This window comes from Poecilia mexicana, unplaced genomic scaffold, assembly GCF_051168715.1.
Source record: "Poecilia mexicana isolate PSO_F unplaced genomic scaffold, ASM5116871v1 scaffold_15, whole genome shotgun sequence".
NCBI lineage: Eukaryota > Metazoa > Chordata > Actinopteri > Cyprinodontiformes > Poeciliidae > Poecilia > Poecilia mexicana.
The window spans coordinates 9,789,649-10,005,902 of NW_028263384.1; the positions used below are offsets into that span (position 1 = coordinate 9,789,649).

The 216,254-nt window shown below is 40.6% G+C and overlaps 4 protein-coding genes across 4 annotated transcripts; 1 reads left to right on the forward strand and 3 right to left on the reverse strand.

Moving 5' to 3' along the window:
- Positions 1-57,715: 57,715 nt before the first annotated feature.
- On the reverse strand, positions 57,716-165,434 carry camkmt (calmodulin-lysine N-methyltransferase). Its single transcript, XM_014975838.2, has 11 exons — positions 165,079-165,434; positions 164,171-164,349; positions 163,726-163,790; positions 96,025-96,085; positions 93,504-93,555; positions 88,207-88,270; positions 83,562-83,628; positions 81,331-81,405; positions 74,106-74,169; positions 71,291-71,422; positions 57,716-62,509 (listed from the first exon to the last, which is right to left on the reverse strand). Exons 1-11 carry the CDS (start codon positions 165,235-165,237, stop codon positions 62,411-62,413), a joined length of 1,017 nt encoding a protein of 338 aa, XP_014831324.1. The 5' UTR covers positions 165,238-165,434; the 3' UTR covers positions 57,716-62,410.
- A 118-nt stretch (positions 165,435-165,552) lies between these two features.
- Positions 165,553-175,045, forward strand: prepl (prolyl endopeptidase like). Its single transcript, XM_014975794.2, has 15 exons — positions 165,553-165,885; positions 166,855-166,983; positions 167,169-167,235; positions 167,323-167,494; positions 167,582-167,670; positions 168,035-168,164; positions 168,252-168,468; positions 169,077-169,268; positions 169,390-169,602; positions 169,720-169,895; positions 170,644-170,860; positions 171,304-171,453; positions 171,714-171,840; positions 172,837-172,925; positions 173,946-175,045. The coding sequence occupies exons 1-15, from the start codon at positions 165,754-165,756 to the stop codon at positions 174,021-174,023; spliced, it is 2,178 nt and encodes a 725-aa protein (XP_014831280.2). The 5' UTR covers positions 165,553-165,753; the 3' UTR covers positions 174,024-175,045.
- Positions 174,130-182,260, reverse strand: slc3a1 (solute carrier family 3 member 1). Its single transcript, XM_014975802.2, has 10 exons — positions 181,043-182,260; positions 179,863-180,042; positions 179,626-179,771; positions 179,411-179,536; positions 179,160-179,279; positions 177,121-177,245; positions 176,278-176,479; positions 175,088-175,270; positions 174,779-174,904; positions 174,130-174,680 (listed from the first exon to the last, which is right to left on the reverse strand). Exons 1-10 carry the CDS (start codon positions 181,461-181,463, stop codon positions 174,249-174,251), a joined length of 2,061 nt encoding a protein of 686 aa, XP_014831288.2. The 5' UTR covers positions 181,464-182,260; the 3' UTR covers positions 174,130-174,248.
- Positions 182,261-182,682: 422 nt separating this feature from the next.
- On the reverse strand, positions 182,683-202,383 carry ppm1ba (protein phosphatase, Mg2+/Mn2+ dependent, 1Ba). The gene is made up of 6 exons (XM_014975815.2): positions 201,995-202,383; positions 190,941-191,861; positions 189,466-189,583; positions 188,368-188,482; positions 187,718-187,775; positions 182,683-185,491 (listed from the first exon to the last, which is right to left on the reverse strand). The coding sequence occupies exons 2-6, from the start codon at positions 191,826-191,828 to the stop codon at positions 185,462-185,464; spliced, it is 1,209 nt and encodes a 402-aa protein (XP_014831301.1). The 5' UTR covers positions 191,829-191,861; positions 201,995-202,383; the 3' UTR covers positions 182,683-185,461.
- Between the last annotated feature and the right edge of the window lie 13,871 nt (positions 202,384-216,254).

Here is a 216,254-nt window from a genome sequence, read left to right on the forward strand (position 1 = left end):
TAAATCTGCTTATTGTATTTCAGTTGCGAGTATGACCAAAACATGTCCAATCATTTTTAGTATTTCAAACAATCTACTATTGTAGCCCCTTTGGTTCCTTACATGTTACATGTTTAACAGTTATTTTTGTCCCTAATTATCTGCATCAAGCATCTTAAAACACAACTATAAATCTTGTTTAGAGTGATGGTTTGTGACCACCACTTACTATCATAAATCAAAGTATTTGTATCATTCTTCTAAATTATTCTGAAACTTTACCTGGAACCATCTGCTTTGGTCAGATGAGGGGTCCAGAAGTGTTTCTTATCAATGTCTGTATGCCGATTGGAGCCTTTGGACACGGAGTGCTCCTATAGCATGCTTATAACTGTGAACAATACAACATAAAACTATGAATGAACTCTGAAGCAACACTGTTTATTAAGAGGTATTGACAGTGCTGAGTGTGTGAAAGATCTAACGACTCAAAAATGTTTTCTTTACATGGCAAAGGTGTGACTTTAAATCCTGTATGATGTCGGGATGCAGTTTATGAAAAACCTTCAATAATTCTGCTCAAAATTTAAAACTGAAACTTGGAAAATGTTTAATTGGGAGTAAACCCCCCCCCCCTCCCCCAATTTTTTTTCTTCCTTTTTTTATTTTCTGTTGTAAAACTGAATATGAACATAAGAGGCATCGATGTGAGGGGCCAGTGGTCGGAGTAAAACCGTTCCGTAGGACAACAGAAACACGATTAAATTAAAGGGTGGATTTCACCTTCATTTTTAAGGTTTTTGATAAACACTGTATGTTTTACAGTGCCAGTTCCGGCGCTCGTGTTATTTTTCTGGAGACACAACATGTTTACATGAATGAACAGGTTGTAAAGCTGCTTGTTGGACGGTTTTCCATAGAAAACAGATGGCCTCAGCAATGCTGTTAGTGTTGACAATGGAAATGTCCGAGCTGATTTAGGGACCGAGTTGCCATGTTTTGATGACACACACTCCAACCCGGACTGTAGAAGTGTATGTGAGTGTACAGCTTAGATTAAATCAACTTTCATCTCTAATTCTCCTCAGTCCTAGTCGAGTTATCATGTTCCATCGCCGCTCTGGGTGCAGGGAAGGGGTGAGGAGATGATGGGACGACCCACAGAGGCTGAGATTCAGCTGCTCACAATCAAAAGCTGCTTTTTCGACTTTAATGGAGGCAGAAATACACATGACCCGTATCACACACAAAGAATAATGGAAGGGATTTTAGTCATAGCAAAGGTTGTCTTTAATTTCCTCGACACAGCTTTCTCTCATGCTTGCACTTGATGTGACTTAGCATCTGTCCTCGTTTTGTTATGTCTTCGGGGAAGAAAGCCGGCTGAGTGTGGGATCTGAATTATAAATCTAAATATATACTCGTACGTACACTTTGTTGTGCTGTCGGCGTGTGCTGCTCCGCGGCGCTCTTAAAAGCCTGAGCACTCAGATCACTGCAGTCCTGTGGACTTGCAGGTCAGTTAAAACTATTTAAATGCCAAGACACTTTCGAGTAAGCACAGTGTTTTTAGCGGAGGTATAGGCTGAGGTCACTAAAAGCAAACAATACTGTTTTCACAACAGGACCGCTGTTGAGTCTCGTTGAGGGAAATGCCAATCAAAGCTGTTGTAGGTGTATGTCAGGACTCGGTCAGTCGGCGCACTTTTAAGGCATTTTATTTCTTCTCCAACTTTAGCTAGTAAAGTGGAAGACTGTTGTTTATCTGTCTAATTTACAGCGTCCGTTTCAATCTGTCGTAAAAATGTATTTGCTCCCTTACAGATTCTTCTTTTTCAAAATAAAACGTTTGATAATCACATTTTAGTGGCCTGTCTACTTTAATGTTAGGTGCAGCCTTGGTTTAATAAAGTCAATTAGGATTCTGTCTTAAGATAATTTTGTAGAGCAAAGCTGCCTTAGTACATGAAGGGAACCAGCTTCTTTATTACATGGGTCACCCTTAGCATAATACCAACAATTACTGTTTTTTCAATAATGGATAGTGACATTTTAACATTGTAGTGGAGGAATTTTGTCCCAATGGTTGCAAAATTATTTTAATTCAACCACACTGGAGGGTTTTCTCTCTCTTTTTTTACCTTCTTCTTCGGGATTTTCTATTAGAAAGCAGATTTAGTGGTTCTATCAGCTGCAACAAGTCAGTCTGTTCCTGATTCAACAAAAGCAGACCCAAACAGTTACACTTTGGCAGCCATGTTTGACCGTGGATATGACATTGTTTTGGTGTTACGTTTACACCAGATGTAGTGTGAATACTACTTTTATTCTTCTTTTGCCACCCATTTTTCTTGTATTTGTTGTATCCATGTAGACGTGCAAACTGAGATATTTGAAACAATCACGGCAGCCTACTTTTGCATGTCTTCTGTACCTATAGCTGTTTTTTGTTGTTTTTTCCCCACAGCCTGTCTTCCTTCGTCTTGACTCTGTTCATTTACTGAGAGGAAATGATGACAAAGAGAACAAAACTATTAATATTGACGTCATCGTCATCATCATCACCTCCTACTGGACATGGTAGAAAATTCACAGCCCAAATATAGAAAATGGGGTCAGGGCCCTGACCCCTGACCTCTCCTCTTTCAAATATAATTTGATACACTAGCAAACCAAAGCGGAGACTAGTTTTTATCAATCAGTGAAGAGATGAGTTTTTATAAAGTAAAATGATATAATCTGACTTGCACCCTTCCTCTCTGCCCAGCCTGCCCCGGCTCTTTTCCCCTCCCGTCTTCGGTCAATCCATCCTCCTCCCTCTTCTTTTCACTGGCGGATTGTGGTGAAATATCAGTATTGTTTACGTAGGAGATTAGGGCAGAAATGGGCAGAAGGCGGTTGTTCTGTGACGATCGAGATAAGATAGAGGTCGGCAGCAACGCGGACGCTGCTCAACCACGCCTTATCTGGGGAGCAGACGGAGCGGCCGAATGATGAAGTTGTTCATTGTAATTATCTGCGGCAAGAGTAGATTTCGTAGAGAGATTTAGGAGGGAATGTGACAGAATAAAAGGCAAAAAAAAAAAAGCCCAGAAAGTAATGTGAATGTGAGAAAAATTAATTTTGAACATACACCATGGGAGTAGACAATCTCAAAACCACCACACACACACACACACGCACACGGACACACACACACACACACACACACACACACACACATGCCATTTTACACGTCTTTCTTCTGCCGACTGCTCATCATTCTGAGTATTCTCTCATCTTAATGCCGCCGTATCTTAATGACCTTTGGTACGTCGAACATCTTAGCCACTGTTCTAATAATCAGCTTCTTATGACTCATCCCCATCGCTCCTCTGTCTTTCAATCAGTGATCTTTTCTCTCGCTACCCGTCTATTGCTCTCCACTGTAATTATCAAGCTGGATGAGAATGTCAGGTGCAATCAACCAGATAAGTATCTTCAAATGGAAAGTCAATTCAATATCTGGTCGAAATAAAAGAAATATGCATCTATTTAAATGTGTGCAGTGTACATATTTAGGGTCTATAAATCTACTTTTAATGCACTGACATATTTACTTCTCCGCATTTTGTATTCAGTCCAGTGAGGGAAAAAGTTTGTCCTGATGAATCAGTCAAAGTTTAGCTCTAAAGAATGCTTACAGCTAAAACAAAAGCTTGAGTAAAATCATTGTAAAGATTTAAAGTTACAGATTTACTTTTGGCTTGCTTTACATCAAACAAGCCGGATATTCTCACTTCCTGGTTCTGGGATGCTCTGGGATATTTTAGGTCATTTTACCTGTAGCATCAAGATCCAGGACACTATTTAAACAATTTTAAGGAGTATTTTAAGTTGGTTTTAAAGAGGAAAGAAAAAATATGAGTGAAACAGAATGGGAGCTTAGATACTGAGGAGAAGTGGAGAGTGAAACTAGGAAGTCAGGTGAGTCTCATCAGTGGAATACAGATCAGGAAAACCACAGGGAAGGAAACCAATAAACAGAGAACCCTGAAGGAACTGAACTAAAAGTAAAAAATGTATAAATCAAACAGGGGAAAGCTACAACACTAACACAAAGGACACAGAACAGGACAATAAGCCAATAAACATTTAGGTCAATTACATTTTAAATACCAGAAGCGCCGAAGAACGTTTTCTGAAACATAAGTGGTTGTTTTGTTTTCTCTTATCCTTTTCAAACTAGCCGTAACCACGGAGAGCAGAGAGCCGCCTCTGCTATAGATCCGTTTCTTCTTATTACAGAAGAAAATCATGCCTAAATGTTCGCATTATAACAACATCCTTTGCTTGCAAAAGTGAACTTTGTGACAACAGAAAGTTGTGCATGATTGCCAAGTGGAAGAAAACTAATGTGTGGATATCAAAATGTTTCAAAAAAATGTAATAGAAAGAGCCATGGAGATGCGGCCCTCCACATAGGCAGCATTGACCCTCATGTTTACCCTTATTGCATTCACTCGGTAAACCTTTGGAACAATTTTACAATGAATGTAACAGAGAGAGAGAGCGAGAGTGCATGCCTTTCAGCTATTGAAATGGCTTTTACCTTGATAAACGGTATGGGAGAAATGGTTCGCTATATTTATGCTGAGAAAAAAGGTTACAAAAAACCCCCCGACAGGTCTGGACCTACTCTATATATCCTGCAAAGAAGGACTGTGCATATTATTTAAGTTTATGAAAGCTAAACGCTTAGAATTACCCCAAACAGCAGAGTTAGCTTTTAATTTACACTCACATCTGTTAACTTTAGACAAATTAACTGTTTCTATTTGTTCTAAGCTCTCCAAGACTTACACTAATGTATTTAACACACTTTGATTAGTTCAGTCTTTACATAAGTAAGGTATTTCTCAGTGCTGTTCTGCAGGTGTGTTTACATCTGTGCATTTCTGAGGGTTTTCTGGAGACATGCTTACCTGAGAGAAAACAAAAATTTTTTCTCAGCAAATTGAGCAGGAAATGATGAACCAAACAGTCTGGGAGTACAGGAGAATGAAGGCAACATAGGTGGGATATTAATGAAACTGGACGTGACAACGTATGTGTCACTTTGCTCTGAGCTTTGGGGTGGTACGTTAAAACGGAAGAGTCCTAGAACTGCTCCCGTTTAGAGAATATTTTGACTATTTTTATGTTTTACAACGTTCCCAGGACCTTTTCAAGGAGGAAAGGGCCCCATCTGACAAGACTAAACAGTTTTAATTAAAGGCTCAATGGAAATGAGCAAATTTTATATAAATTGATGATGGAAGGACACAATCTTTCTTCTTGAATCAAACATTGGGTTGTCATGTAGACGGCGTCTACGGACCTTCCTCACCTTGCTCGTAACTCAAGGAGGCAAGATGAACTTGTGGCCCCATCAAGTCATGTTTATTACAGGTGCAGATGAATTAGATTTTTTTTAGCTATTGATCTGCAGATATGGGTGCATTTGGGTGAGTAACTAATTTTATTGTAACCGTGTTCTCTTGTTTTTCCTATTTTGGAAGAAAATACCCTAACAAAACAGGCCTCTGTCACATCAATATCGTAGAGTTTCTTGACACTGAAATTCATTTATTCTACAGCGGCAATAGTAAAAATCGTAAAGTTGTGCTATGCCTTCTCTCCTGCACCCAGCACCCTCTTCCTTGTCCATGTGTGTCTTGCGTTAATGTGAAATGTTGCTCTGGACGCCTAAAGCAAGCAAAAATTGATGTTTCCACTTTTCTTTTGTCTGTTATAAACAATAGCCAGACAGATCAAGGGGAGGGAGAGATTGTGGTTGAGTTGTGGCCAAGGTTAAGAAAACTGTTTTGTTTTTCGTCTCTAAGTGACGGTTTTAGTTATATGCTTTATCCCTTCACCTTTTACTCTTGCCCTTGTCCATAAGAGACAAAAGTCAAAATTCACACCGCCGTAGGAAATGCTTGTCAGAATAATATGATTCTTTTCTCTCTCTCTTTTTTTTTGACATCGACAACAAATGTTAAACACCATGACTTTTAGAGCCTGAGCAGAAAGAAATCAAAAGTGTAAACAGAGCCGTGTTCTTGTTATCATAAGGTCAGCGCCAGACAACAAGACATCTACAAGGACTGTGTTTCTGCTAGTGCTGGTTTTCTTCCCTTCTTCTTTTCCTTTGTATTGTTTTTAGATTGGCCTTCGATTGCTGCCAATCATATATGACGTGGATCAGAAGATGCACATTGACCTTCAAAACGATCAATCCAACCTCTCCACTTGGGTTGGTCTACCTTTTCTTTTAACCTTGTTCTCGTTGTCTTTCGTTTTTCACTGTCTTTGTTTCCCAGCGGCGTAAATAAACATATCTATTAAGGTCTGCTTTTATTTTTGTCTCTCTTCCCTTAGCTCTCACTTCCAAACAAATCAGTCAAATTCAGATGACGCCAGAAATATTTGCCTTTTTTTTTTCCTTCCCCCGCTAACAGTAGCTCATCTGAACTGTTTTGAAATTTTTCGTCCCTGATTGGCCTTGTCCTCTTTACTTCTACGTCTGTCTACTCTTTCAGAATCAGACTCATTCACCCCCAGGGCTTTTTTTCTCTCGCCCCCACCCCTCTTCGTAACTTTGAATAAAGCAAATGAGGTAAGTGAACTCGAGGGCCCAAGACGAACTATTGACACTCCACTGGGGACATTCCCAAAGGCAGCAGTTTATTTGACACGCAGCCAATCAGCTTTTTGCTTCTGCATGACTGACAGCGGTGGTGTCTAATTACACAGGAATGTTTGGAGGCACCCAGATAATCCTCTAAACGCCTCTGTAAAACTTAAAACTCCCCACTTTGGATTGACAAAAGGGAACAAGTCATTGTATTTCTGGTAGAATGCGGATGAGAAAATGGGGAATACCCACTCAATTTTGGAAAATTATTGTTATTATTATTTGTTTTTTTTTTGTCAGATGTGTAGCTTTGTGTTTGGACATGTTCTGACCAAAGTGAAATGTGTGGGATACAGAAATGTGTCTCTTTCTTCCCGTTCTTTGACGAAACCGACTGAATGGTAGAGATAAGAGACTGGCGACAGACCCAGTGGTCCATGAATTTGCTATATTTGAGATTTTGCATCAAAACAAGACTCGATACCTTACAAATGCCTGTGCTGGAGACGGATTAAAGGGCAATCCAGAACAACGTGCGTTCCTGAAGGGTTTTCTTTCAGGGTTCCGAATGTCGCTTATCTGGAGCAGGGAGAGGATGTAGTTTATTTAGATAAATGGATAAACCCAACTCAAAGACTAAATCCCACATTTGACTTGTTTGACACAAACACATCATACAAAATGTCTATCTACACTGTTTTTCTCCCATATTGTTGTTGGTCAGGTAGTTATCTTGTAACTAGCTCTAATTTATAGCTCATATGATTGAATTGATCAGTATCAAGTTACACAGACTGATTGTATGTTCCAGTGCAGAACATCTAGTCATAAAATCTGTTTATTTTTTTCACTTGAGAGCATAACGAAGAGCTGCAACCGGACACCGTTTGCAATACAGTACATCTGTTTTAGGCTGGAATGAGGCACAAGTCCATCAGCAAGACGACTGATTAGAAACTGAGAACTTCTGGTGGTAATAATGAAGTAAATATAAAATGGGCGTTAGGTCTGGAGCATGGTGGGAGGATAAAGAAACGATGCACGAGTAGCTTATTTGGAATCTGAAGCCAATTGAGACCACAATCACCAAGATCACTATTGTGAGTACATGGATATTATGGATCTTTCAGTCCTCTGCTATGGAAGGCACACATACCAACGTGTCTTAATGTTGCTAACAAAAATTATTCAGAGACGTTAGAAAACGTACTTTATGATCGGGTCAGACCGAGATTGAGGTCTTTGGCAGCAACTTGACTCAAGAGAGATTTGACAAAATAAAAAGAGCTTTCCCAAAGTCTTACAGCCCTTTTACTTAAGCACAGAAGGGCAAATATAAAAGGGACGTAGTCTTTTATAATCTTAGACTTTTATCCAATCCTCAGAAGCCAGGGTACAAAATGCTTGGTGAGACCCAAAACACATCCCCAACAAAGCAAAGATGTGACTTTAGAAGAGTCACAGTAAAGTCAGAGAGCGACCCAGTCAGTTTCTACTGGAAACTGAGGCCTTCATCTATCCACTTTCGTGGAGGAACCCAATACCTCAAGTTACCAATCTTCTGCTAAAAAACCCAGAAGACTTTTTTTTTTCTGGATCACTATAAACACAAGTGGGCCCAAATTTCCTGAGAGGTGTTCAGAGTTTAGGGAGTCTTGCAGACTCTGAAATACAGGATGAAAAACCCACAACTGCCTTATTTTTCCCTATAGCCAAACACAAAAGAGTAGCTGGAACTGGTGAAATCTCTTAAGACTGTAGTGGTTCCTTGTTGGTGGGTCTACATGCCAGCTAATGGGCTGCTTACATCCACTTTTCATGACCAAGCTGTGTATTATTGAATCCCAGATTAAATAAACAGTCCCCAGAGTGCAGCCTCTGTCATCACTTACGCCTCATGGGAGGCAATAAAGAGAACAGAGAACAGAGGGTGGGAGCAAGGAGGAAGCATCTTGCAGTTTTGAGGTGGAATGGCACAAGTTGCGTAGTTGTCAAACCAGATTTGAGAAACATACAATCTGATTTGGCAATACCAATTCAGCGGTAGCATTTAAATAAATGAACATGGAGTTTCAGCAATGAGTAAACCTTCCTCATGGATCTTATGGCTGTCTTCGTGTAGGACTGCAGTTTTGGCTTTTCTTCAATTTTTCTATTTCTATTAGCAGTTTCATTTACCGAGCCTTTACATCTTCACACCCAGAAGGTTAAAGCACCAAGAAAGAAACCTTAACAACATGTCAAAATGATTTCAAGTTGGTGATTGGGAGAAAAACAAAAGACATGTTGGAGGTATAGGAAGAGATGTAAAGGAGCACTGGCTTTGGAGAAGTAAAACAGGCAAAAAAGAAAAAAAACTACTACACAACCACAAAGATGAAGGAGAGAAAATGATTTAACAGCAAACTAGAAAGTGTATGCTGACATTGTTGCTCCAGTTTTAATGGAAGATTCGTGTTCACAGGGTCACTGATCACCTATGGGAGATGGGTAGGAAAGAGCGATCTGGAGCAGTAGGTGTGTTGTGGAGGGAGGAAAAGCAATAGAGAATCGAGACTGAGGAGGAAAATAGGGTGTAAAATGAAAAAGAGGTAACGCAGGGTGCAGAAGAGCAGCATTGATAGGTGATCTTTGTCAAAGGACTTGCTGTTAAAACCCTTTTGTCAAAGTATCAATATGCAACTCTGAAAAAGAGCCGTCAATCAAACTGATTCACATATAACAGATTTAACCTTATCACTGTTAAAATCGTCCCCTGATACAAAACCATCACTTTTGGCTGTAAAAGTTTGTTATTGCCCAACTTCTAGGTAGGTAGTGACCCACCTAAAAATGAAAGACAAAACACTGTACTCACAAAGAAACCTTTGAGACTCAGTGTGTGCTCAACGCTCACGAAAAGCCGATCACGTCGACGTTTTTCAGCGACCTCTGGGGTCATTATAATGTATTAGTATCTTGTTTAAATCATGGAAATGTTTCATTAATAATAGTGTTCTGGTCCATTTTCGTAAACTGTAATGACTGCCCTTCGAGATTCATCATTTGGATTTTACAGGATGATTTATGAAACACAAACATAGATTATGAATTTAGGATAAAAGATCACTTTGCGCGCACTAATTAACTCCTGCATTAGGAGCAAGTGACATGAAAATCGCATTACTAAAAGCACCAGACAATAGTGAGACATGCAGTACAGAGTAACTTCAAGGGATCATTTTGGCCAAATAAATGTACATGCAGGAAGATGTTGTCAGCCGTAACAGGAAGGGAAATGAGACACCTGGAGAGTTTAGGTTATAACGTTGCCACGGCTGCAGCTCCTGTTCAGATGTTCAGGCTCTGCTGCAGTCAGAAACCTCCAGGAGGGAATCCAGGGAAGGAAAACCTACAGACCAGCAATGAGGTCATGGTTTTCAGGAGCTTACGGTCCATGTTGTTGAATGTGACGGCAAAATTAAGAGAGCTCAAATACAATCTAACAGGTTCTATTGTAAATCTGGTTTAGACTGGTTATCCTGCAGAAAGGCAAACCTTCACTCCACTCTCAAGTCTTTGCATTTTCCTTCACCATTCACGAGTATTGAGCTCCACTTATCCTCCCATCTGCTCTAGTCAACATTCTGCTGATGAAAAGCCGCCCACAGCATGACGCCAACATCACCATGTTTAACTGCCGGGAAAATATGGCGTGGTTGTGTGCAGAGAGTTTTGCATGTAGGCCAAGAAATCTGATTTTCTGGCCTGAGCTCTGTCTTCTACACATTTGCTGTGTCCCCTATACAACCTGTGCCAACAAATTGCCTTCTTTTTCTTATTCTTTCATAAAGAACAACCTTGTTGAGCGCAGTCATCGTCAATGCCCTGTTAACAGAGTTTCTTACATCAGCCGTGGCTCTCTCCAGCTCCTGTTGAAGAATGGTGAAGGCTGCTGGTATAAACTACGAACTGAGCCTTTCTGACTGTTTGTATTTTATCACTGCATAACACCTACTTATTTATATTCATGTTCCTTTAGTGTTTGAAACCACAAAATGGCGACAAATAAATTGTCACCGTCTGGCGTCGCTATGAGTAGTTTTCCAGAAAATCTGAATGCAGCATAAAAAATTTATTGGCCAGATAAGTAGCAAGAACAAAGTCCAATCTATCAGTTCATGCACTCTGCCAGTCATCAGACGATGCGTACTGTGCATGTCTGTCTCTCTCCCATCTTACTGTTTGTTTTAATGCAAAGTTGCATTAAAACTTGCATCAAAAGTGCATAAAAAGTGCCAACTTTGCACTTTTTTGTCAAAAAATGACATTTTACTGCAAAGCTGCAATAAAACCTGCATTAAAAGTGTCATTATTTACCAAATGACACTTCATGGCAGCAGTCATAAACATCCATAAAGACTCCTTCATGTTCATTACAGGTGTTATGTTTATTACATGTCAGTCTCACACACACACCCCTTCAAATAAAGTGTTGCTAAAATCATTTCTTTATTTTCCTCTGAAGAAGACATCCTATCATAAAGGTGGAAGCACAAATGGCAAAATCAAACTATTTTCTTTTGCATCCGTTTTGTCAAGGTCATGGAGCGACATTTCTTCAAGGTGTTCAGGACTGAATCCATCGAGCAGAAAAGCTAAACCGAACACATTCCCGTTTGCACACATGGAAACACACAGACTATACAAACAAACTCCACCAGGTCTTTGAGGAGTTAGTCTTGCTCCTTCATGGAAGAAGAAAAACATACTTTGGCTGCCAGACATACACACGCCCCCCCTCCCCCCCCCACCTCGTTTTGAAGCCTTCCCACTGATCATCACACACTTGGTTGGGTCTAGTGAAAGCCTGCGTGTGTATGCGTGTGTGTGTGTGTGTGTGTGTTGCCGTATTATGACATGAGTGCTTATCTTAGCATGTGCGATTTAACGTATTATAGGGTCGCTCTGTTGTTGGTGTGAGCGCGCGTGTGTGAATGTGTGTTTTACTTGCACTTGACTAGCCATCTATGTGAAAATGAGTGAGGCTGTGGCTCTGAGGTGTGACCATGTGTGTCCTGCCTGTATGTCCTGGCCTGTTTGTGTTTATCTCTAGGTGGTATCACAAGTGCCAGGGCAGCTAGCTTGTGTACACTGGGCTGGTGAGCGACAGGCAGGAGCAGGAAACGGTGAGAGAGCGAGAAAGACGGAGAGTGTGGGGGTCTCTGGGGGTTAATGGTGCTACATTATTATAGTCCGTTCTAGGTCAACCTGTTGTTCTCTTCCTCTCCGTCTCTCTTTTCCCTCCCTTGCCGGCTCTCATTGGCTTGCACCTGCCTACTCCGCCCCAGCATTGTGCTGCTGAGAAAACGTTTAACCGATGCTGAATGAAGCAGCCAAACCCCCTCAATCCCAACCCTCTCCCTTCAGTGTTGGAGAACTAGCAGGGGTGGGAGGCAGGATATGGGGAGACAGGGAGCAAAGGGGAGAGAGGGTGGGACGTGAGAGGGGTGGGGGAACAAAGGGCACATTCTCTCCCCCCCACCCCACCTTTCCCTGCATACTCTGCCCCACTTCATTTGGGCCCAACCCAGAGCAGAAGGCTTTGTTTTGGGACAAGGCAGAAACAAGGCCGATGGCTCTGCTCTTCTAAAGTGAGCATCCCAATAAGGGAAGAGGGGAGGGGCGGCTGGGGAGGCAGGAGGTGGATGACAGGAACACTGCAGAGCCAGGTTAAAAGCTACAGACATGATATTTCCTGCCAAACAGGTCACAGACGACACTCCCACCCAACACCCTGATCTCACCCCATAAGTTGTACAACATAAACACTTAAACTTCCTGGAAGGATCTTGCTTTAAAATCAAAATGCCATGATATGTTTGGACTTTGAGTTTAATCTGTGTTTCCGATTTAGAAATTTTCTTGATCATTTACTTAGATCTGGGCTTAGTTCATTCCTTCTTGTTTTCCTCTTGGATTATTATTATTTGTGCAGTAGAGTTTGGCTCCTTAGATTACACTGGTCAACAGCCAGTGTACCTGTCTTAGGGTACTTTTGATGCGCTGAATCCAAAAATCTCATCGGTTTTGCTCAATCAGGTCAACTTTCTGGGTGCAGCACGAGCATCAAAGTGCATGACTTGTTCTCACATCTGGATCTGTTTCCTGAAAATCTGGGATCAAAGAGTGATGATCAGGAGGAGAGACTCAATCAGGACAGAAAAGAGACGGAGAATTTTACACAACGAAGACGTGATGTATTTACATGTACTTACCTTTATCAGTGTTTATTATTTACAGAAATCCAAGTCTTAATTAATACACTCCGATGGAAGACATTTTTTTCCACCTAAAGTCTTTTTTTGATGAGAAATATTAACAGAAATGAACTGATAATGTCACAAAAATGTCATCGATTTAGTCAGAGGATCAGATTTCTCTAAACCAAATTAGAATAAAAACCTGATTGAGAAAAAAATGGATGTCATTTTTGGATTCAGTGGTGCAAAATAGTCCTAATGCAGTTGGAAAAAAAAAACATTGACAACTTCCAAAAAATCTTGTTTTTAAAACCCAGTATAATGGTAAACACAAGTTGTGCAAGAACTCACAGTTCAGATTGTTTACATAAAGACAAACGTCCCTTTTCCAACATGAGCCACTTTATTAATGACACCTGTTAAACTGCTTATTAATACAGGAGATTTACCAGATTAAACAACTGGAAAGTTGCCGGGGGCAACCTAATCCTCCGGGATAAAGTCTGTCAAACATGACGAAGGTGTTTCAGAGTCCACACTGGAATCTGTCAGCGTGGTGTTTAACAAAACAAACACAGCGCCATGAAACTCATCGCTTTGTGTTGCTCATAGTGTTCATTTTGGCAGCGCGTTTGAAATGTAGACCTGTCAAAGTCGCACGACTGACATGTAACTCAGTTGTAGTTGCATTTTAGTAACCTGCGGTCATCTTTTGTGACATAATCGTCCAAAATGTTAGTCAGCTGAATCTCCTGCAACTATAATGGACACAAATATAAAATTAAATTGTAAAGCAACTTAAACTAAAAACTTTTATTTGTGCCTTGAAGAGAATGGAATATCTTTAGTTTTTGTGATAGCACTATTCCAACTACACACCTGGTTCTCATTCTGTAATCACCCTCCTTCGTACAGCGTTTGTCAAATCCCCCTGTTACTCAACCAGGGTTTCACGAGATGACATATTCTGCAGCAGGTGATGAATATAAAGCCTCATAAACAGCGGACCACTCCTTCACGTCAACAATCCAGACTTGAATAAACCAGAAATGCAAAAAAAAAAAAAAAAATTAAAATACGACAGATGGAAAAGGATCACAATGAAATTACTTCAAGAAATGTAAGAAACAGAATAAAGAAAAAGTTTGGTTAAACTTCAAAATTAAGCGAAAGTCATAATTAGGTATTTGGCAAAACCCAAAAGCCGGGGCTGAGTTTGTTTCCATTGTTCGGTATCACTCCTTGGCTCATTACTGTAGGAAGTGTGTTTCGTAACGTGGCTTTCTCCCAGGTTCTTCTTTTCTTTGCCCTCAGAACAATAAGTCTCTGATATGGAAGAAAAGAAGCACGTTTCAATCCTATATTTATTTGCCTTTAAAAAAAAAAAAAAAAAGGAGAGCGAGAAAAAGAAAAGGCCACATTCGTTCCCAACGTACTTCCAGCTTGTCTCTAGCTGACGTATATGCGCGGAGATATACGCACGTGAACGTATCCATGGAGTGAGGCTGAAAAAAACAATTACAGTTTCTCATTAAGGCACTCCTAATCCCTTTATGCAAAACACAGTTACACAAGTACACACAATGAGCAGAAAGAGAGAATGAGGGATGGCAGAAAAGAGGAGGGAGAGCGAAGAAAAAAAAACCCGGCACAAATGCGGGGAGAATAATTACATATATCATGAAGCCGTGCCTTTTATTTCGGATGTCACTTCTGATGTCAGTGGCCGGCTTTGGCGCTAATTTGAATTCAGACCTTTATCAGTCGCCGGCAGCAGATTTTGAGTGACAGCGCCACCAAACGCCTCTCGCCAGCCGTCCTATTGATTTCTCTAAATCCCCAACAATAGCATTTGCATGCTTGTTTCTGTTATAATACAGATATGCCGTTTCGGAAATTAAAGAGCGACAGGCAGACCAGAGGTAACTAATTGTGTGCCTGTGTAATGAGTGCAGTTTCAATTTGATATAACCCACAGCTTTTCCCCTCGCAGGCCCGCGCTAAGTACTTTCAAGTCTTTGTGGGGAAATAATTGATTTTTTGTGCTTTGGGCACAGGGAAAACTATTATGATCTTTTTGAATAATGGCAGCAGGAGAAAAGGAACATTGAACAATTTAAATTGGTATTAGAGGAAGGCAAGGAACGCGACGAGGGCTTGGTGACGGTTAGAGGACTGATAGCATGGCAGGCTCCTGGGTTTGACTGACAGTTCGCAAATGGCTACCGGTGTGTTGATCACTCATTCTCTTAAGGTGGAAGCGGGGCAGAGCGAGGAGTCATTATGGGAGTAAGTAAAGCCACATTGAGTCTGGCTGGTTAACGCCGGCTGCAGGAGAAGAGGCGATGGGGCGGCGGCCGGGGTGGTCTGGCTGGCTGACTCGCAGTGCCAGAGGCCTGTTTGTGGGCCAAGGCAGTTGGAGAGTGAACAAGCAGAAGAGCCGGTGTTGGCGTGTTGTCATTCAGCTTCAGGATCCCGCGCGTTTGTCCCGAGTCGATTTTCAAGCAGGGAAGAGCAACGTGAAAGCACAGCGTCGGTGTGCATTGTGCGCAAAGACACACGTTCCTTCTGTTGTACTTTGATAAAAATATATTTTTCTGCAATTTGTCCCACTAGGTTTGTATTTGGGCTTTACATTACATGCCAGCACAAAACAGTGACAGTAGTTGTGAACATGGTTTCACACTGTTTGTTTCACAAATACGAAACTGAAAGGTTTGATGTCCAAATATGTATAAGTTAGGCCCCCTTTATTCTGAAACCCTTAAGTAATGTCGTGGAGGAGTGTCGAGAAGTAATAGGTTGTTGAAGGGAAGCCACATGAAGTCCCATTTGCCTCTCGCCGTGTCAAAATATTACAGCGCACATTACTCTGAATGGAACATGCTCTTTGTAAAACATGGTGGTGGCAGCATTATGCTGATGCGGTGCATTTCTGGGGTGCATGTTCCTCACAAACAGATTGTCTTTGAAAATGACATTCTTTATTGCCCCAATCTTTTGATGTCATGGCTGTATTTCTCCATCATCAATTTTGCTCTTTCACATTTGAATTGATTGCTCATGCGTTTCCTTTCTTCTCCAAGTTTTTTTTTTCTTTTTCTTTTGGTTTAGTTACTATTGTGTTGTTTTTAAACTGTGCTTATTAAAAATAAATCAAGTTGTAAAAGTGTAATCCTCCACTGACACGACTCCCTCCTTTCTTGGATCTTTCGTTATCACAACTCGGGGCCAAACCCAAACCGATGCAATGCAATTTGACCCAGACATGATAAGATTTAGCTTAGAACCACACTTGACCCTAAAAAAAAATCTATTTGTACACGCAGAGACTGCAATTTGGTCTCTACATAAAAGTTTGTGTTCTGTCAGGTTTTAGGCCCCGTCCTGATGATAAGTGAGTGCCCCCCACCTCAGGGAAGTGTGATTATAAGTGAGACTGTCATGATTTAGAAATAACGTTTCATCCTTTTGTCCCTGCCTCCGCTCTCCCTCTCCCTCCTGTGTCTCCTGAGGCATTTTCATCCCTTTTGTAACAAAAGCATGGTTTCTTAGTTAATTCGGCGTGTTCTAATTTCACACTCTTAATTTTACACGGAGATAAACAGGTTCCTCCATTGTGGTCGAAGGTGGTGGGAGGACAGAGCTGGTGGAGGGAAGGAGGAGGAGAGGGGCTGAGCTGCCAGCTTTGCACTCCAGTTGTTGTTTGTTTTTTTTTTTAAACACAGTAAAGGGCAACAACCATGACATGTTCTCGAGTCCTTTGAAGTCCACGAGCTCCCTATTAAAATTACAAGGAGCGTTTTCAGTGGCATCATCCCAACGCCAGAGGCTCCTGGGTGACAGTTAAGTACAAAACTGTCACCCAGGAGTCGGCAGACGGAGGAAGGAGGACGCGTTTGGGAAAAACACGCTGTCAGCATGCAGTTTCACCGCTGCGTTGCAAACGCTACACGAGAAAGGCTGCGTTACGGCCGCCATGGCTCCGCTTCTGGTGCCACAAGGGCATAAGCTAGCATTTCTAAACAATTTGTTTTGATTAAACTATTTGGGGTTTTTTAATTTGGATTTTGCTCTGTCAAAAATGTATTACAAGCAAATACAATAATTTGATGTTTTCTTATTTTATGATTAACTGTCAAAAAAGCTGGGAAAAGTTATTTTTGAATATTAAAAATCTAAATGAAAAAAATTGCCCGTACAGTTAACTTCACCTGTAAAAAAAAAAAAACGTGGAAAGATTTTTTTTTTAAATCCATATTGGGTTGAATTGAATATGTTTCTAATTATTTAAGTTACCTTTAAAAATACTGAGAACCTTTCTTATTCCCTTATGGTTGCTTGTGTCTATACATTATCCTTTTCATATGGTGTTAGAATATTCATTCACTGATGTATAAAGTGGCTTTAAACTAGTTTAGCGGCTCCAACAGTGAGTGTGTATGTGTGTGAGTGTGTGTTCATTATGTGTATGTTTATTTTCCTAATGGATGCCGTGTTCATCTCCCCTTCACGCAAATCATAAAGTGTATTTTTAGAATTAATTGTTTAGGTTGAATTCTTTTTTTAATTCAAATATTCATTTCACACAGCACATGCTTTATTAAGACCTTCCCAAAACAGCTTAAAATGCTATTTGTATTAGAAATAAGATTGCATTCCAGTGATGTTTTCATTGAAAGTGTTGAATGTGCTAAATTGAAAGACACAGACCATAAACCGTTTTTTATTTTAGAAAACTGCGTTTTTCACTCAATGCACGAGCGAGACTGCTGCATATGAGATGCTTTACATAAAGGGAAAGTTTGGGCTCAGTCCACCGGCTCAGTGGTTAACAGTTTCCATAATTTAAAGTGAAAGAAATCACATTATGAGAATAATGACGCAGCATGTGTGAAATACCTGCGGAGATAATGAAAGCTCCAGCCAGAGGCCTGTGCATATAGATTCACATTAAATGTGCATGTTTTTGTAAATAAGACGAAATAATAATATATTTTAAAGTTCCAGTGGACTGATAGTAAGGAATACGTCGACTTAAAGATATTCAGGCCTGCGTGAAAAAAGTTTCTCAAATAATTTTAAGTAATTATTCTTTTGAAAATGTTTTTTAAACAGTGCATTGTTTCAAAAAATATATTTAATCTGTAGAAAAAAAACAAAAACAAAAGGTGACATAGTAGACAGGACCTTTGTAGTAAAGTCACTGAAATTCACCACAAAATAGAGGATGTGTGGGACATGGAAGTGAAGTGTGATGTAATGTGATCGGTGTCTGATACTGTGTCATTTTTAAATAGTTGCAAAAAGAAAAGCATTCATTACTTGGGTAGTAAAAAAAAAAAAAAAAGAAAAAAAAGTTTATATTTTAAGCACCCCAAAAGCTCGGTGCCGCAGGCTACTGCCACTCCAAAATCCGTCCCAGACTGAAAGGGGGCTTGAGTTGTGCTCATATTTCCTCTCAGCACGGTGAGATCACTGTACCAATCGAGAACATGACTCGAAACATGCGTTGCCCTGCAGTGTGCGATGCAAAATGAGGCACTTCAGAGCGAGCGGAAACGGCCCTCAGAGCACTTGGCCTCTCTCCATCTCCATCATTCACTTCGTACCCCACTTCCCATCAGCCTCCCTCTGCCTGCGTCTCCACGCGCTCGTTCAATCTCCCTCCATCCCCGCTTCCTCCTCCGTCTTCCCACTCCATCCCTTCCTCGTCTCTCTCTCGGGGGCAGAGGGGGAAGCGGCGGTGGTTAATTTAGTTGGTCATAACTAATAGCGGCTAATCTGCAGGCGGGAGTCTGCAGAGGATATTGGACAGTGTCGAGGTTAATCGCAGCCCGCCCGGTTAGCCAAGGCAGACGAAGAGGAAGAGGCGGAGGAGGAAGAGGCGGAGGAGGGCTTAATTCCACCGAAGGCAAATGGCAAGCCGGTTTTTTATCTGGGCCTCTGATAAGGCGCCGCTAATACACCGAGGAGAATGGATGCTCAAGGGCCGGGTTCCCCTTATCAGCAAACTTTACAACAGGAGCCCCAGACTAACGGTGCAACCCCCACAACGTGCACAATAAGCACCTCATTTCACCTCTCAAGCAGAACTATCACCACACCAGCACCCACCACCCACCGCCCGCCCCTCACATACACCGCATCCTCTTCACTTCACTTTTCCTGGTTGCCAAACCCCGCCCGACCACCACCATCCACCCCAAACCTCCCCAGCCCCCCTCCTCACCCCTGCGTTTACGCGAGCTAACCCGCTCATGCTTACATGCTCGCCGCTTCCCTTCCCGTCTTCCCCGCAGCCCAAACCAGGCGGCCACCAGGAATGGTGGGGGGAGTATTATGAGCGTGGGCTAATTGGAAGATCACTCTAATGCATTAAGAGATAAAATAGTTTGGCTGCAGGCCTAGAGGCAGGATCAGAACAACATTGGAGGAAGCTATCTGGCCCTGTCACACATTCGCAGATTTCCATACTAACACAGAGAGAGCAATTACCCCAAACACAGAGCTCTATTGGTGCTACAACACACTCCCTGCCAGTACCACGGCCCCAGGAAATCAGACGAGGAGTATGTGTGTGTGTGTGTGTGTGTGTGAGGGAGTGTGTCTGTGAATAAGCTTCAGCAAGGGAGGGAATTAGCTTAGCGTTGTTTGATTGTGTATTTGTTTTGCTGGTGAAAGAGGCAGGAATCGGCTTTAGAAAGGAGTTTGTGTTTTACAGGGTGGCCTCGGGTGTGTCGGATTCGGGGGATGGCGGGTGAGCGGAGGGGTTTGGGGGGGCGAGGGGGGTTAGAGGAGGAAGTGGCACTGCAGACACAAATCCACCAAAACAAAGATATTAAGACAGTAGGCTAATCAACATGGCTAACAGAGAAACAGGCATCTGCTTGCTTACACCCCGTCTGTGTTGTTTTTCACATGCTAATCACTGTTTGTTATCACCGTCGGTGGGAGGTGTGTGTATTTGGGTGTGTGCGTGTGTTCGTGTGTGTTTAGCTGATTTCTGTTTGCTTCTGCTTGGAAAAAAACAAAAAAAACAACTCATCCTCTGAGCTCTAGGATTTTTTTTTTTTTTAAATGAGATCCATCCCGTTTAAACCGCGCAGCGACCCTCGTTTAGCTGCAATTTGGCAGATTTTGTTCAAGCGAATGCCTCAAACTTCAAAAGTTCAGGGAGATTCATTTTCTTAACTGGTATAAAGATGGAAAGTAGACGTAGAAATTACTCAATAATTGCCGACGCCGGTTTACAAATTCACAGCTACTGTTTGAAAGCATCTAAATATTTTTGGCTAAAGCTGAATTAAAAAGAAAAAAGTGGCACTAGTAGGCTTGATCCACAGGTGCAGAACAGGTCGGTGTGGATCTGCCCAGCGGCGCTTGTTTGGGTTCGGCCTGCGCCGGCATTCATGTGTCGGCAGGAACAAGGACCCCCGTATCCCCTGACAGCACAGATTCTCCTCAGCTAAATGGATAACAAGTCACGGCCGGAAGGGGAAGGTGCTTACAGTCAGGACGATTTCATACCTTAACCGAGACAAGACCACTTAACCAACAAGGCGACGTGCTTACGCCTAAACACACACGGTGGCCTTTGTAGGTCCTTGCTGTAGGGTGGGAGAGACAGCAGCATTTATAGCTCTCAACCATTGTTGGCCGTGATTTGCCGTTAAATCCAATTTATCGGTGTTATGGAAATGCATTTCTGCCCCGGGGCGTATAGGAGTGGGTTTATTCCACAAAAAAACAGCCCGAGATTTATCCGTTTCGCCTGCTCTGGTCGATTCAGGAATGGTGGCACGGCTTAGAGTGATGTAACAGGACCAACAAAGTATAAGGAGAAATCTAATTTGCTTACAAAATAACAGAAGGATACAGAAGAGGTCATCTTTACAGTAACACCTGCAGTAAAAGTATGCTTCAGCACCATCATGTATTTATCCACAATCAATGTCCACAGTTATTTCAGTCAAACTTGGCTTCAGGCATCAGAAGGCAAAAAATGAATGTAAAAGATTTGCTATTACAGTAATTTTAATTAATACTCTAAATGACAATAAATTTTTATTGTTGTTGTGTAATGCATCTTGGTTTTTTAATGTCTGTGTGGACCATGAGTCTGTTAAATAAATCAATCAACAGCTAAATGAATGAAAAGGGAAAAGTTTATTAGAATAGAATAGAATAGAATAGAATTATTTTTCACATTAAAGCTATGAATCTACCTCATTTAGACATGAATCTTTGTGTTGGACATTTGGTTTAGAGCACTCTGGTCTAAAATTCATTTGAGATCAAATTTAGAATTAAATCTTTGTAGATTCTGTAAAAGTCTGCAAATCACACAGTAATAAAACACAAAGCAAGACCTCAATGCACCTTCGTTGGAAATAATACGCAAGTCCAACACGTCTCATGTGAACCAATATTTGTAGCAAATACTAAGGAAACCTCGTTCCACATGATTATTTAAACATCACAGTTTGAGCTTTCACGCCTGTGCCAGTTGTAATGTTTTTGTTGGATACATAAGCTAGCAATGCAAAAGTCAATGGTTAGACCCCAAAAGTAAATGAAATACCAGCATCTAAACCACGGTCACATGCTGAACTAGCATTGACTCGTGTCTAAATGAGCTTTTATGGCCTCAGAATCAAATGTATTGCTCAGTGGAATAGAATAGATCTAATCGTTAACAAAAATATTCCTACAAACATGCACTCTCAGTCGCCTGAAATCAAACGACTAAAGAGACAGTGTTGTGTGAGACGGTGTGTGTGTGTGTGTGTGTTTTACCTCCACCCCCTGTGCAGTTTGCTAATTGCTCACAGGGTGATATGAACAACCAGAGCACCTCCCGTCTCAGTTTTCATTTCGCCAGGGGTAAATAAAGCCTCGCTCTGTAGATGAGGAACGGCACTACGTGTTTGTAATTTAATGTTGTGCATGTGCGCAGATATACATTTGGAGGACCGGGGCAAAGGCCCAAACGATGCATTGTAAGACGGCAAATGTAAGCCTAATGCGTGTAAACTTTGGTTGTTTCCACGGAGACTTCGGGTATCGGTGGGAAGCCAAGATGTCTGAGGCGGAGGGTTTCACAGCGTCGGGACGCGCTGGTACACTTCAAACACCAAACTGTCTGGTTCGCACACACTCCCACGCTGATATGAGCAGGCATTCACACATTCAGACAGATCAGATCAATATGGACTGCAACACTGACACAGACGTGCTCATTGTTAGTCCAAGAATAGTGTTTTTTTTTTCTTTCTCCTATCTGTCTATTTTTGCTCGAGTATCTCCTCTCCTCACATGTCCCGGGCCTCTGCAATCTTCTCTTCAAACCGTCCAGCGTGGAGCATTGTCTCACCTCCACTCATCTCCTGCTCTTCTCTGTCGCTTGCTCTCCAGTCGCACCCTCCCTCCCTCATTGTCCCCATGAAACAATTGGCAGATGTAACATTTAATTACGGCTGTATCTCCTCGGGCGCTGTCGAGGCGGAGGCAAGCTAACACCGCTCAGAGCAAAAAAAAAAAAAAAAAAAAAAGAAAAGAAAGAAGGAGTTGCATTACAATTTGCCGCGAAGTGATTTATTCGTCCGGCAAGCCGGGAAGGAGGACACGGAGAGAGAGAGAGAGAGAGAGAGGAACCAAACGGGGAAAAGGTAATTTCTCAAGACTCGCCGCAAAAAGGTCAAATGCTTTTTAATGACTGTGTTTTCTGATAATGCAGGAGTGTGGCGGCGGTGGCGGCTAGCACTGATGGAGCAGAAAGAGGAGAAGGGGGGGGGGGGGGGGGAGAGCGAATGGGCCCGGCAATAATAAAGTTACAGATTGGTATCACATTGTGACGGTTTAATGGAGTCTCGTGGCTGAGGACTTCATTTGCAACAGGCGTCGCCCCTCGCCTCGCTGCCACTGTCACCATGTCTGATTTCTCAATCCAGACGGAGGCCGCCGCGGTTGTTTGCCGTCGACACGAGCCAGGTTTTTTTTTTTTTTTAAAGAGCAAATGAAGTACGGCCAATTAAATATTGCCATTCAAACGGTCGTCGTGGGTTACTGAGTGGTGATTAAAACAGGAGAGAGAAAGAAGACGTGTGGGAGCAAACTGGAGAAGCTAGATGTCCAAGATGTAGGACAGAAATGGTAGCAAAATAGACGTGATAAAGTCAAATAGAGTGAAACTCGTTAAGGGAGATGAGTGGAACAGAGATTACATCCAGTCAAATACGTAAGTGAAGCTCATTTATGAGCTGAACTTACAGCCGGCCTCAGGACCAGCAGCTGTTCAGGGGCTCCAGGCCTGAGGGGGTCCTATCAGCATCACTGTTGTCACGTCATTTCTTATTATCGTGGGGGGGAAGACATATTTAAAAAAATACAAACTTAATTGATAATTGATGACAGTGATGGAGTGATGACCTGTTCAGGATGCACACCACTCCTCGCACCAGCCCCTCTGCAGGGCTGCAAGGATAAGTGGGTGTAGATAATGGATGGACGGATCAAGTTGATGTTTGCTAACCCTGAAAAACAGTTAGTATGATTTCTGTTGGTGTATAAACATTTTCCATCATTTAGTTCACTTAGATTGTTCACATTTTGTCTGACAATGGATACATTTTATGTTTAGAGCAGTATTTGTTATGTTGAGGCTCTGACTGTAGCAGTAATAGATTCACAGGCAAAATACGTTTTATTGTTACTGTGAAATCATTGCAATATGTAAGTAAGTAAAGTGAATATGTACAACAAAATTGTGATATTGTACAGTTTTTGTAAGAGCCACACATCAGTCGCTCGACTGGTGTTAACTTTGGAGCAACAGAACTTTAAAAAGAACTAAAGTAAGTTTGAAATACACACTCAAACTCAAATGCTGTCAGATTCATGCAATAGGCATTTGGTTGCTAAGTACCAAGGAGCATTGTGTTTCATCCCAGCTGCAGTACATAATGCTTGTGTAATGCATAATACACAGTGGCAGTTCTTTTATGGAAAACACACCAGGTTTCTGTAAATACAACAGAAACTTCATATTAGTTTTATCTTTACATATTTTAACGTATAGAATTAAAGTTAAATAAACGTATGTTCAGTTTAAAGTAATTGTCTTTAAGTTTTATCAAAGTATTTTAGTTTCCCAATTTAAATTACGCAACTTAAAAAGCAATTTACCACTTTAATGTATAATAAATTGGAAACCTTGGCTCAAATAATTATTTAGTCATGGTGTACAAACTTACATTTGTACCACCCCTTGACAAGGTGTTGCCCTGGCAATGTGCCCTAATGCCCATTTTTAAGAAAACCCACTAGTTAAGCAAAACATCTAAACATAGCTAATTTGAAATAAATATTAGTTGAGCTGTAAAAGTCTGGCTTTGCTGAAAGTCCCCCAAATCAAATTCTTCTCAGAGCCCCATAAAGCCTTGGGTTCGTGCTGTTTAAACTGCTTTAGAAAATGGCAAATATGTGAAGTTAGTACCTCCAAAGTATTGTAATGGGCTGAAGTAAGTACAAACTTAGCTCACTATAATGATAAAGAAAAACAAATAATATGGATAACCAAGACCATTAAATCACATAAAGACAAACTCTGGAATACTTGTTGGAAAGACCAAACTCTGCTGCAAATTATATCTGATTCAGTCTAACTATGATCATTCAGAGTCAACTGATCTTTTCTCTTTGCAAACGTAGCTTAGCATATGGCATCTCGCTTGTTTCTGTGTGATTTGACAGCCTAAAATGCAGTGCACATTACTCTTGCATGTACGCCGCGCTAATTTGTAAATGACTAAACTGACTAAAATATACCACAAAAGACCACGTTGCAAGGCCACTTGGAGTCACCGTCGCTAATGTAATGTAAGCACGAGAGCAGCCATTCAAAAGTGCTTTAATTATAGCTTTGCGCATATGCAGCAGCACAGGCCACGTAGTGTGGGCTCCCTGAATGCGGCTACAAGTCTGCAGGAATTATCGCTCTCTTGTTCAACATCCACACCCAAGTCCTGCTTTGAAAATTACATAATTCTCCGTATTAATGAGTGTGAATTGTACTCAACAATTAGAGATGGGTGGAAAATGTTAAGTTGGGTGTAAAGAGAAATGCTTCCAATTACGCGGCGACACGGGGCCTTGTACCTTCCCCAGCCTCCATCGCTGGTAATTAAATCGGCGCGCTTCTTAACGAGGCAGCCATGAAATAAGAGTTGAAGGGTTAATGCGACTATCATTTCTCGCCGCGGAACGACTCGGCGAGGCGCGCGCACACACACTGCACACAAACACATTAGCATAAATATACTCCACAACAACACAGAGCAGGGAGCACAGGCATTCTTTAGATAGACTTTCCGATTTCACCCCCCTGCTAAAACAAAAGTAGAATGGAGCGGGGAGGTAAGAGGGGCGGGTTGCTGCTCCGGTGTGGCCCGAAGAAATCAATCATCTCTAATTTGTTTTCAAATGACAGAGTTAAACATCTAAATCACGGTGGACTAAAACATGTTCAAGCAATTAAAAGCAACACTTGAAACCAAATGCTTGTCCCCATTGCTGCGTTTCACCCCCCAAACCTGAGCTACTGTGTGACTGCGGTTCACCTGGCAACAAAAACATGCCAAGGAGTTGAGGGGCTCAGATGATTAGGGAGCTGCTGCCCCTCTGTGTCCGCAGCGGAGGGATCGGACCCTCACCGCAGCTACTTTACGACATGGAGCCAACACCTCACTGAATGATCAGTGTGTGTTTTGTTCTAAACAGAGGTTTTGAATTTGGCCCATAGCGACCCTGCGTTATTATTTTACGTCACGGTCCCTGAGGGGAAGCATGAAAGTCTGTCTTTGTGAAGGGTTGGGGTGGGGAGTTGTCTATTTGATAATTTTGTTAACTTTTCACCTCCGTTCAATATCCTGTCAGAACGCGGCTGACGGCCGTGCTTGCCTTGTGCCATTATCAGCAGCAGCCCGTGACTTATTGTAATGGCTCCCTTCAATCACGGGAGGATGTTTTTGAATTCATAATAGCGGCAGAATCTGCGGCTATAATCGGCAGCGGGCGCTCACCCGCGCTAATGTGGGGAGAAAGGGACTGACAGCGGCACTTCAGTGTGTGTTTGCAAGAAGGATAAATCCTAATGTGCCATTTGTTTTAATAGATTACTAAGCAGTTTCTTAATATGTAAGCTGTTTAAATAATGCTAACATTTGCACACACACACACACACACACAAAAAAACCCTGAATATTTTCAGTTAGTTTCAGGGATTTGTGGGAGGAGGTTCAGTTTATTGTACAAGGTAATAACGCAAAATGTTTGACCTCATCATATTTATACATTTTGAAGCCTATGAACCTATAATGAGAGGTTTGTATACTATAAAAAAGAATTTTGGATGGTAATAAATATTATCCCCTGAAATTATTTAAATTTTAATTAAACTGTGGCTTGTAAATTCTGTAAATGCTGCTAATATTTCACGTATTTTAACGATAAATATTATTTAAAGATGAATGTAAATGTAAGTTCTTTGTAGAAAATGCAGACTTTCACAAAAAAGTTTCTAATGTGAGATTTTAACTCTACATATAGGGAGATTATTAAAAACCATCAAAGACAGATCGTCTTTACATGGCCGCTCTGACTTTCTGCGCTAGAAACCATAACTCGTATTTTTTCCAGCATATTCCCTTTTTGAATCCACTAAGCTGCAAGATGAAGGCATGAATAACTGAAACTGTTTGAGAAAAGCTTTAGCCTAACACTGCTTTAGCCAAGCATTGGCTGTTCTCCTTAACATAGTTAATGTCAATTTGATCACCCCCTGTTGGCACGGTATGGGTACTACAACATTTTAATAAGAATCCCACACAGACAGATCTATTTATAAAACAAACAAAAACTTTAGCTGCTTTTAAAATACCCAGACTAGTGTTGAAGGGACATCTGTCAACACTTAGCTATTCTAATTTGTCGCAGGCTATGCCGTGTCCAGCAGAAACTGGAATATGTATTTTGGGAATTTGTGCTGTAATATAATTTAATTTATCAATACAATAAATGTGAGTCTGCCATGAGACTGGTTGTGGAGAAAGCTTAAGATCAGCTGCTAGCAGTACAACAGTAGCTAGCAGTAGCTACAGTAGTACTGTCGTACTGTATCCAACCCAAATGTAGCTAGCAATGGTGCTATTGCTAAGGTCAAACATGCTAGCAAACTTAGTTTCTTAATTTTATGACTATTTAAAAGCCATCTTAACAGAGGTATGAACAATAGCTAACATATTTGCTAATAAAATATATTTAATCTGGAGTAAAGTGGCTGATGAACTTCTGTGCTCTCTTGTGCTTGTTTTCACAATTTCTGCTCCACGGCGGAAGCACCCAGATGAGTTTTTTGATCCATTACTGCCGTCTGGGACCCAGTGGAGTCTGGTTGTGATAGAGAGGATCTTCAACATTCATAAGTTCCTGTGCACTAATGACTGTATCTGTAAATCTGTTATTAATTTGGTGTGTTTGGCATTTGATGTGACCTTGCCCATTAAATGCAAGGTCACATGCAATGAAGATAATTTTAGACTGACAGCATTTAAATACAGTAGGCCTACATGCTACGATCCTAATAAGAATTTATTGGACAGCCATTTTTAATAAATAAGAACCAAGATATTTATTTTTGTAAGGCAAAATAAATTCATTTGACTTAATTTATTCAATTTATCCAAAACAGGTGTTAAAAATTGGAACTGAACTAATTTAGTTAAGTAAGCAAATTTTAGAAATTACCTACATTTTAATTTTGAATGCATATTACCTGGTAAACTGGCTAATTTCAACTCAATATATATATATATATATATATATATATATATATATATATAAAATGCATGGAAAATGTCACCCTGTCGTGTAATTGACTACATTAAAAAATGGTTTGATCAGAGTATCATCATCATCATACTGAGCATCTGACACTTTGAAACTTTCACTCTAACATATGTTAAATGTTTGCATAATCCGCGACCTCGATGACTTTGATCCCATTGTTAGAACGGCTCCTAATCCCGCAGTGTTTTTTTTTTTTTTTTTTTTTTTTTGCAGAGGTCATATCAGCCAAACTCTCTGAAAAGTCGCGGCCTTCTTCGGCTCTGCAGCGCCAATTATTGATACCTCATTCCAATAGGCGATGGGTTTCATTTGGATTTCATTCAGCCCGGAATGACCTGAAAATGTGTCAAAGAGCTGTCATTGTTGAAAACCAACGATGTGGGGAAACCTCATCAGCGCGCCGGGCCCCCCGAAGCTCCTCGGGCTCCCATAATTAAAACACTGGTAAAATATCCATGTCCCCCGCGAGAAATGAGCGCACTTATTCTGAAAGGCGAGTGGAGGAGTGCGTTGAAAAAATGTCCACGCACATAAAAGATATATGAGGCGGTTCACGCCGCTGTAATTCGGTGAAAGAAATGGAGTCTGTTCATGGTAATGTAATTTGAGGTATTGCTGCTTTCTAATTTCTACGCTCTTGAATATATCCCTGCTATTTGACTTGCATTAGAAATGACCTTCCTTACAAACGCTTGCGTATAGTGACAGATCTACTACATTTTCCTCTTTTTCTTTCTATATGCTGCGAAAAAAAAGAAGTATGCAAAACTGCGTCCGTCTATTGTCCACTGCGCTCTTTAACTCTCGTGTTTTTTTTTTTTTTGTTTTTTTTTTGCAAGGTATCATCTATAAACCGACGCACTCGCGCATGTGCAGCCGTTATTACACTGCGCGGATACATTACCTCTGTTTGTTTTGTGAACCTGTAAACAGCCAGGGTATCTGCTATCTGCAGCTCGCAGCTTTTTTTCCCTTTTTTTCCCCTCCGCATTCCTCCTAATGAGGTTGCAGAACTGCTTGCACGGTCCTTCACTCCAGATCATTAATATTGTATTGTTCATATCATGAACTCCTAGGTTACACCGAGCATGCATTTTTCATTGCTATAATCCTTAATTATTTTTATGCACCCTTAATCTTTCATATAGTTTCAGTGTTTTGCTTAAATATTTAATGGCACGATGATGCGGCGCGTCTTTCAGGACCCGGTCTTTTCTACAAGAGGAGGAGGAAGAGATGAAGGGAGAGGAGGAGGGAGAACAGGTCGTGCAGCGAGGAGAAAGAGAGAGAGAGAGAGAGAGAGAGAGAGAGTGATGAGAAAATGGATTTTAACGCCTCTCCCGATATAAGCCTCCTCGGCACTGTCTGGTTGAGTGACTAGGCCTCCAGTGGAGACGCTGTTTTAATTCATATCAACACTGACCTTATTCAAAATAATCCTCTCGCCCTTAATCGCTTTTTTAATATATATATTTTATTATTATTATTCTGGAGCTGCAGGTCGTTTCTTCATACTTACCAGCAGCAAACAGATGGCGCAGAAAACGGAAGAAAAAGAACAATGACATATGTTAAGAAATCTCGGTTTAAATTATTACTATATATATATATATATATATATATATATATATATATATATATATATATATATATATATATATATATCTCGAATTGCTGCTATTATTTCCCCATGGTGATACCTTAAAATGTTTTAAAAGCTTTTCAAATTAAATGGAAGCCCCTTTTTCTGTAGTGTTACGCAGAAGAATGAAGTTAGAAATGAAAATAAAGTGTAAGAGTTTTTACTTATAAACTAGTTTGAAGCCAAAAAGAAAAAAAAAAGTGTGCCAAGATTTTATAATTGTTTTTTTTTTTAAATATATAAAGTTGTAACACTGCGGTGTCCGAGATGAAGGTGAAGGAGTTGATTTTGAAAGCACTTCCTGTCCAATCCTTGACAACTTTCACCATTTTCTTGTTGGATATTTGGTACTTTGACAGCATCCTAGTGTACTTTGTAAAAGTGACTGTTGCCTGGACTCCCCCCCCCCCTCCGATTTTGTGAAATTAACATCACAAACATCAATTTACTGAGATTTTACCTGGCAGACCAATGCAAATTAGTGCATAGTGTGAAAGTATATGAGAAACTATACATTACTTATTTCTCTCGAATAAAAAACTTAAAAGTGTGGCATGCATTATGTGTTCTACTTCTCAGAATCAATATTTTCTTCAAGGATTGCTCAATATTTTTGCTCCATCCATGTTCTCAACTGTGGTCAGCTGCACTGTCCCTGTTGGAGACAATCACCTGCAGAGCATAATGCTGCCACCACCATCTTTCACTGTGCATATGATGCTTTTGGCATTCATGCTTCACCACGCACGCATGTTTTTGCAAAAATGCCAAAAGCTGAAATTAAACTCTAATCCAACCATAGCAATTTCTTTGACATGGTTATTATGCCCCCATGTTGCCATTCTTTCAGAAAAAGCATTTGTGAACTACACAACCAATATTTGTCCCGTTAACAGTTTCTCCCACCTGAGCTGTGTCTCTGTAGCTCCTCCACAGTTATCATGAGCTAGCCCAGATTTTGACTTCCTCAAACTGTATCTATAATTTTTCCATGTGTTCGCTGGTCTTCGTAATGGTGTTTGTTTGTTATCACATAATATAGCAATAAGCTACAATGAAGTTTTGGTCAATATGTGAAAAAATTTGCATGCAACAGGTTAGAACCTTTGCAAGTGACCATATTAAACTTGTAGCTATAAACTGCATGACAATTACCAGTAAGTAAAAGTTAAAGCCACCAACATGCCCAGTTATGTCTTAGAAACATTAGAAACAGCGTGTTCCCCAAAGACTGATCACAGGTCAGCTAACTTTCTTCATCTCTGTTTTTGGCCAAAGGTCAACCTCCGAACCAGATCATTGGTTTGTAGCTCTGGGCTGCTGATATCATTACGGTGAGTGAAGCATCCCAGCGTTCTTGGCTTAAAGCTCCTGCAGCTGAGTGGCAGATGGGCAGAATTGTTGGAAGTTCAAAGGTCCATACTCAGATGTGTTTATCCCCACTCCCTGCATGGAGGGAGTGTAGTTTAATTCAAGCATCGCACTCAGGGATCCATTAATCCCATCTACTGATACGACAGGAACTGAGTTGGGATAAGTCTCCACAAACACCATTACTGGTAATGTTTTTGTAATAATACCTGTATTTTAGTGAGTGTGTGTGTGTGTGTGTGTGTGTGAGAGAGAGAGAGAGAGAGAGAGAGAGAGAGAGAGAGAGAGAGAGAGAGAGAGAGAGAGAAGCCATGTGTGTCATAGTTCTAAGTAATCTGGTTATAGATCAAGCCTGTGATGACTGATGATAAATTCAGAGAAAGGACAGAGTCTGTTTAGAAACAAATGAGGATTTCATATGAAAGGACTCTGACAATTTAGCGAGCCACCAATGTTCCAAGGCCAAAAGTATATTCATTACAATAAAGCAACATTTATTGTTTTTTAGGGAAATTATGATAATAATCCTGCTATGTGAAGTGTTGCTTTAATAATGTAAAATAAACTGCAAAGATCTAGGATTGTAGTGTAGCATTGATTAATAAGTTACTTAATGAACAAGTAATGTATTGCTATATGGGATCTGAATGTTTGGATGTTATGTATGATGTACTGCGAAGTGTCTGATTGGCTCACATAATTGATCACAAATATTAATAATTTATATTCAGAATAAATATTTAGTAAATCTTTATTTTTTACTTTAATTTGTCAATGACATCAATGTGTTGGGCAAACTGCATAACCTTCAGAATCTTATCACCACATTTAATTTGTTTGTTTATGTCAAACAAACAAATGAATTGGTGTAAATAAAGTTACATTAAAATTATTGTGGGACCGTTCAAGAGTAGAATTAAACAATTAAAAAAAAAAAAAAAAAAAAAATATATATATATATATATATATATATATATATATATATATATATATATATATATATATATATATATATATATAATTTTATAATTTTTTTAAATTTTACAAGTCAATTTATTTTAGCACATTATTTAAAAATAAAACATTTATATGTGCAATAAAAACAAATCAAGATTAGTGAGCAAAGCTGGGATTGGAGCATTTTCAGTATAAATAATTCTGCTTTCTGTATGAACCATTATTACTGAGCCAATAACTAATCATAAGGGAAAAAAATCAAAATGTCACAAAAAAACAACTTTAATTTCAAAATGTGATTTTGAACAAGCACTTCGCTCAAAGACATGTGCATATTAAGTTTTCGAAAAGTGTTTCCCCCCTGTGCAAACGTAACAAAGGAAGTCGTAGAAATAGAAAACGGTTGAATTAATTCTGAAGTAGCGCAGCTTGTTGGTGCTGAAAGAATGTATGCAGAAACTTTTCTGAGGCTTTAAGCAAATTAAACAGTTTAAGAAAGTTAATAATAATAACAAAAAGTAAGTTAGCGCCTGTTATTATAACTTAATAAAACAAAGTTGGGTAAATCTCATTAGTTAGCGTATTAAATTGCGAAATATGCGCCCGTCCTTCTCGCTCTCTTTTCTTCTGCCACTTGCTCTGCTTCTGCAGACCCCCTCCTCTCCACACCTGTCTTATTGTACTGAGGAGACACTCTTATCCCCTCTTCCTGATTCACTTATGCTTTGCTTTCACTGCACTTAACTCTCATGGTGATGTTTAAGACCACCCAGGTTCTCACTGTAAGGGCCTCCTGGTTATGTTTGGCTAAATGCTTCCACTAAGAAATCGGACAACAGTGAAAAATGCAGCGACTTACAACAATTCGTGGCCTCAGAGTTTATTCGTATTTTGATGTTTTAAAACTACAAGGTGTTTTATTTGGAATTAATGTGACAAACTAATGCAGAACAGCAAAAAAAAAAATAGGGAAATAGAAGGGAAATGAGATGAGAGACGGTTTATTTTCTCTTTTTTCTCTAAATATAAATCTGAGTGGGTGTTTACTGCATTTGGTCTCCTTTAATGCAACAGTCTTTAAAAGTCACTTTTACAGGGAGTTAAAATTAATTAGTTTAAAGAGGTTTTCTTTGTTATGTACTTTCAGTTTAAACGCAGCTTTTCTGTAAAGGCCTCAGAGGTTTGTTAGAGAACATTAGAGAACATTAGAGATCAGTCCATTATTAATCATACTGGACTAATCAGAAAAAAAAAGTTTTGAAGAAGTTCAAATCACAGTTAGGTTATAAAATAATATTTCTAAGCTTTGATCATCTCATGGATGATTGTTTTTACCCATTATCTTATATGATAATAGCAGTGTGGCACAACCTTAACTGCCAAGGACAGCATTAACCAGAGCAGCAGCCTAGAGGCCAATGGTAACTGTGGAGGAGCTGCAAAGATCCACACCTCAGGTGGGAGAATCCGTCGACAGCTTATGAAGGAGACGCTGCCACGTTAGATACTGGGGCAATCTCTTAACAGCCCGAGCTACAAAGGATTTGTTATTATCAAAGCACTTTCAAGTGTTAGAATGGCACAAAGTCCACATCTAAACACCAAAGTTAGAATGCAGCAAAACAAACAAACAAAAAAGAAAGGATATAAGTATGTGGAGACATTGTGCCCCACATATTAGAAGCTGTAGCTGCAGTGAAAGGTTCTAGAAAGTATCGACTCCGGGGTTGAATAGTAGACGCATGCCACACTTTTCATAATTCACCTCATAAAAATCACAGTTATGATCTTACACATAAAATCCCAATAAAATGCCTCAATGTATGGGGTTGTGCTAAGCTAAGAAGACATGCTGTACACTGGTGAACTAAAAATGTAACATTTTTATATAGTACAAGGATGACCATACAGCTTCCTCATGAAATTTACTTCAAGTCTCTAATATCTTGAGTTCATATTTGCTCTGGGAGGCCATCTAACAAGCTTGTAGCCTGGTGGAGGGCAGCTATTCACCCCCTGATCTCCACATAGCATCCTCCATCCATAAAGGGCCCTTCTCAGGTCCCCTTTGGCCATCTCAGTCCTGGAAGGGCCACTGGTGTAGTGTATGGCGTGAAAGCAGAGCATAAGAGGAAGCTGAGTTCATCATGGTTGGGGGGAAGAATGGTAAATAAAATGCACTCGTTTGAAGCAAGAAGAGGAGGAGCAGAAAAGGACAAGGACCTTGAGGAGGAGAGTGTCTTCACTGCTAATTAGCCACCTAGCCTTTAAGAATACCCAAGATGGTGAGCACTAAGACACACACACACACACACACACACACACACACACACACATATTGAAGCACAGGGGGGAGGAGAGAGGCTGTGTTGTGTGTTGCGGAGCAGCATCCTCCAAGTGTTAGGTAATTGGAGCGTTGTACCTCAAGAGAAAACTGCTGATTTCATAGGAAGTGCTAACAGGACCTTTGTGTGCCATGTTTCCCTTTTCCAGGGAGCCAGAGGGGCCAGACACAGAGAGAGCTCTGGGTCTATAGTGGGAACAGACCCAGCCATACCTGAGTGCATCTAGCCACGGCAGTAATGAACCTCTTCACATGGCCGCTCACCCAAAAGAAAAAGAGGTGGATAAAGAAAGGAGGAATGAGAGAGGGGAGGAGGGGGTGCAACCTAATTTCACAGCAGCAGAATAGCAGGTGGGACAAAAGGTCTAGCTTGAGGAGCAGAGGTGGGTGGGTGGGGGGCTTTATTAGTGGTATTCTCCTGCCCCATTTACACCATCTCTCTCCTCGGCAATGGAGCACTTATCACAAGTGTACCCATCCAGCTCGCCAATAGAAACAAGCTAACGCTATCCGTCAATGTTTACCATTAGGGATCTGTCATTTGCAGATCCACCATATGTGGCAGATTAATGGGACACAAGCCCTTCGTTCCCTCTCTGTCTCCCCTCTCTTTCTCTGCAGTGTACGCGTAACGCTCCGTGTGGCCAAACTCAGACTTGTTCTGAGAAACCGAGAATGAAAACAAACCTCCAAAGAACGGAAACAAGAGACGGAAAAAGGAGCAAAATGACTGTCAGCCGGGAGAGGTTGGGGGCGTGGGGGGGCGATGAGCAGATCTGGTTCGATTTGCATCGGATTTGTTTTCACGTCGCTTGTTTGACAACTGCTAACTACAGTAAAGATTTAAATGTTGCTGAGAAGCAACTTGGAAAAAAAACTGTTTGATTTTTGCTTTTAATTAAATCTGTAATTACTTAAAATCAAAAGCGAGGCCCCAGAGACCTTGTGTCAAAATTTGTTTGGTACCGTTAACTTCCTTTATGGTAGACATTACAGTAAAATTCTGAGTAGAAATTGAGGTTCCAAAACATAATAATTACAAATATGTTTAACTTTGTGACACTTAGTGGCATGAGGCAATAGTGGAAGGAAGTATGTAGTTAAAACAATGGAGGATAAATGGTTTAAAACCTAAAGTACTGTAAATGTAGCTTCTAGGTTCTTCACAACCTAAATCAAGAAACCTGGCTGGCTTTGGATACATTTGAAACTTATTTGGGAGGAGAAATGCACATAAATCAACATTTCTGTAAATGTGCCAGAATTAGCCAAATAGCTATTTTTCATCTATTATAAGTCAATAAATTAAAAAAAAAGGGAAAAAAAGAAAATAAGTTGTTTAAGAGAGGCTTGGGTATTTTATATGCAAGTATTGATACACTGACCTCATCAGATAACTTAACTTTATGCATTAAAGACACATAACTACGGCAAAGACATTTGATAATATGTACTGTGTTGCTACTGACAATTTTTTTTCCTGTGACTTTGCTCTCTCTTTTACATTTACTTATTTAACAATTTGCCTTAACCTTGGAAATATAATGTACTCTGATACTCTGAGCTCGTTTTGCTCCAGTAATTTTGTGTTGTCTGCGCCTTTCACACAGGCACCATGGCTAAAGCAAGGCAACCAGGCCGTCGCTGAGACACTGGCTTCTTTTCTCCACTCTATATACTGGACATCTTTGTCACCGCACTGGGCTTGAATGGTGACCTCCTGCCAAAAAGGCAGGGAGGAAGGGGGTAAAAAGGAGAGACGGGAAGATGGGGGTGGCACTCAGGTGGTCCTAACTCCTTGTTTCTTTGTCCCTCTCTGTTGGACAAACATCTACACACTGCGGTCCTTCTGTCTTTTCACCCGGGATGTCGTTGGTTGCCCATTTAACAAGAACCTACAAGAAGCGAGCGGACAAGAGCGGGTGGCGGTGGGAGACGGAAGGAGGGAAGAGCAGACAAAAAGTTTGGGTTCCCCTCTTTTTGTTGTGTTCTTCCTCGGAGCAAGTCAAAGAAGACACGTAACAGCCCAAGAGGAGAAAGCACTTTTTCTTCTTCTTCTGACCTCTATCCTCTTATGCTTGGCCTCCCAAAAACACTGACACTGACAGTGGAGGTCATGTCTCTTCTGTAGCTCACCTCAGCAAACCGATATTTCGGAGATCAGGGCAACTAAATTTGATTTTTTTTTTTGTGCGTGTGTAAATTCCTTCTCAAACGAAATCATGTACACATGGATAGATGATGGACTGACAAATACCAGGAGACATAGGAGCCCTGTCTGCAGCAGAATGTATTTCTCATGTTAGAGGAGGCGACGATGCCAGAGGAGAGGAGGCAGAGCCAGAGGGAGGTAAGGAGAGGCCTCACTTCTATAAGGTTATCTCTCTTTTCTCTTATGTGCTCCTATGGCCTCCCCTAGAGGAATGGTGGTTGGTTACTGTTAGCCAACTTTGCATTTTTATTACCTTAAAAGTGAAAAGTCTTTTAATTTTTGTGGTAGTATTGTTTATAACGTACACTGCATCAGCAGGTCAAATAATAAAGCAAACAACTCCTTCTCGCCTAAATTCTACATAAGTCAAGAAGTACATTTTATTATTTTCATAGTTATTTTATAATTAAACTGTTTAAATACTCAGTACATTAATATTTTTTGGCTTGAAGTTATTCCTGAAGTGTTTGCACAATCTTACATTGAGGTGCTTTCTTCACTTCTTAAACTGTTTCTCTCCTCACAAATGTATTTTTTTTTTTTGACATATTTTTTCTTGCAATATAACATTTTGTGTCTTCACCTTAAGGGTACATTACCACCAGTTCTGTTTAGTCCACTTTAATCAATCTCTAATTTGTTTGCCTAGAAAGTCTGGTTTGTTTGGAGAGGTGTGACTGGGTAATTGAACTCTGATGCGGACAAAAAAAGTGAACTCTGGTCTACCTAAAGGTCTCAGTTTGTGTCCTTTTCTTCAGTGGTTCTTGGTGCAGCGCCACCACAGGTGAGGGGGGGGGGGGGCAGGTTTTTTCAAAGGATTTAGTTTGTTTGACAGTGCAGTGTGAAGTCGAACTGCACCAGATGAAAATGTAACAAATGTAACTATGATAGTGTCTACCGGACTATCAGGAATAACAGGTAAGAGAGTGAAACTCAGAAAATCCTCCACCCAGAGACTCTCTCCAAGCAATCCTAAGGCGTTCCCAGTTCATAACGTTCCTCCAGCAAATTGTGGATTTGCCATGGGTTCTTCTCCCACTGGGATGTGCTCATAAAAACCTCCAAAGGGTTTTTATGAGCACCATGGATGCACCATGAGGGACATCCTTCCAGATCTAACTCTTATGTAGAGGTGCAGTGGCTCTACTCTAAGCCCCTCCCAGACAATGGAGACCTTTAACTTCGGCTGAGTATGACGGGAGAAGCTAACTTCAACTGCTGATGGAGTGTTAAGAGCTTTGATTTTTGGTTAAGCTCTTTCTTTACCATGATAAACCAGATCAGCACTGGCATTACTGCAGATGTGCCCCCCAGTCCATCCATCCACCTCCAGCTCAGTCCTCCAATCAGTAGAGAACAATAGACTCTCCGTTTGAGGAAGAGAAAATCCACCAACCTGAATGGAGGAAAACTAATTTTTCCAGTTGAGAATCATGGCCTCAGAGTTAGAAGAGCTGATCATGGCTTGAAGACACCAACAGAACCACATCATCTGCAAAAAGCAAACATCATGACACCGACGATCCCAAACAAAACAGCCTCCTAAGGTCCTGAGATCCTATCTACGAACACCACAAAGAAGGTTACAGACAATGGTGAGTCCTGGTAGAGTCCAAGCTAGACTTTGTGCCAAAAATGTGGACATAGATTTTGCTTTTATATACAAGAACTTGATAGAACTTTTAATAATCCTCACTTCTACAGCTCCATGGGATCTATTGATGTACAGGGTCATAAGTCTTCTCCAGATCCACAAAAGGATGGCCAGTTTTTGTTACTGTTACATTGGACTTGCAGTCTTAGTTATACTTGCATGATAAGGAATTTACAAATCCAAATGAGTTACAAATCAATGAGTTCTACTTTAGATTGGGCACTGTAGATATTGTAATACTGGATGACAAAGTAGATATAATGTAGTTCAGTAAGACGAAACCTTATAAGGCAAGCGGAAGACAGCTCTACATCGGAGGACGTGCAAAATTTGTCTAGTAGAGTAAGACTGAAATATTTGCAATACAGTCAGTTGTATCTACAAACAGCATGAAAGGAGAAGTCGTCTTGTCCTAGGCCAGGAGCAGGACAGACAAAAGGCCAGACAGAGGTGCAGTGCACACAGAAAGACAGGTTTGTGTCAGAGGGAGCTGATGGACAGCTTTGACTGACAGGCAGACAGACACGTCTTTGGCAGCCCAGTCACTCTCATTATGGCGCAGGGGTGTTCCCTCTACAGTGGAAGCTGTCACTCCTGTATCGCTCAAATGAAAAGCCACTCTAGCCGGGGACGCGCCGCTACGGGCTGAGAAAGCATGTCATCTTTTCCTTTTCTTCCCCCCTCTCGGCGATGTCTCGCTCGATAAAGGAGCAGCCACGAGAACAATGGGAACGACGGACTAGAAAAGGACAGAGTAAGACAGAGAGATGGGGGAAGAGGGTGAGATGGGGCGTTTTGACATCTGAATTACATTTCTATCGCCTCAGACATGAGAGAAGAATGGAGGAGAAAAGAAAGATGGGAGGAGATACGGAGGCGGGCCGCCAAACCATCACTTAGATGTTTATTTTAACTTCACTGCATTTGGCTGGCGTCTAAAAAGCTAAAACCTCTGTGTCTGTGACATGAGCTTCTGAATAAAGCCACAAGGAAGAGCTAATAGAAAAGTGATATTCGTGTTGTTTGACAAGTTCAACAAATGCAGAGGAATCTGGGCTGGAAGAAACTCCAACTTGTAGAGTTCCTTGCACCGCGGTCTGCAGATACCACACATGAGGCCTGACAAAAGAGACGCTGCAGCGTGACAGAGATGACGGCTGACTTTGAAGACTGCGACATAAAGATGACAGCAGAGATAAACGACACCACCTGTACATGTACAGAGGGGATCTTCCCTTCAGCTTTAGAGGGTGTAGCGACAAATATCTCCATGGTATTAAAACACCTCGGCACTTCCTGTCAAAGTGAAGTCTGTCTCGCAAAGAGCTATCATGGTACTTTCTTTCTTTCTGCATGACTTCATCTGGTGAGGCAAGTGTAAGCTCCCCGAATATGGAAGTGTGTTTTAAGCTTAGAGACATTCATCTGCGTTTGAGACTTTTATCTTGAAGTGAGAAAGGAAGTATTTCTTGAGCTCCTCTGTTGCGTTAATGAGTTAAGAAATTATGCTCATCGCTCATTATTCTACAAGCATGGCTTTTATCGATCCACTGCTCAAGACAAATGAAAATGAACATGAGAGGTACTACATGATCTTTTTGCATACCTATATTCCCATTCAGAACTAATATTTTGTTTAGCTTTTAATTTGCAGATTTGGACACATATGCAGCTTTGATTAAATATTTGGAAACTTTTTTTTTCTTAAAAAATACAACAATACAATCTCACTTTCACGAACAGTATTGTGCACTTTCCTGTTCTTTTTCTTTCTTACTTTGTATATTTATTGCAAATAGTTCAACTTTCTTGTGATCTTTTAAATTTGACCAGAAAATGTTGTGAGGAGTCAGATGATATTTTCTGAGGCTTGTGGCACAGTAAAATAACTCCAACATGGCCTGCAATACTCTATAGTTTTGAAATTGATAAGTACTTGGGGTTTATTTAACATAGTTTCAGATTTGTGACATTTGTATATATAAAAAAAAGTATCTTTGTGAAGACACAAAAAAAATCGATTCTCAATGTCGTTTGGGCGTTAGACAAGTTAGACAAGCATAAAAACCCAGATCATATCAAACCTGGAGCAGAATTTTCAACACAATACGGAGTAGTGGTAAAATTTCTTCTGGTGTTATTCCGGGGAACTCACCATCGTGTGTGGTGTCGTCTTGTGAGCTGGATGTGTCGTCACAACCCTACTGTATGTCATGCCAGCTTCTGTATGCCCCAAAATCTGCATCTTCTTACCGCTTCATTAATGTCAGCTCTGCTTCACTAGAGCAACAAAGCCGGGCAGGTAAACAATGAACCCTAATCTATTCCCTAATTAGCCTTCTTTTATCTCATTATCCTTATTCGAGCTCTTCCCTCGCGCGTTTAACTTGTCACACATCTTATATTTCTGTGCCGAGCGCGCCGTGCATATGTTAATGCGTGCGTATTTGACACCCAGCCCTCTATAACCTCATTAGAATCTTTCAGGTCCCGCTGTGCGCCCATCCACACACTCTCACACTGCTTTGATTTCTCAAAGTCTAAAGATGTCAATCACCTGCCTCCTTCGAGTCGGAGCAGGAGCATTCACACGCGCGGGCTCGCCCGAGCGCGCTCGCGCTCGCAGCGGGCACGCACGCAGACACGCACGGGCCATCCATCAACGTCCTCCTCCCACTCCCCTCCGCTTCTATCTTGCTCGCTCTCGTCACTCCCCCTCAGCCATTCCACTATTTGAGAGTAATTTCATGTGCCAGCGTGGTGCATAATACACTTTTAATGGACAACTAATTCTCTGCCATTACTTCGTCAACATGATTACGGGATCTGCCGCTCGCAATCCTGAGGAGTTGGGCCCAGGCTTTTTAAATATACACAAGACATTAATGTGTCTCTATTCAGCTTTACATCAGGGGATGTCAGCCATTTACATAATGCTGCCATTGAGGTCTGTGACAGCCTCCCTCTCTCTCTCTCTCTCTCTCTCTTGCCCCCGCTCCGTATTCCGACATGATTTCTTTCCACAAAGGGCCTCGGAGCACTGCCTTTTCCCTTCTGCCTCGTTCTCTCTCTCTCTCTCTCCCTATCCTCGACTCAATGAATGCTCACACTTTTCACCAATGTCATGGAAGAGACGCAGGAGAGACGAGGGGGGGAGAGGATGAGAGGGAAGCAGGGATTAGGCGAGGTTGGTGTTTCTAAAGGGGAGTGAATGGGGAAAGTTGCCTTTCCATCACCTGTACAAAGCAGGAATATCAGACGATGAAAAGGGATGAGTGTATAATTTGACCACTTAAATGGCTAGTTCATTAGGCCTGTCAGGATAGCACTTCTCTGCCTGTTGGGAGGCATGGCAGATATGCAAATCTGTTCCCTGCACTGCAGAAGACACTCTGCTTCTGGGGGAATTTTTAGGAGGAAAACGCGACACGGAGAGGAAAACATTAGCTGTGCATTAGGACGAGTTAATTAGAGTTCTAAACCATCGTGTTTACATCACTATTTAGGAGAAAATAATAATAAATGTTTATCTACTAGATGGGATTAGGTGGAAATTGAGAATGTAGTCTCAATTAAAGGTTAAGCAAAGGTTTTAATAATGTATTCAATTTCATTTTGACATTATATGTTTAGAATGTGTTTATGTATTAAACTGGATGTGAGTGACTCGGTGGAATTGGCTGGGATTTCTTACACAGGGCTCTTTGGATGTTTTACCTATATGATTGTGATATATATTGTAAAAGATTGGGTTGATATGATCATATAGAGTGGATATAATCTAGACATGTTTGTACTGAAAAGTGCCTTCAGGTAAAAATGCCGTAGAAATAAACAGAAGTGAAGATGTTATAAATCTGAATGGAGAACACCTGAAATTTAAGGTAAGTCAAATGATAATCTTTAAATTAGTATTTAAAGATTATTAGCTTTAAATAATCATCTTTAAATATTTACGATTATTCATCTTTAATATTAAGTATTGCAACAATATTGCAATAATGTTCCAATAACATTATTGTAACAACATATGCAATTATGTTGCAACATTTTGTCAAATTCCAAGTTTGACAGACAAAAAAATCAAATGAGCGTCCTGCTGCCAGTTTCAACAAAGGTTACTTTGAAGAACATGACAAAAACTTAGAACTTGGGGGAGGAGAGGGGGGGGGACTTTAGAGCTGAATGAAGTGTTTGGTCTTAATGATCAATGTTACATTTGCAGGGAAATTGAGAAGCTTGCAAATAAACTTTACTTACTTCACAGGTTTAATTAAAAAAAATATTAACTGGTAGTAATTTATTGTGAGGAAGCTCCGCTGTGATGAAAACGGGTGCACCAAATACAAGGCATCATGAGGACAGAATGTTATATGAACACATTGAACCAGAGTCAGTAACTCTAGTTCTGTCAAGAGGAATAGGACAAAACTGCAAACCACCGGAAGTGGAGAAATTAATTTCACAATTTAAGACCCAAGTCTTAAAGTGGAAAAGAAAATGCTACCAAAAACTGAGGGAATTTATAGAAACTTTTAGAAAAGAAGAAAAAAATACTCTCGGTTCTCTGGCATATTTCAAATAAAATGTCATTTTGGTCATCCTTGTGGAGCTGAAATAAGGAATGTTTTGTCACGTTTAATGATGAAAAAAAAGTTATTTTTGTACAGCATTGAACTGTGACTCCAATTATCATGAGAATCTACAGTAGAGTACTCCATTAGTAAGACAAAAATAAATAAATGTGAGAGCTGCCACCCTAAAGTAGAAAATCCAAAAAGTTAACATGAAACTCAACATGAAAGAGAATTGTTGACAACAGATCCTTTTCTCAACGTTAACGTTGGATAAGTCTCACTGACCCGTCATTGTTCTTCTCGATGTTATTTTGTTCACCCAGCCTTTGTAAACGTCCTTCTGCCTACACATGAAAGGGAAGTGCTGGGTGGTGGTTGCAGGAATTATCTTGCACTGACAGCCACGTAACAAAAAGCTTGTAATACTTTGAATAATTGAAAGAAAACTGATATAAAGGGATTGCACTGGTGTTCACAAAAGGAGTTAAAAAAAAAGAAAATTATAAACCCTGACAAGCTTAATCTAACGCTAAAAATAGGCTGTGCAGAGAAGCACACAAAAGGAAAAACATATTCAATCACCTGGCAGGAAGTTTGGGCAGTGACTGAAGTTCATAATAAAAGCCTCCATCCGGTCCCGGCAGTTTTCGGACACCGTCTGGCCTCTGCACACAGCTTCGCGTGCAGTGTTTGTACCATGGGGTCTCTGGGTAAATCAAAGTCACCGAGGTTGTTATTGTCTCCACAGGGACATTTCCTATTGAGCTCCGTTTGATGTACGGCAGCAGGTCACGACTGGCCACTTGGGCCAAATACAGGAAGTTGTCTTTCATGTTTTCAGACGCCATTTTGTCAGGTCACGGCTAGTTTATGAGTCTCTCAGGAGTTATGAGTTAGACCTGATTTAAATAGGGAACTGCTAGAACATCTTTAAAGATAAAACCTCGTTAAAATGTTAAAACATGTACTATGTGATAGAAGGGGGAAAAATCGTGAGAAAATAAGATCATCTATAATCCGTTTCTGCCAGAAGTATCATGTAACTTGTTTTTCCTTTGTGTACAATGCATACTTGACATGAGAAAGGCAGCTCTTTGACCATAAGTGATAGAACTGTGTGAGAATGTTGGACGTAGCGCTGTAGCCTGAGTGGTAATTGCCTCTAATGGAAAGACATATAATAGCAAGAGAGTAGGAAGGCCATATACCAGCATAAGAGTGAGAGTACTTTCTTCAGAAAATGGCTGGAAAAAGCTCACTCAAAGACTGCGTGCATGCGTGTGCATGCACATATGTGTGTGCACCGACGGGAGCCTTGCTGCACTGACTACTATAAGGTGGGTAACAGGTGTGTGTCCACCTGTCCTGAAAGATGTGGATAATTGTAATAGTGTGCCTTGGTCTGTAATTTGCCACTACTGCTACCATTAAAGGTACTGCTCTTCTCACCGCTAGATGCAAGCGCTTGGATATGTGCACAAGTACACTCTCACTTGTACAGAGGCAGGAAAGAAAACAAGTACAAAAGGGAAAGAAGACTGAGTCTACAACTCAAAAAAGGGGCTATTTTGTTGTGCATGAAATGTGATCATAGCTTCTGGGTCTGAAAATTTAGGCCACTGTAAAAATACCTGAAAGCAACATTGCCAGCAGACATGAGGAGCGGTCGCAACAAAACACTCACTGATTGTGAAGTAGCAAATCCCCGAAAAGCTTATTTACGGCCCCAGAATAACCTTTTTCCTTCTAAGTTCATGGTCTCAAACGGGTTGCATCTTACTGAAAGTCGTGAAATCAGAAGGAAAACATGATCATTTTTTATTTGTACAGGTTAGTGAGTGGTGTAATAAGTAATAATAAAAAGGTTGTCAGTCAGACTGAACTTTGTTTGATTGGAGGTCAAAGTCTCTCATATTTCATGTCCAGATGGTCCAAACAAGACTCAGTACTTCAATTAACAGACATAGGGCATAATAAAATAGCCTTAGAAACTGTGACAGTTTTAAAGTTGCATGTCTATTCAAATAAGTAATATTCAAGTAAAATAATTGGACCTTGTGTTTCTGTGGATAGACTAAATTTTTATAGAAATTGAAATACAACTTGTATTCATTCCATTCAGATTGAGATGTTCTGCAAAAGGCCACCAGACACTTGTCCTGAAAAACAATCTATTTTGTCAATAAGCTGATGTTAAAAACAAACCAAAAATAAGTCGTTTGACCAGAAATGTTACTGTGGCATAAGTAAAAGTAACGTTTTCACAGAACAGGGCCTTTCTTTGTAAATAAAAAAAGAAAGACAATTACAACTCTTTGACGCACCAAAGAGGTCAAACAGTAATTGACGACACTTGCAACCATTCCCATTTTGCGACGCGAATTAAAATGTGCCTCAAATAATATTGTTTTTGATTTCTCGGAGGCAGGAAGTGACAGGATCTCAGCTGGTGACAGGTAAAAACACATGCTATATTTGATAACAGACATTTCAATGAATAGCTGAACAGTGTTATTAGAGAGGTGAGGGGTGTGGCGCTATGCAGATCACAGAGCAACAGGAAGATGATATTGCTATTACCAGGTGTTGACACATGAGATTGCATTTACATTTTCAGCCGACGGATGTTTTGTTTGTGAGAGTTAGCCACGGAACCTGAATATCAAAACAGGAATCAATATGTAGAATAAATCTGGGAAATTGCATTGTGAAACATGAAAACTCTCTGACATCTCGCGCCATCCTCTTTCCAATCTCGTTTCCCTTTGTCTCTCTTTTTTCCCCCCTTCTTTCCAGGCCTTTTGTTGCCGATGCTCCATCCATCACTTCCTCCAGGTTTTTACCCGGCCCACTCTCACTCTGCGGAGCTTGAATAGGCTGTCTGCGAGAGACTCGTCTCTGTTTGTGTTTCATGTTGTCAATGGCAATGGCGTTATCAATTAGTGCAGCAGTGGGAGCCCAATTAACAGCATCAAACAGCTAATTAATAGAGCTGTGTGAGTTCGTAGTGCACAACAGAAAGCTGCATGACTCTAAACTAGCACAGCCATGCTGTAGCATGAGAAGGCAGCAGGAGAGGCGGGGATCGTAACAATGGCAGAGTCATGTGCACATATATGCACGCCAACATGCATGTGCACAACAATACATTTTAACAGTCGCTGCGTATTTACAAAGGCAGTTGCAGGTTATTTGCAACAGACGCAAAGTCAAGCGAAATCCAGTACATGTGCACACGTGAGATTTGCACACAGGGAAACGTAAATCAGTCACCATGTGAAGATGGTTGAATATGAAGTGAACACGGTTCTCCTAAAGCTGCCACCTACTTCAAGAAGAAGTGTCTTGAAGTATTTCAATTATAAATTTTAACTCAGAGAGCTAATTTAGACAGGACAATAAAGTCCGAGAGTCGCACCTCGTAAAAGTGCACGCAGGGTCAGCGTGACCCTGCCGGGACCACGCACAGGATAAAAAGCTAACATGGGGTCCACTGGACCCTTCTTAGGACTGCAGTTTGGTTAATGATGATTATTCACTAATATTCTCAACCAGTCATGCACACTTTTATGTCAGCAGTGACAAAGACAATATACCACTGCTAATATATCTATGTTTTACTTAAAAGCTAGCTTATCTTTAATCATTGTAGCTTCTGGTATACTGAAGCGAGGCTTGTAGCTACTTGATGAAGACATTGAACAATCAGCAAAGTGACATAATCACGCCGTCCACACCCCTGGACTAGAGGCAAGCAGTGGGAAAACTGGTCCCATTTTGATCTGAGTCTTCAGCCCCATGAAGCCCTGATCTAACGACACTCCAGATTCAGGTTAAATGACACACAGGTGGACCCAATTTAACAATCAGGTGTCTTCTGAAGACAATGGAAGCTGCATACAAATGCATACCACTCTTTCCAGATTTTTTTGTTGTTAATTTTTTTTTTTTTTCTTTCAAGTCAACAATATGCACTACTTTTTGTTGGTCAATCATGCAAAATCGAGAAAAAACCCCCCCACCAAAAATTGTTGTTAAACCACAAAATGTAAAATTGTTTAAATACTACAATACTCTTCCAGTACACTGCATTTATTAAATACTGTATATTCCTTCTCAGTACATTGACAAATAATGAGACAAGGCCAGAGAGTCAGTGTTCATATACCACCACATCACCTGCTACAAGTAGTTGTGTAGTTTACAGGCACATGAAGAGCTTTTACAGACCCAACTGACACAAATGGGATGTGTCTGAATTGTTGTCTCTGTCGAGGTCAACAGTTGGCACTCTTTGTTCCTATCAAGGCTCGCTGGCACCGCCGAGCCGCAGGGAATCAGGCCAGCGAACGCAACAAGTAAAGTGCTCCGTTTTAGTCACGACAGCTGGGCACTTGTTTAAATCAGCTGGCACGAAAGGCCACAAAATGTACTTCAGACAAATGGCTCACCGGTTAGCCATGGCCAAGCTCCAGTTCAGACTGGGCTTCGGCGAAGAGTCGCACAGGTAATCACACACTGTGTGAATTTACACATGCGGGGCGCAACACGAAGCAACCAGACTCTCCTGATTCGAGCCAATTTTTCGGAGGGGTTCCAAAACGTTTTAGCACATACTCGGCTCGGTCCGCCGAAGCTGATGACAAAAAGAGGACTCGAGGCAAGCCGACTCTTGACAGATGACGGCGTGCCAGCGCCAGAGGCTGGACTTGAGCTGAAGTAGAGTCTCTCTCTCTCTCTGCAGGATGAACCCAGGATCTACCCCTAAGCAGAGTCTAAACTCACCTGCTAGAAGCAATGCTGCACTTAGGGTAAATCGGGGATGCAAACTCATAAGGTAGCTAAGAGCTTAGCCTCTTCCAGAAAACTCAGCACTGAGTTTTAAGAAATCACTCTCACTCTAATATACATACACTCTATCAGAGGTTTTGGGTACAGCCCGGGGAACACTCCAGTTCTATTCAACTAAACAGAGCAATAGGACTGAATCAGCAAAAGGTTAATTGCACCAATGTCCTTGTGCACATATGGACTGGAAATACGAGCATGTGAGTGTGTGTAGCTGTGTTTGTCACAGTGAGTGTATTTGCTGAAACCTTTGCACAACTGCTGTATTGAAGCAAAATGCCTTTTTGTCGCAGAAGGATTAGTGAGGACATAATCTATGTACATTTCCCCTGAGGAAGCACACAAGTGGCTGCTGGAGTATTTACCTCCCCCCATCTAAAGCAAAAAAAAAGGAGAAAATTGTGTGGAACAGGTGCATACCACCCTGTAGGCTGACACAGAGGAAGGCTGCAAGGAGGAATACGACTGAATCAAAAACTTAAACTGCTAATTCACCGTCAGCTGTTTAGACCCAGTGATTTTGGTTGATTTATATTTACTCGACTGCCACACAAAAACAAACACAAACATAGCCAATAAAGACATGTAGGTGATGAAACACAGCAGTGGCTCTATGATGTACTCCTATTACGAGATATATAATAGCCTGCAAGATTGGATATCACTATCAGACGTATTGATGCACCATTAACGTTTCCCCACATTTTCACATGTTAGCGTTGAACCTCCATGTATTTAGTTGGGATATTCTGTGATAGACTAACACAAAATGGTGAATTGCTGTTTGTTCTAGTTTTAGTCCCATCAAAGCATCTTCTCTCACATGTCGGACTGTTTCCATCGTGCTTCTTGTGGCTTTGTTACAACTTCTTTTTTCTTGCCACTCTGCCATAGAGGACACATTTGTGAAATACACAAAAATACCTGATCCACACCCACCTGAGCTCTGTATTGGAGATCTCGTAGTCATGTGATGCTGGCCTCATTTTGTTTTGTTGTTTTTTTTGTTTTTTTTTTTGCATAATGAATAGAACAGTCCTACATTTTTTTCATAATCTAACCTGGTGTAAATTTCTTCATAACTTGAGGTTCCATTGTGTTTGTGTTCCCTGGTTGTCACAATGCTGTTTATTCACTATTCATTAACTAACCTCTGAGGTCTTCACCGAACATCTTTGGTGAGAGATAGATTACGTCACACCCAGGCTGGCTTTACCATTACTTGGCTTTTGAAGGTGATTGTTGCACTCAATTTTATGTTGGCGTATCAAAGTAAAGGGTGGCGAACCCAACTGCACAGCACTTCTTTTTTTTTTTTTTACAAAATAAATGAAAAGCCACAGAGATCATCTGAGTTCCACTTCATATTTATGAGCTATTTCTATCACTTAAAATACCAATAATGAAATTAAGTTCATGTGGAAGTGCAGCAAAAATAATAAATGTCAAATAAGTAATCTTTGAGGAAGAATGATCTAAGTGACTGTCTACTTGATGGTGATCAAGACCCGGAGCGTCTGACCACGGTCATGTCTGCGTGTGGTTGAATTAAACCTTCGCTTAAAAGCCAAATTTTTTGCACTGCTTTTCTGGGGGGCTCAAAGTCAGTGGCAGAGTGCCGGGCTGCGGCCTCATTGACCTTCAAAAGCAGACACGAGGGCCCACTCCATCCAGCCAGCACCACTTGTGGCAGGAAGAGAGGCTCATTGACTGGCCCCCAACGGCCCCCTGGCCCCACCAGAACATGGGTCGTCAAGCTAGAGCTGTTTCCCTGGCGACCACCATCACATAGGCCAAAGTGAGGTGATTAGGAGTGCGAGGGTTAGAGGGGGAAGCGGGGGGAATAATGGAAAAATGGAGACAAAAAGGTGAGAAGGCAGACAGAGAGTTGGGTACGCAAAATTATATAAAGTTCAACTGATTTGAGAGTTAGAAAAAATATAAGTGTGTGGTTTAATTTACAAGTTGGCTAGACTTCCCTTGATTGACTTATTTATTTATTTATTCTTGTATTTTCCCAATGTAAAAATTAGAAGCTACCAGAAGTGTAACATGGGAAAACAGTGGTGAAGAAGGCTGAGAATCCCACAGAGAGATAAGGTCTATAGCGGCAAACCAGAAGAGATGAAGCAAGGTTTCCCCCTGTGGTTGGGGCGCTCGGCAGTCATTCAGTCATGTTTTTGAGTCAAAAATGTTTAAAGTTGACAGGAACTTTGAAAATATCACTTGATAATTATGTGTTGTTAAAATATTGGAAGATTAATATCTGAACACCAAAAATAAAACCTTAATAATGCAAACATTTTAAAAAGACTTAAATAAATAAGCAATGCTTAGCCTGGTGGGAGCACAAGTGAAGGCTGGTGGCCCGCCAGGCTTATAATACACTATGTTAGATTGTTTTGAAATCTTCAGGAGAAAAAGAATAAAGCAATTTCCAAAGGCATTGGACAGACTTCTGTATACAGATAACAAAAGTGATTATTCAGCAACATTTATCAGTCTAAAACTAAAATTTCCAATGAAGAAACTCATTGGTTTGACCCTGTCAGTTACATAAAGGCTTAAAATCTTTCAACGCTCTCAAGTTCTGCTTTTCCTTTTAGACCTTTTTTCACTGGTTCAATTTTTGAGCTGATTTATTTTTTCATACAAGGTTCCAAAGATAATATGAAGCTTTTACCACTTCATAATATCACAACCATCAAGGAAGTCACCAATGTATTCCTAAATCTCAGGCGTTAAAACACTGAAAAAAAATCACCAAAACAGTGTTTGAAGTGGTGACAAAAGCATGAAGATTTTCATCTATTTATTTTTGATGTTTCACAGACCCGTAGTCGGCCTCACTGATTATCCAACTAAGTCATATGCAGACAATAGCACAGAAGTGACTATTTAGGGAGGCAGGTGTTAAATCAGTACGGCGCTACAGTGGCTAATTGTGGGCTCTTCTCCAATTATAGGACGGGTAAACACCGCCACAAGAGACTGCCGGCGTTTATCGGAAGGACTCTCAACCCGACACAAGCCACTTGTGTCGTCTTATACATCCCAAAGCCGGTTTTTTTTTTTTTTCCCTCCTCCGTCTCTGTTCGCCTCCCGGTTCCACCCAGCCTGACCTAATCAGCGATAAGTTGAGTGCTTTCGTCAACAGAGCAGACCCCTTCAATTAGCGGCGCATCGCTATAAGCTCATGTGTAAGCATTGCTGTGAAATTGCATGTGCGTGCATGCATGCGGCCAGCCTCCGGACTGACCTCGACTCCCTCCAGTTACTCAGCTAATAAGTCGGTGGCTGAACTCGGCCTCCTGCATATCCAGATGGAGAGGTTTAATGGGTATTAAAGGTGGAGGGGCTGAACAGATAGAGGAGGATAACTTAAAGCTGCCGACGGGGCCAGCCGAGCCCGCGAGAGGACAAATGAGTCGCGCAGTTTAGCTAGCGGCTAAACTGCATCTGACGCTTTTCTTTCGTGATTTACTATGATAAACACATCAAATGTGAATCTTTTACCGTTTCCTCTACAGACGGCATGTGATTCCGGCAGAATTCCACCTCCACGCATTTCTCCATTCCTTCTCCTGTAATGAAACACATTATAGTCATCAAGGCCAGCATCAGGTGAGTGTGTGTTTGTGTGATGGGAGGGAGGCGGCGGTGGATCCCACTCATCCACATCAACTTAAACTCAATGGCTTTCTAAATAAATAAATTTAAAAAAAAAAGGAAAAAAAAAAAGGGAAAAAAAATGCTCTCAGGGACTTTGCTACATTCCACTCGATGAGCACAAACAAACGGATCAAAAAGCCATTCTGAAGGGAGGAGTGGGAGGTGGGGAGGGGGCGTAAGCAGAAAAAGCCCTCTTAAAAACAGAGTAAAGAGGAGAGAGTGGGGACAGGAAGCGGGAGAGCCAGCAGACGGGGCTGGAAAAAGAGACTCCACTACCGATAATGAGCGGATCATTTAAAAAGCCATCCCTAAATTGCCTTGAGGTTAGAGAGAAGAGGGGAAAAGGCTTGAAAGGTTTTCAGAGATTCTGAGCGACGGTCGGAGTTGGTGGTGCTGGTGGTGGTGGAGGGAAGGACGAGCTCTGTTCCCAGAGATGTACAGGTGGTTTGAGCTCACGTTTCGGCTGGGGCCGTACTGTCGTACTGGATCATCTCTGAACTGGTAAAGAAAAACAAAACGTAGATCAACATTTTCGAATGAAAAGATGAAAACAGAAGTTGAAAGAAAACATAAAGAGACTTGAAAAGCAATGCAGAGACAAATTATCACTGCTCAAAACACTGGAGGTCCAAAATATCGATCGGAATCAACATCGAATCGATAGCTAGCATGAGATTGATACTTCAGTTTGAGATTCCCTCTCGAAATTTTATTTTAATTTTGTAATGTAGTTTCTCACCGCTACAGTACAAAAAGATTTTTGCTTTAATTTGCTCTTGAATGATCATTTTTGCGCTTTGTTTTTGAACACAATGCACAACATTTGTTTAATTTTATACGTTTCTGATTATCATACAAGTATGTTGGCAAAGTATTTTGTAGACACTTATAAAACTGATCTTAATTCTGCCTTAGGTTTTAGCAAAAATAATTACAATGAAAAATCACAAAGACTCGTAAAAGTCAGAAGTTTGATAATATATCTTACTTAAATGATACGTATCGGTATCGGTGTCAGTATTTGTGATACTGGCTCTGCATTTACCTCCATTTTGATGCTAAAAACCAGAAACTGAACACGCCTGTCTCATGTATCTGGACGTGAACTGCTCCATATTGTTGAAGGACAGAATAAAAAATTGTACCCACCAACTTGTGAACTTTGGAGACATTAGATAAGAAGCACCTTGGAAATGTTCTCCTGTCATGTTACAGCTACAAACACTAAAGCTTATTTTATCAGGATTCTATAGGAGCGACCAACATTCAGTCTGTCAAGTGGATGGAAAACAATATACGGTGTAAGTTAGCCAACTACCAAAAGTTATTCCACCCTTATCGGAGAACTTCACATTTGCAAGATTTTACTCCCAGCATTGCATCTCAACTAAAGCAAATGGTCTTTAGCATTGTTTTGCTCTTTCCAGACACTTCCAAGAGGTTTAAAATTCAAGAATTTGACGTAACGAGCATTATGACGACTTCCAGACAGTTTGACTAAAAAGAAAGAAAGGTGGTCAAGTTTCATGATTCCTGTTTATTGTGAGAGTTTGTTACATAGAACGTCACAACAAACACATGATCTGCGATGAGAAATAAAAGTATTTTCAGTGTGTCTGAAGCACAAACTCCATCCAGCTCTTGACGTCAGGTGGGCAAGGAGAGCGAAAAGGTTTTGTAAGTGAAAAAAATCAGACATTTGTTCATATTCGCTATGTGTTTAAACCATAAATAACTGAATGAAAATGAAAAATACAGGAGGCTCAGTTATGCAGACTCTTCTTGAACCTGGATGTAAAAGCCTCTTGGAGAGCTGTTTAGAAGGAAAGTAAGCAAAAGTAAACTTGAGAGAGCAGCAGCTTCAGCGGCAGTGGCGGCTGCAGACGATCAACAGGCACAACATGACAGTGCAGCTGGACTGCAGCTGAGCCCACGGTCACTGTAACAGTGTGTGTGTGTGTGTGTGTGTGTGTGTGTGGATGCTGGAGCCTACTCTTTCTTTTTGTTTGTTTTTATGCATCATGATACGTGCGTGTGCCTCCGTGTGGGCAGGTACACTGTGTCACGAGGTGGGCTTTATTACTGTGTTTTTGTGGTTGTCGGATGTAGAAACCAGATGATGTGTCACTGATGGGATTCTTGGCCTCCCGCTGCCTCCTCTGCTTTTCAGCAAGAAGAGCAAAGATTTGAAATTAAATCAGTTCAGATTTTCATGCTACCTTGCCGTTTGCTGTGTTTGTGTGATGGAGCAACGGTTGCTTCTGTTGTTTCTGCAGCTGCACTGCAGTAAAACATACAGCGATGGGTTAAACAGCAAAAGTCAGATCCATCAGTAAAGGAACAAGGTTTTACGACCAACACTGTTAAATTGTGGAAACTTGGCACTTCGGGCAATGCATTGTACTTTTTCTGATTGCTACAACAAAATAAAGTCGGATGTTGTTAAAAGCAACTAAACTGATCAGATGTAGTCCAAGACTCATCCAGGAAAGGATATTGACGTAGCATTTGTTGAAAGATTTTCTATTTGTTGTTGCCACATATGTTTTGGAGTTTGTTGCTGTTTTGACACTTTCAAAATGTATGTATCGTACAGCGGCAGCTGTCATTTAAATAGTCTGACAAAGCACTTGTTACTATTAGAAACGACCTTTAAAGAGATGAAGTTCAGTTTCCTTATTATCTAAGTCAGCCATTTTTTTTTTTTTTTTTTTTTTTTTTTGGAGTCCTGAAAGTTTCTGTTGCGATTGGAAAATTGAAAGAAAATAGTTTGTTTTAGGGTGAGAAGTATTTATTCCCTTACAAATGTTACTTGTTTTAAGATCTTCACAACAAATTTTATTATCACACAAAATAACAAAATATTAAGTACATACATAATAGTTTTCACATATATATATATACACAATCCGTGTATGGTTTGTTCTTTGGTTTTTTCGTTTCAAAATAAAATTGGAAAAATATAGATATATACACTTTTTTTTATTATTCATTCAGACCAACCTGGCCCTATAAATGATCTGACGAGGCAGGAGGCTTTGTATCTGAACGTTGGCTTGACTGGATGATTTCCAGTCAAGTCAACTTAGGCCATTATTTTAGGAAGGTGCCTACGTAGTACTATCATAAAAATTGTGGGTATCATCTAGGGCTGTTGTAAACGAATATTTTGGTAATCGAGTAATCTATCAATTATTCTTACGATTAATCGAGTAATCGGATAAAAAAAATAATAATAAAATGAAATATTGGTAAATCTGGCATAATACCGGTGTTACTATCAGATATCAATATCAGTCCAATTTTTCATATTTGAGCATCCCTAACAGTTGCTTTTTTGTAGTTTGGAAAACTAACCTGTAACAATAATAGCTCACTTTCTAAGTTAACTAGAAGAAAAGTTATAGAAAAATCTGAAATTATATTGAATTTAATAACAAAGAGGCAGGCTCACAAATATGCTTATAAAAAATGTCTACAATCCAGCTTTTAGTTTATGTATTCATCTTCAGTGAGTTTAATAGATTAATTAAACTCACCTTGCCACCTAACCTGTCACGCTTTGGGTTTGAAAATACGGGAAATGCCGCCTGGAGTGGGAGGAGAGGGCGAATGAACGAACGTAAGATGGGGTGGAGGGGAGGAAATAGACCAGCGGACTGACGAACCGTTAGACCGGGGGACGAACACGGGGGGAAGCAATAAGGGATATTTACGACACCTTCACTGGTCACACTCAGAAACTCATCTACCAGCCATGTACGATGCGCTCCGCCACCCGTTCCTTCAGACCGGGATATGAAATGTATTGTGCGGTTCGTCGGTAAAGCTACATTTACACGGTAAGCATCAGCTACTCAGCCGCCCGCCCTGTTCAGTCTATCCGCTCACCTCAGCGCTCTTCCCGCCGTTCGCTTTCAACCAGCAGCCCCGGAGGAGAAATGCTGCCGTACTCCAGGCATTCCCCCAGTCATTTTAAGGATGCTTATTGGTTCCCCAAAAACGATAAAAAGTCGGGCATTATCATCAATCAATAAAATCCCCACGGGCCAATCTTGAAGATTGGACTTTATGCCGCTGAGACTTAGTTTTTGTCAACAACTCAAAGGCGGAAGTGAGAGCTCCGCGCAACGCAAATGAAGTCCCGGCCGGAACACGGTGCGCTAACTAATAAAACATAAATTAACGAAGCTTCGAGGCAGGTAAATTTTCCTCGAGGAATTTTAGTAATCGAGGTACTCGAATCATTCGAGGAATCGTTTCAGCCCTAGTATCATCAATATGTGTTGTATGGTTTAACATTATTCTGTTGTGAAAACAGACATTCCTCTGGATGTTAATTAGGGCAAGCTCGTTTGGAACAAGATCAACGAAAAGCATCACTTCAGACGCCAGACTCAAACTCGAATCACCTGGACTCTTTGTTTGCCCCTCCTTGTACATGAAAACATTCAACTCCTCCATATGTTTCTAAAACTCCCCCTGTGATTTGGTGCCTTTAAAAAAAATTACAGCATCTTGGGAGGTAGAAATAACAGTGGTGCAAAACCGTGATATGCAATAATTCACCCACAGTATACACAACGTATCCCAAACACAGGCTTCAGGAAAAGATGTTTTACTTTTATACAATAAACAAGTGTCCATTCTGTGTTTCAGAGCTACACAGAGTAAGAATGTCGAGCTGGAGACGCGGCCTTGGCCGTATCTCTGTCGCTTTTTTTTTTTGTTTTTGGAAACTCTTCTCGAAAATACGGCAGCTTGGGAGGTGGAAAGGCTCGGCGATGTGCAATAATTCACAAATTCTGCAACCACAACCTATACATTGCATCTCAAACATTGGAGTGTGTGAAAGATGTTTTATTTTTATGACATAAGCCAGGATCCGTATGGCTTATACATGGTTTACTTCGGCCACACAGTCACCAGAACAGCTGTAGGCCGAACCTGCGCGGTAAAGCTCCTTCAATGCTGAGTATGGTAAGAGCAAAGATGGTAAAAATGGCCCAGAGCATGTCTCATCTCACCTGTTCTTTACCCAAGATATGATAAATAGAGAGAGTTCCTCAAATGTTTTAGGAATAAATAAAGCTAACTTAGTTAGATTGTGTTGGTTCCTTTTAATGGTGGGACTCTGAATGCACCACAATGTTTGAACTAGACGCTGGTGCGCTTAAATCTGGATGTGTTCGGGTTTCACTCCATGTTAACTTTGGAGACGGTGTAAAATCTACCTTACTTTTATCCCAAAAGCTGGTAAAGATTCACTGATACACACCTTTGGGGAGGAGGGACATGAAAAGGGAGGAACACACAATGACAACACCTAAAAATACAGAGAAGCGGAAACAAAAATTGATCCAATGCTGTGATGTGGCCTCCTGTATCAGTTGCATTTTTGGAATAGTCTCAAACCTCTACATGTTAATTCAAGTCACAAAATAAAACAATATGAACTATGAGCTCCACCGAATAACCTCGTCTCTCTCGTCCTGCAGCACTGCTCTGCATTGATCCCTGAACTGCTCCAGCTCCTCTGCGACGACTCTTGCGTCAAAGGTTGCTCTATTAGAATACCTGCAACTTTAACTTAATTGCATAATCCTCATCATCCACCTCTCGGCGCTCTCTCACTCCCCGTCTCTTTCTTTTTCCTCCCTGTGCTCGCCGTTCTCCCCCGTCCCTTCCCTCTCCATCTTGACACAGTGCACTGAGCCTAATCGTGGATAATTGGGTGGGAGGGGCAGTGGGCCGGCCCTGCCTTTGTGTGCAAAGGGCAAGTGGTCAAGTTAATGGGGCCCTTGTGTCGAGCTGGGAGCACTCTGTCTCTCTTTTTCTCCGTTCGATCATTCTCTCTGCCAGTCAATCTCTGCCTCTCGGTCAACTATTTTTTTTCTATTTCACATCTGAAGCTTTTCCCCGCTGTTTCGATCCAGTTTCCCCTCACTTCCAGCTGTCTCGTGCGCTGCCTTTTTTAAATTTTTTTTATTTTTTTCCCCCTCCCGGGCGTTCTTGTGCCTTCACCAAAGCATCTTTTCTCCCTTTCTCCAGATCTGCCCCATCGTCTTTTTCAGCCTTTGTCTTCCTCTCTTTGCCGCCGTCTGTAGCTTTTTCTATCTCTTCTCTCTGCCTCTTCAGCACAATGTTGGGGAGGAGAGAACAGACCTCTTTAAAATATCAAAAGACAGATCAGGAGGCCCCACTGGTTTCCCCCTCCTCCTTGCATGAATTCTCCCTCCCTTCTTCTGACAGATAAACAGAAGAGTGAGCCTGCCGGATTAGCTGCTGTGTACTGCCTCTCCTCCCTCTCTATTTTCCTCCGAAAGAGGGGGACGGAGGGGGTAGTGGTGTTCACCGGGCTTGATATCCGTGTATGCATATAGGCGCATGTGTGTGTGTGTGTGTAACAAGCTTAGCACACAGGATGCTATTGTGTTTGAAACACACGCGGCAGAAAGTTTAAGTCTGAGGAAAACTTTACTTTGATCGGTGTTTAACTTTCAGAACCGAAACCGAGAGAAAGAGAGAAAAAAGTACATCACCATCATTTTGTATGGATTAGTTGTGCAGATTATAATAAACTGCCTTGCTAATCGTACAAAGCAGTGAAAACATGTACATACAAATTAAAAGGAAAAACGAAAAGTCCAGATTTTGTGAAGAAAAAATATTTTATTCGATCAGAAAAACCATGAACATTCAAATGATTTTCATTACAGCAAAGCAAACACTCATCCTCTTTTCTAAATCAAATCTGTTTGACTTACAAACCTCCTCACTTCTGCTTTTTTTTATTGTCGCATCTGTTTGAGGCCTCAAATTCACACGGAATGACAAACAGGACGCTGAAATGAGCTCTAATAAAAATTATATTACAGATTCAAATGTCTAATTCACACATATGGTACATTAGGTACGAGCTGATAGATCGTTCAGAAAGAGTTTCAATAATAACAAACAAGATATGCATTTTCTACTGAGTCAAACATTGTTTTTCGTTATGGCTAAAAATTGATGCTGATGAACACAATGAAGAAAACGCAGCTGAGTTTGTTGACAGTGGTCCGGTTCAAAAATGAAAATCAGTCACATCCATACACAGACTGAAGTTTAAGGTTGAACTCTTCCTCCTCTGCTATGCCGATGCAAGTCAGCCATGCGTTTCTAAGGCATTTATACGTATCCAAGGTGGATATTATCGATAGCTTTGCTGCTGCTGTTGCAGGTGCGATGTCAGCTACGGCTAAAGCCAGGCTGCCGCGGATTTCTTTGGGGACACGTCGGATAATTCACTTGTACGGGCGTCGCGACTCAGAGGCGCTGTGTAAACTGCAATGTGTCGCACTGCTGCAAAATTGACAAAGTGCAGCAAAAGCTTCTGAAGCGGGCAGCTAGCCGCCTCTCAGACGCAGTGAAAACCCGAAGCCTCAGATCGATTGACTCGGGTTTGGCGGTCCCCACAGTGAGTGAAGCTAGTCATAAATGTCACGACCACAAAGCCCACTTAAAGGAATGATTGCAGAAGTTCGTCTCACTGTAATTCAAGTCAGATCTTCTACAGAATTAGGACTGCCAGAATATTCTAGAGGTCATCTTAAGCTGGGCAGATCCCGTCCTACAAAGCAAAATGATTCAAAGTCAGAGCGTTTGGTTTATTTATTTAGAAACTAATTAAACAGATATGTGATATTACTTATGATTACAAAAAATACTTTCAGAACTTATTTAATTTCTCACAGATTGTGTAAAGGACATTTAGCTTGAATTGTGAATTCTTCAGTAATCACAGAAACACTACGTTTTTTATGGTGCCTCTGTGTTTTAAGGCAGCATGAAATTAGAGAGCCAGCTTGAAACGAATGCAAACAAAAAAAAGAAACCCGCTGAAAGTTTTAATTTATACTTTTAAAGAGTACTTACTGGTTATAATGCTGATTTGTTTAATACCAAACACCTTAAATCTGATAATAATACTAGTCGAATCATGGTTATCTCACCATATTCGTCTTTATGTATAGAAGATTATTTAAGAAATCGTTATTTGTATGTATTGGTAACAGTGTGAAAGTTCGCGGCGACGTCGCAGCCTGAAACACGCCAGCATGTTGTAAATCTTTTGTCAGCTGTTCTTGCTGTATTAGACAGTGATGCTGTGTCTGTGTACGGTCACAGTGGAGGGAAGATATTTATGTTCCACACTCTAAGAAAAAAACAAACCAAAAAACAGCAAATCCCACTGCAAAAACAAAAAAGTGAGATTAAAAATTTCTACTTTTTTTTTTTTTTTTTTTTTGCAATGACATTTCAATCATCAAAACAGTGATTTTTACAACGTCCTTTTTTTTCTGAGGCTGATTATCTTGTGTGAAATGTAAACAGCAGCCACTGGGAAGTACTGCATAGCTTCTTGGCTGCCCTGTACGTCAGTGGATCACAGTGTATCGTGGAAACGCGTCGCTAGCCGCAACACACGCCTTCATACCTGCAGCTTTCCCGATGATACAAGAGACAGGAAGCCAGACAATCTGTGACAAAAAACACCTGAGAACAATTGGTTGATAAAACAAAAAAAAAAACTTGGCATTTTTCGATTGAATAAACTGAAGAAGCAAACATCTGTAAGGTTGTGAATGTAAGAGATAAAGATGTAGATATGTTTGTCGTATGACTCAGGATGAACACAGGATTTGGTTCCGGTTTGAGTTTGATACTCCTGATGATTGTTCTCCAGCAACTAAAGTTTCCAGATTCCCTGGAAACGTCCAGACATTCAGGCATTCTGCAAAGGTAGCCGCAGGTCGTAAAACAGTCTCTATGGTAACAGAAGGGTCATGGATGAGTCTGACATATTGTACTCGTTGCACACTTTATGTATTACTATCTACTTATTTTTACAAAGGAGCCATTCCAGCGACGTTCATTGCAACCTGGTAAAGATGGGCAAGAAGGCTTCAAATGGATTCACATTATTATTATTTATGTATTTACATCATCTCACAGTGAAAAACGCAACCTTTATTTTGAGTAATTCAACTTAGAGTAGACTTTAGATCACGCCTAAAAAATTCAACCTGCTCGAGCCCAGAGGCATTGCGTCCGAGCCCAAAGTAAACCCACCGTATCATTTTAAATAAAATGTTACTGCTTTTGTTTTTAGACCACTGTTATTTAAGTGCAACTTCTCCTGTTTTTAGCTTTTGTTTGACGTCTTCCAGCTCCATCTTGTCGCTTGTTGTAACCTCAGTGTGAGTCAAATCGTCTGGGATGTGTTTAATTTACGTGTGGTATAAATATGACGTGACGCAGATGTCCATTTCTTATGGATGAGGACATATATCTACCACGTAACTATAGACAGTGAGCGGGATGATAACGGAGGCAAAATAATCCTCTAAAACTCCAGCAAAACTGTTGCAACCAATAACACGTTTGGGTCACTGAGTCTCCATAGCGACCTCCTTTTTAGAGTGATGTCAGAAACGCAATCTTTTTCCATTTTCAAACGTTAGCATCGTGAGCTTCAACAAAAATCATGCAGATTGGGTCAGAAGTGTTTTGCATTCGTGTTTTTTATCCACTATACGGTTTCCGTATCTGCAAGAGACAATACTTTTGAGGAACACTGATCTGACGCGTTGAGGAAATATGCACACTTGTTTTTCACTAAATAGCTACTGTAATAAGACCGTCAAGTGGCTCAAAACTCCTGAATGGTTATTGCAACGTCGTTGTTCATGGAGGCCGTCTGTAGAAAACCTCTGTGACCGTTTCATAAAACCAACATGGAGGATCCAGGAGGGGGAACGTTGGCGGTGGTCTGCAATCATGTGACCTCACGCCGACTGTTTGGGTTCGGATGATGCATGTGTGAGCCTTTAGCGCTTAATGCTTGTCACGATGGAGGATCTGTAGTGCTGTGACGGCCTGCTTTTCTTCCAAATAAATGCTAAGGGAACATTATTCATGGGATTATAAACTTTCTTAAGTAGCTAGAAAGAAATTTTGAATTAAAAACTTCTGCAAGAGTCTACAGAAATGGTCTACAGTCATCTCCTTCTCCAGATTTAAATCCTGCAGAAGGAACCAGAAGAGACTATAGGATAAAAAGGTCAAGGATTCCTCTCTCTAAAAATGTTACAGAAGATGAATCGCTGTTCTATTAGCAAAATCAGATTGTACGAAATATATAGAACATTACCTTTGTGTTTTTCCCCACTAAAACACCCAAACAGATTTTCAGTGTGAGATAACACTACTTCAATAACACATCACTTTATTTTCAAGTCTTTACCAGGAGTGCCAATAAATGTCACCGAAACCAAACCGAAATAAGTTTGTTGCGCTCGCCGGCACGGAATACCGTCGTTTGGAAAAGATCGAAAAAAACAATATCTAATTTCACACACACAATCACAAAAATACATCATTTTCTATTCCACAGTTTTGGGTCAATATATACTAGTACAACAGTTCTGCGTGAGCATGATAAATAACTCCTACTCACAACCCCCTTCAAAAATAATGATACTTGACACAATGAGCCAGGTGTGAAGATTCACACATCAGTAAAATCAGAGCAATCAGCTGCATTTTAGCAACTCAAACTGGAACTGAAGAGGGGAATTACAGACGATGGTTAACAAATTAAGATCAGGCTGTTCCTTTCATCATGATACCAAACTGTAAAGCAAACCATAAAGCAATACTGATAGTGGATTCATAGTGTGTGTGCTGGAGATTGATTACTCGTGTTAATTGCAGCAAAATTGCAGAGAAGAAGAAAAAAAAAGTCATATAAAATCTGTGTCTCCTGCAGCAACCGATGCTCTTTTCATCTAAAAGTGCCGTAATGTGTTAATGCACTGCACTGCTGTAACACACACACACACACACAAATTAAGTTCTTTGTACTGACCCCTGACTGGGATGAATGAGATGTTTTAAGAGAAATTAAAGGTGGAAATTGAGGAAGCTGTAAATTGCTCCACACTGCGAGTCGAAGCCGGCCTCCACGCTGAGCGCGGGAACACAGTGAGCGACGTTTGTTAACAGTGACCAGCTAGAGCACTAATGAGTACCTGATATGTACAGAAAACTGTCACGCAATTCACTGCAAGCAGGCGGAAATTCAAATAAATGCATAGGAATCACAGACTCCTTGTAAAGTCGATAAATCCGTAACGGACGGCTAAACTTTTCAACTAGCAGATTAACTGCTAGCTATAAAAGCTGAGTGACCGTCTTCTGGACTGAGAGGAGTTGTTTGGAATATGGCTGGAGGTGAAAAAAAAGGGGAAAAAAATGCAAACAGAGTGTTATGTATAGCAAAGAGCTCCCTTATTCTATTTTACTGAGCTTGGTTAACAGGTTGAGGTCCTTTGGTCAGGGTGACGAGGAGAGGATAGTGGATGTTTTCATCGTATGCCTGCTTTCCTTCTCTCAGCATCTGAAAAAGGACAAAACAGGGAAAAGCAGTGACTAAACAACACGGCAGAAATCTTAGTGTGACGCTGCACATGTAGGAAAAACACAGCCTGAGGGGGGGAAAAGTAGCACTTTAGCGAAACGTGGAGCGAGTGCAAAAACATGGCCTACGAGAAACATCTTGGACGAGTAAATCTGGAGGTTCAGAACTAAAACCAAGCTAAAAGAATCACGTTTAAGACGAACGGTTTGAGAAATGTTTGCACGTGTCAGTTCTGAGGGGTCTGTTAGACTTTGTCAGAGAACTGCTGTGTTCAATTAGATATTTTTCTTTTGGCTAAAACTCAAGTTTTCCGGCACCACAACATGCTGTCCTTCTGCAAGAACGTCACAAATAAGGCACAGAGGAGGAAACTTAATGGCATAAAGACGTAAAGTGTCAAACTGTTCATTTCTTCGTAGTTTTCTTGAGAGAAGTCAGACTTCTTCACAATTGTTTAAAGTGTTCAGTTGTTTTCCAGCGTTCCTAAAGGGAGTGATACTTTTGAGATTTCATTAGATGATCTCTGTTCGGTTTTTCCACCTGTTTCTAAATAGCAAAGTGCACAAATGAAGGACAAAAAGAGGAATGAGAGGCCTAAACTGAACCTGAAAGTAATTTTTGCAGGACAGATTGAAAAACAGCTTCCGACACTGACTTTAAAAGCTTCTTCATGTCTGAATTAATAAGTTATCAGAGTTACTTCAGAAAGCGTTAAGGATTACTGATCACTAGTTGGTTGGAAAAACAATTGGAAGCAATGAAAATAAACTGAGTTAAAGTGGTTTAATGTTACCTAGAAGATATACGGTAAGTTAATAGGTTACATTAGATTTCACTTACAGACAAGATTAAACATAATCCTGGGTTAATCAGAGCAAGACTGTGAGACAGTATTAAAGAGGGAAACTGAGACTCACAAATGAGTTATAGAAATTTTCTATGATATATTTTTAAATATGTGCTTTCATCCAGATATTAGGACAAAAAACTAGATAGGAAAAATGTTACAATGAATAGGAATAATATAATTATAATGAAGAGATGGTAGAGCTACACACACACACACACACATATATATATAGGTTGTTACCATAACTAAACAGTTTTTTAAGTGTTACTCTGTGTTAGGATAATTTTAGATATTTGATTTTATTTCAAGTATTTTTTTTTTATGTGGTTTATTATCGTTTGTTTGACTTAATTGAAAAAGACGTCTGTCAACTTTTAAACTTTTGATAAATTGGACGTTTCTTTGAGAAAACGGGGAGCATTCGGGATTGAAATGAATACCTGAGGTTGTGCTTCAGGTTTTCCCTCGACACTTCTCTCTCCCTCAGCACCTGTCACACATCCTGCAACACCATCACCCGGTGATGTGAAAGTGTGAAATCCTCCCTCCACTCCACAACACTTCACCTCACTCTCCTTTTCGCTAATTTCTCTCCCTTTAGATAAATACGAACCCGCTGCTCGGGTCTTCCTCTAGCTCATTCTTCTTCGTCCCTTTATTTCGCCATTTATTTCGCTAACAGCCGGCCCTTTATGCATGTCGTCTTCGTGTTGCTTTCCCTCCGGGCTGCAGGCCGGCGGTCGAACCTCTGACCTCCGGGAAGACGGTACAAGAACCGAGGAAGGAGGGTAGAACCAGCTGCCTGGGTGTACCGGGGGCAGCTGCCGGTCCACTGTGGGGACCGGAGCCAACGCTGGCCAAAGCAGACGCAGCGAGGAAGGAAGTGGTGGAAGGAGGGATGGAGGGATAAAGAAGAAAGAGGGAGGGGGTGGGGGTGGGCTTACACGGTGAGGGCTGAGAGCTTGCAGAGGTGAAAAGTTTAACAAGCAAAGCTGTTCCTCCTGATCGCAGGCTAGCTAATCAGCTTCATGGGTGGCTGGCTAAATCGGCTCTCTACCCGACCTGCCACCTCACCACCACCTCGTCAGCCTCCCTCCCTACTCTTCTCCCCACCCCACTCCTTTCCAAGGTGCAAGCCATTTATTTTATTGCCACTTTCACCCCAGCCTCCTCTCATTCTGCCTCTACATTTCCCTGCTGCTTCTTTTTTCTCCCTTCTTTGTCCTGCTTGTGTGGACTAAAAGAAAAAAAAAAGTGAACAAGGTGGAAAAGGATGAAGGAGGAGGGGTTGGAGGAGGAGGAAAGAGGTGTAGACAAGGGGAGGGATGGATAAACTGGGTGTCTGGGGTCTCTCTCAGCAGGATTAGGAAACGGAGAATAAGGGATTGGGTGGATGGAAAGATGGGTAGAGGAAGGGATAGAAGGACAGGCTTGAATAAACCAAGAAGTGGGTCGTGATGTAGGAAATGGGAAGATAGAGGGGAGCCGAGGGAGGGAGGGAGAGGGGAGAAAGGTGAAGGGAGAGGGTCGAGGAAGACATGTTGGCGAAATGGACGATGAGGAAGAGGGTCCTCTGGCAGCTGATGGGGAGAGAAAAAAACATGGAGGCAGAGAAAAGGAAAGCAGCGAACACAGACACAGTGGGGATACTACTTATGCATGTGAGACAGCGATGTAAACGTGTGTGTGTGTGTGTGTGTGTGTGTCGGTTTGGGAAAAATTAAAATTCATGACTCTCTTCACAACCATTTGAGTAACAAGATTAAGATGGCGGTTTAGAAAATAGTGCTGGCATTATCAGGCTGCTTGCAGTCCCTCCAGCTGCTTGCCTCTCTATTCCACAACAGTGGGGATAAGAGGATAACGTGTCGGCCCTGTCTGCCCGTCCCACCACATGTCTCACAGTCACAATCCAACACACACACACACACACACACACACACACACGCACACACACACACACAAACGTAGACCTTAAGACAAACTCCCTCCGCACATTGGCCCGCCTGCTTGTCTGCTGTAGGAAGTCCTGAGAGAGTTTGTGTCGCATGGTGAAAATGTGTGTTTGTGAAACTGCTGAGTTAAAAAGGTTTGACAAGAACAGCTAAGACACACACACCCACACACACCCACACACACACACTGCTTCCAACACAAACACAAGCTATATGACTTTTTAGTCAAGACAGGCGTTCCAGTCATCTGGTAGGAAACTCACAGTTCCTTCAACTAAGAGCTAAGAACTGATCAAATGTTTTCACAAAGAAAGAAGATGGACATATAAATTAAAATATAATTTATACTATTCTACAAGAAATTATGATTGTAAAAAAAAACAGGAGGGGTTTTATTTGTCAGACGAACCCATAGGTGGTCGTAAACAAACTTATAAATATCTAAATTTGTTTAAAATAAAAGCCAGCTCTGGCACATTTGAATCACTGCTACAAAAACGATGAAACTGTGACTCAAACATTGATGCAACGACCCAACAATAACATAACATAATTTCACAGCATGTTATCATGACGCTTTACTCACGTCAGCATGCTAGGGGCTTGAACCTGAACCTTATTTAATTTGACGTCAACTAAGCAACATCTGAACACCTGGGAGCAGACGTAGAGCATTTCGATTTCATCTCCAGAGAGATGGCAGTTTGTCTTTCAATGTCAAAAAATACAACATGAGCACTGAAATAAGTCACAACAGGCAAACGTACATCAATGAGTGTGACAAAACTTGACGATAAACAAACTCCTCTTATTTTAATGATTTCTAAAACTGAAATAATTGGACACTAACTTTTTTATTTTGTGTGAAACAAAGATAAATTAGGTTAATATAACTTCCCAAAGCAGTGAGAACACACGGCTGTTTCGCTGTAAAATGTCTGCCTGGCACATTCTGCTGCACTGAAGCAACAGATTACTGAATTTTTTTTTTTTTTTTTAGTTGGCTTTTTTTCTTATTTTACCCCAAATGTGGCAAAATGACAAAATATACAATATTTAGAAAAGTTTTACACAGCAGGAAAATTCTCTTTTCTTTTCAAATAAACATGTTCAAAATATATTTTAAAGCCATTACTGCGCCATAAAGAATGTCTTTATTTTCTAAGCGCAACTTCTTAGCAGAAATGACAGAATCTCCCTTTAACAAGTATTTTCATTTTAAAAATGTCATCCAAAGCATTCTAAATAGAGAGCATTTTCAAAAGTATGGCCGATCAGAAATTTGCCACATTCATATTCTTGATTTGAGAAAAAAAAATGTATAGAGTTTGACTAATGTAAACTTGGTACAAAGTATACTGTATGTTTATCTTAAGAAATATTCCTCCTGTGCAAATAAAAACTAAGGTAGCAAAGGTAAAGGCCATTCAAAATATTTAACTCCTGCATTTGTCCATAAAACAGGGAAACCATCAAAACGAGGACTAAACTAAACTATCAGTATTTTTTATGTTGCCTATTTTAATTTTGTACTTGGGAGAATATCTGTGATGTGCAAACCACAGCAGCCAAATTTGTGGAACTTTCCTGGACATTTCCTTTGATTTCTAAATCTGATTTTGAAGTTTTTATCCATGAAAATGTCCCGAAAACAACATTTTAATGAGGTGAAAAACTCAACAGTGGAGAAAAAAAAATACTTCCTGAAAGAATTCAATGCTAAATGTAAGAATTCTGCCTTGAATGTTTCATGTCACTGAAAACCCCACAGAGTTTGATCTGCTGTCAACTATGATATGCGTTTTTTTTTTGTTTTTTTTTCCCAGATTTGATTTCTGTCCCAGAAAAAGAAAAAAAAAAAAAACACAACGCAAAAAAAAAAAAAAAAAAAAGATAATCTGCTGTGCAAATGAGCAGCAGCTGCTCATTGGGAAATGTGCAGGCGTGAGTGTGTGCGCAGACGTGGTGTATGTTTCCCAGTGATATCATCATGCGGTGTGTGTTTGTGTATAATGTCAAGCCAACATGCTGTCTGAGGGATGTCTGGTCTGTGTAGTGTCGTGATACAGCTTTAGTCTTATGTGCTCACACTGTGTGTGCTTGTGTGAGGTTTGGTGTCTAGAGTGGTCAGTCAGGCACCTTTCACACAGTCACACACTCACACACACACACACACACACATTGCGGTCCTTCAGAGTGTTCATCAGAAGATATGAGGCTTAATCATCTTTAGATGTGGTGGGTGGGAGTCTTGGGGAGGGGGGCACTTCACCGTATCCTGATATCCACCCAGCACTGTGCGCAGGTGCAACTTTTTGCTTTTCACACAGAAGATGCACAAAGATATTCAATTTCAAAATGTAAATGCAATGTTCCCACAGCTCAGCTTGGTTTAATACATGTACAAATTTAAAAATAGTAAATCACTTCGTTCTGGCATTTTGTTTCTCCTACTCAAATCTTTGGTCCTCTCAATGTTCTTCACAGAGTCTATCAGGGGTGATAAAAGGCAGTAGAGACATCATTTATACCGAGATGCATGTTAATATAGTGATACATGTTACATCTTCAACATTTGCTTTAAAATTTAGACGTCATTCAAAACAGCGAATGGAAATTGTTTCAATGTTTAACATAGATCTAAAAATAAATGTTTAGTTTTTGATTAAACCAACCGGTTGGGTTTTATAGTTGAAATATGAAACACTGCTCACATAAAGCACATTGATATCTGCATATGGATCAGGTACAGTGTCCATCACTTGTAAACGCAGAAACTAAAACTGTCGGCCAAATGATAAAATGACAGCTACAGTGATGCTTTCATTATAACTGACTGTTTAATTTTTGCTAAATGTTTTTAGTAACGTCAAATGAGTGCTGGTGAATAGTAAGTGCACTGTCTGTCTGCAGATAAAACATGTATCGTGCATCATCAGGTGGATTAGTATTTAGTTTGTCTGGAAGTGCTCAGAACAAATCCCTATCCAGAAATACTGCGCACAAACTGTTTATTACATCATGAAATGGTGTTCTCCATCTCAGCTAATGAGGATCAGCATATAAAATCACAAAACTGACAAAAGTATTAAGCCACAGGATATTTGTTGCATTATTTTTTTAGATTGTGTTGCATAAGTATAGTGCAATTTTGCAAATTAGATGGCATCCCCAAAGAGATTCATCATTAAGAGACTATATATATATATATATATATATATATATATATATATATATATATATATATATATATATATATATATATATATATATATTACTCAATGTATGAATAAAATATTGACTGTGACCCAGTCCTAATGTATGATTATGTCTAGACAGTAGCTAAGGTCTACAGAAAGGGAACATTTTGGACCGTAAAATGTGTGAGGTGTTTCCAGAACCTCTAAAGTTGCCGCAGTAAAAAAGAACAGTAAATAGACGGGAGAAAGGGAGAGATTTTCTTGGCTGAGGTTTAAGCCACTTTAACAGCCACTTTAATGGCCGGTCTGTCCAATTCTCGCACCAGTGTAGGTGAACGCGTGCGCCAATTTAGTCCACTCCTCGCTGTCCTGTTCTTCTGTAGCAGTGTGTGTAATGGAGTTAACAGCTGGACACCACTTCTTTTAACTCGGCCTACTCATGGGCTTTCTGTAGCTCCTTTATCTTTGTTGCTCTCGTTTCTCCCCTTCCATCTTCGATTCTCCCGGCGACCAGTTTAGGCAGCTTGATTTTCCTCCGGGCGAAGCGCCACAAAAAGGTGCACCTTGCTCGGTCTGAACTGTTGCTGGTTTCCCTGTCAAGCAGCGGCGGCTTTTGTTCCTTTACTATCAAGGTTGGGTTTTAAAGGAGATTAAAAGAAAACTCTGGCTTTGGGTGTAGTCTTCAGGTTTCTCCTAAGTCTAGAATCCTAGAGGGGAAACATCTTGAGTTTCTTTACAGAAAGGACATTAAGTTGCAAAGCTGGACAATATAGAGATGGGGGGTGGAGGAAGATAATTACATTAAAAGCAAAATGTCTAACATCTGATTTTCCTTCACCAATATAAACATGTTTTATGGGATCCTCTGGTAAAGATGTGCAAAAAGCCTGTTGCAGAAGCATAATCGCACACCACACCAATTTACTTCAGTTCTCTAACATTAAGTATGGTAGATGTCTCTCTTAGCGTCCTCCTGAATGTGGCGCTACCAACATAACTCCAGGTCCAATGCCTTATTTATCATGGTGTCCGTGTATTTAAACTATTACTTTGGCTATATATCTGTCAGCAGGTTTGTGTGAAGAGAAATGTCCTCATAGACGTTTCCTAACTTCAAAAGGTCACCGCACACCTGCCGGCTTTGCTACAATCATCTGTTCCCCTGTTTCTCCCATTTTGAAGAGAGACTGAAGGAGGTGGTTTCCTGTGTCACACCAAATCTACGACCGAGAGACACAGGAAGACAGCAAGAGCTAAAGTCAACTTAGAAATAAGTGACTGGGTATCTGTTGAGGACTCAGATGAGCCTGAAAGACCCGTCTTACTGTAGATTGCATGTAGAGCATCACGTTCGTTCTTTGGTGGTTGGAGGTTCCACCTTTTTGACACAGTTTTCATGAATACATTTTATAATTATCCAGAACAAATTTCTTCCAGACTATTTGTTCAGGGAAAAGAAGGGAGGAAATATTGTTTCATTGACCTGCATTAACCATAAAATTGCCAGTTTCAAATTAAGAAAATTTGCTAAATGGAAAGATGGCAATTTAAAAAAACAAAAAAAAACTCTGTTTTTGCACCAAGTGAGTCCATCTATCTATCTATCTATCTATCTATCTATCTATCTATCTATCTATCTATCTATCTATCTATCTATCTATCTATCTATCTATCTATCTATCTATCTATCTAATTTTATTTGTATAGCATCTTTCAGCAACAAGGCATTTCAAAATGCTCTACATCATAAAAACACAAAATTACAAAGTCATAGAACACACAGCCAACAACATTACATTTTGCACATCAGATTATTGATTAATGTTTCATGATTAGGTTTCAAAAGCGACTCTAAAACAGCTGAGTTTTTAGTCCAGATATCAAGGAACTCAGTGCTTCAGCTGTTTTGCAGCTTCCTGGGAGTTTGTTCCAGATTTGTGGTGATCGACAGCTGGATGTTACTACTGGCAAAAACCACAAAGAATACAACAGGAAGTGGTAGGAGGATGATGGTTTTGTTTTTGGGTTTTTTCAGACAATGCACAGCTGGTTCCACCAGAGCTCTCACAGCATCGCCCAGTTCATAAAACGTTTTGTGTCATTCACTCGTGTTCAGTCCACACCTCTTCTGTAAAATCACTACATACTTAGACACTCCCTAGTATAAGGGGTTTGTCCCTCCAAAACCTGAATAAAATGCCGGCGTCTCGTCTGTTGGCTGATATGTGGTGAGCGCTGGCTAGCGCCACGGCTGAGTTATAAATATATTTCATGTAACTGTTTACATCCATCGTGTCCACCATTTTTAATGACTTATTCCGTGAAGACGATTATTCACGCGTGATTTTAATTTCACTTCCCATTTAGTGGGACCTCTGCAATTGCGAAGTCGTGTTTTTCGACATTAGCGACAAAGATTTGCATACATTTGTGACGGAAACACAGCTAATAATACGATATTATTGTATTGCAATATCAAGGAAGGAAGATGTAAAAACAATCCTAAAGTTTAGAACTTCCTCCACACTAAAACCGTCTCAATAAAGTAAAAGAAATGCTACATTTATTTGACAGGAACCGATAACGGTCACGTCACATTATTTCTTTATGCTGCAAAGCAGACGAGTGTAATATGCCAAATGTTTCCGTCTGAGTTTATGCTCCGGCTATAAGAAGAAGAATTTATTTTAAAGCTATTTAGGCAAAGGAATGCCAGTAATGGTGGGGCTTGGTTCAGTCAGCTTTCTTTTCTTACCTTTAGATGAACATCCCAGACCTGAGCGTCGTACTGCTGGTGTTGGCAGACGCACAGACCGGCCTGCTGGGCCAGCCGACAAAACAGTGTTAGAGTTTCACCTCTTCCAGGAGCAAACACCAACGCCATGCCCTGAGTGTGGAAAAAAAAAGTAATAATAATAATAATTTAATTTCTTCTCAGTTTAGAACACTGAGCTGAAAAAAAATAGGGTAACACACAATTTATCACAGCTTATTTCTGTTTTTCTTTTTTTTTTTTCAATGCCTAAAAGCCATACATGTTGCACAATAAACTAAGTCAGAGAAAGAAAGAAGGAAAAGTAAAATCAAAGTAGCATACGTGAACACATGCATCACAGAAATCCTGCAAACGCTCAGAAGCTTAGTAACAGGTTCAAAGCTTCTTTGTAATCCTTCAGCTTTCAGTTTCATTTCATGTTGATTTTTCTATTTTTCTCTCTCTCTCTCTCTCTTAATTAAATGAAGCGACGACGGATGCTGACACAACCTCAAACATTCAATAAACACACAAAGAAACGCACAATCACACATCACGGGTTAAAAGCACACAAAAGGCAATGAAAACAGCAGGATCACTTGCTTTGACAGATGATAATTCATCTGTATATCCAGTCGGATTCTGTCTTTTTCTCCCTCTCTCTCTTTTTTGTTCTCCGTCTAAAAGCCACAAAAGCAAACAAACAGATTCCTTCCAGCTCTAATCAGCTGAATAAGAGGATACAGCCCAACGGATGGACCACCTTTGTCAGAAACAACAAATTAGTGCCATTAGAAGGGAGAAGTAATTGCTTTGTTAATTGTTTAATCAGCTTAGCAAATTATTAAATATTTGCCAAAGCTTGTTGTGGCAGCAACAGTCTGATGGCCCACACTCAAATCATATTAGCCCCCCGAATTATCTCCGCCGGATTAAAGGCAGAGACACGAAGAGCCTTAACGCACAGCTGTATGGCGGCGGCCAGATGTCGCGCCAGTCATTTGTCAGCTTTCAGCATTAAAACCACAGCGGCTCACTTATCCCGTCAGCAACGTGAGGGAAAGCTACTTCCATCGCTACCTTCGTGTCTGGACCGCTTCTCTAAGGCGCATTCCAACATTCAGGTTTAAATTTAACGCCTCACACGAATCGTTAAAAACAACCAACAAGATGTCTTACTTATGAACATTTGCATGTAACTTTAAGACCTTTCAACAGAAGCTGTGAAAGCTCGCCGAAACATTAAGTTAAGTTTCAGGAGCAGAATGCTTCCCTAAGTTTGTTGGGAAGTCTGGAGGCCTGGGAATAAATTCCTTTCAGCACCGTTTCCTGTTTCCCTGGATTATTTGGGGTTTTGTAGTTTTCTCACAGCGTAATCCCAGCTGACTTCCTCGAACGGTTAAACATTCCCAAACATGGGAATTCTGTATGTATTCAGACATTTTAGGATCATACACAAGGGTCTTTACATAAAAAAGAAGAAGAAGAAAGTTATTTTATGCTAGTGTTCTGAGGAGCTTTAGAAGAGTGATTGGTTATTTCATCCGTTCATCTTTTCCTACTTTTGTAGCTCTCTACACGACTTTTTCTTGGTGCAGAAAGCTGCCATCTTTGATGAGTGTTTCACACCCGCTTAGACGATTGATGATTTAAAGTACACTCTTAGATACTTCCAACTCTCTGCCGTACAGAAATGTGGTTCTATGACTATAGAAATAAAGTACAATAATAATAAATGCAAGCAGCTCATGAGCAAGACAGAATCATCAGGCCAGAAAATCAGTGATGAACAATCCTTGGCTTTAGGAGGGTAAATTTTGCTAAGGGGTGAATTAATTTAACTCTTGTTAAAGTTATCAAAATTCACTGAGAAACTGTTTAGGATTCAATTTTATTTTAAAAACATAATCCTGAACCCTTCCAATCAAGTTTTTACACTAATTATATTCAAAAGATGTGAAGGCAAACAAACCACAAAGAAAAACCTTTCAAATCAACAAACAAATCAACAAATTTGACAAATGGAGTTTCTTATTTCAGCTAACTGGATTGTCACCAAGAATCACACCTAATCAGACGGTTTTGCATTTATTTCTGTTAAACGGAGCTAAAGTTAAGCCTGAAAGTATTCACACGCTTTGAAATTAATTCAATCTAAATAAATGAAACAAAAACCTTGTTTCTTATGAAAAATCTCAAAAGCTAATAAGAACATGCATAAGAGGTAAGATCTCATTACGTTTTAACCAAAAAAAAAATATTTACAACCTTCCTAGTAATAAATAAATTCCACTACAGCAACCATATAATTTCTTTGTATCATTATTCCCTCCTTCTCCTCCTCCTTCTTCTTAACATCTCCTCGCTTCATGTAGCGTTTCCCTGGACTGATCTCCCCTATGGCCGTTTGGCCTCTGTACTTGAACAAACCCCGTCTTCCCTCAGATGAATTGAATCTCAACCCTATCTCTTCCACCACCGCCCCCATATTTGCTTTGACTGTCACAGCATGGGGTCTTATCGCAGGGCCAAAAGGGAGAAGTTGCCTTGGATTTATGATTAAGGGAACAGAATGGAAGAGGAAGACCGAGATCAGAGCACCGCATTCGAGTTGCTCATAATAAGCATTAAAGTATTACATGATATTAACCCTGTTAGACTATTAATGTGTGTAGTAGGGTTTGTGAGGGGGAGGGAGGGGATGCCTAATTATGATTGAGAGAAGGAGGGGAGGTGGGTTGGGAGGGAGGGGATAAGCAGATATATACAGTAGACACACACACACACACACACACACACACACGCGCATACTTACGTTGGGTCGCAGTAATCTCCTTATGGCATCAACCAGGCAGGCTCTGTACTGGTCGAGAAACAAACTGAAAGGGAGATGGAGGCTCAGGTTAGAATGAGTTCTGCAGATGGCAGGGCCGATAAAGCCGCAGGCTATTTATTTTTTTTATTTTTTTATATTTTGCTTGTGCTTTGTTTACTAATAAATTCACAGAGAGGGAGAGGAGAAAAACAATTTGCATGAGTAAGATGCTCTCGGCCTGTTTTCCACGAGCAGCAGCCGCCGCCTCAGCCCGGTGCCGAGGCGCTAAGAAGAAGAAAGAAGGTCAAAAAAACATCCAGTATGCACAGATACCATCGTGTATATATATATATATATATATATATATATATATATATATATATATATATATAGTTGTTGCCACATCAAAATGTTACAACGGCACCTTGAGAAATATGAAAGCAGTACGCAGATTAAGAGGCGAGGATTAAACCGTCACAGTAAAAGTTGACAGAAATACATTTCAGCAGCAAACAATAGCAGCGTTGAGGACGAAGTCAAATTTATAGCCCTGATCTGTTGGAAACAAAATAATTCATTTGTATTAATACAGAAGTAGAGCATCAAAAACGTCAACTTTTTAAAGGATTTTCTATTCTATTAAATCTCTCTGTGTGACAGTGTGAACCCTCAACTGTAAAGTCCAAATGGTAATCGTTTGCATCGCACAGTTTAAAGTCATTTTTATGAGAGCAAAGAGTGTAAGAGAGTAATGGTGCCTCGGCCGCCCCACAAACTTTGAACAGAAAATGCATTTATGCAAAATAAAGTGATTCGATTTCAGTTAAACTTCTTCAGTAAATCCAACAAAGTTGTGTTTTCTAATTGGAGGAAAAGTTTGGACACAATATTCCCGACAGCTTGTGTTGATCCGTATTCCTGGAATAACTTCGGGAACTTCAGCAGCGTTCTTTCTGAAGTGCAGCAGATAGTTAAATATACAAGGTTTTTCGATTTCTTTTCCTGTTTTAAAAAGTTTGTTCTTCCATTTTTATTGTTGAATTTTGCTGCACAAATTTCTGAGAATTTTTCAAATTGTATGGGCGAAGCGACGTTTCTCATATCGCTGCCTCACTTTTTCACATGACCGTGTTGCTCTCAAAAGGAAAGTTTGTTCAACAAAAAATGAACAAAACCACACATTGTGTTCTTTGAATGGAAACTTAGAAGTAAAACAAGCATTTCTGCTTTAGGTTACAAAAACTCGAGTTTCCTCCTTTAAACAGAAGAAGCCCCACAGTGTTGATACAGACCGGGGACCGCTGACAGGATGTAACAAAAATCACAATAATTATAAACAGAGTCGCTGCCTACCCACGATGGCAAATTTAAGCCATTATGCAACTAATATAGAGTCTGTGTGTGTGTGTGTGTGTGTGTGTGTGTGTGTGTGTGTGTGTGTGTGTGTGTGTGTGTGTGTGTGTGTGTGTGTGCCTCCGGTCAAAGATAAGGAGGGAGTAATTTGACTAAAATGCAACAATCCGGTCCAGATTTGACATAATCCCGCACATCCGTCCACCTGGATAGTGGCGTGGCAATCTGGACTCCGTCCCTCCCGTTATGGTCTCCACCTTTCCTCTTAGAAAATCCTCTGACCTCCGTCACGCACGAAAAGCGCTCAGACCAGAAGGCCTTTGTTCTGCCGAAGCTTACACAGAAATGTGTTTATTAAGGTGCTGTAATCTGTCAATACTATAATTAATGCTTGACAGAATAATTTATGTGTTGCGATCCATACTGGAACAAAAAAAAAAAAAAAAGAACAGGATGTGTTTGTCTATGAGGAGAATGTATTATTCTTTTAAGGGCTGGCAGAAGTTTATCTGACTGTAGAGGTGAGAGGTTTCGGTTTGGTTTATTTTGCCAAACATATCAATTCACAGGAAAAGTGAGCGGCAAGGAAAACAAGGAAGTGAGCTGGTTGGGTGGAGGTAACAGCTGAGAAGCACCCATACACACACACACACACACACACACACACACACACACACACACGGGCCAAGGGAAGGACAGAGTGTCATTCAGGGGGCAACATTTTGCCAGAAGAATGAAAAAGCTGCTGCCACGACACACAAACGCTGATGCTGTGATAAGAAATGCGACTATAATAGGGATAGAAATCATTAACTAGGGAATAAAGTGAAGCTAGATTCATTCTAAATTATAATTTCACGTAAAATATATAACTAAATAAAGAAATACAAGAAATTAAAAGCACCTACCAAAACCTCCGACATAGAGGAGGCGAATGACGACATTCGTCGAACAAATACAATGAAATTATTTCAAAGAGAGCAGTGTGTCAGTCAATAAATATTAAATACGAAGCTAGGCTCATCACAGAAGGTTTTACGAAGATCGAATTTTTCCATTTTCTCACGACAATACTTCCAAAATGGAAGATATTTTCAGCAGAGAAAACAAGATGAAGCCGTCTACAACAGACAGTTTGAATGTCAGGGTCACGCTCCCGAATTAAGTCGTCTTCCCCCTCAGAGGGCTTTGAGGTCACCCCCGATGCACCCGGACAGTCGGGGGCCCCATTGTCTGGCCGTGACCCCTCCCATCCAGAACAGCCCAGTGAACTCCCGTTTAACCTGACTGGAGGTCGAAGGTCGGAGCGCGGGCGTGTGAGACTGTGTTTAAGCATTGCTTCTATATCGGTCTGCTTACACGTACGCCTACGCATTTGTAAAGGATGTGAGGGTGAGACTGTGAAAACGAACGGGATCATCCGTAAAGCCTCGTTCCTCAGAACGACGGCAAGTTTGAAGCTGCGACCAAATAAAGTCTGAATAAATTACAGATATATTTGATTTTAAGGCAATATTTACATACATAAACATGGAAGCAGTTATGTCTTTTTTTGACTCTTGTGGCCTTTATTTGAAAGTGCTCAGACAGGAAAGTAGATAACGAGAGAGGGAAGACACGCAAAGGTCACCAGGCCGGGAATCAAACCTGCGACGGCCGCGTCGAGGATGAAGGCCTCCCTTATGAGGGCTGTACTCAACCCCTGCGCCGCCACAGCAACCCAAGCAGCCATCGTTTCTAAATGTCTTGCATCACCACTATATTGTCTGTCAAAAGATGTTTTCTCACCAGATAGCGCCACAGAAAAGTCGATAAAAGAGATGCAGTGAAAGTAAAGCGTGAGATTAGCAACATCCTCTCATTGTAATTTCTCTGCAAGTCCAGAGATGTTGCACAACCAACCAAACTGTACAGACCGGTTCAATAAATTGGAATATTATTGAAAAGCCCATTTCTGGAACTTTGTCACTAAATGAAGCACATTAGATAAGTTAATTACACACAGATGGATGTTCGAAAGCCGTTACTTCTGTTAATTATGATGATTTTCCACTTACAGCTAATTAACTATGCTAACATATACCAATAAAAAAAAGCAGTGAAAAGTAAGGCAGACACACACTGCTTTCTGCAAGCGGCGTGTTTGCAGAAAGCAAAACGGCTCACACTTTCAAATCCCTCAGGTGGCAAAAGGCCAATCTCGCCACATAAAATAATTTTTAGAGAGGAACTGCTTTACTACAACAAAAAAAAGATTTTTATGCAAAAAGAAAAAAAAGAAATCAGGCAGAATTTATTTACTCATTTTACAAATATCTTTGTGGGGAGCTAAGTTTCTTCTCCACAGTGTGTAATTTCCACGGTTAAACTCGCTGCATGTTTATCAATATAAGCATTACTCATTGTTTTCTTAGCGGTGCTCTCCCTCGTTTTCTGATGTGTAATCACGACAGACGGATGATCCGAATTAAGGTCAGTCTGAGACGAGAAGGGAAGAGTTTATTTTGTGTCATTTGTGAATGGATACATCTTGTGTTGAAAGTTGTAAATATCATTAACATACACTGTACATGAAAGATTTTTGGTGGAGGTAGTGGCCAATCGCTGAAAGGTGGGGCGAATCTGGCACAGGTCGTCCGCCTATCACAGACTCAAATATACAGCTAGTAAGAATGCAAGCATTTGTGTTTAAGAAAAGTGACGCCGCTTAATTTAATCATTTTTTTTTTAATCTTCTCTTCAATACCGCTGCCACAAGTGATCAGACAGACTTCTGCGTACCAGGAACCCAACCCAGTCAGCTTGATCGAAACCAAGACGCAGCAAAGCCAGCGATTTGTCACAAACAAAAACCGCATGCAGACATGGACTATTTCACAATGATGCAGACACAGAGGCAGAGCTTTATCTCGACGCACACACACGGGCAGCTTTTTGGAGAAGGCAGACATTCCGAGCGTCCCGGCCAAAGATTCCTTGCCATCCACATGTCCAATGCAGGAATCCCCGTCTCTCCAGGTCTGCCCGTGTCTGCCAGCCATAAATGTGAGGAGACAGACAACACTCCAGCAATTTGTGTGTTTCCCGATGCTTGTTCCTGGTGAGCAGATTGTTTTGTTGCCTATGTTGTGTCTTCATGCGCATTTAAATGTTTATTTGTCTGTAGCAGGTTTGATCAAAGGACACAGAATTCAGGCTCGTGAAAATGAAATGTGTAGCTCAAAGTTGAACGCACTTTTAAACGTTTTTATTTAAGTCCGCAATTGAATCTTTAGCCGTGTTTATTAGAAAAACAATTATGTTACCCAACATGTACAATAAGGAACTTGGAAAGATGTGCAGCTCAGATTTCATCCTACATGTTAGATCTGTCTCAAGGCGCCGTTTAACTTTCTAGCAACACGATTTCATCGAAGATGGAAAGGAAATCACAAGAAAAGGGCAGCTGAGGCAAACTTTCCTTCCTTCCTTCCTCCACTCTTCTCAGCAGTAGATCCACTGTAACAGGTAGAAGCTGTAATTAATTGGAGTGCAATTCACTGCTGTTGACCTTTTCGAAGGTGATCGTCACAACGACTCGCGCGTTAATTCGGCAGCCGTCGCTCTTCGGCTGCCGGCAGCGCAATCATGGCACAAATCGCTCGCTTGCATTTGCATGCGGGAAAAGATTGCGGGACCACACAGAAAAACAACTTTCTGGCTCTTGCGCAAGCGCGGGCGCGCGCTGCTTCGGCTTGGTGTTCTGCTGTGATAAATGGGGGGAAAAGAACCTGCAATATCGAAACCTCACGTACAATTTGCCGCGGTTTCAGACGTTCTGCTTCTGTCTGTCACGCAAATGCGCCAGTCCACTGTAAAATATCCTCTTTTAGCTGCTTGCACCCCCTCTCTCAATGGGTGTTGTACCTGACTATTACCTGTAATGACCATGACATTAAAATAATGATAATGCCATTTGCTAATGCAGCACTTAGCACACATTGCACACACTTATGCAGAGAGATGCACACCCTTATGCAACCTGGATTTCTTCAGTGTTTGTGAAGTTGGATGAATGTGTATCCCCCCGCCCCCGCCCTCCCCGCACCCCTTTAAGAGTTTTAACACAACTGCCCACATCAGGAATTACTGGGACTGTGTTAGTGGGACCACCCAAAGACCGACAGAAGGTGAGAGGCTTAAGAACACAGCCACACTTTCAAATCTTCCACTTGAAAAAGATGAGACGGATCGTCTTTCTCCGGTGAGTTCTGGGTCTGCCGTTAAGGGTCTCCTCTCAGCGGGATCTGCCAGCAGACGCTTTAGAGAGAGCCACCCAGCAGGCGTCGTGATCAGATGTACTTCCTTTGACGCATCGGAGAAACAGCTCCATTCCCAGGTTTGACCCACATGGTGGGTCTCCTCATCCAATTTTTGGAGGAATCTCAGGAACTCATTGTCACAGAAAACGATCCATATCTTATGACCAAACGTAAGGGTCAAAATGTAGACGGATCGGTAAATCGAGAGCTTTTCTTTTTACGTTTCCTAGTTGGCGGATTAAGTGGCACGAAGACAACAACATGACCACCTCAGATGCCAAAAGCAAAGACAAGAAGATGCCGAGCTCTCAAACCAGACAACCCTCCACGTCAAAAAATTATCACTTGACATCATTTCTGTTCACCCATCAAACAGGACTGTGACAAGAGGCAGTCCTCTAGCAGAATCTTAGCTGCACTGGACACATGCTCAAACTTTGTGTTGAGAAGAAGGATAGAAAGTTTCCCTGGCTCCTGATGCACCTACAACACTCTCCATGAAATCCCTCATATTTTTATGATTATTTATTTCCAGATTTTTTTATTTTTTTTATTTGCCCAATTTCAAAAAACAAATAAACTAATGGTTAAGTCAATTTTGCCTAAAATATCTTGTTCCCTTGGTAAAAAAGTAAGCAGGATGAACAGAAATTGCGAGGTTTGGCTGCATAATGGTCAAACTGACCTGGAGATGTTTCTGACCATTGTAATCGTCATGACAGAGTTTGTTCTTCCAACGTCCAAAATCTAAATGCATTCAGGGAGAACACTACTTCAAACTAACTTTCCAATTCTCAATACATTTTTTTGAACAAACTTTTACCCAACATGCCAATGCAAATGTATTTATGCAGCACGTTAAAAATCAACAAGAGTTGACCAAAACACTTGACAATTCAAACAAAACAGCACACTGCAATGTACGCAAACGCAGCATTTAAAATAAATAAATAAATAAAAATAAAAACTTCTAAAATTAATTTCTTAAAAGTTTGTCCCAGATTTATTAGTGCATGTTCCTTTTGAGTTACGCCTCCATTATTGTTGGTCTTTCAGCAGAAGGGGAGAAGATTCGGTTTTTCTGGATGGTCACATACATTTTAATATCTGATGGGCTAATTGTTGTGTTTATGTTGCTCCATCTCTCCCTTTCCGTCTCAGTTTCCACTCCTCCCCAGACTCTTCCTTTATCTTACCGAGTCTCCTTTCTTGTCAAGGCGCAATTATTTGCAATTTGCCTAAGTCATCCATTTGCTGGGACACTAAGCATGAAAACGAAGCAATTTGGTGTAAAATGGATGCGTGCGGGCATTGGAGCATGCGTATGGATGTGTGTGTGTGTGAGAGAGAGAGAGAGTGTGTGGCCGAATCAGGAGAAGGTCCAGGCACAGGTGGGGGGACGCAGGGACCGTCATGCAAAAAGTGAGACTGAATGTCAGAAACGGACACATACAGAGATAAATCTGTGTGTGTGTGTGTGTGTGTGTGTGTGTGTGTGTGTGTGTGTGTGTGTGTGTGTGTGTGTGTGTGTGTGCGCGTGTATGTGTGTGTGTATGTGTGTGTAAACATACCAGTCTGCACACATGACTGTATCAAAGTGACCTTCCAGCGCTGAAATGTCCACCTCGCAGTCCCACCTCACCACCCTGTAACACACACATGAAACAGAGACAAAAGTTCAGCATTTGGACGGGTGGTGAAAGAAACCAAGCGGCGCTGCTAAAAAAAAAACAAAAAAAGACCCCGACATGGAGAAAAAGCTCTTTGTCTTCGTCTTCTCTTTCTCCACCTTCACTGCTCTTTTCCTCTTCAGCACTGAGCTGCTGGCTGTCTGACACCTCGCTCTCCGTGACCCCCACTGTTTTTCTGCCTCAGTAGAGACCAGGAGAACGCATCAGAGAGGAAGACATGACGTCTGCGGGATAAAGCAAGGGAGCGTCTGACATGACACTTGACATTTATACCTTGTGAACACACACACATGCCGAGAGGAAGAGCCCACCTTCCGCACAGGTTGCTTTTCAACCCCCCGGCGCTTCTATTTATTTTCTCTGGTTTTGAGAACATTGCCAAAGTCGAGCTCTGGGACACAGCTAGAATGCAATGATTCACAATACATACATATATATTATATATATATATATATATATATATATATATATATATATATATATATATATATATGTATTCTGAACGTATGTACAGAATATATCCATCAGAAAGAGTTTTACATATTGTCTCGAACCAAAACATCTCCATTTTCCAGGTTTTCATATTCAAGAAGGTTTAAAAGAAGTCGTTTTGTTTCAAACACACTTTAGAAATGTTAACTGTAAATTGGCTGTGCTTTGGTGGAAAGATTATTCATTGTACGTGCTACCTTAGTTTTACACAAATGTCCGCCTGCTGTGTTTTTTTTTTTTTTTTAAAGCAAAACTTGCCACTGAGCGTATCAGTCTGACTCTCCTCGCTCATCTTTTTGTGTGAACCTCGTAACCCTCCTAAAAGCCGAAGAGATACTTTCAGGTCTCGATAGGTAACGTCAAGACCTAAAACATGAATTTGTAACATCAACAAATCCAACGTTTTCAGATTAATCGCCTGCCTTTAAACACGCACGCATGTAATTGCAACCAAATCCCCACAACCTCACAAAAAAAAAAAAAACAAGTGTGCTCGATTTATAAATATCGCTCTCAAAGGGACGCTTGACGAAAGAGACACACGGTTCATCCTGATGCCGCTGCGGTTTTCTGTCCCGCTGAAATCCGCCTCTGAACCGGTGCTGCTGTTTTGTCCTCCTCCAAGCGCCCAGCTTTCCTCTTCACCTCTTTTTCCACGCCACTTTGCCTTTCTCTCTCTTTCCCACTGTCAGGCAGATTTGGAGGAGGGGTGGGGGGGATTATTAATTAGGCATTTTTAACACTCAGTAAACAAAACATTAGGCCCTGCTAGAAATACAATCTCAGTTCACAGTGGGAGGCCCCAACACACAACGCTCGCACGTATGCATGAGTGTGCAAACGACATCGCGCGACATGCCCCTCCCTCTCCATCCCCTAGCACAATCGCATCGTGGCCTTCGCCCTCTCTTGCGGCGCCGAGATGACAGCAGGCATAATCTGAAAAGAAAACAATCAAAGTAATGTAGCCTAATTATACGTTTACTTTTTCACTCCATCTACCACTCATGTAAATATGCTCAGGAGCGAGGGATGGAGAGACGGAGAGAGAGGACGTAGGGGAGCAAAAAAAAAAAAACAGTCATTGGAAAATGTTTTTTTTTTTTTTTTTTTTTGAGACGGGGACAACAATTAGGTTCATTTTAGCCTGTCCTTGCATGTGAGGAGTGTGTGCATGTTTTCTGGACCATTGATCCTCATCAAAGAGGGTCACTTTTCTTGGATGATCCTGTGCGCATGCTTGGACTTTAAAGCCCGATAATTAATCTGCAGAACGCTCAAAACGGGACGAGTTCTTTCACGCTGAATATATGAAGCGACCGTATTTCCAGTTGGAGATTCGGGCGACACGATGACACAAATACGTGTTGACCAAGTCGCATTTGAATCACAGCAGACATTTGAAAATCAAACGAATTTACTTCAAAATAGCCCACAGAGTCAGCCGATGATTATGTTCAACACTTTTCAGGAGTCTGTGGCTGGAGACCACGAATCTAAACACCTCAAACTAAAATATTGTTCTAGTGAAAACAAGAAAGCTTTTAAGCAATAGAACAGTTAATAACACATATAAGTGTTTAACTCATGTCACAAATTCTCAATTGGATTTATCTTACCTTGACGATACGTGCGTTGACCCAAACTTTCCGGCCTGTCTGTTCCTCTCGACCACTCTCCGAACATCTGAGGTGCAGCGGTCAAGGATTCATCTCTAAAATGTGGGCAGGAGGCAGCGGCGGCGGCGCAAGTTCCTGCTTTTCACGAACCAACATTAAGTTCACCCCACATTTTTTGCCAAATTGTGTGTGTTTGTGTCGCGTGGGTGTTGCGTGTGTTTGGGTGCATGACGTGTACGTGTTCTTTTATGTGTGTGTATCTCTATGTGCACTTTCAACAGCATGCTGCTCTATGATTATTATTATTATCATTTCAGGTTAAAACTGAAATGATTCCTGTTTACACTGAAAAAAATAAAACCACATCTAACACAGACTAAAAATGAAACATTGCCATTTATAATTTATCAAAAAGTCCCATGAAAGAAAGTTGTTGGTGCTCAGATCTCATTAGGTCCTGAATCAAGACGCTCCAAGTTGCTCTTTATCGGCGAACACAACGGATACAAATTATTTTGGGACAAAGAGCTTAAAGTGTTCAGCAGACAAACGGTCACCTAACATTTGACTAATCAGCTCTTTCAAAGCGATGTTTAGTTTAAAGCAAACGTAATAGCACGTCCGTTGTAAACGTGGATGTCAGTGTTGCCGGGAAGGATATCAGAAGATATAAAACTAGAGAACTGTGGGAAACATGTTGAGTGGTCAACAATACCCGCATGGAGGAAAGCATGAGTGAGCAGAAATGATGTCCAGGGACGGAGCGCTACATCACAGCTGCTTCGTACCGGATCAATGGAAAGGCTTTTAACCACAGATAGAAAAAATAAAACACACACACACACACACAAATGAAGACACACAAAGGCTGGGTGATTGATGTCAAGTTGTCTATTAATACAGCGACTAGTGGAGTTGCAAAGCAATTCAATTAGGATTTCCTTGTCTTTAAAGCCAGCAGAGGGCCGAGACGAATCCAATCGACAAAGGCAGGGTGGGGGGAAAGAACAAGAGGGATGGATGAAGAGAGCCGGAACATGTGATGAACTGATCGCTGTAAATCTGTTACGGATCTCAGAGGCGTCCCACGACGAGAAACACAAACGACACACAGGTTACGCAGGCGAGGAGCATTTAGGATGCAGAAATGTGTCTTATTTGCACACAATCGGAACGCCTGCGAAGGAGTGAGCACGAAAGGCCGGTCAGAGCACGCTTACGCCACTGAGGGAAAGTTTATACACACACACACACACACACACACACACACACACACACACACACACACACACACACACACACACCTGTCCCCAAGTGAAGACATGCACAGCAGTAAAAAAAAAGAGATTTGAGAAATCAAATAAAGAATTTTGAGTCTTGTTGAGCTTTAAAGTGGGGGGGAAAAAAAAACATTTTCTTCAATCACTTGAGGCCGAGCGGCAGTGGCCAATGACATGCATCAATCATTCTTAATGGAACATTTCCATTGATTTCCTACATGAGTATTCAAGGTCAGAGCAGCAGCGGTTTCTGCTCTCTTCGCTGCATGTTTTTTTGTTGTTGTTTTTTTATGGCGGGGCGGGAGGCCTGACAACAATAAAGGAGGTCAACAACTTCTACGAAAAGTGGGAAATCTGTTCTCCCAGAGCGTGTACAGTAAATGCCATCCGTTCACAACTTCTTCTTCTTCCTTTTCGTATCTTCTCATCTATTTCGCTGAATAAATCTGAAGCCCTATCAACAGCCGCCATCGCTCTCCATTCTGCCGCAAAATAAAAAGCCACGCGAGATAAACAGAGGCCATTAGGACACGGCTCAGGCCTCAACGGGAGGAAATACCACAAAGTGTGTGAATGGACCAATTTGGCAGAGTCCGGGACAAATCCTGAGTCTTTCTCACCCCCCACCTTTTCTCTCTGTGTGTGTGTGTGTGTGTGTACTCGCTTCCATTTTTCGCTCTGAATTCACTTACAATTCTCCCCGAGTGTTTGTTCTAGGAAACAAAGCGGCCGGTCAATGGCGTATTGTTTGCGTGTCCAAGTGTGTGTTTTACAGTCTTCGCGATGTTATTGTTTGGTCTTATTGTGATCAGAGAAGGAGCATTGTAGCCCGGCTGGGGACGGAGATGCCGTAAGCGGGGTTAAATTTGGAAGAGCCGCGTCGCTCAACGGGGGAAAGCGAGACGCATATTTAGATTTCCCTCGTTTGTTAACAGACGGTGAAACAAGCTGCTTTTGTCCTTTTTTGCGGCGCTGCCCCATTGATTACTGGAAGATCTAAAAGGATTAAAGGAGGGAAAAAAAGATGAAATGAAATGAGGGAAGAAGAGCTGTGATGAAAAGACGAGCGTGTTTTGATCGATGCCCCACTTAAAGAAGAAACGACACCAAAAATCTCACCTAAAGATTTCTTCTAAAAACATAATTACATGTCTAAATTTGAAGAAGACAGAAAAAAAAAACACACACCCAGCATTTCAAACAAACTTGATTGTAAAGATCGCTTCAAGCTCTCACCCTAAACCTCAGCGTTAGATAAACTCTCAAAACTAAATCTGACAGGATGCCAGTCGCAGCGCTCTTATTTTGGCGGATGCGGTTGGTAGATGACCCCTCCTCAGATTGTGCCCAGCTGTTCTCCTGCACTCCGACACGACATCTAGGGTCCGTCATGAGCTGCAAGTTCAGTGGGGGAAAAAAAACTAATTTCTGACTCAGAAAACACCAGTAACAAGACTGACCATGGACTTCATATTTGGATGCATTACTTGTCAGTTATTATGTAATAATGAGGATTAATTAGCATTTAGGCAGAGACTGACTTGACTAAAATAATGTCCACAAGACTTTGTGTTCCTCCTTTAAAGTCACAAGCATGATTTGTAATAAAACCTACATCTTAAAGTTGACTTTAATTTAATTTAATTTACAAAAATATAAATTTTCATGTTAAATCAACTTAATGAAATACAATAAAGACTTGGCTGAATAAATTTTTTATTTTCTCTTAACTAATCAGTTTTAGTTTAATATACTTGCTAAAGACAGTTAAGTCAACATAATTGAAGTTATACCAACAGCTTTTTTTAAGTGACAGTTTAAGTTGATACAACTTAACTGAGTCAACCCAACAAGGGAACTAGACTCAGTCAAGTTGAGTCGGAAAATATATTTTTTTACAGTGCAGGGGTTAACATTTGCAAAAGGCAGAATTCAGTCCAATCAGCTGAAAGAACACAGAAAAATCCTATTTACTTCCAAATGAATCATGAATAACTAACAGATATATAGTTGAAACAAGATGTTTACGTTCATGTTTTAAAAAGACATTGACCCTCCTTTCTCACTTTCTATCATTAAAACACACAAAAATGTCATGTTTTAGGTCAAGTAGGACTAAAACTATTATTTCCATTTGCCCACATAAGAATAATGTGGAGGCACGGCTGCAGAGGTTTTTAACACAATAAACCAACATGTCCAAAAGTTTGGTTCATCGTGAATAAAGCCGCATTCACCCAAATGTTCTTGTTAAAGTTTTCAGTCCCAACATTGGCTGGAAGGCCACTCAGAACGGAAGAGGCCATAACTTCAAAAGCAACATAAAAACCTATAAACCTCAACCCGCATGTTAAGTATGTGGCAACATGTTTTGCCGGCAGTGAAATAAAAAGTTTTTTTTGTTTCTAATACAGTCTATGTAAATATTATTTGGTTTCATCGGCACATACAATCTTGTGTAAGTAACTTTCTTTTGCAAACCTGGCAGCATATTAAAGCAAATAAAATACAGTTTGCATGGCTCCACATTTTAGAGAGTGAAGCAGTTTCAAGTCCACTTTTGTCTTGACCTCGCCACTGCTACCAGAATCCTTTGAAACTAGTCGTCTTCATTTTAGTGAAGTTGTTTAACGCCAGCAAACTTATGACTGATTACAACCTCTTAAGTGAAAGAACTCCAGTTAAAGCAACCTCTAAATACCTCTTTAAATTGTTGATTCAGACATGAATCTTTGCACTGTGGTTATCGTTCTCATCCAAGTCTTAAAAATAAAACCGGATATCTTTTTTTAAAACGCTGCTTTCCACAATTGTATTCTTATTTACGCTTGAAGAGAAGCAGCAAAAGTGTTGCGCTAATTTGTCTGCCTTTTGCTCCATGATTCTCTACCGTTTGATAGCTGACAGCGAAGGCAACGAACCATCAGAAAAAGCAGCATTTCAGACCCCATATGCAGAACTTTAAATTTGATTGTTTCTCGTTTTTGGATGCTAATCCTCTCAGTGTCAATAAATCCAATGAGATGGTATCCGTTGCAATACGTTTTCATACTGATAGGAAGGAAAGTAAATATTTGAAACTCAAAATAAAAAAAGCCCAATGTTTTCCCTTTAGGATGTGAACATTTTAATCACAGAACAAAAAAAAAAAAAAACATTCCTGCACCATAGATTTCCATCTAAAAGGACACACAATCAAACGCCTAACTATCTCACTGAGGGACAAAAGAAAAGCAAAGGGTTTTTTGTTTTTTTTTTCCGCGGGAACAAAAATTGTACGATCGCACATGAATCGCTGTGAGCTAATGGAGCTACGGCAGCGATGGAGAGACGGAGAGAGAGAGGAGAGGACGATGAAAGGATACTCTGAATGGACTTCTCATTCCCATCTGATAGCAGGACTTCCTTCACGTCAGCAGAAATGGCAACCTGAGAGCCGGAGGAGAGACAGGAAAGAGACGGAGAAATTAAACAACACGGAACAAAAGAACAAACCCCCCAAAAATAAAAAAAAATAAAAAACAGCAGCCTCAGATGAAGCAAACATCTGAACGCACGCACACAATAATGACATAACCGTATCTACAAAAGCCTCGCTCCTTGCCAGCCCGGCCCACGCCGCCCTCCGTCTCTCCGTCTCTCCCTGCCATTTTCCCCTCTCTCTATCTTCACCCCATTTTTATGTCTGCATTATTTTAATCATTCAATCAAATCAGTCAATACTTTTATCATTGTGGCTAGCGGTGGGGGCCTGCTATCTTGCTATCACTCTGTTCGGTAATTGCATTGTGACAGGGGATGATGGCAAGCGCAAAGCCTTTTCATTTGACGCTGGGTGTTTATCAGGCCGAGCCATCACTCCGTTCGCCGCTGTCACTCTGCACTCGGCTCGCCGGGCCTGCCTGATGCCCTTCATATAACTTTGCGGAGCGTATACTGCGAAACGACGACGAGAGAATGGAGAGCTGCCGCGTTTCGACGTGTGCGAGGGAGATGTAGATAGGGAGGGGGGTGAGGTGTGCGCTCCGGTGTAGACTCTCGGCTTTTTGACGGTCTTTTTCTTTACAAATGCCTTTTTCCTGTATCAGCAAGCGTATGTCAGGCTGTTGGCTTTTGTTAAAGAGGGCGCCTGCATCTCCAAGTGGGTCAAATTTGTCGGCACCTCCGTTAAGACGTGCAAAATGGCTTAAAAGAAATTCCTCTTGTGTTGCAGTAACATTATCTTACCCTTAGAAAACACAGAAATCCCCTCCCTCTTTAAGAGATTATTGTTTATAAAAATCATCAGTGGTGAAATTGTCAGTGTCTCTGCTGCCATTATTGTACTGAACCCCGTTTGGCAATATTTAGGAAACCAAGAATTTCTCCAGAGAGCAATCTTTGACTTTGACTATACTCTGCACAACAGCAGAAAATATCATCATTTTTGACCTTCTGGATGCAATAATGCCATGATAACTTGATGATATAACTGTATTTTTTTTTAGCTAGAGACATAACATTTTGCCAATAGCCGTGTAACACTAATTCTCAATTTTAGCACATCCTGCTAAAATGATCTAGCTAACAACTAGCCCTAATAATATTACACCAGCTCCATATATTGTCTTTTATTTTCAATGCTACACTAAAATCTAATAAAAAAAATTATTTAAATGAAGTCAACTGGGTCATTGGGTCAAACTCGTCAACTGATTATTGGCAATTTATTGCCTGATTAGCCAAAATGAATGAGTCACTGGCAGGTATTACATAACCGGCCATTATAACCTTAGAGTCAGAGTCAGTCCTGGGGTCTCCTAACGCTCTCTGCAGCTCACCCTACAGGCCCTCCACTGGGTTTAGGTTTGGGAACTGTGATGGTTGTGAGCAAAAAAAAAAAAAGGATTTTTGTGTTTGAACCAAATATAAACCATTTCTGCAACTCATGGATATCCAATTTTCAGCTTTCTAGCTAAAAGTGAACAGATTTTTATTTTGAGCAACTTGTCATCCTAAAGAGGCCATGATGCCACGCGCAACAGTTCTGCAGCTTGTCACCTTCGGCCTGCCTGGAAATGACTGATTTCATTGAAAGGCATCTTTGAGTGCCCTAATAAAGCATTATATTAGTCTAATATAATTTATTTTATTCACACATTGCAAGCTGTGCCAACACTGGTTTTCTTAAAAAACCTTACTTTCCCCCCCTTATTGAATGGTGAAAAGAAAGTTAGATTTCTTTAAAAAAAAATAAAAATAAATAAATCCACATCTGGATGGGCGAAATCAGTATAAATAAAACGGCACAACCTGCTCTGGAACCATCATGCATGCATTTGTCTGCAGAAGTGAACATACAGACACACATGTTGAAACCCTGAGGGGCGTTTGAAGGGGGTCACTGAGTGAGGTGCGGGGCTGCTCGCCATCTGCTGAAATAACGGGACGACACCTTCAGGCTCCACCAGAGCACACAGCTGAAGGAACGGGAGTCCAGCTGGTCGACACAGGAGCATCAATCTGCACGCTCAGCTAGTAAGCAGTCACAAATCTGTGAGAATAATGACTTTACTAACCAAACACAAATAATCTGCCAAACCGATTATGTAAAGCAACAGCAAATATTTCTTCGAACATTAAGTAATCATTCCTAATGTCGACACGACGCGAAAACAGTCCGGCTCTAAGAGTCGACATGTCAGTTTTACGGGTTTCAGTTTCAGACCGAATGGAAATAAATTAAAGATTAAGTCAATTAATTCAAAGAACAATGCCCTTTTTTTGGGAAGTCATAAAAATTAATGGTAACACTTTATTTGAAGGGGGGTGAATAAGACTGACATGACACTGTCATAAACATGACATAACACCTGTCATGAACATGAATGAGCCTTCATGAATATTTATGACTGTTGTCATAAAGAGTCATTCGGTAAAACTTGACATTAACCAAGAAATCATTACTGATATATATTTGTTATAAAAGTATTACTGATTGCACTTTAAGAATTAGGTAACTTTATGTTATTAAAGGTAAAGTTTAAACAGTAATGATTTATTGGTTAATGTCAAGTTGTCATAACAAAGACATTTTGAATAATGTCAACTTTGTATTAAAAGTGTCATAATTTACCGAATGACGCTTTATGACAACAGTCATAACTATTCATAAAGGCTTATTCATGTTCATGACAGATGTTATGTTATGTTTATAACAGTGTCATGTCAGTCTTATTCACCCCCTTCAAATAAAGTGTTACCAAATTAAATAATACATCCATAAATTAGCACTTATTTCAAGTTTGAGTTGTTTTATATTAACAAAAATCCATTCAGACTCAGACTGCACCAGGATGATTCAAACTAAAGTCTGCAGAACCACTGCTAATCTCTTGAGAAACCCACTATTAAAAAAAAATCTCGATTCATAATTTTTTTTTCAGAGATGAGAAGTGCATTGGAAAGGCAACAACGTATTTAAGAACGCTCAAAAACGCGTTTAGTGGGTTGACCCTCCGACTTTCAGAAAACGATAGTTTCATCACATCTTCATGCTGATTTTTACTGAGAATTAATGGTCAAACACTCAACAATATTTAGCATCATACTTTCACAAAAAAAAACAAAAAAAAAAAAAACAAGAAAATGCGGGGAGAGTGGTGTCAGTGACGGATGAAGGAGGGAAGAGGTGTGAAGGAAGGATCCCATCTCAGACCACCAATGTCAAAACACGGTGTATTGACCGCTAGGAGATAAAACTCAGCGTTTTACACACACACACACACACACATACACACACACTCATTGGCATCTAACAGATCGATGGGACACTGAAGCCTGCTATATGGAGGGCCCCAGAAGACTCTGACTAATAAGCCCTATAGCTGACAGACTGCAGGGTGTCTCCACATGTGTGTGGAGGAGTGTATTAGGCATCCAAATACTCAACGGCTTATTGAAGTTTCACTACTTTTGTGACAAAGCGGATGCTTGTTTGCATATTTTTGATTAAATTTTATGCTAAATAATTTTGTCAATCACAGGAATCTTTATCTGCAGACATAAAATAGATTAAGACACCCTAGGACATTTTTAAACACACAATTCAAGTGATGTAAATCAACAATTTAAAAAATATATTTAATTTGTTTTGTAAAATAAAAGAAAATGCTCATTTTGGAGAGGAATAAATGAGAACTTCATCACTCAGACAACTAGTTTGGTTCTCCTCTGTTAAAGCGAGTGTGAAGATTGAAATAGCGTCTAAAACCTCTAAGAAACAAGATTGTGGCAGCTTTGGGTCTGTGAGATTTAAGGGGGATTTAAAAGAATTAAACATCAGACAGTCCCCAAGCGGAGGACAGTCAAAACGACTGGCAACGAGCTCAGGTCTGATGCTAAAAATAGTTCCCGAAAACTTAACTGTCATTGCAAGCAGGTTCTTGCTGTTGTTAATACATGAAAGTGTGTGAAATGTACAATCAAAAAGAGGCTGGGAAGAACCCACTGCTCATTAAGGACAGACTAAAGTTTCTAGTCTAGTTTTCCTTGGACAAATGAGTCTAAGAACAAATTGTTTGGCCATCAGAGCAAAGGACAACAACGCAGCTAAAAATAAACAAACCAATAAAAAAACACAACCTAACATTAATTGTGAAACGTGGAGGTGGAAGTGTCATGGTTTGGGGATGCTTTACAGAATCAGAACCAATTCTTCTACTGTGTATTTGTATTTGAAATGTCAAAGAAACTGTAAAAAAAACAAAACAAACAAAAAAAAAAACTTCAAGCTGAAGCTGAACTGGAACTTTTAGGACAAATCCCAGATCTTGATCTTTATGTGACTTAATACAGGCTGAACAAGCAAGAAACACCTCAAATAGATCAGAGGTGCAGAGAGGAGAGGGGCAAACCTGCCTTAGACTGATGATATGTAACCAAGGTGGGTAACCTTGGTTACATATACAGAGGAAAGGTGTCCAAACCGTTTCCAGTTAGATAACGTAGTTTAAGTTTATATCTTATGTTTAACAATTAAAACAAGCTTTATTGAGATATAAAATCTGAACATTTCTCAATATTGAGTGGGCTGTCCTAATATATCCTCAACACTGCTGGAAAACCTCCCGCTGTAGCTGGATAGGAAGACATTCTGCAGCTCAACTCTGCTGCATTTATTGCAAACAGGATTTTTTTTTTTTACACACTTTTGATGTGGCACTTTAGAAAGTCCTTTTTTCTTCTTCTTCTAAACACAAATTCTTTCCAGCACACTTTTCTCTTTTAAGCCATTTAATGTTAGAAACGACTAACTGTTCTCGACGCAGACTCCAGGGGGAAAAAAACAAAAAAACAAAACCAACCAATCAGGAGAAACACTCAGGCATAATCTGCTCAGTGAATCTGGCGGTAAACCCTGAACACAAATGAGTCGCTTTATTAAACTGCTGTGAGTAAAGTGTTTGCATGCAAATTCCCCCTGAAGGCTCGCAAATCTAAACTCGCATTCCAGCGCGCAGGAAGTGAATGACGGAGCCTGAATAGATAAGGACACTGCGTGCTCATGCTGTGCGTATATTGATTGGCGATGATTAGTTTTATTAGAGAAGCCGAGACACTTTTCCTTGCAGAAGTCTGCTGCTTTTGTGTGTGCGTGTGTGTGTGTGTGTGTCTCACTTACCATGAGCCCACCAAGGCAAGTCATACCTCCTCCTAACTCACACACTGCACCCCTGGGAGACAGAGAGGAGGAGAAAGAGAGGCGAGTCGGGGTGAGATTTACTTTAGTGAGGCAAAAAAAAAAAAAATGAAAAGAAAACAGCAGTTTAGTACTAACACACACGTGCTGTACAGTAGATCTGAGCAGATATGGAGAGACACTCCGACGCGCTACGCTACGAGCCCGGGCAGATACACAAACACTAAACACAGCGGGGTAAGAAATATCAATTCAACCATCAACTTGAAAGCTGAATGCTGAACACTGAGAAGCACAAGCTCAATCAGCAGGATATCTGAGGAGCAACACACACACACACACACACACACACACACACACACACACGCACACACACACACACACACACAAAGTCCTGCAGCTTGTCTGCTCACTCAACCCCTCTCCTCATCCTCCTCCTCCTTTCATCTCCCCTGCCCCTCCATCTCTGCCCCTGTCCTCTTTCATCCCCCCCACCACCACCCGCTCCATCCCTCCCTTTCTCCTCCCTTTCCTGCTGACCTTCACTACACCGCTCTGATCAATAACGCCTCTCCTCCTCGCCTCCCGCCTCTTGAATGTTAAAACAGGAAATCAAAGGGTGACGTTCCACCTTGAGTGGAAATCAAAAGTGCCCGGGTGCTTTTCAGCCGTGTGCCACAGGGCAGCCCTGATGCACGGCAGACAACAAGACGGGGAAAAGAGCAGAAGGCGCAGAAAAGGAAGAGAAAAAAAAAATGCTCTGGTGTCAAAGTGGTAAATGTTTGCGAAAGATAAAAAGCAGCGTTTTTTTTGTTTGTTTGTTTGTTTTACCCTACAATTTATAGAGAATCTTCGTGAGCAAGCATCTTCTGAGTAGGTGTGAGATTCTCGTATTATGATAACATTATGGTTTTGTAGCAGAAGAATGCAAAACATGATTGTTTAGCAGCACAATTGTTTGTACTGCTAAAGACAATGCAGAGAAAATGTTGGTGTTGCTCCTTTCACACAAAGTGAAATTCAAAGTTTCTGTGCAGGAAAACAGAGAAACAGAGATAAGACACATTGAAGCAAAAGAAAATTCAAATTAAAAGAAAAATAACCTTAAAAAAGGCCAATTTAAGCAGATAAAAAGACAAGGTGCAACGTGAATAGAGTAATATTTTGGGGAAAACCGCAGGAGACAGTAATGTTTATACTCATGATTTAAAAGAAGCAAGCAGATAAATACAAAGCGTTTGTACTTTCCAGTACCTGACAGGAATCGTCTGTGAATTGAGAAGTGGCCCGAGAACAGAGCCTTCAGGAACCCAACATGGGTTTATGTTGACCAAGTGACACAAAGCAGTTCTGACTTGTCACATAAAACCTGAACCACTTTGGTCCAGAACCACAGAGTCCTATCAACTCTTCCAATCATTCAGGATGTAACAATATTATGCAGAATGTTATAATGTGAGTATCTTCACTTCTTTAAGAATAAATAAATATAAACATGGAATTAATGAATTGGAAAGAAAGGCAAAAAACCTTTTCACGTTTCTTTATAGTCTGTAGGTTTAGCTATTAGTGACTAGAAATGTGTCCAAATGGGTAAATGGGTTTCTTTTGTAAATAAGCCTTCAGCCAGCTGACCACCAGTCCACAGCGATGGCTGTGGGAGAGGCAGCACAGCCAGAGAAAACTAGTGTAATTGATGGACTTACATTAGTGGTTGATGAATCTGTTTAAAAACATAAATAAATAAATAAAAATTTGTGACAATAGTTGCCTTTATTCATGGGAACCAGTCAGGACACGCTGAGAAACGGAAGAGGGGAAAACCTGCAGCAAGAGTCTCAAAATCTAATGGCTGCATTCAGGACTAATCGCCTCTGTATACGGGCTAGTTAGCATGACCACCACTGACGGTGGATAAACAGTTTTTCTTTAACAGTAATTTCTTATTTTGTTTTGTTTTTCAACATTACCATGGCTAGAGCAAACTAGCAATCATGAGCAGTGTGTGCACGAGCTTGATTGACAACACTAAGCCCCTCCTCTTGGCTCTGACTGGCGGTTTCTGACTAAGCGGTGGATTTTTGGAGATGGCAGTAGGACCACAGAGCGGACGCAGAGGAGCTTCATTTTTGACACTTTGTTAAAACTGTCACAGTTTTAACAAAATGTTTAAAAAAACAACTAAAAGTTATGAAATGCAGGTTTAATTGGTTTACTTTTCATAGTCTGCAGGTTCATTTATTATTTCGCATGTGAAAATATTTCCAAACAGCAAAATGTGTGTCACTTGTAACCAAGGGCAAAGTGTGTAGCAGCCTTCCCCACTGGCAACAGGTGGGGGTGGGATAACACTTTGTAACTCCTAAAGCTTTAAAAACAGGCCAGAGAGAGAACTGTGGCCACTTTCTCCCGCATCTCAGACAATGACTTTGAACCGCTGAAACATGAAAACGTCAGCAGAAAAAAAGAGAAAAAAACACAAAACAAAACAGTGAAAACTCACTTGAACGAGTGCCGCTTCTGCAGACAGTAATGTGCCATCACCTCCTCAGAAGGCCACACACCTGCATCAAAGACAGCGGGAAAAGGAAATCAGTCAATTAAAATGCCCGACAGATGTCATATCCCCGCGACACAAACGAAGCATCTCTGGTGTGAAGACACACACTTGGATCCCCGTGTGTCGCGACATCACAGCACATCGGCATTGATATAACACCCAGGAAAACACAATGGCCAACATAAAGGGAGGCATTGTGATTTTCGCAGTCTGTGTTCATTTGCTTCTGTTGTGGCTTCCACCTTGCCTGTGATCCAAGGCTTCTTTCTCTGTCTGCTCGTCTGTCTCTCCGTCCGTCCCTCCTAAATCCCTGCAACACACTCCCTCGTTGGCCATTGTGTATGCAAGTGTGTAGGAGTGAGCGCGTGTGTGTGTGTGTGTGTGTGTGTGTGTGTGTGTGTGTGTGTGTGTGTGTGTGTGTGTGTGTGTGTGTGAGAGACAGGGCGTCCGGTGTGTGATAATCACAGTGTGCAGGCCTGCCTGGCTTATCACCTACAGTCAGCCCTTCTCCTTCTGCCGTGCGTGTAACACACACTGAAACGAGTGCGCGCGCCCGCACACACTCAATCCAAACTATTTCTCCCTCGCTTTTTATTGCACACACATGCACAACCGGAGACAAATACGCACATCTTGGCAGCGAAAGAAGTAAACATTCATTTGAATAAAACTTCAGCTTCTGGCTTTGAACAAGAAGGTTCGCCTTGGCCCTGCCTGCCGCGTAAAAGTGTGTGCGCCCGCGATTCTCTCTCTCTGTGTGTGTGTGTGCGTGTGTGCGTGGGCGTGTGTGTGTTTGCACAGTTAAGTTTTTGAAAAAGGAGAAAGACTGAGAGGATATAGAATAAGTTGGAGAAAGCAAAAAGGCGAGCGAAGGAAACAGAGGAAAATGAGCGAGGTAAAGGGGGAGAGAACGAGGGAGAGGCTGGTGGAGGAGAAAGAAAAGGTGGTAGTCGATATAATAAGCGGCTTACAGACGGTCTCTCATCACCTCATGGGGCAGACATCCCTGCTCTCTCCTTCTCTCCTATTCACTCTTTCACTAACTCTCCCGGTGCCCTCGCTCCGGTCCGCCAAGATTAGCTCAAGCAAGCAGGATTTAATAATGCCTATTGATAAAATGTCCAAATATTCCTCTTCCCCATTAAAAAAAAAAAAAAACTCTTTAAAGCGTGGTGTGACAGCATACACACACACTCACACACACAGTACTGAAGTGGTAAATAGTGTCAAGACATGAACCAAAGTGACATTTTAAATTTCATCTTCTCATTTGTCCTCAGAAAGGAGTTTTGTCACAAGACATGGAAAACTTCACATCGTGGCGTCAGTCTAGCAGTTCTGTGGTTCACCAAGAGCAAAGCTCATCTACATTTGGGTTATTTGCTGTAAATACACAGCAGATGTTTTGCTTTTATGCAGCATTTTTTTGTCCGCCGATGTAATGTAATGGTGTCCATTTACAACTCCAGGATTCCCTTCACTATCCGTGTCTCCAAACCCACAAACGCAGGTTCTGAGTATCATTTCGTAAGTTCTGCGGTGCTGCCAACGATTACTTTACTTACTTCCCGTCACTTGAGCTTTTCAGATCATCAGAACAGTAAATACTAAACTCAGTTCTCATTTGTTTGCGATCCAAACTAACGAGGCCCTATAATGAATCAACTTTGATTAAAGCTAAATTTTTGGGATGGTTCTTACCGTCAAACCGAATCCTGTAGATTTGGAAAACAAACTCAAGTGGAACCTGTCTGACAACATGAAGTAGGCTAAGGGTGTTTCCATACCTGAGAGATTAATTTTTTTTTATTGGAGACCAAAGTTGCAAAACATTTTTTTGTTTTATTTTCAGCTGCTGTGGTTCAAACGTACCAAACCCTTTGAGCGACCAGTTAGCCCGCTCACCTGTGGTGGCGCCGCATCATGAACCGCTGAATGAAACAACATGGAAACCTCAGAAGAAGACTCTGAGCACAACTTCCTTCTCCACCAAATGTAACTAAAATTGGAGTGGCTTTCAACGTTAGCTATTGCAGGGTTTTTCTTTGTCTTTGGCAAAAGACCAAAAGCAATTTCTCCCGCTAGTGCTGAACACATGCATGCACACAACAATATTCTTTAGAGTGATGAGTCAAAACTGGAACTTTTTTTTTTAAGGTTTCTGTTTTTATTACATCTACCATTTCAGCAACAGAACATCATACCTACAGTCAAACATGGTGGAGGTTTGGTTTGCTGCTCTGCTCTACAACAGATGGGAGCAAGAAATTCACTTTCGACCTGAAAATCCTAAGAATGTCTGACCATCAGTCTTTAGATCAAACACACTTGGTTTATGTAGCAGAGCAATGATCCAAAACAGGGCAAGCCCACCTCTGAATTATTTAAAGACAAAACAAAAAAGAACAAAAAATACAACTTTAGAACTTGGCATTGGACTTTGACTAGGCCATTACCTGTTACATTTGCACTCAAGAACCCTTCAAAATCATTCTGCAAAGAAATAAGACCCTCCACAGAATCATTTTAATTTACCGAAAGCCTTTAATGTCAGATGTTGCTGAAAAGCTTGGCATTTCTCATGTTTAGGATAGGATTAGTTTCTCAAATAGGGCAAACTACATTTTTAAATAAATAAAACAAATGAAACTTGTAATTTGTAGTTTTGTGTCTACTCATGTTATCTGTGTCTGATGTTAAAATCTGCTGATCAATAACAGAACAGATCTATAAGCGGGCTAATTTTTTTTAATTTTTTTTCACTATTCCACCTGACCTCTCATCTGCTTGCAAAGTTAAAGAATGCAGTAAACCCCTGGCATCCCTCCTGACCTCTATAATAATAGATTGTTAAAGAAAGCTGAGATTATTACAGCCAATCCCTGCCACCCACTATGGGCTGAGTTTCAACTTTTGCCATCAAGACAGAGATACAGGATTAAACTCCGTAAAACCGACAGACTGAGGAAATCTTTCTTTGCCGCTGCTGTCAGACTGATAAAGTGCAGCATGGCGAGGACTTCACTCAGCCTCCTCTTCTGAGCTGAAAGATTGTTGTTGACGAGGTTGTTGTTACTTTTTGTACCTGCTGAGTGGCCAGCAAACTGCCTTTCAGGGACAATACAGTTTAACGGATCTGAACTGAGTTACTAATAGCTTACAAAGGTGTTTTTAGGATCTGGAAATACTGGCGCTTGGAAACAGCTCATATGACAGCAGCAGTATTTTTTGTAGCAGCTGCAGTGAGGCATTAAGCAAAACAAAATGTACACACTGAAACCAAAAATGTGCTGCTTTTTTTATTTTATTTGACTCATCTACTATAGTTATATATAACAGAAGAAAGCTGGATAAGATCTGAACAAACAGAAAACAGTTCAGTACCCTTAAAGGATGTAGTTACCTTTAATGTGACTTTTATGGAAAATGCGTTTTTTTACATATTTGTGAAAACTGTCACTATGTGAGAGCAACAATATAAGACAAATAAGACTGAAAACAAACAAAAAACAAAATAAAAATAAATGAAGTTTCTCTGCCTCCTCCGGTCAGAAACAACCAATCAGAGCAAGGGGATGAAGTGAGCATCGCATAAACAAACATGATTGATATATTTGTTTTAGCGCTAAGACGCTATTAGTGTCTTAGCGCTATCAATCATGTTTGTTTATGTGCTGCTCACTTCATCCCCCTTACATTTATTCCCTCACAATGGAGTCTGCCATGAATGCTAAGGCTAGTTAGCATGGCCAATGATGACACAGATAAACAGTTGTTACTGTTACAGTAAGTTGTTCCTCTGCCATTAGCACATTTCATACACACAGTTCATACATGAGGTTGATTGACAGCACTAAGACCCTCCTCCTGGCTCTCGTTGGTCGGTCGTTTCTGAGCGGGAGCGGTGCATTTCTGCACAACTTGACTTTTTCACAGATTATCTGTCATAACATAATGAGAGTTTACAGAAATATGTAAAAAAAAACATTTTTTTTATAAAAGTTACACACAGCAGCTTTACAGATTATTTAAAAAGCATTAATATCTTGTTTTAATTTTCACTAAAATCAACCAATAAACATGCAATGTGTATTACTATTATACCACCGTTTGATGCCTCAATCACAAACCACCTCTTTTAGTCACTTTACATGAGAGAATAAAATGAAAAAAAAAATGCTATGAATGTAACTGTAAATGTATTTTATCAGTTTCGGTGATTCTATTGAAACTTCAATTACATGTAATAATAGTTTTAAAAAAAACATAAATAAAAACAAACTGTGACGCTGCAAAATATCTGTTGCTCACAAATATCCTCCATATTGTTTGGTGCCCAAAACTCCTCAGTGTCATGCGACTTGAACTTTGACCCATTCTCTCCTGATTATGTGCTCGCATGTAGTATAATTGCATCTGAACAGACGATTCTGGCCTGGGAAATGACAGTTCAGCTCCTCCCCTGCATGTCAGCACACGACTCTTGACATGAAGGGTCTCCCCCCTAACATCTAGGCCAGACGAACAGTAGAGGGTGGTAATGCAACGTAAAACCGGGTCTAATCCACCGCTCAGCGGCAGAGGCAGAAGACAATATGAAGGTTTTTCTTAAGATTTTACTGCTGCTGGAGAAAACGAGACACAAACGTTACCGCTCTGTTATCTCTGCTCATGCTGATGAGAAACAGCGAGACCATCTTTGGTTCTCGTGTGACGACAAAAGAAAGCAAGCCACACTGGATAATCTGTTAAAGGCTTGTTTCTGCTCTCTGAATCCTGACCGTACTCCCAGGTCGCCTTCTCTTTACACAAGCATGTGTGTGTGTGAGACAGAGAGAAAGTGCGTAAACACATGCATGCGTGTGAGAGCAAGACAACTCAAAGTAAAAGGGCTTTGTAAAGCATATGTGTTCCTGACGGTTAATCCACATCTCCAATAACATTAATAGTCCAGGGTGATAAAAATAGGTGTGTGCCATGAGTATCAGAGTGTGGCTGCATGTGGAACAGGTATGTGGTTCATGAGTGTGTGTGTGTGTGTGTGTGTGTGTGTGTGTGTGTGTGTGTGTGTGTGCGTGCGTGCGTGCGTGCGTGCGTGCGTGCGTGCGTGCGTGTGTGCGTGTGTGCGTGTGTGTCAGACAGCGAGAGCCTCCTAGGTCGAGAAGCACTGTAGGAAATGAAGGGATCAAGAACAGAGAGCAGATTACTCTTTCTGAGGATAATGAAATTATTTCTCACCTTCAATTACCTGATGAAGGAGAGGGAATAGTTTCGTGTTTCTGTGGATGTGTGTGAGTCTCTGGTCAATATCGTTATTAGTCTCAGGAGCCACCTCGTGTCAACCATGCAATCTCATGCAATGTTATAGAAATTAATGCGTTTTGTTGCGTAACATGCATCTCAGCCTCTGCAACAAAATCAAAAGCCCTTATAAAACTGGTAACAGTTTGTTAGTGTCATTATGCACAGTGAAAAAGACCATTCAGCAAAAAATGAGCAATTTGCTCTGAAAGTTACGTCGATAGCTTAGATTACAGTTTGCAAATGCGCTCAGAGACAACAACATGCATTTTTGGAGACAGTGTTCGGTCATAACGATCACTGCTCACGACGTTATGACCAACCCTGCACAGTTCAGAGGGACAGGGTTAGACTGTTACAATGTTTTGCTGCTTGAGGGACTGGTGCACTTCAGAAAATACATAACATCATGAGAAAAAAAAATCTAAATCTTAAGGCATCGGTCGGGAAGCTATAGCTCTGATTGGATCTCAACGAGCCTTATAGTGCCGTCAAGTAAATTACGAGGTATTCTCAGGGCAACAAAGTCAATGAGTTGGAGTGGTCAGCACGAAACCCTGACCTCAGACTCGTAGAAAATGTGTGAGCATTGCTGAAAAGCCGTTTGTGAGCAAACCCGACCCAGTAACATGAGTTCTAGCTGTGGTTTGTAAGGCTAAAATCCTCATTGTTTCACCTGTCAAACAAATTCCAGTGACAAATCTATATTTATTTACATTCTATGCTTAACTTCGGTGTATTTGAAAGTCGACATAGTTAAATTCCCACCTCGCCTTTGGGTTTTACAAGGAAGAGACCAACCAGATTTGTTGGCTCCAACAACATAACCCTACCTACTAAATCTACTGTTGAGTTGTACTGTTCTTAATGTTATCCCTGCAGATCCCAGTGACCTGGAGCTGGCCTCTTGTACCATCTTGACTTAATGCAACACTAATCTGACTTCACTAACTGTCAGTAATCAGATGCACTGGATAGATTATCCATCACCCTTTAGTGTTTTTTTTTTCCTTCTCAATAACCACATTTGGCTTATGCAATATAAAAAAAAGTAGCATAGAAACCCAAATGTACTTCAGTTGAATCACCTTTTCTTGATCTTTCTGGGGAATCCCAAAGCCTTAGCAAACAAGTAACTAAAACCAGGGCAGGATTTGGCTAAAGGGCTATTTTAGGTGCTTGAACAGAGAATCCAGACAGGCACTACTACACTATCTCACTAGCTAAGCCAAGCTAAGCTAAAAGTGCTTGAGGTGAGGCTGTTACTCCAGTCTCTGTACCACAACTTAATTAAAAAGAGACCAACACATTCTGACAAATTGGTCAGAATTTGTTGGTCAGAACAAATTCTGACCAAAACAGAATTTGTTTTCTGTTTTGGTCAGAAAACAAATTGCATTTGAAAATATTAAGAGTCTGGAGACATCAGAGAAAATGTAACATTAACTTTGTAATAACTTATTTTAGGTGATTAGTAAAACTCCAGATCTTTCTGGGGAATCCCAAAGCCTTAAAAACAAACAAAAACAAACAAGTAACTAAAACCAGGCCAGGATTTGGCTAAAGGGCTATTTTAGGTGCTTGAACAGAGAATCCAGACAGGCACTACTACACTATCTCACTAGCTAAGCCAAGCTAAGCTAAAAGTGCTTGAGGTGAGGCTGTTACTCCGGTCTCTGTACCACAACTTAATTAAAAAGAGCCCGACGTCTATATTTAAAACAAAGCAAGACTGATTGCATAGTTTCAGTTTCAAGCAAAGAAGTGCCGATGAAATCTAATGAGGCTCAGATATTAGCTTTTGCAAGCCAGTTGTTCTTTTATAATAAGAAAAGTTAAACTAACTGAAAAGCATTGCATCTGTTTCTGAAATGAATGGCCTTAATTAATTTCAGTCCTTTTTTTCTTTCGTGGAGGTGCGTCCCTTTCAAACAGTTGATTCAACACCAGAAACTTGGCTCAGGTCTCATTTGTTTTGGATAAACGGTTTGGATTTCTTCATCCTATCGACTATGCTTTATGGAGGAAAAACATGTTGAAGTCAAAATAAACAAAGCTATAAAGATGAGGGCATTGTAGAATATTGTCTGTGTATAAGGAAAGTTTTAAAAACTTTCAGTTCCCTATGTATGAACTTAACAAAAGTTAATTCATAAGGATATACACCCATCTGACAGCATCACTCTTTGGTCTTGAAGTTTATAAAGTGGTAAAAAAAAAAGTTAATTATTTTTATGACAGTTCTGCCGTTAATTTAGGCTGTGAAACAGTGAGAGAGAGAGCAAAACATAAAACAGATAACAAGAAGGCTGAAGTACAGGTGAAGTTTCCCTTTTTGTCCCTTTGAGACTCTGATTTCTGTTGGTCAGAAAACAAATTGCATTTGAAAATATTAAGAGTCTGGAGACATCAGAGAAAATGTAACATTAACTTTGTAATAACTTATTTTAGGTGATTAGTAAAACTCTGTTTTACACTGACTTCTCCAACTGCTCCTAAGTGACCCCTGAGCAGGAAGGGTAGAGAAAAAACACAGTTTTACATTTTCCTGTCCTATAGTTTTGGTCAAAGCAGAAATCAGCGACAACATTCTAATTGTTGCATCTCTGCAGAGGTGAAACAAAGGAAAAACATTTCAAAAAGCAAAGGAGTAGCTGGAATGAGGGGAACGTCAGAAAGCAACAGAGGAAGAGGACGAGGAAGAGGACGAGATGGCAAAAAAAAATAAGACAAATATCAAAGAGGGGAAATGGGCAAGACATGTCAACATGGGGTTAAGTGGGCCGTGGCGTTGCTGTGAGCACACACCAACACACCTTTGTGACGCGGCCAACACACATCTCCACGTTACACACAGCCTCGCTGCTCTCCCTCCCCTCGGGCCCAGCGTGTTTTCAGGCTCTGTGGCTCTCTTGTGGTGATCCGTCTTCACATTAAGTGAGGCCTCAGATAATTCCTAAGCCTCCTCCATGGCCGATCCAATAAGGGATAAGGCTCTCTGCTGGCCATGATCAACTGACAATCTGTTCGCTCACACGGCTACTTTAGTGGAGGCCAGGATTACCCCGGCCAGCCCAGACACAGTTCAGACGACCACCTCGGCGCCCGCAAGTGTGTTTTCAGCACGGGTGGAATGAATAAAAGTTCATGTGAAAATCAATAAAAGAATGATAATCTACAGAATAAATCCTTCATCATGCTTTGCTAAAGAAAGACATTTTTAAGTTACCAGGCTATATTTCTTTCTTAAATAAGGGAGCAGACGTAAAATTGTTGCAATAATTTTACCGGAGGCTTCTATATTTTGTTACAGTGGTAAAATAAAACACTGATGAAATGAAACATGCAGACTTTAGCTACTCTTGGTAACACGCTTCCCGTGCAAAAGCGTCATAATTTTCCTTAAATAGGAATAGCTACATCTCACAAAGTTGTGACTGGATTGATTTTCTGATTGCATTAATTTAGTTGAAATAAAAGTTCCTTCAAAGGCCTCTTGGCGAAATGCGAAAAATACAGAAAATGACTATGTTAAGCTCATCCACTTCAGTCACAACAGACAGAAAATAAAAGATCTGATTTCAGCAGCTTATTCATCCCCTCTCATGACTTTATATTGAGTAGTGATGCAAGTCATGAAATTTATACAACCGAAATCCAATAGGCATTATGTATCTCGAGAATATAATGAAAAGAGCACAGAACACTGGGTGTATAAATACGATTCAGGTCCGAAGATGAAAGTCAAGATGGCATATAGATTCTTTACACAAAGACTGAGGCACTTTAAGCTTTTACTGCTGGTAATAGAAGCAGAAAGCTACAATTAAAGCAACTTGGGCTTTGATAAAGCTGCAGCAGGGAGTTCTCAAAAAAACAAAACAAAAAAAACCTAAGGATTTAGCTTCAAAATTTGAACAAGCACACCTTACAATTGCCTTAATTTAACTCAAATTTTGTGATATTAACACATCAAAAGCATAAAAATCTCATCTCAGCTTTCTCCATCCATTTTAATCTTGGTTTATTCAACTTTCTAACAGAAAGAAATATAAATGTTAACTCTAATTATTCTGGCAATTAACAAAGAGAACAAATTGTGGTAACAACTAAATGTTACATGACTTTTTATGCAGTTTATGTACACACCTGCTACATGATTTTGACTTTTTAAGTTGATTTAAATAAAAATTTTTTAAAAACAGAATTTTGTACAAGATTGTTATTTATTAAGATGTACTTGTATTTTGGACAGGCAAACCGTACCTGTGGCTAGATGTTTATCTGTTGTTGAGGATGTTTTTCTGTTTTTAAAGAGAAAACTGAAGTATTTAGATATGCATCAGACAATAAGTGCAAAAACCCAAAACCTCCAAATGACTTTTTTTTAGTTTACTTTAGTTTTTATTTTTTTGAGAATACCATGTAGTCTATAAAGTGGACTCAAACTGCAGTCAAGTGTTGTGATGCAAAAAAAAAAAGCTGAAAGTCAACAGGGTGAAGAGTAAAAATAATAACCAGTGTTTTTTTTCTCTTTCTTTTTTAACATTTCAAAATCAGAATGCCTAAATTATTTTTTTAGGTTTAAAAGACCCTTAGCTCCCGGCAAATCAGATTAGGTGAAGGCTCACAAAAGCCTGAATTACCAACAGCAACATGTTAATATTAATAGCAATTACAGAACGATGACTCTGCCTTGCTGAAATGGTAAATACACAGGCTGTGAATAAGCAGTTCAGATAGCCTTTTCGCCTTTCACCAGAAGAGCCCGGCAGCGTGCGATAAGCATCGACATTCTAGCCAACAGCGCCCGCCTTGGAGACATTCCTGATCCTTTTTTCCATTGGAATAGGCTCATTTTAACGCACACTCACCTCCGCGCACCCACACACGCCCACAGCCAGGCCCCCGCGCACACGCTCCCAGGACTGTGCGGGGCTTTGATAAGCGTGGCCCCTTCTCTCTCCCTCTCTCTCTCTCTCTGAGTAAACATCGTTTTGGATTAGGCAGAGTATAATGAGAGCAGGGGGCTATCTGCCCACCACGCCTGCATCGTGGCCCCCCACACCTCTCTGAGGGGGCTCGGACCAATCTTTACTCTGCTATTTATCCCCCTCCTCTGATAGCTTACTTATCTGCTACAAATGCCAGGGCTGACTGCCTGTCTAACTGCCCCTGTAACTGTCTGCTTGTTTCTCCGTCGGCCTGTCTCTCCGTCTGACTGCTTCTGTCATAAAGCTCGAAAAGCAACGAGATAAAATACATGTCTGCTTCACATTTTATCAGTTTTCTACCTGCCTGTCAGCACGTCTCTCTCTCTCTCCGTCTCTCTTCCCGAATCTAATCGCGCTGTTGTTACTTTCGACGTGAGCTTAAAGAGCAGAACCCAGGGTATTTTAAACAAGAGCAACCAATTGACACGCCAACACAAAGTCTGAGTGTGTTTACAGCCCTTTAAACACAGAAATGTGTCTATATTGAGGCTGCACATTATGCGGCGTAAAACATGTTTCCGATAGTGTCGGGAACTGAGGTCATTGGAGTGTCACTGCGCCCTGACGTGTTTCGGAGTCTCTGCTCTGAACATTAGCAAAGATTCAGCCCAGCTTGTCAAAGTGCTGACATCAGGTAGCGGCTTAGCAGCAGCCAAATCAGGACCATTAGACTGCTACTCAGCTTCCATTTATAATAATAATAATAACATGCTGCTTTGAGGATTATCCTTTTGTGTCATTACAGTTCCTTTGTTTTATTGTTTTATCTGCTTAATAAAACCGAGAGGAACTATTTTCTGTTTTGTTGCAAATGAAGTGTTTGCTTTACAAGAAGCAAACACTAAACCGATTTCATTTGAAAGGAGTTTGAGTCTTTCTTGTTCTTTTATCCAACCATCTTTATTGTTCTAGTCACAGGTATTATAAAATCTTAAGAGATTACTGGTCTGCAAACCTTCTAGTTTTATTTCCAGTTTCACATTTCAGACTTTCTCAACATATGTCTTTTACATGTACACCCTCAAAATCAGATTTGATCAAACTTTTTTTTTACGTTTATTTCTCTCTTACTTTCTTTCTTTCTTTCTTAATTTACTGAAATCAAGCTATTCCAAAGGTTTTAAATGAAACGAGTTTCAACATCCTTGCAGATTTCTTTTGTGCCATTATGTCCTTTATGACCACATTTCTTTCTGACTATATGAAGTAATTCTTTAAAAAAAAATTTCAGCAACTCCTGTCTTGTAAATTGGCTTTGCTCGATTGGTTGAAGAATGAAAAAGAGTTCAAATTTCACTCAAAAGTTGAATTTTTTTAAAGTTAAAAATTGTAACATTTAGGCCCCCTAGAAACTGACATGGTGCAATCAAAACCCCAAACTATGAAATGGATGCCTGGCATTTGAACTGCAGTCTTAGCTGCAGTACAGAATAAGAGTTTACACTTCTGATATTTTGTATTTCGTAAGACATTTCACAAACAGAGTCATACGACCCGTTTAGTGAACTTGTTTCTACAATATTAGTACAAATTCGAACAACATTGTTGTTAGCTTGCGTTGCTAACAAATCCAGGTGGTGTTCAACCTTGAAAGTGGAACAGGGCTGAGTTCGGGTTTTTTGCTATGTCATAGTAAATACCAACAACGCAGAGTGCTTTTTGTTCCGGTTCAATTGTGTGAGTGACGCTCCGCCTGCACCCCAGCTGCAGCCGAAGCAGACGGACCGAGCTCGGCCGCCGCATCACTCACCAGCAGGCTTCCTTCAACACCCATCCCCGTCACGCTCTGCACTTCTCGGGGACAACAAATAAGAGTAGAAGAGTGCACACTTGATGAAATTACATCTGGTGCGCAACCGTTCTCGGCGCAAAGCGAGTTGTCTGAGCAAAGCAAAATAAAAGGTGGAAGTTAGGGGTTCCTGAGGCACGGACACAGAGGAGAAGTGGCAGAAAAACACATATACAGAGAGGAGGGAGACTCAAACGAGAGAAAGAAGAACAAGGTGTGGGAAGAGATGGGAAGAGACAAAAAAACAAAGAGCAAAGATTGTACACTTAAACACGTGAGAAGACGAGCCGGCCAACGAGCTTTCAAGAGTTCCTCTCACAGATTGGCCCATTAGGTTGGACGCTTGTTAGATTACTGGGTGTCGCCTTAAAGAAACGGCGTACTTTACTTTAATTATCCAAATAATTATGAAAGGAGAAAAAGTAAAAGGAATATATACATTTCTAACTTGCTGGTCAAGCTGAAGATTGACCAGTTTATCTGTGCATCTTTATTTGAGCAGGAATACTTGTGACTATTCACTTCATAAAATTTTTTTTTCCAATGTTTTCATTAAGCTCCAGAGCTCAGAAAGCAGAGTTTGGCCTCTTTGATGCACCAATTTGTTTAACCAGAACAGGATTTGGAAATTATTTCTCAAACCCGTACAATAAAACCACGATGTGGGTAATTTTTCGTAAAAAAAAAACAAAAACAAACAAAAAACAGATGAATATACTTTGATTATGTGCATATTAAATCTGGGCTAAAGTGGGGCTGGAAGTTGAGTATACGCAGCGAAGATACAACACTCAAAGAGGGAACCATGCGAGAAAAGGAGAATTTTGTTGATTCAGAAATCTGCCCGGAGACTGCACTGATGCTTTAAACATGAGAATCAGATTTTTCTATCTCAGTGAGGAGGAGCAGAAAGATAAAAAAGAAGAGGACAAAAAGAAATAAGGAGAGATTAGAGGGAGCAAAGAGAAGAGTGAAGAGTAAAATTTGAGAGAGGCAGATTTGTTTTGGCTGTAAAAGACGGTGAGGGTCAGACTGTCAGGTGTGGATTTATTTTAACTGTTTACAATGTGCTGAGATTTCACTGAAGTCCGGCCAAAGAAAAATACCTAAAATGTATTTTGTACAAATAATTATGCCGTTTCAAATTGCTTTTAACAATAACAGAATTTATAATCAGTCTGGTTTTAATTCAGCAGGTACCAGATGTTTTTAACCTCTGTACGCGTGTGGGTTGTTAGACTGCATTGAGAGCTTACGTATAATTTGCTCTGGCAGGATGCCTTGCAGTTCACTTACAATAACCGGAGTTTGCTTTGATCCGCTAAGAGCAAACAGCAATATTTCCACACAGGGTCTGTATTTTTGTTCTGCATCTCATTGGTTCGGGAAAACGGAAGAGTAAGGATCCACACTGCTCTGCATTCGCTCATTTGTCTTTGCATTTGCAATGCACAGATGTAACACAGGTCATAAAAAAAATAAAAGGCACCGGGGAGTTTTATTTGTTCAGTTCCCTTACTGAACAAGCGATCGCTGCAGAGTTCGCTGTTTTGTTGGACTCTTTGTCTCACAGTTAATTTTCAGTAAATATTAGACAAACCATTGCCTGCAGAAATACAATGCCGGTCAGACGTTTACCTTCGCTGCTGATGAACACCACATTCATTCTGGGATTTTCATGACATATTCAGGCTGTTGGTGGCAATAACTTTACAATGGGAAACTTGTGTTTTTATTTTTAAGGCACTAAAGTTGTTTGTGGAACAATTTAAGAAAATCATTAAGAGCTAAAGATAAATTCGGCGTTCATGTCGATGATATGGCGCATTGTGCGAGCTTCTGCCTGACACTACAAGCACATTTTCCTGATAAGATTTAAATATATATATATATATATATATATATATATATATATATATATATATATATATATATATATATATAAAACACTGGGAATCTTGCTCTTCTGCATTTGTATTTAAGACCTTTCTCCTTGTACAACCCCTTATCCTTGTCATTGGCTCTAAACTGAACACTTGTATTTCCTTTTATCTGTCTTCTCTATTGATTCTCTCCTAAATCTGAAAGTTGTTCCTGTTTGGCAAGAATGAGAAGCAAAGTCAAACCGGATGAATAATTCTGACTGTAAAATATTCTTAGCCAGATTTGAGACGACAAGGGTTTGAGTCTTCACTTTGGGGATGTTCTGAAGACATCTGAGCAAGAAAGTTTATGCCAGAAGATTAAAAAAAGAAAATTATTTAGTGAGTTTTGATCAAATCCTATGAATGATTTTAACGGGTGTGAGCAAAAATGGAAAGAAGGTGGAGTAGTGGTGGCAGAGTGCTAACTCTAAAGGTTCAGAAGTGGAAGAATTTCCCTCAGGCTTTGCTTTTTCTGGTTAAACCGAAATAAACTGCGGAGCAACAAATTGGCTCTGAGAGGCCAGTGGATGTCTGCACATGTGGCAAAGCAGTGCTTGTGTTGCGTTCAAGCTAAGAGTCTGTTTATTTGCATCTGTTTCTTTATAAGCTTTAGCGTGTTTACGCGCGAAGTGCGGGCCGCCCTGAGGCTGGCCGTGTGCAGCCGTTTCACTGGAGAGGCAGATGAGCAGAGCAGATATCCCGAGGGCCGCTGCCAGAGCTTTATCTGAGCTGAAATGATTTTAGCACTCCATTTTGGAGCACTAACCCAGGAGCAATGTCAACTCCTTCTTCTGCCCTTTCCTCCTCCCCTCCTTCCTCTTTTCTTAGTAGTAGTGTTATATTTTCCCCTGTCCTCTGCCAACTAAAGTGGCGTGCATAAAACCTACTCGTACCTCGTAAAACTTTCCACGTTTTGTCACGTTACAATACAAACCTTGGGTTCTAGTCAAGGAAACAGCAGCAACATTGGGCTATAAAACAATATACTAAGCTTTGAATATCTCAAAAATTAATATACTGAATTAATGCGAGCCTAACAAGATATGGTCGTCCACCTGAACTCGAAGAAGCGGCCAAGACACCTGAGGTAACTCTGGAGGATCTGCAGAGCTCTACAGCTCAGAATCAGTCAACAAGGTAGCATGTATTTCACAAATCTCGTCATTATGGAAGAGCTGGAATGAAGAAAGCCTGTAAGATGTCCTATTTACACTGTACCACAAGGTCATCTGACTTAACTTTTTCAAATAAATGCAAAATGTTGTGTGTAGAGGGGAAAAACAACACTGCACGTCATTCTGAACACACCGTCATGCTGTGGGTAGGCTTTTCCTCAACAGTGACAGGGAAGCTGTTAGAGCTGAAGAGGACACGGATGGAGCGAAACACGAGGCAATCTTGGAGGAAAACCTGTTAAGAGGCTGCAAAAGACTCCAGATTGGGGTGGAGGTTCATCTTCTCCCAGGACTAAAACCCTGGACATGTAGCCAGAGCTGTGAAAGAGTGGCTTAGATAAAGGCAGATTGGTGTGTTTTGAAGACAACCTCCAGATTACTTACCTCCATCTCAAACCAAGAGCTAGACGGTAGAAACTTGAACAATATTTGTAGTTCAAACAAAACACCAACCCTCACAGATTTTAAATTGTTAATTAATTTGTATGAATCACTCAATCACAGTCTGATTGCGACCAACACAGTGAAACAGCAGCGTGTCTGTCGTCCTCGCTCTTGCTCGCTCACCTCCCCCGTCCTCTCCTTGTTCGGCTTCCATCTCTCCCCGCCTCCATCTGTGGTCGCCGCCCTGCGCCGGCCCTCGTGCATTCACCTCACCTGCCACATGGGCAATTAAGTGGTATTGCGAGGAAAGGCTTCTGGCTGAGCTTAACTGCATTACATGAGCAGGTAATACACCCTGAAAGAGTGTGTGAGAGAGTAAGGGGATAGTGGGTGGAAAGAGGAGAGCATCTTGTGAGAGAAAAACAGAGCAGGAAGGAGAAAGAAAGGAGGTCTTAAGTGAATTGTCGACTCAAATGGTCTAATCACAGTGAAAGCTCTGGACAAAGAGCACCCATGGACACCACCCCTGGGGACAATGAAAGCCTGCTTAGCCTTCCCTAGGTCTCCCCTGGCAAGGTATGCCTCTCTTCTTCCTGCTGCAGATTAAAGCAGGGCTGAACTTAAAGAGGAAAACACCTAAATGTGATAATACGTGAATGCATAGAAATTACAGATGTAGCGACAAAGGAGACGAGCAGATATGAAAGGCAGGAGATGTTTGTGCCAGAGAACGTCAAAGGATTCTCTACGAGCGCCCATTCTTGGCCTCCACTCCGGCTCTTGCCAGCTCCGCAGGACCTCCACTTTCCATAAAGCCCATAGGCAGATCACTGGCTCCCCAGTGTTAGGCAGCCATGATGGCTCTATTCAGCGGCTCTACTAATGCTATGCTGATTGTTTGAGCACAGCTAGCATGTAGTGTAGATAAGCATAGGTCATTTCCTCGTTTCCGCAATGCCTCCTTTCAAACGTACAAGTGGGGTGGGCCTTTACTGCAGCGATGGGGAGCCACTAACTTTGACCTAGAACTGAGGATTCTGCAAGCAAGAAGTCAAATAGAAAGAACAAAAAATCACAATGATGAACACTCACACAATCAGTGGGACGAAGTCCGTATTCAGAACATTGACATAAAAAGAAGAAGAAAAAAATGTCTCCAGAAGATGAGGTAGAATATCCCTCAAAAGTTGCTTGTGCACCCTTTTGAGTGTGTCCATTGTGCAAAAGGACAAAGGAGCCCTCACACAGGCATGCTGGAACATAATGGATGTGGCCCCTTGGTCCACTATTGTACCATGGCAGAACTCTGTCTCCAGTCATCGAAATTGCTTACTTGAAGCAAAATGTTCAGCTCTGCACTTTCAAAGTAGCCAAGTAATTGAGTGAGGGAAAAACATTCTTCCATCATGAAGTACTTTTTGGGACAAAACATCGCACATAATCGGCTGCATGTATCTAAGCGCACTCGGAAAAGCTATTACTGATAATTGATGAATCCATGTTTACAGTCTGGAAGACGACGTAAACTTATTTGGTGAGTTCTTGCCTTAAGATCACTTTCTAGTACATTGCAGAATAAACTAACATTAATTAGTGATTAAGTAACTAATATTTCCATATTCAAATTCTTTTTAGGACTGGACGTGTTGCACCTATGGCTTAAGGCTCCCACATACTCGGGTATATGGGCTATGAACAATATGGGCTATTGTTCATAGCCCATAATCACAGAGTATGAGTTCATAGCCCATATTGTGTGTATGGGCTACGAACTCATAGCCCATCTGGGGGTCTGCACAATTCTGTAAATTGTGCAGACCCCGTGCACACCATCAGCAGACAGTATCATTGTTAAAAGTATCAACTGCATATATTTCTCGTGACAAATTCCTTCATTTCTCACAATCCAAATGGAAACTAGCAAGTTTAATGAGATAGTTGGGCCCTTTGCCCCGTTTCTTCTCCACCGTCTGGCTGCTGCACATTCTTGCGACTGATTGTGGCAACTTTCTCAGCTCGGTGTTGCTTATAAAACAGTTTGACACCAAGCAACACCGAGTATGTGTACACAGACGTAAAAAATTGTCCATTTCGATTACGCACAGATCTCAGCAAAGTGAAATATGCCGAAGTCTGTGGAGGACTTCACTGTAGCTGTCTAATTTATTGGTACTCTTCATGAATCCTTGAAGGCGTCACCATCTCTCAATCTTTTCTGCATTTCTGGCCAGAGATCAAAATTGCTGACGCAAATTGAATCTGAGAACTAGTGGAGAAGTTCACTTTCCAGTACTTTGGATTGAAAAAAAAAAAAAAAACATGTTTCGCTCCAACACATTAACACAAATTTGGCCCAGTGTGATCTGCATTTGGTTCTCTGATTCAGCTCATCAGGTGACATGATTTGATCAATAGCACCGCAGTAAGCTCTACTTTAATTAATCCAAGCAGCATGCTGCAATGTCGGCCAGTCATTTCTTTTTTATACAAACATCAAAACATTTGGAGAAAAGTTAGGAGGTACTGAGACGGATCTTCCGAGCCGAGCCGAGCTGAACGTCGACGTGGGGAACAAGAGGAAAACCACGCAGCTTCAAGATGCCGGTGACTATAAAACATTAATGTGAAACATTAATGTGAACGCTATGCAGAAAAACCACAGAAGTGAGGCTTGCTACCCCATCATAAACAACAAACGCTCTTGAGACTTCAAATCTTCACACAATGTGACAGAAAACAGTTTTCTGTTGGTGCTTTGCTGCTTCCGTCTCACTCCCATAAAGCGATGATCAAGGTTTGACTGAGTGTAGTGTTGATAAATGACATCTTTGACAGAGGCCTACTGACAATAGCCAACTGTCAAAGGGATGCGCAGGATGGAAGAACAGCGCACACACACACACATTCACGGACACAGACAAAGAAACACACCAGTCACCCCATCATCATCCAGCATGACCAATTTGTTCCCAGCAGGGGCAGGGACAATGTCAGCTGTCAGTCAGTCAGTGGTGTTCAGTCCCCAGCAGTACTTACAGATGGCGCTGCTCTGCTGGTGAGACTGTTTACTCTTTAGGCAGGAAGTGAACTTCAGTTTGCACGTAAACACACACTACGCTGTACACACTCACAACTCCGGTCTACATTTTCTAAACAGGAATCCCACAAAAGCATACGTGTGTATATATATATATATATATATATATATATATATATATATATATATATATATATATATATATAAGACCAACAGAACAGGCTCTGAATAAAATAAAAAAAACAACAACAAAAAAAAACAATATGAGATAGAGAATAAATAATGCATTGGTGTTGCCCTGTATCAGGCAAAAACAGAGCAACACTGAGATTAAGCTTCGTGTTGTGGCGAGAAAGAAAGCGATGTGAATGGTGAAAGGCGAGATAGGATCCGTTCATTTTAAACAGGGCTGGGTGGTTGACGGAGCGCGCGGGGGGCTGTGGACGTGTCCGGGAGCGTGCGGGGATGCGCTTGTGTTTGCATCCTGGCCTCAGGGTCGCGGCGAACACACTGGCGCAAAAAAATAAACAGCGCTCAATCTCCCGGCCTGTGATTGCTGCTCCGGTGTCAAGATAAGTCCGGGACCGAGGGCCGCCCGAGACTGGCCGCCCGCTTGACAATGGAGGAAAAGGAAACGATAAGAAACTCTGCCTATCGATCACTCGATAACTCACAGTATTCATATGCAGGCTTATGTCCCTTGCGTGGCTTCATATACGCTGTCTCGTTGACCTGCAAACACCGACTTCGAAAACTAAGCTGATGTGTTTATAGAGCCGAAAAATTACTCTGCTACTTAAGTTTAAAATATAAGCTGGCATCTTACCAAAGAGTGAAGTGAACTGTTGACACCCAATTCTGAATTCTCAATATCAATGCATTTATCTAACACCATCAGTGTGGTTTCTCTGCTGCTGTAGTGCATCTGCTTTGAGGTTTGAATGTGGTTTATAATCCTAAACAGTTGCTTACAAAACCACGACATCAGCATAAGGTAAAATCGCTCCCAGTCAGGAGACAGAAATTAAAAAAAAAAAATGTGTAAAAATGCATTTAGTAAATAGAAAAAAAGATAATCCTAAGTGAACTGAAACTGGAAATGTCTAGTAAATGACTAAATACAATTTATGTGGATTTATTGTTTTGATTGTATATCAGGTTTGCCCAACAAGAGCAGAGAAAGGTTTGAACATACACCATTACATACAGAGCATGAACGCAAACCTTATGAGACTGACTTACATCGAAGCAGCGGTTTGCGATTATGATATTGCACAAATAAATATCGCAATGATGACTGCGATTGAATATATCGTGGCTCTAATGTGAATCACTTTTTCCTTTGCACCATCTTGCACAAACTCACTAACCAACATAACAGATGTGTCTCGCTTCATTCTTTCGATTTCGACTTAGCACCAGTCAAACTCGCTCTCATTTAGCGGCCAGCTAGAGGAGTTCAACATTTCTGAAACCAAACAGACAGAGCTGGGACTTTAACCAGTAAGTGGGACAGCGGTCTCTTCAGTCACTGGATCTGTTGGGCTCGTAACCGGCGGCGACAGGTCCTTAACACGCCGCGCGGACAGAGCAGTAACAGATGCCCGGCTAAGTGCCTGATTAAACCTTAATGTACGGAGCGAGACGTACACAACTGTGTGTGTGTGTGTGTGTGTGTGTGTGTGTGTGTGCGTGTGTGTGTGTGTGTGTGAGAGAGAGAATATGAGATGAACCCCAGCCCTCCAGCGACAGAGAGGCCACGCCAGCTGCTACTCCCCCCAGAGACGGAGCCCTGAAGCTGGGCAGTGAGGCAGCGGGAGTCAGGGGAGTCTCCAACAGGCCGTGGTACAGTCACAAGCACAAGTGGCATATGTGATGTGACACTCCACTTATCAGGTGAGCTTTTACTTTCTAATTAAGCTCACAGATACACACATTTTCATCAAATGTGGCAATGATTTAGCTGGTACAAAAAAATATATATATATATGATTGTAGGTGTAAACATCCAGACGTTGGAGATCAACTTTGCAGAACGTAGACGTGTGAAATCTACAGAAATACATATAAATGCGCCCAAAAATGAAGTCGCCGTGTGTGTAATTTTGCGCATTTGTGTTTGTCCAGGAGTTTTGTGGGTCAACAAGCTAGCAGCCAATAATTTACCCACTGACAGAAAAATTTCATCTGCCTATCATCCTCAGCCTCCCTCCCCTCCCACTGTCTCTACCTTCATTCCTCTCTCTAACTGATTATGCCGTCAATACTGTGCGGATGAGAGGAGCTGACAATTGACCGGCCTGGATCAATATCAGCTAATAAGCATGTCAGGAGAGAGGAGAAAAGAGCAAGAAATCGACTGGGAGACGGAGAGAGACGCAGACAGAGAGAGGATGAGTAAGAAAGTGACAGAGGGAATAAGCCAGTTTGATCCAATTCGGCTGCTTGGCGTGTGGAGGTGTAAGTGGGATGATTGGCCTGTTATTGCTGGTTTAATGTTAGGCAATCAGAGCCATAGTGGTCTAGATATCAACAAACATCCATCAAATTGTCCCTTCTTCGTCTTGATACCAACTCCTCCGCCGGGCCCCGCCTGGACGCCGACAAACAATACAACAACAACGAGAGTCGAGCAACGGTGCCATTAAAAAAAAAAAAAAAAAAAGAAGCCGCAGGGAGGATGAATTGATAGCCTCGCACTCGCCGCAAGAAGCAAAAGAAGACGGGGGAGATAAAAAAAAAAAAAAGAAATAACACTTGTTGTTTCGGCGGGTTTTGTTTGTGTTGCAAAGATTTTCAGTTGTTTTTTTTTTTTCTTTACAATTTCTGTTTTTCTTTCCCTCTGGGAGAGGAGCAGGCCGTTGTTGATGGTGATATAATAACACAGCCAGGTGTCTGTAGCCAATTCCCTGTCATTTGGACTTTTGCGTAAATCACCATGTATTTTTCTCCTCTTTCTTTTTACTTTCTCCCTTTCACTGTTCGATCTACCTTTTCTCTCAAGGTATCATTTTCTTTTGCTCAAATTACCTTTTCTGTGGCCCCCCAGATGCTACCAATTGCTACCGTTGTATGGATACTGATGGAAGCTTTTCTGTGCAAATGCAACGCCGCTGCCTGCGCAAGACAACACTACTTAGTCTAATACAGCTTATTATACAGGAGCAGGAAGATAAATGACTGAGTATAGATTGACTGAGACGATGCCTGACTTTACTACTTGGCTAAATGAAAGACTGCTAAGTAACAGAGAGATGGAAAATAGAAAGCATAGAAAGTGGACTGGCCAAATGTTTTTGTTGCAGAACTGTCCAAGTTATTCAGTTTATCTCTAACCTTCAGACAGGACAAACCAAACCTTTTTTTTCTAATCTCAGAGCTGCAATAAAGTCTTGGTCACATTTATGCGGTGGTTGTTTAAAAGGAAGATTTTAGTGTAATTACAAAGTGTAGTTATGCATCACTTTAACAAATACAAGAATGGAACATAATCACAACAACAAAGTAAAAAAAAAAAAAAAAAACTAGTCGCAGCCTTTGCTGTGGATGTTCACAGAAACTCAAATTTGGCTGGGTGTGTTAGATAATCTTTGACTGGTCAGATCCATCTTAACTTATTATGAAGCACCTCAACTATCGACAGAGGAAGCTTATTAGTATCTGGGATCTGATCTTTTATTGTTGTTGTGGTTCTACAGCAGATGAACCCAACACGGTCTATTTTCCTATTTCTTGTGAACAAAAAAACCAAGATTCACACGGAAACTGATCCCCAACCTTGACATTTAACCTTTTCTCCAGTCCTTGTCAGTTGTTCCCAAAACGTCCCCAAGACTTTTGACTTGGCCTCCATCTTCTTGTTGCAGATCTTCACTGTCCTGACAAAGCCTAAGACGTTTCTTATCTTCTTGACTTTTGGATTAGCTTTTACCATTGACTTTAAGAATAGGTCAATTGAATTACTACAAATTTTCATTCAAACTCAGCATCTGTAGCTGCTTTCCTGTGTGCTTGACTTCCAACAGCTAGTTGTCACCTCTGCTTCTTTCAAAAACAACCACTGTCCCCGCCGTCAGACGCCTTAATCACCACGCAGCGCACCCTGCCTTCACATTCAGCCTGCGTCTCCCCCCGCCAGCCAATATGCTGCGTTTATCCCACACGCGTTGATTGCCGCGCGGCTGTAGTGATGAGTGATGGAATGGGAGGGAGGTAGCAAGTGGGGGGGGAGACAGAGGAGGAAGTGGGTAAAACGAGGTGAGCTGCGCTCTCATTTACATGTTTATAGCTCCTCGGTCGGGAGGGGAAAGGACGCGTTCCGAGGGACATTTCCAATTACTGGCCATGTGGCGTGTCCTCGACAACGCCTTCTGACCGCTCGACAAGCAGACGCGCCGCACCAGACCCTCGTTCCCTCACAAGCCAGCTGTGCTTAATGAGGGAACAAGCTGGTTGGGGTTCAGTGGGACGCTTGTGAGCATGAGGGTCATATGGCAACGTTTGGATTCAGTTCTGTTTTAAATCACAAGCTGCTCGACTCGTCTGGGTCAGCCCGGCCCGCGCACACACGCGCGCCGAAGACAGATGACCAAAAATTCGCAAACACCAGACCGCGTCGATTGAGACGTGGCACGCGCCATATGGCAAACACACAAACTGAAGCATACCTAATGTGTTATTTCCATGTTAATGCGATTCTCCTCCCTGCTATGGCAGCCAAAGTGATTGGCAGGAGAGGGGAGGTTAGAAGGGGAAGGGAAGAAACAGAAAATAAGTGTTTGTTTATTTATTTATTTACTTATTTTTTTTGCTAATGGCGTCAATTTGACCCCTTTTCTCCCCTAATTTGTTCACAAAGATTAAAAAATTTACCTTTTTTCCATGGAGTTGAGCCTAAAAATAATCAAACCAAAAAAAACAGGGCCTGTATGGAGGCTAACCACACAATCATATGCCATCTGATAGTCGGCTTCTCATCTCCTTATCCCTGAACCCTCTTCCCTCCCATCTCCAGCAGACATGCTCCGAGAATGGGAGGAGAGAGAATATTAAAAACAAACAAACAGAGAATTGACTTGCTGAGAAGAATTACAGAGGTGCTGATTACATCTGACCCCTCACCCCCGCTGTCAAAAAGCGCTCCTCTCGTCTCTCCTTATTTTCTATTCCATTAATGCGTCAACTTTCATCGGCCCTCATCGTTTTTAGCTGACAGACGCTCAACGGTCGTCTGCCAAGGATATTCTTGCATCTCTGAACAGACTGGGCTTTAAATAAAATAAAGAAACAAACAAACAAACAAAACAAAACAAAAAGACAGAGAGCAATAGTGTGTAAAGTTAAAGGAGAACTATTCCAACTGTAAAATTACTTTGTAAGAAATACTTTTCTTCTTTTTCTTTTCGTTACCTGGTTTCTGTGATCAGGCAAAAAGAGCAAAAAAAAAAAAGCGCAGCTCATCAAAACACATGAACACAGCAGCATTATAAACAGCCCCAAAGACAATCCTCCTCTGCTTTGTGATTGAGGCCAACAGTGTTCTCCCGGGCCCGGTTGATGGCAGATAACGGGAGCAAATCTCCAATTGCCTCCCTTTTCTGACTTATTGACTAGCTGATTGCCAGGCAGGATAGCCGACTCTGTTTGTATTTATTAACCCGCATGCATCGTTTTGTTTGCAGAGATGAGATTTGTGTCTACCCTCTGTTTTTCCGTCTGCTTCCTGTTTCAGTGACCTGAGTATTTAGCATGAGAAAATAACATATTACTGTTCAAATGTTATTTAAATGCCCATTCAGTTTCAAATCTATTCAGTGAAAGGTTAAGGGGGTTTTTTGGGTCTGTCAGCTTTAAATGAATTCTAAAAGCCACTAAAACTTATTCTAGTTTCTTAGATTTAAGAAACTAGAATATATATTATTGAGTCCCAGTCAGCACTGAGCCCCTCCTCCTAGCTCTGATTGTTTCTGCAGCTACAAATACCACAGTGAGGAGGTAGATGAGCTCCATTTTTTCCAAAGATTACCTGTCTCATAATCTACTGTCATGACATAGTGACAGTTTTAACAAATTTTTATTTAAAAAAAAAATAGTAAAAAGTTACCTACTGCAGCTTCCACCTCTGCTGCAAAGCAGACTGTAGTAAATGATTGACACAACTCTGCTTAATTGACATTATCTATTTGTTTGCAACTTATTACACCTTTTAAAAATAGCAAAACATGCTGAATAAGAACAGCACCTTGAGGTGGTGAGGATGTACACATAGTTTTTGTTATTCCGACTATATGCAAGGACTCCTAAAAGGCAGTGTTGTTTTCCGTTGAAATTGCAGACATGAGCTGCAGAAACGTTAAAAAATGTTCTCCTATTTGAAGACTATCTTTATCCAAAGAGTGCAGAGTGAATGACCATGACCTTCCCGACCCAGGTTTAATCTGGGTTAGACAGGGTTCAGGAAAGAGAAAGAAAACGATGCCTGAACTTTTCAACCGTTTCCAGGCTCTGACCTCCTGATGAACCAACAGCTCTACAGCTCACTAAACACATGAAGGTGTGCCAAGGATTAGCTCTCCTACTAATGGATGGAAATAGATCCCTACATTGTCTCAGCGTTTGTTTAAGACGTCTGATATGCTACGTGTTAAAGCTGGAAATTCAAACCGAAAACAGATATGTTAGATTAATGTGCCATTAAAAAAAAAAAGAAAGATCTCAGTGCCCTTGTGCTTTTCTATAGCAAACTAAAATGAATTACAATATGATTTTATGCTGTTTCTAGTTTGCTTCCTTCAGGGTGTAAAGGCAGAATAAAATGTATGAAGTCAGTTGAGATGTGAAGGATTTCTCTTCAGAATCACTTTTCAGTAACACTTTATTTGAAGGGGTGACATGGCACTGTCATGAACATGAAGGAGTCTTTATGAATGTTTATGATTGTTGTCACAAAGTGTCGTTCGGTAAATAATGACATTTTTAATGCAAAGCTGTACTAAAACTTGCATTAAAAGTTCAAGTTTTTAATGACATTTGCATTAAAAATGTCATTATTTACCAAATGACACGTTGTGACAACAGTCACAAACATTCATGACGATTTCTTTGTTTACAACAAGTGTTACATCATGTTTATAACAATCTTATGTCAGTCTCATGCACATCCCTTCAAATAAAGTGTTACTTCACTTTGCATTACATATATAGATCTTGAAGCAAAGGATTCCCACAGCATGATGCTGCCACCACCATCTGTTACTGCAAAGATGATTTGTTTAAGGTAAAGTCCCGCATAGTTTACCCATCTACGCTGTTGTACATGTACAAAAAGTTAGATTTCGGTTTCATCTGACGTGATTGTCCTTTCAACATATTCTCTTGTCTGAGTCGTTCACAACAACAAGCAACTATTCTGGCAAAAAATCTCTGTGGAAAGGGAAGGTAGAGGTTGGTAAACCAGAGAATTTGCCACGACAACTTACGCATTTATAGTCGCTACTCTTAATGTTTTCGGTTGAGAGTGACGCTGTCAGAGTTTAAGTTTGAAAAACCTGTTATAAGGATACACCTGACCTGGTCGGCTAAGGCTAATCTGGGTCACGAAGAGGCCGAGTCGGAGGGAAGGTTTCATGAACTTTTCAACCACTTGTACCCACTGACCACCGCTTGAACCCTAGAGGCATCGCACACAGTTACAGGTGAGTGTTAACACGCTCACAGGTAAAACACCAGATCAACTGCTGCAACCATGCGGCTCTAAGCCTTTCAGCAAACAAAGTTATAATCATGTTGAAACAAGTTAATGTGACCTTATAAGGACAAGAACCTATTCAAGAAAATTCGCTTATATGCAATAAATACATCTTTAGAAAAGGGTATTTTTGTGTTTTCTGGAGGTAAATAAACTTGCGCTTATTATTATTATTATTATTATTATTATTTTTATTTTCCATTTTTGATGTGAAACACAAATAAAAATAAATTCAACATCGATACATTAGAGTCACCGGGACACTCCTGGGGTCATAAAACAGTCAGAAACTCTAGGAGTTTTCAGTGTTGCGTCGCCAAACATTATGCTCCGAACTGAGTCTCCAAGAAAGCCGCGTTAATGTTGCAACTGCTTCCTCTGTGTCTGAGGTCAAGCAGCTCTGTATCAGAGGCCTACAGGCAGCTCACAGCGGCAGACATATAGGAGAGCCGTCTGATCTGCTAAGGGCATTACTTGTGCAAAGCCACTTAGGGTTTCTGATACACAAATGTCAACATGCAAGCTGTCTGGATCATGAGCTTGTTAGTGGGAGAGGTCAAGAGTGTGAGTGTGGTTTGTTTTGGTTTGACCATAAGTTGCAAACCACTTTAATGAGGACCGCTTAATTAGGCATACAGATATAAGCCAAGTTTAATATAAGGAATTATTAATATTCCCTTAATCTTTGTGTTATTAACAGTTGGATAGCCATGTAATTAGAGAAGGAAAAAATAAAGACTTCCATTATCCAATGAGAGAAATGCTTTTAAAAATGCTAATTCTGATGTTCATGCTTTTTAGAAACATGCTATAAGTATGTGGGCAGTTTTTATTTGACCAACTTTTATGATACCATTATTTTTCTGCAGAAATGTCTCCATATGTTCAGTTTCCCAGGTTACCACTGGGGTGGTGCATAAACACAAGGTAAAAATCTATTTTATTTGTCTCAGTTGCACCTGAAGACATTTTCTATTGCGTTTATGGATGTGTGGTTAATGAACAGTTTGTGCTGACTAGGCAACCTCTGCTTGTTGCTGAGGATGAGGAGATCTGGCTGTGTTTGGTCTCAATCGTGCTCTTGGAACCGTACTTTTACCTGCAAATAACTTTGAAAACCAAGTATCGTTTTCCTTCAGCTTCGCAATTCATCCTTCCTTTAGGCCTTTGTTTGTCTGTCCTGAAAAATCTCCATAAAGCATATTGAAGTTTGTGGTTTTAACAGGACAAATTGTGAAAAGCCTCCATGTTTGACCATTTCCTGCCAGGTTTGTTTTTCCTCAAAAAATGTTTCTGTTAGTGACTGCAAAACTCTGCTAGAGATGCTTTGAATGAGGTTAGCGTATATGTCATATGTTCAATTTAAAAATAGTAGGTGGTTTTTAATAGGAAAGGGAAATATCACTAAATGCAAACAAATATCCAAGGGTTTCTTCCAAATCTCAATAAATGTGAAGATTTAGGCTTTGCTATGGGAAAACCACATGGTGTAATCATGAAGTGGATAAAATATATATATATATATTTGAAGGGCGGTTCAAGGAGGACAGGTAAAAAGTGTAAAGTATGTGTGAGTCAGTCGTGTTAGGGTGTTAGAAGTGTTAAAAGAGGAGGTGTTCCCAAGGTAAAATGGGAAACACCCAACACCCTGACAGAACTGGATTAGTATCACCAGTGTGAAATCATCCAATAAGAAAACACAGAAACCATCCAACAGGTAGGCTGAGCATTCTCTAAGTATCGGAACCGATGGAGACCCATCCACTGGTTCCGAGTCGTCTGAATTCTGGGTGCTGGAATATCTTTTTGAGTCAACTATTCCTTCTTTCCTCGCTTTCCCTACCTGTTCCTCAGCTCCAGCCAGCCACCTCCGACCCCCAGTGACTAATGAGGGCGGATGGTGACGGAGTGGAGCCTCTGTGTTTTGGCAGGAGCTGATCTGGTGGCAGTCTCACCTGAAGGGGTTTTATCCTGGGAGGTAGCAAACGAAGGGATGGACGAGGACCCGAGACACACACACAGCACATAACACAGGGGGAAAATGTGTCAAAGGAAAAATGTAAGACAAATGAAAAAGATAAAACTATAAGTGAGATAAATAAAAAATAAAATGAATGAAAAAGATAAATAAATAAGATAAATAAAAAGTCAGACAATAAAGAAAAAACACCCTTTTCTAGAGGATAAAGCATCACCGTTCGTTTTTTATTACCGCGCAGATTTCACAGCAGCCTGCACGTCTGTGGCTTTGTGGTTCAGAGTAGTTCTGAACCACAAAATGTCACTTCAAGTCAAGAGAGCGTACAAAGAAAATCTTGGAAATAAAAAAAAAATGGTGTCCAAGAACTATGGCACTGATGTAGTCAGAAGCCAAAGAGAGGTGAAGTGGAACCATTAAAAACCAGCCACAAGGCTAATGCCAAGATCATTATTATTATTATTATTGGCTGATTCCATTCTGGGGTTGTTTATTTATCTGATTGCACAAATAATGAAAGGTAAAAATGTGATGTAAGGCTCTGATCAAAGATACATTTTCAAATAAAACTATTTATCATTCAGAGAAATACCGCGCTTACTCTCAGTTGTGGAGTTGAACACTTTCGGCTGCTTAAAACAAGGTTTTGCGAGGAACACCAACACACCGAGTGAGGAAGTACGAGACCTATCCACTACGGCGTTTCTTCCTCGCTGGTAGGATATAGCACTTATCTGCCTACTGCAGAGAGAAGAGAGCAGATAGCACACAGATGAGCTCCGCTGCCAGTGTGTGTCTGAAGCTAAGTGTGGGTACAGGTACCTGTGTGTGCTCATGCTGTATATGTGTGTGTTGTCCCTTTGCATGGGTATGATTTTATCCAAATATGGACTATGCATGCATGTGTGCATTTGCCATTCAGCGTACTGCGACAGATCATGTTTGTCTCCCTTTACCTTTTCCCACTTATCTTGTCATGCAAGGCCCTCTGTGTGAAGTTGTGAGATGTGAGTAGTGGCGTCTGACTGAGAGGAGATTTGAGGTGCAGTAATATTCAGGTTTGGGATCTCTCTCTCTTTTTCTCTCTCTCTTTCCCCTGTCCTTCTGTGGGATTAACCTCAGATGGAAGAGATCTACCTTGTAGACTCCTGACAAGAGGCACAGTTATGCTTGATACAGAGAATCATCCAACACATGCCGCACTGAGGCCCGATCTGTCATAAACGCACAGAAAATGACTGATTTTTATTTTTATTTTTTTTGTGAAGTTTTTCCAGGCGATTCCGTGCTGTGAAGGCGTACCAATGTGCAACACGGTACTCTAATTCCCAAAACGGGCAAATATTCGCACATTTATGCTGTTGTAGTTACTTTTTTCCCTAGTGATTTCTTGTGAACAACAAAATTAAAGTAATTTTACATCTGCACCAGGATGTTTCCTTTGCAGAAATTCCCTAAACACAAAGGAGGTTTCCGTACCTGTACATGACATTGTCATCAGCGTTCCACGAAAATTTTAACTCCATGCAGAACCCTGACCACATTTTGGCTGCTACATCCCAAAGCAGCCATGTCCATAAAATAGTGTTTAAATCAAATATCAAAGAAAGGCTGAATTTTTTTAGGGCTCCGGAAAAAAATAAGAGATCACTTGAAACTGTTTCTCTGGTTTTACTCTTTATAGGTATATGATTGAGTAAAATGAACTTTGTTCTTTTATTCTATGAACTACTGACAACATGTCTCTGAAATTCTGAGCAAAAACGTGGTATTTATTTGCAGAAAACGAGGAATGGTCACAATAAAAAAGATGCAGTGCATTCATACCTCAAATAAAGCAAAACAAGTTCATGTTCATTTAGAAACAACAATGTTTTAAGAGTTCAGAAATCAATATTTGGCGGAATAACCATAAGGTTTTCAATAGGGTTCAGTGCAGTGGTCTATTTTTTTTTCACAGCTCTGTATTGTGATAAAACTATTGTATGATTATTATGAACGATGCATGCTGACCTGTTTGAGCAGAAAGCCTGAGCATAGCGTTCTGTTTGTTTGCTCTTAATTAGGGGTGTGAAGATTGTAGATCATTTCTGTGTGTGATTGATGCTACCTTTGTGTGACGACGGCACCCACCAAGAGCATGCATGCGATTGTCAACGTTGTTGAAGCCTAGACGCTGGGAGCCTATGCACAAGGATTCATTATACAGTGATAAAACTGGTCTTCACAGTTGGGCCAATTAAGTTTTCGGTAAGGAGATAAGTGCTGAAGTCGGCCATTTATCGGCATTTATAGTTACTCAACAAATGCCGCTAAAAATGATGACTTATACAAAGTAGTTCAAATTATTTTTAGGTAAATTACAGAGAAAATAAAACATTCTGCAGACATGTGTTCTTATAGCCCTGTGGTCACACTGTCATTGTGTGCTTCTGTGACTGAAGGTGTTTATGTGGGAGAAAGGGAAGCGGAGAGCGCGGGAACACTGTGGGTCATCCGTCCATCTGTCCAGCCAATGGTCAATTTGGAGCCAGAGAATGGAGGCATTCAGTCAGGTAAATGAGTGGCAGGCGCCAAGTCGGTGTGTACGGGCTCATACAAGTGTGTGCGTTCACCTCCACTGAAAGCCGGCGGTAAGTCGGACCAACTCCATCACTCTGGATGAATAAGAACGGCGAAGGATGAATGGATGGGAAAAGAGTTGGAGGAATGGGAGAGGAGAGGCAGACGATGAGGAGTGACAGGTGGAGGTTATCTGGCCACAGAAAGGGAAGCAGGGAGCCACATTCGACAGACAGGGAGCTATTGAATATTATTGACTGTCATACAAAAAAAAAAAAAAAAGGACCTGTACAAACAAACCGAGGCTGGATGAACACGCAACTCCGTCATGGCGAAGTATTCAGAAGAGACTTCATGTCGTGTCAGAGCTATACACTTATGAGAATAGTTTTTGGTTTCTCAAAGCCAAGAAAAATAAAAACCTTTTCTGCATTTCTGCTTTCAATTTTGAGTAAAAGTAAATGACACTCACAGTCTTGACATTTTAAAAGGCCGATTTTTAAAAAAAAAAATCCTCAGGACTTAGTGATACTTTTACTTCTTGAATAAAGTAAAAGTCAGGGTGGGAAAAAAAAAAAAAAAACATTCCCCCTGAATTCAACCTGGATTTGAATTCTGCTCTTTGGCATAAGATCCTGAAGAAGAGTGTCCGCCCATTACTTCATGGCTTTGAGCCCAGGCACTTCTGGTTTACACTTCAGGGAAATGGTCTGAAACAAACCAGCTAGCCTTTACTTTTGGCCTCATCAAAGTCTGGACTTAAACACAATTGAGATGCTGCGGCATCTAAGCTGTTTCGTCTCAAAAACTCCCAAATGTGGCTGAATTAAAATAATTCTGCAAAGAAAGTTGGATCTGGGTTTCTCCACAGCAGAAACCCTGTTACGAGCAACCAGTCCTGCTGTTGATAATAGGACTGGTCGCCTATTATCAACAACAAATGGTTAAAATGACTAAATGAAACAGTTGACAACTTATTATTAGGTAAAGGGGGCAATTACTTTTTCCACATTGGACCAGGTTGGTTTAAAAATCTTATTCCCTTTAACTCGATAAAAAATAAAATAAAATAAAATAACTGAACTAAAACTGTTGCTTGTCTGATATTCAAATTTGTTTGGTGATCCAAAACATTTACTGTGTGCAAAATGAGTATTCATCTTTTTTTTTTTCAGCTCAAGTAATTCGAATGTAACCTGACGAAAACCAGCCTCTTGTTCTGCGCTTCTAAGAGGCAAAGCTATTGAGAAACAATTACTTCCTGGAGGCGTCGACTCTGCTGATGTTTTAACCAACTGAATCTGAATTTAACCGATCGCTAATGACTAATGAAACGTGCCATTTTCAAGAAGATTACCAGAAATTGTGTGCATCGAAAATAACCCCGTGGTGAGCAGGTTCATGACATTTTATAGCAAAAAAAAATGTCTTATACATTTTTCTTCATCCGACTTTAACACGGACCGAACGGCTTTGTTCACTTCCTCTTCTGTCATTGCTAAAACTACAGGAAAACTACAATTTTAAAGCAGAAGGAGGAGTTGTAGGCGATCGATTTCAGTTACCAATCAATCGCTTACAACTCCTCCTCCTGTTCGCTGATTGTCCTGGTCAAAATCCAATTAGAGAAATCAAACTCTATAGGAGAAATCCCAGACAGAGGACAACAGGGAAATGAGAATCGAGGAAGGCAATGGCCAGGCTTATTCTAATGGGGCATCAATAAAATTAAACCGGATGTTGACAACAATCCAAGTAATTCATACATGGAAAACATATAGACAGAAGCTGATGGTGAAATATACAAAAACTAGAAACAGACTCATATATCTTGAAGTGTTCACTCAAACACTTCAAGTTCTGCAAAGTAACTTCCAGTTTTAGTTGACGAGTTTATCACGGCATAAACAGTCCCTCAAAATAAACTCGTTCTTTGTCTTTCCTTGGGTTTGCGCGGCCTGCCGTCTCGCTCGGCGTCGGTTGCCGTAACGTGCGTCTTTCCTCATTTCCTTCTCCCCCTGCGGCGTACTAACTGTTCATCTCTGTCATCTCATCTCTTTTCATTTCTCTTCCCATCTCTCTCTCCCTCCCACCTCGGGGCCACTCCAGTCTAAATGGAGTGATTAGTCTAAAGTGGGTGCTGTCAGTAAGATCATCCTAAGATAGAGTCCTATCTGGAATGACCCGAGCCGACAGCGGACCAGCTCCAGAGAGGCCGAGAGAAAGAGAGACACTATTAAATGTTCTATTTGTGACAGCCGGCTCCAGGCTGTGCCACAGCGGTGCCTCTCCTCAGAGCTCCATCTCGATCCAACAGCAGCGCTTGCTCTCAGCTGTGAACGAGTCACCCGGTTTCTCCCCGTACAGTTAATGTAGGTGGTACAAAAAATAAAAATAAATAAAAAAGGATGAGGAGAAGAGGTAAAGGATGGAGAAAAGCGGCGAAGAGAGGGTTCAAGTGAGGTGAAGTACATTAATGACATATGATTATAAATAAATATGACGCTGAGGATTAGAAGGCCTCTCTCTTTAGCTCTCCTATGCTGCTGATCAAAAGGTGATAAAGCTTCGGCAAGCTGTGTTTGGTTGAAGAGCGGATGAGAGAGAGAGGGAAGTATGGAGAGAACAAAAAGGACATTCAGTTTCCTGTCTGACGGAAGCAAATGAGGAGCTTTGTGTACTTGACTGCAAAAGACAAGTTTGCGCTTTGACTATCAACGGACTATACAAAGAGCATAACCAGCGCCTCTTTCTTTCCCAGGATTTGCATGGCAAGACAGAGTCGACCTCAGTTAGGAGGAAAATGAAAGATGAACTGCAGAATCTTTGAAATTTGAATAGTTTTTTTCTGTCTGCGTCCGACTGAGTTTTGTTCCGTCGTTTACCTTCATAACCGAAGACAGATTGCTACTTGTTTTTCTTAACTTACCAGACAAATGAGAAACAAACGCAAAGCAGGTTATCGATTCCACAAACCTAAATATTGTCTTTATTAAACTCAAAGAAGTGAATTTAAGTGCATATTTTACAGAGTGAAAAATATACTTTTTTTTATCCATTTGACAAATGGGGAAAAATTGTTGATTCTGATCCTCGGCTGGCTGACTGGTGAATCTTTATTTGTATAAAATGATAACTTTATCAATAGCTCAAAAGTATATGAGGAAAGTCATAAAATAAATTCATATCCTCTCTTTTCATCACATACAGGAAGCAATAAATTACAAATTATTCCCCCAAATCTCTAAAGTATTTCCTGAGTGCATACTGCTATAATAAAAGATGAATTTAAGTTTTCCTTAAGGGATGTAACTAAAATACAAACCTCATATCTATGAAAGAGCCAGTTGTATCTGGCACACATTTACCAAACAAATACAGTATTGTATTAAAGCTAAACACATGACGCTACGATCTTTAGGATTTTGGTTTAATGTTTTCTTTTCTTTTAAGATTCCTTGTCCTTAACCTTTTTCTTTCATACTGATATTCAGTTTCTAGTGGCAGACATTAGTCATGGTTCTCTTTTGAAAAACTTGTCTTTTCTATTTTCTGTGTTGTTTCTTAGTTTCCTTGTCACATTTTTGGTTTGAATCTTGATAATTTCTTATGTTGGGTTCTTCAAGGCCTCTTTGTTGGTTTCTTTGGCCCTCCGTCTGACCTCCAGTTCTTCTTCATGGGTTCCTCTGGGCTCTTATAGGTTAATACAGACATGGAAATTTACTGTACATCTCTCATGCCTCATGCTTGAGCAAACGGCCGCTCAAAAAAGGAGCCATCAAATCAGCCTTGCACACTGTCATTTATTTATTTGAAAAAAAAAAAAGATCCACTGAGATCAACTGCTGGCTCGACAAAACATAAGGAAAAAAAATCAATGCAACTCAAATGAATGTTTTCAGTCCCCGCAAAACTAAATGGAAGAGGAAAGATGGTATGAGGGGGTTTAAGTGAGGTGAGGGTTAAGACAGGCTAACACCAAACACATTAATAAAATAAATCACGACATATTATTATAAATAAATATGGCGGCTGAAAGATTATGGAGGGTTTAGGGCCTCCGCATGCCTCCGTCCTCCACAGACGCATGAAGTACAAGGACGCAGCAGTACAATAGGCTGGCGAGGGCAGAGGCTGACAAAAGCCATTTCATCACGAGTTAACCTCAATCACAAATTAATCTGCCACAATAGCTTCCTAATCACATAATCCACAGAAATTATACAGACAACACCTTTAAATTATGATTGCACATCTGGAGGGAGGTGGGGATTAACACACGGGGACGAGAGGTGGCTGCTTAACCGGTGTGTGTACGAGCGTGTGTGTGTCAGCTTTGTCCTCATAAAACCGATGTACCGTGGAGATTTGAGCTAGCTGCGCGCACACACACGCATCTATTCACACACCTTAACACACTAGTATTAAGGTGTTTCTGTGCTATTTGGCTGGGGAGCACATCGCTACCTCTCCAAATCCCTCTCTGTTTGATGCATTGTTGCATTGTGTGTGTGTGCATGTGTGTGTGTGTGTGTTTTCTGTATTATGTGTGTGTGCAAACATCGTCATGTTTGTGTAAATGCGAGAACCATTCCTCCCATGTGACAACACCAAACTGCACGCATCACGGCCGTGCTAAAACACTCGACACAGTGTATGATCTGGCATTTGCCCGCCCACTCACTGACACAAACACAGTGAACTGCAGTTGGCCAACAACTAAAGTGTTTTATTATACTGGAAACAGCTTCTCCTTAAGGTATATTTCCAGTTATTGACCCAGAAATGTATGCAGATGAGCAGTGGCTTGGAAAAGTATTAGCTGGTATTAACAGTCGATGTTTATTTAGTCATGTAGTATTTGTTTGGTCTTTTGACAGTGATGGTAATGCAGCACAGGATTGTGAGAGTGAAAAGAAAATTGGTCATTTAATTTTTTATTTATTTTTTTAACAAGTGGTGGAAAACTAAGGCACATAGATGTAGAAGAATCATTTAAATAAGTGTAATTATTGTGCGCATAGTGATATCGCTTTCTGCCGTTCAGCAGAGCCTAGCCTAGCGCAGGCTAGGTTAGCTAGCCTGCACTTTGGTTAGCAGACATACAGCGTTAGACTTTTAGCATATCAACCATACTTTCAATAAAGGTAATGGACACTGTTCCAGTAGTTTCCACACCATGATGTTAGTATGACAATTCTGATTTACTGGTGTCTCAATAAATTCCCAATAATGATGCTTAAAAAAAATAAATAAATAAATAAATAAATAAATAAATAACAGTCCCTATTGTCGGGATTGCTAATTTTACAATTTTTCCACTGTTTGTTCAAAGACCATCTATTAATATTGATACATTTGAAAATATGATTAAATGCAGTTACTGCTTTATGTGACTGGTGTCCTATAGGAGCGAATTATAAATGCATGTTTTTCAAGAACAGTATTTGTGCTTGTGGGGATACGATTGCTGTGTCATGCAGTCAAAGCTGTACAGATACCTAAAAAAAAGCAATGAATTGTTTGTATCATCACTTTTATCGTTATCATAATACCACCACAAAATAAAGCCTCAAGTCCATAAAACTCACCCCTACTGACAACATCTGGAAACATTCGGTAGCTCAAGCTGCGTCTGGCATCAATCCTAATTGATAGCTCATCATTTTTATAATTATGCTCTACTTTTTGCTGCTCTACCACCTTAAATTCCAATAAATTACAATGAAGTTTGAGGCTTTTAATGCAGAAAAATACAAAGGAAATGAATCCTTTTGCAAACTACTGTTTACACAGGTGTTGTTCATACAGCTGGGCCAGTAAGAGTGAGAGGTAAACAGCTGATATTTGAGAGTGAGCACCGAGCGGTATAGTGCCAGAGAGAGATAAGTTTCCTTTCCTATGCATTTCCTTCTGCAGCCATCCAAATCATGTGCAGCCTGTGAGTGTCTAAAACCGGGCTCTTCAGTTAAACAAGGTGGGATTAAGGAGAAAGGATAAACTTTCAGAGGCAGGCACAGAGAGGGAACCCATCACGTATGCATTGAAAATTTCTTCTTCACTGCAATTATTCAAGAGTGGCTGTTTGCCAGAGAGGGATGAGCAACAGCAGAGGCAGCGAGGAGAGTCAGATGGTGGATTAACTGGAGGTCAGGTGGCGTGGGCAGGTATCACAGTTTACCGAGGCAGCGAATTTCAAAATGCCAGGACAAGAATATGTCCGAGCGAGTGTGTGTGTGTGTGTGTGTGTGCGTGCGTGCGTGCGTGCGTGCGTGCGTGTGTGTATGTGTGTGGTTGGATGAAATGAGCAGATGATAAAGGAATATGCTATGTGTACATAAGAGAGACTCGGCTGCTCAGGCAGATAAAAAAGTGTCAGTAGGTAATAAAACATTGGTGAACTGAAGAGGAGAGGGAGGGAGACAAGAGAGGAGGGTCAAACTTGAGAAGCAGGCAGAGTGGAAAGGAAATGGACAAGCAGGAAATTAAGTTAAAGCCCGCAGATAGACAGGATCCACAGTGTAAACAGTCCGAGAAAAAAAAAAAAAAGGTAATTTTTCTTGTTAATTAGCTCAGTGTCTGTGGGTGAAGCAGCTTAATTTTAGCATTGGACTCTGGAGTTACTGATTTAATAGTTCCCAAAGCATGTTTAATTCACTGAGTTACTGAGTCACAATAGTGTGGACTGCAGTTACATTTTTACCAAGACTTTCTGAAATTGGTTTGACTTGTTGTTTTGTATAAAGTCTCTCTGTCATCTTCTTAATATGTTAAAAATAAAAATAATATAGCGCATCCTTCAGATAAGTTCCAAGCATTATTTATACATACATGGCGCAGCGTACAGTCATCGACAAATTGAGACAACTATGCACCAATGATCATCGTTAAGACTCGTCTTTTCTCATCCATCTCTTTAAAATGCCAAACACGGGTGGAAAAGGAAGCCGAGGATGTTTTAAAAGATTTAGGAATAAGTGAAGAGAAAGTACTTAAGGAAATTAAGGTGAGAGCAGCTAGGATGAAAGTGCAAAGGTTGTGGCCCCAGAGGAATATGCATGAGGATCAACAGCATTAGGAGTCGACCCTTCACTTTGCTCGATTAAAAATAGATACGTTATGTTTTCACTCCACCCCACTCTATCTTTTTACTCTTCCTAACTCATTTTACACATTTTATTGGATGCATAACATAAACATGTTTTACTTATATCAGAGATATTTGTGTATTTTCTATGTAGTGCTAAAACATTTGCTGCCAATACAAAGGATAAGAAAATGACACAATTTTCATTCTATTTATAAAGATACAAACAAAACCCATTTGTAACACTCATTATTCTGTTTCCAGTGACTTGTAGTCACTGAAGGGACTTTATTTTATGTTGCTACCCAGATAGTTTAAGGCTGCACACACATAAAAACATCATGGTAGGTGGTGAAAGCACTCCCTTGTTAGTTAATCAGGTTGCTCTTGCTGCAGGCTCGCCTCTAAACATATAGAGACTACACCCGGCTGATGCTAAAAGCCTGACTTAGTCCTGCTAAATTTTGTATGGTGCTAATGTTTCACAGCCCGGCACAGATTGGAAAGCTCGAGTCTCCTGGGTGATTTCTGGGTACTGGTATCAGAAAGGTTGAGGAAGCACTGCAACAGCCTTTCAACTGCAGGTTCGATTTGAAAAATGAACCGTGATCAACAGCAAAAGATGAACAGTTTCAATTGGAAGAAAAAGGACTAGTTGAAGAACCATTGTATTTTCAGCAAAAGTGGATTTTTTTTAACAGTGTAAAAGGGGCTAAACACACTTCTCGGGATTTTCTTCTTTTTTTTTTTAATCTTCCTCTTTACAATTATTCATTGATTTGTGTTTGTCCACCACACAGAATCCCAAATAAAATACATGAACATTTGTGGTTATAAAGTGACAAGTGAAGAAAAGTTTAAATGCTATGAATATAAAAAAAGAAGACTTGAGCACGTCTATGAAGATTAAAAACAACTTCCACTACAAACTCCTTATCTTCCAGGCCCTCTTTCTTTCCCCCTTTCCTTGTGTGACATGTCCTGTTAGCATTAGTGATGCAGCTAACTGGAAAACCATCTGCTTCGTGTCCCTCTTTAGCCCATTACATGGCTGTCTGACTGGAGCACTCACAAGGTGTGCATGAAACAGAAAACAGAGAGAAATCCACCAATGTAAAGCAGACGAATAATAGGAATGTGTGAACTATGTCCTGATTGCTTCACATGACTGGTCTGCAGAGCTGCGTGTGTGTGTGTGTGTGTGTACATGTTTGCTTGTGTGTCGGACAAAAAGGTTTGCCTCCGCATAATGGGGCAGCGGGATCTTGACAGTGTTGATTCGGAAGCCCCGCAGGGTGCCAGCATCGAACCCCCGCAACTACTGACACACACGCACACACACGGGGTGGGGGGTGGGAGGTCCTCACGGTGGAAAAGCACCCCCGTTTTACCAACACAAATCACATCAAGTGATTAGACCCAGCGCTGTCATCGCGGAGACAGGTGGTGTGATGAAACAGGGCTTCCATCAAGAAATCACACATCCGACAATCCCATATGCAAGGATGCGACCCACACGGGCGCTCAATCAAACACCAAAACACACAGCAAACACAGAGGGGAGCCATCAGGAAATCAGCAGCCAATCAGAATAATTTGAGCGGCGTGATGAAAGGTCTGTCCAATCCGTAGCCTCTGCTACCACAAGAGATCACAGTTATCACCACACGCACACACCCTCCCAGCTCTTCTCCTGTGTGCATTCAGAAGCCTTTCCTTCCCAGTCCAGACTGCTCACCTCAGAGTCCGGTACCACTGTGCGATTTGTACTTAAACTGAATACGAATGAGTGATGTGTCAGTCAACCTGGCAGTGATCGTCTGCTGGACAGTGGTGATTAAAGTCAAGAATGGACTCCAGCAGATTCAGTCAATCGCATGAACATCTAAACAGACATAAGGTTAAAGTTTTATGGTGCTTTAAGTATTAAAAATTTAAATAATAATAATAATAATAATAATAATAATAATAATAATAATGCACCTGGTAAGTAACAAAGCAGGTTGTTTTTTTTTTGTTGGTACAAAGCAGCAGATGTCCCTATAACTGACAAAAAAACAAAAAAGTCAGGAAGTAGCAGCTACTTTCATCCGTAACACAAGAAAGTCTGACATAATGTGTTAAATGCTTTAAAAGCGCCTGGTCATTTCTGGCTATTCTTCAGTTTACTAAAGTAAAATGACTAAATGCACTCTACTGTAATACCCTAGTCACACTGCAAATCTCTCTTGCTTCTCAGTGATGAAGGAAAACACGATGCTATTAAAAGAATAAAGCTTCCACAACATCTCATTACACGTTTGACAAGCACAATATGACCAATAGATAAGTCCAACTCCCACAGATTTTTGACATCTCAAAAGATTTCACAGAAGCAGCGCCGAGGCTGACACACTTCATGTGGACCACACATTGCTACTGAATTGTGCAATCATAATAAAAAAAATAATCACAGTAAGCCAGAAATAGCATCACTTAATCTCTCACTGCACTACGCAGATGCTTCACTCACGTCAGCATGCTGCATGGTTGAAACCTAAAGGAAATCTAACGTCATGGAGAACTTTTTAATTAGCAACCTAATAACTTTCTGACTACTTGAGGGAACTCGTAGAGCACTGACATTTTATTTCTGTTGATGATTAAATGCAAAAAAACAACATAAAATGAGGATTTTACACCCTTGATCCCAATATACATGCTCTGTATAGAATAAGAGAGGATCAAAAGTGCTTGCTAGCACTTCGCCAGTGGAGCACCATCGTTCCTGACCACCAGAATTTAGAGAACGGACAAAAGCGTGTCAGAAACTGCCACCAGACTTCCAAGCCGAGGTGGACGGCTTCTGCATGTTTGTTGAAAAGCAGCTGAACACAACGTCTTCATTAACAAGGACAAGGACCCCTCACGTTTGACAGTTTCTAAACAAATATGATTTCTAGACCAGTGTGACATTTCTATGTTTTTTTTTTCCTCCTCACAAAGTATTTTTGGCTTATGCTACAGGGCGACATATAGTCAGGAAATTACATTAGTTCAAAAACTGTTGATGTTCTTGGGATTTGCATGCACAACCGTCTCTCAGGTTAACAAATAATGAGCTAAAAATCAGAAAATATCAAGCGAGCAGGACTGAAAATGTTTCTTGAACATGAAAATGTCACGAAGCTTCCATCCAAATAAGCACTTTTGGGACATGGAGAAGCAGGACATTTATAGATAAATGTGCAAGAACAAAATTACAGCAACCGTGAGTCAATATAAACCAAAATCTCTGAGGAGCGTGTTAGAGATCTTGTTGAATCTACGCCAAGTTCAGACCGAGGTGTATCTAATAAAGTGGCCGGTGACTGTATATTGCCAGATTTTATTGCCACTTTTCACAGGAATCTTCAGGATATGGCTTACAGTGTGTGTGCGTGCTTCAGCTGGGCTGAGTCTCCCAACGACCACTTTAATGCACTAAGATGTTGTCAAGCAGGAATGTTATTGATGTTTCTACGGCAACCCAGGGGCTTGAGCCGAGGATTATGTTGGGAGAAGGGAACGAGACGACAAGAGTGAAAGGGGAGCAGAAAGAAAGACTGGGACTACACAAAATACACTGCAGATGTAAGTGAGCAAAAACAGTGCAGACTATTTTTTTTCATTCAATCAATTTTCTGTTTCAGAGAAGGGAAAACCAAGCTCAACAGGAAAGTGGCAAAAAAAAAGGGTAAATTGATACACCAGAAAATAAATCAGAATAGAAATATATGTCGATACTCAGGTTATTATATAAAACCTTCCTAACATAACTAATTCCAATGAAAGATGCCACTCAACTGAGACAGTTTTTTTTTTGTTTGCTTTTTTTAGTGATTTAGTTTCACTAAGAGTTTGCGGCATTCAAACATTTTGCCAAGTGAATCCCCATTATCTATCAACCTTGACCAGATACACTAAAGCTGATTGCTGTTGGCTTAATTAAACCGAATGCGTTTTTGTCTGCGCAGAGCCACGAGCAACCTTGATTCAAACCGAAACGTTTCAGAACGTTGCACAGATCGCCCAAGTGTGCCAGCGCCTCAGCTTCAAGAATGAATAGAAGCGAATCTTTTGAAATCATGTGAGTCAAATGTGTAACAAAAAAAAAAAAAAGCACAGGCCACTGAAAAGCGCTGTGAAATGAATGATGCAAAAAAATAAGGGGCAGAGAAACGAAAAGTCAAATGAACAATGATGACGAGAGACGCGGAGAAAGAGAGAAGTCCCAGTTTGAGCATCGCTTCGGGTCCAGCTGGCACAAAACGATGTTTGCAACCGTACGGGCCCCTTTCAATTTCCCATTTTCGTCGTTCTCTCTGACACACAAACACGCGGGACTTAAAATACACTCACTGTCTGTCTCCCGCTCCCCTTGTTCTTTTTCTGCCTGTCCCACATCAATCAAATCTACTCCCAAAATGATCATCTGTTTAAGGCAGATTATCTTAGGGAAAGCCATCTATCGAATTACAATAACACTACTTTATCCACCTAGCCAGACATCATCCCTGGAGTGACTTTGAGTGTGTGTGTGTGTGTGTGTGTGTGTGTGTGTGTGTGTGTGTGTGTGTGTGTGTGTGTGTGTGTGTGTGTGTGTGTGTGTGTTTGCGTGCATGTAGTCAGAGAAAAACGTCCAGTTCATTTTTGTCTCTGGATGTCAACGTGCGTGCACAAACACTACTCTCCGAAAGCAATTCCATCAAATCTTCTGGTTGCAGTTCAAGATTTTAAGTGGCGTTTGGATAATGATGTTGCAGGACCGTCTATGCATTCTTTTCAGACCAGGTAGTAAACATAACCAGAATCCCAACGAAGCAACCGCGTATGGATCAGTTACTAATGTCGAGATATACTAAGGTTTTTAAAATGTTACCGTTTCAAATTATTTTAATAAGCAGATAGAAAAAGTTCCAAAATGACCTGAGTTTAAAGTTATGCATCACTGCTTGTCCCCCCACCTGTTGCTGCACACTGCAGCTAAGCTGGTTGAAAGGTGGCTGCTACACCTTTGCCTTTTTGACAATTAAGACAAATTAAGACTGTTTATACATAGAGATACAGATTATCTATTGCAAAAATCACTGACTGACAGTGATTTTTTGGCAACCTCACAAAAAATCACTGTTTTTGTTGTTACAAACTCATTACGGTGCATAATGCTGCCGACTACTGCAGGATGTTTCATCATGTGAAAATTAATACTCTCTAGAGAGAACCCTCTGTGGAGTGTTTCATGCTGATCTATCAGTGTTTACCTGCAAGGAGACGCTTTTGTACCCACTTGTAAGTAGTTTTCTGTATTCTACTTTGATTTAACTGGAAGTAGACGTGGTGGTTGGTGTTTTCTAACCATCTATGGTTTGGGAGCACCCATGAATATTAAACTGTGAATACTCGCACAAAGAAGCGTCACCACAAACTCAATAAGTCTTTACATCCATCCAGGTTAGTAAGCATGGTAAGCATTGCTGCATCACTTACACAATCGTGATCGACAACACCCTTCTTGACTCTGATTGGTTGTTTTTGATAGAACGTGTATTTCTGCAGATGATCGTAGGACCAGAGGGAGGAGCCAGAGGAGCTTGATGTTTTTGCAGATGTTTCATATTCTACTGTCATGGCATACTAAAAGTTTTAAGAAATGTGTAACATAGTTTTATAAAAGTGACATACTGCAGCTTTAAGCTACGAGCGCCACGTTTATACAGCAGCCACACATCAGCTGGCTCCTTCACCAAAGAGTTTGACTAGCTAACTAGACCAGCTAACATTAGCTTATTCTATTTCTGCTGTTCTACAAGAAAGAAGTTCTACACAAGAAAGAAATATTCATGCAACAGGCACTTAAACTTTAATACTATACAAACTGTGTGCTGATCTTTACAAAACGCTAAAATTAGATTGAATGACTGATTAATGAATTGATTGACCAAACTGCCCTACAATATTATAGACTTGGGTTCTTTAAAACACACTTTTGTCACAGTGACATTCTGTTTTATTTAAAAAAAAAAAAAAAGAATATTTTTCCCATTTCAAAGATCTCAATCTCATGAATCCAACATTATGTCTATTCTCATGCTGTGAGTTGAATGTCTGTAGCGATATCACTTATTTATCTAGTATCAAGAACCCACCATAGGTCCGTTTGTGACCTAATGCTTCTATTTATACCCCGAGTATTAAAATGTTTTAACACAAATGATTTGTCAACTTGAGTGTGGCAGTCTTTCACATCGATGATTATTTTCACATAAAAATTTGCATGTGCTGTCGACCGCACTTTTTTTCTTTTGTAGCTGAACCATTAATAACGTGGAAACTGAACAGGAAACGTGTATTTCTCAGAGTTTCCACCTGTTAGTCATTTAGAAAAAGTAGACAAAGGGGAACGCTTTCAGGGCCACCTCGGAAAAGGTATCTGTGGCATCACAATAAAGTTTAGGAATGTCGCTTGAATGTGATGTAACTCTGTTTATTTGCAGAAACATAATATTCAGTTGCTATTTCAGCTATTCTTTTCTATCAAATTATATTATGAATTAGAAAATTCCTGTCTACTGAACGTTTGATGCCTTTAGTGAGGAGCGGCCTTGATTTCAGTTTACACTGAAGTAACATTTCAAGTGTCTAAAATGTGTTTTTGTCAGGTAACCTTCCAGTAAACACCTTCCCCACAGTGAAGCCCTAAGCTGAAATAAACGAGATGTGTGCGCCCTGATTAGAGGTTGCAAATAAACAAAGATATACAGAGCCCTGAGATGGGTGTTAACAAATAGCCTGCCTAATTCCTGAGACAGAAAGTTATTCTGACTTGTAATTACAAGAATTTTTCTTGCTGTTGCCAGCGCCACTTAATAAAAAGACAAGCAGAGAGTGACTGAACGCGAGTGTGTGCGCGCTTCTCAGCCGAGGGGCCTTGTGCTGCGGGCGCTCTCCGCGAACAATCAAAACAGCTCAATTTAGGCTTTATCTGCAGCTCAAGCTCACACGCACACACACACACACAGAAACACACACACACACACACACACTCTCCAAACGGAGCTGAGACAAAAGGACGGAGGCGTGAGGAAGACAAGAAGAAAGCAAGGGACGTTAGTGGTGATGATGCCAGCAGTTTGGAAGGTCAGGTAAAGTTGGATTTTGATGCATCCTGCACCTGATCGATATCTTACCCTCTTTCCCTTTCTTCCCTTCAATCCCTTTCTTCGCCTCGTCCAGGAATACTAAGGGGCTGCTAGTATCGACTGATGACAAGCAGATTCATAACAACGGGTCAATCAATTAAAAGCACACATAAGAGCAAGCATCAAAGCCAATATGTAGTGAGTGACAATGTGCAATCAACTGGTAGCCCTTCGTGCAGAACTGACGCCAATGACGCACAATAAATGAAATAAGAACAGAACAAAGAAACAAATTACAAGTGTTCCTTGAAACCCCTGAATGGCAGTAGACAGGTAAAAAATAAATAAATAAATAAAAATTAAACACTCAACTCCTTACAGAAGATTCCTACAGCTTGCACATGTTTCACAGTTACATATTTTGTCCATTTCCCAGGAAGGAAAGGTTACAGTTGTTCATAGAGATGTTCCGAGTGTGCTTGAGGCTGCAAAAGCTGCAGCCACTGCTCCCACTCTCAGGCTGAAAGTGGTACTGCAGGTGGGAGAAGACCCAAAGCAGCCCTCAGTGGCGTCTGTGAAGTCCCAAAACGTTTCTTAGACTTAGATAAAAGCGGTCCATCAAAGTGGGCAAAAAGAAACAAACACTGTTGTACTCACAGCAACCTCTTTTTATTTTCCAGCTTGCCCAAAGACCATTGTAAAAGAATCCTTATCCCTTCGGTGTTTATCGCGTTTTGTCATGTTTTAAAGTCAAACTTAAGTGTATTTAGTTTGCTTTAATCTGATTTCCCTCAAAATAAATACCAGAAAACCAACTGCCTTAGCATGTTTCCTTATTAATGAGTACAGCACACCTGTGAGTGTAATTTAATCTCAGTAAATACAGATGTTCTGTGAAGCCCCAAGAGATTTCTAAACAAAGAGCATCATCGAGAGCGGGGAACACGGCAGACGGGTCAGGGATATGACTGTGGAGATGTTTGAAACAAGATCAAGTTCTAAAACAAATAATGTGTAAGCTTTGAAAATGTCAAGGAGAAAGTTTAGAAGAGGGATTTTCAGCATGGATGTGTAAGCTGGTGAAAAGTGCTGGGAAGATGGATGGTGCCAAATGCAACAAATGCAGGTTTATAGCAGAAGGAAACATTAAAAAGAGTGTGAAAGACTTGAGATGGGTTAGAAGTTCACCTTACAGCTAAAAAACATACAGCCAGAGCTGAAGTGGAATGGTTTACATAAAAGCAGATTCATATGTTAAAATAAACCAATCAAAGTCCACACCTAAAGCACACATAAAGAGGTTTATAAAACTTATTAAAACCGTGCATGATTTTTTTTCACTTCACAAACAAACACTAGTTTCTAATCTGTCACATGACATCGCAATAATAAAATGAAGTTTGTTACAGCAATGAGATAAAATATGGAAAAGTTTGCAGAGTATGCATACTTTTGCTTGGCACCAAAGCTGTTTATGCAACATAGACCTGAAAAGAAACAGACTCAGACTTGTGACTCAACAGCTTCATGATAAACACGTTGGACGTCTTGGACTCCTTCAGACATTAAAGTGCCTGAATGCTGTTCCAAATCAAAACTTGTTGAAGATTCGATTGACTACATATGCTGCAGCTGCCAGAGACGAAAAACAAAAACAAAAAAAAAAAAAACTAAACTCAGGAGGCATCCAGCCCAAAGAGGAGTTCACAGCAACGAAGCTGACAAAATAAGAACCAGACAGAAAAGCATAGGGGAAGTGAGAGCAACCACCCAGACAGATACATACAATGCCTGAAAATTATGTAAATAAACAGAGCGAATTCACAGTTAGGGGCTAACAATAGTGTCCGCTTGCGTGTGTGAGCATGTGTGTGTGTGTGTGTGTGTGTGTGTGTGTGTGTGTGTGTGTGCGTGTGTGTGTGTCCTTCAGGGTGCAGTCGGACTTGTTATGGTAAAGGCAGAGCTTCTGGAGGCTCCCAGTTTGTTCCTGAATGATTGTCCTGAGCAGGAAGTGATGTCACAGGTTTGTCCTGGCTCCCTCGGACGTGGGAAGTGGATTAGAAGCGGGATAGCGGAGCGGCTGGCTGTTTGCCTGCTCGTCTGTTGCACTCTGTCAAAACACAGCTAGACAGGTCATCAGGTAAACGGGCCACAGACCTCCAACCAATCTACAGCAGAACAGAAGGCGATGAATGAAAATCAATTTGAGCGGTTATGAATTAAGTTGTGCGGTGAATTCACGAGAAGACTAATCTAAATTATTTATTAATAACGCTTGGTGCTTTCAATTCAAACTCCTGGATTAATCAGCACGGCTTCTGTTTTTGGTCATCGGCATCACATGAGAACGTTAATAAAGCATCGAGCAGCACAGACAGCGGGCAGAAATGATTTTCCACATGTGAGGCACCCACTCTTTGCCTCTGCCCTCTTGTCCCTCGGCATGTGTCTGTGTGCATGTGGTTGAGTTCAGTTCACCTACTCTTCTCCACAAAATGACGACGGCGCAGTGGCTAACAAGCACTTGTGCTCAATTTGACGGCCCAACAAGGGCTTAATGAAAAGTCACATAACAATGGAGAGGAGGGGGGAGTACTGCAGCCCCGTGAAACAATGGCTTGTCACGCTGATCTCCCACTCCTCCTCTCATTGTGGCAAAGACAAACAACGCCAACATCCACACCCGTCCACTCTTTTACCGTGTGCTGTGTTACAGGAACGGCAAGCGATTCTTCTAACGGTTAAACAGGTTGGGAATCGTTTTGGAGTTGTCCAAAATGAAGGAGCAAAACTTTGTGTTTTGCAGACAGTCCAGGGATGCACGCAGGCAGTGTAACTGGCTGTATGAGCGGGGTCTAATGACAGCCCCCTAACAATAGGGAGCAGAGCAGCCCAGCTATCTGCCTGTCAAACAATGAAGGGGGTACTGCTGAAGAGCTTGTCAACACCAATACATGTAAACACCCGCCACAGACACACTGAAAAAATCATCACAAAAATAAAAAAAACTTGAGCTGGGTGCACATGTACATGCCAACAAGCACACACACACGCACAAACGCATTCCTTCTACACACACACACACACACACACACACACACACACACACACACACACAAACAGGGTAATTCAGAGCGCTGCCATTTATGTGAAGAGCGCTCGGTTTTTTCAGACTCTGAGTGGAAGTGAATTTGCTTTTTCTGTCGAGTGCAAGTCAGGTTGGATTAAACAACACTTGGCCAGTAGTGATGGGTTATCACTGCGCATCTGCGTGTGCATTTGTGTGTTTGTGTGCATCGGGACGGCGATGATGCCCGCAGGCGCCCGGATTGGACACAGGCAGATCTGCAGACAGTCCTCCGCCCCTGTCAGGACCCATCTCTCTCTCTCTCTTTGCCTCCTCTCTCAAGGTGTCCTTTCACTGTTTTCTTGCTCGTCATCTTTCATGTTGTTTTCATCTGCGCCGTGTTGCTCACTCCGCTCAGCCGCTCCCATTCACTCGGCGGGGCTGCTCCTGCGCATCGTCTACACTTTGTTTCTCTGTTTTATCAGTCAGCATAAAATGAAAATGTGGCTTCTGGTCTAAGAACCAAACCTTTGACCAACAAATCCTGAGCATCAACTTTCTCTGGTGTACAACTGTCAACTTTGAAACCTCTTGCTTACTACTCGGTATCGACATGTTTCCTCTTTTTCTCTCTTAACATACTAAGTCTTCTAAGCTGTCTTGCTTTTATTTAGTTGAGGCATGAAAACAAAGATTCTATTGTGTCTAAAGTTAACTTTTTTAACAACAGGCATGGCTTTATGAACCAAAACTGACCAATGCATTCTGACTTTGCCAAATCAAAACGATTCCATGCAAATATAACCAAGTATGATCACCCGGTGGCAGAGAAATGGGGCTAGGCGCCCAACTAGCTCATCAAACTTGTTTGTGTCCGTTTGGAATGTTCAAAATGAAGGAAATTGTCTTGAGAAATGTAGGCAGTCGGTTGGCTATGAAATCTAAAGCATCCACAGACGGTGTCCTTGGAGTCTGCGCACACGAATGACTGAGGTCATACACAAAATATTTCAGTCTTGTCCTTAAGAGGAAGTAACAGAGTTGCAGTTGTCCAATCATTGTCCAGCTAAATGTGTGCATTTGGTTTGTTGTAAGATAACATCTCTTCTTCTTCTTTCCCCCACTTCAGCTCATTTGTTGTTGAGCGAATCCATCCAAAAAGCTGCTGAGCTGGACACTCTCGGGTATCTGTGAGTGATCAATGAGAGAGAAAAGGGAGCTGCAAAAATGAGAAGATATAAAAGAAAATGCAGTGAAGGACCAAGGAGTCACCGGTAGATAATAGTACGACTAATTGTGTCTGAACTGCAGTTCAACGGATAGTCAAGGGAAAAGATCAGGACACAGCACCTGATCCTGCGCAGCATGGTGATTTTATGTGAATGCCATACATACTTAAAACAGTCACAAGTCTTGCATTCTAGCAAATGTGTGCATCAAATAGAAAACGACACCATAAGACCTCTCCAAGTCTCTGAAGGAGCCTAATCTGAGTCCTGTTTGTCACTGCTTGTAGGTTACACTTGCTAAAGATAAGGAAAATGTAGTTTCTATGCATTTTTCAAGCTATTTTCTTGGGCGAAATCATTTATTTTATGATTCCCCTCCCTTCAAATTCAATATGAAGCAATTATAAATAAGTTTCTTCAGTCCTATTTAACTTTATGAACCTGCTTTAGCTCACCTACTGCTCTGATGTGGATGAAAATTAAACAGATGAAAACAATACAAATGTGCATTAATGTATTTGTGAGGTTTGACCCTGCAAATACTAAGATTTAATGGTGCATCATAGTAGTAGTTGTGTTTATGTGTTTCATTTTGGTGTAATGTGTGTACATGTGTGTGTTTGTCTCTGTCCCATTGAGTCTAATGGTCCCTGGAGGCAGGCCAGCGTCCATCAGCAGACAGCAGGCATTAGTGCTCTGCCCGAGTATCGATGGACCACCGGTGCTTGACAGCAGGCCCCTCCCTGCAGTCTCAGGACAAGATGGGTATATGGATGGCTGTGCGTGTGCGTGCGTGCTTGTGTAATAGACACAAAACGTTTTGATCCAGCTATGTATACGCGCGGGGAGCGAGAGGGGAAAGAGATGTCTATGTGCGTTTTAGAGACTGATATGTTTGCGTATGAACCCTGACCTCGGGCTATGTGTCACAGCTCTCTCTGCGTGTCTATATGTGTGTGTGCCAGAATGAGGGGTCGCCCGGCTGTCATCGATCTCACACACACCAGGCCAGCACTTAACACTTGGACTGTAGCGACTAATACACTCACACCATCTATTACGTCCCCACTGGAGGCACAGCGTGTGTGTGTGCGTGTGTGTGTGTGTGTATATGTGCGCCCATGGCCTACTGCCAAACGCATGCTGTTGTTGTTCAATGGCAGCACAATAGATTACACATATAACAGTGTAATGATATATCTCTATTAGACATTCCCCTCTTCCATGTCCTCTACTCTCTGTTTTTCTCCGTCCCAAAAATATTCTCTGCTGCGCTTGTGTGACACCCAGATTCATCAAAACGAGTGGATTCTTTAGGTTTAATTTGACACATATTTACACTAAATAAAGAAAATCCTAGCTCCAGTGAAGACGTGTTTTTATTTGCTCGACTTCTGTACGAATTGGCCCACATTCTTGCCACACAAAGGTGTGTATCCAACTGTCTGACCTTAGCACAGACATGCATTCTCCAAAGTGCTTTATAAAAGTTTCTTTCAATACCTATAGAGCATTTTATAAATTCACCAATGGTTACCACTTGAGTGCTTTACCAAAGAACAAAGGAGGAGAGCACTTGTAGCCACGACGAGTTCTTTAAATCGTCAAGCAATTGTGGGTTATGATAAATACAATGGAGAACTGTGGAAAACCAACAGTGAGGAGAGATGATGCGAAGGCAAAGGACACAAATTAAAACATCTAGGTGCAAAATAAATAAAACGACATACAACAGCTAGACTTCAGAGAGATGCGATTAAGCAACGCTCTTACGCCGACATGGTGTTTGATGTACGCTTAAGGTAATTAACAACAATGTGTTTTGTTGTCCAGCTGCAGACAAAGACACTCTTGTCTGATAGCACATTTTCTTGTACAAACCTTATTGTCCATAAAAGAACAGCACAGCTGATTTGGATATTATAAGCATGCAGTGATTAGCAGCATGTGAACACTGCATGTTGGTTGGGAATGTGCAGATCTGTGGCCAGTTGAAGCAGAAACTGTTGTTGAAGAGAAATTGTTTGCAGAGTTTCCTTTGCAAGGGTGCGAGCACAGACTTGTTTATTCTGGTTCCCCCCATAGCTGCTTGATTCGGGGAAAGCGTGAATCTTTGGACGTCAAGTCATCACTTTGAGCTGACTCCCTTGTGCTTAGAGTTGTTATGCTTCAACTCAATTTTAACACGTTTGTGGAGAAATTTTTGTCATACGTTGCAGATTCTGAGGCATCTTTCTTTTGTTCAATGCACAGCTTACTCTGGAGATAAGATCACAAGGTAGCCATTTTCTTGAGGAAAATGGCTACATATTCCTCAAGAAAGGACTATCTCTTTTATAAGCTTCATTATCTTCACAACTAAAAGGTGCTTTGGTTGCCAATGCCACAGGCACTGATGATCTTCAGAGCTTAGCTCCTAAATCTGTGACCAATTTTTTGAACAAGGTCCATTCAGATACCATTCTACAACCACCCTCAAAAACTGTGAGAAACGCTCTCAAAGGTGTTAGTCGAAGGGTCTCTTGCTAATCTTCCTGATTTACCCTCATGACTCAATTGAGTTTGCTGGACTATTCTGGCATCCTGCCTGGATCCAACTCACTAGCAGGTGGTGATCAGCTGATGCCTTTGACTCTCTTTAAGAGTCCAAAACAGCATGGCAAGGTGTTTGTAATTTACATAAATTAAATAACAAACCACTGCTCACATTTAGATCCTCTTGAGGGGACTCAATCATTGCCCACATTGCACTGCCGTATACCAGAATCACAGCAGAACCCCAAAGGCCAACCTTTTAAAGACATCATCCAAAGATTCAAAGACCACAAAAACAGTCAAAACTTCCTCTTTTATGAATCAAAACCACAAAAAAAAAAACAACCCTCCAACTCCCAATCAATAAGAACATCAACACTGACGCTGAGCAAGGGGCTTGATACGTTGAAAACATGACTTTTAAATATTTTCCTTGAAGATCACAAAGACAATTTTGATTGCACTAAAGCCACCTTCCTTACTTTTCTCTTACCTTTCAAATAATCACAATGTCCTCAGTATTTTTGCTGAGCATTGGGAACTTCAGGACAGAAAGAGGTGATCAAGTGTATTATTGGCAAATAATGGATAATATTACACCTCATCCATTACTGAATCTAAGCAGCTCATTGTTCTTCTCATCTGAATTTGAGGTCCATATCTTGGTTGTAGTGAGTAGTTATTTAAACTACTGATTGAATAATTCACTACTTTTGTTAACAGGCAACTACGCAGATGTACTTAATAAGGGATCCAGTGACAGAATTTGCTTTATTTCCTTGCGTATTTGAGATTGTGGAAAAATGTTCTTCAGTATCAACACTCTCGGGCTCAATGGTCCATTTTTACAGGATTACATGGGTTAAAACATGATTCAGCTAAACTCTAGAATAGTAGGTAGCAGTAAGTAGTAAAAAAAAGGCTTTATATGTAAATGGCCATTATTTAGCTAGCAAGCCTCTCATCACACTTGCCCAGAAGCTACAGTCGAAATGAAGTGATCATTTTAGCTGTGTGTGTGTGTGTGTGTGTGTGTGTGTGCGTGCGTGCGTGCGTGCGTGCGTGTGTCTTTCTCTCATCCACTTTCACTTTTTTATGTTTATCTTCATGACCTTGTCCTTTTTCCCCCATGGAGGTAAAGGACAAGGGTAGTAAAGAGAAGAAGTGGCAAGGGGAGAAGATAAGGGTTGATGGCCATGGCTGCTGGGGTTTTTCTGTGTGCTGGAGAGGAGCACTGAAGAATACCAGGAAAAAAAAGAGAGCAAGAGAGACATACAGGGAGAGACAGGAACCTTTGGGCCATAGACCAAGTAGTCTCTTAAGTGATCTGATTGTTGTGCCTGAAAACATCAGTGACCAAATGCAGAATGGTTACTAATAATACATCCATTTAGCCTGACCATACAAACACACAAACAACTTGTAACGCACACACAGAACGGAAGCAACGACAGGGCAAATGCATATGTTTGCAACAAAACAAAGGTTGCTTTCCTGTCTCTTATTGCCAAATGATAAAAAGAAAAATAAGTGGGACAGAAGGTAAATAAAAGCATAAAGAGAGATTGAGGAAGTCCCGCTTGGGTCTGCTCATGTAATTTAGCAAACATGCAAAAGTAAATGACACTTATTTTCAATTGATCGGCTAAGCGCTCTGCTGTACACAGTATAGAAGTGTGTTGGCAGGATGAGAATGGGCTTTGAATGGCAATTATTGATCATCTTTAGGCCTATGGCCCACTTAGGGCACGCCATGCCTTTTCCCTCCTGCACACAGACACACAGAGTCACAAGTGGTAAAATATTGCAAAAACAGAATTAGTCAAAGTAAAAAAAAATGGTCAAGGAATAAAAACTAATTTTAAAAACATGGAATAAGTCAGAAAAGAGAAAATCTGTTCATTAAAAGCTGACTATTATTTCACCCTATATGCTAATTGCGCTTTATGTTACAGAAATGTACAACTACTAGAATTTCTTTCATTTCAAACCAATTTTTGTTCTAACATTCAGGTCCCATTTTGACTATATTTTAATTAAACCACTCTTTTAGGAGAAGTCTTTGGAAAACTTTGTTTTACAGCTTCAGTCAGACGTTTACATACACATTTTACATCTTTCTTTACATCTTTAAGGGAAACTTTACACCTACAATGAGTTTTAAAAAATTGAAACAAGTTTTAATTTAACGCATCATTGCCAAGTTATACTTTGACAAAACATATAGATAACCCATACTGACATTTGATCAGCTGTCCTTTACATACTTTTTGTAACCAGAATCAGGATTTGGTCGTTATTTTTACTGAATATTTGAACACTTTTCTAGTCAGAAATGGTCCCATTTATTTAACATTACTGATTTTCTAGGATAAACCTGGATTTTAAACATTAACACTTTAAGTATGAACAAGTTTTGCAGCCACTTCAGGCTTTTCGTTAAGTGGAAACGTCTTGGGAACTGAGTTGGCATCGGACAGGAACGAATCCTCAGCTGCAAAGCAGGCCGAGTCGGAGTCAAATGCCTTCTCAAAAAATAAAAAAATAAAAAAAAGAAATGGTGTCAGGCGAGACCCTAATTTAGTCATGATGACAAAGTATGCCTGCATGAGTCACATTAAGGCATTGAAACTTAGGAACATTGTACCAACTACCAAGCATAGTGCTGGTAGCATCATCCTGAATGTTATTGGTGCTGCTGCAAAATATAATAATGAAGATGGAGGACGCAGAAATTTTCTAGTTATTCTCCACTCAACAGCATTAACTATATTGAAAATGAATGAAATATATCTCAAATGCAGGACACTTCCACATGTATTAATTAGACTTTTATGTTGTTCTGAGGCATCTTGTTTGGATCGCAACTCTAGAGCTGACCTCTGCCCCTTAAAAAAACGCAGATCTATCGTCATCTCTGCTCTGACAAAGTGTGGGACAATATCCATAGCGTTTCTCTAGGTTCAGTGTCCCACTTTGAAAAGGCAGAGCAGGACACGGCTATGATAACTCAGATGCTTGGAAATTGATGGGAGCACGCACACAAACACACGCAGCGCCAGCAGAGTTATAAGAAGACTTAGAGCACCCCCAGCTGGGGGACGGTGCCGGCAGAAAGAGACAGGAGAACATGCAGAGGCATCGCTACAAACAGAAGTTGGAGATCGAGCACATACAGTAATTTGTACTCATTACAAAGTGTACTATTTATTCATCCGCTCCGGCTCCCAGATTAGGCACTTCATACCTCTTATGTGTTTGTTATGTAGCTTATAGTGTTTGTCTAGTGCAGCTATAGCTGAGCAAATGTTTTCCCACACAGAGTCCAAACAAAGGCCAGGTGACATGCACACATCTAAACAAGCGCAAACACACACCATGAAAGAGGTGCAATTAGAGCATCCTACTCCAATTAACCAGCTCTTTAAACAAATCCACATTAGGCCCTCCATTGTGGCTGCGCTTGCAAAACAGCCACTTGGGGAAGCGGCATAAAAGCTTCGACTGTATTCCTCCTCGAGGACACGTGTGCTAGTGTGTGTGTGTGTGTGTGTGTGTGTGTGTGTGTGCGTGCGTGCGTGCGTGTGTGTGCGTGTTGATTGGTGGCGGTCACACACTGGTACAGGATCTGGGCTGTTGTGATTGCGATGAAAGATTGTGCAATCACTGGTGGGTGGAGAGAGCAAGAGGTAAGCTAAGAGGGAGGGAAGAAGAACAGCGCGGCTAACAGAGAGCAACGAGGGAGGATGTTACCATCTGTGTAAGTAAATTAAAACCTGTGAGCTGATACACTGCCGTGCTGGACTAAGCACGTCTTTTACACAATTACAGGGATGGTCAAGTGTGTTTACGACTGCAGCCGAAGAGATGCGTTTTTTTTTTTTGTTTTTTTTTTGTATTTTCTTAAACTTGTTCCAGCATTGGAATCAACTTATCACATTTGATTAAATTATCACAAAAACATTGAACTTGTTCACATTTTTTTTATATCACAACTGCAAACTTGACTTTATTTACCTGGAATTCATGCAAAGTGTTGTAAAACGGTAAAATGAAAGCAAATGGTTCAAATCGTTATATTTTAATTCTACAAACGAAACTCGGCACGGTCAAGCTCGTTCAGATTGGATGGAAACGCTGACGTTTTTAAGCTACACATTCTCTATGACATCAGGGCCAAATACTGTCAAGTTGAAAATGTTTTTAATCAAAATAGCAAAAACTACTTAGCTTTCATTCTTACTTGCTCAAATATTTACATGAAACAAGAAAATTGGTGTGATTAATGTGTAATATTTGAGGATCTGTAAAAGACTGTAAATCTGAGACGCACAAATTTATTGGGTTGATTATCTTTGCCTACTCGTAATATTACCAGATTAAAGTCATAATGTTCTGACTTTATTCACATAACACTTCTACTTTATTTTCAACTTTTATTTATTTTACTTTCTTAGCGTGGCCCTGATACTCTGCCCTACTTGACCTTTATACAATCAGATTAAATTAACAGCAAAAAATATGACTGAGAAAAGATTGATACATGCTTCAATGAAGTAGAGCTTATAATGGCTTCTTTTTGGGGGGGAAACTTCACATAAGTGAACACTGCACCCTAACATTGTTTTTCGAACTGACTACTAACCAAATTTATGCCTCTGTTGAGTTTTTGATGAGAACAACAAATGTTCCACGCATTGCACTTTGGACAACCTATAAACCTCTCTATTGTAGTTCCTACATTAGTGTTGTTAGTGTCCAGCTGAAAGGTGAACTTGTTCTCAAGTTTTCTGCAAGTTCTCCACAAAGCCTTGATAATTACGCACCATTTTGTGAGAATCTATCACATACAATCCAAATAAATATGTGAAATAGTTAAAGATTTATTAATACTATCCAAGGCACAGCATGTAATATACAACAGTAAATGAGAGCAGAACATGTCATTACACTGATTTATCACTTTTTACAATAATTATCTGCCCAAAAGGCAGTGATTTATTTGTATGACCGCTATGGCATTAGAACATATAAAAATGAAAGTGATTAGCAAAAAGCTGGCAGCCTTCTTTACCAGTTATCTTTTAATCTCTTCAGTGGTAATATAATGTGTCGTCGAAGATTATTCCTTATATTCCCCCAACGATAACCTTTTTCACAAAACGTCGAATGACTCTTATGTTCCTCTCTGTGTTCATTATACACGTGAGCAACAGAGAAGGAGAGTCTATTTCAGCTTCAGTGGACAGGCACAAAGGCATGTGGCGCCATGGCCTGCTGTGGACAGATAGAGACACAGTAAGGAAAAAATGTGTGTGCCGATGGCTGCGTGTGCTGATACAAAGCAAAAAAAAGAACCAAAAGTCAGAAGAGTTGCTTTGAAAACCTGTAATAAGATGAAAACTGAAAACAGATCATCAGCTTACTTCAGTATGCACTTTTTAGAGACGAGATATATAAACACCCAGATTGAATGTTTCAGGTTTCGGGTGTGTTCTCCTCTTTCCCATAACAATAAACAGTCTAGTGTTATAAGGCAGTTTGCTCGAACAGCTTCGGTCTCTTCAGCTTGGAGCCCCAGAGAGACGCTACAGCAGTCAGCAGTTAGGGCAGTTTCTCATGGGGGCACTTGAAAATCAGTTAACTTTCCCCTCCGAGGCCTGCACTTGCTAACATTAGCATGTAGCACACCAATTACAGCCGACACCTAACATTAGCACAGCCTGCTGACAGTTAAAGGCCCCTGTGGGGCTATTTAAAGCCCCCAGTCAGGGAGAAACTGACAGAGTGAAGAAGTAGCGTTCAACAGTTTGTGCATTAAAGCCGTACAGCGAGTCACTAAGCAAGTTAATGGCTCTTTAGCTAAATAGCAAACACATTAGTCTTTCTGGAAAAGACGTGTTGACAGGCTGAAGGCTAACAAGCAGCTGCTCCACTTCACTAGAAGGCGTTTTGACAAAATCTGCTAAAGAACTAATGATTCACAAGCACTTCAATGTTTTTTTTCTGAGATTTTCAGTAGTTACAACAATGTGAAAATACATATTTACTGTAGAGTGACCGGCAAAAAGTGCAAGGTGAATATATTGTTGGGCCCTTAATGTGATTGATCAACACAAAGGAGTGCATAACTGGGAACGAAAATGATACTTAGGTTTGATTTCTTTATAACAAAAATAAGAAATATATGGTGTAAATCACAGGTCTGTTTTAGTATGCCTCAAACAGAGAGAAAATCAAACGACTGAAATATTAGCCATTCTTCTTAGCAAATTCGCTTCAGCTCAGACTAAATGAGGAATGTTTGTGAACAGCCGTTTTCAAGCCTTAGCCACAAATTATAGGCTTGAGTTAGATTTGAACTTTGACTAGGTCATTCCAGTACATAAATATGCTTTCATTGTAACACAATCTAAAAAAGTAATACTGAAATTTGCTAATGACTAAATGAGAGAAAAATCTATCAATGCATGGTATCAATGCATGTCTTGCTCTTGGCATCAAAAAAAGCTTTACTTATTGAAGATATGGACTCAAAAAGGGAAGTTGTCCAATCAGACGGGTATCTAAGAAGCTGTGTGAATGTTGAAAGACTCTTTCTTTTAGGTTCCTGAAAAAATAAGTGTTAAATAAAATTAACGTAAAAAAGAAATATTTCAAAAAGTTGTGTTTTTATTTTGTTGTTTTTTTTGTTTGTTTAGTTTTTGGGGTGGGAATTTTTATCTCCAGAAACTGTGGTGATGCGAAGATAAAGTAGGAGTTATGTGTTTGGAAAGAAACCAAAGCCTGTTCCCATGTGGCCATGTAACCATTTAACATAGTGCTGCTTCTTCCAACCAACACACTAATCACATTAATCATCTATTTGTGTTTAAACATCATTAGGGACCTTCACAAATAGATTTGCACATGCAGAAACAAGCACACTCAAGCACTTGTGGCTTGAGGTGCACTTGATGGGTACGAGTGGGAGGAGAGCCAAATTAGCCACCATACACTAATCACCCTCTAATGGCAGCACACTGCACATATTCAAGTTTGTGTATCGATTTATTATATACACAAGCAGAAATCTAACTTCACATTCCTATTATGCACATTGGTCTAATGAAATATAAGAACATCTAATATTAAGTGAAGACTCATCTAGTCTGAGGATGTTCTGCAGTGTCCTGAGTGTATGACTCAATATGATTTATAAAGCAGGATTTTGAGCATATATGCAGCACAGAGCAACTGTACACTAATCTCTTGCATTATAGAGCAGCAACACTGAAAGTGGTAATCATTATGACTGCAGGAGATGACTCAGAGAGGCTGAAAGACTTTACACCAGGAGTAGGTTAAAAATCATCAATCAAGACTAAACACTATAACTGCCAATATTAACAAGAGAGAAAATATGTTAACTTATTTAGTTTTGAAATGATTATATTTGAGACATACTCTCAGTGAATTTTCCAAGAAAACACTTTTATGTTTTTTGGGAGTTTTTTTAATAAAAACTAATGGTGTGTTCACACCAAACGTGTTTCACGCATCTGGTTCGCATTCAAAGTCTAAGTGGAGGCGAGAACGCTGCGAGGGCGCGGCGAGGGCGCGGCGAGGCACATCAAAATCGCTCCAGCCGTTTTTTTCCATTGTTGACCTATTTTTCGGACACATCAAATCCTTCAAACACGACGCAACGGGGCTCCACATAGTCTTTGAATATAATCCAGACGGGCGCCTTAGAGAGATAGGATGAGGAGCTCAAGATCAGTCCTTGTAAACATTTTGAATTTGTTTGCTTAAAGTAAAAAATGCTACAACATAAAATCATGGAACAATGAAATCACAGCTCCATGAATTATTTATAAGAATTTTTTTATTATAAGACCATGATTGTAGGTCTTATACAAATTTAGGACCTCATTAAATGTAAATACAAACTGAGAAGGGAAAACTCTGGACATAATTAAGATTTTCCAAGGCTTAATGTATCAGTTCATGCGTAAATAAATTAGTTTCACAATTCAAACCTAACAGAACAAACAGAAGGACATTCACAGACTGCTTTCTAGATTGTTCCACAGTTCAGTGGTGTTGTAGACTTCATAAACACTGTTTCTTTGTGCTTGTGTTGCATGGCTGGACTGTCCCGCCTAGCTGAGATTAGACACCATCTGAGACATTGCTAGGAGGGGTATATAAGAATCGGGCGACTTAAATGGAGAAAAATCCAATAATTATATCCGTTCAGAGGGAGGTAGCGCTTTTAGAGTAGGGGGTGACCTGTTATTACTCTCTCTTTTTCTTTCACTTCTCCCCCAAAAAAAATCTGAGGTGAAGGGGGTAACCTAAGAAAAGGGAAGAATGGACTGCACTAAGATAAGAGTTATAGCTGAGCTTGCTGCTAAAGTATGCCCTTGTAATTAGCTGAGTATTAGCTGCGGTGACAATGCAAAAGCACTGGGAAGGGAAGCACCCTTTAACGCTCCACTCATTTCCTGAACTTAATCCTCACCGCTTACCGGTAATAGTGCACAACAGCGCACCCGCCTGAACACACACACACACACACGCACGCACGCACGCACGCACGCACGCACGCACGCACGCACGCACGCACGCACACACACAACTCCTAGTCTGACTCAAATTTAGATAATCAACTGGCCACTATTAAAGGAAAAGGACTCCTTAAGCAAAAGCTACACCCAGCAGCCCACCTTCAAACCCTTTTGTGCCCGGAGTCACAATAACGGTTAACCACAGGGAACGTTGGCGTACATGTGCGCGCGCGTGTGCGTGCGTCTACTTCTAGGTCTGCGTCTGCACATTATCATCAAGTTGTGCTTTGATGCAGGCTGAGTGTGGCAACTGTTTACTTCTCGGGTGTCAAGAAGCTTCTAACAGCCAGCAGTACTTGAGGCAAGTCTTACTTTCTCATGGATAGAGAAGACAAAGCTAGAGAAGCAAAAATCAATTACTTCCAATTAAGTCAACCAGCGACTACTTCAGTGTGCCCTGGAGCCATTCAAGTCTTGCCTGCAATATTGCCAACCCCCACTACAACGCCACAAAGTGACACACACACACACACACACACACGCACACGCACACGCACACACATCCACACACATGTTACAGTTAAAAAGCCACATCCACTTACTGTTTGACAGTCTTTTATGTTTAGTGGCAAAATTATAGACCGAGAAACAATTACTGTGGCAATGGCTAAAAATGTTCTCGAGTATTAGTTGGAGAATTTTTAATCTGTCATTTCTACCAAACTGTACATACAAAAGCAAATATTCAAAATGACATTTATCCCTGCTTTGTTAAATCTACTTGGTTTATCTGAGATGTGTTGTGCAGACAACTTCTTATTGTTTTTCGTTTATTATGTAGCAAGACAAGAAAATGTTTCCCATGTCAAATTACCCACAACATGTTGAAATTGAACATTTAACTGATCACTTTATATCCATCTGTAGATCTGCAGTTTAACAGAATGTTAAACACACCAAGAAAGCTGAACAGTAAGAAAAGACAACGACTGTCTCCCTATATTACAAGGGGAAACATTTTTTTAATGTTTCTTAGTATATTTTGAATATTTTAGAACTTCCAATAGATCAACCTGGCCTTTTTTCTTTTCCTATTGATCTCTGATGTTCAGCACATTGTTCCAGCCATGACTGGGTTGTCAAGGTTAATGTTGATGATGATGACGATAAAATATGTAACGCACAACATTTCATGAACTCTGTAAGAGAATATTATAATCAATATTAATATTAATATTATATTAAGCCAGTGCCTAAAGTCTAGCTTCTGATTGGCACTAATTAAATAACTATAACTGTTGTTTGCTTTTTTTTTTTTTTTTTTTTTTAAGAATACTGGACTGCCTTTCACAAATCCAGTGGTAAATATCTAAAACATGCAAACGACGTAAACCTTAATTACATATTTCTTCATGATACGTGACACTTTATTCTCTTTGAGGAAACAGTAAAAGGGCATTACGACCAGCCTGGCTTCAAAACCGCTTCCCCAAGAGAAGTCAGACTTAGACTAAATCAATTTACACCGATTAAAAATCCTTTAACTTGATCTTTTATTTGAGAAATACTTGTCACAGCCGTGCTCTTTTATGAACACTGTTAGTTTCATCTTGTGTACATAATACCTTTTATCATTTCCTGAGCTAAATGTATTGTTAGATCCCTTCTGTAATATTCTCACTTAGTTCCTTACTGAATACTAGATTACTTGACAAGCCAAATATTGAAAAATTAAGTATTCTGGTAATGAGGAGGAATAGCATTAAGTTTTCTGAAAGACTCACATTTGTATTATGTTAGTAAAGTAAGGCAGACTGAGATGAAAATTATAGTTATATTTCATTGTGGTGTGACAAAACAAGCAAAGCTTTGAAGAATATACTGACTTGGTGAGAAAGAAACATTAAATAATCAACTCTGATATGGGGGGCGTGGGTGAGAGAGAACCACAGGTTCTTGAATAGACAATTGGGAGTAGTTTCAAAAAGCATGTGTGATATTGTCACATTGATTTCTCTCCACTAGTTTAAATCAAAATGGTAAGAGACACCTGAGCTCAGTCCAGAAGGCACCAATGGAGAGTGATTTCTATAGAAAGCATGTTATAAACAGCGCAGAGGGGGACCGCAAATCTTGTCATTGACACAACAGTCAGAGTGAGCTTGTGGCCGCATGCGTGTGTGTGTGCCTGCCAGCTTCCAGTCTAGCGCTATTGTCTAACAAGGTCTAATTAGCACTATGGCAAAATGAATTAGCATAATTATGCAAACAGGGCTGCGCTAAAGGCCTGGCACAAGGGAAGGCTACGGGGGGCACCTATTACAACACACACACACACACACACACACACTTTAAATGTGCGTATAAACACACATACACGTATTCAGTAAAAAGACACAACTATGGCATATAGTAAGCAGTCATAAACTGCTGGAAAAAAACAACAACTACACATGCACATCCCTGCCTAGAATTACAACAAATACATGGAATTGATTTAATATCGATGTTATTGTTTCCACCTCTTTACAAATACATCCACCTGACAGAAACAGTCCCCATACCTCCACAAACATGAGATACACACAGAAAATGATCAGCTCCCCACCACGCTGCCTCACAACACTCAAGCAGTCAGGGCTTATAGTATTTACCAGCGGGAGTGATAGGTGAGGTCGGTGGGAGATAATAGGGATGACTGAGAGGCTGAAAGGCTGGTAGCCATTCGCACGATGACAGCTGTAGTGAAGAAGGCTCTATTAGGCTTCATTAGGATGCTGGGCTCCTGATTGCACACACACACACACACACACACACACGGCCAGGCTTTCATCACTTCACAGGACATTTGGGTGCGTTCACTTCCAGCAGATGTTTCTAATCGTGGCGACTGCCACCCTTATATTACCCTGAACTTCAATCAAAAGTGCTGATTTATATGCAATCCGTCATCCAACAAGAAAGAAAAATGTATGTCTTCTTACGTACTCATCACTGGGAACGATGTATGAAGTGATCACCGGTTTGCAAAGCTAACATTTTAACAGTATTAGCATTTTAAAAATTTCTCACATTTTTGTATGTTGGAAATGACAGAGAAATTTTATGAAATACAGAAATGAAATACATTTCATTGGCAATACATATCTGTATTATCAATTACATGTATTTCCAGTAGTTGTCCCTATTGTTGTGTGCAACATGGAAGAGGGAGGTCAATATTAAAATGGAAAGTACTACCAACAGCGTCCAAAAGAGAATGTACAGAAATACAATATAAAGATTTGGTAAAAAAACAAAAATAAAAATAACAGCCACAAGGGTTTAAAAGACAAAATAAATGATTAAATATAATCACAGCAAAAACCTATTTTGTTTTTTACAATGAGTAAATGTTTGCTCAACGTTTGGTCAACGTCCATTCTTGGACACTGAACATTTAACTTTCAGGCCATGTTCATCTGAACATCATCTGAACGTTCGCTTGCTAGCTGGGTCAGGGGGGAAGCCGGAGCACCTGGTGGGTGCATGCACAGGGGACAAACTGCAGACAAAGTCCTGATGCATCCCTTCTTTTTAAACATTCATCTATTTTTGAAAGAGGAATTTAGAATAATCAATTAAACTCATTTTTGTGATTATGTACCCAGCTAGCAAGGAACATTATCTATATATATGTATGTATATATTTTTTTAAACTTTTAAATATCTGTATTCAACAGTGTTAAGTGTCTTATAAAGGAGCATTCTGTATATGATGATGATACCACTGCTACTGGATGAATACCATGACGAATCTGTACACATTAATCAGGACACGAAACCTTTACACTGCCACATCCCTCATGGGAACAAATGCTACCAAACCTGACAAATAACCTTACAGCCTATAAAGCCCTCTAATCAAAAACCCCTAGCAACGTCAACAAGCTCTAAGCCCTCTCAATCACACATGCACACATTCTGCCATGCATTCTTCGTCACTCCACCCTCAAGGGGCCCTGTATTGTATCCTTAAATCCTGACCCTTGGCAGGGAACAAGCATCTCCCCGAAAAAACCCAAATGGCGCTTGTTACAAAGCAGACTAGCGATTACAAGACTCCACCGTCGGCTAAAGAGACCGGGAGGGTCAGGAGTTCAGAGTTCAAATAGTTGAAAGTGCTGAAGTCTAGTCTGACAGAGGTTTAGTCATTTATTAGCAAGACATAATGAGCTACAAATGTAACTTGCAGCCGAACAAACTGTGTGTAAGTTGGAGGGAGGGAAGGGGTTATATATGTGAGTAAACACAGATGACCTTGCTGTGACACACACCTATGTTACCCCTACAAATAGTCTAAGATTTCCTGGATTATGACTTAGTTTGTTAGAAAAAACAGATACAGCCAATATTTACCATGAGGTTTCATTTACTCAAACTATTTGCAGAAAGCGTATTACCTTCGTCATACCAAAACAAAGTTGTTGTTTTCTTTTTTTTTATTACAACTTGTGATGCTCACACAAGCCTGTCATTTGGATTTACTCAGGACTATGATGCCGACCTCGAGATCAATTCCCCATTTCCTAAAATCCTAATTGAGCTGCCTCGCCCGCTCCTCCTCTGGTCTGGTGTTGAAACCATTGACTCCGGCTTATCTTTACTTTCAAGAAACAACATATTGTTCACGTACGTGCACACTTGTATAACAAACACAATAGCTGGAAAGAGGCTGTGGAGGCAGAGGGGTGTCACGCTGAGAGGGGGGGGGAGAGAGAGCACTTTTAAGCTGAATCCACACATTTTGGATACGGTGGGTTAATCCGGCCAGGCTTTTTAGCCTGCTATTCAGGAGGACAAGGACCCCAAGGATTTGGGCTTGTCCACACCTCAGGGGTAGGGGGATTACCAAGACAGCAGGAAAGGTGGAGAGAGTATAAGGTCGGGTGACGTGAAGGTGGGCTTATTAGCATGGAAGTAGTAGATTATTGCAGGTGGTGTGCCTTCTTGTATATCTGTGATAGGACAAATGTAAGTCAACATGTGCGCTTTTAAATTTTGAAGGGCTTCTCTCCAACCCCCACCCCCAAAAATATACCCCAGAGCTCCGACAGGGTCACCTCTGGGCCTTTCAGAGCCTCCTCTCAACCAACCCTAATTGATCTCACGCATTACTAGTCCCAAACATGAGATGGAGAACAGGAGGGAGATGGCTGCCCCATTGTTTGAGGAGCAAGGTCCCTCTGCTAAAGGCTTCACACTCCTTACACACACACACACACACACACACACACACACACACACACACACACACACAGACACACGTTCCACCTATGGCATGCCCACCCACCTTCTCCCCCTATTCTCCTCTCCCTTCCTCTATGCTCTCATCTCCGGCTGTGCTAATCCATTGGCCAAGTCAGGAACTCTGTTACCCATCTGGCCAAGCATGACTCCAGCTGAGAGGGATGGAGGGAAAAATGAGGGTAGCGATGGGCAGGGATTGTAAATTGAGAAACAGGAATGTGAATGGGAGGGGGTGCAGTCATCAAGATGTTTAGTTTGAAACTGAGAAAGTCGTTTTTAGTATGTATTACTTTGCATATATTAACAGCAGAAAGCAATAGAAAGCACAATGAATGGGATAAAGGGCACTAAGGTGGCACACAATAAAAAAAAAACAATAACCTTTTGCTTTTTACTCTTAAAAACCAAGATTTTGTGAGAAAAAAAATGTGTCAATTACCCAAGAGTTCTGACAGCTAGGACAGGCTACATCCCTGGTAACTCTAAACTAAACTAGACACTACATAAAATGAGCAATTGTTCAATGAGATAGACACCAACCCAAAGGTTCACACATTTTTCATTGCTTTGTTTCACACTGTTGCATTTCCCAGAGACTAACACCAACAGGAAGCTTCATAATACCATCTTTAAAGGCTAAACCACCCGCGGCTTTTAATGGAACAAGATTATAAAACACAGTGGATGTACAGTTTAGTAACTGAGATGCTAAGAAAATACAATAAAAATATAATAAAATAATTTTTAAAAATTGATCAGTGGAGTGATGACAATAAAAAAATTATAAAATGGCAATCTGATACGAACAAATGAACTGAAACCATTGGAACGCTTTGTAAAGAGTTTTAAAATAAGAACATCTTAAGAATGATTACAAATTAAGAAATAACTCACCTTTAATTTAAGAACATTAAGTCAATGGTGGAAAAAAATCCATGTTAAAAAATATAATTCTCTGAAATCAAACAGAATTTATCTTCCTATGACAATTTGCTGGTTTGAACACAATGAATGAAGGATTTTTGGCCAATCCCGTTTGCATAATCTCTCTAGATTATCCTCAGTTCAAGGTCCTTATGATGTTTTCTCTTCAGCTCACCCTGCCAGGTTCCAGTGACTTTAAAAGGAAACAGGCCCACAGCATCACAGACCCTCCACTGTGCTTCATAGTGGAAATTAGATGCTTTTTCCTTTTTCATACTTTGTTTTTTGCCAAATCTACCCAGCCTATTTGAGGTCAAAAAAAGCTTAATTTTAATCTCATTTGACCAGAGTTCACAGTCGAAGGTCATTAGAAATTAGCAGATTCCAAAACTCTAGTTGTTTATGTTTTTGATGGTAGGACAAGAAAAAAAAAATGCATACTGTTGACTCCTCTCACACAACCTGCTTTCCTGTCTGACCACTATCAAATAAAGGCCACTATAGCCAGAAAAAATAGAAGAGACAGCACTTCCTTTGCGGTAAGAGTTAGATATTGTATGTGTATTTAAAGTTTTGGAGGTTTGGTAAGAGTATCACATGTTTTTTTCCATTTAGTCTTACGTTTCGTTTTTCATCTAAAGAATCTGGAATTGGGTGTACTTTCTTTTTAACAAGTTGACAGTAACATATTCAGAACAAATAAGTACTGACACTTTGACCAGCACACGATTCAGTCAAGATTATCAGCAGGCATGCATTAATAGTAACAAAAGCAAAAGGCATAGCGGGTAACATTTTTTTGTGCATTTCTGCTCCGCACAAATGCACAAAATGGGATTTTTTTGTGCATATTTTGTGCATGCAAAACAAACACAATGGCTTAATAGGGTTGCAAAAAAATCTACTTACAGACATTGCCAGTGTTGTCAAAACTATTGAGTACTTCATTAACTTTGAGAGGTCCCATGTTATCCCTAGAAATCCAAACACAGATAAACATGAAATAGTCTGCTCAGTACTCTATTTTTTTTCCACACATGTACAGCTCTGTGAAAAAACAATTCCCTTACAAATATCTTGTTTTGAATTTTTTTTTTTTTTTTGTTTCACATGTTTCGGATAATAATATTTGGGATATTTTGTGGTAAACCAAACAATTTTGAGTAACTTTTGAAACAAGTACAGAACTTAGTACTATCATATAAAGTTTGGTTGGCCACACCTAACAACATATTATAAATTGTAGAAACAGCAAAGCAAAGCTCTTGGTCTTAAACATAAGACCAGGAAAGTGTTTGTTACTGGTTATGGTAACGTTGATGTTTTTTGTGAAATCTTAAAATGGTGTGTTCACCTGAGGAAGGCACCGTATTCAGGATAGTAGACACTTCTGTACTCCACCCACTGGTCATCTGAGGTATCACAGTGTTCTTGTGCGGAGAGTTTTTTCCTTCTGAAAAGGTCAAAGGTGGCAAACCTACGAACAGACACCTGTTTGACCTCAGGACTGTCTGTCTGCTTCTGACGCAACACCTGTAAGAGAAATACAGCTGATCAACTTCAGTTTGCACATGAAAACACATTTTTATTTGTTTTTTCTTTACAATAGCTTCTTAATAATTCTTGTCTCAACCTGCTTATAGGATCTGTCATGTCTAAATGATCTTCTAATATTCCATGCATCTACTTTTTGGCTTTTGACTCAAATATAGCTTAACATCTTAACTATTTCCCTTTTCTACATTATTTACATTGAATCTAATTGTTTTACTAAAGTCCTGTGTGGGGTTTTTTTTAACTACCATCACAGATTTTATTGTTGCTGTGCTGCACTTTGAGGACCATATTTATTGTAAAGAACTATTAAGATGTCACTCTGCCCGTTCAATAAATCATTGATATAGAGGAATTAATTGAAAAGGCATGCCACACTGTTTGAATTTTTGAAAATTTTGCATAATTTTCCTTCTACTCGAAAGTATGCAAACCCATACAATGTAGTATATTGTAACATGTAAAAAAATGTTTACTGAATGTGAAAACGTTTGATGTCAGTTGTAATAGCACATAAAAGCGGAGCAGAAGAAGGTCGTTATTCTAATTTCTGAACTTTTATTTTTTACGATACTCATCTATAGACAACCAATTCACTTCAGCACAAACGTATCCAAACCCCTGCTTTCTGTAGGTATTATAAAAACGCAGTGTGTGAAGTTGAAAATGTGCTTTTGTTTCTATTTAAATTCAAATTTGTTCTTGTACCTGTCTCAGCAGAGTCCATCTCGCTCGACCTGCAGTAGCACCACAGGTTGCTTCCCTGGAGTTGTGGGAATTTGGACCGCAAGAGTCCTCATCACTCTTATCCTTACAAGGCAAAGCCGACTGGGTCTTTTCTGTAGCGCCTGTGGAGCCTTTCTCCATCTTAACTGTTGAATACCCACTCGGATATATATGTAAACAAGTTCCGGGCTATAGAGCTGTCACAGTTATCAATGTCAATGCTGTCGAACGGTATTTAGAAAAGCATGGCTTATTTCAAAACTACAAAATCTACAAAAGCTCACAGACACGTCTTGACTCATACCACCTGGAACATGCTGCTTCCGTACACATTTGTCATTTCAGGCAGACTAATCAATACCTGAAAACATCGCACTCGATTTTCAATTGAAACTGTTTGCAGCACGTGAGCAAGCTCGATTGTTTTAGTCTGTCTTTTTCTGGCTGCGTCATCATGTCAGCTTTAGTCTGACAACGTTCTGTCGCTAACTTATAACGAATGTCAATTCACAACATAATTGTAAATATTAACGCTTTAAATGCGCATATCCTTTCTTTTCAGCCTTAGAATATCAAATGCAGCTCTCTGGTTGTAATAGTGAGCGAATTAACTGAACGTAAACACTGCAATGGCTAATTAATAGTTCAGTTTTAGATATGAGAGTTTTACGTTCACTATTGTGCTCCTCTGCTCCGCTACTCGGTGTTTTTCGTGTTCGTTTCTGGGACCCTAGGGTTTCTAAACGGAAAGCATGGTTGTCCTTATCCGTCCAGCGTTGGTGCACTTCGGTAAGAATGTTCAGGGAACTTTAAAGTTCATGTTCACTGTTCGCTTGGTGTAAAGTTACGGAGTGCTCCATCATTCGGTTGTTCGAAGTCATTCATTATTCAAAGTGGTACCTCTTTACCAAGTTGTTAAAACGAGTACTAAACCGAACAACAGACGGCTTGGGGTGACAGCCCTTTTGGAGGTTACAGCTCCTTGCTAAAATGCTCACGCTTATATTTTGCTTTCACGTGTTGTCATATAATGTGACAACGTTTAGCTGTGTAGGCTACAATATAAGAAAGCTGTCTTGTTTGCAGTTCGCCAGAACCCACGAATTGGCCAAAATTGTCATGCAAAACTATGGTGACCCTGAACTCACCATCTCCATAAAAAAATTTAAAAAAATCTGGTGGTCGTGGCTGCATCATGCTTTGGGTCTGGCTTTAATTCACCAGGAACAGGAGCCAGAAACGGTTTACGTTTTGGCCTACATTCACAATGCTTTGTGTGATAGAAATCTAACACCGCTTTAACCATCTCCACAGAGAACCATCGTAGACTGGAATGCAGTGGACTGCTTAAGAAGGATGCTTTACTCCTTGAAATCCCAAGAAATTGTATTGAAGTTTGTTGTTGTTATAGTAATGTAAATCAGAAAACGCACAAGGATTTAGGACTACTTTAAAGTATGTGAGAATTAAAACATGATTTCATGCTGCTCAACTCCAGCCTAATGCATTTTAATAGATGATCACATTCACGTTGTTTGTTGAAATAAATATGTCCTTATTGGTTGTGCTTTTTTCTTATATTCAGCAACATTAAAATAAATGGAAAAAAATAAGAATTTTTATTTAGTGATTTTTCAAGTGTGTCTCTATATCTTTTGTGATGAAAAGAAGATGTAATTAAGTCAAGGAATGCCTTATTAATAGTGTAATGTCGCTCCATCATTAAGTGTTTTTGTTTGGTTTGAATTCTTACTGCAGGAAGCTTCTGGGTTGTCATCCGATCATCTGAGCTCTGGATCTGACAAGTACCAGCAATTAAAGAAGCATTTTGTAAGGAGACTGAGGGCAACATACCACAGGTTCCACAGTATACCTGATTACTCCGTGGTAAGACAAGGTTCGGGGTTGTAATCATGTTGTGGTTTACATTGTAGTGTTTGGGTGTTTCTGCATGGGGTTTCTCTCTGGATACTCCGCCTTTCTCAAGTCGCCTAATCTGGATGTCAATAACTTTATAAATGAATAAAACTCCTTTTTACTCTGTCAACTTCCTGTGGTTTGTCCCGTTCCAGGTGTGCGGATGTCACCATGTGTACTTCATCAAAGCTGACGGCATCTACAGAATAGACAAAAGAGATCGTAAGCAGTGAATGAACATATATTTTCATTGGCATAGAAATTACATTTACATAGACATTTATTCTTCCTCGTCCTCCGTATTTTTAGGTACTCCAGAGCCTGAGCAGGTGTTAAATCTGGAACATGCTTCGAGGGCAGAAAGGAGGACGAGAGCTGAGCGTGAAGGGAGGGTTCAGTGGACAATTCAGAGAATTCGTCTGTCTCCACATGAAAAGCATCTCGCCGCTACACTGAAATGTTGTCACACAGAAGAGCTCAAGTAAATTAAACATGGAGGTGTGACTTATTCCAAAATGTTGACTGCCACACTGTAATTACTTCATATTTTTTTACTGTGATAATCAAGGTGTGTTGTTGTGAGACTTGGAGAGAGAAATACTTCCATTTTGCCCCCCCACTACATCCTTCTGGAGCTACAGAGCGTCTTCAGCTTTGGTAAATATTCGAAAATGTTTTAGAATAATTCAGCCGTGCCAAAGATTACAGAGTTAAAACAAAATATACGTAATATGCGGTTGTAGTAAAAAAATAAATGCATCCCTTTTATAGCTAAGAATTGGATGTGTTTTCTGTTTTTAATTAATCTTTCCTATTTTACCATTCTGCCTTTATCTTTTTACTTATGTCTTAGAAACTGGTGGAATCTGTAACATGTGGCTTTGTAAATTTAACGTCAGATTTAAAGGACAGAACAAGTTACCAGTCAGATCGTTTTAAGCACCGAAAACCTAAAATGAGTCAATGTAGAGATGCAGTTTTGCATTGATCTTGACTTTTATGTTTACGTACATCTGTGAAGAGTGGGCAACGGATGATGTCCTGTTTTACACAACTCTGGAAGGCCTGAGCTCCAGCTCCGTGTTTCGCCTGGACCTCGCCTCCGAAGGCAGCGGCAAAGTGACGTCCGTGCACGAGGAAACTCAGCCTGAGTACGTGTTGGTGTAGCGTCAGGTGAACCGTCTTCCTTCTGTCAAATAATCAACCAAGTAACCTAAACCGTACCGTCCTCCCCGCAGTGTGTTTGTGGAGGTCGCCCTGTCCAGAGACCGACAGATCCTCACCATTAACTGCAACAGTAGAACAAGTTCAGAGGTGATGCTGATTGATGTGACAAAGTCCCGTTTAGAGCCTTTTGTGATTCGGCCTCGTCAGCTGGACCTCCTCTACCATGTGGAGCACTGGAAAGGATCGCTCCTTATACTGGCTAATACTGGGCCAGGACAGGAGTACCAGGTAGAGATTCAACAGCAACTTATCAAAATGAATCTAAGAGAAAAAAACTGAATATTTACAGTAATGCAAATTTATGTAAGACTTAAAAAAAATTATATGTATATATGGACTCTAATGCCCAATTATTACAGCTGATTCCTCATTTTGGGCTTTTAGTTCCTCTTAGATCAATATGTAAATTGGGTTTGTAGTTCTGGTTTAGGTGCCAAAGTGTCAGCACATGGCATTTTTTAAAATTTTGTGTAGCTAAAATTTCCATAATCTGTACTGCCTTAAGGTCTAATAGTTACACATGTTAAATGATGAATTGATTTAAGGTATTCCAAATGTTTTGTGCTTTTAACCACTGTTGGTTGAAGCAGGGGAATTTAGTGTCATGCTTTCTAGCCATGTGTCATTTTCCTCCCATTTCTCTATTTTGTTCTACAAAATCCTAATAAAGTACACTGAAAGTGGTTAAAATGTGGGTATGAATACCTTCGAGACACTGCATGCTATCAGCAGCTACCTTTGATTTCTCATAAAGTATTAGGTTACTTCAAGCAACAAACATGTAGATATCTGTTATTCTTGTTTCACGTAATGTGCGTCTTCTTCCTGCTTACTAGGTGATGCAATCTCCCACATCTGAGCCGTCAACGGCTTCGTGGGCGTCTTTATTTGTCCCTAAACCTGACTCTACAATCAAAGACATGGACGTAGTTGGAGACTACTGTTTGTTGGTTCTAAAGACACCAGCCAATGAACTCGCTTTGAGCGTGATGTCACTGCGCAATCCCAAAGAAACATGCATTATAGAGGTCAGTGACTTGGAAGAAAACTCTTCTAAATGTTCTACCCATTCTTATATTCTTTCATGGTTTTTGGGGGGTTGTTTTTTTTTTACTCTAGTAATGTTATATTTCTGCTTTCATTTCTAAGCTCCCCTCCTGGGCTTGCTCTATTGAAACCAAGAAACCGGGCTTGGCAGACCGGCAAGACGTGTTAGAGTTCCTGTTATCGTCTCCCGTCCACCCACCCGTCCCATTCTCGCTGGATCCTGAGAAAGGACTCCTGCTGTCAGACCCAGGAACTCAGACCCACTCTGAGACTCACGACAAGTACGTCACCACACGCTTGAAGGCCTGCAGCCAAGTAAGACCGTCTTTAAAACGAACTCACAGAGTAAACTGTTGCAAGCAGAGAGATGGTTCTGCTCTTGTCGCACCTTGACCAGCGAAAACACCCACCGCTGTTTGGTTCTTTCATCAGGATGGCACTTTAGTGCCGGTGACGCTCCTCCATGCCGTACCTGTGGAGGATCTGAGTCAGGCGCCTTTGCTTGTACATGTATACGGAGCTTATGGTAGACACCTCAGCATGGAGTTCTGCCCAGTGAGGCGTTTTCTGTTGGAGCAAGGCTGGGCGCTGGCCTACTGTCATATTAGGTAATGCATCATCCTTTTTGTGATTTAAAAAATAAAAATAAAAAACGGATTCGATTTTTCTAGATTATTTGCAACAGGCTTACTAAATGTTGCAAAAAGTACCTTTTATCTTAGATTCCTGTTAGATTGAGCAACAGGTTTCCTTTGTGCACTCCAGATTGTTTTTCTTCTAAACTCTGGCAGGTTTTCCACTTTCCTACTGTGCTGAGCTGTCAGGGATCTGAGTTTATGCAGTGTAAGGTAGCCGCTGTGAAACAGTCAGAAAGGAATACCTGATCTATCGTATTCATCTATCAAAACCTACATCTGAACATAAATATCCTTGAGAAAACTGAGGTAGACTTAAAATACATTTTACATACTTGGAATGTTCAACAACTCTTAAAAAGTAGCATCATCTTCTACACGTGTTATGGACTCCACAGAGTCATGCTGGGAACCAAATGTTGCTGGAAGAACATGTACTAAAATTATTACCATTAAAGACATTAAACTTTTAAATGTTTAGGCTTTGTCGCAATAACAAATGTTGCTGGACAATGAATTGACCAGTAATTTTTTGAAATAAACGATAATATTGTTGTTTTTGAGAACATTTTCAAGTAATTTATTCATAATGGCATAATAATTCAAGTCAGCCTCTCAAACACTAATAAAGTTTGATTTTATGGAGAACACTTAACGCTGCAGTGGAAGATACTTTGCATGTCCAAAAAAAACAATTTTCTGGCGATCGTCTCTTTTCTAGGGGCGGGGGGGAGCGCGGCCTCTCTTGGCACAGACAAACCCGGGTGGAAGGGAAGCGGAGGGGAGTGGAGGACCTCCAGGCGTGTCTCCAGAAGCTTTTCTCTTCGGGAGTCTCCTCTGCTTCACTCACGGCCCTCACAGCCTGCAGTGCTGGAGCCGTGCCAGTGGCGGCGCTGTGCAACTGGAAACCAAACATGATGCGTGCTGTGACTCTGCAGGTGAGATGTTAAAGTGTCAGGGTCTGTGTGTTTATCTCAGAGGTTGTCTCTACTGAGGGCTAGGTTTCATCCATATTTAGGGTTAAAATATTTTACATATTGTTATTAATATAAAATATTATTATTATCATTAAGTATCTAAACACAGTGCCAGAAATTCAGAAAAACGAAAAACTTTTTACATCGATCTGTAGAAGATTTTTCACCTTTCGGGTATTTAGAAACGTATAGAATTTGTATTTATGATCAGAGTTCAGGTTTCAGGTTAAATGTTACAAAATGTTACTGATTCTATAATAGAGCTGATCTAAATAGACAGTAAGGTAGTCCTGTATCATCCTGCTGAAATAAAATACAAATGAACTTAGCAAAAAAAAAAAAAATACAAGAAAAAAATGAGTGAATTTGTGTCTTGATCTGAAGGCATCATTGTCTCTGTGCAGGCTCCTTTCCTCGATGTTTTGGGAACCATGGAGAAAGCTGATCTGCCTCTGACTGTGGAGGACAGAGATGAGTGGGGCGACGCAGTGGGAAACCCGAATCACAGAGACATCATCGCTTCATACTGTCCCCTTCACAACATCACTCCTCAGGTATGAAGAAGCTGCTTCCTCTAACGTTTCACTCTCTTAAACTAACTTCTGTGTTGTTCATTTTGTTACACGGCGCAATATAACAAGAAAAAAATCATGTAGAATTCACTTCATACATTTGTGGTTAAATGTATATTCATCTGTCATTTTAGGTATAGATCATCTCAAACTTTAAATTTATGATTTGAAAATCCCTTTTCTTTCAACTCTTAGATATTCTTAATTAATGTTTATTTTTCCATTCTTTCTGTGTGAAACAGCGCTACCCATCTATGCTGCTGACAGCCTACAGCGGTGATCCCAGGATTCCTCTGGAAGGAGTCCTCAAATACGCCAAATGTATAAAGAAAGCCATTCATACGCACTTAAACAGGAAGCAAAATGCAGGTACTTACAGACGGACTCCGTTTTAATAGTTTTCTATAATTGGAGCGCTACGGCCGCTGACATGTAAAGTGACAGCAGCCGTTTGTTTTGTTTGATGGTATATTTTATTCATATTTATATCAGAGTGCTTTTCTTGCTGTCAGTCTTCTCCCTTGAAGCACACCTGTGAGGTTGCTTTCAGAGAACCTCTCCCGTTGATGTTTTAATGCGTCTTTTCGTTGGACGAGGTCGTCGGTGCAATTTAAATCCCATGGAGATTTTCCATATTCTTCTAGGAGTCATTTCCTCTTCGACAGAGGTTTTATGGCTCTGGGTCATCCCCCAATAGTAGTGTCAGTGTGAAGGTCAGGGAAGGCAGCGGTAATAGATGTACGGGTGTCTGGGGGATGTCTTTCCACTGTGTAGCATTGGTCACCTTGTGGTAAAACCTGTGCATGTGTCAGCTAATTGCTTTCTTTTTTTTTCCCCCCCCAGACAGGCTCTTTCTCCCTCTCACTTATTATCTTCCTTCAAGACGTTGGTGGTACTCCTTATTTACACCACTCTCTCGCTCTCTCTCCATCTCTGCCTCGTCTCCTCCAGCTTCAAATGCACATATTATCTCTCTCCTCCACCATTTCGCACCCCCGTTGTTCACGTACACACCGGGCAGCTTCAGTGCCTGCGCTTGTGGGGAGATGTCTCCCTAATCTGTCTCTCTGTTCTCCTGAGTCTTTGATAAAGTGCTGATGGCACAGGCGCACCGAGGCAGGCGGGAAGGCCCATTAGCATGGTAAAGAGATAGCGTATCAGAGCAAGAGATTAGACTCCGCAGACAGGGGAGCTGTCAAGGTCAAGACCGTACTTGTGAATCAGTCCGTGCCACAGAAAGGAGGAAGGTGGATAACATGGAGTGGGGCAGTTAGACGTAGAGATACTGGGTTCGCAGTGAGATGAAGGCGATTTCTAAAAATAGACCGTTTTCTTTTATCTTGCCTTTTGTTTTCTTTCCTTCAGATTGTGAATCGGCACCAAGCATAGTTCTGAACGTCCAACCAGGAGCAAACCATCTTGGGCCTGAAGACTTTGTTCAGATGCTGGAAGAGGTGAGTCATAAAGAGGAAGAACAGGAAGGTTAAGTACAGAAACCATACTTCCTGATATCTAGAAACAAGCTCCTGTGATAGCTCTGGTTGGATGTTTGGCTAATCTTTCAACTTGTGGTTGGTTTCCTGACACTCACCAAATATTGAATGCATTTTCACTTGGGTTAAGATTGAAGCCTGTCCACAAACCTAATGTAAGCCTCCACTGGCAAGCCCAAAACCAGTTATGATGTGTGTTCTGGGTTATTTCATCCAGTTTGAGCAATTCACCAGCACCTGAATGAGGCAAGTAAATGCAGTGATGTTGGATTTGAAAGCCTCGCCTCCTCCAAACGCCGTTGTTGTCTTTGTAGCACAATAGCTCGACCTTTGCCGCAAAACCTTTCTCCTGAAGGCATCTGGCTTGTCCATGACAGCAGCCATACTCGAAGGAGTCTGTTCCACTTTATGACAGCACCACAGCATCATGGGTTTGTGGCAGGAAACCAACCAATTTAAACGAGCTCTACCAATGCCGCCAAAGCCAGATTGAGAAAATTATTGCTTCTTTGAGAAAATCCACATTAAAAACAAAGGAAAAAAACAAACTTTAAAGACCATTGAAGTCCTTTGATCTTTCTACCCTGGAAAAGAACGACTGAAATGTGTTATTAGAAGTTACACATTAGTACTAGGTTATTTAATTCATGCAAATAATGGTGTAGATCAACTTCTGATCTGCACCGTACGATTTAAGGAAGCTTTTAAAGAGCAATATTTTTAATATATGTGCTTTAAAATTAAACTAACAGGTGTTGTCATTACATTCATGCTGAAAAGCTTTACAAAATCCGTAGCTGTGGAAGAACTGGTTCAGAATCATGGAAATGAAGAGATTTTGCCATATTTTTTTAAAATGTACCACACCAATGTGTTGGAGTTCAGCAGGCATATGTAATACTGTATATTGGTCATAATTTGGCTAAACTTTTACTTTCCATTAAATTCACCAAAAAAAAGTGTGTTTTCTGCCTGACGCAGGAGGCTTTTAGGCTTGCGTTTCTATACACGGAGCTGAACCTGGACCCTCCACAACCTCGACGCAAGAGGAAGAGATAGCTCAGCTCTGAAGAGGCAGTAAGGAAAGCAGAGCTGTATTTGCATCACCGTGACGACCAAGTCTTCCACTCTGCATGTGAAAAAGAAAGAAATCACGTCCAGCGAATTCGTCGACAATCGTTTGCTTTATTGTACTCCATTATCCCCTCTGAATCAAGTCACCTCAGGACAACCTCTGTAAGTCGATTTACGAGAGCGTACAGTTTTCATAAATGCTAAATTGCTTTAGCATTTGTAAAGAACGCCAACAGTCTCCAAATAGCAGGCCTTCTCAGAGACGTAGCACTGTGCGGGATGGCTGGGATGGTACCGAGTGTAGGTGGAGTACCGAATGACCAAACCCTCTCCCGCCTCTGTCTGGATGCGGGATTTCTGGAATACTTTCTGGTTGTTGTTTGCATTGGTGCTCATCAGGACTCGGAGCTCGTAGGGCAGCTCCTTAACAGCAGAGAGATCCGTTGTGCTGAATTCTTTGCCGAAGTTAATCACAATGAGGTACGCTTCTTTGTGCCCATCGAGCTCTCTGAGGTAAGAGAAGACATTGGTGTCGGAGAGGACGTAGCAGAACCAACCGCGCAGAAAAGGGAGCTCCGACTGCCGCAGGCTGTTCAAGAAGCGATACTGAGAGAGAACGGAGCCTTTGTCTTCCTTCTGGGCCTGAGGGGAAAGAATGGACGAAAGAAAAACCAGTGAGATGGATATGACAACTATCTTTTACCAGGGGTTTTCTCAGTGTTGCGTTAGATGTCGCATACCTCCACGTTGACGGTTTCGTAACTGGGATGCACAGGTAACCAGGTCTTGTTGGTTTGGGTGTTGAAACCCGCGTTCTTCTCACTATTCCATTGCATCGGAGATCGCTCGGGGTCCCGACTGAGACTCTGAGGTCAAAGAATACAAATGATTATACTCCAATTGACCTTATACACAGTAACTACAGCTAACTAACAATAAAGCCTACTTTATACTGTTGAACTGTTCCTTTTTTTTGTAATGCCTTGAATTAAAATCATATCTTTGTACACGTGTTTTTAGTGTTTGTTCAGGGTACAGATTCTACTGACCACGTTGTATTTCCCAGCAGGGTCTTGCACTTGGCTTTGTGTGATATTAATGTTCTCCATGCCAATCTCTTCGCCGTAGTAAGTCGTCGGCGTGCCAGGGAGGGTCAGTAGCATCAGGTTGATGGCACGAACATACATCCGACCGGCACTGGAGCCAATTCTAGGCCTGTCATGATTTCCGACCTGGTTGCAGTGGAGGTAAGAGGTGGAGAGGCGAATGAGACTGAGCTGAGTGGATCACAAAAGACTTTACCCTATAGGTTTTTGTTAGGAAAAAAAAAGTCTCAAGAGAGAAACTTAAAAGTTGTACACCAAAACAGAAATTATAGATGCCCCCCAAACTGAAATTTACGCAGATTTATTTAGATTTGACCTGCTGATACCGATTCCTAGCGTGACCTTGTTGCACTCATGGCAGAGAACTGATCCTTCATGGGCAGAGCAGTCATCCTGCGCTTGAAACATTGTGGGCTCAGTTCCAGCTTCCTCCCATAGCGTATGTTAACGTGCCCGTGAGCAAGGCACTTTACCCCGAGTTTTCTAATGACGTGTGTATCAATCTATGAACATGGGAATGTTTGTGTGAATGTGTGAAATCAGCCTTAATGAAAGGCGCTTTCAGTTTCCACCCACCACCAATTTGGAGCGAACTTCTAGAAAACTTGCAAAGCTGTCGAAACACTGAGTTCCTTTAAGTCATAAAACAAAAACCCACCTGTTTATATCTGCCTTTGATTAGTATTAAACGGATCAACATATATGACCAAATGTGATGCTTATTGCTTGCTTCATGATCTGTTACTGTATTATGTTTTTATGGTATAAAGCACTTTGAACTGCTTTGTTGCTGAAATGTGCGATACAAATAAACTTGACATGTCTTTAAGAATGCTATACATCTGCTAAGAAGACTCATTTGAATACCCGGGTGATAAAATAGATGACCCTTATCCAAACCAGCTGCAGCATTGAAAAGGACTTTGCTGTTTATGATCATAAATGCTGAAAACGCAACATCATCTTTGTTATCATAAGCACGTGTCTCTTTCTTCTTATCAGAAGAGAATCTGGAGCTTATCTTTTTTATATCTATTTGTACAATGTTGAATAAATTGCAACACACTTGAAAGGGCATCATTAGTTTTTTTTTGTTTTTGTTTTCATTCCAGAAGAATTAAGTAAATACTTACCACCCAGTTGGGCCATTTTCCGCTGGGCATGTTGGACATCCAGAGCTCAACCAGATGTTTAGCCCACCAGCCGCTGGTGTTCTGAGGCAGGTCCAGCAGGTAAAAGTTGAAGGGGAAGTCGCTTTCTTTTACTAGTGGCGTTCCGTAGTACATCATGGTCTTATCCACCTCTTCGTAGTCATAGGATTCTGTCACCATGAACCTGCAGAACAATAAAAACCCAGGTTATGTGTGAGATGGTGCACAAACTAAGCTGCCGTTTCTTACCAAACTGTTCTGATACAAAAAAGTGAAATCATTAAGTAAATATGCCTTCAGTCTTAAACCTGCTGAAAATATGCGCATACTCCACCCATAGTACATTGTTTTTACGTTGAGCATCTTTTATACTTTAGAGGCAGCTACAAAGAAACCAGAAATGATCTTACAATCTAGTTTATCGGTTTTCTGATAAGATCCAGCTATCAGGGAATGCTGTATTTATAGAACAACTCAGAACTTTAAGATACAGTCAGAAAGTTAATTTATTTCAGTGATTTAAAAAGTGAAATCCTATAGTGATTCATTACACAATGAATCACTGTAGTTTGTGTTTTCAGTTCATTGTGATGTTCATGGTTTGCAGCTGATGAGAAAACATTATTTTTCTTATAAAAAGAATCTTACATAAAACTACCACAAATATTCTATTACAAATTATTATGCTGCAGCCTCTGCTTGTAATGAATCTCTGTAAAATGAGCTTCCCTTTTTGAATGAAATTACTGAAATAAACTAACCTTAATTATGAGGGAATTTATCAAAATGTGCTTCTACTTTTAATAAAACTGCATGTATTCCTACCTGTATCTGCCAGGTTCTCGGCTGTAATCGTCCATCACTGCTCTGAACTCTCTCAGCATGTCGTGCAAGCCCACCTGGCTGGTGGTGTAGTCATGATACAAGTCCCACTCTGTAGTTACCAATTCCTGAAGTGCAAAAACATTACAGAAAATTTTTAAACGAGACGGTAGAGTTAAAAAGCTTTGCATTGCAGAAAGGATTTTCCAGGCTAGATTTTCCGGGGGGGGGGGTTTTCTGACTACTGGAAATTAGGGAGGGCTTGTCTGTAAATCAGACTCCGCTCTCCGGCTGGTTTCTTATTGGGCTGATGGAATGCAAGCAGAAAACAAATATAAGACTCCGACTTTGACTTAATAAGTCAAGCAGAACCGAAGGAAAGTTTTCCTCTAGCTTTATAGGTGAACCTTTTTTTTGTTGTTTTTTTTTTTTTTTAGAACAACTGCAAGAAAGAAGCTCACTTCTTGTTAATGGCTAATGTGTCTTACTTCTATTTCAGCCAGTACCAAGACCCAGTGTTACATCTTTGACTGAATCAACCTGCTTCGCTCCTCAGTTTCCGCTTAAAGGCCAGTGACTAACACCTGATGCGCCGGGTTGCGTGGGTAACTCCAAACCACTCGGCTTACATCGTCACCGAACAAATGAGCCATTATGCCAACCACTAACTCACAAACACGGTGGTGTTTTTGCAGTTATTACCAGCCATAAACATTTAAAGCAGTTTTAAAAAGCCACAGATAAGTTTATGGCTGCGTTTTCAATTTTACAACAGACCATAAATTACTTTTGTTTGATAGTCCAAAGATGTAAAACTCTGTAAGTGTGATCTAAAATCAAAGTCTGAGTCAGTCCCAGCATTACAGCATTAGTCCACAGTGGTCAGTAAATCCCAGTGACTTGCTAATCCTCTAAAATATGCTTCTTTTCTACTAATCTTTTCTGTCGGGGAGGTGGGGTGGAAAAAAAAAAAGTGCCTCCGCGAGGTTTTCTTTACTTATGTCAGAGTGTGTCATTAAGTCTTTGAATTGCAATTACAGTGTTTTCTTAAGAAAAGCGCAGGATGAACCTGACATTTAAGCCAGCGATAAATAATAAATGGCACACGGCGTACAGCGAGAAACATCCCACTCAGCTGTTACGGGCTGTTCCGCCGGCTGCGGTCGGCCGAGGTGTTTCTGCCCACGCCGCTGCTTTCATGCATCTCATTATTCTAATCTGGACTCTGACACGCCACTTTATGAGTCAATGAAATAAAATCGGGATTATATAACGGAAGGTTAAAGCGGGGATTGTTAACTGAGCTGAACTTTGAGCGGTGGGAGTTACAGCGGCAATTAAAATTTAACACGACGAGCGAGAAAGGAAAAAAAAAAAAAAAGCTGAGGATTTGTGAGAATATATCATCACGGGAAAAGAATGAAACCGTTTTTATGCTTCGTGTCGTCGTTCGCTTGTGAAAAGGTGGGAAGCGTTCGGTCTGCTACTCTTGACAGAATCAATTCATTTGATGCGAGCTTGAATCGTACGTTGTGCTTAAATTTCTTCCACATTTTGTCACACTAAACCACAAACTTCTGTGTATTTAATTTGTATTTGATGTACCAAGACATGGCCGTTCACCTGTTTTTCAGAGAGGCTGCTGAGCTCAGCTCTGAGTTGCGTACGCCATAATTTTAGCATATAAGTGGTGAAACAAAACAAAAGAACCTACTATTAAAACACAAACCCATTAAAAGTCCAGTTTGAAGTTCATCTCAACACAGCAAATATATGGACAAAAGGGCTCTGGACTGACAAAACCAACAACTTTTTGGGCCATCAGGTCACAAAAGGTGGCTTGATGGACAACCTTGTAGACTCACCAAAGGTCGAGTCTACAAAGTATCGTCACATCCGTACGTTTTGTGTCGGTCTAAACGACATAAAATCCCAATGAAACTCACTGGGGTTTGTGCTTGTAACGTGATCACGTGTGGCGAGGTCTGAAGCGCCCGAGAACGTTTGAACACCCGTATTCGATTAACGGAGGCAACGCTCACCGGCGGCATGTCCGGATCCACCTGTGGCTCGTCTCTCAGATGTGCTGCTTCCAGCATGTGTTTGACCGCGTCCATCCGGAAGCCGTCCACCCCCTTCTCCAGCCAGAAACTGATGAGATCCTGAAGGGGAAGGATAAAAACACTCATTTCATTATCAATTTTAGGCTTTTTCTTTTTTACCTTCATCAGGTTAAGTAGTGATGCAACAAAATTATTACATAGTAAAGTCTTCTTAAGAATCGGTATCTTACGATGATCTCTTGAACGACGTCGGGGTTCCTCAGGTTCAGGTCTGGCTGCTCCTTGAGGAACTGGTGCAGGTAGCACTGCCCTCTGACCTCATCATAAGTCCACGAGGAGTTTCCAAAGATGCTCACCTGCATGACAAGTGAAGGTTGTGATCAACACTGGGAAAAAATCTGAAAATTTACCCAACACCGTGCGAAACAGCAGCACAGACACAAACCCAGTTGTTAGGCTTCGGGGAAGCTGGGTCACAGTCTGTCCAGACGTAGTAATCCTTGTAGTGAGGATCTCTGGTCCGACTCAGGTTGAACCAGCGGTGGCGGTCACTGGTGTGATTGGGAATGAAGTCCATAATCAGCTTCAGACCTGAGGAGGAGAGGTGTCACCATCATCTGACACTAAACCAGAGAATCCCACTTCCACTTCTCTGAAAAAAACAAACAAAACAAAAACACACCCTTGTTGTGCATTTCAGCCAAAAGTTCTTCAAAGTCCTGCATGTTTCCGAAGAGCGGGTCGACGTCCCTGAAGTCCTCCACATCGTAGCCGAAGTCTTTCATTGGAGAGCGGTAGAAAGGGCTGATCCACACCGCCTTGATGTTCAGGTCCAGGAAGTGGTCCAGCTTCTCCTTAATTCCTGCATGGGTCGACACAGAAGTACTCAGATTATAAGATGCACATGTCATTGAATTCCTCTTAATGGTAGTTTTATGTAATTGCAAAGAGTCAATAGTTTCTGAGCGGGCCCTGACAGATGCAGCACACTTGTATTATTGTTGATTAAAGTAAATGGTTGCCTAAAATGATTGTGTAACAGAGCAGCATTTTACTGCTTTGCTACACAGCATTCTCATTGCAGTTATAAACAGATAAAAACAATGTTTCAGTCTGAAATCAATCTGATTATAATCGTTAAGCAAGAATTTCCTAAACACAAAACAATCTCTTTTTTTATGAAAAGTTAAAACCTTCTTAAAGTTCAGAATAGTCGTGTTACGCTTTTAGCTTTTATTCTTCTCAAATCCCAGTCAGTCATACTGAGCCAGGCTCTGGTTCTGCTGGAGGTTTCTTCTTGTTATTGCTAAATGCATGCTCGATATGAGGGATTTCTGTGAAGCCAATAACGCAACATTGTTGCTATGCGCTTGCTGCAACCCCATACAGTCTGATGGGTTTCCTTAAAATACTTTTTAAACTACTTTAGATAATTAACTGAGTTTACAGTACTGGGATTATTTGAAAAGTATGTGTGATTCAATTAAAAAGTTTTTTTTGGTTTTTTTTTTTTTTTGCAATGTGCCTCGAGGTGAGCTGTAGCTCCTCTAAACTCCAGAATCACCTCAACTCGCTGCATCACGTCGAAGAAAGCTATTCCCACAGCATGATGTTAACACCATCGTGTCTCACTATACAGCTAGCTTGAGAACTCCAACTAAACCTTGTATTTATTTATTTTAAAACTTCTGATTCATTTGCACAGACATCGTCTCCATTTGTAAATGATGTGACTTTTTTGTGGCACGAGATTATGTTTGGGTACTACTTTTTATATTTTAAAAAGATTGTAAATCATGTCTTTTCTTTTATCAGTAATAATAATAACAATAAAAAAAATACTAAAAACAACCACACCCGACCTTTGAGGTCTCCGACTCCATCCCCGTCAGAGTCCTTGAAGGACCGGGGGTAGACCTGGTAGACCGGGGTGATGTGCCACCAGCGCAGGCACGGCGGGGACAACGCGATGATGGTGATGGTGACCGCCACCAGCGCCAGGGTGCAGCACACTATCAGCCAGAACAGGATCTCTCTGGGCACCCGGTACCGAGCCCGGGAGGAGTGCAGCAGCAGCACCTCCTTGGGCATCCCGGCGTACGGCTTGAGCTGCGTGTACTCCTCCGCAGCCGCGTCCAGCTTCACCGCGGTGGAGTCGCGTCGCTTCCCGGTGCCCGAGCTGGAGGTGTCCGCCGCCGACCCGCCGTCGTCTGCGTCCTTAAAACCCGGGTTTCTGATGGTTTCCTCCAGCTCCATTTGACCGCTGTTCTTTTTTAAACTCATCTAGATACTTCTGTTAATTCAAGAAGAATTAAAAAATAATAACTTTGAAACTAAGTGCGAGGACGCTGTGGGAAAGTAGGAAGGTAAGAGGCAGATGGAGCTCAGGCTGCCTCAGTGCCACCTGTGGAATGTGGGGGAACACCGTGGAAACCGGAGAGCTCATAGGACTGGTTACAGATTAGCTTTTCTTATCTTGGTGCAGAGTGGGCTGGGTGTGCTGCATGAAGGACACCCAGCTTGTATGTTCAGCATCGTCAGCGATTTGAAAACTTATTACATTAAAATGTTCGTGATGTTCATGCTCTACAGCCAGATAACATTTTTTCTTCAAAACAAAAATGCCTTCACCTGCTGCCAGCGTTCATAAATTTTGAATGATTATGAAATTATTCTCAACTCTAGGAGGCAAAGAAAACTAATCATCCAGAACCAACTTTTCTGTGAGACTTGGTGGCATTTATGAGTTTTATGTTTTGTTCCTTACATGTTGCCCCCACTGTCTTGTCCTGGCCCAACTCTTGCAACCACTGTTTACATTATTACTTTATAAGTATCTTGATGAATCGGCTCCGTGTTGAGCCAATTCATTTTTCGGAAGATGCAAAAATAATTTAAGACCAAGTATTGGAGAAAAATATACAGAGTCGAATGTGCCTGATTCCCCAAAAATATTTTTGTATAATTGATAGTTTAAATAATTTTTAAAAAGTTGTCCCTGTTGAAGGACACCCTACTAATGTGTCCAAATTCACACAGGCAAACATAAAAAATGTTTTAAAACAGTGTAAACATCTGGTTTCATTAGTATACACTGTTGCTGATTTTTACTCTGAACTGAGATCATGAAAGTTATTTCATGTCTAAAGAAATTTGGATGTTTATTCTCAAGTCTTTTCCAGTTCAGGCGTTACGCTGATGACTTACTAGTAATGTGCAATACCCAAGATCTCCAGATCAACTTCAGTTTCCAACATGAAATTGTAGTCTCTTGCTGAGCAGTTATTTTCAATCCAACAATAACAATGTCATCAGTATATTATTCTAGCAAGCATGTGCAATGCACCAGACCAGGGTCAAAAAGTGCAATCGGTGCACAATTGCAAAAATCTGTTTACTAATGTAAACCGATGCATACCTCTTCAGGTAAATTGAAGTTTGAATACAATATGCAATAACTAACCACAGGAAGCTCCCACTAACATCACATCACAAACAGCAGTTTTAACATAAATCCATCTTTTATTGGTTACGGTTTGTAAACTTAACAGCAATAAATCAGTACAGGGGGAAAAAAAAAAAAAAGGCGTGGCAAAAAAACTCAAACTGGCCCTTCTTTAATCATCTCAAAAGGTCAAAGTTTCTTCAAATCAGCCTTAAAGTAAAAGCCATAATGTGAACTAAAACACAAAAAGAAAAAGGGTAATCTGGAAGTTACCGTTGCGGCTACACAAATGTTAACTATAAATGAACATAGTGGGCTGAACAAAGACATAAGCAGTCATTTTTCTCCTAAAAGCCTCATAATAGTTTACTCCTGTGTTCACATCGCTCCACATTCTTGACTCCCGTTTGCAGCATTTGATGAACCAAGATTTCCTAAAACTGTGGCTTAACTCTCTTTACACAAATAGTAGCAACAAGTCAGTGAAAAATAATCCAGACATCACTTAAAATGACAGTTCTCATACTTTCAACAACTAGAATGATTAAACAGTTTAAATAATAATTAAAAAAAAGGAAGCAAAGTGAATGAGAAGCCGCAGTAGAAAAAATAAAATAAAACGCGAATCAGGAATCACATTCAGGAAAAAAAAACATCTCTCCCACCATTCAGATTTTTAATTCCTCAGAGCCCAGTGTCTGATGTAGAAACCTTTAGACTGTTTAACGTGGAAAGAGTTTACACAATGTTAAAAACTAGGAATAGATTATAATTGTCAACTAGAGTCTACACAGCCAGTGAATTACAAATTACTGATGTAAATTGAATATAATTTGGTTTGATCAAAACCGTCGCCTTGATTCCCTAAAGATTCTTCCGCTTTAACTTTTCATACATTTCCTCGTCAGCATTGTGTTCCCCCCACAGTGAACATGCCCACATGATCCCCTCCAGCCTGTTGCTTCCCACCACAATAAACGAAGCCCCTCCTGGTCCAAACAAAGTAATCATTGCAAACAACTGCAAAAGAACTAAAACATTCAAGTACCTGTTTGTCATATGGCACCGAGAGTAAAGAGTACCACAGTTGCATTAACCAGCCCGGTCCCGTTCAAATACTGCCGCTGCATAAAGAACCATTTGCTTTTAAATTGAGAAATGTACTTCTTCGAAGCTTTTGCATCCGTTCAGAGAAATTAGCTCAGCGTATTTGTTTATGCACAGATTTGTTTAAAGAAAAACTAAAAACCAAAGATGCATTACTTCAATTTTGGTTCTGGAACACATCCGTCCAAGTTCGCTTTAATAAAAATATATGACTCCCAAGTCCATACAGGCTCCATTACGTCGATCACTAACGCACCTGTTCCTCTTTAGGTTTCATTGATCCATGAGCAACAGAATCACAAGTCATGTAATCCCCTCAAAAGAAAAGAAAAAACATCACATAAAAATTAAAGAAAAAAAACTGAAGGTAAAACAAAAAGGCCGTTTTCTTTTTCCTCCAAAGAAGTTATTTAAGAGATGGAGAGAAAGGCAAGTTGTAGCATGAGTAAGAGTGTGTGTGTGTGTGTGTGTTTGCCTATGAGTTATGGATAAAAAGGCAAAGAGGAAGAAGGTGAAACTGGAATGTCTTCATCTCCAAATCCTTTCGTTGGAAGGCTTCTGTGTTGGAGCAACACCTGTGCATGCCTAATCTTAATGTTTCTGTTCTTTTATCGATATATCTAAGCTTAAACACACACACACATATCAAAAACATATTAGGCCACAATGAATACCAGGGTAGGAAATGCAACCAAAGCAACAACAAAAAAAAAATCAAAATATATATATCTTTATATATATATATGAATTTTATATATAATCTCTATTCCTTTAAAGAAGAGCAGGCTCTAAAGCTTATGATTCTGGTTTACCAATGCACTGCAGACTGTTACCGGAGAAGACAGGAAGCAAAGAGAAGTAGCAGAAGGAGGGAAATGATAAACTGTTGCATCCTTTAGCAGGAGAGAGTGGAGACAGTGAGCAAAAACGTGCAAGAAGAGTCACACTGGAGTTCACGTGTGGAGAAGCATACCCACCCGTTTCAGGAGCCAAAGTTCAAACCAAGACGGCAACACACACACGTGTTATCGTGTGGAGCCTCGGGTGATCCGCTGTCGGGACCCATTTAGAGGACTTTTACCCAGAAGTCTTTGGATGATGATGTTGGAGTTTCATGACAGTTACATTGGAGTAAGCGCACACAACTTCCCCGTACGGCGTGATGGTAAATGTGGTGGTTGCGGAGTTGTGTGGTCGATAAGCTCTCAGTCAGAAGAGATAAAAACACGTCGAAAACAAATAATGCCACAAAAACACCACTGAAGCGTTCTCAGTCGTATACAGACGTGTGAGCGGCTGGTTTTCTGTAATGGCGTGCCGCCGGTGGAGTTGAGGTCCCCTCTTCTTCTCTCGTGTCTCTGCAAGGCACCATAAAGTCCCAAAGCCGTCAGAGCAGAGCTGCTCCCATGTCTGTCAATCCACAACGAAAACAACCAACAAAATGAAACCAAAATTTAAAAAAAAAAAAAAAAAAAAAAACTGTGCTTTGTTGTCTACTTGATTTTGTATTGTAAGTGTATGTCTGTAGTGCAGTTTGCTAGTTTACAAAAAAAGCATCCTAATCCATTTGCAGTCCTCCATGTTGAGTGAGGATTATAATGATTATTCTCTCAGATGAAAAATTAAAAGATGAGTTAGGATGCAGTCTCATGTGGAATAGTGGTCCTGTGGAGATTTTTTTGTTTTATTTTATTTATTTATTTTTGGATCAGGCGTTTGTGCTGGACAGCTACCAGTGGCACTCCAAATCTGCTCCACTCTGCAAGAGGACAGCCAGGAAAGGTAGAGCGAGGAAAGGGAAAAAAAAAAAAAAAACAGAAAACAGGGAGAGATGAGAGCGAAAGAAAATACTCTGTTAATTTAACGTCACGTTAACAAGTTTCGGTTCCCGACCCGAGTTTTCGAGGGAACATTTTTATACCATGAACACAGACAAAAAAATAAAGTTACAACACCAACACACTCTAGCCTCAGGTTTGTAGATCCTTTGATACAAAACTAAATTAATTTGCCGACATGTTTCTGTAGCTTTCTCTTCTTGCGGGGGGCGTGGCACAGAGACAGATTGTTATTTGCTTGCGTACGGCTGCTGAGACGTCAAGTGAGACAGCAATGCATGCGTGTGGGGCTGGTGCATGCGTGTTTGTGTGCCTGTGATGCGAGAGAGAGGGGGACAGACAGGACCAGAAACACCTCATTGCTCATTTACACACACACACACACGCACCCACACACTCCTTAAAGTCTAAATGGAGCTCTACATGCTGGAAAGTAGACCAGAAGGGGACGTATATAGACTGATGGAGGCGTGACAGAGGGGGAGTATGCTCTGCAGGTCACCACTATACATGCCTGTAAGAATGTGTGTGTGCGTGTGTATGCATGAGGTTTTGGAAGGAGGGCAGGGGTGGGTTGGGGTTTAACACTTATATATGTGATCACTTACCAAATGAAACAGGAGGGCTGCATTAATCAGAGGGTGAACACACAGTTAGACATGTTGATGCTTCCCTTGTTGGCGTCTTTATACGCGTTTTCTTGCTAAAAACAAATTCACACCTCTTGGGACTTTTCCCACATTTTGCCAAAGCATACCCGCAAAATTTAGTTGCATTATACGTGGATTTTCTGCAGTAGATCAACACAAAGCGGTGCACATTTGTAAAGTGTGTCTGTCACAAATAAAAAAAACAAAAAAAAACAAATTGAAGCCCAACAAAGTTTGTGGTTGCAAGTTGATGAAACGTGACAAAGCTCAGAGGATGGACAGTTTTGTGTGTGTAACTAAAAAGTGTGTATGCACAACAATAGAGTTGGAACCAATTTTACCGTTTTAAAAAGCTCATCTTCACTTTAGAGTGCACATAAGTGTGCATCAGTAACAAACCTATATGGAATACCTCTGCTTTGTTTTTAGTATGTTGAAAAGGTAAAACTTTTAAAGTGTAAAAAGATAAGAAGTTGTAACAGATGATAATTTTCCTCCTCAAATCAATGGTTGAAAGCCCTAGTGAAAGCTACTGCCACACACACACACAAACACACACACAATCCCTTTTTGGTGTTAATTATAATCAGATAGACACACATGGAAGAATCCACTGAACACATAACATCACTTGGAGTTCAAACACTGACAGCAGCATTTATCACAACCATGACAAGATGCTAGCTTAGCCTGCTAACCGTTTAGCCTGAAATGTAGCTGGGATGTGTTGGAGGAGCTACAGTTACCAATTTAAATTCAATTATTTGAACTAAAAGCGTTTCTTAGATTTTTCCTTCTCGAGTTATACATATTTTTTCACCATAGTGGAAGAAATATCAAGAGTAGACAAATGTTTATGTTTGAAGTTATGATTTAAAGCATGAAATTCTGCAACATTTTAATCATAAAACTACATTTTCAAACAACTTCCTTGTTGTGCTGTGTCGAGGCCTTCATTTACCTTAGCTAGTTAGAAATAAGTCCTACAGTTTTTAACATTTTGAAACACTTTGCTCCGTATGTGGGACGGCACAGTCAGTGAAACACAGAAAATAAGAGTTCAAAGATTTCTATTAATTGAGTTGGATTTTTGTGAAACAAGTAAATTAAAACTTTATTTCCAAGGACTACAGACTTTAAGTTCACTGTGACAGATGTTGAGAATGGAAAAAGTAAAAAAATAAAAATAAAAAAAAAAGTCAAACATATAGAATAAACCAAGTAATGCTTTGAATTTGTCTTGGTCATTTACAGCAGCAAGTGAAGAAAGAGACATCAGGAATATCATAAGGTTTAAAGTAAAACCTAGAATACACATCATGAGCAGCAGCTGTCTGTAAACCAATGAGACTCTTGATGAAGGACAACTTCCCAGTCCACAGAAATTAATAGAGATGTTATCAAAACTACATTACATAGCCTCAAAATGTCAAGACAGTGTTGGTTTAGTGTTTTTAAATACAGGTCAGAGGCCAAAGGTCATTTATAGACACTTACTCCATCTTCCTCCTTGTAAGGATTCAGACGGTTGTATACTGCTTCGATAACACTGCGTCTGCAGGAAGAACACAAACAAGGTTGAATATGTTGAGAGTTTAACAGTTCAGGGAACTCAAAGTTAACATGGAGGGCATGAAAGACAGACAGAAAATACTGGCAACAGTTAAAGAGGATACATGTTGGTACCATAATAGGCAAATATTATTATAACTAATTTTGGGAGCATTAAGGGCAACGTCAATAAAATCCCAGTGAAACGCATAATGCTCTATCAGGGTTTCCCCCAGTGTATTATAAGCCTGGCGGGCCACCAGGCTTTACTTTGCCCAACACCAGGCGAAGTGTTTTATTTTAAATAGATTTTTCTTTGTCCAAGTAACAGTGACAGTAAAGATAGATTAAGCTAGGTTTGTAGTTGAAGAAACTGAACTGGGCGTGAGGGCTGTCCCTGCACCTGCCCGCTGGCCTCACATGCCATTATTTCCAAATTATGATGCCGACTTGTGCACCTACAAATTTTTGTAACTTTTAACATTTTTTAACACTAAAACATAGTGTCCCTACCACCTATTATATTAGAGAACATCAGTGAACAAACGGCATCATGGAGACAAGAGGAACATGTCATAAAAGGTGGCAGCATTTACTTGCTAGCGAGTCCACCCCCAGGTGGCAGAGGGGGCATCCCGCTGTCGGAGGCCAGGTTCCTCATCACCATCACCAGATCCGGAAAAGCCTCGTCTCGGGGCCGAGACAGCATTTCTAAACAGGACAGCAGAACTGCTGTTACACAATGCTTATTATTGCCAAGACCGTCAGTGGAAAGAAAAAGAGTTGAGGAGAAGGGGGTTATTGGAGGACGTGAGGATGGAAACCGTGCAAGTTAATTTTTTTTTTTTTTGAAAACAAGTGTCTGAACGAGACACGGTGACAGCAAGAGGCTCGCAGCTGAGCTGAGTGGCGTGAAGCCAGGTTGATGTTCAGCCAGAGCATTCCTCTCAGTCTGTCCTCTCCCCTTCTACTCCCTCTCTTCTTTGTTCTCCACAAATTAGACAATAGCCTGAGCCAAACATGTATACTCTGTCTCACCTGAACCAAAAGTTTCTTATATCAAGTAAAAGTCACCATTTGTGGCGAGCTACGTACAAGCTACGGTATTTTCAAGTGTATCTTGAGGCATTAAACTGAACGCCTTTATAATTCATTCTGTGAGGCAGAGAGAGAAAGGAAACAAGCTGATAAGGTCAGGTTTTGTAGGAATTATCAGCTAGGAATAACATCTTACAGGAAAGGGCTACACTTTGAGCAAAATGTCTCATGAATCAGGAAGGAATATAAGGAGGGGGGGATTAGAAAACAGCATACAGAACAGAGACAGATCAGGGAATTCATCCAAACAACACAGGACAAGAAAAGGAGGGAAATGGACAAGAAGAGAAGGGAATAAAGGAGGGAGATGGTTCCTGAAATGGAAAAACAAGCTATAAAGTATCATTTTTTTAATATGAACAAGATGTAATTCAGTTGGAACATCCATAATATATAAAAACAAATGTTTAAAATAAGATCATCTTCAGAAGAAAACAAAATGCTCCATTATTCCCAAAAGCTGTGGTCTACAAATAAACCATTTTACAGCAAACCTCTGAAAATGGAGAATAAAGTTAAAGCTTTCATCATTCCATGTTCCCATGATGTGTCCACCTTAGATAAACAACTAGAAGAAATTAGCTCTCAGCTTTTACCTTCCACTCGAGCCTCCAGATATTTGTTGACCTCAGCTTCTCTCCTCACAGCTTCCTCGGATACTTTGGGAGCATTGGGCAAACACACTAAGACAATACTCATGTTATCTCGACTTCCCTAGATGGATGACAGGAGGAGGGGAAACAAAACACTGAATTAATATTGAGCACATTAAGAAAAAGCCCGATGACACAGAGCACAAAGCCCTTCAGGTATTTCCAACATCGTTAATTGTTAACTTGAGAGCCAGAGCTGCTTTTAGTTTGAAGAAGAAGCTTTTATTTTGGAGGCCACGTTTTGCGTCTGATCTAGTCCTGTAGCAGTGTTCAGACTTGTCTTTGTTTAGAGAACTTTCTTATTGTAGTACCAAATCGTTTCTTCAGAGAAACGTTCACCACAGAAGGAAATGGTACAAGTAAAGAAGTTGAAGGGATTTTAAGTACTTTCAGTCAATGGTCCAGAGTAAGAGAGAAGAGGTGAAGAAGTGTGAGCAAAAAGGTACCAGCAAAAATGAAAAGAATGACGAAAAGCCGATTGAGAAGGACAAGATACGCCACCTGTTGTATTTATATCAGAAACCAATTTTAAAGTAAGAAAGGAAGTCATTCTTGAGTTGAAACACGAAGTTACTTTAAAAGTGAAGAAACATCTGCTGCTTTTAAACATCATCTGGCAGGATTCTGGGAACCTGATGAACAAGATAGAGCAACAGACAAGATGTAAAGGGTTTGTAAGTAAGGATCCTATGATGCATCCATGATATATTTCTTGTCAAAGCCAAGAGTCTTGTGAAGCGTTATCAAGTTGCTGTCAGGATGAATTGCTTCTTGCAAAGTAAATGTGAGCCGTTATTCAGAGTCCCAGATGTGAGGATAAGTCGTTAAATCTTAAAACTTTCATCCATGTCTGAGACTCTTATTTTGAAATAAGAGGAAGTAGTACCTAGCTCTCTGAAATGACCGATAACATTCAGCTACAAAAATCCTGTAAACTGTGTGGCTGCTTTCTGCTGCAAGAGGGAAAGAAAAGCTACGGGTGCATTTAATAGTTTTCTTAAATAGTGTGGACTGACAATCACAGCAGGAGATTAATGAAACCTTTACTGTTTTAGTGAATATACAAAGTGAGAGATTTGCTGTCCTGCCTGCACAAACACAACCTTATAATTGGGCATAAATATGAAAATGTGGACCTGTCAAACTGATTGTAATCTTTAACAGGGTCTCATTGCCAAACCTTGACTGTATGTAAAGGTTTGGCATTTCCATCCAAAAACATTCTTTAAAGCTCATCTTCTTGTGAGCCCAGTATCATGTATCAGTTTGTATTATAATTAAAACCACATTCAGAAACAATGTGGCCGCCTATAACCACTAGACTTGCATCTATTTAGTGGATTTCAATTGATGCTCAATAGTTTAAAGTCTCACATCCCATCAAGCCCATGCTGAAAGTGAAACAAAAGTCCACGTACCTTGTGCAGGCAGGTATCCACCACTTCGTTACAGACTCTCTCCAGATCATCACACACCTCCAGTCTAGATTTCACAAATTCACACAATTCCTCATTGGACATGACATCCCAGATGCCGTCACAAGCCAGAATAATGAACTGATCTTGTTCCGGCGCCCGAACCATCACATACACTTCCGGTTCAGGGCTAACCAGCTGCTCCGTTGGGCCCTTGCCATCCACGCACTTGTAATCATAGTCCCCCAAGGCTCTTGAGACCGCCAGGGACCCGTTAACTCTCTGGATCATCACCGAGCCTCCTGCGTTCTGGATGCGCTCCCTCTCGCGCGGGTTGCAAGGCTTGTGGTCGAGCGTGGAGAAGCACACCTGCGAGTTGCGGTACAGGACGGCTCGGGAATCCCCGCAGTTAATAAAAAAAAAGTGCTCTGGCGACAGGAGAATCCCCACCGCCGTTGAGCCGCTGCGGTCCATGCCGTTCCGGAGGTCGGAGAAGCTGCGCATGTGCTCGTCGATCCTCAGGAAACCCGTGCGGATGCCGGCTTTCACGGCCTCCACAGCGGGAGGAGGAAGAGCTTGAGAGTCGGAGCCGCAACCGTCTGGTCCGACTTGCGAGCCTTGCTTGCTGCCAGCGCCGAGGCTCGCAGTGATTATGTGTTCGAGAAGGTGCTTTGAGCAGTAGGTGGCAACCCTGGATCCAGCGTGGCCGTCGTACACGGCGAAGAAAGACCAGTCGGTCATGCCGGGAGCCTGAAGTCCCAGCACAGCCGTGTGAGCGTCCTCCATCTCCACCCGCCAGCCCTGCATGGAGCTCAACCCGAAGCGCAGTCCGTTCCCCTCGCCATGCGAGTTGTGTTTCTCCGTTTTGGGTTTGTCCAGAAACGCCCCCATGCCTCGGCCTTAGACAGACGGAGCCCCTGCTTCCTGTGGCAGAGACACAAAGAGAAGCAAGGAGCATGAAATGGGATGCCAGACACCACACTCTGTAGAGCAGATGCTATTACTGAATGAAGACGACTCAAACTGGGCATTTTCAGAAATTCATTAAAATATGAATTCAGAAAGAAAGACTGGCATGAAGTTATTTTAAAGGAAAATTTATTCTACACAACATTCAGTCAGGATAATTAAAAAAAAGGGAAAGAGAGACTTTCAGTAGATAGCAGGAAGACTGAACAGCAACATGAAGCTCAGCATAGTCACCCAAATTCAACTCCAAAGACATTTTTGGAACAAGCTAAATCGAATTTCAAAAATGTCCAGCAGTAAACACAAGCTTCCCCTCAGGAATGTCCTCAAACGGCAAAAAGGGGAATGCAAAGAAATCCCCAGAAAAAGTCTCCATCAAAAAGTTTACAGTTATTATTATTATAGGAATCAGACAACCAGAGGCATCAGACATCTGTCTGGACTTTGCTAATTTAGAATAGTTTCCCTCAGAATGAAAACAGTACAATTCCCAAAAGCAAACATTTGTCACAGAAGTAAACATATTTCAGTTTGTTTATACTTAATTATATTTAAAAAAAAAAAAAAAAAAGTTAATAAATTTCCCTTACCCCCCCAGAATTAGTAATTCTGTTCAGTAATTCTGCAGCTATGATCCCAGATGATGGCCTAAAGCTCTGCACCCTCGTGCAACAAAGCCAAAAATAGCACAACACACTTCAGTTTATACTTAAAAAGATGGAGGAGCAAGCTTAAAAGCTTCTTTGGCCGGTGGAAACTGGCAACCAAAGGCATTAACAAACTGTCCAAGAGGATGTTGTCTCCAGCAATAACTGCACCTGCATTAGCTAAATGAACAGCAGCATCAGGCTGTTTCATGGCAGACACTAATTCTGCATCAAGCCTGTACTGATTGTTTAGATAATGTGAGAGGAGAGTCTATAACTGTATTGATTGTCACAGTACTTAACTGTGCCTTGGCCATTGAAATTGCCCTTTTAACATGCACGTTGCTTCTGATGACATCAATAAATGCAACTTATAAATACACTGTAGGCATATTTGATGATCTACTCTACTAATGTCAATTGTGTAGATGGAGCTAAAAGGCTAAAGGTCATGTTTTATTGAAGACGGGTAACATCCAACTCATCTCCATTAGGAGGAAAATGTATTACGTTATTATTACAGCTCAAATGAAAAAAATAGGTTGCCGTTTTATCAGCATGCTGTGGAAACAACACTGCTGCTTAATCTACAGCAGTGTTGTGCAACAGAGATGCAATAGTTCTGCTGCAAGGACAACAAGATCCACTGGCTGACCTGGATCCACATAGTAAGTCATTTAAACTGCTCTGTACAGTCATCCTCTTAACTTCAACCACAGCACAGCAAACACTTCCCACACAACAAAGTTGAACTAAATTTACACTCCCGTGACTTTAAGAGCAACCGGAAGGTTCGTCAGATGTTTTTGGGTTTAGGATCCCAGGCTGTGGCCAGTGACCAGTTCCAAGGTTTAGAAACATTAGCCTTTCAAAAAACCCCTGAAGGTTTCTGTCATTTCCAAAAGGATTGAAGTCCTTTTTATGAGCTGCCAGGAGAGAAGCCAGAGTGACCCGAGCTTTTTCTGGCTCTATGGAGCAAAGTGCAACAAGGCTTGCTCCGTCCCCCACCTATTGCTATCCACAGATCGTTTTCTCTCACATTTAGCCATCTTGAAACATTTCTAGTTGTGAAAAATAACAGTGGCAGAGTGAAAAGCGGTGCAAGCGGTCAGTTTTTTAAAATTCATTATTAACTCTGGAAACCAGTAGTTGTGTGCAGTTTGCCTGTTAAACAATCATCCATGTGTTCTATCCAAGCAGGCAGCCCAACTAGACAATACATCATGTTGTTACTCTGAAAAGAGGAGAATGGCAAAAAGGTGCAACATTCTTACTAATAAGCCGTTTAAACCATTATTGCATTTAGTTGGTGTTTATTCAATATCTTTGCTTTGGGTTCTGCGTAAAAGTCTAAATAACAGTTATTGGACAACATTAGCGTAACTGTAATAACCAATGTGTCGGGTTTGTTGGTAACAAATGGAATTAAACTTTGCAGGATGATAATATTGTCGGTTTGAGACCATTTTGAAGTAATGTAATGGCACAATTAGGGCTGAAACGATTCCTCGAATGATTCGAGTACCTCGATTACTAAAATTCCTCGAGGAAAATTTACCTGCCTCGAAGCTTCGTTAATTTATGTTTTATTAGTTAGCGCACCGTGTTCCGGCCGGGACTTCATTTGCGTTGCGCGGAGCTCTCACTTCCGCCTCTGAGTTGTTGACAAAAGCTAAGTCTCAGCGGCATAAAGTCCAATCTTCAAGATTGGCCCGTGGGGATTTTATTGATTGATGATAATGCCCGACTTTTTATCGTTTTTGGGGAACCAATAAGCATCCTTAAAATGACTGGGGGATGCCTGGAGTACAGCAGCATTTCTCCTCCGGGGCTGCTGGTTGAAAGCGAACGGCGGGAAGAGCGCTGAGGTGAGCGGATAGCCTGAACAGGGCGGGCGGCTGAGTAGCTGATGCTTACCGTGTAAATGTAGCTTTACCGACGAACCGCACAATAAATTTCATATCCCGGTCTGAAGAAACGGGTGGCGGAGCGCATCGTACATGGCTGGTAGATGAGTTTCTGAGTGTGACCAGTGAAGGTGTCGTAAATATCCCGTATTGCTTCCCCCCGTGTTCGTCCCCCGGTCTAACGGTTCGTCAGTCCGCTGGTCTATTTCCTCCCCTCCACCCCATGTTCGTTCATTCGCCCTCTCCTCCCACTCCAGGCGGCATTTCCCGTATTTTCAAACCCAAAGCGTGACAGGTTAGGTGGCAAGGTGAGTTTAATTAATCTATTAAACTCACTGAAGATGAATACATAAACTAAAAGCTGGATTGTAGACATTTTTTATAAGCATATTTGTGAGCCTGCCTCTTTGTTATTAAATTCAATATAATTTCAGATTTTTCTATAACTTTTCTTCTGGTTAACTTAGAAAGTGAGCTATTATTGTTACAGGTTAGTTTTCTAAACTACAAAAAAGCAACTGTTAGGGATGCTCAAATATGAAAAATTGGACTGATATTGATATCTGATAGTAACACCGGTATTATGCCAGATTTACCAATATTTCATTTTAGAATTTTTTTTTATCCGATTACTCGATTAATCGTAAGAATAATCGATAGATTACTCGATTACTAAAATATTCGTTTACAACAGCCCTAGGCACAATACGGCAAGAATACATTCTTAAAGATCGATAAACTTTAAATTCTAACATTTAACACTGGAACTAGAAGGCATTTTAAATATCCAAAATTTATAAACAAAATAGCAGGGGACAAAAAAAAACTAACAAAATGAATTATGAAGTCTCTGTAAATAAAATTGTCCTTCAAAGAAAAGGGCAAATTGAGACCAAAACACCAGATTGAAGAATTTTGTCATACAGATTTTGGTAGAAAGAGAAACAATAAATCACGCAAATAGAAATTATTGAGTTTGATTTAATTTATCATGTGATTAACTGAGCTATTGTTTATTGTGACAGGCCTATGTGGACAATTATTTTTTCATTTCTTTTAAAAGTATATTGGGTAATTTTATTTCAGTTTTTTTTTTTTTTTTTTTTTTCCAAATTCGTGACAATCTCATGGAGGATAGCATCTACTTTTCATCATGAGACAAGTTTTATATGGAAACTCTGCAGGGCAATAAAAGATTTTAAGAAATAAAACTTTAAACCATAAAAGCCAAAGTGCAAAACCGTTTATCTGCAGGGTTTTCTGATTGATTTTACTTTATTATCAAAGACAAGTCATCTGCTAAAAGAAATGCTTACAATCAGGTTTACTGGGAACATGATGAAGCACAACAACCACCATTTCTCAAACAGGAGACTTTGCTCTTCTAATACAAAATATAATATAATCCACAGTAAAACTCTGGAAAGTGAAGACAGTCATGAAACAGAAGAACAGCACCACAACGCTGGAGGAGAGCGTTCATGTGCCTCTGCACGTCTTTCACGTTCCTGTATGGGGTGCAGATGTATTTAAGGCTCGTAAAGATAAAAAACCGACCCCGTTTGAATTTAATTATGCCACGAAATTATTTTCGTTCGTTCTGTTTGAAAGGTGGCCAACGGACTGGCTCGGCAGCACCACAACCTCTGTTCTCAGACTTCAGAGGAGCAGGACAGCTTTAACAAGTTAACTCAATTTACCCTTCAGCTGCTGATGGCCTCCACACAGGGCCAGATTATCCTGTCCAACACAGACGTCTGTCTGAGAGCATCGGTAGCAAAAGATCTCCATTAACTTCTGTTTATCAACAAACCACTGATAGGAAGTAAGTTTAAAAAAAATTTAAAAAAAAAAACTAAAAAAAAAACTAGAATTATGAACGCCAAGTTTCCACATTTTGCAACCCTCCTTTAGAGCTACTAAGTTAAAAAGTTATTTCTCTAATCTGGTTTTACTCTTCAGTTCTAATCCCTATGCAGTGTCATCTGGGCCACACAGTGCATAGTTTTGTTACATGAATGTCCCTTAATGTTTATTATAAGTGGAAATAAAATTCTAAATATCAGCATTGTGCAAAATATAGATATGAAAACAATAATTCATGATATCTAAATAGAAATGAGTCCAGGAACATATTTATAGCCCCCAGGATACAATATAAAAACCACTCGCTTTCCAGATTGTTGCACCACAGCTGTGGAGGAAGCTTCTTCAGTTCCCATGTTGTCTTGAGAGTCACAACTTATTTAGAAATGAACTGAAGACTTTTTAATTTAAGTGTGCCATTCCTTAAGATCATTTTAAATATGACTTTATTTGTATACAATTTAGGGCTGTTGTAAACGAATATTTTAGTAATCGAGTAATCTATCGATTATTCTTACGATTAATCGAGTAATCGGATAAAAAAAATTCTAAAATGAAATATTGGTAAATCTGGCATAATACCGGTGTTACTATCAGATATCAATATCAGTCCAATTTTTCATATTTGAGCATCCCTAACAGTTGCTTTTTTGTAGTTTAGAAAACTAACCTGTAACAATAATAGCTCACTTTCTAAGTTAACCAGAAGAAAAGTTATAGAAAAATCTGAAATTATATTGAATTTAATAAAGAGGCAGGCTCAGAAATATGCTTATAAAAATGTCTACAATCCAGCTTTTAGTTTATGTATTCATCTTCAGTGAGTTTAATAGATTAATTAAACTCACCTTGTCACCTAACCTGTCACGCTTTGGGTTTGAAAATACGGGAAATGCCGCCTGGAGTGGGAGGAGAGGGCGAATGAACGAACGTAAGATGGAGGGGAGGAAATAGACCAGCGGACTGACGAACCGTTAGACCGGGGGACGAACACGGGGGGAAGCAATACGGGATATTTACGACACCTTCACTGGTCACACTCAGAAACTCATCTACCAGCCATGTACGATGCGCTCCGCCACCCGTTTCTTCAGACCGGGATATGAAATTTATTGTGCGGTTCGTCGGTAAAGCTACATTTACACGGTAAGCATCAGCTACTCAGCCGCCCGCCCTGTTCAGGCTATCCGCTCACCTCAGTGCTCTTCCCGCCGTTCGCTTTCAACCAGCAGCCCCGGAGGAGAAATGCTGCCGTACTCCAGGCATTCCCCAGTCATTTTAAGGATGCTCATTGGTTCCCCAAAAACGATAAAAAGTCGGGCATTATCATCAATCAATAAAATCTCCACGGGCCAATCTTGAAGATTGGACTTTATGCCGCTGAGACTTAGCTTTTGTCAACAACTCAGAGGCGGAAGTGAGAGCTCCGCGCAACGCAAATGAAGTCCCGGCCGGAACACGGTGCGCTAAATAATAAAACATAAATTAACGAAGCTTCGAGGCAGGTAAATTTTCCTCGAGGAATTTTAGTAATCGAGGTACTCGAATCATTCGAGGAATCGTTTCAGCCCTAATACAATTATGATTTCTGCCTTTTCGGTCATGTTTCTATTTTTAAGCTCCGTCTTTGTGACTTATTGCTGAAAGGTGCTATATTAATAATGTTTATTAAATACTTCTAAAAGTCTCAGTCAGAATCAAGTCAGTCTTTTTCCTAGAGCCTCTTTTATACAGACAGAAAAGAAGCTCCTTCTTAGCACTTAGTCTACATGTTTAGTGGTTCACACATATAATCAAACATTTCAAAAGTGACAATCTACAGTAGCTCTCTGTGACTTCTCACTATTACTAGCCTTTGGTAATCTAATGGCATAATCCAAGATTTTGTAGATGTGCAAATTTTCATAAAGAGGTAAAGGTAATTTTATTTATATAGCACATTATTTAAAGAGCTTCATATCTTTATAAAACCTTGCATGCCACTCTGCTGTATTTTATCCAACGATCTAAAGAAGGAAGCTGTGGTCTTTCTTACAGCCAATGAAATATGTTTAACTGGCTGGTAAAGATACTGAAATTAAAATATTCAAGTCCTGCAACAGTAAAAGATATGCAATTATCATCCAATTAGCTGGTGCCCATCTCTGGACGGGTTGCCAGTCCATCGAAGGGTAGCACAGAGACACATACAAGCACATACTAATACCTTAAGAGCAATTTAGAGATGCTTATCCCATCAAACAATATTTCAAAATTGGAGTTCCCAGTAAGCACCCATAGGGAGAATGTGAAACATCTGAATCAATGAGTTTCTTGCTGTCAGGAAACAGTACCAAGAACTGGGCTACCATGCAGCCCTCATATGCATTTTATTTCACCAAATTCAGCACTTCAACGTCCATCTTAACACTGATTGTGATCTGTGTATTCAGCTTCGCTAAATAAAACGCTTGGAGAAACTAAGGGTTGCAGTGGAAAAAGCCAGTCGTGTTTACTATAATAATAAAAAATGTCTGATTTTACAAAAACTGAAAAATATTCTTGGGTGACTTATTATTCTGTTAGTGATTGAATGGTAAAACTTTTCAGAACACTTTCAATGAGAAAAATGTCACGTGTGTGAATCAATATTACAGTTATGGTGTTATTAATATATAATCAGCCCAGTGTTTACTTAGCCGACTTCTTTATGGAGTTGAAACAAAGTCAATATAGCCAATTGTGAAATAATCCATTTCTAGATACACACTTATATTGCATTTGAGACAAGAGCTTATCTTTCTGCTGATTAGGCATCCATTATATACATCCGCTTCTCATACAGTGAGAAACTAAAATGTTTCTGGACTAGCTGGTTTAGCAGGACAACTGCAGTGATACTACAGATTACAATTGTGGTTTGTTTTTGTTGTTTAAAATAAAAAATGTAGAGGTGAAAAGTCTTCGATGATCATCACGCAAGTCATTCCAAAAGTTGTCAATTTCCAGGAACGAAAGCTCCACATCATTACAGTGGCGTCTGGGGTTATGGAGTTGTTACTGGACCAGACAGGAGTCTATCGGACCGTGGCTGAAGAGCAGGGACGTAAATGTGTCTTGATATAGTAGACTGTAAGTGGTTTCTTGGCAGTAAAGAGGGCATCTGTGCTTGTATGTACCTGCTCTTTCTCGATCTACAAGCTGCCCAGCTCCAAATTTATCTTCCAGGTGTCAAAAGTTAAGATCTGATGAGACTGAGGGAAAAGAGGGCACACCACATGACAAATGGTTTTAGGAGTTAACTAAATTCCTGTGGGATAAAACGAACTAATAGATGAAAAGTGCTTATACAATACCCAAACTCAAATTGTAAGCAGTGTTATTAGAACATGTATATAATGTAATCCATCTCTCCCTCTCGATAGGAAAACCCTCGAGCTATTTCGAGGTTTCCAGTCAACAGAGCACCTTAATGTGGAGCCGCATGTGACGCAATTCAGATGACAGGCGTAGCCAAGCATAGATAGATAAATATCTCTGGAAGAGGCACAGGCCTGTTATCTGTATGACGGTATGGGAAGGTTTTAAAAAGTTAGCATTATAAAACCACAGCATCTGCGCATGTCCGTCGGGCGTCAGCTGACTGAAAAAATATATATATATAGTATACCTTTTCCTCGCTTACAAGACAAATTTGGTTGGTAGAAAATATTTCCAGTCGTTAAAAACCTGTACAGTCATGATGCTCAAAGTAAAGGAGTGCCGCTACTCAATCTTATTGAACCAACATGGCTTTAAAGCTAAACTTTGCAAGTTACGGTCAGCGTGTTTGTTAAGCAATCATTTGGAGATTTGCTAGAAATGCTGATAGCCTAATTAACCAGCTTGTTGTACTTCGTTATTCTAAATAAAACAAAAAGGATTCGTATTCTGTGCAATAAGAACGACTATTTTGTTCCCAAGCAAAGGCACAATGTCAACCAAACCATGCCAGCAATTCAGACAATTACATAAAGAAACAATAAAATGAACCCAAAACATATATAAACACAAGTTAGTTAATGTGTTGGCGTTGTTGCATTTTCACAAAACAGGACATTTATGATACAATCAGGTTTTTTGCAGATTATGCTACGAGCTACAATTTCTGCACAAAAATCAGCTTATTTGCGAATTGGGTTGCAATTTTAAGAAGATCTATTTATAATGTAAGCATACCCAGAACATCATTATTATTATTACTATTATTATTATTATTATTATTGTTGTTGTTGACAATACCAGGGTTCAATGCTTGGGCAGACAAAACTGTTTTGATTTACTTGACTGTGCACATGTTATTTTAAATATCCAAACATCGATAAGCAACTATATTCTAATATTAACTGCTCTAATGTGTGTGAAGATGCTTAATTAGTCCAGCCAAGATCCACTTTCCAACAAAACTGCAAATAATGTAGCTCGATATTAGAATTCATGTATACATTTACAGTGACAAAGAATCCAAAATAGCCCCTTTACTTTTTAACAGTCTCAACCTTTACTTCACACATTGTATAACAGTTACTTAGAACTTTTTAACTGAATTACTGACCATAAAAAGTCAATTAAATAGCACTTATTCTAAAGACTACCGTAAGATAAATAGACACACTAATCAGTTTTATCTCTATCAAATTAAACTTAGTATTATTTTGATTTTGCGTCATAGGTTCCAAAGTAAATGGAGCGGTATAGCATTAGCAGGCCAGAAATTGGCAATTTTTTCTTTTCTTTATTATTTTTTAAGTAGCCTGCTCAATTTTTAACCCACATAGCTGATCTTTTCAAAAAATCTTGCCAATATAACTATTCTGAGGCGATTCCCAACATAATCAAGCATGGATAAATAAATCTTCTAAACAAGCCAATAGGCTCAAAACAGCTGGATGCCAAAACTGCCTGGCTGGTCCAGGATTGTACATAGGGTTGCAAACACAAACATGCCACTAATGATGCCTCCATTTCTGGGACACATCCTCATTAAAAAAAAAAAAAACAATGCAACATGCTAATAAATCAAATGCATGTACTAGAAAAGTCCCATTCAATTATAGGAATGGACATATGAATACTTAATTGAACAATGGAGTGATAATATACAGTCCTGTGGTAAAAACTACAGTCTTTTATACTTTAATGTTGAACTATAGGTCAAAACAAAACTAACAGGAATATATATTAGTAACTAGCTCAATGAAGGACACCTGTTGCAAACACTAAGCCTAATTTTAGACATTAAAATACGTATTAAAATTAAACACAATTTATCTACCTTTTTATGGGGAGGAATATAAGAATTATCAACCCTACCAAAAATATTTACCAATAGTTGCCCCCATGTGCAATAAGAACGCCAGCAGCTCATAATTGGTGCTGATGAATGTTTTGAAAACACCTTTTGAGCCTCAAACCAAACCAACAGGGAACTGAGCAAGTACTTTTTAAAAGACACACAAATACACATCTTTAGTAGTTCTACACAGCGTTGTTTATAAAGTGCCTGCTTCACTAAATCTTAGGCCACTTGCATTAAAGGATAACCAGCTAGCGAACTTCACAGCTGTCAAAAGTGTCTTATGTTACATGTTAGCTGGTGATTAGCCAAGTGCCAGAACATTGTTGGGAGTCGGAACGAGGCGATACTTACGTTGTAGGAAAGGCACCGTTTCAGTCTGTCCACCTTCGGGTGCCTACGGCAGATGTGAGAAAGCCCACAGGCTTGCTGGTGATGACTTAACCCTCGGTGCTGTTAGCCACTTTCGGTTTTTGGCCCCTGCTCGAAGGCTAGCCAGCATTTCACACGAAGAATTCTCCCTTTAGCATGTCCCTGCATCGAAATAAGGCCTTTATATACATGTTTCCTGTCGTAAACACAAAGAGGGCGAATTGTTAACGCTGTCCGAGATTGACGGCTAAGCGAAAGAGCGGCTCTATTTGAGAGAATACATTTATGATTTAAAAGTCAAGCTAATTTGAGGCTAAAGCTAAATGTACGAGGCAAATGACGTTCCTTTTCAGCTCCCACTTTAGGGGCGGGAGAGTCATACTAGGCTCTGTTCTGATTGGACAACGGTTGTTAAAAGTCAAGACACCATTGGTCGAAAACTGTGTCAATCAGAATTTATATGCGGCATGGTGTGAATTGTACTAATGTGGATGTTTGTGTTGGGCGGGTGCAGTAGGTAAGTGTGTATGCGATTTTACTTTTCCACGGTTACTAGTACAAGCACGCAGGTTTAGGATGCCAGCCAATATATATATATCGTTATTTTGCTAGCAGGTTTCCTGACATGGCTTACCAACAAAAGCGCAGGGATAATTAATCAAGTACAGCAATGAATGACTTCACCCTTGCACTAATCCCACTTTTAAGTGTCTTGGAGCAGTTTTCATAGAGTGAAATCTCTGCTTCACTGCTTATTCGGGGATGAGAGACCGCATAAATTATCCTATTTGTACTAAGTGAACTGTTGAAAGAAACCGAAAAACCAACAAATTAATGAATTAGACAAATGTACGGGTTATAAAATCCAAGACAAATCAAGAGTGGTGGAAAGCAAGGAGAAAAATTTGATAATTTATCCCCACACGCTTAAAGTATAACATACAAAATCTACTAGGTTACATTCACAGATATAATTTGTAACACTAAATTTTCTTAAATGATTCATTGATCCTAAACTAAATACATAGGAAAGCCTTCATCACATGCCATCAGTTGCAGCTTTTAATATGGTAGATTTGACTCACTGTCCCAGCCATCATGGCCCTTTGGCCCCCAAAAATTAGTTAAGTCAGTTGCACTATAAAGTACCGCTTTTATATTTTTTGAATGTCCTGACAAAGGGATATTCTTTGATCTTCTTATGGAAAATTAGCTCCCCACGACCATCTTTAGTTCAAAATCTTATTGTGATCAAATTTATCTGGAGTTTTCTATAGGCTACCATTCTAGATTTACAAAACTCATATCCTATTTATGGAAGCACAAAAAAGCAACCATCTCCCTCCTAAATGCACATCTTTGGACTTTGAACCTGGAAAGAACCCACTGGTATGCATGGGGAGAAGATGTGATCTCCATGCAGAAACCCACACAAGCAGGAGGCAGGCAGAATCATGTGAAAAGTAGTTGTAGATGTGGTTTGAGTTTGGAAAAAAAAAACTGCAAGAAACATAGTGAACAAAGGATCTAACATATCCAAACAAAAAGAAAGAAAAATACAAGGCAGCAACAAGAACTATGGCAGGGAAACCTTATAGCGGAGGATGTGAACTGACAACATATCCAATGGATCTGGAACAGGTGAGTGTGATTAAATAAGCTTGAATTTAGACAGTGGTGGAAAATGTCTAGAAACGACACATGCATTGTGTAAACTAGGCAAAGAAACACACTCGAGAACTAAAAATGCAGGATAATCACTGGCAAACAAACAAGCATAAAACATTCATTTATAAGACATGAGTGAATAGAAGAATGTAGTTCTAAAGTGGCAGAAAGTCAAATAAGCGACCAATAACATCAGAGGCATACTTAGGTTGAAGTTTTTATTATCAATTGTCCCTCAAAATAAGCTTATAATTGCAGAAGAGAAGTGCAGCTGCTTCAGTGTTTCCTCTCTTGCACGCTGATGCTATTGTATTCCCCATGCACGTTTATGTTCCCACTGTGAATAATGTTTACCGTCTCTGCCACGGGCGCTTCTATTTCGCCGCACGTAAATAAAGTGAAACACGTACCAGCTGTTTTCAAGCCCCGAATTAAAACGGCTTTTATCAACGTTTCTTTCTCCGTCTGAGGAAACGCTGAATCGAGTGCGGCTCTTTTTAAGCGCGTTGCAAGCGAAGGCGAACAAAGTGGCCGTGGCCTTTGCTGTGATTTCGCGTCTTGTATGAAATCACCCTGCGCCTGATTTCCTCCGCGGAGCTCTGGCAAACACGCCTCGCCTTGCTCTCCGCTCTTCAAACACAAGAGCACTTGAAAAGCTGATTTCCTGCTCCTCAGAGGGAGCAGGTTTCTTTTGTCGACTGAGGAGCCGGGTCAAAACAATAATTGTTGGCAAATTATGCCGGGAAATATACGACGCTCATTTGATTTGCATGTCATTTTGCGCGGGTCCGCTCCTCGGGCCTTCTTGGCTGTTCGCGGCGCTGCATTAGAGCTTTATCAAATGTTTATGAGGGCAAATCAATTTCATTTCCTGGGTGTAGCAGAGTGTATGTTTGTGTGTGTGAGAGAGAGAGAGAGAGAGAAAGGGATAGCACACTGCAACCCTGCATTACTGCATGTTATGTGAAGGGCCAGGCTTCTCCCCCTGCCTAATGGGATTAAAGACATTAACAAACTGTTTACAAAATGAGGGAGGACCTCTGTGCTTTTGCCTCACCCCCCATCTCTCTATCTTTGTCTTCCACGGTGTCTACTGTTTTCACTCCTTCCCTCCGTCTCTGATCCCTAATCTGCGAGACGGCCCAAGAAAGTGCCTTGGGGCTGAATATAAATGAGCGCAGCTGCCCAGTATGGATTACTGGGCACTCTCCATGAGCAAATTCATACAAACGCAGGCTTGCTCAGAGAAAACAGTACGTGTAAACACAGAAGGCTACGCGTCGACATATGTCAGTGCACGCCCAGCGATTGCTGACACATGTATTTTCCTAGCATATGCCATTCCACAAATTTATTGCACACACACATGTACACTGAGGCCGAGAGACAAATGCTCAGACTGTAGGGTCCAGTAGCAGACATATGCTGCGGCACACCCACTAATTTATTTATCTTTTTTATTGTGGAACAGGAACATGTGTGCGAATGGCCTGTATATTGCTATCAGAGGGGTGTGTGCTCCAGACATATGTCATCTGTCAATGAGAAATGGCGTTATGGAGCCAGCTCAACTAAACAGATTGATCGAGCGTAATGATGAAAAGGTCTCTGTTGGTTTACTATTATTGAGTTTATTTGATAGGGACAGACACACGTCGACATGGACAAACTGAGCAGAACAGCAGTCCCATGTTTGCGTCATAGTGCAATAGCAACAGCTAATTCGCAGCACTTGTCCCTAGACTGACTTTTACACAGTACCTCTTAAAATTGAAGTGATATTAGTCTAAAATAGCACAACATAATGTTGACAACATCTACAAACAAACAGTGAATCATAAAACATTAAAAATGGATACAGTTCTCTTTTTGACATAACCAGAGTTTTGTTTGTTTTTTTGAACTTACTAAAACTAGCTACGGACTTTAAATCAACAGGAAGTGAGCTCCAAACTGCAGATCCTCTCACGAATAAGAGCACTTTGAGCAAAAGTGGTTCTTTGAAAGGCAACCTTACAATTTCCATCTAGTAGATCCGCTCTTGCCCTGCAGTCTCTGTATGCAAACCCTTAATGGGGTAGGTGCAAGTCTACCTAAACACTTAAAAATTTATTTTTATAGATTATAATTTATAAAATTGGGAAAGTCCAAAGTGTCAAATATAGCCAAAATGTGACAATGATGGAATCTGATTGGCTTTTGATATAAAACCTTTAAAACCTGATTATAGAGACTTCCTAATGGTTTGAGTATAGTTTGACCTACTGTCTGAGACCAGACAGTAGCTTCATAGGAAAAATGTGAGAGGATCATTGAATTCAAAAACATCTCTGCACAGTGAAGTGTTAAACAATTTCTAATAATGTTTATTAGACAGTTTATATTTGATCTTATAGTTTTGCTGATTTTATCAACATGGCTCCTAAAAATGCCCAATTGGGTCCCCATTGATCTGGATATGCAAGGACTGTAATGTAGTTTTCTTTATTGAAGAGCAAATGCACTTTGTTAGCAACGATGATAATCTCTTTATTGACAGAGTAGTTTGACCTGAATGCCCAAAGTTGCTTAACAAAAAGCATTCATAACTCAACTAATTTGCCGTTTAGTTAAACTCCACCGTAAACCTGAATGTCATTTCACCCCTTGCATCACAAAACTTACCCCTTAACTTAGCTAAAGGTCTTCTGATATGCTTACTGTGGCTATTAATTAGCATCGATCCAAATAGCAATATAGCCATGGTCAAACAATTTTCTTTTTAAAGTATTTTGACACCTCATCCAGGATTTGAATGTTCATTTTAATGCATACCAATGCTTTTTGTTTGTTTCTCTGAGATCACTGTTTAAAATATTGTGTTTAAATTCAATTTCTCCATTTAGACATACTGATTACAAACAATTTTGGCATACTGATGTAGACTTACTATGTTTTAAGTCAACTATTTGGGAACAACATATTTGATAGTATAGTGGCAATACTTAATCATAAATCTAAATGAGTAGTATACGTTAGGCAGGATATTTTTATTTTGATAACTGTTAACATGAAACATACAGGCATGTTTTGTCACCTATGTTTATGTGCTGTTTTATATTAATCAATCCCGGCTGATTTAGAGTTAATATTGCATGGTCTTACATGCTGTACATGTAAGCACAATGTAACAGCAGAATCAGGTATTTAGATGATTTAGCTTTGGTGATGTCCTTTAAATGAAATCAGACTTACATGGCGCTTTGCTAGGACTCTTGAAGATGTTTCACATGAAATCTGTCATTTCCATTCACACGCAGACATGCCAGATGATGACAAACTGCTTGACTGACCAACACCAGGCTAAGTGGGTGTCTTATTCAAGGACACAACGACAGAGGAGGGCAGAGTGGGAATCGAGCCAGCGACCCGCCGATTGCAGGGTGAACTTCTGTCGCCACTATCTACCTTGATTGACACGCGTTCTTGAGTATGGAACGCCACCTTCCCATCACCCTAATCTTTCACTTTCTCCACAGATTTTCTGTCAGATTCAAGACAGGACTCTGGCTGGTCCACTCCGAAAGATTAATATATTCATACCCTTGAAGCTTTTCAAGGGTATGAATAGTTTGGGTCTTAACTGAATGTGTAATCACTGAAAACAGATGTTGCAGATGTTGTCTGTCGAATATTTAACCACTAATCAAATATAGAACCATATTTGGTCCTATAAGTAGGGCTGGGGTAGGAACAACCCTAGAAAGTGAGGTTAAAGTTGATATTGATAATAGGAGGAAAAACAAGCTAAAAATTCACTCCCTAATTAATATTTATGCTTCGAGTCCAGAATTTAACCAGTTTTCTTTTGCTGTTTTGGATGAATCAAACAGGAAACTTTCATGGATGGACAATTTATATAACTTACTCCTCCTCGATCTTACAGTTTGCCCCAGCTCTGTCAGGCAACCTTCTGTAATGGGTCAGAAATTAGCTGGATGTTGTGGCAGTATCACACCTCCATCTAGCGGTAGAGGGAAGTACTGCTAACAAATGTGTACAACACAAGAAGTACGTTTCTGCTCGGAATATCTAATGAATTGCTGAGTTGTTTATTTGTTTTTTGTTAATATCTGTTGCATTAAGTTATGTTAAAGGTTCAGGTTCTTATAATTCCTGCAGACACAGGGTGACAGGTATGGGAAGCTTCCTATTTGTTCTCCATATAACAACCAAATATGGTTTAATAGGGTTTAGTAGATGAAATTGCTGGAATGTAATGGCATATTGATTATATTGAAATTATGTTATGTAAAGTATTTATTTCACTTTTAATATGGAGGAGCTCAGGCTTATTTGACTTAAAAAAAAGGACCGATATGCTGAGAGTAGATGAACTATATTATGATCAGAATTACCAAGAGGTGGTCTAGTTCTAGCAGAATATCCTTCTTTAATATTGCCATAACATTTATCTGAGATGTACTGGAAAAACCAGGCAGAAACTTGTTTTAACTGCAGTGATTAACATCTCCAAGGATGAACATAGGCGAATCTGGCTTACTCTGAAGATGATGGTGGACGCAGTCCAAGATTTGAGTTGCTGCTCTTGTTGCATTAGCGCTGGGCGATACATAAATTACGCACACAGAGATCTTGGTAAACTCTCTTGAGAGGCTGCATGGTCACAGAGTGACACATAGCAGCTCCGAGTCGGGGTGACATACTCTGTCTCTGACAGCGATGTTTAGGCATAAGTTGATGTGGATGTGAGAAGGTGGATTCACTGAAACCACTGCAGCAGTGAGGGAGGAAAAGGCAGGAAAAAATTGAAGGGAACCAATGAGAGAGGATAGTAATTTACCGTTTGTCTCCACTGAGAAAATCATCGCGTTGGGTGGGAAACGGCTCACACACCACTTAAAAAGCGGCATTTGTCAGCACACACACAGGATGCTGCGTTCAGGAACGCAGCATCAAGCGGTGAACACTGAACAAATGGGTCCGGTGGCTAACAAACACAGAAGTCAGGGTAAAAGAATCTAGAAGCTGAAACAATTGAAACACAGAGATGAATGAAAGCTAGAAAACAATAATTCAACAGAACATGACTGAACAGTAAAGTGCAGAGAATGCAAAACACACACAGAATCACAAAAATAACAGGTTGGATTGACAAGTGTGTCTTGTTGTGTAGCTCTTTTAGTTTCATCACCATTACATCTGTTTTTCTCCAGACAGATGATAGCCTTTCTTCAGCCAGCTTATTGGCAGTGCACAGCTGCCGATGTTGGGGTCAGCGGTTTTATTCGCTTCTTTTAACAACCAAAGAAAACTCTTGCACTTTGTCTGGCACTTCATTAAATTGATTTGAAACCATGGGAACTTTGTGATGTTTAGTAGTTAACTACCTGTATACTGTTTTAAAACCCTGATAAACATCAGTACAGCAAACCAACTCATAGCTAATGTCAATAGAATCCATCTTTTTGCCTCCCTCGCCAAAACAATCATCTTAAAGAGGAAATGTATATGCAAACACAGAAGGTTTGCGAAAAAAGACACCAAACATCAAGTGAATAATTCTAATTTTCACTACAGATGCTCTCCACATCTGTCAAAGAGACAAACTAAATGATTCAAACGGACTTTTCACTGATTTATTTTTCTATAAAGCTGTAAAATATTGAGGTAAATTCAGAAAAATGCAAAGACTACTCAGAGTGGGGTTGTGACTGTAACTTGGGCTCGTCACAGCACCTACAGTGACAAGGTTAACCTGAATGGTTACTGGGATGGCAATAAATGAATCGATTTACGCTGCGAGTCGAATGCCAAGGTGACCCAGGCAACTCTGGGTGTACATGCAATCTTTGTTTTCTCTCCGCGATCTCTTTCTGGCTGATATTGGGAGAAGAGTTCAGCTGGAAGAAATCATTTAACAAAGCAAGGCCTATCTTCTCCCTGAGCAGACACAGGAAAGGCCACCACTTTCCTCCTGTGCATCCACTGTACTTTGTCCTCCGTCCTCGTCGTGTTAGTCTTCCCTCCGTGTGCACTTCCTCTCGTTGTGCTGCGTCAGCCGCACCTTAGGGAACAGGTCAAGGTGGGTTTGTTTCAGCTTCATGGAAAGCTGATCTTGAGATAGAAACCGCAAAGACGGGAGAGGAATGTGGATCGTAGGATGCAGAAATTAGGCGAGTTCACTGAGATGAAGCTAGGTCTTTACAGTGTCTTACTAAAATAATCACATCCCTTTTAGTCTTTCTTTATGTTTGTCAGTAACAGCCATTATCCTAGGGGTGTTTGGGTTGTTTATTTCTTTATTTATTTTTTTTGCTCGACCGAGATCTCATATTGGTTCACTGTGCTGTTAATTCGGACTTTTCTTTAGTATTTCCCCGTGATTATTATTTATTTCCTTCTCACTTCCTTCATGTTTATTCGTCTCGTTCCCTCAGCCGGCCTGTTTGCTTCCTTCTCTTTCTTCGCACCTGCAACCAGTTCCAATCAGCCATGTGTTTCTTATCCAGTATTCAAGACTCCTAGTATTTAAAGGTTCACAGGTTTAGGTTTGTGTTTTTTGTGCCCACTAAACCATAGAACATATAAAACAATTACGGTAAAGGAAAACACTGGATGTTTAGATTGTTTCCATGCTAAATCTATCAATAGACAAACTCATTTTTACTTTGGGCCATATCAAGACCACAAATGTCCTTAAGGACCGGTTCTATATTTATAAAACTAACCCATTAACAATCTGATTTAATATTAATAAATAGTTGCCTCTGTATTCTTTGGATCCGTCTTTTCATGATGTTTTTGGCAGCATATAGACATTAAAAAACACAACTTCATATTGAAGGTTCTATTCATGTGGCTTTCTAGAGTCTGCAGGGCCACATAAATACTTATGGTGGCCCAGATTTGGCCCCCCAGCCTTGAGTTTGACACATAAAATCTATATTATGACTTCAGTGTTGTAATTCTAACTTAATAGTGACGCAAGTTAGCTTCTGGAATCCAAATCAGAAAACCTTCGATCCATTTCTGTGTGTGTGTGTGTGTGTGTGTGTGTGTGTGTGTGTGTGTGTGTGTGTGTGTGTGTGTTTTGTGGTGTCAGCCAAATGCAGTGTGATCTAACAGCAGCTGACAGGCAGGTTCGAGGCCTCTCTCCAGGGTCCTGTGTGTGTTTGTGTATGTGTCTGTGCCCTGCTCTGGTGGTGTGTGCTAACTGGAAGCTCTGCGGGACTTGCAGCAGGTCCTCTGCAGTTGCACATGTGCACACAAACACACACACGCACACACACCGAATCAGCTCAACAGTGGGGCGATCCGTTAGCCTTTCTACATTTAACATGAGTCCAGTCTGCAGCCTCTTACTTATTCATTCGTCTCCACGTCCTCCTCAGCCGCTTCTCGCCTGCACTAACCTGTAACGACAGCTGCGCTATGGCCAACGGAGACCTGTCCGACTCCTCCGTCTCGCCCGACGTCAGAAGAAAATGCCACCGAAGAGCTGTGCCTGCATCTTTTTTTTTTTAATAATTTTTCTTAGATGAAGAAGAGAAAAAAGTGTGCAGGATCAATAGAAGTGTACAACAGAAGGGCATGATGCGTGTAAAGGGGAAGTCAATGACGTGCCCACTGGTGTGTGAGCGTGTTATTCACCTGGACAGGATGGGGACCAAAAGAAAAAGACAGATCCCTTTGATTCTCAGGAGAAATTCTGAGAATAAACAAAGACTGTTCAGAATACAGAATCCAGCTCAAAGAGTGAATCTACACTTCAACGTGCAAACACAATGCAAGGCAGCAGATTTTTGAATAGTTTTAAAGTTTGGCATGTGGTTGTCAAACAAGAACAAGGACTAACTTTATTTTTTATCAGGAGAAAATCTCTCTCCTTGTCCACATATTATCACATCTGAGGTTGCCGTCTTTCTGTTTTAGCAGGTTTAATGTCTCTCAATCTTGTGCATCTGACCAGCATCCAGCTTATGATACTGAGACAGTGTGACAGCCACTTTCATCCCCTCTCAACATACAACCCTTCCCCCCCACTCTACCCCTTGCAGATGATAGATGACATGTTTGCTGCCCTGTGACAGACCTGCAACATTCACCTGCAGCCAACATGCCCAAAAATGGAGAGGTTGGATGAGCCGTGAGGCAGCTTGGGTCAGAGGTTCTTGAGGCCGGACATGAGACAGATACAGAGATAGACAAGGCACCGAAGGGTGAGCAGACGGACGGACGGTAGGATGGATGCATCGATACTGAGACGAGAAAAAATTAAATTACATATTTTCCAAAAAAAGTGGTGCAGGCAACCCCAAAAACTAAGCTTTCCTCACTTTGCTTAACTCCAGCAGTCATTGAGCGAGAGCCAGGGTACTTTCTGGACATCCATCACAGGCCAACACAGAGAAAACTCTACAAATACACACTCACACCTGTAGACAATGTAGAGAGGCCAGTTAACCTAAAAGTTGTACTTTCTAACTGTTGGTGGAAATCTGAGGACCCAGAGAGAGAAAACCAATGCACAGAGAAAACATCCAATCTCCATGCAGAATTCAAACCAAGGAGCTTCTTGCTAGTTGCTGAATAACTACATTTAGGCAACTTTTCAGACTTTGTTTTGTAGCTTCCTCAGCACTGATTAAAAAAAGAAGCAATTATTTTATTTTTTCCATGTCCACTCTATTTGTCTTATTTAAAGGATGAGCAGAGATTCTTCAGCAGCCACTTCTGGCCCTCAGGCCATTTTCTATCCTTTATTTTTTGCCCATATGTGTGGCTCAGGCCCTTTTTGCATTAATGGTGAATGGTCTAGTAGGGTGTTGCTACGGCTGAAGTGTTGCAGGATCGCCTTTGCTGGAGCGACAAGGCTGGGCAGCTCTCTCCTCCCTGCTCCTTAATGTGACGAGATGTGCCTAACATTCCACATAAGAGACTTCACGCATATGTGTGGATACAAACGCATCTGAGGCGTGCACAGACGGGAAACACAGACAATTACACGTACAAAAAGGAGACGACCACTAAGAATTTTCCTCATTATTTTGCTGCGTATCATTGTGTTTCCTCTGCTGCTACGATTGCATGGCATGGCGGAGAGCATCCATGCGTCCTCCAACAGACGTTTCCTTGACATCCAAGTTGCATTATTCATTCAGACGCCTTGTTGTTGGCATCTCGCTGTCTACATTCACTCACCTACTTTTCCTGAGTTGACATGATAAAAATACAGTAGAAGTAAAATTTCCCAGCAGAGCATTGATTAGTTGTTAGAAGTATTATTTTAAATCAGTTGTATTAGCTTGTGGCTAGCATGTTCAAGGTTTTTTAAATTCAACCCACATTGGTTGTTTGTTTTACTGCCCATACATTATGAGAATAGTGAAATATGGAAACTGTCAGAGTTGACACCTATCAACACAGATTAAATAACACAGGAAAGACGAGAGAAAGTTAGATTCTGAATACTCGCGAGGAGAACAGACAGAGATGTGCTGTCAGTTACAAATCTACTGCTCTGAAAGCACATTTGCCTGCCCCTCTCTTTTTATTGTCTTTAGGATCCCTAATCACAGAGAGCGCTGTAACTCTAAAGGGAGGGGAGGAAAAACACTTCATCACAAGTTACAGCGCCAATGATTGTCACTAACAACACAACCTATCTTAACCTAGATTCCCCAGTTCCAGGGTCAAACAGAGCAAGTTCTACATCTTCATGGCGATGGTTTTACAGCTATCTAAGAGGTCAAAAAGCAGGCCGTTCTGTGAAGAACTGCTGTCACTGCTCTTCATCAGAGAGGCCCTCTGAGAAAGGAAATCAGAATGATTAACAATACAGAAGCATTTCTTAAAAGACATGACTAAACAAATAAGAGTACATAAGGTAAGAACATTATAAAAGTATAACAAATAGTTGATAATAATACAATTTACCTAACAGAAACGGATTAGAATTAGCTAAGCCAAGATGTTTAAGTCAACCATTAATCGTTCATCTTCTTGTGATATGAAACGCAAAGCTATGGAAATCATAGCTTTGCTGCTAGAACAGCAAAGCTATGATGTTCATATGCTGTTGTGACTGAAAATTTGTTAGAAATGTCAGTAGACTTGTGATTGAGAGAGATTCTGTGTTGGAAGAAGAATTGAAATCCAATCTAATTTTATTTAAACCCGATTTCAACTACATTAGCTATACCGCCAATGCTAAATTTGCTAACAGGAATAGCATTTGAGGCTGTCATTAGTAAATAGTACACCATACATCTTAGCTGGGGTTGTCAGGGAAGAGGTTTACATCCCACCGGGCTAGAATAGATTTAAAATGTTCATAACTATCTTTGTACCATTTTTTTTTTTTTTTTGTCTTAGCTGGGTTAGCGATAGTGGTAAAGCTGCAGTTAAAGATGCTAGTAAGCTAAACTTCTTAACCCTGAGGTACCAATGAACAGAACATCTCAGCTGAGGTTCTAAGGCAAATAAGTAGTATTCAACTGTACTTGAATACAAATTAGATGTTTATTACCATTTCACTGATGTTTTATGCCTTAATCAAAAATACTAGTTGTTGGGTTCTTTTTTGAAGCGGATGTGTAAGTTTACTTAATGATTGGTTAGAATTGAACTAATTTTGTTAGTATATTTTAAAGTTGTTTTCATTTTAATTATGAACTAAAACTTTGTGTAGCAGTTAAACAAAGAGAATTTTTATTTGGAAGTAGACCGATCGATTAAAATAAATTGTACTTTTAAAAGAAATTAAACACGTGCGTCCTTAAGTATTCCCTGACTTTTCTTACTTAAGCATTTTTTAAAGATCCACACTTAAAGTAAAAAGAGAAACATTTGAATATTGTAACCTCTAATTGTTCAATAACTGGAAAGATAGTCATAAAAATGTTTAAATAATACCGTTGTGTTTTTTTTTTTCTTTTATCAAAGACAATAAATCTGTATTAAAGCTGCACACAGAGAACCTCTTGCTGTGCTCGGGGGCAGACTCACCGTCGGCCTTTTCCCAAAGCAGAGGTGATGTGTCCTGGTCCACTAATGTCAACATCGCAGCAACCATCGGAGGACTGTCAAACACACTAACACACAACCTTTTCCAGCTAACCCTAACACAGTAAGTGTGTGTGATTATGTGTGTGCCCGAAATGCCAAGTGCTCGCCTGTCCCCTCTCAGTACTTCCTCCCGTATGTTGCCTTCACTTGCCTGAGGTGAACATGCATGTTCGACAGGCATGTACGCCGCCTTCATGTGTTTGTCTCAGTATTTGAACTTTTGAATAATCAGAGTTCAATAATGTATTCCCAGGGCCTTGTAAATGCCATCTTTCCCTTTGTCCAGCATTTTTCCTGGAATAGACCCAAACAGTATATGGCATGGTTGTGAAGTGGAAGGAAAATTATGAAGTTTTCGAACTGTCAAAACAGATTAAAATAAAAATATGAAATAGGTGACAAGCAGATGTATCTCGATAAAATACCTTCATTCATTCATTCATTCATTCATTCATTCATTCATTCATCCAGACACAATAGTACAGCGGCGTCCAGGAAAGGAACCGGAGCACATTTGGGGCAGTGCAGAGGGCATGCACCAAAAGGCATGTAGGTGTTGGAGCGTGAAGGTTTTTTTTTTTTTCCCCCCCTGCTAATACGGATATAATGATGTGACTATTTCGGTGTCAGCATGCAAGAGCGAGTGTGTGCCGTCTGATCACAAGGAGCAGTTGTCTTGTTCGTCTGCTGGACAGTTCTCCGTGACTCACACCATGTGAAGAAGAAGAGAGACGAAGACAGAGGTTATGTAGAAGCTGACGAACATAAAGAGACGGCGGCTGTGTGTTGTTTTGACTGAAGGAGGGGAAGGCTGACAGTGAGTTTGCCCACTTTTACGCGGCTGAATGTGGGATGAGAGACGGCGAGATTTCTCTCTGTGTTATTCATTCGCACAGATAAATCTTATTTTTATACATGTGTGCACGTATTGAGAAAACAGACCAAACTTCAAAGGCACTTTGTTTCATTTTGTGCAGATGTACGAATTTCAGTGAAGCATAAGTAAAAGGAACAAAAGAATATATTTAAAAAAATGATGGTGTTGCGCTGTGTTATGTCAATTCAGACCAAACATGTCGTTGTTTTGGACATCTTTTTAATTTCATGGTGCAAACGGGGTCCAACCCAACACTAGCAAAATACCTGATTTATTTATACTTTACTTCCAATCATTGAGGCCTCTGCGGTTTTAAAAAGTCATCTTGAACTGTAGAGAAGTTAAGTACACCTGGATACGTCGTAAGTCCATTGGAGGGCAACACATGGATGCAAAAGACAAACTTCACAAAGCCCAGGGAGCTATTCACAAAAGATTCATACAATGAGAAAGGCTCCTTATAAGACAAATATAAAGAAATTAGGGATTTTTAAAAATGTTGCACAGTACCACAGGCTGTGAGCAGCCAACCAGAACCTGGAAGAGACATCACCGTCTGTTTCTCTCTGTTTTCAGTCTAAGGGGACATCCCAGATAACATTTTCACTTCCAGACTCTAAAAGTGGT

Bases quoted from the DNA above. Each gene is read 5' to 3' on its own strand.
- camkmt (XM_014975838.2), bottom strand. From the start codon at position 165,237: ATGGAGAAAGGCTCCACAGGCGCTACAGAAAAGACCCAGTCGGCTTTG. The intron at 93,556-96,024 runs GTGAGTTTTCAC...TCTGTCTCCCAG, and splicing joins CAGAAGCGGCACTCGTTCAA to GGGTGCAGTGTGTGAGTTAG. The intron at 62,510-71,290 runs GTAAGAAAAGAA...GTCCTTTTTCAG, and splicing joins TCTGGGATGTTCATCTAAAG to ATGCTGAGAGAAGGAAAGCA.
- prepl (XM_014975794.2), top strand. From the start codon at position 165,754: ATGAGAGTTTTACGTTCACTATTGTGCTCCTCTGCTCCGCTACTCGGT. The intron at 168,165-168,251 runs GTACGTGTTGGT...TCCTCCCCGCAG, and splicing joins CACGAGGAAACTCAGCCTGA to TGTGTTTGTGGAGGTCGCCC. The intron at 172,926-173,945 runs GTGAGTCATAAA...TGCCTGACGCAG, and splicing joins TTGTTCAGATGCTGGAAGAG to GAGGCTTTTAGGCTTGCGTT.
- slc3a1 (XM_014975802.2), bottom strand. From the start codon at position 181,463: ATGAGTTTAAAAAAGAACAGCGGTCAAATGGAGCTGGAGGAAACCATC. The intron at 179,537-179,625 runs GTTTGTGTCTGT...CTTGTCATGCAG, and splicing joins CCCCGAAGCCTAACAACTGG to GTGAGCATCTTTGGAAACTC. The intron at 174,905-175,087 runs GTCAGTAGAATC...CTTTGACCTCAG, and splicing joins CTGCTGGGAAATACAACGTG to AGTCTCAGTCGGGACCCCGA.
- ppm1ba (XM_014975815.2), bottom strand. From the start codon at position 191,828: ATGGGGGCGTTTCTGGACAAACCCAAAACGGAGAAACACAACTCGCAT. The intron at 187,776-188,367 runs GTAAATGCTGCC...TTCTTCCTGCAG, and splicing joins GGGGGTGGACTCGCTAGCAA to ACGCAGTGTTATCGAAGCAG. The intron at 185,492-187,717 runs GTAAGTGTCTAT...GTCCTCTTGCAG, and splicing joins CTTACAAGGAGGAAGATGGA to AGTGGAGCAGATTTGGAGTG.